The 288358-nt window shown below is 41.6% G+C and overlaps 1 protein-coding gene, 1 long non-coding RNA gene and 1 other non-coding gene across 9 annotated transcripts; all 3 read left to right on the forward strand.

Annotated features, from left to right (window-relative positions):
* Nucleotides 1-21589: 21589 nt before the first annotated feature.
* LOC149455491 (E1A-binding protein p400-like) lies at nucleotides 21590-223106 on the forward strand. Of its 7 annotated transcripts, none has more exons than XM_089686148.1 (52): nucleotides 21590-21681; nucleotides 35156-36517; nucleotides 43036-43102; nucleotides 48368-48472; nucleotides 48606-48934; nucleotides 50664-50915; nucleotides 57028-57213; nucleotides 60615-60755; nucleotides 65284-65362; nucleotides 67000-67049; nucleotides 68319-68364; nucleotides 71250-71422; nucleotides 72248-72425; nucleotides 72651-72787; nucleotides 72867-73036; nucleotides 73465-73639; nucleotides 74392-74528; nucleotides 74632-74818; nucleotides 80234-80400; nucleotides 80506-80669; nucleotides 87416-87598; nucleotides 88449-88613; nucleotides 89360-89512; nucleotides 90913-90983; nucleotides 91293-91582; nucleotides 93888-94090; nucleotides 105924-106093; nucleotides 111610-111806; nucleotides 115264-115375; nucleotides 118591-118734; nucleotides 120964-121116; nucleotides 127579-127662; nucleotides 139798-139926; nucleotides 141285-141329; nucleotides 141443-141596; nucleotides 141750-141991; nucleotides 152809-152982; nucleotides 153558-153605; nucleotides 163700-163827; nucleotides 173728-173784; nucleotides 173880-173958; nucleotides 174066-174281; nucleotides 177387-177432; nucleotides 183103-183221; nucleotides 201448-201634; nucleotides 201719-201876; nucleotides 203866-204054; nucleotides 204140-204305; nucleotides 207732-207868; nucleotides 208261-208425; nucleotides 217201-217278; nucleotides 221378-223106. In XM_089686148.1, exons 2-52 carry the CDS (start codon nucleotides 35195-35197, stop codon nucleotides 221648-221650), a joined length of 8781 nt encoding a protein of 2926 aa, XP_089542274.1. In that variant the 5' UTR covers nucleotides 21590-21681; nucleotides 35156-35194; the 3' UTR covers nucleotides 221651-223106. The 7 variants fall into 7 exon arrangements, 6 of the variants coding, with proteins under 6 accessions (XP_089542274.1, XP_089542277.1, XP_089542276.1 ...); XM_089686151.1 differs by having other exon boundaries at nucleotides 208279-208425; XM_089686150.1 differs by having other exon boundaries at nucleotides 204146-204305.
* On the forward strand, nucleotides 106186-106314 carry LOC149455492 (small nucleolar RNA SNORA49). Its single transcript, XR_016314047.1, has one exon. It is a non-coding gene; the product is annotated as a small nucleolar RNA SNORA49 (small nucleolar RNA).
* Nucleotides 223107-280921: 57815 nt separating the features above from the next.
* On the forward strand, nucleotides 280922-283696 carry LOC149455493 (uncharacterized). Its single transcript, XR_016314040.1, has 3 exons — nucleotides 280922-281002; nucleotides 282325-282371; nucleotides 283478-283696. It is a non-coding gene; the product is annotated as an uncharacterized LOC149455493 (long non-coding RNA).
* Nucleotides 283697-288358: the final 4662 nt, after the last annotated feature.

Below are 288358 nucleotides of genomic sequence, written 5' to 3' on the forward strand. Positions count from 1 at the left end.
GGACACTGCTGAAACTTGGATTTGCACGTATTAATTTTCAACTCCTCCTTTTTATTTCTGTTGCATTATTATTATTATTATACAGGATTTATATAGCGCCAACATTTTGTGCAGCGCTTTACAATATAAAGGAGACAGTACAATTACAATACATTTCAATACAGAAGGAATGTGAGGGCCCTGCTCGTGGAGCTGTCTCTTTGTAACACCCTTTTTTCTGTAAATATTTTGTTTGCACCATTTTGACCTTTTCATTATTAAACCCTATTTTGAAAAGTGTTTGAAATTGTCTCTAAGGCATTTAATGCATTGTAAAAGAATCCCTGTCTCTTGAAGAGCACTGCTGAATATGATAAATCTGTGTATACAGATGTGTATTTTTCATTATTATTGCTAATATTGTGAATGGGTGCTAGGCCAATCCTATCTGGTGGCAGTTTAAAGAGTTAATTGCTTAGTTAACTAAACCCAGTGACAGGCGCATCGTTCACACGTGCTGCCAGGGGATGGTAAAATCAGGTGGTTGAGCCATGTTTTTTTTTTTGCCTACTTGAACACAGATATGCAGCTGCATATCTTGTAAAAATTAAGCTGCATGCTGCAAACAGTGGACTTTACTGGTGCCAAATGCGATCCATGCAAGTCTGTGGTTGTGTCTCGACTACATGCAATACTCGATTTACAGGGTTAAATTGAGTGATATACTACCTCCTCACCAACTGTCAAACTCTTCTGAAAAGCATTTCACCATAAACCGCTTCTTAGAGGCACAGCAAGGGCCCTTGCCACACATGTGAACGAATCCTGTATTAAAATAGCATACCACCTTAACCACTTGCCCTCCAGAGGATTTACCCCTCTTCCCAACCAGGCCATTTTTTGTGATACGGCGTTGCGTTATTTTAACTGACAATTGTGCGCTCATGTAACGCTGCACCCAAATTAAATTTACATACTTTTTTTTTACCCCCCACAAATAGCTTTCTTTCAGTGGTATATTTGATCACCTGTGCATTTTTTATTTTTTGCGCTATAAACAAAAAAAGACTGACAATTTTGAGGAAAAAAATCAATAATTTGGACTTCTTGCTATTTAAACATGTCCAGTAAAAAAATTTACAATCAAATTTCGGCATAAATTTAACCCAAAATGTATTCTGCTACATGTCTTTGCTAAAAAAAAAATCCCAATACGTGTAAATGTAATTGGTTTACGTGCAAGTTATAGCGTTTACAAATGGTGGTATACTGGAATTTATTTCTTTACTAGTAATGGTGGCAATCGGCTACTTACAGCGAGACTGCGGTGGGCATTCTGACACTGGGGGGAACTGATTTGGTGTCACTGACATCCCCAGTGACACCAATACAGTGATCAGTGCTAAAAAGCCCTGACACTGTACTAATGGCACTGGGCAGAATATGGTTAACGTGGGGCGATCAAAGGGTTAACAATGTGCTGTTTTACTACGTGGGCTGTCTGTTTCACTGTAAGTACACTGCTTTGTATGACTCTGCTATGCAGAGTCATACAAAGCAGTGTGAAGGAGCTGATGGAAGAGATCTGTATTGTTTACCCTCTTACCCAGAACTGCAAAATCACGTGTGTATGTATGTGTGTGTGTGTGTGTGTGTATATGTATATGTATGTAGGATTTTGTGCACCCCTACTGCCTTGTAGCAGTATTTCTCTTATAGGGCTGAGGGGAAGCTGTTAAAGTGTAACTCCACTTTCGTGGGGGAAAAAATTAGCAAATGGGAAAAAAAACTAATTTAGCATATACAGTTGTGACAAAAGTAATAGTACAATTGAATGTCATTACAAATGTCCTTTCCTTCCCAGTCTGCACTGTAATTTTCTGTAAAATGCAACATGGCAAACTGGAGGTGTTCTGTACACAAATGGTGTACAGAACGCCCCCAGAAATGTAATTTCCTGCTTTGTGATTGGCTCACTGATTTTCCCAGAAATCTGCACTAAAGTACAAATCAAATGTTGAGCATCCCCTGCAACAAAATCATAATTTTTGGCGAGATACTCCCAAAGAAAAATCGCATCTAAAGGGATGCAGAGCTTGTCACCTTCCTCATTAGAGCCCTGCAGGAGCATCAGCTGATTGATAATTTTAAAGTCACTTCCATACAGATTCACTCTGCAAATGGACACAGACAAACAAACAACTATTTCTTCAGAATAACAAAGTAGGAATCTGCAACCAAGTTTGTTAAAATCTTCAAAATGTACATAGATCACCCAGAGGGGAATGGGTTTTTTTTTACTCCTTAAGCCATGGTTTACACTATGCAGGCTGGTTGTGGGTGTGCGAATTGCATCTGTTGCCTCACCCACAACCACCCTCGGCCAAATTGTATTGCTCTTACAAGATGCACAAGGGTGCCAATATTTCTGAATGGCACCCCCCTGCATCTCAGTCTGAGGAATGTCTGCGGATGTGGGAACTGCAGGGAAATCCCATAGACAAAAATACCATATGATTTCCCTGTGGCTGCATGCACTTTTTTTTTTTTGTGGAAAACGCAGGCATGGCAGCCCATTCAAATGAATGGATTGCCGTGCCTGCACAAATGTGAACCAGGGCTAAATATATTTAAAGGTCTTACACAGCCATTGGCTGCTAAGTTTAAGTAAAATTAGGGCTATTCTGCAATAGTAAGCCTAAAAGATTTGTAAAATGCTGGGTTTGAAGGTTCTTGGAGCATTACTGGAAGTCCCTTCAATCTAATAAAAATGTATGACTATAACTGCACTGACGTGGTGTAGAGAATTGTTTTATATAACACTGTGTCAGTTAGCTTCATACGCTTTAAAGTGGAGTTCCAGTGAAAATAAAAAAATAAATAAAAGTCAGCAGCTACAAAAACTGGAGCTGCTGACTTTTAAAAAAAATGGACACTTACCTGTCCCTTGATCCCGTGGTGTCCCCCATACCGATCCCACGTTTCACCGGCCGCCCTGTGTTCCTGACAATGGCATCTTCAGTGTGGGCACCTGGCTGTGACAGCTTTCAGCTTCACAGCCTGGTGCTCACTGCGCATGCACGAGTAGCGTTGCTCTTTGTGGACTGTCCCATAGTCTTCTGGGACCTGTCATATGTCCCAGAACACTACGGGGAGGACAACTTCTGCTTCTGATCACCTAGCCGATCGTAGTGGGAGTTGGTACCTGTCAATGTTGGGTATCGGCCCCCCCCCCCCCGCTCCCCAAAGGTGCCAATCCTTTACGGGCAGTGGGGGGACCAGTCCTTAAAGCGGAACTTCCCCTTTTGGGTGGAGCTCCACTTTAAACTAATGCTGTTTCACTCACTCATTTCAAGAGCTCCTCTCACTTGACGTTCAGTAGTCACTATTGTTTTCAGAGAAGTGTCGTTAATCTGGTCTGTGTGATAGTAGCATGATTTGTCACGTGGCAGAATCGTGCCACGTTTTTAGGTTTTAGATGTGCGATTTGACATTTTAGCAGGGCGTTCTGAAATCAATTCTGCCCGCGATTCAAAATGCGTACATGTGAACGGAGCCTAACAGCCTTTTAAAAGTACCTTGAATTCTCATAGGCAGCGATTTCCACAATAAGTCATTATAGTGATTGTTTACTTGCATACATAGTTATCCCCAGTATGTATTAAAACATACAGTATATTCAAAATGTAAAATCAAATGTAAAATCATATAATTCCGCATTGTATTTCAATTATTTCAGGCCTACTCCTATTAAATCTGAACAATCTTGCAGCTGATAAACTAACTTTGTGAAGATCCCCGCACATTTACCTCTTTGAATCCTGTGACACGTAATTACTATGCTTTGTGAATAGGCAGTGCTGTGTCACACATTTCACAGAGCCTGCCTTCTGAAGTACAGAGGTGCTGAGAGGCGTTTCAGAAGTCAGTACATGAATCATTGCGTGCAGGCAGCAAGGTACCATGGGAAATGTTGTCCTCTGAAAGTAAACGGCCAAGGAGTCTGTATGTTTGCCCATATGTTTCTCCATAGACATAGAGGATATTCCTGCCTCCTTCGGTTTGTGGTAGGTCGAGTAATTAGGTTGATTCCAATCAAACTTTCTATTTTTGTTGTTTTGTAGTGTTGTTAAGGCTTAGAACCTCATTTTGAATTTTATTTTATCTGTGACCTATTAGGGACGTTTCTTGTCACTTTCTGTTCTGAAAGAAATGGCCTTGTTTGTATTTAGTGGGCGTCCTTCAAATTACTGAGAAAGGAAGAACAAGGAGCATCAAGAATAAAACTTTGTCAATTGTTAGGCTCCATGCACACTGGAAGTTTTGAGAACGCTGGTAACGTTAGGTGTGTAAAGTCTCGTTAAAAATATGAGTTTTTCAGCGTTTTTGCATTCGCGTTTAGCGGCATTTTGATGCGATTAGCTGCATTTTCCGCATTTGCGGTTTTTACCCCCAAAAAATTCACACTCACACATTCACACTCTCTGCTCAGAGCGTCAGGGAGAACTGAGCGATCAGTAATGTTTGATCACTCAGTTCTCAGCCTTAGAGCTGGCGGGGGGCAGATCAGATTGATGCTGCATCTACCTAGGTAAGTATTATTTAACAGAAAAAAAATCCAAAGGTTCTCTTATAACCTTTTTCTTACGCTTACAAAGCCCCTTCATTTTACTCTTTAACTTGGTTTGGTTATAAACCTACTTTCAGAGGTTTCTGGACTATATCCAATATAGTGGATTTTGTAAACACAACACACTATAAGGCATCAGATCGTACAAAATTTCTTTGAACTTTGGGTTTAAAACAAAAAAAAGCTCTTTAAAATTAAACTTACTAATTCTTTGAAAAACAATGTATTTCAAAGTGGTAAAAAAAAGCCAGAAATGTAATATATTGCAGCTTTTCTTTTGGGGGGCATTTTTTCCACCTGGTGAACCTGCCATACAACCTGTTATGGGATGTTTCAAGTCTGGATGGATGGAGACATCTTTGGACAGCAACCAGCGGAGAGGGAAGTGTTAGTTGCACTAGCAGATTAAGATAATTTGACTGACACATCACAGTCAAACTCCAGCTTTTAAAACAGAAATCCAGTTAAAAAAAATTTTCATCATGCAGTGGGGCTGTGCCCCCACTGTATGGATCAGCTGCATGTTTTTTTTAGGGTTAGCACAAAGCTCATACTCACCTGACCCGCCGATCCTCCAGAGAACCGCTCTCCCCCACTGTCCATTGGTGGACTGTTCCTGTTTGTGGAACGTGCTTTGAGCATGCTGACGTCAGGAACAGTCCATTTACAAGACCACGGTGGGGCAGGCACCAAAGGGACTGGCTGTGTGCGGGGAGGATCAGTGGGTCAGGTGAGTATATCTCCTCTGTTCTCTTCCCTAGAGCATAACAAGCAGTAAACCCATGCAGTGTGGGCACAGCTCAACTACACAATTCTCCTTTAAGCGGTTACAAGAAAAGTTTTCGCTTACCTTTTGGGATAAAGGTTTTATATAAATAAATAAAAGCTGACCATTGTAAGCACCCCTGTCAGTGTTAAATGGTTTGTCTCAACCCTCTAACTGCCACTTTGTCTGCACAGCTTGGTCTTTTAAAGGTATGTGTAGCATACATAATGGCCAAATCAGTTGGTGGAAATAAAATATAAAAAAACAAATGCAGCCACCGCATCCAAGAATTAGTATGCTTCAATATAATAAATGTATATTTTGGGGTTTAATATTAAAGTTTAAGCCCCTATTTAAATCTAAATTCCGAGAAACAAGTAAAAGCAGTCACCAGGCTACCAAAGCCATCAAGCAAGCACTTCATCTGTACCCAGATTTGGTCATACGAAAATATGCCATTTCTGTGACCCACTAATGGTGCAAAATTCGAACAAAAGATTTTGAAAAGAAAATTCTTTCAGAATTTGACCCATGCATGGCTGTCGTTAAGCTAGGTTCACACCTATGCAGTTTGTGTTTGATACGTTTCTGAAGTACTTTTTATGTTTTTTGCACATGCGTTTTTGTTGCGTTTTGCATTTTTTTTCCCAAATTGTTGCTGGGCATATTAAAATGCAAAACACATCGAAAACCCATCAAAAACGCACTAGATGCTTTTCTGCAGCGTCTCCATTGAAGTCGATAGAACCAAAAACACAACATTTTGCATTTAAAAAAGTCCCTGGCCCTTTCCAAAAAACGTGGTGATGTGAACCTGTCCTACAGGAAATCATCTTAACTGGGCTGCTGTACATTTCTGCAAAACACAACAGAAAATGCATGGGTGTGAACCTGGACTACTACTTTCACACTGATCCAACACAAAAACACAGCAAAAAGGCATAGGCGTTTTTACCACGCTTTCTGAGCTTTTTTAAAGGACACGTGACTTTTCAGAGGCGTTTTTGAGGTGCTTTTCAGGCATTTTCCATTGATTTCAATGGGAAGAGGCGTTCTTGCCCCAAGATGCTGCAAGCAGGAGTTTTTACACTGCACCGCAAGCGCAACGCCTCATTGTGAAAACATGCATAGATATATATTCACATACATAAGGAATTGTTTTTCTTGAGCTTTTCAGGAGCTTTTTTTAACGCAAAAACACTTCAAAAACTCCTCAGCATGAAAGTAGCTAATGATACCTATGATAAACACACGTTACTGTGGTCGGTCTGGCTCCATTTCTCCTTCTCTTCGCCTCTCCGAGATATGTGTTCCCCTGTTGTGCCCTAATAAAGTTGAGCCTCGCCTTCCCGGTTCATTTTGAAACGACTGCCGGTCTGACCTCACCGCCCCCTCGCCTGGCTGCAGGCCATGGGGTCACTCCAGTGGGATCCTGGTGGGGGCCACTTTGACTCTGCTTTTTGCCATTCCTGTCTCCCGACCCTCTCTCTTCTTGTCTTTTACTAGCTCTACAACTAGCTTCTCTCTTTCCTTTTAATTCTCTTTTATCTTTCTTCCTAGTTTGGGTTTATACACTCAGTTATACAGAGTTATTTAATTTGTTCCTCAAGTCTCACCCGGGGATACTTCCCTTGAAACTATGTTTTTCATATCTCTGTAACATATGCTGTTGATCCTTTCATCTTTCCGTTGTTTGGAATCATTTTCACTTACCCGCATGGATTATCTCCACAATTGTGATGTCTGTATATTTATTTCCATGTACATGTTATCACTATTTCTAATGCTCTGTTCTGTTACATTTGATACAAAAAATAATAAAGACAAATTTGCCTTTAAAATACAAGTGACCCCAAATGAATAGCAGTGTTTTTTTCCCAATAAAATATAATTATTTTATCACCCTTTGTTGTATCGCAGATCGCAGCATTTTTGCAGCCACTACTTGTTTATATGCTCTCCAGTGTCTTCTGTAGTTCATTTCTCAAGTTGGGTTTCTTTAAGGGAACAACAATGGATCATACCTGTTCAATGTGTAATGGTGCAGTGTCTTTATTGGTATTGCATGTGACTGGGTAACATCAGGACAAGTTGTCACCCTGTAATTGAAAGCGTCTGCACAAGGACTTTCATGGTAGGATCACTAGATATCATTTTAATGAGGACTGCAAATTTAAATAGACTAAAAAAAGATTGAGGACCAATTTACATTATATGCAGTGACAGATGCTTTACCGCATAGTAAAATGTCTGTCACCACAGGGACACACAGAAAACAATTGTTTCCTATGTGTCCCATTCACATGCTGCATTTTATCGCAGTGCGCAGGGCCAAAAAACACTGCAATATACGACATTGCAGTGAAAGAACTGTAAATTTTGTATACTTCAAATAAAGCTAATACAAGACAAAAAAAAGGGAGCCTTGTGATGCGCTGAATCGTGCACCACACTGTCCCCTAATGGTGAATCACGCCGACTGCTCTGCATTTTAGTGTGAAATTACCCTGAGATATGTTAAAGTTTGTTTGAGATTTTGGTGATTGGGTTTATTTAAATGATAATAAACCCCTCAAAACTTAAAGTGTTACTAAACCCAGGATCCTGCATTCATTCTCTCTGGTCTCCCACAGTAAACAGAACATGGAAATGCAATTATTTTAGTAAATACAAACTGCTAAATAACTTTTCTCATCAGCAGTATAGAGCAGTCTTGTGACTTCTATCAGTGTCTGGCTGAGCACTGGTTAACCCCTTCGCGCCGGTGCCTCCCGACCCTTTAAGGGTTTCAGAAGCTGGGAGGCGGGGCAGGGTTTAGGGTCATGTGACCGCCGTGACACGCCGTCACGGTGGTCGCATGATCGGGAAAGGTCCTGATCGAAAGAGGAGATCGGGACCTTTCCGTGAGTACCGGATATGTGTCCTGGGAGCGTGCAGGGCGCGAGCTCTCAGCACATATGTCTTTTTTTAATAGAGGCCCAGACGCCGTGAGGCCACACATTTGCGTTCGGCCGGTGTTAAGAGGTTAAAGCTTCTAGGAGGAGTTTTCATTCTCCTCTGACTGTCCTGTGGGGCTGCATAACCCCTGACCCTCTGTCTGGACAGTGCTGATTTGCCCTGTACCGATCACATGCACCCTCCCAATTAAAAAAAACAAAAAACCTCTAAAGCTCTCTAGCAATGCACACCAAACTGAGCATGTGCAGAGTGCTTCCTATGGTTCTGTTCTATCAGCAGATGGATTGGGTACAGTGGAAGAAGGGGATGATGAGAGAAGTCAGGATCAAACAGCCATTTTACACAATGCGGAGGATTAACCCCTTAGGTTCCACAGTGAGTATAACAAGCATACTTTACTGAATATACAGACTGATTTTACTGTTCTGGGTTTAGTAACACTTTAAGGCACTTTCACTAAGTGATTTAATCACTTACTGACTATGCAGCTTCTTTATGTTTTACGCACTATTCATGCTTGCGAATGGGGCTGCTAGTGATTTAATGCAGGATACCTGGGGAATGGGGTTCCTTGCAATTAGCTGTGTGTGACAGCCCCATCAAAAGCAATGAGGGGTTGACAGCTTCCACATCTAATCTCAGTCAGTCTGCATCTAGGGCCGATTATTCAGGCTTGGTTCACATCTGTGAATCGCACAAATACCTGCAGCACCACCCACACAGAGCAATGCGTGACTCTCAGGCGGATGCCATTACTTCTAATGGCACGCCGCCTGCACTGGAAATCGCAATTGTACTGGGAACCTTATGCAGGCCATAGATGGGGAGAAAAACGGCAGATTTTTCTTTTAAAAAACGAAAAATCGGTCGTTCAAGCGGCCGACGTTACCATCAATGGTAAAAAAAAATCGGCCGATTTTCATCCCGTCTAGAGCCGGCAAAAAGTGTCCCTGCAGAGAGCTCTGCTATTTCTTTGACAGTTTCTTGACATTTACAGAGGTTGCAACATTGTATCTATTTGTTTCCATTTAGGATACAGATGTTTTTATTCGGAAACAAATAGATACAATGTTGCAACCTCTGTAAATGTCAAGGAACTGTCAGAAATAGCGGAGCTCTCTGCAGGGACACTTTTTGCCGTACTGGAATTCCTCTAATTTTTCATCCTTCTTCTTCTCCTGCTTCATCATCATCCTCTTCTTCTTCTTCATCATCCTCGTCTTCTTTTTCATCATCATCATCCTCTTCTTCTTCTTCTCCTTCTTCTTCATCCTCATCCTCGTCTTCTTTTTCTTCTTATTCTTCTTCATCATCCTCATCCTCTTCTTCTTCGTCCTCATCCTCTTCTTCTTCTTTTTCTTCTTCTTCATCCTCATCCTCTTCTTCTTCTTCTTCATCCTCATCCTCATCTTCTTTTTCTTCTTATTCGTCTTCGTCATCCTCTTCTTCTTCATCATCATCCTCATTCTCTTCTTTTTCTTCTTCTTCTTCATCCTCATCCTCTTCTTCTTATTCTTCATCCTCATCCTCTTCTTCTTCTTCTTCTTCATCCTCATCTTCTTTTTCTTCTTATTCTTCTTCATCATCCTCATCCTCTTCTTCTTCATCATCCTCATCCTCTTCTTCTTCATCCTCATCCTCTTCTTCTTCTTCATCCTCATCCTCTTCTTCTTCTTCATCCTCATCCTCATCCTCTTCTTCATCCTCATCCTCTTCTTCTTCATCGTCATCCTCATCCTCTTCTTCTTCTTCATCCTCATCCTCTTCTTCTTCTTCATCATCATCCTCATCCTCTTCTTCTTTTTCTTCTTCATCCTCATCCTCATCCTCTTCTTCTTCATCCTCTTCTTCTTTTTCTTCTTCATCCTCATCTACTTCTTCATCCTCATCCTCTTCTTTTTCTTCTTCATCCTCATCCTCTTCTTCATCCTCATCCTCATCTTCTTCATCCTCATCCTCTTCATCCTCATCCTCTTCTTCTTCATCCTCTTCTTCTTCCTCTTCTTCTTCATCCTCTTCTTCTTCCTCTTCTTCTTTTTCTTCTTTTTGTCTTCCTCTTGCAGGTCACTGCTCATGCGCAGATTTTTTATCGGTAAAAAATCGGCCGATTTGCCCATCATTGCCGCGAAAATCGGCCGATCGGCAAAATCGGCCGATTTTTTTTCCAACTTTACCGAAAAAAAAAATCTGCCAAAATACCGAAAAACGGCCGACCAAATCGCCCACTAACGATCCGAAAATCGGCCGATTTTATTTTCGGCCGAAAAATCGGCCGATTTTCGACCCATCTATGGCCTGCATTAGTTCCCATGCGGGCTGTGATTTCCGAAGAAGTGCAGGGACTTCTTCCCTGCGTATCTCGGGGCACGGGAGTCCATTCAAATGAATGGGCTCTCATGCCCGCGCAAATTGCGGCTCGCACAGCCGCACATATGTGAACCTGGCCTCATAGGTAATCGCTTCAAGCAAAGCTCGTGTGAATGAGCCCTAAAACAACTACAGTCACATTGCCTGATTTGGAAAGAATTTATTTGCAAATTATGGTGGAAAATAAGTATTTGGTCAATATCAAAAATTCATCTCAATACTTTGTTATATATCCTTTGTTGGCAATGACAGAGGTCAAACGTTTCCTGTAAGTCTTCACAAGGTTGGCACACACTGTTGCTGGTATGTTGGCCCATTCCTCCATGCAGATCTCCTCTAGAGCAGTGATGTTTTGGGGCTGTCGCTGGGCAACATGGACTTTCAACTCCCTCCAAAGGTTTTCTATGGGGTTGAGATCTGGAGACTGGCTAGGCCACTCCAGGACCTTGAAATGCTTCTTACGAAGCCACTCCTTCGTTGCCCGAGCAGTATGTTTGGGATCATTGTCATGTTGGAAGACCCAGCCACGTTTCATCTTCAATGCCCTTGCTGATGGAAGGAGGTTTGCACTCACAATCTCACGATACATGGCCCCATTCATTCTGTCCTGTACATGGATCAGTTGTCCTGGTCCATTTGCGGAGAAACAGCCCCAAAGCATGATGTTGCCACCCCCATGCTTCACAGTAGGTATGGTGTTCTTTGGATGCAACTCAACATTCTCTCTCCTCCAAACACAAAGAGTTGTGTTTCTACCAAACAGTTCTATTTTGGTTTCATCTGACCATATGACATTCTCCCAGTCCTCTTCTGGATCATCCAAATGCTCTCTAGCAAACTTCAGATGGGCCCGGACATGTACTGGCTTAAGCAGGGGGACACAACTGGCACTGCAGGATCTGAGTCCCTGGCGGCGTAGTGTGTTACTGATGGTAGCCTTTGTTACGTTGGTCCCAGCTCTCTGCAGGTCATTCACTAGGTCCCCCCGTGTGGTACTGGGATTTTTGCTCACCGTTCTTGGATCATTTTGACCCCACAGGGTGAGATCTTGCAGGGAGCCCCAGATCGAGGGAGATTACAGGACAGGACAGATCGAGGACAGAGGAGCCTCTTAAAGAAGAAGTTACAGGTCTGTGAGAGCCAGAAATCTTGCTTGTTTGTAGGTGACCAAATACTTATTTTCCACCATAATTTGCAAATAAATTCTTTCTAAATCAGCCAATGTGATTGTCTGGATTTTTTTTCTCATTTTGTCTCTCATAGTTGAGGTCTACCTATGATGCCAATTACAGGCCTCTCTCATCTTTTTAAGTGGGAGAACTTGCACAATTGGTGGCTGACTAAATACTTTTTTGCCCCACTGTATATAAAAACACCCAGTGATCAAGTTACCCCTTCACTGTAGACATAGGAGTCCACCCTATTGCTAAAGGGTCTCTCCAACTGACATACAACCTTCTCCAACTCACTTTAAATCTTAAGTCAACCTACAACATAAACTGGTCCAGTCACCAGATGAAGGGGCACAGATCCCAATAAAAAGATGATAGGGGTTCCAACATTCCCCTATTCCACCTTAACAAAACAAAGAAAAGTAAAATTCTGTTGCATATTTGTCCTGTCTGGTGAAACAGTTGTCATCATGAGAGTAAAGCTTGCCATACACTAGTAGACTTTCAAATGAACAAAAATTCTCAGTACATTCAATGACTTGACAAATATTGTTTAGAATTACTTCAAAACTCTGTTTGCTATTAAAATTCGATTTTGGAATGAATGGAGTTTTCCTTCTAATGAGGAGATTGAGGTTTTACAATCAGGGCTACGTTTTTGCCCTTTGGTGGGAGTGGACAGTTTTGAGGTTGTAAAAGATCTAAATGGACATATAAACACCTATTTGATGAGGATAGGAAAAAGAAAAAAGCAATATAACTAGAAAAAAAACATTGAAAGGGATACACAGTTTGAGACTTTATGGCCCTTAGGGATTTGATGGAGCTTTTCAATGAGAATAAGGCCCAGGCGAAGGAAGAAGATGAACATGCCCCTACACAAATAGATGACAGCAATACATCTGCAGATCAATCTACTGTGCTCAGCATAAATGAGTACACCCCAACAGATTTGACAGAAAACCTTTACTTTCCTTTCAGGATCAACATTTTTCTATGAGACACTATACTACCAAATACTCCAGCAAATGCGGGCAATTAATTGCAAACAAGATTTGTTAATTTGCACACACAAAAAAGTATTTTTCCTAACAAACTAATTCAAGACTATGTTACAAAAATTAATACACCCCAATGCAAATCTTGGGAGCAAAGCTAAATTTAAAGTAAAATCCTAATTAACAAGAATTCAACTACAGGTGAGTCTAATTGTTAATTAAAGCAGAGGTATAGTTGGAATTCAAAAGAGTAAAAGCAGCTGCAAAAACTGTAGCTGCTGACTTTTAAGAAACAGACACTAACCTGTCTCACGATCCTGCGATGTGCTCACACTGGCTGGGTTGACCAACCATCCTGTGTTCCTGGTGCTGGCATCTTCAGTGTGGGCACCCGGCTGTGACAGCTTGCGGCTCCACAGCCAGGTGCCCACTGTCAGGGCTCCGGGTATGACTAGAGGTATGTGAACTGACACAGGGAAACGCAGGCTTCAGATATGTTATAAACAATATAATTTATTAATACTAAGAATACATAAACGCAGTGCAATACTAAAACATAACACAGTGCAAACGAACCAAACCACCCACAGATAACAATACATACAATGCAAGCGTAGTCAGGCAGGCCGGGTCAATAACAATCGGACAGTTAGGAACAGGAGGAGCAGGCAGAGAGTAGTCAGGTCACGAGCCGGGTACAGCAACTAACGGGCACGTAGGTACAGGGGGTCAGGCAGAGAATGGTCGGGGTCACAAGCCAGGGATCAAACAGGAGAAGTCAGCAGAGGTCCGGATCAGGCAGGGTCGGCAACAAATCAGTCAGACAGGAACAGGAATGCAGGTAACAAGATACAGGGGCCCATGGAAAAACACACACAAAGGCACAGACTGCAGGTCTGGCCATCCCTTAAATACACCTGCAATCAGCCACAGGTGTTTGGCTGACTGCAGGGTTGAGTCTCTGATTGCTGAGAGCACCCGCTGGCCAGCCCTGGTACTGCAGCCCACAAGGCAGGTGAGTCCCACCATTATTGGCAAGTCCATTCCTGACACCCACTGTCCATGCGCGAGTAGCACTGTGCTTTGTGAATGGTCCCGTAGTCTTCTGGGACCTGTCACATGTCCCAGAAGATTACAGGGAGGGGGGGGCAACTTCTGCTTCTGATCACCTAGGTGATTGCAGCAGACGTGAGAATAGGTATCTGTCACATTTGGGTACCCGCTGCTCTCCAAAGGTACCAATCCTTAACGGGGAGTGAAGGACAAAGCCTTAAAGTGGAATTTCCCTGTTTGCATGGAGCTCCACTTTAAACAGGTGTCCTGCAGACAGTTGAATATAAAAGGGCATTACTTATCAAAGAAACCCCTCCCATTTCATGCTGTCAACAATGGCACCACATGGAAGAGAAATGTCACAAGGCCTGAGAAAGAAAATAATTTCTCTACACAAGAAAGGGGAAGGCTACAAGATCAGGAAAGCTTTACTTATCAGTCAGAATACTGTAGCAAAAGTGGCACAAAAATATAACAAAGATGGAACTGCAACCATCTCACAGAAATGTCCAGGCTGTCCACGGAAGTTAACACCTCAACAGGAGTGTTTTATGATGAGAAAGGTTGAAGAAAATAACCATGCAAGTTCACTGCACTTAGCTAAAGAAGTAGAAAGCCAAACTGGGGTGATTGCTTCCCATGACACAATACGGAGTACACTGCAGAAGAATGGCATGCATGGGTGTCATCCACAAAGGAAGCCTCTCCTAAAGCCCATGCACAAAAATCCCACCTAGAATTTGCCAGGGCCCATGCAGAAAAAGAAGAAGACTACCAGGACTCTGTACTCTGGAGTGATGAGACCAAGATAAATGTTTTTGGAACTGATGGCTTCAAAGCTGTATGGTGCTGCAAAGGTGAGGAGTACACAGAAAAATGCATGGTGCCTACAGTGAAAAATGGTGGTGGCAGTGTCCTTCTGTGGGGCTGCATAAATGCTGCTGGTATAGGGGAGATGCATTTCATTGATGGTATCATGAATTTACAGATGTACTGCTTTATATTGAAAGAGAAGATGCTATCATCACTCCGTGCCCTTGGTTGTCGTGCACTTTTCCATCATGACAATGATCCAAAACATACAGCTAAGGCCACTGTGGTATTTCTGAAAAAGAACAGGGTGAAAGTGATTCAGTGGCCAAGTACCGTATTTGCCGGCGTATAAGATGACTTTTTACCCCTTGAAAATCTTCTCAAAAGTCGGGGGTCGTCTTATACGCTGGTATACGGCATACTGACATTTTTTAGGGGGGCAGCGCGGTGCCGCCGCCGCCCCCCCCTTCCAACGGAAGGGACACTAAGTACAGGGGTGGGCAGGGGCTGCTGTCTCTTACTGGATCCGTTCCCATGACGATCCGGTCCAGGAAGCGTGTCTGCTCCTTCAGTTCGGCCACTGGATGTTCGTGCGGCTGCTCGGCTCCGCCTCCTCACCGGTGATTGGCCGCCAGAACTGTAGCTCAGGAAAGGCACACAGGCGGCCAATCACCGGCGAGGGGGCGGAGCCGAGCGGCCCCGTGAAAATCGAGTGCAGGGGCAGCAGGTAAGTATTCACTGTAGAGGTGCTGCTGCAACCACATATGCTGGCTGCAGCAGCACCATACTAGAACAGGGTCAGCAAGTGTAATTGGTGTCAGTGGGAGGAATAGTGCCCCATCATTGGTGTCACTGATACCAATGATGGAGCACTATTCCTCCCACTGACACCAATGATGGGGCACTATTCCTCCCACTGACACCAACGATGGGGCACTATTCCTCCCCCCCACTGACACCAACGATGGGGCACTATTCCCCCCCCCACCACTGACACCAATGATGGGGCACTATTCCACCCCCCACTGACACCAATGATGGGGCACTATTCCACCCCCCACTGACACCAATGATGGGACACCATTCCTCCCACTGACACCAATGATGGGGCACTATTCCCCCCACTGATACTAATGATGGGGCACTATTCCTGCCACTGATATCAATGATGGGGCACTATTCCTGCCACTGATATCAATGATGGGGCACTATCCCTGCCACTGATACCAATGATGGAGCACCTATTCCCCCCCACTGATACTAATGATGGGGCACTATTCCTGCCACTGATACCAATGATGGGGCACCTATTCCCCCCCTATGATACTAATGATGGGGCACTATTCCTGCCACTGATACCAATGATGGGGCACTATGCCTCCCACTGATACCAATGATGGGGCACTATTCCTGCCACTGATACCAATGATGGGGCACCTATTCCCCCCACTGATACCAATGATGGGGCACCTATTCCCCCCACTGATACCAATGATGGGGCACTATTCCTCCCACTGATACCAATGATGGGGCACTATTCCTGCCACTGATACCAATGATGGGGCACCTATTCCCCCCACTGATACCAATGATGGGGCACTATTCCTGCCACTAATGCCAATGATGGGGCACTATTCCTGCCACTAATACCAATGATGGGGCACTATTCCTCCCACTGACACTGATGATGGCGTACTATTCCTCTCACTGGTGTGCATTGGAAGAGGGGTAGTCTTATACGGCGAGTATAGCCCAAACACTACATTTTAGCAGGAAAAGTAGGGGGTCGTCTTATACGCCCAGTCGTCTTATACGCCGGCAAATACGGTATGTCTCCTGAGCTGAACCCAATCAAACATCTATGGGGAATTCTGAAGAGACAAGTTGAGCATCACTCTCCATCCAGTATCCAAGCTCTAAAAGAGGTTGTTCTTGAAGAATGGAAAAAGATCGATGTTGCAGTATGTCACATTCCATGCCTAGAATACTTGGTGCTGTCCTTACAAATCATGAAGGTCATACAAAATACTAGATGTAGTAGTTTTTGTTGTGGGATGTATTCTTTTTTTGCATCAACTAATTTGAGTAAAACTTAAGATTTTGTAATCTAAACTATATTATTAACCTGACTTTTATGTAATAAGCTAAACAAATGTTCTATAAAACTCTGTTTTGTCAAAATTTTGGAAATTGTTTTGTGTTCATTGAGAATCTTACTTTTTCAAAAGGGGTGTACTCATTTATACTGAGCACTGTACGTGTGTCCAAGAAATTGAGGAAGAAGCCAACAAAGTTTCCCCCTTTGCAAACGAAGCCAAGTATTTGGAGAAATTTAACTCAAACTGTTATAGAACGGTTAGATCTAACACAGAAGGCTCCATGTATTCTTACAGTTTCTCTAAACAGTACAGTTTAGAGCCTCCCCCCAAAAAAATTACAGAATAATGATGGGTTTGTCATTAAAGCATCAGACAAAAGGGAAGGGGGATGTGCCTAGACATACTTTGCAATAAAGACTGGTATAGACCCATCCCTGAAGACTTTATTTGGGTCTTCATTCATGAATTTGATGAATTGATGGTAATTGCATTTGTGGATGGGTTGGTTGATAAGGATGTATATGAGGCTATTCTGGTGATGCATCCTAGGATTCTGTCCTTTTATGCATTGCCAAAGGCTCATTAAACCTCCACAGACATTGTGGAGAATACTCTTCTCAGCAGCTGGTCTGTGTTGAGTGCGGCTGTGTGCTGGCCTACCCTTCTGCTTTCTACAGATGTCACTGTGTGTCTGCCCCAGCCCCTGAGCCTGCCCCAACCCAAGGACTTTACATCATGTTAAATTGCACATGACTCTGGTCCTATTGGCCCTAGGCCATAGGTATTAGATATGACATACTTGTGATTTTTTAGTGTTTGTGACTATATACCTGTTTTATCTTTTAATAAATACATTGTTGCTGAGGTAATGCGCAAGGTTGGTGCACCTTCTTTTGTTATTTTTTGCAGCATCATCTGGCTGTCTTGGGCCCCACCTCCACAAACGGCAGGGCCCAGTCACATAGTTACATAGTAAGTCTGGCTGAAAAAAGACAAAAGTCCATCCAGTTCAATCATAAAAAAAAAATTATAATCCTATACCCACAGATGATCCAGAGGAAGGCAAAAAAAACAGCAAAGCATGATCCAATTTGCTCCTGCAGGGGAAAAAATTCCTTCCTGATCCCTCGAGAGCCAATCAGATATTCCCTGGATCAACTTTACCTATAAATGTTAGTATCCAGTTATATTCTGTGTATCTAAGAAAGAATCCAGGCCTTTTTTAAAGCAATCCACTTAGCTGGCCAGAACCAACTCTTCACGGAGTCTATTCCACATTTTCACAGCTCTCACTGTGAAGAAACCTTTTTCGTATTTGGAGATTAAATTTATTCTCCTCCAGACGTAAAGAGTGCCCCCTTGTCCTCTGTGATGACCTCAGGGTGAATAGCTCTACACCGAGTTCACTATATGAACCACTGATGTATTTATACATGTTGATCATATCCCCCCTTAATCTCCTCTTCTCGAGAGAGAATAAATTCAATTCCTCTAATCTTTCCTCATAGCTGATCTCCTCCATGCCCCTTATCAGTTTGGTTGCCCTTCTCCAGTTCCCCAATGTTCTTTTTGTGAATTGGTGCCCAAAACTGAACTGCATATTCCAGATGAGGTCTTCCTAATGATTTGTACAGGGATAATATGATATCTCTCTCTCTGGAGTCTATACCTCTTTTAATACAAGAGAGGATTTTGCTCGCTTTAGAAACCGCAGCTTGGCATTGCATGCCATTATTAAGCTTGTGATCTACCAGAACTCCCAGATCCTTCTCCAGCACTGATTCCCCCAGTTGTACCCCCCCCCATTATGTATGATGCATGCATATTCATAGCCCCCAAGTGCATAACCTTACATTTATCAACTCTAAACCTCATTTGCCACATAATTACCCAATTAAACAATGCATTGAGGTTGGCTTGTAAGTTGGAGACATCCTGTAAGGACGTTATTCCACTGCACAGCTTGGTGTCATCTGCAAAGACTGAAATGGGATTTTTAATCACAGACCCTATATCGTTTATAAATATATTAAAAAGTAAGGGTTCCAACACTGAACCTTGGGGTACACCACTGACAACCCTAGAACATTCAGAGTATGAATCATTAACCACTACTCTCTGAATACGATCTTTTAGCCAGCTTTCTATGCATTTACATACAGATTTTTCCAAGCTGGTAGACTTTACCTTACACATTAGCCGTGTGTGGGGAACTTTTGCAAAATCCAAGTATACCACATCCACAGCCACCCCTCTGTCCAAGGTTTTGCTCACCTCCTCATAAAAAGAAATCAGATTTGTTTGACTTCTGTCTTTCATGAATCCATGCTGTCTGTTGCTTAAAATATTTTTTTTTTCCAGCAAGAACTCATCAATGTGGTCTTTTATGAAACTCTTCAGTATCTTCCCAACTATAGAAGTTAAACTACCGTATTTTTCGCCGTATAAGACGCACTTTTTCTTCCCCAAAACTGGGGGGGGGGGAAATGTCAGTGCGTCTTATGGGGCGAATATGGAGCGGCCTGGTCCGGTATTTCCACCGCGGCCGTGTCAGAATACCGGGCCGGCCGCTCAGCTCTGCAGCGGGACCTTACCTGTTCCTCTATCCAGCGGCGTGCTGTCTTCCCGGCTTCTGTAGTGTGGGAACTGGGCATGACAGCCGGGTGCCAAGTGCGCATGTGCAAGAAGCGGTGCTTTTTGTGAATGGTAAGGCGGTACCTGGGACACATGACAGATCCCAGAAGCTGCCGGACCAATCACAAAGCGCAAGTGCTTCTCGCTCATGCGCACTGGGCACCCGGCTGTCATGCCGAGCGCCATTACAGAAGCCGGGAAGACAGCGCGCAGCTGGATCGAGGAACAGGTAAGATCAAACAAAAACTCTGCGGAAGTAAGAGCGGGTACCTGTCAAATTCAGGTACCCGCTCCCCACCTCCCCAAAGGTCAGCAGTCATCTGTACTGTCCGCAGTCTCTGGTCATCCCTGTGCTGTCCGCAGTCTCTGGTCATCCCTGTTCTGTCCGCAGTCTCTGGTCATCCCTGTGCTGTCCGCAGTCTCTGGTCATCCCTGTGCTGTCCGCAGTCTCTGGTCATCCCTGTGCTGTCCGCAGTCTCTGGTCATCCCTGTGCTGTCCGCAGTCTCTGGTCATCCCTGTGCTGTCCGCAGTCTCTGGTCATCCCTGTGCTGTCCGCAGTCTCTGGTCATCTCCTGTACTGTGTCTGCAGTCCATTAGTTCAGAATTTTTTTTTTCCTGTTTTATGCCTCTAAAACCTAGGTGCGTCTTATGGTCAGGTGCGTCTTATACGGCGAAAAATACGGTACCAGGTCTATAATTGCTTGGTAAAGATTTTGATGCCTTTTTAAATATTGGCACCACATTGGCCTTATGCCAATCCAGTGGTACTATGCCAGTCATTAAAGAGTTCCTAAAAATGAGAAACAATGGCTTTGAAATGGCAGATCTCAATTCTTTAAGGACCCGTGGGTGTATGCCATCCGGTCCAGGTGCTTTATTCACCTTTATACTGTCTAAATATTTTTGGATCATATCAATTGTGAGCCAATGTGGATCATCTGGAGCTGTGTCAACACCATCCCCACTGTGGACAAGAGCTCCTCCGTGCTCATTTGTATACACAGAGCTGAAGAAGGTATTAAATAAATGTGCCTTCTCTTTGTCCCCAGTCACCCACTCTAGATTATTTTGTAAAGGGCCTACATGCTGGGACTGGACCTTTTTACTAGTAATATATTTTTGGGGTTGGTCCTGCTATCTTTTGCAATCTGTCATTCATTTTCAATTTTGGCAGCTTTTATTTCCTTTTTGCATTATCTGTTATACTCTTTGTAATGTTTAAATGATGATAGCATTCCTTCATTGTTATATTTAATGAAAGCTCCTTTCTTATTATCTATAACTTTTTTAACTTTTGGCCATAAGCCACATAGTTTGATTTTCAGCCTTTTAAACTTGTTGCCCATGGGAATATATTTTGCAGTGTGTTCACATACAGTCTTTTTGAAGAACTCCCATTTCTGTGTTGTGTTCATTGATGCCAATATTCCCTCCCAGTCTAAGTTTAAGAGAGCAGCTCTCAGCCTTGGAAAATTATCTCTCTTAAAGTTGAGCGTTTTTATTTTCCCATATGTGCTTGCTGTTTACAGCCAACAATAAATGAAATCATGTTATGGTCACTGCTACCCAGATGTTCTTTTATATGGATAGTCGTAATAAGCTCTGCATGTTTTGAGATTACCAGGTCCAGCACAGCATCAGTCGCAAGTGTGACCTTTGGAACCTTGGTAGTTCTGCTACCGCCAGGATTCCTTCACTTTGGAGGGATTTCCTCTTGCTTCCTGTTTTGGCTATGGACAGGAAGTGAAAGGAAACCTCCCCTATGAGACACAAATGGCAAAACAAAAAATGACGGGTAATAACCCCCGTTATGTTATCCAAAATAAAAAAAAATTGTCTTTAGTTCTATTTGAGTTAAAGTCATAAAAAGTCACAATGAAGCCATTGCATTTTTTATTACTTTATTGTTGGTTTTGGTGTTTTGATTTTTTTCGTGGCTCTTCATTGAACCCTGGTGGCGGTCCTTGATCTCCTGTGGACTTGATTGTACGATGTGTACAGTACACACACACTACATAGAAATAGATGGGAGGGCAGGAGTGCAGGCGATGCGGAGAACACACTCAGCAGCGGCCTCTAGCGGCAGATGACGGAAGTCTTTGTTGTGTTGTGTCCTGTGCCGGACACCGCAGTGAGAGATTCTCCGCCGGAGATCCGGAGTGTCTTTTGTGAGTGTGGCGGGCGGAGGAGAGGCGCCGGAGCGTGTGTGGGGTGAGTGTGAAGGTGCTGGGGGTTCGGGGGGAGTGTGGCAGGACTCGGGGAGGAGGGAGGTTGTGGCGGGCTGGTCACAAGGAGAACTTTCCGCACTCACACAAACAACGTGTGGAGGCGCCGCTTCTTCCTTATCCGTGTGTGTGCGCTCCCCTCCTCCTCCCAGCGGGGGCGGTGCGGGCCCGGAGCGGCCTATGTGTGTGTATGGAGGCTCAGGCCTACACCGAGTCCCGGGCTAAGCCCTGCTCAGAGAACTTCCTTCCTCTCCATTGTGTGTCTCCGGCCTGAGCTGAGGGCCCGAGGGAGCGGGATGGGGGTCAGAGTCTGTGCAGGAGCGTCTGGTCACCACTGTATTTACTAACACATCGTACGGGGAGCCCACAGCTGCCGACTCTTCCTTCTCCGTACAATATCTCCAACATACACTATGCAATCTGATTGTACAATCCCAATAAGGCTGGCCATATGCTATGCAATCTGATTGTACAACCTTAGTAAGGCTGGCCATATGCTATACAATCTGATTGTACAATCCTAATAAGGCTGGGCATATGCTATGCAATCTGATTGTACAATCCTAATAAGGCTGGGCATATGCTATTCAATCTGATTGTACAACCTTAGTAAGGCTGGCCATATGCTATACAATCTGATTGTACAACCTTAGTAAGGCTGGCCATATGCTATACAATCTGATTGTACAACCTTAGTAAGGCTGGCCATATGCTATGCAATCTGATTGTACAACCTTAGTAAGGCTGACCATATGCTATGCAATCTGATTGTACAACCTTAATAAGGCTGACCATACGCTATACAATCTGATTGTACAATCCTAATAAGGCTGGCCATATGCTATGCAATCTGATTGTACAATCCTAATAAGGCTGACCATACGCTATACAATCTGATTGTACAATCCTAATAAGGCTGGCCATATGCTATACAATCTGATTGTACAATCCTAATAAGGCTGGCCATATGCTATACAATCTGATTGTACAATCCTAATAAGGCTGAGGATCTCATTTAGGGCCGGTTTATACTATAAAAATGCAGTCCAGATGCGTTCCGGATGTGTTTTTTGCACGTGTGTTTTTTTGCATGTTCCTGATGTGTTTTTTGCACGTGTGTTTTTTTTGCATGTTCCGGATGTGTTTTTTGCACGTGTGTTTTTTGCACGTTCCGGATGTGTTTTTTGCACGCGTGTTTTTTTGCACGTTCCGGATGTGTTTTTTGCACGTGTGTTTTTTTGCATGTTCCGGATGTGTTTTTTTGCATGTTCCGGATGTGTTTTTTGCACGTGTGTTTTTTTGCATGTTCCGGATGTGTTTTTTGCACGCGTGTTTTTAGCACGTTCTGGTGTGTTTTTGATGCATTTTTGACGCATTCCAGTTCATTTTTTCTCCTCTTTTTCTTCAATGTAAATAGAAACATGCGTTCCACTGCATTTTTGATGCGTTTTACTGTGTCCCAGTACAGTTTTGTGCAGGAAAAATGCAGCATGTTCTACTTTTTTTCTGCAACTGGAACTCACTGGAACTGCAAGCACTGATGTGAACTATGACATTGACAAACAGAGAACCTACTTTCTGTGCGTTTTGGATGCAGAAAAAGCGCATGTAGTGTGAACTGGCCCCTAACCTAGAAGTAAAGGCAGGACTGTGGTCTCCAAACTGCCTCCCTTTGCTTGCATTTATCTGACCCATTATTTCCCCCCAGTGTTGTAGGACTATTTCTCCTGTGACTGGACACAGTCTGCACCCCCTGAAGTCTGAAGGACAGTAAAATTGCCCTTTGTTTAGAAAGTTTGGAGAGCCCAGTTATACCCCATATCAGTCTGTTTTTGCCATCTGTGTCCCATTGGAGATATTTCCCTTTACTTCCTGTCCCATAGCCAAAACAGGAAGTGAGAGGAAATCCCTGCAAAGTGGGGGAATATGTTTTTTTTCCCTAGAACTAGTGTCCCTATTGGAAGATTTCCCCTCTGTTCATTGTCTGGGGACAACCCAAAATTTGAGTTTTTTTTTTTCTTCAATCCCAATGATAATGGTAAAGATGACAAATAGGATGAATCCCCATAACAAGGACACAGACAGCAATACAAATGTCAGGTGTTCTTCTTCTTATTATTATACAGGATTTATATAGCACCAACAGTTTGCTCAGCACTTTACAATATAACGGGAGACAATACAGCAACAATACAGTTCAATACAAGAGGGATAGGAGGGCCCTGATCCTTGGAGCTTACAATCTAAGATTCTTATGTCTCTCCATTCTATCCACAACTAAAAAAAAAAATGTTCCCCTTAGTTTACTTTATAGCTCACAGCAGGTGTGTGTTGTTCCCCCCAATATAAATGCACGCACAGCGTTTTCCATGTATTTCATTGGCTCTAGTTCACACTAGTGCAGAAAAAAAAAGTAGAACATGCTGCATTTTTTTCTGCACAGAACTGTACTGGAACATAGCAAAACGCATTGAAACGGATTGTGGTGTGAAGTGTAAGCAAAAAATGCATCTACAGTGCGTTTTTGTGGTGTGAACTGGCCCTGAAAGTACAACTTTTTTTTTTCATTTTGGATAAAATTAAAGCTGGCCATACACTAGTCGAAAAATCATTTGAACGGGTTTCCAAAATATGAACACGTGTTCCTACGGGCAAACAATATTGCCATCATGTAATGACCGAATTTTGACCGATAAATCATTCAGTGGACATAGATGAATCATTTTGTTTGTGTTTTTTGCTTCTGGATCACATGTGCTCAGTGCCAGCAGTTGGGTTTTTAAAGGGTGAGAAGCACATTAACCTTTCAATTGATCATCCGTTCAGCAGAAGGTTTCCAAACTTTTCCTTTGATTTTTTTTTTTTTGGCTCAAAAATGTCACTACTGATTTTCGATTTGTGCCCATTAACTGGATGAAAAACGAACGGACTGTCCAGATGACAGATTTTTGAACGACATTTCATCCAGTGTATGGCCACCATTAGTGAAGGTTAATCCCTGACAGTTCTTTTTGCCATCTGTGTGCCATTGTGGAAATTTCACTTCCTGTCCCAAAGCCAAAACAGGAAGTGAAAGAAAATCCCACCAGAACTAGTGTCCTCATTGGAAGATTTTCCCTCTATCACTGTTGTGAGGACAGCCCAGGATTTGGGGTTTACATTCACTCACAGTGATAACGGGTGAATCTCCCTAATAGGGACACAGGCAGCGATAAAAACCTGAAAGGTGTTCTAATCCCTCTTCACTTTGTGAAACAAAAGTTTTTCCTTTAGTTATACTTTAAGGTGGCCATACACTATGCAGTTTGATTGTACTGATTCCTTTAGATTCACCAAAATTGAGGACACATCCAACCAACCCATTCAAGTAGTATCCAATCAGATAGGCCCTCCAGCTACATTGTTGATGATAAATCTAAAGGCGATTGTACAATCAGATTGTATATGTACGGGTCGGCAACTGTGGCCTGCCAATTGTTGTGGAACTGCAAGTCCCATCATGCCTCTGGTAGTCATGCTTGTAACTGTCTGTCTTGCAATGCCTCATGGGACATGTAGTTCCACAACAGCTGAAGGGTCACAGTTGCTCACCCTGGTATAGTATATGTAGCGAAAGGGCCTGCCTGATTGGATAATTATTAAATGGATTGTTTGGGTTTGTCCTCATATTACCTCCTTTTGGCTAAGTTAAAGTATAAGTGAACCCTCACCTTGTAAAGTAGAGATAAAAGGCCAAACATTTGTGTATACATATAAAACGCATTATAAATCGTTTCCCCCTCTTTATAAGTGATCACATAATCCTCTTTCTCAGCTGAATAAGGAGCTCAAGGAGGAGAAACAGCACACTGCTCTTCCCAGTGAATGGCTATACAGGAGCAAAGGGGGTGTGTCAGCACAAGTCTGACCATTGGAGGAGAGCAGGTTGAGTTCCCAGAACAGCTAGAGAACTGACCACAGCATGTTCTCCTGCCTAGTGTGGTCAGTTTTAATGGGAAAGCAGAGGGACTGTCGGGAACACCAGGGATTTCATTCAAAGGAAGCAATACAAAGAGAATAGGATACTTTGTTCCTACGACTACATGGTATATCAGGAATATAAAATGTCAGATTTACTTATATGAGCACTGACAGGTAAAGTGAATAACATTCTTTCAGTACAGTGGCATCTGAAAGTGGTGGGATTTGATATATTGGGTAGCAATGAACATGTTGTCCCTGAAGTCAATGTGTTGAAAGCAGAAAAAAATGGGAAAGGGTAAGGATTTAAGTGACTGACAAGGAAGGGGTGCAGGAATTGCACCTGTTCCTGCACCCGGAAACACCCATAGCCAAATTACGCTGCTGCTACGAGTCGCACTGGGCTGCCATTCATCCCAACCTGCAGTGTGTTTGCAGGTGTGGGGACTGCAAGGAAATCACATGGTCTCAAGAACCATGTGATTTCCCTGCCGGAAGTGTTTTTGAAAAGCTGCATGCACCTTTTGTCTGTGGGGAAACGTGGGCACAGCAGCCCATTCAAATGAAAGGGCTGCCATGCTTAAGGAAATGCGGACCACATGGCCCACGGTAGTGTAAACCAAGGGTTACTGCAGAGGAGGCATAGCGTCTCTTCTACAATAAAGAGCTGCCTACTCACAATTTCTACCATTTTTAGCTTTAGCTCCACCAAAGCCCAACTCCAGGTAATGATCCTTGCAGTGGAGCCCCCTGCTACAGAGGTATTTTTTTTTTTCTCCCCCCTGCATCCTGGAGTTGGGCTTTTTGGCTTTCCTGTTCTTCCACCATCCCTGCAATCTTCAATATTTGAAGAGCTACAACATCCAGCAGAATGTTCACATCCAACATGCTTCCAGGTGTGTCAGATACCTGTTCACTGCACGCTGTGGTTCCGTTTGCTGGCCCCTGTGTTATCTGTACTGAAGTAAGGGTTGGCGGGTGTTAACCATGGGTTCCGATAAACCCAGACATGTTTCCGAAGTGAATTCTGTTGTAGGCCCTAACTTCTCAAGACTGAAGATTCCAGGAATGGGTGGCAGGACAGGTCAGTACTGGGGCTTGTTTACACCAGGTGCAGTGTGGGAATGCATGAAAAAAATCACACGTTTTCCCGCAGAAGAGCTTTGCCTTTACAGACGCATGCAGGTGCCATTATTTTATAAGCAGACGCTTGCCTCTGTGCCTGTCAAAATGCACAAGGTGTTGCCTGCACCTTTTTTGCTTGTTTTACGCACGTAGGACAGACCGCTGACATTTTTTGGGCTGTCCCAAACGTGATGCACAGAAACGCGCAAAAAAAACATACATGCTCAGTGGCACTTCCTGATGTGAATGAGCCCTTGATGTTCTTTTTGTATTTTTTTTTTTTTTTTTTTTTTTAGGGACATAACCTATTTCCAACAAAATTTTAAATTGAGAACTGCCTGACAGGTTGTGCTCCAATTCAGTGCTTTTCCAAAGAGACTATCTCTCACTTATTTTCCTGGTTTCCACAGTTTCACCATAAGGGGAAGTCTCCAACAGCAACCTAGATAGCAATACTTTTTTTTTGGGGGGGGGGGGGGAGATGGAGGGTTGCCCCCCTGTCAGATTTTTATTGCTGTCTCTGTTGGAGATTGTCACATACTTTCTGTTCAGTGATATCACTGCTAATGTGATGGTATGTAAGGAGCCACAGAGAACAGCAGAGATCCATCAGGGGTTGCAATACTTCTTCAAAATCTTAAAATTAAAAAAAAAAGTTAGATGGACTTACACCTTTAAAAATAAACATACATCAGAAAGTATTCGAGTTATTCCATGTCATCCTTTAATGTACTGGATGTATAGTATTTTGTGTCATTTTCCCAGCAGTAAACGGGATGTGTGATTGCTGCATTAAAAACTAGAATTGTCAATTTTCAGTCAATAGCGCGATTGCATAAACTAAATATAAAGAATATAAAATTAATGAAAGCAGTGCTAAAAAACATAAAGTGCTTATACAAAGAAAAAAAATTTCTTATACCAATAAAATGCTACTGTTAATATAGTAATATTGTTTGTGTAAATATCCTCACATTAAACAATATAGTATTGATACTAAAAATTGCAAAATTTCATAAAGTGAAAACAAATAAATTTTGTTATATCAAAGTGCAATAAAGTGCTGAAAAAAAGTGTCCACTCCACCACATGTCATGATCAAGTGTTCATGATTTGTGTATCCAGAAAGTGTTCATATAAATGTGACCAAGAAAATCCAAAGATCAGATGTGTTCCACACAAAATTGAATTATCATTAATGCTCCACACAAAAAGAAACCAAAATCTGTTCACACTTTTGGACAGCTTAAACTCACCAAAGATCGTGGACCTCTTTGTAAGAAAGAAGGTCAATAACTCTTAATGTTGTCAATTCACTCTCTTTCTCCTCCATAGACCAGGCGTTAACTCCACTCAACAATTAAAATAAACAAAGGTGGGACTCGTGTAAAACCATTTTAAACCATTTCATTTTTTAAATATAAAAATTAAACACTCACATTTGTCAGTGTCCATATTACTATTGGCATAATATCCAATCATATACATATAGTGGAAGCCGCTGCTGCTATGTTCCACTATATGGACTGCCTACCTCCAATCCAGTCCGCTAAATAAGAAACAGAAGGGGATTCGTCCTCCATCTAGATGTATTGAATCGGAGGGCATGGGTGTCCATGTTCGCTGTGCTGATACTGAGCGAATACTGACCTGTCATCCACCCGCACTGCGCTGATCAGCAGGGTACAGATCCTCTGCTGATCCAAACAGTCTGCCCTGTGTGAAATGGACCTTACTTGTGTTTTTCTGCAGTTTGAAGCGCTTTGCTTTTTGTGCTCTTATTTTTATTTCTGCATTGGTTTGTCCTGAAAGTATTACAACAGTAGCTGAAGTAACTTTATAACTGAAAGAAAATCCCAATTTTTGGGTGGCCCCAGCACAGTAATAGAGGGGAAATCTTACATGGGGACACTAAAATCTTTTGCCTCTAGTTCTACTTTAGGTAGAACTTGACACAGTGGGAACATTGTGAAAATAATATTATGGTGACTCCAGTTTCTTTCAATTAAACCCTGCTTAATTTATGTTTCTGCAGATCAGTTAAATGTACACCTAAAAATAGGTGTACAATATTTTTATTGTCTAGGTATCATGACCTACGTTGTTTGATGTTCAAAATCTCTTGTATTTTATACTAATGGTATTTTTAAATTTGGTAATTTTAAAGTGATCTCATTGGCATCTTGGAGGATTAATGGGTTTGCAGTGCTTTATGGTTTGCATTTTTAAAACAATTCTGTTGGATTTTGTTGCTCTTTATTGCACTAAAGCCTGCAGGTCAACACACCCTGTATAGATTTTCATGCCTTGTGCTTAGATAAAAATGGATGGAAAAATCCAGGTAGCTGCAATGACACTTAGAAAACAAAAGTTACTTTGTGTCATTTTCAAACCCGAATGCTGTGTTTCCCTGCATTCCATAGAAGTGCAATCTTATGCAACATATTTGCATAATATTGCACCACGATGCATAGAAACATGTGTATATACATCAAAACACACAATAGGTCAGAGGAAATATGCCTTTGAAAAAATATATGTAGAAAAACACATGCAAATGTGTATCAGTGCGCATAAAAAGGCATAAAAACACCAAAATGCAGGTCACTGCAGGCGCATTTTTTTTTTTTTTTTTAATAATCTTTATTTATAAAAAGCATTTTTTGAGAAGTACAGAAAACAGTAAGATTGATGCCACCTAAATAGCCATCGACCCAGAAACATTCAAGATATCTGAAAAATCAATTCTAACAGCAAGACAACATTTTATCAGGCAATAAGTCGAGAACCATAACTATATGGTGAGCCTGCGAAACTATACAAACAAGGTTGGCATCCTATCCACATATGCAGAAAAGAGAAAAAAAAACAGTAGAAGAGAATAAAGAAAAAGAGTGAAGAACAGAAACAGCAAGACAAGGGTAGAACAGGGATGTCAAGCCACTGAACGTAGCAGGGACTCGTAATCACTAGAACAGGTAAAGAGAGACCAATGGGCCCACTGCTGGTGAACTTGTCTTCCTGTCCATGAAGTGCAGCCAAAATACTTTCCATTGAGTATATTTCTTCAATCCTAGTCAGCCACATGGAGGTAGAAGGGGGAACCTCCTGTTTCCAGAGAGACGGTATGCAAGCACGAGCAGCATTGATCATATGTACAAATAAGGAGTTCTTATAATGTTTCCTGGAGAGGTCAGAATGGAGCAATAGATACCTAGCTGGGTCTTCCCCTAGGTCAAAATCTGTCAAGCGTTTAATAAGATCTCTAACTTGTGACCAAAATTTGACTAGTTTTCTACAGGACCAAAATATATGTAGGAACGAGCCGTCTCCCTCCCCACAATGCCAGCAGATCCTTGTTGCCTCTGGATAGATCTGATGTAAAATGACCGGGACCCGATACCAACGTGTGAGCAACTTGTATCCCAACTCAGCCGGTTGACTGAGCAAATTGTAGGCCAACGAGATTGCATGGGAGGTAGAATCAGGGTTAACACAAAGATCCTCAAAAGGTGCATTAGGTCCCAGGTCTATCCCTCTATGGGTCAGGGAGGACAAGAAATTAACGAGTTGATGTAATCTCCAATTGTCAAAGGGTGGAGACAATTGGAGACATCCGCTGTATTTCTACCAGGGCCTTCATCTGCTGACCAGCCATGAAATCCCGAAGACGGAATTTGCCTCTAGAAAAGAGAGACAGGATTCTCCCATCCGAGATCCTTGGCGGAAAGCAAGTGTTACCCAATATAGGATATAATCGGGAAATCGTAGAACGCACTAGCTGACCATACTTGCATCATTTTATGACCCCTAGAGTAGCGCCTATCAAAGGGTGGGTTTTGACAGCTGGAAGTCTGCTAAGATCCATCCACGGTAGACAGTGAAGAGGACCATCCGTGAAACACTGCTCCATCTCTATCCATTGTCTATGACCCCTGTCCCCACACCAAGCGAGGATCCTAGCAAGATGTGCCGCAGAGAAATAACGAACTGGGTTTGGGAAAGCTGGCCCCGAGAAGAGGATTGGGGCTACTCTGTGAGAATAGATGGCGTCGATCCAAGTAAGGAATCTCTGTCCCACTCCCACATGTCTGAGTGTCTCCTTCAGGAAAAGCCAGTCCACCCTGTCAAAAGCCTTCGCATCCGCGGAAAGCCGACACATGGAGAGTTTTCGGGAATGAGCCCAGTGAACGACATTCAGGACCCTGGTTTTATTGTCCTTGGCTTCCTTAGATGGCATAAAACCCACCTGGTCAGGATGGATTATCTCCTGGAGAGGCCGCAGTTGAAGTGAAAGGATTTTCGTAAAGATTCTCGAATGACAGAGGAAAACTTCCCATGTACATAGTTATGTTCCAGTTTAGAATCAGAAGTGTTGTAATGTGCAAGTGACCCTTTATTTGCAAATAAATAAGGAAATTAATCATGGTAACAATATTAATAATATCAATAATGTTTAGTAAAAATCGTATTAATCAGGGCTTGAAAAATCCCAGGCACCAGGTCACCAAGGCGACTAGAAAATGCAGCCTGGCGCCTGGGCTTTTGTCAGCCCATTCACTGTTGGCACCAGGCATGAGCAATTCCTATCGCTCGATACTCCCAGATATGCAGGATAGTTTTAACATCTAAAAACAAAACAAGAAAAAAACTTTAGTGGGGACTAGCAGGAAGAAGGAAAGGTGAACCACGATGCGCACGGATTGGGTAATGCCAAAGGAAAGGGGAGTGTGGGAGAACCTTTCCACGCAGCAGCAGCGGATCTACCGGGGGAAGGGGCAGAGAATACATGGAGGTGCATGTATATGAAGAAGAGAAAAAAAAAAACTTAAGCTCCAACACTCCCCTTTCCTTTGGCATTAGCCAATCCGTACGTATCGTGGTTCACCTCTCCCCCTCCCTGCTAGTCCCCATGCGCTGTGCTGGAGACAAGTAGGGAGGTGAACAGAGTTTGGCTCACACAGCATATTACACATGATTACAACACATACACATTAAAAATTTTAACCCTAACAACTTCAAGTGTTAATGCTTCACACTTGAGACTTTGAAAGGGACATGCATCCCTTGAAATTACCTAGTGAGAAAACTGTCTCATTCAGTTGCATTGTAACTGAATGAGCCACTGTTTTTTTTAATAAATTAAATAAAATAAAAGCCATAAGTTACTTATAATTGCCCGACTCATGGGACTGCCAGGATAAATCTAAGTAATGTATAGCTTTTATTTTTTTATGCCATTTTATACTCTGAACAGAAAACTGACACATTGCATAAAACATCTGGTGTGTCACATCAGAATATATTGTCTGCATAAGTTAACCGCAGACATACTGCTACAGGGAAGCACAGGTGCGCAAAATAACGTATATATGCATGATTTTGCATTTTTAGGTAGGGGGCGCACGCGCCCTACCCATGCTGTCATTCGCGGCTGTCAATCACCAGGTTCTTGCTGGTAATTACTCGCTGGCACCCGGTGATTCACGAGCATCTCCCGACAGGGAGGAGAACTGTATGTAAAAAATACAGTTCTCCCTGTCAGCTTGTGCACACTGATTTGGATGACTGTACACAGCACAGCCATCCAAAGCAGTGTGTTTATAGTGAAAGACACAGCACAGAGTAAAACAGCACACAGTTAACCCTTTGATATCCCCACAAGTTAACACCTTCCTGCACAGTGCCATTAGTACAGTATCGGTGCTTTTTTTTTTTTTTTTTTTCTTTAGCACTGATCACTGTATTGGTGTCACTGGGGATGTCAGTGACACCATGTTATTCCCACCCCCCCCCGTGTCAGAATGCCCGCAGTCCCGCTATAATTTGCTGATCACCACCTTTACTAGTAAAAGTTAAAAAAAAACAAAAACCCAGTATATATTCCGCCATTTGTAAAAGCCATAACTTTCACGTAGACCAATTCATTTACACATATTGGGATTTTTTTTAGCAAAGACGTGATAGAATACATTTTGGTCTAAATTTATGACGAAATTAGATTTTTTAAAAGTCAAAAATATTCTGGTTTTCTCAAAATTGTCAGTCTTTTTTTTTTTTTTATAGCGCAAAAAATAAAAACCGCACAGGCGATCAAATACCACTGAAACAAAGCTCGGGGGGGGGGGGGGGGGGAAGGACAGAAGTTTCATTTGGGTGCAGTGTTGCTCGACTGCACAATTGTCAGTTAAAGTAACGCAGCTCTGTAACGCAAAAAATGGCCTGGTCAAGAAGGGGGGTAAATCCTCAGAAGTGGTTAAATGCCCATGATGTTTGGTTCTAGTCGAATTTATGTGTAAATTTAAGATCTATTATTTTTGTCATTGAAAATAAAGTTAAAAAAAAAATGGCTCCTAACTTTTTTTAGCTGTATCATATATTCCAAGTAAATTTGTCAAGCTCGGGTATTAATAATAATAATAATAATAATAATAATTAATAATAATAATGTTGTGAATGATCACTATCATAGTGGTTCCAAAGGCTGAGGATTTTTTTCTTTTAACTTATTGCATTCTCTGAATTATAGTTAAAAAAAAAAAACCCTGCATGCAACACCCCCCTTTTCCCCAGCCTCCCTTTATACTTGCCTGATCTCAATTCAGCGCTGTGCATGAGAGCAGAAGCTCTCCTTGCTCTGTCCTTTCTCATTGGCTTAAAGATAGCAGCAGGGGCCATGTCAATCACAGCCAGTGAGGTGGAGGTGTGGCCAAGCTGTGCTGTGTGTGTCTATGGACACACAGAGCTGGCTTGGGAACAAGCCCGCACGGGTACCCCTTTAGCAAACCGCTTGCTAGGGTGGGTACTCGGTGGGGGGGAGCCAGAAACGCCAGCAGGGACCTAAGAAATGGAGGATCAGCTGCTTTATGCAAAAACATTGCACAGAGCAGGCCAGTATGACATGTTTGTTTATTTTATAAAAAAGTAACATTTGATTCTTTAGTCCTGGTTGACACTAATGTGGTGCGTGAAACCTCATGTGATTCGGACTGGAATCGCACTGCATTCCTGTTCAAATCACATGCAGTACTTTGCAGTGCTGCAGCCCATTCATTTTGTATGGCTCAAATCGCACTGCACCCGCAAAGAAAAGATACTGGAATTGGATCACATGGGTGTTCACACACGAGATCCAATTCCGCCAATGCACTGCGTTTTGTGACCTTTTTTTGGGCTGTTAACCATGACACATGCAGAAGTTCGCATAAACCCTTTATTTGTCGTCTAAGAGATAATCCAAGTACTGGTAAACTGTATACTGCTATCCATTTATCACTATCTCAGACATTTTATATCTCCTTAAAGAAAAAATCTTTTATTATCCTGCATACGATCATTCTTTCAAGTGTACGAAAATTAATTTTGTTGCTTTATTTTTTCGGTTTGCACTTGTTTCCGATTATTTGTGGCTCATTTTATTATTTAAGGACGAATACTGTACTAACTAAATGAAAATCATTAAAAAAAGAAGTATGGGATTAGGTTTTTCCCCCCAAAGTTATGCTTACCTAGGTGGATGCAGCATCGGTCCCCCTCTGGCTGTGAAAACTCATTGATCACATGATTGCTGTGTTCTCATAGCTTAGCTGCTTTGTCAGTCTCTGCTGTCTGCTCTACCAACCCCCCCCCATTTGACATTGGCTCTCGAAAGCAGTATGCTAATGAACAGAAAATCGGAGGATGATTCCAAATACGGATATTTCTGTCCGATTTTCTAATAATGTGTACTAGGCTTGAAGTATACATGAACCCTTTTAAACAACCCATTCAGTTTAAAATAAAGATGAGAGACAAACATTTGCCACAAAGCTGACCACGCTGTGCTCTCATGCCTACCATGGTCTGTTTTTAGTAGGAAACCAGAGGGAATGGCAGGATTATCAGGGATTTCACACAAAGGAAGTCATACAAAGAGAACAGGATACTTTTTCATTCAAATACATGGTACAGAAGGCGTCTATCAGGAATTTGTTGGGTTTACATTTTTTTTTTTTTTTTTTTTGAAGTGACAGGAACAGTTAGCTATAATTCTGAATATAATTCATGCAAGAAATACTTTAGTGCATGGAAATCCTTTTTTTTTTTTTTTTTTTTTTTACCGCAAACAATTATGTGCATATTTCTGGAGAACCTAGCATTTCTGTCCTATTTAATTGTGAACAGATATCTTTGAGGATTTTGGAAGTTTGATTCATATATGGTGGTCATTTTACCACTGCTGTACATATGAAAAATGTTATTGAACACACAAATAATGTGGATTTTATATATTTGTGTGAAAAACTATTACGACCGTATTCTTTCCTGTTTTTACACTTGTGTTCATCATCACTTGTATCAAAGCTAATTATGGTTTTTTTTTTTTTTTTTTTCAGGATACATAGATTCAATTGTGCTTGGGGGCTGGGGTTATAATGCCCCATGGTAGCAGCCCCCAGGATACTCAATCTATACCTCAGCCACCTAAAAACAGCTCAGGGAATGATGGCGAGCAGCAGAGGCCTCAAAAAGCCACACCCCAATCTCCTGCACAGTCCTTTTCACCCGCAGTCAGTTCTGCTGGTCCACAATCACCCAGCTACCAAATACAGCAACTCATAATGAGCCGAAATCCAGTTGCTGGTCAGAATGTGAACATTACATTACAGAATGTGGGACAAGTGGTGGCTGGTAACCAGCAGATTACTCTGACTTCACTACCAATAGCAAGTCCAGCCTCTCCTGGGTTTCAGTTCAGTTCCCAGCCAAGGAGGTTTGAACATGGATCCCCTTCCTATATTCAGGTCACTTCCCCAATGTCTCAGCAAGTCCAAACACAGAGTCCGACACAGCCCAGCTCTGTGCCAATCCAAGCAATACAAGGCGTTCGAACAGCAACAGCTGGAGCTAGCTTGGGAATGTGTAGCCAGAGTCCCACTCATGGATTTGTAGATGCAAGTTTGTTTGTTAGACAGCTTAGTCTTGGTGCTCCTGGCACTGGACACTTTGTCTTTCAGGAGGGCTCTGGAATTACTCAGATAACACCCGGAACACAAGTGCATCTTCCTTCTAGTACCTCCACACCAGTTCAGACACGTACTTTGTTGCACTCCAATTCACAGTCTGCTGGCACTGTTCATCAATTTGGTTCACAGAATACTGTTGCAGCAGGAACCGGTATACAAACCTTGGCAACTTCAAGCCACCTGACAGCCACCAATATACCTACGCAAATAAGCAGTATTATACAAGGACAGTTCATTCAACAGCCACAGGTTATACATGGCCAGCAGCTGGGAAGGACCCTCAGCTTTGATAGGACTTCTGGTGGAATGATAGCGGGTGTTGCGGGGACCTCAACCTTTGGTGTATCATCACAACAAACTCCAACAAGTCCATCTCGGGCTTCTGCTCCTCAGGGACTCTCTAGTCTTCCTCTTACTCCAACAATGAGTAGCACCTTAAAAAAGCAAACTAAAAGGCATGAAGAGATCCCACCTGCAAGTGCTGAAGATGCTCGGTTGAGAAAACAGTGTTTGGATCATCACTACAAAAACATGATCATCCTCAAGGAAAATGTTAGGGAGTATCTGATTGAAATATTCTTTCTGCAGCAGTGTCAAGGAAACATGATGGATTACCTGGCATTCAGAAAGAAGCCTCCATTATCCCTTCAACACTTTCTAAAACAAAATGATTTGGATCTGGAAGTGGAAGAGGAAGAAGTGCAAATAAATTCTATGGCCATTGCAATGCCGGTAAGTTTGTTTACTTTGTTCCATGATTAAGTCCTCATGAACACTGGACGTTTTTACACCTGCTGTTTTTGGCTTTTCATGTTTTTTTCTACAGCCAGTAAACCCCCCAGTATGTTATCCTATGTGTCCATGCACACATAGACTGTAATCAACATTTTTTGGCTGGAAAAAAACCCCTAGGCTAGTGGGTTTCTAGAGGAGTTTTTTAGCTAAAACGCCACAAACCGGCGTTTTTTGACCCCCCAATTTTTTTTCGTTTTTTGGTATAGAAACACTGGAAAACGACGCTAAACACTAATGCAAAAGCACTGACTTTACACAGCTAACGTTACCAGTGTTGTCAAAACGCCCAGTGTACATGGAGCCCAATGGTTGAAAGACATTACAATTAAAAGCATATGTCATTGCCAATCCTGATAATTAACTTTTCTGATTTGCTTTCTATATGTGTATTAAATATACCCTTAAGGTGTTACTAAACCCACAACAGTAAAATCAGTCTGTATATGCAGTAAAGGATGCTTGTTATACTCACTGTGGAACCTAAGGGGTTAATCCTCTGCATTGTGTAAAAAGGCTGTGTGATCCTGACTCCTCTGATCCTTCCCTTCTTCCAGTGTCCCCCTCTTATCTCATGATAAGACATATTGTGTGGAGACACACTGCACATGCTCAGTTTGATGTGTATTGCTAGAGTGTTTTTTTGTTTTTCTTGGGAGAGTGTTTGTGATCAGCACAGGACCAATCAGCACGGTCTAGACAGAGGTTCTGCATCCTCTTAGAGCAGAACGAGAACTTCTACAAGGTTTAGACCTCATGTACATTGCTGCTCCTAAACATGCATTTAGGAGCTTTTGGCCAAAGCCCCTGAACTTAACTCAGTAAAAGCCTATGTGTCCATGTACACATAGGCTTTTACCAGAATTTAGGAGCAGCAGAGTTAGTAATAGAGAGGGGAGTTAAACATGCCTCTTCTGAATGCAGAATAATCTCATTCAGGAGAGGAGCGTTTTGGCCAAAAAAAGGCTAAACGTGGCAAAAACGCATGTAAACGCAGCTAAACGTTAGCTGCATTTAGCGCTTAGGCGTTTATCCATGTCAATAGAAAATACTCTGGTCAATCAACTGATTAAATGTCCAAGCACTAAACGCGGTGCCACGTTTATCATTTTTCTGCTGCCAGGAGAGTTTAATGACTACGTGAGTTTGTGTGTACATGAGGCCTTAACCAGTGCTCTGCTGAACACTGATAGAAGTCACAATACTGCTCTAACTGCTGATGAGAAAAGCTATTTTAGTAGTTTATGTTTACTAACATAACTGCATTTCCATATTCTGTGGGAGACTGAATATAGTGAATGCCGGGTCCTGGGTTTAGTATCGCTTTAAGAGCTGACCTGTGACCTGTGCATACTTTCTTTGCTATCTCTAGAGTTCTCCCATTTCTTATCATGGACTACAGAATCTTTTTTTTTTTTCCCTGTGTTTCCCTGTGTTGTGGAGATGAGGAGAGCATAAGGGATCTAGCAGTTTAGCATATTTTTCTGTGATACTCACTGCTTACTCTTGCTCAGAAATCGGTGAAGGTCAGATCCCATTATTGCACACGTTCCTAATTCACAGGCAAGACACTCTGCTCATTTGCAGATGCACAGGAGTGTCACTTATTCTTAATGGGCCCCCACATATTGGAAAAAGTGATGCGTTTTTGAGTTTTTAAAATCTTATGGTGCTGCAGCACCATGCGATTCTGTGTAGCCGTTTTTTTAAAAATGGGTTGGGAATAGGGATGCACCAAAATATCGGTGGCCGAAATTTATCGGTCAGAAATAGTGTTATCAGAATCTTGGCGATAGGGAAAAAGGTGCCAATAATGGCTGCTGAACACGCACAAATTTACTGCGATTTTACCACATTTAAAAGCATCAAAATGCAACACGTACGTTTTTGCATGTGCATTTTGATGCATTTTTTAATGCGTTTTGCGTATTTATTTTTTTGGCCAACTTGTTGCTGGGCAGATTAAAAACGCAAAACACATCAAAATGCAACACATGCGTTTTTTTATGGGTTTCCAATGCAGTCGGCGTTTTGTCTGCTTTGCAGAGTGCTTTTTGCATTGCATTTTGCTTTGTGTTTTTTGAATTTTCATTTTTGGCCAACTTGTTTCTGGGCAGATTAAAAAAGCAAAACGCATCAAAAACGCAACACGTGTGCTTTTTTGATGTTCCAGTGCATTTCAGCCCTGGTTAACACCAATGCGGTTTGTGTTTTGTCTGATTTGCAGTGCTTTCTGCATTGCATTTTGCTTTTTTTGATGCGGTTTTTGAAAGTTTTTTTTTTTTCTTTTTTGGGCCAACTTGTTGCTGGGCAGATTCAAAACACGAGACGCATCAAAAAATGCAACACGTGCATTTTTGCTGCTTTTTCAATGCATTTCAGGCTTGGTTCACACTTTTTGCAGTGCGTTTTCGCATGCACCTTTTTACGCATGTTTGATGCATTTTGCACATAAAAATGCAAAACACATTAAAACACGCCAAAACCGCACTACATGCATTTTCTGAAGTGCCTCCTTTGAAGTCTGTTGAACCAAAAACGCAACATTTTGCGGTTTAAAATAGTCCTTGACTCTTTCCAATAGCAGCTCAAAAAACATAGATGTGAATGTGTCCTATAGGAAACCATGCTAAATGGACTGTAGTGCATTTCTGCAAAAAGCACTAAAAAAAGGCATTTGTGTGAACCAGGCGTATATATATATATATATATATATATATATATATATATATATATATATATATATATATGTGTATGTATGTATGTATGTACATGTGATTTGCATTTCTGGGTAGGGGGCGTACATGCCGCCCTACCCACGCCACTATTGGCTGCTGGACATGTCAGTCACCGGGTCCTGGTTGGCAATTCTCGGCCGGGACTCAGTGAACGTCGGCAGAGCTGACAGGGATAGAGACCTTTGTGTAAACAACACAGGTCTCTCTCCTGTCAGCAAGGACATGCTGCTTTGTATTTCTCTGCACAACAGAGAGATACAAAGCAGCATGTCTCTGTAGTAAAACACAACATAGCACACTGTTATCCCTTTGATCGCCCACATATTAACCCCTTCCTGCCCAGTTTCCTTAGTACAGTGTCAGTGCTTTTAATTAGCACTGATCACTGTATTACTGGCAGTTAGTTCCCACCCAGTGTCAGAATGCCCACCGCAGTCCCGCTATAAGTTGCTGATCGCTGCCATTGCTAGTGAAAATAAAATTTAAAATTCCAGTATATATACCGCCATTTGCAGGCACTATAACTTTCACGTAAACCAACTATTATACACTTATTGGGATTTTTTTTCTTAGCAAGGACATAAAGCAGAATACGTTTTGGCCTAAATTTATGAAGAAATTAATTTTTTTACTATATTTTTTATAGTAAAAAGTCAAAAATATTTTTTGTTTTTTTACCAAAATTGTCAGTCTTTTTTTTGTTTATAGCGCTAAAAAATATCGCACACGTGATCATACAGTGAGGAACAGAAGTATTTGAACACCCTGCGATTTTGCAAGTTCTTCCACTTAGAAATCATGGAGGGGTCTGAAATTCACATTGTAGGTGCATTCCCACTCTGAGAGACAGAATTTTAAAAAAACGTTCAGGAAATCACAATGTATGATTTTTAAAGAATGTATTTGTCTTGCACTGCTGAACATAAGTATTATAACACCTGAGAAACAGCAAGAATTCTGGCTCTCAGAGACCTGTTACTGTGCCTTTAAAAAGTCCACCTCTACTCCACTCATTAATCTAACTTAGTAGCACCTGTCTGAGCTCTTTAAAGACACCTGTCCATCCCATAGTCAGACGCCAACTACTACCATGGGCAAGACCAAACAGCTGTCAAAAGACACCAGAGAGAAAGTTGTGGACCTCCACAAGGCTGGAAAGGGCAACGGGGCAATCGCCAAGCAGCTTGGTGAAAATAGATCAACTGTTGGAGCAATTGTTAGAAAACGGAAGAGGCTAAAGACGACTGTCAGTCTCCCTCGGACTGGGGCTCCATGCAAGATCTCACCCCATGGGGTATCATTGATAAGAAAGGTGAGGAATCAGCCCAGAACTACAAAGGAGGAGCTGGTCAATGACATGAAGAGAGTTGGGACCACAGTTTCAAAGGTCACTGTCGGTAGAACACTACCCCGTCATGGTTTCAAATCATGGATTGCACGGAAGGTTCCCCTGCTCAAGTCATCACATGTCCAGGCCCGCCTAAAGTTTGCCAATGACCATCTGGATGATCCAGAGGAGGCATGGGAGAAAGTCATGTGGTCAGATGAGACCAAAGTAGAACTTGGTCTAAACTTCACTCATCGTGTTTGGAGGAAAAAGGATGAGTTGCATCCCAAGAACACCATCCCTACTGTGAAGCATGAGGTTGGTAACATCATGCTTTGGGGGTGCTTTTCTGTGAAGGGGACAGGACGACTGCACTGTATTAAGGAGAGGATGAATGGGGCCATTTATTGTGAGATTTTGAGCAACAACCTCCTTCCCTCAGTCAGAGCATTGAAGATGGGTCGTGGCTGGGTCTTCCAACATGACCACGACCCGAAGCACACAGCCAGGATAACCAAGGAGTGGCTCCGTAAGAAGCATATCAAGGATCTGGTATGGCCTAGCCGGTCTCCAGACCTAAATCCAATAGAACATCTTTGGAGGGAGCTGAAACTCCGTGTTGCTCAGCGACAGCCCCGAAACCTGACAGATCTAGAGGAGATCTGTGTGGAGGAGTGGGCCAAAATCCCTGTTGCAGTGTGTGCAAACCTGGTCAAGAACTACAGGAAACATTTGACCTCTGTAATCGCAAACAAAGGCTTCTGTACCAAATATTAACACTGATTTTCTCAGGTGTTCAAATACTTATGTTCAGCAGTGCAAGACAAATAAAGTCTTTAAAAATCATACAATGTGATTTCCTGAATTTTTTGTTTTAATTCTGTCTCTGAGTGGGAATGCACCTACAATGTGAATTTCAGACCCCTCCATGATTTCAAAGTGGGAGAACTTGCAAAAGTGCAGGGTGTCCAAATACTTCTGTTCCTCACTGTATACCACCAAAAAAAAGTTTTATTTTTGGAAAAAAATGACATAAATTTAATTTATGTACAGCGTTGCATGATCGCGCAATTGTCAGCTAAAGTAACACAGCACCGTATCGCCAAAAAATGGCCTGGTCAGGAAGGGGGGGGGGGGTAAATCCTCTGGAGGGCAAGTGGTTAAAGAGATACATTTTTCTTGAGCTTTTCTTGTGCCTCTTTTTTTTTTTTGCAAAAACTGCTCAGTGTGAAGGCAGCCTATTGGCTGAAAAAGGTGCTGAAAATACATCCATATTCATTTAAATTCATGTTATTAAAACAGAGTTCCAGTTGAATAAAAAAAAAAAAAAGTCAGCAGCTACAAAAACTGTAGCTGCTGACTTTTAAATAGACACCTGTCTCTTGGTCCATTGGTGTCCTCACCATGGCTGATTTCACCAGCCGTCTTCTCTCCTTGTCGCCGGCATCTTCAGTGTGGGCACCCGGCTTTGACAACTTGCGGCTTCGAGTAGCGCTGCACTTTGTGAACGGTCCCGTAGTCTTCTGGGACCTTTCATGTTTCCCAGAAGACTACGGGGAGGGGAGAGGACAACTTCTGATCACCTTAGGTGATTGCACTGGAAGTGGGAGCGGGTACCTGTCCAATTCGGGTACTCACTCCCCAAAGGTGCCAATCCTTAACGGATGGCAGGGGACAAATCCTTAAAGCAGAACTTCCCCTTTTGGGTGGAGCTCTGCTTTAATTGAAAAATCGAATATAATACAATCATATTTAAAGAAATATATATATTTTTTTCAAGAAACAGTCTATTTCGGTTTTCGGCCAAATGCATCCTGAATTTTCTATTTCGGTCCTACGATTTTCATTTCGGTGCACCACTAGTTAGGGACTTTTTCCTCGTGTTTCCCCACACAATATGTGCATTGTGTGTGTAAGAAAAAGTGTGCTGTGTGAGTACTCAACGTGGATCACGTGGTTATTGAAACAGGGAGTAAGTGCAGATGTGACTGCAAGGTGACACTACGTGGGATTAATGACTAAGATGTGCTTCAGTATGCAGTACAATGTCATTTTATTAGTATATAAAACAGGACATTGTGCCATGTAGACAGCATACAGTATATTTATAATTTGAGTTGTTATATTATAATTAGATTTTTTTGCATAATCGGTGCTATTTGATAAATACTGTCTTTTAAGGGACTGAGCTGAAAAGCTCTGCCATACAGTTTATTACCATATGAAATTATTGAACACTTAATCCATTATGCAGAAAATGTATATCTTTTGTAATTGTTCATAAAAATTGGTTTTGGTTTGTTGTATAGTCATGATGTATACATATTATCACATAACTTAAGAAATTGATGTGTATTTGTTTTCTGAAATTAAGAGCATTATTTTTCTTTTAGCCTTTGGATACTCCTGCCAGCCCATTGTCAGAAATTCCAATTGCCATGGAGGCCCAGACTTCTCTTGGTACTATTTTTATTATTATTTTGGTAAAAAGACCTGACAAACTATATCTTCTTGGTGTCTGTTCATATATTCATATTAAAATGGAAAACAAAAGTCTTAGGCCCATCTCAGGTGGGGCAGCAGACTCTGTTCTGATCTGCAGGGTATCCGCTCACAGATCCTCTGCTGATTGGAGCAGAGTGGGTGGATGACACATCTGTGTCCACTGTTTATGTAGAGAAAGTGGATACGGACAGAGCCCGCTCTGCTCTATGAGTGTAAACAGATGATGGACCCCCTTCTGTGTTTGTTTTTGAGGACTGTATTGGACCTAGAGGTAGGCGAGTGTAAACAGACACAAGACCATTTAAACTCACTTCTCCAAAAGGGTGAATGGACCATCCGATCAGGTTTGCCTGAAAAATTCACAGGTGGACCTGATCAGATCGTATGAAAGGGGCCTTAGGTTCTTAAAGGGTAACTGTACTGTGAGTTAATATTCAGCAAAATCCCCACTCCCCACTCTTTCAGATGCCCTCATAACTACCAGGCAAGATTTCCATCCAAAATGGATGCGTCTGCCTCTGCCTCTGCGGTACTGCGTATATGAAAAAAACATCAGACTGCACAATTATTACAATCACACCAGGGAGCTAGCTAGTACTATAACTCTCCACCCCAATGTGTACCAATAACAAAATAGGTAGTGCATGCTCATCTCCAGGACTTCTCCAGAGCTTCCTCCATCCTCTGGAACTCTACCCCAATTTATCACACTATCGCCTACTCTGCTCACTTTTAGGTGATCACTGAAAACCTATTTCTTCAGGGAAGCCTTTCCTGCCCTCAGCTAATATTGAAGTCTTCTACTCCTCCCACCAGTCCATCCCCCACAGTTATTACCTTTTGTATCACTAGCCCCTCCCTCCTAGATTGTAAGCTCCAAGGAGCAGGGCCCTCCTAACCCTCTTGTATTGAACTGTATTGTTGCTGTATTGTCTCCCATTATATTGTAAAGTGCTGAGCAAACTGTTGGTGCTATATAAATCCTGTATAATAATAATAATAGTGCAGCGCCACCCTTATTAAACTCAATTCACAAAAAAAGCACATCTTAAAGTTCACATATAAAGTGTTGGATAACCAAAATACTGTGAACAATCCATAAATGTATGTACACAAGATAAGAAATAGCTCCAGTTCAGTTGAGTCCACAAGGTGTACCTACTCCTTTAAATTGGGGCAGCACAGTGGCTAAATGGTTAGCACTTCTGCCTGGCAGTACTAGGGTCGTTGGTTCAAATCCCAACCACGGCACCACCTGTCTGGAGTACTCCGGTTTCCTCCCACACTCCAAAGACATGCTGGTAGGTTAATTGGATCCTGTCTAAATTGTCCCTAGTATGTGTATGTATGAATGTAAGTTAGGGACCTTAGATTGTACGCCCCTTGAGGGTTAGGGACTGATGTAAATGTATAAAATACGTACGTGTAAAGCGCTGCTTAAATTGACGGTGCTATATAGGTACCTGCAACAAATAAATAATAAATAAATAAATTACTCACTGAAGTGCAGCCCAATCACAAGTGTTACTCTAACCTTCACATTCTAATCTCTCATGGAAATGAAGTCTAACATGCTTGATCAGTCATCCAGATCAAAAGTTGTTTCTAGGTTTTCCAGAGGAGAAATTCCTCTGCATGATACTTATCACCGCATATGCATCCTTATGAAAGAAAAAAAAAAACTGTCCTAGTGCTCTGTGAATACTTTATTCGGCAATAATAAGGATTAAAAACGCTCACAAGCAGAGTAGTAAAAAAGCACAAGTCAAATGGTTTACATTCCAATATACAGTAGATACACTAACAAACTAAAGTACAACTCCAGCTAACACTGCAGTTACAGAAACCTTTTTTATTTATTGTTTTGGGGGGGATAAAGAATTTACATGAATAAATAAAAGCTGATCATTGTAAGCACTCCTGTTGTTAGTAAATGGTTTGTCTCAACACTGATACTTTTGCATGAGAGCTTGTTCTGTTGAAAAACAGCAGACTTACTGGCTGCATCACCAGATGAAAATACAGGAAAGAAAGCATAAAAAAGAAAACTAATGCAGCCACCACATCTAAGTACTGGCAAGCTGCAATAATAATAAAATGTTTGCTGTTGGGTTTACTGCTTTAAAAACATTTTTAACTCGCATGACAATAATATGAACTGTTTTGGGTTCCTTGGACTGGGAGATTTAGAGGATGTATACATGCATCTATAGTTACTGACCTGATACAGTAGTTTCGGGTCCATGGTCACATGATTTAAATAGCAATGTATTATTTAGAGCACAGTTGTTAGGTTCCCATGGAAACAAAGTCCGGATGGAATACTTCCAGGTCTGGTAATCATATGGCTGAGATGTGTGTAAAAGTATTTTAGGTAAATGAGTAGTATTTGTAAGTGTGACGGTGGCATCAGGTTCCTGTCAGACAGATGCTGTGATTATATTGACACCCTGGCTGCTTGGGATCCTTGAGAGTAGTGAGCTGTGCAATTGGTGCCATCCTTTTGGGTCACATATATTGAATTGTTTTAACACGTGATTTTACTACTCTGCTTTTGAGTTTTTTTAACTGGTTCCCGCCTGGCAGGGCTTGACAGATCCCTGGCGCAAGGTCACCAAGGTGACCAGAAATCGCAATCTGGTGCCTGGGCAGTCACCCACTGAGCTCCTCACCTTCTCTTCGCCATTGGCTGCGTTTCACATGCCTACCTTGTGTGGGGGAGAGATGAGCCTGTTTGGGTAGCCTATTAGCCTCTACCCTTTCCATTGGCTGGAGCTTCCCTCCCCCTTTTGACCCTCCCCCAATCGGGAATTAAGTTGGGGATGGCAACTTCTCTGATTGGCTGACCGGGAAGATGGCGTACGGAGGTGCCTACAGTGAGTCATGGCTCTGCCTGATGACCGAGAGTGACCTGGCGGAGCTCTGGAGGTGGGGGGCCCGGAAGTTGGCCAAATTCTACTCCCTAGGTGAGAGGAGACACCTCTGGGGCCCCACCAACAGAAACCGAGGAGGAGGGACAATGTATGGGGAGGAGGGACACTGTGTGAGGAGAGGGGTGGACACTGTGTGACAGGAATATATGACTTTGACCACATTGCCCTAGCAATAGGACAGTTCTTAGAGCTGTGTGTTGCTATGAGAAGCTTTTATATTTCATTGAACGTTTCCCTTGTATCTTGCATGTGTTTCCACCTTTATATCAGTGTTGTTGGGTGTCTGCACCAATGAGAGCAGTTATCATCCTCATCTGTGAAGTAAATGTGATTTATTATCCAGGTGAAGTCATATATCATTATCTGTTTCTAGTAGATCAGGAAACATGACTTGCAGGAGGGGGCACCCCCTTAGATACACCTCCCATTAAATCAGTCACCTTATATTAATACTCCAGCGCACCCCCCCCTTTCAGACTCCGTTATATTAGTATCTCTCTATATTAGCACCTCCCCCCACATACATGCACACTAGATTAGATTCCCTTCATAGTAGCACCCGCCTTAGAGAAACCTCGCCCCCCCCCCCATTATATCAGAGTCCCTTTTTATTAGCGACCCCCTGTAGAGATGAACGGTTCGCCATCTCTGCCACCAAAAACAAAACCCTGCCAGCCCCAAAAAAATTGCTCCTAAGTTTTTGGCTGGTAAAGAGCCAAGGACATTGGCGCTTTACCATGTGATTAGCTGTGTGCAATCACAGCTGACCACATGTAAACAAATGCCGGTTATCAGTATTTCCTTTCCTCAGTGCTGTCACTGTCTGAGGAAATGAAAGCCGATAACAGTCTTTCATGTGACAGGGATATTTACACTGATAATCGGGGCACGGATTATCAGTGTAGCCCCATCAGTGCCCATCGATGCAGTCTCATCAGCGCACATCAGTGAAGAATAAAAATTACTTATTTGCAAAATTTTATAACCGAACCAAAGAAAAAGGTTTTTTTTTTTTTTTTTTTTTTTTTTTTTTTTTTACCCCCTTCCTTTTTTTTTTTTTTTTTTTTTTTTGTTTAGCAAACCATTAAAAATCCAGTGGTGATTAAATACCACCAAAAGAAAGCTTTATCTGTGCGTTGAGACAAACCATTTACCAGTTTCAGGGGTTCTTACAATGATCAGCTTTTATTCATGTAAATCCTTTTTCCCCCTCAAAAAAAAGGTTGCCGTAACTGCTTGCATATCTGCAGCGTTAGCTAGAGTTTGGCCTTAATTTGTTAGTGTCTGCTAGTAAATCTGCTAGTACATCTAACACTTCCCTCTCTCCAGACTGAAAATGCTACTGTCCAGAGGTGCCCCATGTGCTCCTTCATCCAGAGTGTAGGCACTCTGGTGTGTTACTGGCCAGATCACTAGGTGAAAATGCCTTAAAAAAACTGATGCAGCCACCATATCTAATGATTGGTAAGCTTCAGTATATTACATTTTTGGGTTTAAGCACTATGAGAGTTTTTTTTTTGTTAAGCATAGATTGTCATGAGGAACATGTAGATGGGGACCCCAATTTAGTCCTTTGACAAACAGTTTTTTTTAGAAAAAAATCTCCACACCCCCAAAAGATGTATGCATACCTTTTGTGGACTAATCTGGATGGGGACATTATTTCTTATCTTGTTGAGCACATACTATATTGCCAAAAGTATTGGGACAGCCCTCCAAATCATTCAGGTGTTTCAATCACCTCCATGGCCACAGGTGTATAAAATCAAGCACCTAGGCATACAGACTGCTTCTACAAACATTTGTGAAAGAATGGGTCGCTCTCAGGAGCTCAGTGAATTCATGCATGGTACCGTGATAGGTTGCTACCTGTGCAATAAGTCCATCCTTGAAATATGTCCACGATGACACATGGGGGTTTATTTACTAAAGCTGGAGAGTCCAAAATCAGACTCCCTTCTGCATAGAAACCAATCAGCTTCTAACCTCAGCTTGTTCAATGAAGCTTTGGCAATGAAACCTGGAAGCTGATTGGTTTCTATGCAGAAGGGAGTCTGATTTTGGACTCTCCAGCTTTAGTAAATAAACCCCATGGTGGCTATGAGGATGCTTCTCTGCAGCAGGCTCTGGAAGGTTTGGGAAGGTAGAATGAATGCAGCATGGCCCTAAGTGTAAGGCCAAAAAGTTCACAATGTTACACTACGAAGGTTCCAATTTGTAAGATATACTTTTTTGTTTTTTTACCTATATACATACAACATTTTTCTCTCCTTTTTTATGTTGATAGACTTGGCGCAAAACCAATTTCTTGATTCCAACTTCTTAGAATCCAGTTCCCAGTTACAAAATGTTACACATTCGGCTCCCCATCAGCAAACAGCTGGCAAACTTGGTAAGCAATTTGAAGGTATGATAAAAATGTAAAATGTACATGCATTGGCTGCATTAAGCTGTTAGAAACATTTTATAATATAAGGTTTATGAAATTATAGCCTATGTATTTGTGTCTTTTCTTCCTCTTGCAGGTTCCTCTAGTGCTGCTATTGGAGTACCATCCTCTCAACACTTGGCTGCCCTGGGTAACAAGCAAACTGAAACTACTAAGGTTTCTGTGGTACCAAACACTACTGGCTCTCAGCCAGGCAAAACTCCAGCTCCAAGAGTTTCTGTCTCTAATGTGCCCACCAGTACACATCTAACTCAACAGCAGCAGCTCTTCATTGATTCTCAGCCTTCCAAAGGAAAACCTCAGGCTTTTACCATTCCAATCTTACATTCTGCCCAGAATCAAAGCTCTCAAGGTCAAGGGATGTTGGTAGATCAGACGTCTTCCTTGAAATCATCCTTGTTGCCGGTATGTGAAGGATATATTACAAACACTCATATGAGAAGGCCATACATTGTACACCATATCAGCATGTGGCTCTAAATGAAACCGTGTTCTGTCTATTACTGAAGATTTTTTATGTCCAAAAGAATAATCCAGATGAATCAACTTGAATATTTTATGTGTACTTTTCATCAGCCAACAGTTGCCTTTGTGGTTAATACTTTCTATATGTTCACATGTAATGAGGACGTTGTGAAGCTCTGAACTAGTTACACTCTATACTAATAATCTGAATAAATTTTAATCAACTTGTCTAAATCGGTTATCTTTAAAATGACACCAAACAATATCTTTATTCTCCAAAAATCATGTATACACATCAACTACTCAGCAGCCCTGTAATCTGTTTTTCATTAAATAATTTCTAAGTCACAGTTCACACTGGTGCGAGTTGTCATGCGACTTGACAGATCAAAGTCGCATGACCGGTCGCACCCTGTTTACAGCTATGGAACCATTAAAATCTGTGCAACTCTGAAAAGGGTTCCTGCACTATTTTTTGCAGTTGCATGTGTGACTTACATTGACATCTGTGCATGAAGTCGCACTTGGTGGCTTTGAAATCGTGCTGAAGCAGTGCGATTCCAAAACCACATTCGGTGTGAACCAAGGCTTACTGTGTGGGTTTTTTTTTTTTTTTTTTTGTCTGTCTCCTTGTAATGCCCTTTGTGAGCACTTGAACCTCTCATTTTCCCCACCAATTCCATTTGGAAAGAGCAGTGCACGTTGTGGTCATGTGCACTGCTCTATGCATACTACAGTCCCCATTGTCCATACTACGTAGTCCATTTCAAGAAGGAGCAAAACATGGTGGCTACCTTCCTACAAGCAGTGACACCATGGAGAATGAATGTAGCCACCCTCTAGCAGAAACTCAGATCACTGCATCAACTCTAAATCAGCAGTTTAGTGTCAGTTTAATTTTAAAGATCATACAGAATGTGCAAATTAAATAACTAATTTAATTGAGAAAATTATATTAGAAAAAGTAATTTAAGGATAAGTTCACCTTTTTGGAGCATGTTACATGTGGACATCGGCGGAATTGGCTCTCATTCCACCGATGTCCCCTCACTCTGTGATTGTGGGCGAGGGATCTTCTCCCCTTTCCCGCTATCACTCTTTGAAAAGAATGCAGTGTGCAATGCTCCGCCCAAACAGCCGTATCATTTATTCACAGTTTCCTGTGAATGAATGAACTACAGCTACTGTCAGCTAGTGCGGCTGACAGCTTGTAGTTTCCAGTGAACTGTGGGGACGCTGGTGTGCGCTCTAGGTAGTTCATTGATTTTTCCTGCTCTCAGATAACTGCTTGACTAAACGGGGGCAGGCAGACAGCTGTATTGAGAGCCTGCAGGAGCCCTGCATTGTACCCGTGATCTGCTGATTACGGGTGCAATGCTCTGCACTCTCCAGACTCCCTGAAAAATAAATGCACATTTTTTTTAACTGGAAAAAAAAGTGCATTTATTATTATTTGTTTTTTAATGAAAAAGTGAACTTATCCTTTAAACAGAGTTATTTACTGCTGTTACAACAAAATCATTTATCTGTTCTAAAACATAAACCATATCTGTTACCATTTAAGCCTTTATCATAGTCACTTTTGAGGTATTTCTGGGTGTTTCTGAATACTTTTGGTTTAAGAAATGCATTTGGATGTTTTAATCTAGTCTGAGTTTAATTTTCCCAGCAGGTGCCTTCGTTGAAGCCAGGCTCTGATGTTGTAAAACCCTCAACTCCTGCCCCTTCCTCACCTTCTACCCCAGCCTGTATTCCAGAACCTGTCCTTTCAACAGCAGGTGTCTCACCGATGAGGATGATGTCCCCAGGGGCCAGCAAGGTTTTGTCACCTTCATCCAAATCACCTTTACCCCAGGACTCTCAGAGTTTACAAGAAGTTACAGATGACCTGCCGCAGGAAATGTCCAGACCATCAGAGCAGGTATTTTATAAGTTCATTTAACTTAAAGTCTTTGAGTATAGCAAATGGTTATTATGAAATGACCTGTTAATACCTCCTGTTGTAAGAAGGTTCTGTTCTACCTAAAGTGAAGGCTTTTTTTTTTTTTTTTTTTAATCATTTAGATATTGTAGGAAAGTGTTAGAATCCCTGTCAGGGAGTAACACTTGTTCTGGTACCAACAGTCTAATAATTTGTACCTCAGTTTAGAGAGATTTCCTCTTGTTTAGAGTTTTGTCTTCAGGAGAGTAAGGCTAGGTTGACACTAGCCCACATGGAATAACAGTATTTACCATGCGTGCAGCTGTCAGTGTCCATACCTATTAAATCGTCCAAGTACAGCAAAAAATCACATATGTTAACATGTAAATGTAGCTATCCAATACTAGATAAATAATGCGAATATAGAAGCAAGAAATGGTAATAAGGAATTGATGCAAAATCAGAAATGTTTACTGAAACACATGATATATAATAGAATCAATGCTTGAATGACAACCCTAGGCTAAAAAAAAAAAATATCACACTGTGAGATTAACTGCTTCCTGACCGCCCTATAGCAGAACTACTGCTACAGGGCAGCAGCGCTGCTCAAAATCGCGTGTGTGTGTGTGCGCGTGTGCGTGTCAATCACTGTTTTTGGTATAAATTATATTTCTACATGGCAAATAATTTACTAGCAGGTGTAATAGAAATCCAACAGAACCACCAGTCATGACATGCATGCTGCTGATTCTGTGTATTTGAATCACAAATTGAAATGGGCATGTTCAAAATAGTGTGGAATTCCATTAGTGAGGTCATTCATTCTTTGAAAAACAGGTGGCAATTATTGCCCTTATTTAAGGAAGGAAGGCAGCAAATGTTGTACATGCTGGTTACAGTGCATTTCTCTCTGAAATTCTGAGGAAAATGGGTCGTTCCAGACATTGTTCAGAAGAACAGCGTACCTTGATTAAAAAGTTGATTGGAGAGGGAAAAACATATAAAGAAGTGCAGAAAATGATAGACTGCTCAGCTAAAATGATCGCAAATGCTTTAAAATGGCAACCAGAACATGAGAGACGTGGAAGAAAGCGAAAAACTACCATTCGAATGGATAGGAGAATAGCCAAAATGGCGAGGACTCAGCCAACGATCAGCTCCAGGCAGATCAAAGAAGGTCTAAAGTTACCTGTGAGTACTGTTACAATTAGAAGACGCCTATGTGAAGCCAAGCTATCTGCAAGAAGCCCCCGCAAAGTCCCACTGTTGAAAAAAAGACGTGCTGAAGAGGTTACAATTTGCCAAAGAGCACATTGACTGGCCTAAAGAGGAATGGCGCAACATTTTGTGGACTGATGAAAGTAAGATTGTTCTTTTTGGGTCATGCTACCTTATGCTGAAGAGGAAATGCCCTTGAAATGGGTGTTCCAACAAGACAACGACCCCAAACACCAGTAAAGGTGCAACATCTTGGTTCCAGACCAACAAGATTGACGTTATGGAGTGGCCAGCCCAATCCCCGGATCTTAATCCACTAGAAAACGTGGCATGACATCAAAAATGCAGTTTCTGAGGCAAAACCAAGAAATAGAGAAGAACTGTGGAATGTAGTCCAATCATCCTGGGCTGGAATACCTGTTCACAGGTGCCAGAAGTTGGTTGACTCCATGCAACACAGATGTACAGCAGTTCTCAGAAACAGTGCTTATACAACTAAATATTAATTAAGTGATTCAAAGGAAAGCAAAATCTTCAAACATTTTTCAGTTTATATAGTGAATGTTTGAGTTTGTAAAGAAGAATACAAACCCTACAAATTTTTTGAACAGTCTAATATTAACTTTTCTTTAATTTTTTTTAGAGGAACAACACAAATTTGATATATTTTTCTTCATGTTTTGATTTGAAATAGAATGTGTAGTGTTCCCAATGCATTTGTGTGTATCGAAATAAAAGCTATTAGAAGGATTTTGAGCTTTATTCACTTTTTTCAACACACTGCTATTATTTTGAACACAACTGTGTGTATGTGTGTGTGTGTGTGTGTGTATGTATATATGTGTGTGTATACAGTGGGGATCGAAGGTTTGGACACCCCAGCTAAAAATTTGTATTAATGTGCATAAAGAAGCCAAGGAAAGTTGGAAAAATCTCCAAAAGGCATCAAATTACAGATTAGACATTCTTATATGTCAACAAAAGTTAGATCTTATTTCCATCATTTACACTTTCAAAATAACAGAAAACAAAAAAATGTCGTCTGCAAAAGTTTGGGCACCCTTCAGAATTTATAGCATGCACTGCCCCCTTTGCCAAGCTGAGACCTGCCAGTGTCATGGATTGTTCTCAATCATCGTCTGGGAAGACCAGGTGATGTCAATCTCAAAGGTTTTAAATGCCCAGACTCATCTGACCTTGCCCCAACAATCAGCACCATGGGTTCTTCTAAGCAGTTGTCTAGAAAACTGAAACTGAAAATAGTTGATGCTCAGAAAGCTGGAGAAGGCTATAAGAAGATAGCAAAGCGTTTTCAGATGTCAATATCCTCTGTTCGGAATGTAATTAAGAAATGGCAGTCATCAGGAACAGTGGAAGTTAAAGCAAGATCTGGAAGACCAAGAAAAATATCAGACAGAACAGCTTGCAGGATTGTGAGAAAAACAATTCAAAACCCACGTTTGACTGCACGATCCCTCCAGAAAGATCTGGCAGACACTGGAGTTGTGGTACACTATTCCACTTTAAAAAGAGATACTTGTACAAATATGGTCTTCATGGAAGGGTCATCAGAAGAAAACCTCTTCTACGTCCTCACCACAAAAATCATCGTTTGAACTTTGCAAATGAACATATAGACAAGCCTGATGCATTTTGGAAACAAGTTCTGTGGACCGATGAGGTTAAAATTGAACTTTTGGGCCGGAATGAGCAAAGATACGTTTGGAGAAGAAGGGGCACAGAATTTAATGAAAAGAACCTGTGTCCAACTGTTAAGCATGGGGTTGGATCAATCGTGCTTTGGGGTTGTGTTGCAGCCAGTGGCACAGGGAACATCTCACGAGTAGAAGGAAAAATGGATTCAATAAAATTTCAGCAAATTTTGGATGGTAACTTGATGGCGTCTGTGAAAAAGCTGAAGTTAAAGAGAGGATGGCTTCTACAAATGGATAATGATCCTAAACACCTCAAAATCCACGGGGGATTACATGAAGAGGTGTAAACTGAAGGTTTTGCCATGGCCTTCACAATCTCCTGACCTCAACATAATTGAAAATCTATGGATAGACCTTAAAAGAGCAGTGCGTGACAGACAGCCCAGAAATCTCAAAGAACTGGAAGACTTTTGTAAGGAAGAATGGGCAAAGATACCTCAAACAAGAATTGAAAGACTCTTGGCTGGCTACAAAAAGCGTTTACAAGCTGTGATACTTGCCAAAGGGGGCAGTACAAGATATTAACTCTGCAGGGTGGCCAAACTTTTGCAGACGCCATTTTTTTGTTTTCTGTTATTTTGAAAGTGTAAATGATGGAAATAAAATCTAACTTTTGTTGACATATTCTAAGAATGTCTAATCTGTAATTTGATGCCTTTTAGAGATTTTTCCATCTTTCCTTGGCTTCTTTATGCACATGAATACAAATTTTTAGCTGGGGTGCCCAAACTTTTGATACCCACTGTATGTGTGTGTATATATATATATATATATATGTGTGTGTGTATGTATGTATGTATGTATATATGTATATGTGTGTGTATATACACACACACACTTTTTAATTTCCAGGTAGAGGGCGCGCGCTGCCATTCGGCTACAGCTGTCGATCACCGGGTTCCCCCCAGCACCCAGTGATCGCTGAGGAACAGTGAAAGGGAAGAGGTCTGTGTGCAAACAGAAATCTCTGTTTGCACACAGACCTCACCATTATCACAAACAGGCTGCTTTGTATTGCTCTGCACAGCAGAGCAATACAAAGCAGCTTGTTTCCCTAGTAAAACACACAGCACACTTAGAACAGCACACAGTTAACCCTTTGATCACGTCAGATGTTAACAGCTTCTTTCCCAGTGTCATTAGTACAGTGTCAGTGCTTTTTTATTAGCACTGATCACTGTTTCAGTGTCACTGGGGATGTCAGTTGCAGTTAGCCAGTTCCCCCCCAGTGTAAGAATGCCCACCGCAGTCCCACTAGAAGTCGCTGATCGCCGCCATTAATAGTATTAAAAAAAAAAAAAAAAATTCCAGTGTATATATACCACCATTTGTAGGCACTATAACTTTCATGTAAACCAATTAGTTTACATGTATTGGGATTTTTCTTTTTTTTTTAGCAAAGACATGTAGCAGAATACATTTTGGCCTAAATTTATGATGAAATTAGATTTTTTTTTTTTTAAGTTTTCCTTTACTGGATGTTTTTTATAGCAAAAAGTAAAGTGTAAACTTGAATGCTTATTAGATTTAAGCATTTCAGGTGATGTGTATTTGTGTAATGAGGGAGGATGTGGCCTAAGGAGATCAACACCCTATATATAGTTTCTTTTCCTCAGGAAAAATGGGCTAAACAAGCGTTAACTGACTCTGCTGCCTCCCTCTGAAAGACTTTTTACAATTTTTGACTTTTCACTCTTTTAATTGCTAAGATATTGGGGCGTGATCACAGAACAGTCAAAATATTTTGTTGCAAATAGTCAAGAGGGATGCAAGAAACGTGGTGAGAAAAAAAACATGCAAATGAACTGTCAATGATTTGAAAAGAATCATTATCCTCAAGTGCTGCAGAATTGCAACCTACCTGGAGTGCCCAGAAATACAAGGTGTTCAGTGCTCAGCGACTTGACCAAGGTAAGGAAGGCTGAAACCTGACCATCACTGAAGACGACACATAAGTTGAAATGTCAAGACTGAGCCAAGAAATATCTCTAGATACATTTTTCAAAGGTTTTATGGACTGATGAGATGAGAGTGACTCTTGATGGACCAGATGGATTGGCCCGTGGCTGGATCCGTAACGGCCTGGTGTTATTAAAGATGAGTTAGTTGGACCTTTTTGGGTTGAAGGTGAACTTAAAATGAATTCCCAAACCTTTCTTTCTTCAAGCAGTGGTACAGGCAAAAGTCTGCATCTTTCAAGAAGACCATGATATTTATACAGGGCAGTGCTCCATCGCATGCATTGAAGTACTCCACAGTGTGGCTTGCCAGTAAAGGCCTTAAAGATGAAAGAATGACATGACCCCTTCATCGCCTGACCTAAACCTTATTGAGAACTTGTGGGCCCTTCTTAAACAGAAGATTTACGGTGAAGGAAAACAGTACACCTCTCTGAACCGTGTCTGGGAGGCTGTGGTTGCTGCTGTACAAAAAATTGATCATCAACAGTTTAACACAATGCTTATGACTGTTCTTGAACAGAAGGGTGGCTGTATTGGTTACTGATTTATTTTTATTTTTTTTTAAATGTCAAATGTTTATTTGGAAATTGAGTTGTTTATAATTCTCACTTTTAACAGATGAAAATAAACAATGTATTAGTTGCATAATAATTATGCACACTAATATTTGCCCAATAATTGTTCACACAAATATTCTAAGAAAGGCAAAACCTCACTTTTACTTTCTTAAATATTCAGGTTTGAGTTTTATGAACATATTGGTTTGACCAAGAGCACTGTAGTTGTTCAATAATGAAATTGATCCTCAAAAATACAACTTGCCTAATAATTGTGCACACCGTGTAAAGTCAATGACTACAGAGCCTGCAATGCACACAGGTCACATAATCTAGTGCTTTGCAATACGATACTGTATCCGCATATGCAGACAGCCTCTCATCTGAGTGCTGTGACTCTGTCAGTGTCAGCTTCATAAGAGAGCAATGTGACGTGTGTTTTAGCCCATTGCACTGTAAGTTTTTTAACTTCGGACATTAGATATACAATAATAGCGTATTTTTGAGCATTTCTTTAGTCCATTTCTGTTGCATAATGTGCATATCACATGTAACTGCAGATTTCTTGCCTGTAGATAATTGTCAGATTTTCTACAAAAAATTATAGATAGTTGAGATGTTTATACGCATGTGATAGGTTATTGCATGTATTTTTCAGGAAAACCATATTCATCAACGAATCACAGAACTTCGGAAAGAAGGCCTTTGGTCATTGAGAAGGTTACCCAAACTTATGGAGCCCAGCAGACCAAAGTCGCACTGGGACTATCTTTTGGAAGAGATGCAGTGGATGGCTGCTGATTTTGCACAAGAGAGGATGTGGAAAATTGCCAGTGCTAAGAAGGTAATTGATTTTGGTTAATTTGCGTGCTCAGTTCATTTCCTTAAGACGTTGTGTTATTAAAAAGTGCTGTAGTTGTAAAGTGCTATCACTTACAGGCACCTGCATGCAGTATATGCACAGTAGCCTCTAACAGGGCCTGTGTCAGCTGTCTTATGTTCACTTCAGAAGGAATTGTATTTTAGAATACAAAATCTGATTGAAGAGGTCTGTCTGTCATTATTGTTTAATTCTGGATGATTTCAGTTGAATCTCAGACTGATGCTCTCTCAATATAAGCCCAAAATATATCGTCACAGGCCCTTTAGCTGCCGTTTTAAGAGCCATGGTAGGAGGCAGGAAGGGGAAGGTAAGCTTCCTTTCTGTTATGTATTGCCCAAGATTGACTGGTGAGGAACTTGGCCACAGTGCCATAATTTTTGAATACTGCTGAGGATGTATGCAGAAACTCTTATTCTTGAAGTGGAGTTTTTTTTTTTCCTTTTATAATATATATTTTTAAATGTTAACTTTGGATGCCAGGAACTGCACAAAATGGGTGAAAGAATCTTAGTAGCAGGGGTGTGGAAATTAAAAAAAAAAATGTCCAGGGACTAAAATCAGGGTTCCAATCTTCTTGTCCCTCATGACAATCTACTTGTCCAGATAATAAAAAAAAAAATGTAAACCAAAAAAGTATTTAAATCGGAGGTGATTTTAGGAATGTCTGGGGCTTTTAAAAACAAAAGGGTCTTTTTGGCGACATAAACGTATAATCATTTTAACATTGCACTGTTTATCTCCTCACCTCCTGCACCGCACCCACGGACTAGCAGGGTAATGAGCACCGATTGGGTGCTTGTCAGGTAAGGGGAGTGTTGAGCTTATCCTTTATCCCTTTCGCTGCCAGAGGCCTTTTTACATTTAAAAAAAAAAAAAATGTAGGCCTGGAGATTATATAAAACCCCCAAAACATATATTTTCTGAAAGCAGACACTCTAGAGAACAAAATAGTGGTAGTTCCAAATTTTTATGTCACAAGATATTACCACAAAGGTATAGGAAATGCAAAATTTCAGTAAAAAAATAGCACTTAATTTTAGGGCACAAAAAAAGCAAAAAATTACCCATTTCTTTTGTAAAATATAAAAGATGAGGTTGCACAGAGTAAATGGATATCCATCATATCAAACCTTGAATTTGCGTGTCCTTAAATGGCAACAAACTTTAGTACCCTTAGAAATAACATTAAATATCCTCCTGCGCTTATTGCGGAAGTCACAAACCTAAACTAAAGCTGCTGCCACTTGACTTAAACCAATAAGTAATATTGCAAAATAACTGTGAATAGTGCAGCGCTATAAACAAAATCTATCTAATAAGTAAAATTACAAACCCAATGGTGCTCAGTGAAAAATTATTGGCAACAAATACATCTCATTCAACAATTATATAAGTGAAACATAACCTTATTATGGTGACATAATACAATTAGTAGTGAAGTGGTTCTTTAAGGAGGAAAAAAACATCCAGTGCTATATATCAATCTCTAAAAAGCACACTGTATGTGACCAAACAGCAAACCAATCAAATTATATCTGTGTTTTTTGAAAACATAAAGTCCATGCAAGTGAAACCGTGCTGATGTGATCTTCACTCCAGTGAAAATTAAACAGAAATCCTCAAATGGCAGCAATGCCTGCTCACCTCCACACATCGACACGCACAGGGCTATAATTAATAGTAACAGATCCTCTCCACTCCACTCCTCATCACAGGGACTTTGGAATAGGGTAAAGACCTCTGCCCAGCGCACCTTATTCACTCCACCTCCACTCAAGATTACATATATAGGGTATAAAGCAAGAAACCTTCCATAGTGCAGTATCCTTTGATTGAAATTGCAGAAAAAAGTAGGCAAAGAACTCACATGTATCCCCAGTAACAAAACCTCCTGTCACCACATCCTATGGGTGTGTACTGCATGGTATACTGGGTATAGCAAGATGGGTTAACCCTGATGAAGTCACGTGACGCAACGCATCGGTACGTCATTTCCAGTACGAGGTGACGCACTTCTGGTAGCGGCCATCTTGCTATACCCAGTATACCATGCAGTACACACCCATAGGATGTGGTGACAGGTGTTTTTGTTGCTGGGGATACATGTGAGTTCTTTACCTACTTTTTCCTGCAATTTCAATAAAAGGATACTGCACTATGGAAGGTTTCTTCCTTTATACCCTATATATGTAATCTTGAGTGGAGGTGGCGTGAATAAGGTGCGCTGGGCAGAGGTCTTTACCTTATTCAAAGTCCCTGTGATGAGGAGTGGAGTGGAGAGGATCTGTTACTATTAATTATAGCCCTGTGACCCTGCGCGGGTCGATGTGTGGAGGTGAGCAGGCATTGCTGCCATTTGAGGATTTCTGTTTAATTTTCACTGGAGTGAAGATCACATCAGCACGGTTTCACTTGCATGGACTTTGTTTTCAAATAACACAGATATAATTTGATTTGTTTGCTGTTTGGTCACATACAGTGTGTTTTTTTTAGAGATTGATATATAGCACTGGATGTTTTTTTTCTCCTTAAAGAACCACTTCACTACTATTTGTATTATGTCACCATAATAAGGTTATGTTTCACTTTATATATTTGTTGAATGAGATGTATTTGTTTGCAATAATTTTTCACTGAGCACCATTGTGTTTGCATGGCAAGCAATATTTAACACTAATTTTACTTATTAGATAAATTTTGTTTATAGCGCTGCACTATTCACAGTTATTAAAATTTAGTACCCTATATTTTCTATAGGTGATGCTTTTAAAGCCCCTATAGGTCATCAGTTTAGTGTTACGGGGGAGGTCTGGTGCAAGAATTATTGCTTTCATTCTGGCGTGCACGGCAATATGTAATGTGTATCGCAGGGGGCTGCTTATTGCTTGAGTGTAACTTTTAATTTTTTACAGTTTAAAATTTTAATTTTTTTTCCCATCAGATAGGAGACAAAAAGGGGGGGGGGCTGGAAATATAGGGGGGGGTGTGGAAGCAATCGGCGGCAGCGCTGCCGCCTGAATGCTTCCACCTGAGGTGAGCTCTGATGCTTGCCTGCAGCAGGGCTAAAGTTTTTAAAAGAAACTACCTGCCCGGCGCCTGGAACTACATGTCCTGGGCGTTGGGCAATACAGATTGAACATCCCTGTAGTAGGCTATCTGCATCTTTCAAATTATTTTCTGCATTAAATTGATTTAAAGCATTTGTTTCGAAAGATAATATTTTGGTATAAACACTTCCCATCTCTACTTGAATGAAAAGACACATTTGTGACTTCTTTATTTGAAGCAGTTTCACATTATAGTTAAGTACAAACAGATAATGCTTTTAGAGGTTTTTTCTACAGTATGTGTTTTTTTTACAGATGGCTAGAACAGCTGCAAGACACTTGACCGAGAAAGTGAAGAGTGTTGCCAGGGCCAAGAAGGAAGGGGAAGACAGACTTAGACGCATAGCATGGCTAGCTGCTCGGGAGATTCAGCATTTTTGGGCAAATATTCAGCAGGTAAGGCTAGAAACTGATGAAGCACCAGATTTGTCCTATGGTTTACTTAATGTGCAGGGTAAAATATACTGCAAAGCCCTGACTATAGTTATTTTATGTATAATTAGCTTTTAGTAGCTGGTATTGAAAAGTGCTCTGTTCTTTTCATAGAACCCTTTTTAAATTGAATCTAATGTATTTTTAGTAAGTACAAATTTTCTGTAAGGTTCCCTGAAAATAGTTATTGAATGAAAAATATGTGAGAAAATATACTTGCATAAATAATTCTTGTTACTGACAGCTCTAGCACAAATTTTGAAAGTTGTTTTCTTTATCGCCCATTGAGGGACACCGTGGGGTTGATTTACTAAAACCTGAGAGTGCAAAATCTGGTGCAGCTGTGCTTGGTAGCCAGTCAGCTTTTAACTTCAGCTTGTTCAATTAAGCTGAAAAAAACCTGAAAGTGGATTTGTTTCTATGCAGAGCTGCGCCAGATTTTGCACTTTTCAGTTTTAGTAAATCAACGCCAGGACTGGACACTGACAAGCAAAAAACTGTAAGCTGTTTAGGATAGCCCCTGCTAGTAAAATGGATAGCTTTTGTTCAGCTCTGCTGAGAAAAGCCTAACCTAATTTTGCTAGCATAAGTTTTTTTTTTTTTCTTCAACACTTTTTCTTCAATCATGTCTATTCCCTACTTTGTTGCTAGAGCTATTAACTTCCGTTGCGTCTATCAGGATATGATCCAGGATGTGATCTGGCTGTGGCCAGACCCTGCTGGACATGACTTTTTAGGGATAACCTGGAAGTGATCTTTCGGGCACTGGGTTCTGCGAAAAGGTACTTTATAGACTCTGTTCTTGTAACAAATTAGCTGCTGATCGCTTTCTAGGTCCACAGCTATCAGCATTACCTCATCACTTACCCTGACTCTGAGGACTCACTCTGTGAATAGGCTGATCAGGCTTCACTTTGGGAGCTGCTTCATTTGCTTGGATGGTTGCGTTCCTTTAAAATTCCCACTCTTCAGTGGTTCCTAACAAGGAGGATTAAACACTAAGCTATGTGAAAATTCGATCTTTGGTCTGTTCATGCTACCCATATACAGTGAACAGTGGTCACTTTCTGCCATCCTACCATCACCTGCTTACCAGTTTGGGTTTCATGAGTACCTGAGGCTCTGTTTTGTAACATGGGCTTTACATTGTTTAACCACGATGCTGTTGCATCATGCCTGATTCTAGGCATCGGAGGACAGTCCCACTGTGGCAAGTGCCCTCAGCTAACACTTACAGCTCTGGTGACGCTTTCAGCATGTTCACTGATGCGGAAGATGTCTGTATGTTACCTTCCAATCCTTGAGTCTATTTTATTTTTGGAATCTTGCCTAGCTCTTTCAGGTGTTACCAGCTATTCAGTCATCTCACCTGAGGTCTTTTACAGCCATGCATGACTTTTAAGACTCAAACCACCCAGTTATTTGCCAACCCTGACTGTAGAGGCCTGAAGTGCTCTCCCCAGGCGCCCCTGTAGATTCTGTATCCAGCCTGGAATGCAGATGAGTCTACATTTACTACTGTAAATGTGGGTGGTACGCTGTTTATAATAAAATATCATTTTAACTACTACACTATGGGCAGCCCCACCTTTCTTATTTTTCCCTTTTGAGCAAGTAATGGTTCTGATTGAGAGCTCTTAAAGATCTGCTAGAGAGACCGATGAGTGGAGGGATAGCAGGATGTAGTCCATGGGAGACTGACAAAGTGAGTTTGACCTATATGAGAGTGTGGGTGTTATATGAAGGTGAGCAGCCACTCTCCACGGATATTGGAGCACAATATTAACCTTTTATCACAGCAGTGAGGTTTGTTGAAATTAAGGACTAATCCAATACAGATATTTATTCGCACACTGGTTACTCACAGGCTGTGTCGTCAATTTTTTGCCATATGTTAATTTGGTTATGCACTTTACATCAGCGCAATATTTTGAGCTTAAAGATTTTCTATATATAATATTTATTATAGTTGTTATGTACCTGATGAATATTTGAACTAGAGTTGCAGCACTGAGGTTGTGGTACCAATACATAAGGGATTATCACAGGCACCAGATTAGTTGCTGAGATTGCTCTGCACCATCATTTATTTCCAAACATTGTTTCTTTAGATCTCCTAAGACCACAAAGACTTTCCAAGTGCACCCACTGTTAACGATTTTCCTATACGGGTATTTGAAACACCCAGACAAGCTATGTGCTTCACACAAGTGCTCACTAGTATTGTGTTCCTTTAAAGAGGACTTTGTTAAAAGTGGTCTGCCCCCACTGTAGATCGGGCTTAGTCCCGCTTTAACAAACTAACCACCATTTTGTTGAAGGATGCAGCTGTCTTTAAGGACCCAACTGATAACTGGTTGGAAGCCTTTCATAGAGCTCTGTTCTTGCTGTCTGGTATTCATCCAGTGTTAGCTGTGATTTTACTTTGCCAAACTTGCTAATTGGTCAAAGTCCATTACATGGTATCTTGTCACTACTGCGGTTGATCCCTTGGTCATTGAATGCTTAGTGCAAATGATTGTTGCTTTGAACCATAGTTGTGATGGGGTAATGGAGGTTTCATGTCTCATCTCCTGCCTGGGTCTCGTCAGTACACATGTGGAGGATGCAGTTATAAAAGTACTAGGCTGTGGAAAATGCATCTAAAACATACCTGCTCCCCCTGGCCTTCAGTGGGCAAAGTCACTTCAGATCTGCTCTGGATACTGTTATCAAGGATACGGCTGTTGGCATGAGCACTTATTCCCCTCCATTACAGAACCCTAAGGCACAGACTGAGAAGATTCATCCTTCACTGAAGGTTAGGAAAAGTGCCTTTTTGTTACATCACTCCCACAACCTACATGTTGTTGCTTAGTGTGAAAAACTAGGTTTTCTCTGGTTTGGTGACTCCGAAATCCAGCTCTGCAGGGAAGTCTTTCTTTCCCACCTTCTGTAAGATGCTTACAATGGATGCTGGCTGGGACACCCTATAAATACAAGGAACTTTGAGAAGAATCTTGTCTCACAATTAACATTCTGGAGCTTCGGGTGATATGGTTCTCTGCTGCGTTGGTCCATCTTGCTTGGAATAGAAACTGATCCAGCTTCAATCATACAATGTAACGACAGTGACGTACTTCAACTTCTGAGCAGGAACAGGAAGTCTTGCGGCGGCAACAGAGGTAGAGCCCATGCTTTTCTGGATGGAACTTCATGTTCCAGCCTTGCCCGTTGTGTACATTCCAGGCATGGGCATTGGCCAGGCAGATCTACTCTGTTGGTAGCATCTGGACTCGAGGGAGTCCCGGAAGTGTCCCAGGGCCTGTTTTAAAGGTAGGGGATGTCAGACGTGGACTTGGCTTCCAGGTTCAGCTACAAACTGGAAAGGTTTGTCTTCAGTTCCAGGGTTCTTACAATGAAAGTACACTCTGATCTGTGCCATTCTTCTCTTGAAACCTCTTCCTTGTCTGCTTTTCAGGATTGAGATGGAGGGCATTCCGGTGATCCTTCTAGCTCCAGACTGGTCAGGTGGATGTGCTCTGATCTAGTTAGGCTTCCAGCGGACACTCTGTAGGTTTTGTCAGATTGCTTGTTTCTTCTGTCCTAAGGACAGATTTACCATCTTGCTTTATGTCTGCAGGCTTTAACAGCATGGGTGTTTAAGCTCAGATTCTGAGGTGCAGGGGCATCTTAAAGTTGGTGATCCCCACAGTGCTGAAAGCAAGGAAGTCTACTTCTGGCAATGTCTATCATTGGACATGGAAGGCATACTCCACTTGGTCATCCTAGTAGATGCTTCATGAAATGAATCCTATTTTCTACAGTTGGATCTGGACCAGCACTTTCCAGGGTCAGGTTTCTTCTCTTGCGCTCTCTCTCTCAAACCTTTAATAAGACCTTTTGTAGGGAGTCTTCCATGTAGTACCCCATGCTTGTTCCTCTGGCTACAGGGATCTAAACCTGTTTCTCACTGCTCTTCAAAAACGGCCTTTAAACCCCTTTTTGAGTCATTCTTCTCCCTATGTCCACTTAAAAAGTTGGTGTACCTTGTAAGCCAGTTTTGGGTATAAGGTCCTTCTGGTAGCTCCTTGAGCTACAGACCCCAGTTTTTTCTTGGTTTCTTGGGTTTGCTATCATTTGTTGCTGTGCTGCTCACCTCTCAGCTGGACTGCTTTTGACTTTCCTGAAGGTGAAAAACTTCCACCCTCAACCTGATTTGTGAACCATTTGTCTTATGGTATCAGCATATACTTTTAAGATCTAAGAGTATAGGTTGAAGTCTTGGCTTACTGGTTAGGACTAGTCAAGGTTCTATCCCACATCCCAGACTGCTATGCCTAGTGCCTCAGCAACCTATCATCAGGCCCCAACATTGACACATGAGGGCGTGCGTATGGCTGTACTGTTACTAAGTAATGAAAATATGCTATTTGCATAGAAAAAAGTGTGGGTATATACAGTATGTTTGTATGGATGTTTCTTGCACACATATGCTTTATTTTCCAATTAGGTGGTGGAGATAAAACTTCAGGTGCAATTACAAGAGAGAAGAAGGAAAGTCTTCTGTTCAAGACATGAAAAAGAAAAAGGTATGCCTGTTCCTTAATAATAAAACATACATTTGTTAAATATATTGCTGTCCTAAAGCATAATCATTTTGTTATTTTCTCGTCCGGTGAGGGACACAGGAAATTTTATAGTGTGGGGTTATACAGCCGCTAACAAGATATTTGTACACTGGCAAACAAAAATTCTGGAGGCCAACCCATGACAGTCTAACCATGTTTGCTATCTTTATTCTTTGATTCTTCAAGGCTTTTTTCTTCAAGGTTTCTTGCTACATTGCTGCTTGACCTGGTCTTAGACATATATCCAGATCAACTATTTTGGAGTGCTGTACCCAGTCCCCACTGGTCTGGACATTGCAGTGCTAGCCTGTAAATGACTTTCAGGCAAAGGGTTCCATGTTGGGTGCTTTCAAGACCCCTTTCTGCTAATAAGTTAATGGCAGAGCACTTTATAACCCCTGCCAGATTTTTTTTTTTTCGCAGTCTGTGTCCCATTGCAGAGATTTCCCTTCACTTCCTGTCCCATAGCCAAACTACAAATTAGAGGAATTCCTTGGGGACCCCCAGGTCACCAGAACTAGTGTCCCATTGGAATATTTCCCCGCAATTACTTTTCTGGAGAGAACCCAAAATTTGCACTTTTCTTTCACTTTCAATAATAATGGTAAACAGGACAAATAGAAAGGTTGAACCTCCTTAATGGGGGCACAGAAAAAAATAAAAATTTACAAGAAATTATAACCCCCCTGCACTACAAAACTACAAAAAAAGTTTTGCCTTTAGTTATACTTTAACAGGGAAACCACTAGGCTAATAAACTAACTTAAGCAGATGGAGAAACGTATGGTGACGACGCATCATAGAGAGTAGTGAGCCTGCAAAACTTGGTTTTTCTGGACTGAATTTACATTTACAAATACCAGGTTAATTTAGGCTCACAGTTATGACTCTTTTGAACACAATCCCACTCTGGTGATGTCAGGGACCACACTAGAAACCGTTGGTCAGCCTTCCTTGAGTTGCACACATACTCCCTTATTCCTGCCCCCTTCGCTTATACTGTCTTATTCCCCCCACCTTTTTTTTCTTCTCTTGCTCAGCTTGCACAGGCAGGACCTTTGCCACCTCATCTCACCTTCTCCCTTAGCCTTTGATAGAGGTCTTGGGGCATAACAAGTCATATTATTTTTGACATGATGATTCTGCTATTTACATTTTTTGGACTACTGATACTAATGTTTCCCTGTGTGGGAATCAAAGATGATCTCATGTATGTATGTGTACAACACTTCTTGACCATATGGTGCGTTATAATAGAGGACCTGGTTGTTCTTCTGTGACTTGAAAATATAAAGAAATAAGTCAGAGCAGGAATTCTAGTGCCATCATTCATGGTTAAAGGGTTAGTTTACCCAAGAAACTGCCTATACAGATAAAGGGCATCTGTAGGTAAAAACAAGCTGTGCAGCTTTGACTAAAGTTGAATAATGGCCTTACTATAAGTGTAGGCCATTTACAAACACCCGGGATGTTACTAGGATGTTGCTAAGCGAAGCCCAGCTATTACCATTCACCTTTACCATCACAGAATTGAGCTCTAAAATTTGGAACTCAGAGCTATTATATTTAAGTTTGTAATTATTTTTAACTGCTTCTAGGCCAAGAAACTAAAAGAGCTAACCAGCAAGGGAGAACAAAGAGATGTTTGGTAAGTCACAGCGAAAGCTTTTTATACAGCTACATATATGAAACACGGTATGCAAAATTAGTTCCTATTAAGACCTATTTTTCTCAAAATGATACCCAAAATGTGCGGTACAAAAACATGGGAAGCTCACTGCCCAAAGAAGGTGCAGGAGCTACTTTGACATGTTTGTTGTGCATAGGGCAGCCCATTTAAGTGAACTGACTGCCCTGTGCTGTTGCACAACAAACATGAAAAAAAGTTTTAAAAAAATGTACATAAATGCGATGCATTTCCCCCCAGACATTATTTTCGGACTTACTGGCCAAAAGAGACAGGTAGTGAATGAAGTAGGCAAGTTTGGTCTGCTCTCTGTTCTTTTGGAAAATGCTGTACTTGTATATTCATATGCCCGGGATACATGCCATGGGGATGAGTGGTTTAGCCTAACTTGACTCTCCCAATTATTTCAACGAAAGAATATGTGCTTGGAACACCATTGGGAGCAAAATAAATGTAAAAATTGCCTGGCACAGCCAAAAGCTGGGTGGTTCAATTTAGCACCATGCTGCTTCTGACCTCCTTTTGGGCAGTTATTATATAAAGTTGTTCTTTAGATACATAATAGACTAACTAGATTGCCACTTTTCATTTTTTTGTGTTTTTAAAAGTAGTTGTAAAGGCAGAAGGTTTTTTACCTTCATGCATTCCTGCTTCCCCGCCCGGCCCCCTTTATACTGACCTGAGCCGATCTCAGTCCAGTGATGTATACAAGAGCCCGGGTTCTCTCGGCTCTGTCACTCCTCATTGGCTTAGACCCAGCAGCGGGAGACATTGGCTCCTGCTGCTGTCTTATCACAGCGAGGGAGCGGGGCCGTGTGTGTGTGTGATGTCTCGGCTTTGTGCCCACACAAGTGCCCCCATAGCAAGCAGCTTGCTAGGGTGGGCACTCAATGGGGCGGAAGGGCCGGAAGTGCTGGCAGGGGACCCGAGAAGAAGAGCTTTGGTGCTTTTTTGCGCAAAACCATTGCATAGTGCATGCAAATGTGACGTGTTTGTTACCGCAAAAACACAAAAATGACATTTTAGAATCACTTTAAATACTACTTGTATTATACCACTTGTACAGATTATATGCTTATGAGACTTTGTTAACTGGCTTTGCAATCGGTAATTTGAACATTGTTCCATTTTGTGTATAAAATCAATATGTATTATTTTTTGTTTTCTCAATTTGGACTTTTAATCAGCATTTTCTTCCAAATTACATTCTTAATTTTTTCTATTTTTCAGGATCCAGTTATCTCAGGGAATGCTTATAAAGTAACTGAAAATAAAGGTTAGTTTGTAGATTTTCTTGCAGAGTTTGTAAAGTATGACCTAATTAGGTAAAAATAATTTCAGTCTTTGAGCCCTGGTTCACATCTATATGGTTTCTCCAGGGCCGGGTTTGCTCAGGCACAGCAGCCCATTCGTTTGAGAACAGCAGGAGCCATTGGCGGCTGCAGCTATGGGAACATTTGTTTGAATGGTCTGCTGTACCCACTGAAAACACAGGGAAAAGGTCCCTGCACCTTTTCAGAAAACCTGGCTGCAGGGAAATTGCATAGAGCAGTGTGGGAAACTGCGCTGTGTTTTCTAGTGCGTGGGGGTGCAATTTAGATTAAAGGTATCTCCTAAACTGCATTGCATTTTTTTCTGCTAGTGCGTGAAGGCATGCAATGACATGCCTTCGTACCGCCTGCCCTAATGTGAACCTAGCCTTAGTTTTTACTTGATTTGTCTTTGGCGGTGGCAATAATGATCGAAGAATATGAAGGGTTTCTTTGTTTTTCTTTGTGTGAAATTGTTTAATGCTTCTGTCCTTTTTTTTTTTTTTTTTTTTAAACCCTTTCTAAATTATTTGTGTCCATAAGGTGCTCTAGATCATAGGGTGCCTTGTCAGTCTATTTCCCAAACTTGTTTGTTTTCTTTATTTGTGTTTTTATGTTTGACAGTAAATTCACAAAGTCTTTTCATAATGTGTTTCATCTCATAATTTTTGGGCAGTCATTATTTTCCCCCCATAAAATGATCAATTATAGTGGGTTCTAAAGTCAGAAGGTTTTTTATTACCTTTTAAAGGATATATTCACCTTTGGGAACATGTTATATGTTCCACCCTTTTTTAGGGTGGCACATATAACATGTTCCCATAGCTGCAGCCGCCAATGGCTCCTGCTGTTCTCAACCAAGTTTGTGAGATGGGGGAGAGAGAAGAACTGCTGCAGATGTGCGCAGCGCTGGATTGAGATTGGGCTCAGGTAAGTATGTACACTGGAGGGCCTGCTATTATTAAAAGGTGTTTTTACCTTAATGCAGAGAATGCATTAAGGTATAAAAAAAACTTTTACCTTTACAACCACTTGCTATCCCCCCCCCCTCTCTCTCTCTTTTCCTGCTCTCACAAGACAGACTGTTAGCAGCAGGAGTCATTGGCTTCTGCTGCTGTCAGTCAGATCTGATGAGGATGGAGCAGGGGGCATGACATGCACACAGCCCAGCTTGGGAGCATGCCTACACATGTGCCCCCATAGTACACAGCTTGCTATGGGGGCACAGGCAGGAGAGAAGGCGCAGACAACGTCGGTGGAAGACTTCTTCAGAAGAGGAGGTAAGGGGATGCTCTGCTCTGTGCACTATCCTTGCATAGTTAAGGTAAGTATAAACGTCTTTTTTTTTTTTTTTTGTTTGTTTTAGGGGAAAAATAGGAGCCTTTAACCAATAAAACCCTCTTAGTTTGCATCTGTAATTTTTTCTTGTTTTTCTCGTTTCACCTCAAATGTCTCCTTTTGCTGTTTTGGTCAATAACCATTTTATAGAAACTCTGTTACAGCCAGGCAAAAGCTAGCTATAATTTTTGTAGTGAAAAATCTGTGTGACAATCTTTGTGATATACAGTATATTGCCAAAAGTATTAGGACACCCCTCTAAATCATTGGGTTCAGGTGTTCCAATCGCCTCCATGGCCACAGATGTATAAAATCAAGCACCTTGGCATGCAGACTGCTTCTACAAACATTTGTGAAAGAATAGGTCGTTCTCAGGAGCTCAGTGAATTCGTGATAGGTTGCCACCTGTTCCATCCTTGAAAGTTCCTTTCTACTAAATATTCCACAGTCAACTGTCAGTGGCATTATAACGCAGTGGAAGTTGCCAACTGTCAATAGCTAAAGACCTTCAAACTTCCTGTGACCTTCAGACTAGCACAACAACGGTGCATAGAGAGGTTTATGGATTGGGTTTCTATGGCTGAGCAGCTGCATCCAAGCCTTACATCACCAATTGCAATGCAAAGCGTCAGATGCAGTGGTGTAATGCATGCCGCCACTGGACTCTAGAGCAGTGGAGACGTGTTCTCTGGAATGACAAACCACGCTTCTCTGTCCGGCAATCCAATGGACGTGTCTGGGTTTGGCGGTTGCCAGGAGAACGGTACTTGCCTGACTGCACTGTGCCAAGTGTAAAGTTTGATGGAGGGGGATTATGGTATGGGGTTGTTTTTCGGGGGTTGGGTTTGGTCCCTTAGTTCCAGTGAAGGGAACTCTTGATGCGTCAGCATACCAAGACATTTTGGACAATTTCATGCTCCCAACTTTGTGGGAACAGTTTGGGGATGGCCTCTTCCTGTTCCAACATGACTGCGCACCAGTGCACAAAGCAAGGGCCATAAAGACATGGATGATGAGCGAGTTGGGATGGAGGAACTTGACTGGCCTGCACAGTCCTGACCTCAACTTGATCGAACACCTTTGGGATGAATTAGAGCGGAGACTGCAAGTTGGGCCTACTAGTCCAACATCAGTGCCTGACCTCACAAATGGTCAAACATTCTCATAGACACACTCCTAAACCTTGTGGACAGCCTTCCCAGAAGAGTTGAAGATGTTATAGCTGCAAAGGGTGGGCCAACTCAATATTGAACCCTACGGACTAAGACTGGGATGTCATTAAAGTTCATTTAAAGGCAGGTGTCTCAATACTTTTGGCAATATAGTGTAGTATATTATGTTTTTGATACATTTATAGGATTTGTGACAGAACAACTTTAGTGACTTGGGGAAATAATGATCTACAAATAGTGCAAGGGAAACAAATGTATAGCATATTAGGCTTTTGTAGGATGGTAGCATTACCTTCTTTACAGCTAATAATGTAACTTATTGCTGTTTTGTATGTTTTCAGAATGTGACAGAGGTTCAGATAGTGCACAGAAGCAGATGGTTCTCATAGACTCTCTGCTGACTGGAAGTAGTGCTGCCCATGTAGGTTCACGGAAACACAATCGTGACATTGCTGAAGTGGCTGGTGCTGCAGAACTATTACTGCCTCGTGGTAGTGCACGTGTCTCTGGGATGGTGAGCATGTTGATCTGTGTATCATTTGGTTGGTCACATTTAAAAAAAAAAAAAAAAAGTAAGATCTTTCTTGCATGTTTCTTTCAACTAGCTCTGTTACGTGATTTAGTTTTATGTACAAGTACTCTAAATAAATGAATAATATGAAGACTACTATTGCTGCCTCTTCTGAAAATGCAGGTTTCCTTGTGGCCATACTGGTTGGTGATTTGTGATTGGTGTTTCAACAATTGGAGTTACAAGTGTTCGGATTTAAAAGTTCTGATTTCACTATGGCTTTCTGGGCATGCTTGTCAGTGTCAGAAAGCTCTGAAAACAGACAGTGCTTTCCAATTCCATGGTAGCTTATTTATTACTTTCAGTTTGCTTCTAATAAGCACCTTCTGACACAAATAACTACATATAAATGAATGATTATGAGGCAAAAAGCAACCTGGTAAAGGTAAATGTGTTATTTTGGCCTGCAATACAACACCATGCAAATGTTGTCTATCTACAATAATGTTCAACTTTAAATCTCATTAGGGGATCAGTTTTTGTGCGCACGTTCTGCAAGGACACAACGAAATCCACAACACTGGTATCACGTGCAGATTTTTTTCTGCGCAGGAATCTGCAATGTGTATAAAACTCATTGTAGCGTGCATGAAAACTGATGTAAACTGTTGTCTCTCAAGTGAAATCTGCACATCCGTTTCCATAATTTTTTTCTGCACGTGTGGTGTGAACAAGGCCAAGTGTGGAGAGTTGTTGGTATCTATTTAGTTAAGTTTTAAATTTTTCTTTTTTAAGCAAACTTATCAACTTGATTTATAATATTCTCAGGTGAAAACCCCTGCTTCACCACTTCTACACGGCAAACTTCGAGATTATCAAATGATTGGGCTCGATTGGTTAGCTAAACAGTACAGAAAAAATCTTAATGGGATACTGGCAGATGAGTCAGGACTGGGCAAGAATGTCCAGGTGATAGCTCTCTTAGCTCATCTGGCCACCAGTGAAGGTGAGTAATAAACTAGCAGAACATTAAAGTGAAACTTCAATCACAGCTCATTTTATTTTTCTAGTTTAAAATAGGATCAAGAAGGGTTAAAAACTTTGTAAAACCTCAAGTCTTTGCTCCTAGCTGAGTGATTGAAATTCCCTCCCAAAAATGACATTCCACATTCTATTTACAAAAAACAAGTTCTACACCTATTTAAAAAGTATTTTATCAATTTATTCTCAGGTGTATGGGGTCCACATCTAATTGTTGCACGAAGCTGCAACATTCTTAAATGGGAGCTGGAACTGAAACGCTGGTGCCCAGCACTTAAACTGCTACTGTATTTTGGTAGTCAGCGAGAGCTCAGGAGGAAACGTCAGGTACTGTATCACATAAAAGATATTAAATTCTTTTATACATTTTTAAAAAATGAACTAATTATATACATTTTTATTCTAGACTTGGAATGAACCCAACAGCTTCCATGTCTGCATCACATCCTACAAGCAATTGTTTAAAGGACTCCAGGCCTTCATGAAAATGAGATGGAAGTATCTAGTGCTAGATGAGGTCCATCAGATCAGAAATATGAATGAGAAGCACTGGGATGCTATATTGAATCTTCCAAGGTTTGCTCATTAATATATATCTGGGGGGATGGGGTGAAAAAGGAGACGTGTAGATGTATTATTATTATTACAGGTACTTGCTGTCAATTTACGCAGCGCTTTACATATATATTTTGCATTAACATCAGTCCATAACCTTCAAGGGGCGTACAATCTAAGGTCCGTAACTTACATTCATACACATACTACGGCCAATTTACACAGGATCCAATTAACCTACCTACATGTCTTTGGAGTGTGGGAGGAAACCCACGCAGGCACAGGGAGAACATGCAAACTCCAGGCAGGTGGTGCTGTGGTTGGGATGTAGAGGTTTAACAGGGATAGAAAATAATATAAATACAGAGAATTAAAAGGATGGATATGTGTTGCATGGTGGTAGCATCATTTGTAGTATGTTTCCTGTGTTTTCTATTTTTGTGGTTTAGTCAACGGCGGCTGCTTCTCCGAGACACTCCGTTACCACACACGTGGAAGGACCTGTGGACCATGGTACATTTCCTTATTCCAGGCTTGTCTAGAACTTATTTGGATTTCCCAGTGAAGGAGGGCAGTGACCAGGACCAAGAATACCGACATACCATTTCAATTCGATTGCATCGGGTAATTAATAGAAACTCGGGTGAAAGAAAAGTTCAATTTCTCAGCTGTTTCTTTGTGTTGCACATAAAATGAAAATAAAGTGTACCAACCTCAAGTACATTATCGGAAACTAATTACACCCACTTGCAACTGACATGGTACTGTACGATGTTAAAGTCCTCCGTTCTGCTCCTGACAGTGCGGGATAAACAAAGCAAAAAAGTTCTGCTTACTAGCAGAATACCATTAGCCGCTGTTCTGTTTCCTGTTCAGGCGTTATTACTTATTCAGCAGGGCCATTAATATGTCTGCATCCTATATACTGCATGTTAGTGCATTTAGACTGTTTCTTTTAATAAAGTGTTTTTATGATAATGCACCAGGTTGGTCTTTTCTTCTTCTCAGTGAGGGTTTCAAGTATACACTGCTTTGTGAGAGCAACAAGACCTAGTGCCACATTGGAACTAATTGTTTCTGATGAGCAGTGTTTTCTATATGGACCAGCGAATGGTTGTATTATCATATTAAATTTTTTGTTGTGACATTTCTTGTGTCAGGGACATTAAATGGAAACAGCCAACAGACTTCCTTGCAATTTGTTATTGGAAGAAGGTTTTAACCTGAAGAGTAATGTCAAATGATCTAGTCACCTGAGGCATTGTCCACTCGTCTCTAAATTTTTGTTTGATTAGAGCTGGAATATCTTTTTATGTTTTGTTAGTGCATATTATTTTGTGTAGGTATGCCATTCAGATTTATTGTTTTTTTTCCAGTCCACTCAACCTTTTATATTGCGACGGACCAAAAGAGATGTGGAAAGGCAGCTAAACAAGAAATTTGAGCATGTACTTAAGTGTCAATTATCAAACCGCCAAAAGGTCTTGTATGAAGATATCATGATGCAGCCTGGGTAAGAGTTTCTACAGGCTTAGGCAGAAATCGGTAATGTCTTTTTGCAGTAGTTATATTTTGAACATCTTTTAGTATCAACAGTTATTTTTATTCTTGGTCAGAACTCAGGATTCCTTAAAGGGTGGCCATTTTGTCAGTGTTCTTCACGTCCTGACGCAGTTGCAAAGGATTTGTAACCATCCAGATTTGGTGGATCCACGGCCTGGACATTCCTCATATGCATGTGAAGCTCTGCAATATGAAACCGCATCTTTAGTATTGAAGGCTTTAGAATGTGACCCCTGGAAGGTGAGCAGATATTCACAGTGATTTGCTAAACTCATTAAGAAGGTATAGATATAGACTATGGACTTTGTTTGTGCTCAGTCTCCCAAATAATTTGAGAAATAATTTGAGAAACACTGTAGAAACAGCACTCAAAGAATAAAGGAAATAGTTTCTCAAGAAGATCCTTTAAAATTGTGTATGTGCTAGTTTGTTTTGGAATTAGTTCTGAACCTGAAAAACAGAGTGGGTTGATTCTTCTTGTTTTATAGCTTTCTGATGATTTTGCACGTGCTGTGTTTGTGTATAAAGAAACACTTTCTCCTGTTGAAGGCTAACATGCTTCAAAACACGCTGCAGTAGGTTTTCGAATGTAATACTGCTTGAAATTTGTGTAGGAGCAAAATGGAAATCTAATGGACATTAATCTTCAATCATTTATATGACTAATCTGTTATGGTAAATGTTATCTGTTACAATTTTCATTCACTTGCGCTAGAAACCTGTCTACAAATTTTACATTTCTTCAAAGAAATTAGCTTTGAGTACTTGTTAGCATTCAGTGTACACAGACAGAAGATTAGCTATAGTATATATTCAACTATCTCAATCGTAGAATGGACACAGGTAGGAAACACCTTTTTGGGCTAATCCCAGAGTACACCATATAACCTCACAAGACTCCAATATTTTGCTATTGTTCTTAGCTGATTTTGTCTCCTCTGCATTTTTATGAGGTACAAGCTGCGGCTTCTTGCTAAATGCTGTCTACTGTGGATGCACCAAATGATGCATGTGCCAGTCTTTGCAGAGGCTGCAAAGGTTTTCTTTCCCTGCATTTTATAAGGAACAAACTGAGGTTTCATGCTAAGGCTTCATGCACACGAGCAGCTCCTAAACTTGAGTTAGGAGCTTTTTGGCATTTTTTTTTTTGCCAAAGTTCCTAAATTCAACTCCATAAAAGCCTGTGTGTCCATGTACACATAGGCTTTTAGCAGAGAATAGGAGCTGCTGCGTTTAGGTGAGGTTAAACCTCCCTCTGCTGAATGAAGAAGAATCGCGTTCAGGATAGGAATATTTGACTGCCGACCACTGGAAACCGCAAAATGTGGCAACCATGGTACCGCATTTTTGCCGAGATTTGTGTTTTCCCACGGCCGGTTTTTAGGGTAGGCTAGTGTACATGAAGCCTAATTGTTCGCTACTGTGGACACACTAATTTTTGCAAGTGCATGCTAGTCTTTGTCCAACAGCACCTGACTCTCAACAGCCTATATTATTTCCCTCTTGGAGAAATATTTTTCTTTTTCTAAACATTGTTTTTTCTCTGAAACTGCTATCAAGACATGACTACTTATTGACCTTGGCTATCTAACAGTTTCTGGATCAGTTACCCTTGATGTGTACATAGGGGAATGTACCTGGTCCACACTGTAAGGGGCCACCCTGTAATGTGTGCTTTGGACATTGAATACTGCATTATGCGTTCATCATGTCATGTTGTGCAACATGTGTAGTTAACCGTAGGGTTCTGTGCAGGTCCAGGGCCGTGCTCCATTTCCATGGTTCCCAGACCCTGAACACCCCTTTGTGCATATATACACAGTGATGGGCACTTCTAGTAGTCCCAGTGTCATGAAAAAGTTAGTACAGGGTTTTTCCTGTGTGTTTACACTGGTTCTAGGCTTTTACTCAAAACAACCTGCAGGCCTAGCCCATTATATTAGGTAACTGCATCACACCTCCTGGATGATGCCTTCCAGCCTGCTTTTTCTGCCATAAATGCACACAGAATGTTGTTGTACTCTTGCTGCCGTCTTCTACAGAGACACAGCCCTGGAATATGGTCAGTACCTAGCTTAAAGTGTTACTAAACCCAGGACCCTGCATTCACTATATCTGGTCTCCCAGAGTACGCAGCACATGGAAATTGCAATTATTTTAGTATATGTAAACTGCTAAATACTTTTTTTCATCAGTAGTTAGAGCAGTCCTGTGACTTCTATCAGTGTTTAGCAGAGCACTGGTTAAAGCTTTTAGGAGGAGTTTTCTTTCTGTTCTAGGTGGATGCAGGACCCCTGACCTCTGTCTGGACAGTGCTGATTGGCCCTGTGCTGATCACATGTACTCTCCCAAGAAAAAGAAAAACCTCTCTAGCAATACACACTGAACTGTGCATGTGGCTAGGGGTTCAGTCTGTCTTATCAGGAGATAAGATGTGGACATTTGAACAAGAGGAGGGGCAGAGAAAACAGGATCAAACTGTTTTTTTTTTTACACAGTGCAGAGGATTAACCCCTTAAGGTTCCACAGTGAGCATAACAAGCATGCTTTACTGCATATACAGACTGATTTTACTGTTTTGGGTTTAGTAACACTTTAACCACTTGCTTACCGCGATTTAGCCGAATGACGGCTACAGCTTGGTTGTCCAGTTCTGGGAGGGCGCCATATGACGTCCTCCCAGAATGCGCCCTCTCTCTCGCCCCTAGAAGCGCGCACCCAGCAATCTTCGTGATCGTGTCCTACGAACATGTGATGAGGTAAAAGGCCAATCACAGCGGTCTTTTACCACATAAGCTGTGTCCACTGACACAGCAGATCACCGAGTAAATACAGTACAGTTGCCGGTTATCGGCAGCACTTTCCTCACACACTCACAGCGTGAGGAAAGGACTGCCAATAATCTGGATCTGTCACTGAGCAGATCAGTAATGATGATCAGTACCCTGCAGTGCCACCCACCAGTGCCCATGTGTACTCAGCAGTGCTGCCCAGCAGTTGCGCCCATCAGTGCCACCCGTCAGTCAGTGCCGTCAGTCAGCATCTCCCATCAGTTCTGTCTCTATCCGTGCCACCTCATCAGTGCAGCCTCATCAATGCACATCAGTGAAAGAGAAAAGTTACCTGTTTGCAACATTTTATTATAGAAACAAAGAAAACCATTTTTTCTTTCTTTGAATTTTTTTTCTCTTTTATTGTTTATAGTGCAAAAAATAAAACACTCAGTGGTGATTAAATACCAGCTTTGGTGATTAAATACCACCAAAAGAAAGCTCTATTTGTGTGAAAAAAGAGATAAAAATTTCATATGGGTACAGTGTTGCAAGAAGGGGGTAAAAGTGCCCAGTAGGCAAGTGGTTAAAGCAGCACCTATATTTGGACTCACAACCCCATCCATTCAAAATTCCATAACCTTGCGCTGGGACAAAAGGGCCCGATACCTTGCGTTACATAGACCACCTACAGGAAACTAACCACTGCTCAGGGTGATGGCTGTTTCTTTGTCCTGGAGCAATGCCTGTTGTCACACCACTCCAAGTTTCTAATTCTAGTTTTCGCTCAGGTGCACAACATGTGGCCTATCTAACAAGCAGATTTTTCTGCCACTATGACTGAATGCTTTGGGAAAACTCCCAGCACTTCTAGTACCTTTTTGATTTCCAGAGGCCAGAAATACTACGTCTTGTGTCAGCCTTCTGCTTCATGTCAGTGTTTTCGTAAAAGCATGTGACTCTCCAAAGCCAGAAAGCCTATAATGCTCCTACGGACACTAAGAGACTGGCAAGAAAGTCAAGATAGACCTTTTCAATACACACAGACTGATAGTGCACTTTGAAGACTGGCCCAGTCCTAAAATGATTTTCACTCCTCCCAAACTTTTTTACCGAGATTTATCCTTACAGGATTTTAAAAAGAAATTGACGTTTTCAATGGTGAGTCCTGACACTTCAGTTCTCTAAGAAAACACTAAAGTATCAGTTGAGGATGTACCCTCTTTTATGCAGTCTGTTGTTAGGCATCTCTATGCCCTTTAAAAGTCCTTCTTTGCCCTTGCATATCACGTTCTTCAGCTATTTATTGATGCTATTGATGCTAGGTACATTTGCCAGCCAGACTATTGCTAACTGGACAGGACATATGAATAGATAACATGAACCTACCTTTGAGGACACTGCTTTCTTAAAACAATTATAGCCGATGCCCCAAGCATTATTGTTTTGTGTTGATGCTCCAGAGCATGTGATTCACCAAGTCTCTAGAATGTTTATCTCTGTGCATGTGTGCAGGAGTTTGTGGTGTTAAGCTTGGTCTGCTGAATCTGCTTGTAAAAGTGTCTTCTATTCATGCCTTTTGATTGTGAATGCATAGTTCGGGATTCCCTCAATTAAATCCTCAAGCAAGAGGGAACTTTGGTTCTTTTTCTTAGCAAAACAAGTTTGTTGCACGCTCCTCAGACTTCTACATCCAAACCAAGGCTTAGTACCACCTTTCATTGCAGGCCCTGAACTCCCCAGGTTCAACAAGCCTTTCCAGAAGCACCCCTCACAATGAAGGGTCGCCTGCACTCATGGGAATGAGGAGGGGACTTTTTGCTCTCCCCTGCCGTTTACCTCAAAACCAATGCCTAGTATTTCCTTTTCTGGCAAGCCTTGGACCTCACTCAGCCAGTCCAGAAGCTCTCCTCCCAATGAAGAGATGCCCTCACTCCTCAGAGAGGGGGGCGTCTGTTGACATTGCTTTGGTGATTCTTTGCGCTCAAATTTAAGCTGGTTTATGTTTTTTCTTGACTGCCGTGCAAAATAGAGGGGGAAAGCGTTCCAGTGGTTCTCATTGGACCAAATTGGCCTAGAAGAACACTGTACACAGACATACCCCGATGTCTGTTGGATGAGCCTTTGCCTCTTCCAGACAGACCAGACCTGCTGGCCAATGGCCTCTTATTCCATCCCTCTCCTCATTTGCTGGGTTTAACAGCATGGCTTCCCAGATGTTGTGGGGGCAGTCAGGGTCTGCTTGAAAGTCAAAGTCTCCATTAGCAAGACTGAGTTCTTCTTTGTCCTGCCGGTAGGCCCTAGGAGACGGCATCCTGATTCCCATTCCACTATTGCTTGGTGAATCGCGCAACTCATATTCCATTATTTCCATATGGTACCTTTAGGAGGCAACCCTAGCAAGTTTTTTTGCCAGTGTCCAGTTGCCTGAAGGTAGCTGAATATATTCCAAGGTCTGAAGCTAGGTACACACCTAGATCTTCTTTTTTTTTTTTTTTCATTCACCCATCCATTTTGTTTGTGTGGATGCAGGAGTCTCCCCGCTGGGATGATGCATTTTGACAGTGGGTATTCCCTGCTGTCAGATTACACCAGTTTGGGCTGCAGCCGATTGTAAGCCGCTGATTGAAGGGGGTTTTACAACAGGACCCTTCACAAGAAGCTGAACTAATGATCGGCGTCAGTTGAACCGGGATGGCTACACAGATTGGAATTCAGTTGGTCTCTGCTGAACCAGCTGATTTTTGATCCATGCGTACACTAAACTTAAGCACATAAGTCGTGTCCTCCACTCTACTCCAAGATAAAGAAGATACAGGTAAGTCAAATTTTTTCACTTGATTTGCATGTTCATGTCATCTTATTTGTTTTCTTTCTCTTCTAGAACACAGATTTGTCTTTATTTGATTTACTTGGCCTAGAAAATAAAATGACCCGTTGTGAAGGTCAGCAGCTTTGTAAGCAGAAAATTACTAGAAGAATGATGCAGGAAATTTATACTTCCCCTGATCCTGCACCTCGACCCAGCCGAATGAAAATGAAACCAAGCAGGTGATTGGGTTTTATGGCTTACTATAACGTCCTTATTTTGTTTTATATTCCATTATTTACCATTCTATTTTTGTTTTCATTTCTTCAATACTTGGAAATTTAAAGATTGTTTGAGCCAGTCCTCTATGGACAGAAACCTGAAGGACGCACAGTTGCCTTGCCAACTACATCTGCAACACGAGTAGTGACAACAACCACTACTACAGTTACACAGCAGGGGCAAATGAAAAGATCTTCAGTCACACCTGTTGTGCCACAGGGGACCAAAGGTAAGTGTTGGTTTAGTTAAGAGTTCTTGCATTGCAAGACCACTTACTGTTATCTCACATAAATATTCTTATTATTTTAGCCAAATTTACCACCCTAACTCCTCCCACAGTTTTTACACTACATAGACAGTAATATACCGAAACGTGCGGATTGTTCCCGATTGGTGTGCTATTACTTTGTGTAACGTTTCACCAAATGGTTCACAAAATATCGGTGTTTTTGTGGTGAAATTGGTCCCATAGGAATAAATGGCGGAATGTTCAAAACTAGAGTGGGAGCTGACAAAAGCTAGAGTGTGAACTGAAAAATCAGGGCAAGATCTCTAAACTGCCATCACTCCCTCATTTTCAAGCCCACCTACAAACATTCAGCTATCCCTGCTGTCACTAAAAATGTCCACGGCTAAGCCATAGTCCTGATAGTTTTCACAATATGACCAGTTGTTTGCAACTCACACCGCCCATTGACATTCATTGAAACTCCACTCTAGCCACCTCAAATTTGAAGGGCAATGTCTAAACTGCGACTGTGCCTTCATTGTTAATATTTCAGAGACATACTATGCATCAAAATGTAGGTCTGGGTCTTGTGATTCTCACAATATAAAGCTCTTTACTGTAGGATTTATAATTTTTAAACTACAACCGTTTGAAGATGGCAACCACCAGTGAAGTGAGCAAGTTGGAGCAGTTTGTTTTTAACCGCTCTTCTCTGCCCTTGCTGTAGAGTGAGTTGCCATAGGAAACCAGGTGTGTGAGCAGGCAGCAGAGTGACAAAAGCTAGAGTGTGAGCTGAAAAATCAGGACATGATTTCTAAACTGCCACCACTCCCTCATTTTCAAGCCCACCTACACAAATCGTATATCACACTGATCAGCTATCCCTGCTGCCACTAAAAATGTCCACGGCTAAGCCATAGTCCTGATAGTTTTCACAATATGACCATTTGTTTGCAACTCACGCCGCCCATTGACATTCCTTGAAACTACACTCTAGCCACCTCAAATTTGAAGGGCAATTTCTAAACTGCGACTGTGCCTTCATTTTTAATATTTGAGACATACTATGCCTCAAATGTAGGTCTGGGTCTTGTGATTCTCATAATATAAAGCTCTTTACTGTAGGATTTATAGTTTTTAAAACTATGACCATTTGAAGACGCCAGTGAAGTGAGCAATTTGGAGCAGTTTGTTTTTAACCGCTCTTATCTGCTCTATTTGAAATCTAATTTTGAATTCGTGACAGTTTGGCCGACTTCTGGTTAAAGGTTTGGAAATACGTTTTCTACAGTAGAGCGTTTGAGGTGATAATGCTGCTAATGTTTTTATAAATGTACGTTTTAATGTAACTGTGAAGCACTTTGGACAACAACATTGCAATTAAATGTGCTATATAAATAATTAAAAGTTGAAATGCATTTCTCACTATCAAGATTGCCATGTGCACTTTTTAAATTTGATCAATCAATTGGTTAGTGTAATGTTTACTATCTTTACTCACTCCAAACACTCCACACAGTTACTCTGCCCACTCCATAAAGTTACTCTGCCCAGTCCAACCTTTCACAGTTACTCCAGCCACTCCAACCACACAACAGTTACTCAAGCCACTCCACCCAGTTACTCCGCCCACTCCAGTTGTAGACTACTGGTGGAGGCAAGAACACTTCACACAATTTCACCAGAAATTGTAGCTTTTCTAGTTTATTACATTATAATTTTCTACCAGCACACTAGTTTATTATTGTTGATGTTATTTGATACATACTGTATAATAGCGGGTCACATGCATTTTGTTGTGGACCTCCATTTGTTTGGGCAGTTTTGGTGCATTTTCTGAATGTGCACCAAACGATACTTTTGGTGCTCTTTCAGAGAACTCGCCAAAAGCGCCCGATCTAATGTAAGTCATTGGTGAAACGCGGGTAACCCACATGAAAACTGCTCTTGCACTGCACCCGCACTTTGGGGAAACCACAGCGGATAAGTATGAGAGGGGCCTTATCATATGGGTTGTAAAAATGGTGAAGTACAACCCAAACATAACCGTTTCACGTTTTTATAATGTGGCATATGCGTTTTTTTTCATGGTTTAATTTTTGCTATTAATTTGTAAACTGTAGGTGGATATGTGGCAAAACTGTCCCTTTGAGATATATAATGTTAGCATAATAAAAGTTTTTTGTTTTTTTTTTTAAATAAATTAAATATTGCATGGACTTTATGTGGTGCCCGAGTGTCAGTTTATGTGAAGTTTAATGTATATATTATGAAACATTTATGGCATATTTGTTTGACTAATGCTCTTGCCATCCAACATGACTTATTTTTCTTATTTTTGTGTCTTTGTCTGGCTAGTGCGCTCTCCCTATCTCTACACACACTCACACTCGATCTCGAACTCTCTCTCACGATCTCGATTTCTCGATGCTATGCAGGCTGCTTCTACAAACATTTGTGAAAGAATGGGTCGCTCTCAGGAGCTCAGTGAATTCAAGCATGGTACCGTGATAGGTTGTCACCTGTGTAATAAGTCCATCCGTGAAATTTCCTTGCTACTAAATATTCCACAGTCAACTGTTAGTGGTATTATAACAAAGTGGAAGCAACTGGGAACAGCGGTAGGCCAGGTAAAATGACAGAGGTGTCAGCACATGCTGAAGCATGAAGTTGCCAGCTATCTGCAGAGTCAATAGTGAAAGACCTTCGAACTTCGTGTGACCTTCTGATTAGCACAACAGTGCGTAGGGAGCTTCATGGAATGGGTTTCCATGGCCGAGAAATGCAATGCAAAGCAGGGGATGCAGTGGTGTAAAGCATGCCGCCACTGGACTCTAGAACAGAGGTGACATGTTCTCTGGAGTGATTAATCACACTTCTCTGTCTGGCAATCCACTGGACGTGTCAGAAAAACGGTACTTGCCTGACTGCAGCGTGCCAAGTGTAAAGTTTGGTGTGTGTTATGGTATGGGGTTGTTTTTCAGGGGTTGGGCTTGGCCCCTTATTTCCAGTGAAGGGAACTCTTAAGGAGTCGATATGCCAAGACATTTTGGACAATTGCATGCTCCCAACTTTGTGGGAACAGTTTGGGATTACCCCTTCCTGTTCCAACATGACTGTGTGCCAGTGCACAAAGCAAGGTCCATAAAGACAGAGATGAGCAAGTTTGGGGTGGAGAAACTTGGCTGGCCTGCACAGCCAAGACTGCGAGCCAGGACAGGACTGATGTACGACATCAGTGATTGATCTCACAAATGCGTTTCTGGAAGAATGGTCAAACATTCCCATAGACACACTCCTAAACCTTGTGGACAGCCTTCCCAGAAGAGCTGAAGCTGTTATAGCTGCAAAGGGTGGGCCAACTCAACAATGAACCCTACGGACTAAGACTGGGATGTCATTACCTTTCCTGGCGGTATTCCCGAGTGTAGCTTGGGATTACACTCGGTAATACCATGCAGCAATTCTCAGGGATTACCTGCAGCACTTACCTTGTCCTGCGCTCCCGTGATGTGTTCCCTGCAGCGTCCCCGGCCATCTCTTCTGGCTGATGTCGGCATCCGAGTTCTGGTCCCTGCAAGTGTCGGGGCGTACAGGGGCCGGAACCGACAGGAGATTTAAAAATGTTAAAAACTGACATTTACTCAATACACTAAAATCACATAGTAAAACATTACTGTTTCAACCCATTTCACATACATTTTGTCCCTAGTGCTTTGTCCTGTGCCCTGCCTGCATTTTCACTGTTCTTTCTGCCTGGAAACTGAAAAACGTCCATGGCGCCCAAAAAGCGTCCCTTTAGGTCAAAAGCGGTTTTAGACTAGCTAGAGAACAGCGATAGTAAATTAGAACCACTTGCAGGATTGAGTGATAATGATTTGTGGGGAAATTCATCATCAGACACTAAAAACGATTTTGCGACTAAGCTCAGTGATGTGCAAACTTGGCGCTATATTTCAAATTTCAGTGTTTTTGGTTTGATTATATTATTGAATTACATTTATTATTATATTATTTTTTATGATTATTTATTATATTATTTATGATTTCGTGTTTCAAGTTTTATTATACCCAGGATGTTTACTAGACTCTTGTTCTGACAGATTTCAGTGAGTTATTCCTAAAAATTACAGGCCTACAATAAAAAAAACGACGTATTTCCATGCAAAAAAATATACTGCTTTCAGCACAGAAATATGGACACAATCATACCGCTAGGGAGGTTAAAGTTCATGTGCGTGTAAAGGCAGGTGTCCCAATACTTTTGGCAATATAGTTTTGCGTGTGTGTGTGTGTGTATCACGTAAAATTAGTATTAAACACCATTTTTAATAACTATATTTCTAATGGTGCTATTGACATGAAAATTTTGCCACATGTCGGTAACAACCTATGCAATCCATACATGCAAAGAAACCAATACAAGTTCAGAAATTAAGTTATGTGTACTAAACTGGAATGACACAGGAGAAAAAATATTGAACACATAAAGAAAAGGAGGTGCAAAAAGGCATGGAAAGCCAAGACACCAGCTGAATTCCATCAGTAATTAGTAAGCAATCCTGCCCCTTGGCAGTGCAAATTAATATCAGCTGGTTCATTCTTAACTGATGGCCTACAAAAAGGTGTGTAATTGCCAAGGTGTCACACAAGAAACAGCTCATGATGGGTAAAAGCAAAGCGCTCTATTTACCTTCACATAGCTTTCCATGACTCCCTTTAGTAATAAGGGGTCATGGTCATCTGATGAGCCTTTTGTTTGCTTAAATAAGCACAGAACATAAAGATGGAATGTTTGTGTGATTTGTGAAGTGTGACATGGACTGTAATTGTTTGCACAAGGAGTTTTTATCACTTATCAAGTTTATTGTATTGCTTTATTATATTCATTATTTTGCTTCTGTTTATTACAACACGTGGGGAATATGTTGTTTTTTTATTGCTGTAATGCTGGTTTATTTTTACCTTTAGCATCAATCGATTTCTCACCAGCTACAATAGACCCTTTCCCTCGCCCCGTACAACATTAGATCTCATTTTTACATCGTGTGGAGGGCTGGGTGTGTGTGCGCCACTTACAAGGGGAAGGGAAGGCACCAGGATGCTGTATTGGATTAAAGTAAGCCAGGGAAGGCGGTGTGATGCTGTGGGCAATGTTCTTCAGGGAAACCTTGGGTCTTGCCATTCATGCGGATGTTTGAGGTAGTGACTTGGCCTCCAAATTCTCCAGATCTCAACCATTTGAGCATCTGTGGGATGTGCTGAAAAAACAAGTTTGAATGGGAGGGTACAAGCATTGCAATCTCAACATTTTTGCATTTAAGTAATGACTTCGATTCAATGGGGAATATATGGACCTTGCTTTGTGAACTGGGAGTCATGTTGGAACAGGAAGGGGCCATCCCCAAACTGTTCTCACAAAGTTGGGAGCACGAAATTGTCCAAAATGTCTTGGTATGCTGACGCCTTAAGAGTTCCCTTCACTGGGACTAAGGGGCCAAGCCCAACCCCTGAAAAACAACCCCACATCATAATCCCCTCTCCACTTAACTTTACACTTGGCACAATGCAGTCAGGCAAGTACCGTTCTGGCAACCGCCAATCCCAGGCACGTCCATCTGATTGCCATACAGAGAAGTGTGATTCGTCACTCCAGAGAACATGTCTCCACTGCTCTGGAGTCCAGTGGCGGCGTGCTTTACACCACTGCATCCGACGCTTTGCATTGCACTTGGTGATGTAAAGCTTGGATGCAGCTGCCCGGCCATGGAAACCCATTCCATGAAGCTCTCTACACACTGTTGTGCTAATCTGAAGGCCACACGAAGTTTGGAGGTCTTTAGCTATTGACTCTGCAGACAGTTGGCGACTTCTGCGCTTCAGCATGCGCTGACCCCGTTCTGTCATTTTACGTGGACTACCACTTTGTGGCTGAGTTGCTGTTCCCAGTTGCTTCCACTTTGTTATGATACCACTAACCGTTAACTGTGGAATATTTAGTAGCAAGAAAATTTCATGGGTAGACTTATTGCACAGGTGGCAACCTATCACGGTACCACGCTTGAATTCACTGAGCTCCTGAGAGCGACCCATTCTTTCACAAATGTTTGTAGAAGCAGTCTGCATGCCTAGGTGCTTGATTTTATATACCTGTGGCCATGGAGGTGATGGGAACACCTGAATCCAATGATTTTGAGGGGTGTCCCAATACTTTATGCAATATAGTGTGTGTGTGTGTGTGTGTGTGTGTGTGTGTATATGTATTTATTTTTATCATTTGTTGTATTATACCTGGTATACATGTTTTCCTACTTGACTAGGCTATTGAACATTTAAGTAAACCTGTACTCATTTTGACCTCGGAAAAGGGGCTTCAGACTTTGAAGAGCACCAAAGAGAGCCCCAAAACCTTTACTATGCAAATCTAAACATCAGGTTTCTGAAATCAAGCTTGAGCCTGCCTGCTGCAGCTAACTTTGATCCATAAATATGGACAATATCGAGGTGCAAGGGGTTTGCTGAACTTGACATGAGCTGCTGAAGATTTGTATAAATCTTTACCGTGAGGCTGCTGGGTGCTCTACAAAGTATCAGAAACTGTATGCTAAACCCTTTATGTATTTTTAAATAAAGATTTCTTAAGTTTTAGTACATTTTCTATGATGGTGCCTGTAAGTCTTGGCACTCATAAATATCCATATGTTGTATGCAGGATTTCCTTATCTAATTAGCAATGTCATTCTCAGTACCTATTACCCAGGGTCAAACCACACATGTCTCTGTGGGAGTTCCTAGGCCTCAGGCACCAGCAACCTTTGCAGCTGCCCCATCAGTAAGGCAACTGAGTCAGGCTCAGACTTCTCAGCATGCTGTCCAGCAGAATGTTCTGTCTCCAAGGCTGGTGCTCAGTTCTCAGGCCAGGCTTCCAAGTAAGTTGTATCCCATGAAGCCTCCATAATTTTAAATGGCTGTTCTAATAACAAATGCATGCAGAAACCTGCATACCTTGACAGAACCCCATAATCCATTTTCTAGATGCTATTTATTATTTAATCTTGCAGCTAATTCACAGCTGCCCCACCTTCTGATACGAATAAAAATATATTTTTATTTATTTGCACATATTTAAATTTTGAGCACAATGTGCTTTCCCCATTTGTAGGCTGTAACACTAAGCATATACATTAACTTTGTGATGTAATTTTTTTTTTCTTTTTTAAAGGGAAACTGTCACAATAGTATTATGGAAGCTACTGTTGCTTTTTTCTTTTATTTTGAAGCTCCTTGTCCTTCTCCTAGCGAGTCAATGATTTGATACAAATATGCAGCCAGTAATGTCCAGTTTCCACAGTTGCAGTGTGAGGGGCTTGCTGAGTATTAAAACAAAGGTGTTAACACCTCCTTTTTCCTTTCCCTGAACATGTGTCTTCAAAAATTACCTAGCAGTAACTGCTCCCATATTTTTTAACAGATTCCCTTTACATTTTTTTGCATTCCTATTATAATATTTTTCAAATTTTATTGTTCATTATGAAATAAATGACAAAAACATTATTGTCACCTATTTGAATAGATCTTTAAATTGTTCTGCCAAGCTATGTAAGCTATAACATTTCTACTACGGTACTTATAAAGGTGATTAGTATCTTAACTATATATTTTCTTTAAAACATAACTGGGCCACATTTGTTTTTCATTTTCTTTGACATGGTTACTGCTTAACTTGTTTTGATGAACTGAAACCTCTGTGCTGTTTCTTTTTTGGTTCGGTCTCCACAGGTGGTGAAGTTGTAAAAATTGCCCAGCTGGCTACAGCAGGGGCAGGCCAGGGACGAATTGCTCAGCCTGAGACTCCAGTCACCCTTCAGTTCCAAGGAAACAAATTCACTCTGTCGCAGAGCCAGTTACGTCAACTTACTGCTGGCCAGCCATTACAGCTACAAGGTAACCTCCAGAATAGTCACACATGCAGAAGACACTGGGTATTGTTATAGGTATGCAGGTCCATATTTGTTAGGTTAAAGGTAGAATTCAGTTTCCTTTCACTGAGAAGTTGGATCCCGGTTTAGAATCTGCTGTGTAGTTCCATGGAAGGGTCCATACTGCTAATCTCGTTTTAAGTAATTAAACGGGGATGACTTTAACTAAAGTTCCATTCATCCGGAGCCATTGTGCACCCAAGGCAGATATAACCTAGTTATGACATTGTTCAAATTCTAAAAAAAATAAAAATTACAGGATGCCACAAGCAGATTTCCACTTTTCCAAATGAAATAGTATTTTAAACTCTTGGCAGAATGTGCCTTTATGTAAGTGTTGCAGAGATTTTGCTAACACCAAATAAGGATTTTACCATCAGTTTTCAATTAAGGATCAGGTATCAGTTGGAGTCTTAATAGCTCAAAATATCTTTTGAATTATGCGTTTTTCCTTTGATTATAGCTTGTGTCTGTCACATGTTTGGCCATATTATACTGCAGATTGTATGATGTTGGGGAAGCGCTATCTCTTAGGATTCACATCAGTGAACCATGCTAATGGCACGGCCACTTATTGATGCTTAACACATATTTACGACAGAGGAATCTATCACAAAACTGCACATAAACCTTTTATGGAAGCTGGCATTTTTTTATGTCCCATGCATTGAGGTTAACAGGTACGTTCAGCTTTATGTATTTTTATCCTAGGTAACGTTCTGCAGATTGTTTCTGCTCCGGGCCAGTACCTGCGTACTCAGGGATCTGTTGTTCTTCCATCTGTGCCACAGAGTGCAGCTGCTAATGCCATAAGAAACCAAGCCCAAGTGGGAGCTCCTCCACCTACTAATGTGCCATCAGCTGGTGAGGCGGTTGTGGTAGATGTCTGTTTTATGTTTGTAAGAATTATTGTCCTATCTGTCTGTCATATTTTAGGTTTTGTGTAGAACAACTTATGACATTTCTATTCCACTTTGGTGTACTGGATCACCTCTGGACCCTACTGCTAATTTTTTATTGCTTTATGTGATCCAGTTGGATATCTTTGCCCTTACCAAGTAGAGCATATATAGGAATCTCTGATGCAGGGACACATGTAGTGACAAATACACTATATCTAGCCTTCTCCCTCTGAGCTAAAACATGTTATCTTAATCATAAAGTACAAGACACAAGCTTGACAATCATTGACCCTGGGTTATAGACTATCTTCAGACGATTGGACAATGGCAGAGCTTTTAGATGCTCCCCAGTCTGCCCACTCCCCCCTAACACCCCCTCCCTTTAGGGGTATCCCTATAACGATACCCCACTCTGCAAGACCTCAGTTTTTGCTAGTGATGGATCTCTTCACCCTCACAGGGAAGTTTCTATGCTTAAAGTGGAAATTCATCCTAAACCTAACTAGCCGTTAAGGAGAAAAAAAAAAAAAAGCATATGCTTACCTGTTTTCAGCCTGTCTGGTCTGGTCACATGAGTCCCTGTGTCAGTCAGTCAGCAGCTGCAGGGGGGAGAGGAGAGAGCACTTGACAAAAGCTGGTAAAGCCTGGAACAATGATGTCACCCATAGGCTGCTATGACCTACCCAATGTCAGCACTCCCTTCTTGCTCCTGCAGGCCTCGCTGTTGGATCACGTGACTGAAGCCATCTGAAAAGAGGTAAATATACAGTATTCATCTTTTATTCACAGGTTAACCATCATAAGTGTTAGGAGGGGGAAGGGGAAATTTCAAGGCTAGTTAGGTTTAAGCTGGAATTCCACTTTAACCAATTATTTATTTTGAATTCTTCCATCAACCCCTTTACTGCTTTCTGTTATAGACTGCCCCTGTTATAGAGATTGCTTCTCTTCCCAAATTATTTTGGCATCCTCATGGAACTTGAATGGTCTCTATATTTTAAAGCGGAACTAAAGCTCTGCTGTAAAAAGAAAAAAAAAAAAAAGTGCAAGTAGGCAGGCTTTTATGGCAGAAGAGGCATGCAACTCAGTGCTAGTCTGGATGACTTAGCCCCGACACATTCGTAGGAGTAACATCTTTCTGCACCAGCCAATGAAAAGGCTCAAAGATCGGCTCTCAGAATAAGGTGTCAATGTGAGGGAGTGTTGGAAAGGTATTATATTTAGTTTTGCTTTCACTATAAGTCCATCCCTTGTTAGTTGTTGTTTTCATACGGCAATTTTACCTGACGTACATCTTAGTGTCTGTTTTTCTTAATGTAATCACTTTAAATTGCAGTAATCTTCTATTTTTTTTTTTTGCAGCTCTTATAACTTCCAAAAGCACACCTACAGTAGATCCAACTGCAAAATCTGCTCCAGCTTCACTTTCCCAGGTGTGTGTGTATTTAAATTGATATTAAAGACAATTTAAAAAAATAAATAAAATAACAACCATGTCATACTTGCCTGCTCTGAGCTGTGGTTTTGCACAGGGCAAATATATATATATATATATATATATATATATATATATATATATATATATATATATACTTGCTATCATGAAGTTAATTTTATTATACAACAGTATATTGACTGTGTGTGTACATTATCTACCTGCTTTCACTTTCAATCTGGTATATCTTACGATTCTTATAATGGCTTTTAAGTGAATTCATTTTCTATATTTTCTATGTGAAAAGGAATCTACAGAAGACAAGCAACGTTCATTAAAAGAGCGTCTAGATAGGCTCTTCATCTGCAATGAACGACGGTGTGGACGAGCTCCTGTGTATGGGTCAGACCTTTTATCATTGTTTTCCTTGCGTTATCCTGATACACGACCTTTTATGTTGAATACACAGTGGAGCTGGACCGGATCAGTGCACTGTGCAATCTCGTCTCAATCTCCCAAGAACTCCAATGATCCATTGCAGCACCTTATTCGGAGCGTCAAACAGCAGGAAGCAGTTTTAGAACCCATTGCTAAAAGGTAAATGGCATAATCCCATATGGTCTTTTTTCTGAACAATTATTATTTGTGTTGATGTGTTCTGTTTTGTATTAGTAATACATTTATAGCATACCCCATTGTCAAATCATAACAGCTAGGTAGCCATTACTCCTGTGTCTATAACTTAATCTTACAGTACAGAACAAAGGGCTTGTACTTGTAGATCATGCGTTATATGCATTTTACGTTCAGTTTGTTAGGCACTGGCAAAAAAACTTGCTAGGGTTGCCCCTAGTGCACACTCCTATAACCCCACCCACTCTGTGAGACTCCATTTTTTGCCAGGGTCCTTAGGTGATAGACTGCTTCTTTTGAGGAGTGTTTTATTTTAAACCATTCCTTTCTTTTCTGACATCTCTATCAAGATTTGACTGCTTATCACCCTGGACTCTGTAGCAGTTTCTGGTTTGATACCCCATGGTGTTATACCTTGGGAACTATACCCATACCCCACTCTGTGGGACCAGCCTGTAATGTTTGGTCTGGGCACTTGATCCTGTGGTAGGTGCTCCGCTTGGCATGAATTGCAAAGCAGGTTGCTTTACCAGGCCAGGCCTTTGGTCCATCTCCATGGGAACCCACTCTGTTGGGCAATGCCTGGACCCCTAACAGGTCCAGTGACTTGGATAAATGAAGACAGGGTTTTCCTGTATTTTGTACGGTTTCTGGGCTATTAATAGACATCTGTTATGGAGATCTATTCACTTTGTGTTGCTCTGCATTTTATGAGACCTAAGCTATGGCTTCTCAACAAATGGTTTCCACTACAGACGTAATGATTGACGATGTATGAGCTAGCCTTTGCCTAGCAGCACCTGATTTTTTCCGCAGTCATAATAAGCCACCATGGGCACGAAGAGACTAGAAAAATCAAGAAGACCTTTCCCATCCACATACAGATTGAAAGTGCTCTACATGAGGACTAACCTAATGCTGAAAGAATATTCACTTCTCCTAAGTGTTTTGCTCATATTTAATGTATGGAATAGGAATGTAAGAAAAATTTGACTTTTCCTGTAGTAGATCCTGCCATTTCAATCCTCAATAAACACCATAAAATAATTGCAACTAAATAGCTCAGCTTTGTTTTGTGTGTGTATGCTCTAGAGTAGGGGTACCCAACTTTTTGAAGAGCAAGGGCCACTTAAATGATTTGGTAACTGGTCACGGCCCATAATGAAATGAAATGGATTAGAATTTAAATTTTTTTTATTTTGTATAGCACAATGAAGATTTTCTGGATCCAAGATGTCCCTGACCTCTGGGTGCAATTTAACAAAATAGAAAAAATTTGAATTCTGTCCAATTTCTTTCATTGTGGGCTGTGACCAGTTACCAAATCATTTAAGTGGCCCTTGCTCTTCAAAAAGTTGAGTACCCCAACTTTAGAGCATACACACACAAAACAAAGCTGAGCAATCTACTGCTCCTCCACAAGACAACAGCCTGTGAATTTCAGTTCATCAAGATGATAAACGCATCATCAGAGCCCCACGTTGGGCTGTGCATCATGCACTGGCGTTGAAAACCCTTCTGAAACCTTGTGTTTTGGAGGCCTGTTATGCTGTATTTTACTGCAAGTTAAAAGGATAAATTCACCTTTTGTTACATGTTACACGTTACAGCTAAATTCACAGTGTTAAAATTGCATTGCACCCCCTTTCTCCCTCGGATTTTCTTCCCCCTGCTAGCCCCCGGCCATGTCATCCTTTCACAAGGTTCTGTAAATGGGAAGACTACAAGTCCCATCAGCCTTTGCGACTGTGGTAGCTTGTTGATTCTTCTTGTCTGTATAGAACTGTCTGCTCATATGACGTACAAGCAGACAAATTACATTGGCAGTCTGCAGGAGAACTACACGATTTGCTGATCGCTGGTGCAATGCCTCCCAGGTTCCTAAAACATAAAATAGTAAATGCACATTTTTTTACCTTCAAAAAATGCATTTTTTATTTTTTTGGAAAAAGGTGAACTTATCCTTTAAGTAATTTAGAGATAAGTAAAAATTGCTTTTTTGGGCATGTCTTCTACTGATGGGCGAAGTACAGGTTGCAGAATGAATAAAGCTTTCTAGTGGCTTTGACGTTTAGTTGGATTGCTCCAAAATGTGTGAACAAGCCAATTTGAATTAGAAGAAAAGTATCCAAGCCAATGGACAGCCATTGGAAAAACTGAAATCAGGGAACTTGAAACCTGGACCAGTGAAGCATAAAGAAGCTGCCCAAATAATTAACAAAATTGCCTTTAAGACATTATGTTGATAACATTCTATTGTTTTTTTTAGGTCACTGTGTTTGATCCCTGCAGCTGTTGCAATTCCTCTGCATATGACAGTGCTGCATCCTCCTCCCATGTACACTCACAACATGAAGGTCCTTAAACACTGTCTGAGGCAGCATCTAGATCCTTACATTCAGGACATACGAAAGCAAACATCTCCTCAGTGTATGCAGGATCCAGATTTGCGACTCATCCAGCGTGACTCAGGTAGGGTGAAAATATATTTGTGGTTCTGATCCTTTTTACTTTAAGAATTAGTTTCTTTCAGACATGTTTATTACTTCTTGAAAAAAATTAGGTATTTATGCAACAACTCTCAAAGTTAATGAGGCTTAGCATATATCAAAAGCGTTAAACCAAATGTAAAGACCCGCCGAGTAGGGCAGAAATTTTGCAATGCTGCAAAAACAAATTGTTTCCGACTGTGGTATTCAAGGGGCTCTAATAAATTATGATACACCAAAGCTACTTTGAGCAGCATGAGAAAAACTTTCATTTAGGAAGCAGCTTAAAGGAAAACTATTATAGTTTAGGTAAATCCTATTTGAAAATTCTTTATTTTTATGCATTTTTTTTTCTTCTAAAAATCAGGTGAGATACAACAGGAGAGGTACACATTGCCAAGAATAGGCTTGGTTTATTGTAAACTGCATTATCTTGCATAGTGCGGGCTGACACGATGAAAAGAAATGCAGTGTTTAGGTTTCTTGGTGCATAATGTCACAGAATTATACATAGTTAACGTGTCAAAAAACAGTGTATTCGTGTTAACTGCCATTCCTATCCTTGAAGGTCAAACTAGGTAAAACCCGATTTACATTTTTTACATATTGAACCTGGGTGCACATATATGCAGTGCGGTTTATCACGTGATTCGCACAGGAACTGCATCACATTCTTGTGCAAATCCCTTGCGATTTGTGTGCTGTGCGATTGGAGCCATACATTTTGAATGGCTCTAATCGCACTGTACCTGGACCTTTTTTGGGTCCACACTAGAAGCGGATCGCATGGGTATTCACACCTATGCAATCCGTTTCTGCACATCGCACCGCATTTTGCATTACACGTTCGGGGTGTTGTTAACATACATCGCATGAATGGGGTGCGACTCTGATACGGTGTGGAGTTCCCACAGAAAACGCTGCGAGTTCCACACTGCATCAGTGTGAACCAGGGCTGAAGGTCACATTGATCTCAGATCGATGTGTGGTACAAATGGTCACCTTCTAATCTACTGAAAGATCTTAATTTTAATTGGAAAAGGGATAGTGCTCGTCCTGCTGGCTGCTTTTGAAAATATAAAACGTTCATATGTTGCAATCCTGACTGTATATATACAGATACAGGCACTGCCGTGATGGATCTAAAATGACAGGTGCTCTTTAAATGTAAGGAATCCGACTCATTCTTGCTGTTAGAATCTTTAATATTTGCAAATCAAATGAAGGTTTCCTTTTTAGAATAATAGGCTGTCAGGTTAGTAAAACAGGGATATCAGAACCAATTGTAGGTTAATAGGTTAACCACTTGGCCTTCCTGACCAGGCCTTTTTGCTATACAGCGCTGCACTATTTCAGCTGATAACTGCGCAGTCATGCAATGCTGTACCCAAACAAAATTTTATGTCCTTTTTTTCCACACAAATAGAGCTTTTTTTCGGTGGTATTTGATCACCTGTGCGCTTTTTATTTTCTGCACAAATAAAAACACAACGAAATTTTAAAAAAAATATATATATTTTTTGCTTTTGGCTATAAAAAATATATAGTAAACTCTGTTAGCCATAAATTGGGGCCAAAATGTATTCTGCTACATGTTTTTGGTATAAAAAAAAATCCCAGTGTGTGTATATTGATTGCTTTATGTGAAAGTTATGTCATCTACAAACTATGGTATAGATAATTTACACAGCTTTTACTTTGTGACTGCCTATCACATTTCTTGAGGTGCTAAAATACCAAGACAGTACAAACACCCCTAAATGACCCCTTTTCGGAAAGTAGACACCCTAAGCTATATGCTGAGAGGCATATTGAGTCCATGAAAGATTTATTTTTTTTTCCACAAGTCCTTGTAAAATGACAAATCCTTTTTTTTATTTTAATTTTTTTACTCATAGTTGTCACTTAAATGATATATTACTCACACAAGCCATGGGTATATGTGGAATTACACCCCAAAATACATTCCTCTACCGAGTATGGGGATACCACATGTGTGAGACATTTTGGGAGCCTAGCCACATACAGGAGCCTTTTATTCACTGAAAAAAAAAATCTATTTTTTTGCTAGGAAATTGCTTTGAACCCCCAAACATTATATATATTTTTTAAAGCAGACACCCTAGTGAATAAAATGGTGAGTGCTGCAATTTATGTCACATAGTACTCGCGCAATGATTTTTGAAAAGCAAATTTTTTAAAAAAAAATACACTTTTTTTTACTTTTAATGCACAAAAACACAATGTATTCGCCAATTATTTGATAAAACATAAAAGAGGTCGGTATACCGAGTAGATACCAAACATGACATGCTTTAAAACTGCGCATGTCCCGTGCAATGGTGACAAACTGCATACATTTTTACTATCCATAGGCAACGCTTTAAAAGTCTGTACAAGCTACCATTTTAGATTTACAGATGAGTTCTAGTGCTAGAATTACTGCCTTTAATCTGACGTTTGTGGCGATACCTCACATGCATGGTGCAACTACTGTTTACGTACTGGCACAGGGTCAACACTCTCGCACGCAGGTTAATTTGATTTTTTTAAAATTATTTTTACACTGTCCCTTTAATTTTTTTTAAATTTATTTTTGATCATTTTTAATGTTATCACAGGGAATGCAAATATCCCCTATAACTTCAATGGGCATTGTCATATATTCTTTTTTTGAGAAATCTGGGGTCTATCAGACTCTAGATGTCTCCTCTGCTCTTACATTATCTAATCTCCCCAAGATCAGATGCTTTCCCAATTTACAAATGGTGCTGTTTATATCCTGCAAAACTGAAGTGATGAGATGCTCGTAGCTTCCGATTTCTTAAATATTGAGATTATTGGCACCATTCTGGTCTCAAATTAGCTATATGGTCAGCTGGCAGAAGCATCGGCTGCATTCTCAGGTTCCCACAATGGCACGGGACTACCCGAGAACGCTGTGGGAGACAGCGGGGGAGGGAGGCATCTTCTGCTGCTTGTAAAAGCAATCCTGCAGCTAATTAGCCACTAGGATTGCTTTTACATGAAAGCCGATCACCAGCTGAACAAAACGATACCAGGATGATGCTTGCAGGCATCATCCTGGTATAACCACTCAAAGTCCATTGATGTACCAGTACGCCGCTGATCCTTGTTGGGTGTATATGCTATGTTCTCTTTCTTACAGTAACTCAATAAAACAACTTTTCTATTGACGTGCCAAAAAATATTATGAAATATATATGCCAAAGCATAGGGCCATATGCTATGGTTTTTCTTTTTTTTTTTTTTTATGCAGTCTGGGCTGAATGCAAAAAAGAGACAAAATCTCTGCCGAAATTGTGTGGTATGCCCACCATTAGAATATACTTCCCTGCATCTACCCACTTCTAATGGTGGGCATGCATGAAATGTGCCAAAAATAATTATAAAATATATATGCCGAAGCATGGGGGCTATCCACCCACTGACCACCCCAAGCCTCCATGCTTCAGCATACATGCGCTTCTTTTTTTTTTTTTTTTTTTTTTTTTTTTAACTACGGATGAAAAATCTTATCCAGCAGCGCTGTCCACACTGACTTATGTGTATTCTGAGACCAAGTTCCTGTTGCTGTCAGAATAAACAGGTCGGTGCTGCAGCTGAATGACATTCCTGCAAAGAACACTGCAATGGTTAACAATAAAACAGTAACAATAAAACCGTAAAATCGTAACAGTAGAATAGTAAGAACAACAAAAAAACAAACTATTTTTGGTTTTATTTTTTTGGACTTGAACTTTTTATTTTTATTTTTTTTTTTTTACTTTTGTTTTTTAAACTTTTTAAAACAGATTGTAGGGTCTCTCAAAATGCGATAGCCAGTTTCCTGACTACCTAACATCTTTCGAGAGCCTGTGTAAATATGTGCCCTGAACTCTGCCGTACTGTACCCTATTCTAATACTCCACTATTGTATGGTAGCGACGGAAGTAGTCCTTGAGGCAAAGACCAGGTTGGCCAGGACAGAAGGGACAATAGAAGTGGGTGTCGCGTCTTATTCCGTGTCTGCTACAGACACAACATCTTCTTTGGGGTGACCTTTGGGATGGGGTACCAGAGAGGACATCCGGAAAATGCCTCTTATGCAGCCGGCTAACTGCATCTGGATTTGAGGATTGGGCCACAGTACCTTCTGGATACAAAAGGGCCATGATGATCTCTTCTTGAAATTTTAGGAAGGATCCACTTTGTCCTGTTGCTTTGTAATTTACAAAAGCATTATATATAGCCAACTGAAATAAATAAATAGACACCTTTTTGTACCAGTGTCGAGCTTTCTGGGAAACTAGGTACAGATTCATCATTTGGTCATTGTAGTCCACCCCTCCCATGTTAAGGTTATGGTCGTGGGCACAGAGGGGTTTCTCAACAGCGCCAGATACCGTGTTAATTTGGACTGTCACGTCTGCGTGAATAGAAGACATGACAAAAACATCCCGTTTGTTTTTCCACTTCACTTTTCCTCATTCCTCAAGTGGGTTTTCTCCCCCTTTCTAAGTCGGGTATTTACAAGCCATTGGGGGAAGCCCCGGCAATTAGGTCGCACGGTGCCACATGAGCCAATTCCAAGATTGTTCAAATGTCTAAATAGTGGCAAGCTTGTATACAAATTGTCCGCTTATAAGTGGTATCCCTTATGGAACAAACAAGACACCAAGTCCCAAACTATCTTGCCACTGCTCCCCATGTAGTCTGGGCAGTCGGGGGGGAGGGGCTCTATTTCACTGGCTCTTCCCTCATAAACCCTAAATTTGTACGTATAGCCTGTGGCCCTCTCACAGAGCTTATACAATTTGACCTCATATCTGGCACGCTTGCTAGGGATGTACTGTTTGAATGCAAGGCAGCCAGTAAAGTGAATGAGGGACTCGTCCACGCAGATGTTTTGCTGGCGCGTATACACATCTGCAAATTTCTCAATGAGGTGGTTTGGGGGGCTTAATTTTGTAGAGCCTGTCATGTTCAGGGTCACCCCGAGGATGACAGTGTGTTATCACTGAAATGCATGAAGCACATTATTGCCTCATATCTATGCCTGGTCATGGTAGCAGAGAATATTGGCATATAATGAATCGGGTCTGTGGACCAACACAACCGCAACTCATTCTTTTTTGTAATGCCCATGTTGAGGGTTAGGCCCAAAACCGTTTTCAATTTCCAAATCGTAATGGGTTTCCATGCGAATGGTTTGGCAAGGTTTGAATTTGGGTTTGTGGTGATATAATGTTGAGCAGATAAATTGCTTTGGTCCACAATCAAATTGTACAAATCTTCTGTGAAATACAGCTCCATAAAATCAAGGGGAGTATATGCTATGTAAATTTGCTGTTTCCACCTGAATTCCAGGTTGGGCAGTGAATGGGGAAGTACGGGTGCTGCAGAATCTGTGGGCTGCCAAACAGGATTTGCAAGTACGTCTGGAAGGACACTAGGGGCTCTACGTTACCTGTGTGTGAATTCTTGGTGGCTGCAGGACACTACTTGTGCTCGCCACCGCACCAGCTCGTACTGCACTTATGGGACTTAACACGTCACCAAGTGATACTGCAGTGCTGGTGTAAAAAAAGACCAGGATATACTAGGCCGCTGGTGCTTGCCAGTTCACCAAAAGGTGACACTAGTACTGGCACTCTGCTGCATATGAGACAAGTCATGCGATCCTAGCACTTCAGCTTCATGGGGTCGGGTACACCTGATCTTAACAGAGACTTTTTCTCCATCGTCCGAGCTACCTGCCAGGGTGCCTCTGCTGACTACAGGTTCTTATTCTGAGGCTGTTCTGTGTCAGGGAGTCTTCCCCTTCGCTTTCATTTGACATGCTCAGAATCCTGTAGGCCTCTTCACTTCCACCTTTGATTGGACATTTTGGACTCTAAATTTACAGGTATCTAGTGCGACTGACGGGGAAAAAGAGCACCTGGCTGTCAGGGACTGCTTGAACCGCTCCAAAAAAGTTTACCGGCAAGTGCTTACAGGGATCAGGCCTGATTCTGTGAACAATGTGGTTTTGTGTGCAATGTATCAAGTAACAGTGATCAGAAATTATACTGACACTGCACTTCTTGTTGGGGGGGGGGGGGCGGCGTTGGGGCTAAATGCTAGTGCTGGCAGGGAACGGGGAGGATCTTGCTAACACTGCGTTATTAGGGCACTAATACTAAGGGGGCACTGGTATAGTTTTGTTCGTGATCAGTATATTGATCCATGCAAACACTATACTAGTAATGACGGTGATCAGCGACCTATAGCATGAGTGCGATAGTATGGGGACAATCTAACGCTAGCTGACCCTAGCTAGGAGGGACGCTAACTGACCCTGCCACTATCTGACGTTGCTAGTGGCACTAATACAATGATGAGTGAAAAATACTGTATACTAACACTGTACTAATGGCACTGGCAGGGGGCAATCAAAGGATTAAATGTGGCAATCAAGGGGTTAAAATGTCTCTAACGTGTGTGGGTGCAGTGTGCTGCTTTTACTCGCGTGTGATGTCTTTCTTCTCTCTCTGGAACAAAATGGTTCCAGGGAGAGAAGAACCAGCTAGATCCTGTGCTTGTATTTACAAATGCAGGCACAGCTCTGCATCTCCATTCGCTCTAGGAGATCGGCAGAGTCCTAGGCAAAATCACTGTCCGAGACCTGCTGACATACACCTCCTACAACGAATGACAGCGGTCTAAACCCAGAAGAGCAAAGCAACATATGCCGCTTTGCCTACAGCTACTGCCCGTCCGCAGTACATTGCGGGCAGGCAGGCGGGAAGTGGTTAATCACACATAGTTGAACAACCCAAGTTCTTTGATTTCAAGTTTTTTCTCATGGTTACTATGAAATTGTGTGAATGCATCAATGCAGCGCACGTTTATCTCAAGCTCTGCAGAGCTTGGATTCATTGAATGAGTTTTCCAAAAGTGTAAATATTGCAGAATATACAGCCTCATGCTACAAAACTAAGCTCCATTTCATGCTAAATAAACTAAATTATTAATGTATCTTAAATAGAAAAGTTATCTTTAGATGGATTTTTACTCCAAAAGCATTTTATTAAAAAAAATTTCATAAAAAATTTCCATTTGAAATAAACAAAAATCCGATTATTGTTTTTTAATTATTTAACCACTTGCCTACCGGGCACTTATACCCCCTTCATGCCCAGTCCAATTTTCAGCTTTCAGCGCTGTCACACTTTGACAATTGCGCGGTCATGCAGCACTGTACCCATATGAACTTTTTATAATTTCTTTTCAGACAAATAGAGCTTTCTTTTGGTGGTATTTAATTGCAGCTGGGTGTTTTTTATTTTTTGCGCTATAAACAAAAAAAGAGCAAAAAAATGTGGAAAAAAGTTTTTCTTTGTTTCTATTAAAAAATTTTGCAAACAGGTAATTTTTCTCCTTCACTGATGTGTGTTGATGAGGCTGCACTGATGGGCTCTGATAGGTGGCACTGATGAGGTTGCACGGATAGGCAGCACTGATGGGCACGGGTAGGCAGCACGGATAGGCGGCACACATTTTTTGCTCTTTTTTGTTTATAACACAAAAAAATAAAACACCCAGCGGCGATGAAATACCATCAAAAGAAAGCTCTGTGTGTGTGAAAAAATGATAAATATTTCATTTGGGTACAGTGTCGCATAACTGCGCAATTGTCATTCAAAGTGCGACAGCGCTGAAAGCTAAAAATTCGCCTGAGCAGGAAAGGGGTATAAGTCCCTGATAGGCAAGTCGTTAAGTCAGAGATACAGTTTTTTTTTTTTTTTTTTATCCACAGACGCTCCTTAACTGCATAGGCAGTTCTTTATGCAGTATGAATAACTCTCTATAAAGGGATAGTTCACCTTCAACAGACAATCCTGGGCTACAAACTTGTTTCTCTAGATTAAATTTATTATATTCATTACCTTAGTAAGAGACTTGACCTATCCTGGTTATCATTTCTTTAAACTATTGCCTTCTGGTAGATGGTTCAGAACAACAGAACAATGAAGGTGGGGACAAATAGATTCAAAGAGAGGTTTTTTTTTTCCTGAGAGCTATTAAGGCTATTCATGTAGGAATGAAATGAGAGAGATTAGTGGTATAAATTGGGGTATTGTTTGTTATAGCTGGGTGTTCTTGTTTTAATGGGGAATTTCTTCTTAAATATTGTGATATACTTTTAACTTTATATGGTAAATGTGTAGATGATTGTGTCTTGTTTTTTTGTGTTTTTTTTTGTTTGTATAGTGTATGGAGTAGAAATGAAACTTTGTTGTGAATCTGTGTTTTCAATAACAAGTATACACTACATTGCCGAAAGTATTGGGACACCCCTCCAAATTATTGGATTCAGGCGTTCTAATCACCTCCATGGCCACAGATGTATAAAATCAAGCACCTAGGCATGCAGACTGCTTCTACAAACATTTGTGAAAGAATGGGTCACTCTCAGGAGCTCAGTGACTTCAAGCGTGGTACCGTGATAGGTTGCCACCTGAGCATGGAAGAAACTTCACTGTTGGCATGGTTAAAAAAAAAAAATAAACCGACAATTTTGAGAAGAAAAAAAACAATATTTTTTTACTTTTTGCTATTAAAAATGTACAGTAAAAATTAAAAAAAAAATCAAATTTCGTCAGAAATTTAAGCCAATATGTAAATTCATTGGTTTACGTGAAAGTTATAGCATTTACAAATGGCGGTATATATATACTGGGATTTTTTGTTTTATTTTTACTAATAATGGCGGCGGGCATTCTGACACTGGGGGGAAGTGACACCATTACAGTGATCAGTGCTAAAAAAAAAAAAACCACTGACACTATACTTATGGCACTGGGCAGGAAGGGGTTAACATGAGGGGTGATCAAAGGGTTAACTGTGTGCTGTGAGCCATTCAAAGCAGTGTGCACAACTGACAGGGAGGAGTACTGTTTTGTTTACATACAGTTCTCCTCCCCATTGGAGATGGTCGGCAATCACCGGGCGCCCGCCAGTAATCACCGGCTGGGACCCGGTGATTGACAGCCGCGGCTACGAATGGCGGCGCAGGTAGGGCTAGCGCGCATCCCCTACCCGGAAGTGCAAAATCATGTGTGTATATATATATATGTGATTTTGCGCACCTGTGCCATCCTGTAGCAGTATTTCTGCTATAGGGCAGTCGGGAAGCGGTTAATTTCTGAACTTATTTGTTTTGGTTTCTTTGTATGTATGGATTGCATGGGTTGTTACCGTCATGTCCATAGCACCTTTAGAAATATATTTACTGAAAAAAATGGTGACGTGTTCAATACTTATTTTACCTGCTGTATTCTGACTATGACATTGCAGGGGTGTGGAAATTGTAGAAAAAACTACTTGTCCAGGGACTAAATTGGTGTCCCAATCTACTTGTCCCTCATGACAATCTGCTTGTCCTGATAAAAGAAAACATACATTTTAACCAAAACCATATTTAAATCTGCTTTTAAGTGATGTCTGGGGCTTTTGAAAATAAAATGGGCTCTATGGTGACTTTAAAGTTTAATATTTTTAACATTGCGCTGCTTATCTCCTCCGTCCCTCCCTCCCTGTCTTCAGCACCGTACCCGGGGACTAGCAGGGAGGAGACCTTGCAGTGTAATGAGCACTGACTGGGTGCTCCTCAGGAAAGGGGAGTGTCTAACTTATCCTTTATTTTTTTCGCTGGCAGAGCAGTTTTTGCGTTTTTTGCACGTTTAAAAAACATTTAAGACCTGAAGATGACACAAAACCCCCAACATTATGTATTTTCTGAAATCAGAGATCCTAAAGAATAAAATAGCGGTAGTTCCAATTTTGTATGTCACACAATATTATCACAAAGGTTTTTTTTTGTAAAATATCAAAGACGAGGTTGCATCGAGTAAATATATATCCAACATGTCAAACCTTAAATTTGCGTGCACTTGTGAAACGCCAACAAATTTTAGTACCCTGTGTTTTCTACAGGTGGCACTTTTAAAGCCCCTTATAGGTCATTGGTTTTTCGTTACGGAGGTCTGGTGCTAGAATTATTGCTCTCATTCTGCCGTGTGCGGTGATATGTAACATGCATCGCAGTCAACGTTTTCATGTGTAGGCGCCCCAGTGTGCTTTTAAGTCTGTGCGTGTGTACATATGTGGGGGTGGGGGGGCCTTGAAAAATTTGTGAGGGTTATATGCTTTGTTGTAACTTTAGTTTAAAAAAATTTTTTTTTCATCACAACATAGGGGACAAAAAGTCCCCTATGTGATGATGTTTTGGTGACAAGTTCTCTTTTTTGAGACATCCAGGTTCTAAAAGATTCTGGATTTCTCCCCTGTGATCCACTGAATGTAATGTAGTGTGCATCGCACTGCATTACATTCTTTCCAGACCTCAATGACCAGGAATTTGCTAAATGACCTGGAACTGATGTCACATCACTTCCGGGTCAGGGCAAAAAGGGGAGGGGAGCGGATGTGTCTGCTCTCCTCCCTCCCCTCCACAACATTCTGCGGCACCCACTGAATCAGTCCCGGGGCCGCAGATGGGCAAGCGGAGCCTGGGGCATATAGCGGGCAAAGGGGAGAGGCTGTGGGCTGTGTGGAAGGCCCGCAGCAGAGCGAAGGGCGAAAAAAAAAACAAACTACCTGCCCGGCACCCGGAACTACATGTCCCGGGCGTTGGGCGATAGGATTTGCACATCCCTGCATTGTATAAAATATGTTACATATAGATTTTGTTTAGGTCCATAGCCCTTAACCACTTCCCGACTGCCCTATAGTAGAACTACTGCTACAGGGCGGCAAGGCTGCGCAAAACCACATGTATGTGTATATGTATGTATATACGTGATTTTCCATTTCAGGGTAGGAGGCGCATGCTCACCGCCCTACCCATCCCGCCATTGGTGGCTACAGATGTTGATCATCGGGTCCTGAGCGTAGATTCCCCGCCGGCACTTGGTGATCGCCGAGTATCACTGACAAGGGAGAGACCTTTGTGTAAACAGCACAGGTCTCTCTCCTGCCAGCAGTAACATGCTGCTGTGTATTTCTCTGCACAGCAGCATGTATCCCTAGTAAAACACACACAGCACACACAGTAAAACAGCACACAATTAACCCTTTGATTGCCCCGGGTGTTAACCCCTTCCTGCCCAGTGTCCTTAGTACAGTATCGGTGCTTTTTATTAGCACTGTATTAGTGTCACTGGGAATGTCTGTGGCAGTTAGTTCCCCCCAAGTGTCAGAATTCCTGCCGGAGTCCCGCTATAAGTCGCTGATCGCCGCCATTACTAGTATTTAGAAAAAAAATAAATTACAGTATATATACCGCTATTTGTAGATGCTATAACTTTCACATAAACCAATTAATTTACATGTTTTGGGATATTTTTCAGCAAAAACGTAGCAGAATTTATTTTGGATGAAATTTATGGCAAAATCTGATTTTTTTTTTTTTTTTTTTTTTTTTACATTTTTACTGCATGTTTTGTAGCAGGAAGTCAAAAATACTGTTTTTGTTGTTGTTTTTCAAAATTCTCTCTTTTTTTTGTTTATAGCGTAAAAAAATTAAAATCGCACAGGTGATCAAATACCACCTAAAGAAAGCTCTATTTGTGGAGAAAAAAAGGACATAAATTTCATTTGGGTGCAGCGTTGCATGACCGCACAATTGCCAGTTAAAGTAACGCAGTGCCGTATTGTTTAAAAATGGCCTGGTCAAGAAGGGGGGAAAATCCTCTGGAGGGCAAGTGGTTAAATTAATGACATTTTGCATGGACTGGCTCTTGGTTAAGTGTTGCTTTTGCCATTCACAGGAAAACTGGAGGCTTTATCCATCCTCCTCCAGAAGCTGAGGTCTGAGGGTCGGCGTGTGCTGATTTTCTCCCAGATGTTACTCATGCTGGACATATTGGAGATGTTTCTGGACTACCATTCATTCACCTTTTTGAGGATTGATGAAAATGCCAACTTCAATCAGTGCCAGGTGTGACCAAGTTGCTGCAGTGATTGCTACTTCAATATTCTGGTTTTACACTTGTTCATCAGCCTATTTTAAATTTTTTGACCAGTTCTGCTATTCCTCATCCTTACTCCAGGGTTTTTGTTGTTTCTACATTCTCTGGCATTACTTGAGGATAAAGTAATTGTTCTCTTGCTACCTCTGGAATCCATTTTCCAAAGGACTGGCAAAGTTGAGCATACATGTAATTACTGTTATGTTTAGCATGTAAGAAATCTGTGCTAGTTCCGAAATAGAACTAAGCAGCTAACACAGAATCCAGATACAGGGATTTAACAAACATATTCATACAGCAGTGTAGTGCTCAAGAGTGTTTAAAAAAAAAAAGGCAAAAGATTGCAATGCAAATCCAGCTATTACCTTGTAAAGCTCAGTACATCAATACGTAAATATATCCGTGTTACAAAAGTGAAAATTGTTCAATATAGCAACCATTCAAAATATTTGCATCATATTTTTAAGAAAAAATATCAATGTGATAAGCTGAAGTCCATGAATGAAAGTCCCAACTCCATGTGAAACCAAAAGGGTATAAAGTGAATATCAAACTCTTGGCAATAAAGTGTTGTCTGCACATGCAAAACATGTCACTTCACTCTGTGCTCCAAAAGGCTTACCAGATATGTTTGAGCCTCATATTATTGAGTGGTCAGAAACAGCTGAATGTTAACAGATAATGCCGAAGCAAGCCTCCTCCACAACATCCGATGTAGCACAAATAGCGTTCACCCACTCCGTGGTGACCATGAACTCTTAATTCGTCATTTATCCAAAAGACGTATATAAAATAGAAGAGCTTCCATAGTGTAAAACTGTCTTAAAATTTTTTATTAAAATAAAAACACTTACAAAGTCCAAAGTAAAATACAGCGCTGTACAATCAAAAATCTCAGTATATTCCCACATCAAAGATGGCCACGAGTGTGTACGCATGCATGGTGACATATGTCCAAGCCCCGTGACGTCATCGGGGTCCCTACACATAGTTTGGTTGATATATTGAATAATTTTAACTTTTGTAACATTGATATGTTTACGTATTGTATTGAGCTTTACAAGGTAATAGCTAGATTTGCAATGAAAACTTATGCCTTTTATTTTTTACGCTTTGAGCGCTACACTGATGTATGAATAAATTGATGTTATTTGTTCTCCTGTTGTTCTTCATTGTAGCCCTAATTTATGCTACTGTCTTCTGTAAGACCTGCCTAAAACAAGGCATAGTATCTTTCTCCCAATGTAATTTTCCACTGCTGCTTTGAATCTTTTTCCTATTTCAGGTTTTGAAAAGTGTCAGTGTATGTATGTATATGTGTATGTGTGTATGTATGTGTGTATATGTGTGTGTGTGTGTATATATATATATATATATACTCATAAATGAGTACACCCTATTTATTTGCAAACAAGATTTGTTAATTTGCACACAGAAACGAGTATTTTTCTTAAATTCATTCAAGACCATTTTGCAAAAATCAACACACCCCAATGAAAGCCTGAGGAGCAAAGCTAAATTGTAGCTAACAAAATTCTAAATAACAAGAATTCAACTACAGGTGAGTCTAACCATTAACCACTTGCCCTCCAGAGGATTTACCCCTCCCTGACCAGGCCATCTTTTTGCGTTACGGCGCTGCGTTATTTTCACTGACAATTGCTCTGTCATGCAACGCTGCACCCAAATTAAATTTACGTCCTTTTTTTCCCACTAATTGAGCATTCTTTCGGTGGTATTTGATCGCCTGTGCGATTTTTGACTTTTTGCTATTAAACATGTCCAGTAAAAAAATTTAAAACAAATTTTGTCATAAATTTTATGCCAAAATTAATTCTGCTCGATGTCTTTGCTGAAAAAAAAATCCCAATACGTGTAAATTAATTGGTTTACGTGAAAGTTATAGTGTATACAAATGGCGGTACATATACTGGGATTGTTTTATTATTTTTGTGTGTGCTGTTATTATTATTATACAGGATTTATACCAACAGTTTGCTCAGCGCTTTACAATATAACGGGAGACAATACAGCAACAATACAGTTCAATACAAGAGGGATTTGAGGTCCCTGCTCCTTGGAGCTTACAATCTAGGAGACTATGTGCTGTGTTTGTGTGCTTCACTGTAATCACACTGCTTTGCATGGCTGAGCACAGCCATCCAAAGCAGTGTGCATGAGCTGACAGGGAGGAGAACTGTTTTGTTTACAAACAGTGCTTCTCACCATTGCTCGGCAATCACCTGGTGCCAGCGAGTAATCACCGGCCAGGACCCAGTGATTGACAACCGTGGTCACGAATGGTGGCGTGGGTAGGGTGCTGTTCGCACGCACCCCCTACCCGAAAATACAAAATCACGTATCTATACGTGATTTTGTACACCCATGCCGTCCTGTAGCAGTATTTCTGCTATAGGGGGGTCGGGAAGCAGTTAAACAGGTGTCCAGCAGACAGTTGAATATAAAAGGGCATTGCTTAACAAAGAAAACCCGTCCCATTTCATGCTGTCAGTAGTGGCACCACAAGGAAGAGAAATGTCACAAGGCCTGAGAGAGAAAATAATTTCTTTACACAAGAAAGGGGAAGGCTACAAGAAGATCAGCAAAGCTTTACTTATCAATCAGAGTACTGCAGAAAAAGTGACACAAAAATGTAACAAAGATGGAACTGCAACCATCTCAGGGAGATGTCCAGGCCACTCACGGAAGTTAGGACATTGACAGGAGCGTTTTCTGATGATAAGGTTTGAAGAAAATCACCATGCAAGTTCACTGCAGTTAGGTAAAGAAGTAGAAAGCCAAACTGGAGTGCTTTGTTTCCCGTGACACAATACGGCGTACAATGCAGGGGAATGGCATGCATGAGTGTCGTCCGAAGAAAGCCTCTCCTACAGCCCATGCACAAAAAAGCCTGCCTAGGATTTCCCAGGGCCCATGCTGAAAAAAACGACTACTGGGACTATACTCTGAAGTGATGAGATCAAGATTAATGTTTTTGGAACTGATGGCTTCAAAACTGCATGGTGCCTACAATGAAACGTGGTAGCAGTGTCCTGTGGGAATGCATGAGTGCTCCTGATATAGGGGAGATGCATTTCATTGATGGTATCAGGATTTCTTAGATGTACTGCTCAATATTGAAAGAGAAGATGCTATCATCACTCCGTGCCCTTGGTCGTCGTGTACTTTTCCAACATGACAATTATCCAAAACACACATCTAGGGCCACTGTTGCATTTCTGAAGAAGAACAGGATGAAAGTGATTCAGTGGCCAAGTATGTCTACTGATCTGAACCCAATAGAACACCTATGGGGAATTCTGAAGAGACAAGTTGAGCATCATTCTCCATCCAGTATCCAGGTTCTAAAAGAGGTCATTCTTGAAGAATGGAAAAAGTTTGACGTAGCAGTATGTCACCAACGTGTTCATTCCATGCTTAGAATACTTGGTGCTGTCCTTGCAAATCATGGAGATCATACAAAATACTAGATGTAGTAGTTTTTGTTGTGGGATGTATTCGTTTTTGCATCAACGAATTTGAGTAAAACTGAAGATTTATTACCTAAGTTATATTAATAACCTGACTTTTATGTAATGAGCTAAACAAATGTTCTTTAAAACTCTTTAAAACAAGAAATTGTTCTTGTGTCCTTTGAGATATTGATTAAAATCTTACTTTCCGAAAGGGGTGTACTCATTTATGCCGAGCACCGTGTGTATATATGCATATAAGAGATAGAGATATATATACAGTGGGGATCGAAAGTTTGGGCACCCCAGCTAAAAATTTGTATTAATGTGCATAAAGAAGCCAAGGAAAGATGGAAAAATCTCCAAAAGGCATCAAATTACAGATTAGACATTCTTATAATATGTCAACAAAAGTTAGATTTTATTTCCATCATTTACACTTTCAAAATAACAGAAAACAAAAAAATGGCGTCTGCAAAAGTTTGGGCACCCTGCAGAGTTAATATCTTGTACTGCCCCCTTTGGCAAGTATCACAGCTTGTAAACGCTTTTTGTAGCCAGCCAAGAGTCTTTCAATTCTTGTTTGAGGTATCTTTGCCCATTCTTCCTTACAAAAGTCTTCCAGTTCTTTGAGATTTCTGGGCTGTCTGTCACGCACTGCTCTTTTAAGGTCTATCCATAGATTTTCAATTATGTTGAGGTCAGGAGATTGTGAAGGCCATGGCAAAACCTTCAGTTTACGCCTCTTGATGTAATCCCCCGTGGATTTCGAGGTGTGTTTAGGATCATTATCCATTTGTAGAAGCCATCCTCTCTTTAACTTCAGCTTTTTCACAGATGGCATCAAGTTACCATCCAAAATTTGCTGAAATTTTATTGAATCCATTTTTCCTTCTACTCGTGAGATGTTCCCTGTGCCACTGGCTGCAACACAACCCCAAAGCATGATTGATCCAACCCCATGCTTAACAGTTGGACAGAGGTTCTTTTCATTAAATTCTGTGCCCCTTCTTCTCCAAACGTACCTTTGCTCATTCCGGCCCAAAAGTTCAATTTTAACCTCATCGGTCCACAGAACTTGTTTCCAAAATGCATCAGGCTTGTCTATATGTTCATTTGCAAAGTTCAAACAATGATTTTTGTGGTGAGGACGTAGAAGAGGTTTTCTTCTGATGAGTCTTCCATGAAGACCATATTTGTACAAGTATCTCTTTATAGTGGAATAGTGTACCACAACTCCAGTGTCTGCCAGATCTTTCTGGAGGGATCGTGCAGTCAAACGTGGGTTTTGAATTGTTTTTCTCACAATCCTGCGAGCTGTTCTGTCTGATATGTTTCTTGGTCTTCCAGATCTTGCTTTAACTTCCACTGTTCCTGATGACTGCCATTTCTTAATTACATTCCGAACAGAGGATATTGACATCTGAAAACACTTTGCTATCTTCTTATAGCCTTCTCCAGCTTTGTGAGCGTCAACTATTTTCAGTTTCAGTTTTCTAGACAACTGCTTAGAAGAACCCATGGTGCTGATTGTTGGGGCAAGGTCAGATGAGTCTGGGCATTTAAAACCTTTGAGATTGACATAACCTGGTCTTCCCAGACAATGATTGAGAACAATCCATGACACTGGCAGGTCTCAGCTTTGCAAAGGGGGCAGTGCATGCTATAAATTCTGCAGGGTGCCCAAACTTTTGCAGACGCCATTTTTTTGTTTTCTGTTATTTTGAAAGTGTAAATGATGGAAATAAAATCTAACTTTTGTTGACATATTATAAGAATGTCTAATCTGTAATTTGATGCCTTTCGGAGATTTTTCCATCTTTCCTTGGCTTCTTTATGCACATTAATACAAATTTGTAGCTGGGGTGCCCAAACTTTCGATCCCCACTGTATATATATATATATATATAAAATATTATAATACAGCGTTTATTTAGCGCCAACAGTTTACGCGGCGCTTTACAACATATATTTTTATAGTTAACTAATTTTGTTTAAACATTTTCTATTAGGATCTCATGAAAAGTTTCAACAGAGACCCACGCATTTTTAGTATGGTCCTTTCTACTCACATTCGTTCTTTAGGAGTGCATCATGTAGAAGCAGACACCGTGATATTCTATGACACTGATTTAAACCCTGTTATGGATGGAAAGACACAGTCATGGTGTGATCTCATTGGAAGAGCAAAAGATGTTCATGTATACAGGTACTGTGTGATTTTGGTGTTATTTATTGTTGTGCTTCATACTGAGTGTCACCATACTTTACAATGCAAGAGAGAAAACCCTGTTCCAGGTCCTCCATCCACACACTGCCACAATAGTACTAAACAGGTAATTCTGGCCCAGTTCACAGCTGATGATGATGCTGAGGAAATATAGACGGCCGCACTACTGTAGAAAACACCTTCATTTAGGAAATCGCCAAATAAGGTAAAAGCATTGAGGAAAAAGGAGCGAAGGAGCAGATTAACCCGCTGACATATTTCATGCTATACTAATGTTTACTCATAACAGTCTCAACCACTGCTGTCACCTATAAAATACTTGATATCTCAACCACATTTGAATCCAACAGGGAAATCAGGACAAAGGGGAAAGAAAAGATCCCCCTACAAAAGTTGCACGTATTTGTGCTAGAAACCAAATAAAATTAGAAATCTACATTACATGTATGAACTTATAATAAACATCACAAAACCTCAAAAGAGTGATCATATACAGCCTTGCAATGCTGGATTAAAACTACACAAAACATTGAAACACAATTTATTTTTTTTAAACACAACACAGAGAAGAAAGGAGGTGGGGGTGTAACACACAAAAATAAGTAACATTCCACTCAAAACTTAGCCCCATGGGTCTTCTGGTTTGCAGCTGATAAATTTTGGAATACCTCTCTTTTACAGAGGAGACTGAATAATTCACTACCTCTATATTCTGGAATCACCCCCATGACATTCGTTAAAATGCTTGGCATATTAGTCAAATTATTTTTTTTCAGTGTCCTACAAATAGTCACGGAGGTGATACCGCAGCCTTCTTGTGGTCTTGCATTGAGATAATACCACAAGCGATGACATACATAACATATTTGGTAATGCAGTTAACAAGAGTGCACTTTAACGTTTCTCCCTCATTAGTCAACTTTAGGACTCCTTTACACTTGCTTGGCCATCAAGCTTTAATGAAGCTTGGCAATGCCCTGTTTTTTGTGTTGATTTTTTAAAGGTGCCCAGTAGATTTTTATTGACCTGGCAGGACAGGACTGATTAGCACCCATTTAGCCCTACAGTCTTCCTATATGAACTCATATCAATATATTCAGTATACAGTTAGGTCCATATATATTTGGACACAGGCAGGTAGTTTTTTTTCAGGTATTGACCAAAACATAATCAACTATTGTTATATAATGGATAATGGGTATCCAAATTGGAGGAAGGGTTTAGGAATTACAGCTCTTAAGAGTAGCCATCCCCCCTTTTTCAAGGGACCAAAAGTAAGTGGACAATTGAATCAAAAGCTGTTTCATGGCCAGGTCTGGGCTACTCCTTTGTTATTTTTTCATCAATTAAGCAGCTAAAAGTCTGGAGTTGATTCTAAGTGTGGTATTTGCAATTGGAATCTATTGCTGTGAACTTACATCATGCGTGCAAAGGAGCTGGCCATGCAAGTGAAGCAGGCCATTGTAAGGCTTCAAAAGTGAAGCAAATCCATCAGAGAGATATCAGCAACATTAGGAGTGGCCAAATCAACAGTTTGGTACATTATGAGGAAACAACAACACACTGGTGAGCTCAGCAACATAAAATGACATGGACGTCCATGGAAGACAACAGTGGTGGATGATCGCAGGACCCTCTCTATGGTAAAGAAAAACCCATTCACAGCATTCAGACAAGTGAAGGACACTCTCCAGTCGGTTGGCGTATCATTGTCAAAGTCTACAATCAAGAGAAGACTTCATGAGAGCAAATACAGAGGGTTCACCACAAGGTGCAAACCATTCATAAGCCGGAAGAATAGAAAAGCCAGATTAGACTTTGCCAAAAAACATCTAAAAAAGCCAGACCAGTTCTAGAAAAGCATTCTTTGGACGGATGAAACTAAGATTAATCTGTACCAGAATGACGGGAAGAAAAAATTGTGGAGAAGGCTCCAAGCCTCATGATCCAAAGCACACAATGTCATCTGTAAAACATGGTGGAGGCAGCATGGTGATATCATGGGCATGCATGGCTGCCAGTGGCACTGGGTCATTGGTGTTTAATGATGATGTGACAGAATCAGCCGGATGAATTCTGCAGTGCTTAGAGATACACTGTCAGCCCAGATTCAGCCAAATGCAGCAAAGTTGATTGGACGGCGCTTCACAGTACAGCTGGATAATGATCCAAAACACACTGCAAAAGCAACCCAGGTGCTCTTGAAGCAAAATAAGTGAAATATTCTGCAATGGACCCAGTCAATCATCTGATCTCAACCCAATTGAGCATGTATTTCACTTGCTGAAGGCAAAACTAAAGGCAGAAAGACCCACAAACAAAGAACAACTGAAGACAGCTGCAGTTAGATCCTGGCAAAGCATCAGAAAGGAGGAAACCCAGTCTTTGGTAATGTCCATGGGTTCCATGGTTCCAGACCTCAGGCAGTCATTGCCAGTAAAGGATTCTCAACAAAATATTAAAAATGAACATTTTATTTATGATTATATTCAATTGTCCAATTACTTTTGGTCCCTTGAAAAAGAGGCATGGCTACTCTTAGGAGCTGTAATTCCTAAACCCTTTCTCCAATTTGGATGTGCATACCCTCAAATTAAACCTTGAGAGTGTGCGGTTTCAGCCCATACCCATTATATAATTATAGCTTGAATGTGTTTTGGTGAATACCTGAAAAGAAATAAAATTGTGCCTGTGTCCAAATATATATGGACCTAACTGTATGTTTGATGCACAGCACATGGTTTCGGCAGTGTTTTGTCACTGAGTTCATATTAGGCCAACATATTTCAGTGGGCAGGTAGTAGAACTCCATGCAAATGCTGTTTATTAAAATCTGCTTATATAGTTAAAAAAAAAAAAAACGTTTTCAGGATTGCTGCTCTTTCTTTAAAGCAGGAGGAAACTATGTTGCTTTGTACGTACAGGTAACCCTATAAGGCTTACCTGTAGATATAGTAAATATCTACTAAACATGCGTCGTTTAGGAGATATTTACATGTGACACAGCCGGTGATGTCTCCAGTGCATATGCACTGCATTCTCAATGGACAGCTGTGCCACTGGTGTGACACTGTGTGCAAGAGCAGGAGTGATGTAATGGAGGCTCAGCCATTCAATCGGCCAGAGCCTGCGAACCCGAATGGAAGACCTGGTGAAGATGGATTCCCCGTCAGTGGTGGCAGGGTGCTGCTGGAGGGATCCGTTTCACATGCAAGTTTGTCATAATGTTAGTATGTGGTGCATGCGAGCACGTTATGACTTTGCCCTTCGGTGGATGGGGAACCAGTTTGTTTGTTTTTTTTTAAATGCAGTTGATTACCACTTTAATAATTGATCATCTAAAAACTTGTGCATATTTCCTAATTTTGTCGAACTGCCTTCTGTATAAAAAATACAAGCAACTTAAACTTCTATTTTAATTAATCTACATGTTTAGGCTTGTGAGCGCCAATTCGATAGAAGAGAAGCTGTTAAGGAATGGCACGAAGGATCTTATTCGGGAAGTGGCAGCTCAGGGCAGTGATTACTCTTTGGCATTCCTAACCCAAGTAAGCTGTTGCAGCTTAACATATGTTATGTTAAAGCTGAACTCCAAGTAAAACAAATACACAAATAAAATACATATAAGGAAGCTGTTGTACCAAAGGATTTTTGTTTCTATGTTTCCTTTCCTGAGATTTACAAAGCTCTGCCACACATCTCAGCCCTGTCTGGCAAATCAGGAGACCTGATCTTGCTCTGCTGCAGTTGGGTAACTATTACAAAGTCCTCACTCTCCTTTTTTGCAGCTGCACTCACACACAGAACAGGAGATGCTCTGGCTGGGGCATTGGGCTGCAGAGGGGATGAAGAATTATGTTATTTACTGATGCTCAGTGGGGAGGATCTGATGGTTAGCAGCTTGATCAGATGCTTGTATAGCAATTGATATAATCAGGACTTTAGATATAAGTTCATGGTCACTGAAGCTATCATGAACCTATAGCAGGTCGGAAAATGCAGCCAGCGTAAGGCATTCTTAACTGGTCAGCTGGAAGCAGTTCTCTGTAGCCATATTCCTTATGTCTGCGGCAGCGAAAGGGATAAAGAGAACCTCCACCTTCACAATGCTATACAATGCTTGTAAGCCCCCTAATGATAATAATAGATTTAAATTAAAAAAAAGTGAAAAACTAATTTTTAATAACTTAAAAAAAATTTGAAAATCATGGTCTATACAAAAAAAAAAGAAAAGAAAGAAATTATACTAGGCATTGATCCGATGCTGCATCTGTCCCCACTGGCTCTGCAGTGAAATCTGAGTGATCAAACACTGCTGGGGTTTTTTTTTTTTTTTCTTGGGGTTTTCTTGTTTTGCAGGCACATGGGATTTTGAGGCCTGACACATTTGATATCCAGTCTTGTCTTTTATATTTTATGAAAGCAATTGGCGATTATTTTGTATTTGGGTGCACTTAATTATAGTGTAGTTTTAATGTAATGTATAATATTTACACAAACCGTTGCAGAAATATTGTACAACTTATTTAAAGCGGTTGTAAAGGTTCAAAATCTTTCAACCTTCATGCATTCTATGCATCAAGGTAAAAAAAACCTGTGTGCAGCAGCCCCCCCAATACTTAATCGAGCCCCGTCTTGATCTTGCAATGTGCAAGGGTGCCCCCCCCCATAGCAAGGTGCTTGCTCTGGGGGCACTCAGCAGGAGGGGAGGAGTCAGCAGTGCTGCTGGTAGGGGACCTGAGAAAAAGATTCTTGGGGCTGTTGTGTGTAAAACCACTGAATTGAGCATGCAAGTAATTATGTTTGAGATATATATGGGAGATTTTACCCCTTTCATGGCCAGGTCATATTTTGTTATACAGCACTGTGCTATTTTAACTGTTAATTGCGCAGTCATGCAACACTGTACCCAAATGAAATTTTATATTGTTTTTTTTCTTACAAATAGAGCTTTGTTTTTGGTGGTATATGATCACCACTGGGTTTTTCATTTTTCCGATATAAATGAAAAAGAAAAAAAAAATTAAAAATATCTATTTACTCTCTGCTATAAAATATATCCAATAAAAAATTTAAATAACCCAATTTCTTCGTAAATTGTGGCCAAAATGTCTTTTATTTAAAAACAAATTCCCAATAAAGAGTACTGTAATTGGTTTGTGTGAAAGTTATAGAATCTACTGAATATACTGCATTTATTACCATATTTTCCGGCGTATAAGATGACTGGGCGTATAAGACGACCCCCTACTTTTCCTGTTAAAATATAGGGTTTGGGCTATAATGGCCATATAAGACTACCCCTCTTCCAACGCACACCAAATAAAAATTAAAAAGCATCAGATTTGATTTCAATATGGTATGGTATTTCAGTATGGTATTCCAATGATGGGGTGCTATTCCTCCCACTGACACCAATGATGGGGCACTATTCCTCCCACTGACACCAATGATGGGGCACTATTCCTCCCACTGACACCAATGATGGGGCACTATTCCTCCCACTGACACCAATGATGGGGCACTATTCCTCCCACTGACACCAATGATGGGGCACGATTCCTCGCTCTGACACCAATGATGGGGCACTATTCCTCCCACTGACACCAATGATGGGGCACCATCATTAGTGTCAGTGTGTGAGGAATAGTGTCCCATCATTGGTATCAGTGGCAGGAATTGTGCCCCATCATTGGTGTCAGTGGGAGGAATAGTGCCCCATCATTGGTGTCAGTGGGAGGAATAGCGCCCCATCATTGGTGTCAGTGGGAGGAATAGCGCCCCATCATTGGTATCAGTGGCGGGAATTGTGCCCCATCATTGGTATCAGTGGCGGGAATAGTGCCCCATCATTGGTATCAGTGGGGGGAATAGTGCCCCATCTTTGGTGTCAGTGGGAGGAATTGTGCCCCATCATTGGTGTCAGTGGGAGGAATTGTGCCCCATCATTGGTATCAGTGGCAGGAATTGTGCCCCATCATTGGTATCAGTGGCAGGAATAGTGCCCCATCATTGGTGTCAGTGGGGGGTGGAATAGTGCCCCGTTGTTGGTGTCAGTGGGGGGGGGGGGGAGGATTAGTGTCCCTTCTGTTTGGAAGGGGGGGGGGGCGGCACCGCGCTGCCCCATCCCCCCCCGAAAAAGTGCCGCCCTGACACCGGCTCGCCGTATATCGGCGTATAAGAGGACCCCCGACTTTTCAAAAAAATTTCATGGGTTAAAAAGTTGTCTTATACGCCGGAAAATACGGTAGTTATTTTTTTGAGAAACCTAAAGATCGTTAACTCTGTACAGAGCTTGTATAGAATGTGAACAGAGGTCTGTTGACTGTGGTTGTACACAGCTGATAAGCTTGACAGACTCCTGCTGTGTACATTCACAGCAGGTGTTGGGGAGGGGAGAGGGGGGGGGCATGAGCGCGCCTTATACTCGGAAGCAGGCAGTGATGTACCAGTACGTTGCTTTGCCTGCCTGGGTTGCCCGTCCACAGTACATTGCGAATAGGCAGTCCGCAAGTGGCTAATATCACTTTAATGTTTTTGGGATTGTAGGTATTCTCCAGGCCAAAAATATGCAAAACAATAAATAAAAAAATTGTTGCAGCAGCAAAAGCATTAAATGAATACAGAGCTGTTTTTTTTTTTTTTTTCTCTTTTGTATCTTTCTGGAGTTCAGCTTTACATTTTCTTATTTATAGTATTCCAAACCGTTCACTTTTTTAGAATATATTTATATGACTTTTTTTTTTCTGCTCTTCTCTCTCAGCAAACTATCCAGGAACTTTTTGAAGTGTGTTCTCCACTAGATGATTCTGGATTTAGGGTGAGAGCTGAAGAGTTTGTTATGCTTTCTCAGGAACCATCCCCTTCTGACATCATCACAGCCAAAGTTGCAAAACCATTTGTAGAGGTATGACCACTGGAATGAACACAGAAACCTTTATATGAGTGTTTTTTTCATTTTTATTTACTTTTTTTTTTTTTTTTAACCTTTATTAACTTGATGCTGGTTTAGTCTGTAAATGATAATGCATTGGTTTTTATTCTGATAATTTGTCATTTATTAAAAGGTCTGAATATATTGGCCCACCTATTCCCTGGGCATACAGGATTTTGTTTTAGAGGTTGCCAAGTGTTGGGTGATGTTTTGCATACTGTTTTTGGGCTAAAGTATTTACACTTCTTTGTAAGCTATTTGGAGTCCACCTCCCTAAAGATCTTTGATTTGCTGTGCTACATGTCAATCTATTGGGCCTCTCCAAATGACAGTTTAGGCTAGCACATTATGTCCTCCTAGTTTCCAAACTGACAATTGCTAGAGCCTGTAAGAAACCATTTGTCTATTTTTCTGAGGTTGAAACCAGACTGGATGGCTTCTTTATAAAGGAATTAACTAGCTAGCATCAAAACCCATGGATCTAATATTGCCACCATGCACATTTTACAGCTTTCTATAGCTATTGAAAATCCTTATGATGGTTGGGAGCCCCTGCGTCCTGACGTACAGAACGTCTATTTGTCATTTTGACAGTTAAATAAAAACAAATCCATAAATTATTGAAATGAAAAAATATCTTAACTACAGTGTCCATTTTAAACCAAAACTGTCCTTAAAGGAAAAGTTCACCTTTTTGTGAAAAAAAAAAAAAAAAGAAATATTTAAATATATCAACAACTTTTTGCAGGTAAAAAGGTGCATTGATTATTATTTTTACTAGAGCCTGCAAAGCATTGCATCCACAATAAGCAGATCGTGGGTGCACTCAGGCTCCGCCAGACTGTCAGTGTGTGTGTCTGCTCATATCACATATGGGCAGGCAGTTACTGAATGAACTACATGGAGCACGCAACAGCTCCCTGGTAGTTCATTGAGAACTACAAGCTGCCAGCCGTTACTGAATATGGGTGTAACATGTTACAAAAGGTGAATAAATATTTGGTCTTCCTGCAAAGAACATAAATCTTTACCTCTTCCACTGCCTGTGCTGCAAACACCTGAAGATTTTTCAGAAGCTGACACTGTTGGTTAATCTCCAAATCCTTTGCTGGACTCATTGACTTTTTTGACAACCCCTACATCACTAATTTTCTTGTTAGTAATATAGCAGTCACAGGAGGAACAGGAGATTGACATTCTTGACTGTCAGTTTTGGAAGAGACTTCAGATTGAAAATTTCCCTTCATTAAAGCAGAAAATTCCAGCTTTTGTTAAATTTTTACATAGTTCATTTGAGCCAAGTTGGTCTAAACGAACTATGTCCTTCACGAACGTGAGGCCGCTGGATGTGCTGTATAAACTGTATGTAGCTGAAGCTACATACAGCACTGTGCTTCACGTGTGAGCCGAGGCCTTTCTGTCTCATACCTGAAACACAATAGTCTGTCTGACTGGCACCCAGTCATTCATAGAAAGCGGTATATTCTAGCAATGAATACAAAACTTCCTCTGATTGGCTGAGTCAGAGAGGCGGGCTGATGATGTCACAACCTCTGACTCAGCCAATCAGAGGAAGCTTTGTATTCATTGCTAGAGTACATTGCTTTCTAATAACGGCTGAGTGCCGCTCAGACAGACTCTATTGTGTTCCAGACCTGAGACCGTCTCAGCTTGTACCTGGAACACAGTGCTGTATGTAGCCTCAGCTACATACAGTTTATGTAGTACATCAAGCGGCCTCACATCCTAGTGAGGGACATAGTTTGTTTGGACCAAGCTGTCCCAAATTAACTATGTAAAGTGTAATAAAAGCTGGAGTTCAGCTTTAAGTGGTGTTTGCAGTGGAAGCATTAAGTATTCTTTTCACGGAGGATCTTTTATTCACTGCTCAATTTTTTTGGGACAGAGTTGCCGTACATATCTGTTTGCTTGGCTGTTTTAAATGGTCTGTGATGTGTTATTCTCATAGGGGCACAATGCTATCAGTTTTAACATTTCTGCTTTTTCCTACCCACAAATATGGATTGTTTGAACCACTAGAGGACCAGGGTGGCCATCCCTGTTCTAGAAGAGCTGGTGCTAAAAGAATTGTCAGTGGTTTGGTATTCTTTTGTTAGTGTTTTGCTATATTTCCACTAACTAAAACAAACACTCCAGTTGTTGTTTACTATCCATTTAAATCCTTCTAATACTTTTTTACAGGCATTAGGCAAAATTGAATTTGGACAAGAGGAGTACATCACTGAATATGATGGACCAAAGCCCGATGCTGGAGTTTTCCCTGCTAGTGACTCAGAACTTATGGAGACACAAGAAATGTCACAACTACAGGAATTGTCTGACCTTATGCAGCAAGTAAGAAGCTGTGTGTTATGTGGCCAATATAGCTATTTATTCTTTCTTTATTGTACATCACAGGACACAGAGCAGGCTATTCATGACTATGTTGATTATATGCAACCTATAGGTGCATGCACACTGGCCGACCAATCAGAGAGGAAGTATTCCCCTATATAACCCCTCCTACTTCAGTTTTTTTTTGCCAGTGTCTGTAAGGTGGATGGTCACTGATGTGTTGCATGTGCTCTTGAAGCATTCCTGAAGGTCCAGAACGGTTCCATTGAGAATCAGGGTCTTTAATCGGATCCATTTGAAGAGCTGTTAGCCAAAGTGGATAGTACCCGAGCCTCATGCGATAAGAAGAATCCTCAGGGTTTTGCCTATAATGCAGCCTTACGGCGCTGGACCCTGCTTAATGGAAACCTGTGCAGTAAAATACTGACCAAGACGCTTTCTGGCAGGGTGCTGTACAGGTTGAAGCAGTGGCCCAAGTACAAAGGGGACAGAGTCCATGAAGGTCTGCATGACAAAGCCCGCCGTGAAGGTTGGACTCCTGTTATGATTCAGAGTTCTGAAGCGGGATTGGTAAATTTACATTTGCCATGTTTCTTTGAAAAATCTGACTGTCTCTGCTGTTTGATCGGGCTGGGCCATGCTTTGTGTGTCTCTGAAGTAGTATTGGGCAGCAGTTTCTCCTCCAGCCACTAGAGGCCTTGAAGCCGCTCTCTATAGCCTTCACTTGTGCAGTAGAGGTAGAGGGGTGGCCATTTTAGCTTGTTTTTTAAGTCCTATGTTTGTGAGACTCCTCAGAGATAGCAGGGACACGGAGCAGTGTATGACTGGATGATGTGTATTACCTCTGGGGGAGCTGTATGACCAGACAGGACAAGATTATACACTGCATTAGCCTGCATAATCCTGGGGGGGGCTTGTACAACTGTATTTTGGCACACCCATGCATGGGTATCAGTGCACTTAAAGAAGCTGAGTTTCCAGAGTAGCTTGCATTTGATCTGCTGGAGCTTACATTTAGGCTGCACTGAAGCAGCATGGAGGCTGCATTCAGGCTGAATTTGATAAATACAGTGCTCAGCATAAATGAGTACACCCCAACAGATTTGTCAGAAAAGCTTTACTTTTCTTTCAGAATCAACATGTTCTGTGGGACACTATACTACAGAATACTTCCACAATGCGGACCATTGATGGCAAACAAGATTTGTTAATTTGCATGTACAAAAAAGTATTTTTTCTAACAATTTCTTTAAAGACCATGTTGCAAAAATCAATAAGAGCAAAGCTAAATTTTAGACAACAAAATTCTAATTAACAAGAAATCAACTACAGGTGAGTCTTAACTATTCATTAAACAGGTGTCTAGCAAGACAGTTGATTATAAAAGGGCGTTACTTATCAAAGAAAACCCCTTCTGATTTCATGCTGTCAGGAATAGCACCACAAGGAAGAGAAATGTCACAAGGCCTGAGAAAGAACATAAGTTCTTTACACAAGAAAGGTGAAGGCTACATGAAGATCAGCAAAGCTTTACTTATCAGTCAGAATACTGTAACAAAAGTGATACAAAGATGGAACTGCAACCATCTCACAGAGACATCCAGGCCGTCCTTGGAGGTTAACACCTTGACGGGAACGTTTTCTGATGAGAAGGGTTGAAGAAAATCGCCATGCAAGTTCACTGCAGTTAGCTAAAGAAGTAGAAAGCCGAACTGGGGTGATTGTTTCCTGTGACACAATACGGCGTACGCTGCAGAAGAATGGCATGCATGGGCATCGTCCACGAAATAAACCTCTCCTAAAGCCCATACACAAAAAACTACTGGGACTCTGTACCCTTGATTGATGAGACCAAGATAAATGTTTTTGGAACTAATGGCTTCAAAACTGTATGGCGTCACAAAGGTGAGGCAGTACAAAGAAAAGTGCATGGTACCTACAATGAAACATAGTGGAGCTGCATGAGTGCTGCTGCTATCGGGGAGCTGCATTTCACTGATGGTACCATGAATTCACAGATATACTACTCTATATTGAAAGAGAAGGTGCTACCATCACTCCGTGCCCTTGGTCATTGTGCACTTTTCCAACATGACAATGATCCAAAAACACATAGCTAAGGCCACTGTTGCATTTCTGAAGAAGAACAGGGTGAAAGTGATTCATTGGCCAAGTATGTCTCCTGATCTGAACCCAATAGAACACATATGGGGAATTCTGAAGAGATAAGTTGATCGTCACTCTCCATCCAACATCCAGGCTCTAAAAGAAGTCTTTGTAGAATGGAAAAATGTATATGTTGCAGTATGTCGCCAACTTGTTCATTCCATGCCTGGAAGTCTTGGTGCTGTCCTTACAAATCATGGAGGACATACAAAATACTAGATGTAGTAGTTTTTGTTGTGGGATGTATTTATTTTTGCATCAACTAATTTGAGCAAAACAAGATTTTGTAATCTAAGTTATATTAACCCCACTTCATTTAATGAGCTAAACAAATGTTCTATAAAGCCCAGTTTTGTCAAAATTTTGGAAAGTGTTTTTGTGTTCATTGAGATATTGAATAAAATCTTACTTTTCCAAAGGGGTGTACTCATTTATGCTGAGCACTGTATTTGCTTGCCTAGTATGGAAGCAAGGGCAGTTGATTTTGACAGTTATTTGATGAAACAATATGCTTCTAGAAAGCAAGAAAGAATGACCCCCTTTGGCACTTTAATGCATCTGACGTGACATCACACATGTATTCATGAAAAAAAATGTTCCATATACTTTTTTGTACAAAATCAATATTAAAAAATACAACTTAAAATCATATAAGTGGAACTTATCTGCCGCTAATACTATGAGATGCACATGTGACCACTCTTGTCCACCTGATTGCTCATACCATTGAATGTTGGATCATGCAATCCTATTTTGAGAGCCGGTGTTTTTAAGATCGCTCTGATAGACATCAGCTGTTTGATTGCTGATTGGTAAGTATGAAAATGGAGATTGTTTGACTGTTATTGATGACATTACATACGATTCGCTTTTCACTTTAAATGTGTTCATCTAGAGATCCCTTTTGGATTTTATGCTCCCGGAGAAGATCTTAAGTTGAAGTGACTGAAACGCGTTTTGGCTTCTTGGGAGCACTGTATTGCTGTAACCCTATGAGGGAATATATTATTGGAAAAGCTATCAGAGCCACTAGTATGATTTTAAGTTGTAATGTATTTTTTAATAATAATTTTGTACAATAACGTATATGGAAGTGGAGTCACTTCCAGTTCACTTGTGGTTGCTGTGGTAACGTCTTGGGAGGGTATTTAAAGCGAAGGTCCAGTCTCCTCGGCTTTTTTCTACAAAAAGCACCTGCATTTTTCTCTTTCATTGCAGTATATAATTAGGACAGTGTTCTAAGTGTATGTTGTTTGCTTATTTGTAGATGTGACATTCCTCAGCAGGATCCCGGCAGGCAGGCAGCAGCCATTACTAGTGTGGGCATCTGTAGCCAGCTCCTACTTTCATCTGGATTAGGTGCAGCTGGCTACCCAGCATGCACCTCCTGATCTCACGATTGTGCTGTAAGGACATGGCACGGCACACTGTGTTGTTTTTAGGTTTCCATAACAATTGCGATGGAAGATCCCGCACCATTGTTATGGCAACCTGTCGATCATTCCTCCTGATATTGTCACTTCCGGTCAAGAACTACCGAGAGACTTCACCATTAGGCTTCCCAAAGACACCTGGGAAAACCAATGGCGATATCCCAAGAGTCCTAGGGAATCGCCTAATGACAAAATCGCCTAGGTGGACGGACCGGAAGTGCAGGATACTGACAGCAAAAAAAGGTATTTTAGAAATAAATAAATAAAAATATCCCTTAACAGACTGTTCTGCGGGTGCGCATTGTGTGGCAAGGATCATGAAAAAAAGGGTGGAACTCTGCTTTAAGAACGTCCTGCTGGCCTTCTCCTATCCTACTGAGGAAGCCTGTGGGTTGGGTGTAATGCGTATAGGAGTGGAGTGGGGTCAGTCCGTGGCCATCTTGATGTTGGCAATGGAGGTGGTGAGATAGAGAGCTGCCTGTGTTTAATATGCGCTGTATATAGCACTCTGTGTGCACTGACTTGTGAGTGTCATTTTAAATATTGAATACATTTTCTTACTGTACGGAGAGCACTATCAGTCCCTATTCTTCTTTCATGCATGAAATAACGCCTCTTATGTCAGTGGAGGATCCATGGAGCAGTGGGAGCCATCTGTGGTGGAATGAATCTGGAGCCATCCTGTTTGCAGCCCATGAAGGGGGCACAAGCGCATGTGACCCTTTACTGGCCATTGGGGCTAGTCTGGAGGTCCAGTGATCAAAGGGGTTTTTGCTATATTTATAGATGATTCCAATCCCATTGTGAACACCTTCACCATAAGCACCATGGGAACCTATGGAAGATGAATACAGTGGTTGCAAATGTCTAACGAATATTAATTCCTGAGGGTAAAGAAGTGCTATATGAACCCCTAAACTTAAGTCCAACCAAAGGGTATTACACTATTGGAGTTCTGCTTTTTGATTTACTCGGGAATACTGGTGGAGTGGAGGAGGAAGGAGATATGAGAGCCCAGGAAACAAGCTAAGAGATGACACGGATGGACTGAGGAATGCAGTGGATATTGCACGAAGCGCATATGACCCCCCTGTAAGCAGGGTTCATGGGATTTTGGTGAGTGCGGACCTAAAAGGGGGGAGCACAAGTGTCACATGGAAGAACATAGCACTATCTGTATTGGTTTATGTGTACTGCACTTATTAAGCACCTTTAGCAAGGACTTATAGATCGGGATTGCACTATATGTTTAATTTGCACAGGGGGGGAGTTATATATTTTGTATATTTCAGTATTAAGCACTAATTGAGATATGGTTCATTGAAAAGGGAGAAGGCGTATATTTATTTAATATTGGAATGTGTATCCCTCCAAGGGAGGGAGGTGTCTTATTGTACAGATAGTATTACCCACATTTTTTTTAAATATATTGTATTATAGAGTTATAACAACACTAGTACACATACTTGTGTGAATTGGCTACTTGTATAATTTGCATACTTGCATACCAGCATGCTTGCTTACGCTTGTGAACGTATAACTGTAGACCAATATGGCTATAGACCTAGATCTCTGCGGGACTACATAGTTAGGTGACAATATAGTTGCTGCATTTTTTACTTAAAGGGTTCAAAAAGAGGGAGGCAGCCGAGAGACAGGTGCACCTCCCTCGGGTCCAGTTGACTCAAAGGGGGGGTAATCTGATGGTGTTCTCATTTCACGATAAACCAGGGGTATCTGGGCCACTGCCACACTAAAGGTGATGAGGACACCACTGGACTGAGGAACAGGTTCTACTGCACAGAAGAGCCAAGTGGCCGGCCCGGTATTCTAACACGGTGGCAACGGGAGGGGGGAATACCGGGCCCGGCCGCACCATATTCGCTTCATAAGGCGCACAGAAATTTCCCCCCATTTTTTTGTGGGGAAAAAGTGCGTCTTATGGAGCGAAAAATATGGTAAATCGGGACAGTGTCTTGCCTTTCTTTTTTCCTAGTCCACAAGGGAAAGATCACTGCATACTCTGGATGTAGTTCGGGTGGTCAGGATTTACTTGAGTTTGGCAGCACAGGTCAGAAGTTTCTAGTTTGTGCTGCCAGAAGGGCTCAGAAAGGGCAGGCTGCATCCAGGCCAACTATTTATCATTGGATCTGCCAGTTAATCATTAAAGCCTATGGTTTGAAGGCTAAAGTCCCACCCTTTCGGGTGAGAGCACACTCTACCAGAAGTGTGGGGGCATCTTGGGCTATTCACCATCAGGCATCAGTTGCTCAGGGTTGCAAGGCCGTTATATGGTCTTCGGTCCATACATTCACAAGCTTCTACCAGGTGGACGTCAGAGCCATGGTGGATTCTGCCTCTGGCCGCAGCGTATTCTGAACGGCTGAATAGGTCCTTACGTGGATTGATGGCGATTGCTATTAGGGTGTCACCCACCTCTGAGGTTTTTTTTATTGCTTTAGGTTATCTCACATAGTCATGAATAGTCTACTCTGTGTCCCATGTTGTATAATAGATTTTTTTTCTACATACTTACCTGTAAAATCCATTTTTTGGAGTATGTCAGGGGACACAGAGTTCCCTCCCCTCTTTCTGGAATGTCATTGCTTGGTACAAAACTGAAGTAGTTCCTGAGTAGGAGGGTTATATAGGGGAGGACTTCCTCTGATTGGTCAGCAAGTGTCCATTCACCTATAGGTGGCATATAACCCACATAGTCATGAATAGCCTACTCTATGTCCCGTGATGTACTCCAAGAAATGGATTTTACAGGTATGCATGTAGAAAAAAATCCAGTTGTTACATATTCTGGTTTTACATTTTTGTGCTATTTGCATTCCTTTTCTTTGTCATTTATTTCTAGTTAACACCCATAGAGAAATATGCTTTACATTATTTGGAACTGTTTCATGTCCGTGGCAGCAGTGACCACCCTGGATACATTGAGGTATTCTTTCTTATTTTAGTTTGAACTGGTCATTTAACATTGTTGCAATTGCATAAAATGTCAGCTTGTAGAAAGCAGGAAGCTGTGTGAACCTCTTTAAAGTGTTACTAAACCCAGGACCCTGCATTCACTATATCTGGTCTCCCACAGTACACAGAACATGGAAATACAATTATTTTAGTAAACATAAACTGCTAAATACCTTTTCTCATCAGCAGTTAGAACAGTCTTGTGACGTCTATTAGTGTCCAGCAGAGCACATGGTAAAGCTTGTAGGAGGAGTTTTCTTTCTCCTCTAGGAGCATGAAGAACCCCTGACCTCTGTCTGGGCAGTGCTGATTGGCCTGTGCTGATCACATGCAATTTCCCAAGAAAAAAAAACAAAAACAAAAAACCCCTCCAGCAATACACACATATCAGGAGATAAGTGGGGGACACTGGAAGAAGGGGAGGATCAGAGAAGTCAGGATTAAACAGCCTTTTTACACAATGCAGCGGATTAACCCCTTAGGTTCCATAGTGAGTATAACAAGTATGCTTTACTGTATATACAGACTGATTTTACTGTGGTGGGTTTAGTGACACTTTAAAAGTAGTAACAATAAGATTAAGCAGGATTTTGCTCAAATGTTAACTAAAACTATTTTAATAGTCAAGCTTTGATTGTTAAATGAAGAGTTTTGGAAGGACATAAGCAAAATTGGAGAAAATTATCCTAACCTCCCTTCAAAGCTGCCCATATGGCTAAAGGCCTAGGCACTTGGTCATATAATCTCTACTGCGGGGAAAATCTGAGTTAACATCGCCTAATCTCAGTACATGTGTGGCCAAATATCTAGGCTTTCTGACCTGAAGCCAGTACTAGATAAAACTTGGAGAAGCATATTGTTTAGGAAAGGTGTGTATTTCAACCCTTTTAGTTAAACTTTATATTTGCATCCCAGTAAGGCAATTTAAATCTGCCATAAGAGAAATATGCTGAACGCCTTCTGAAAATGTTATATGCCTGGCTTATGCTTACACAATAGCTTTAGTATTTTGAGTTTCTAAGGCCTCGTTCACACCATACGTGCAGAAAAACGATGGGGAAAATGCACAGATTTCACTCACAGAGATATGAGTTTACATCAGTTTTCTTGCGCATCTCAGCAAGTTTTCTATACACATTGCAGATTCCTGCACCGAAAAATCCACATGTGATGCTAATGTGGTGTGAACAGGGCACATAGAGACAACTGTTTTCTTTGATCTCCTGCAGAACGCATGCAGAAAAACTCACATCTCTGCACATGGTATAAACAAAGCCTAAAAGTAATGTCAAAACTCCTTAGCTGCTAGAAATGCTGTTAACAAATATAAAGTGCAGACAGCTAGAGCATGTCATTCTTTCAGTCAAGATGCCCTTTTAAATTCTGCACAATCTCAAGGTACCCTATTCTAAATTGTAAAAAATTGGAGCTGCATGGAGTAGGGTGCACGGACTAGAAGCTCCGCTTGTCTTCATCCTGTTCTACTATCCTCAAGAACATTTATTGGCTGATTTTTACTTCCTGTGCCCTGGGTAACCCTCCTTGCACCTGCAGTGAGATGTCCATCTCGTAAAGCCTTGGAAGCAAGCGATAACCTGGTTAGATTCCGCCGCCAGGAGAAGGACATGCAGTGGGAAGATGGTGCCCAGTCCTCCCGAGTCTGAACAGGCCACAGTCGACATTGCTAAAGTTCTGGATGCCATCTCTGCTTGTCAAGCATTCCTAACCACCAAAATTGATGAGGTGAAGTTAGACATCTCCTTCCTCTGTCAGTATTTCCAAAAGCTACGGGAGCAGGTTACAGAAACCAGAATTAACAGAGTTGAGGATGAACTTCCTATCTATCAATCCTTTTCCGAATCCATGCAGTGACAACTATCTGCACTTACTCAGAAGCAAGGTGACATGGAGAATGGGTTGTGTAGATGTAATCTCCGCTTCATCGGAATACCAGAAGGGACTGAGGGGTCAGATCCTGCCACCTTTCTCAAGGAGCTGTTCATCACCCTCTTTGGCAAGGAAGCCCTCTCTGCTAAGTTTGTGGTGGAATTCACACATTGCTCGCTGGTTCGTCCACCTGGGGCCCTACCGCGCACCTTTATCACCAAATTCCTGGATTAACTGGACCAAAACAAGATCCTCCTCATTTGTGACATGTGCAACATCCCATTCCGTGATGGAAGAATTGCATTATTCTCTGACTACTCAGCGGAGGTTCAACAACAATGGGCCCGCTTCATGGAAGTCATTCTAGGGGAGTGGTGGTCCTAGTGGCTAAAATTGCCCAATTTATGCTGCTGTCGCTAAGAGCAGACCTCCCAGGGTTACCTTATCTTTATGCATGTTCAAATCTCTGGGGTTACTTTGTTACTGCTGGCATTTTATGTTCCCCCTCCATAAACCTGCTCAGTAGTCATATATGGCCCAGCATCCTACGATCCCTGCTATTTGGTTAGGAGATTTTAACAACGTTACATGGCACTACTTTGGACTGAATAGGTTCAGGGCAACACTCTGTGCCTACACCCTCGCCCACCCTTTCAGTCGGCTGCATGGTGATTTTGCACTGGTAGACTCCTGGAGGCACCTATGTCCCACTACTAAAACTTTCTCCTGCCTTTCAGCTTCTCATTCCACTATGTCTCGCATTTACTTTATTTTACTTTCCAGTAGCCTCCTGTCCCAACTCACTGAGGTGGGGTTTGACTCTCAGGTTCACTCATACCATTCACCCTATTTGTCGGTTATCAATTATCACCATTCTTCCTCTCGCTCTGGGTGGTGGCCTAACCCCTTTTGGAGGACCTACACTCAGACTGGGAATTCTTTGAATCTAACAAAAACTCAGCCTCCTTCACTTCGATTTGGGAAACATTCAATATGCCCGAGCAGTCCTTCACGAATTGCTCATTATAAAAAAATCATCTTGGGTCCTTTTACACCAAGCCAAAACATATCTCTGGCATTTAGAAGCCAAATTTAGTCGTTACCCCTCTCCCTCCCAGGCTTTTCTACTAAAAGCTCGCTTTCGACTGGTTGATCAGTTCCACATTGAAAAGCCCAGCAAAACACATTCTTTTGCAAACACAGGGTTTTTGGCGAATGTGTGGGTAAACTACTGGCTTACCTGGCTCACTTAGGCTCTAGACCCCTTTGTCCACAAACATTCCCTCAGGACCACTCATAGCCAACACTGACTTTGTAACTGCTGAATTCTATAGATTTTTTTTTCCACACTATATACAACTGCCACTCGATCCCTGGTGGAAACGCAAACCTTTTTAAACACTTAAACCTTCCTGCAATTGTTGGCCATGCAGGTGAACATTCTTGAAGCCCCAATCGCCCTTTCCACACTCACCCCCATTGAAGGCACCCTGCTCGGAAGGTTTGCTTTCTGAGTTTTATTCCCATTATAATTAGACGCTCATTCCCCGGTTGTTTGAACTTTTTTCTTCTGTATCTGAGACACACTCTATCGCCTTCCATGAAGGAAGCCCTCATTATTCTGATTCCAAAACTGGGGAAGGACCCACATTTGCCTGAATCCTATAGACCTATCTCTTTAATACAACTGGACATAAAACTTCTGGCAAAATCCTGGCCTTGTGCCTCATCCGGGTGATTCTCACTTTGATCTATACAGACCAAGTGGGCTTTATGCCCAACAAAACACTGCCTTTAACACCCGGCGTGTCTTAATGACTCTGCAAGCCCAACATGACCAGGTAGGTACTCAAGTCCTGGTGACCTTGGACATGACCAAGGCTTTTGACCTTGGACTCGTTGCTTTGATCCCAATTTCATTAAATGGCTCCAACTTTTCCACCACGACCTAGTGGCACGATTAGCAGTAAATGGTCATGTCTCCCCTACCTTCTCATTGTCCAGAGGTACATGCCAGGGTTGTTCCCTCTCACCATTATTATATACACTGGTGGTTGAATTTTTTAGCCATTGCCCTACGCACACATCCAGACGTTCACCAGTTTTGAGTGGGTTCCCTAGCAGAAACCACCAGCTTACACTCACTGGCCACTTTATTAGGTACACCTGTTCAATTGCTTGGTAACACAAATTGCTAAATAGTGCATTTAGGCATGTAGATGTGGTGACAATGACTTGCTGAAGTTCAAACCAAGCATCAGAATGGTAAAGAAAGGGGATTTAAGTGATTTTGAACGTGGCGTGTTTGTTGGTGCCAGAAGGACTGGTCTGAATATTTCAAAATCTGCTGATCTACTGGGATTATCACGCACAGTCATCTCTAGGGTTTACAGAGAATGGTTGGAAAAAAAGAAAATATTCAATGAGCGGCAGTTGTGTGGACGAAAATGCCTTGTTGATTTCAGAGGTCAGAGGAGAATGGGCAGACTGGTTGCGGCGACATTCAGATGGTAGGGTCAGAATTTGGCGTAAACAACATGAAAGTATGGATCCATCCTGCTGTATCAACAATTCAGGCTGGTGGTGGTGGTGTAATATTGTTGGGGATATTTTCTAGGCACTAGCAAGGTGTAACTAATAAAGTGGCCAGTGAGTGTATATGCTGGTGATATGTTGCTATACTTAGAGGATGCGGGACTTCAGTGAGAGCAGCTCCTCGGGTTATAGATAGTTTGGGGGCCTATTCTGGTTTTCAGGTCAATTGTGAGAAATTCCAAATATTACACATTGATCCATTAGTACCCTCCTCTCTCCAAGCCTTCTTGCCACTAACCAGAGTTAGCGTTTTTCAATACCTGGGAGTACATATTTCTCTCTTTTTCCACTGACTGCATATCCCTTTAATAATGAACTTTGTCCTAATCAAACTCAAGATCCAGTTCTGAAGCCCTTTTCGCTTGGGAATTATGGGGAGGATCAACTTAATTAAAATGATTCTGCTGCCGAAAATACTCTACTTTCTTTGGCACATTCTAGTGTATATCCTCTTTAAATTCTTTCCACTCATTGATCCTATCCTCAACTCCTTTGTATCGAGGTCAAGGTGCCATAAACTACCCTTGTGAACATTAAAAACCTGGTTTCCCTTGGGGGGGGGGGGGGGTCTCTGCATGACTTTAATTTTCTATTATTTAGCTTCCCAGCTTTCTCCCTTTTTCTACCTAAACAAGCAGTGATATTTGGCCCTGGTTAGCCCCTCTACGACCCACTTTACCACTCATACCCTACAGGTTATTCTCTGGGGAGCGCGGGGTGCATGTGAACTCTGGGATCCTCATGGTATGGCTTGCCACCACATAAAAATTTGGGACCGCACGGTAGGGGCACCCGCTGTTCATGCTCACACACCCCTTGGATATGGGCAGAGATGTTGGATGCTTGTAAACGGGTATCACCCAAAATTTAAGACGACCTCACACAGCTATTCATTGTCTACAGAGTGTAATTGACCCCTGTACACATAGCCAGATACCGCCATTCCCGTTCTCCTCAGTGTCTTAGATGTTTGGATCTCAGGGAGACCATTTTTTTTATATGCTGTGGGATTGACCCGTTATTCATGAATTCTGGTCCCAAGTGGTGCAGTTCCTTCATGAAAAAAGGGATCGCCCTTAAAAGTTGACCCTAAGCTCTGCCTGTTAGGCTTCTTCCCTAACCCTGATGATGGTAAATATGGGATACTCTTTTTACAGGAAGTGCATGTTGGCGCACAGAAACTTACAGTTCGCCATTTGATACAAGCTCTGCCCCTACGCTCCCAGCCTGGTGTCTCAAAGTTAATTCACCTTTGCCATTATAAGAAACTCAATCATTTTCGCAGGGGATTCCCAGCCAAATACAATAGGATCTGGTAACACTTGTTGGTTGTCCCAAGCATTTGTTCTTAGGCAGACCAGGTATTTGTCATTAACCAATTGAGCCGTCACCACTTACTGTTGATGTGCCATTATCCTCCACTACAATTACGGGGTTTTTCTTTTCTTTTTTTTTGTACACAATTGTAATCCACCAGTGATGCTGTCAAATTGTATCTGCATTCCATGGCTGTAAGGTTTTCTTGCTTTTTTAAATAAAACATTTGAAAGTGAAACACCCCCACCCCCCGTAAAACTAAAGTATTATTTTTTTTATTAGGAGCCTGCAAGGCACTGCACCCGTGGTCAGTAGGTTGTGGGTGCAATGCCAGGCTCCTGCAGACTTTCATGTGTATCTGTCTGCTCATATAGGCAAGCAGTTACTGAATAAGAGGAAGCATCTGTGAACTACCTAGAGTGCTCATCAGAGCCCTGGTTGTTCATTGAGATCTGCAATCTGACAGCTGCAAAGGCTGTTGGTACTTGTAGTTTTCCCATTCACAGAACTCTGTGAATGAATGATGGGTGGGTGGAGCCCTGCATACCCACATTTTTTAAAATTGTGACAGTGGGTGTGGGGAGATGATCACTGGCTCGCTGCCACAATGGGGGATCGGGAGGTTGTGGGTGTAAAATGTTGCAAAAGGTGAACTTGCCCTTTAAAACTTTTTGCTAAGTTTATTCTGATCATGCCCTACCAGTTTCTTCTTCTGTATTACATCAGTGAATGGGATAATCCCATCCTTTATAATGTTAATGCTAAGTGCCACTTTCACATGGGCAATTATGTTTCCAAATCCCTGAGACCCTATCCCCAGCATACCCATTGATATTTCTTCTATATCTGCCCTCAGTACATAAATCTTCAGGGCAACAGGACATTTGCCCCTGCAGTTCATAAGCCTATCCTTCCTATATCCTGTATTGGAGAAAAATGAATGAACCCTGCAGCATTTAGAACCCATATTTTTGGACGAAAACTGTACTGATCAAACGAAAATCATGCGATCTGGTATTGCATGAGAAAAGTTTTCGTGCTTGACCCTTGAAATAATTTCAGATGAAAACTGTATTTGCGATCAGATTATCGTACAATCGCTTCAAAAGCCGTATTTTTTGTATGATTTTCTGATCGTGTGTACTAGGCTTAAGTGAGTATACTTTCATCTTGTTTGCTCTTCCTCTCAGTTCTCACTCCCCCCTAGCAATAATTATTTTGCAGAAGAATGTTTTTTACTGTCGACAGTACTGAACACTTCTGCACACAGACCATTACACCCCCATGGCTGATGCTGCCTTTCTCTCTATTTTCTTGCCTTCTCAGTGTTGCACCACATACACAGTGCTTAGCTGTGCTCGGGGCCACCTCCGATGCAGATCAGGTTCTTCATATCCCTGATCTGTATCTGATGGACACAGAAGGGAAATAAGGCACCTGTTTCCATAAATCTGTCAGGACTTTAGCTCTGAAAGAAAAAAAAAAATCAGTATATAACTTATTATAACAGGTAGGGGTCTGGAATTAAGGAGATTCCCTGCTAATTTTCATAAATAAACTGATTACCGGAGTTCTTTATTTGTGCTAATTTGAAGCTGAAATAAAAAGCCATAATATGCAAAAATATATATATTAATAATGTCAGTGCAAAATGGTAATTAAAATATAATTGGTGATGTTAAATAATAATCAAATCAAAATAGCACAGGTGAATCACGCTTCTCTGTCTGGCAATCCGATGGACATGTCTGGCGGTTGCCAGGAGAAGGGTACTTGTCTGACTTCATTGTGTAAAGTTGGGTGGAGGGGGGATTATGGTGTGGGGTTGCTTTTTGAGGGGTTTGGTTTGGCCTCTTAGTTCCAGTGAAGAGAATTCTTAAGGCATCAGCATACTAAGACATTATGGAAAATTTTATGCTCCCAACTTTGTGGGAACAGTTTGGGGATCGCCCTTTCCATGACTGCGCACCATTGCACAAAACAAGATCCATAAAAACATGGATGAGCGAGTTTGGAGTGAAGGAACGTGACTGGCCTGCACAGAATCCTGACCTCAACTTATTAGAACACCTTTGGGATGAATTGGAGCAGAGACTGCGAGGCAACATCAGTGCCTGACTTTACAAATGCGCTTCTGGAAAAATGGTCAAACATTCCCATAGACACACTCCTAAACCTTTTCTAGAAGAGTTAAAGCTATTATAGCTGCAAAGGGTGAGCCAACATGTGCGTGTAAAGGCAGGCGTCCTAATACTTTTGGCAATTGTGTGTGTGTGTGTGTGTATATATGTGTATATATATGTATATGTATATGTATATATATATATATATGTATATATACAATTCTATCTATCCATTCAGTCGTATCTGACCCTTGGTGATTGCATGTACCGTCACTCGTAAGCGACTTTTTTCCATGAATATTCTTACCAATTATTTTACAGGGTAGGTTGTCAGGTCTTTCCCCAATCCCTACCATGCAGGAGATCTCGCATGGTCAGGGATGAAACTAGGACAATTTAGACAGGAGCCAATTAACCTAACAGCATGTCTTTGAAGTGTAGGAGGAAACCGGAGTGTATATACAGTTAGGTCCATATATATTGAACACAGGCACAATTTTAGTTTTTTCAGGTATTTATCAAAACATATTCAAGCTATAGTTATATAATGGATATGGGCTGAAAGTGCACACTTTTTTTGTTAGTTTTAATTTGAGGATATGTACAGTTGTGTTCAAAATAATAGCAGTCAGACATCACTAACCTGATCATTCACTGTTTTTGGTAGAAATGATATTATTACATGGCAAATAATTTACTAGCAGGTGTAGTAGAGTAATAGAAATCCAACAGACCCAACAGTCATGACATGCATGCTGCTGATTCTGTGTAATTGAAAGGGGCATGTTCAAAATAATAGCAGTGTGGAGTTCTATTAGTGAGGTCATTCATTCTTTGAAAAACAGGTGGCAATTATTGCCTTTATTTAAGGAAGGAAGGCAGCAAATGTTGTACATGCAGTGCATTTCTCTCTGAAATTCGGAGGAAAATGGGTCGTTCTAGACATTGTTCAGAAGAACAGCGTACCTTGATTAAAACGTTGATTGGAGAGGGGAAAACATATAAAGAAGTGCAGAAAATGATAGGCTGCTCAGCTAAAATGATCGCAAATGCTTTAAAATGGCAACCAAAACCTGAAAGACGTTGAAGAAAGCGAAAAACTACCATTCGAATGGATAGAAGAATAGCCAAAATGGCAAGGACTCAGCCAACAATCAGCTCCAGGAAGATCAAAGAAGGTCTAAAGTTACCTGTGAGTACTGTTACAATTAGAAGACGCCTATGTGAAGCCAAGCTATCTGCAAGAAGCCCCCGCAAAGTCCCACTGTTGAAAAAAAGATATGTGCTGAAGAGGTTACAATTTGCCAAAGAGCACATTGACTGGCCTAAAGAGAAATGGTGCAACATTTTGAGGACTGATGAAACTAAGATTGTTCTTTTTGGGTCTAGTGGCCGGAGACAGTTTGTCAGATGACCCCCAAACACTGAATTCAAGCCACAGTACACTGTGAAGACAGTGAAGCATGGTTGCGCAAGCATCATGATATGGGGATGTTTCTCATACTACGGTGTTGGGCCTATTTATCGCATACCAGGGATCATGGATCAGTTTGAATACATCAGAATACTTGAAGAGGTTATGCTGAAGAGGAAATGCCCTTGAAATGAGTGTTCCAACAAGACTATGACCCCAAACACACCAGTATACGTGCAACATCTTGGTTCCAGACCAACAAGATTGATGTTATGGAGTGGCCAGCCCAATCCACGGATCTTAATCCAATAAAATACTTGTGGGGTGACATCAAAAATGCAGTTTCTGAGGCAAAACCAAGAAATAGAGAAGAACTGTGGAATGTAGTCCAATCATCCTGGGCTAGAATACCTGTTCACAGGTGCCAGAAGTTGGTTGACTCCATGCAACACAGATGTACAGCAGTTCTCAGAAACAGTGCTTATACAACTAAATATTAATTAAGTGATTCAAAGAAAGCAAAATCTTCAAACATTTTTCAGTTTATATAGTGAATGTTTGAGTTTAAAAAAAAACAAAAAACTGTATTTTTTACAAACAGTCTAATATTCACTTTTCTTCAATTTTTTTTAGAGGAACACCACAAATGTGATATATTTTTCTTCATGTTTTGATTTGGAATAGAATGTGTAGTGTTCCCAATGCATTTGTATGTATGGAAATAAAAGCTATTAGAAGGATTTTGAGCTTTATTTACTTTTTTCAACACACTGCTATTATCTTGAACACAACTGTACATCCAAATTGGAGGAAGGGTTTAGAAATTAACAGCTCTTAAGAGTTGCCATCTCCCTTTTTCAAGGGACCAAAAGTAATTGGACAATTGAATATAATCATAAATAAAATGTTCATTTTTAATATTTTGTTGAGAATCCTTTACTGGCAATGACTGCCTGAAGCCTGGAACCCATGGACATTACCAAAGGCTGGGTTTCCTCCTTTCTGATGCTTTGCCAGACTAACTGCAGCTGTCTTCAGTTGCATTTTGACCTTACTCTCGTTTTGGTAGCTACATGTACGTCCTAAGCCAGAGATTAAAATGAATGAAGCCAAAGACCGCTAGACACCAAGCATTTTCAGCAGAAATGTTACTCCGCAGTTAAAATGGAAATGCTTCCTAAACTCTATTGGTAAACCGAATGCTGGCCTTATACTCTGAAATATTTCTAGTAGTTTCCAGCTTTTAATTGCAACATTGATGTAACTGGTTATCAGTTTCTAAAAGATCTGACTTGTTGCTGTTTGTGTTATAAATCTAGCTCTTAGTGGTTGCGTTTTCTAGAAAATCTTGTGTCTGGCCAGAAAAATTTCTCATGCACCACGATGTTGGCATTGAAAACTACTGATTTGTGATTTTAATGCCTGGAGTTTCCCTGAATTTTGAAGATAAATTAGCTTGTTTTCCTGCATCCTGTATATTGACAAACAGATTACTATCCTAGCCAACTATAATAGAGTACAAAACATTTTCTAACTATAATTGCATTTGTTATTTAGAAAACAAAAAAACATTTTTGTAATGATGTATGTGGCAATCACATGACTGCACAACTAATGTTTCTTCCTGTTCCCCGTAGCTGGGGGCTTGTTTGTCTATTGGGCCACGTCGCACACAGTGGCTTCTCCTTCCTACACGCTGTACCTGTGCCTCACCAGTCAGTTTGGTCACATCCCCCTGTTCAATCCTGCTGCGTTTGACAGCAGCTTTGAGTAGAAGCCACTGTTGGTCAACACAGCAGGGCTGGGTGGGAAGGGGTTGGGGGGTATAATGGGCAAACTGTCTATGGGTGATAGATACACTGTGCATTGACACAACATTCAGTAACTCCAAGCAGTTCACACAGCATGCAAACTGACAACGCCCGCACAGATCTGCTTCTGTTTTTGGCATGGTCAGATTGAATTGGGAAAGGAGGAGGATTGCCAATGTAAAAATAGAAGCAAAAAAAGCTTGATTTGACAGCATTTACATAACACCCAGATATACACATTCAATATTAAGCTTTGGGTTTTTAAACCGTATAAATGGTTTATTAATTCTACTCCTTTCTAATGCCCATTTCACACTGCTGATCCTGTTGCTAGTGATAATTTACTAGCAATAGGATCTGTAGAAAATGTGTGTGAGACACAGGCAAGAAAAACTGAATGTGGTGGAACATAGTGTATATCTAATGACAATAAGTTCCTGAGGGTATCATCCCCAATTTGTTTCAAACAAAAATTGATACAAAGTAAGGGACTTTAATTTCGCCACAGGGAACTCCATAAATGAAAAGTAAGATTGAAAGCAGACCATTTTTATTATACAAAAGATGGCTTCTTAAAATTCAGAGAAACAAATGCAAGGCAAAATAAAACAGTCAGGTGTGTCAGTAGGCAATAACAGTAGTGTGTGCGGTGAACTTGTTTTGTGGATATGTCTACTTTATCAGGACGTTAAGTGCCTTATATAAATGCTTGACCAAAGGAGGTATATTCATTCTGGTGGCATGTTGGAAGACACATACCTGCTTTTGTTGAGGTTACTCCCTTGCTGATGAAGGATCTCTCGCAGCCACAGAAGTAGGAATACATGCAAACGAGTGCTTTCGCTCTTTGGCTTGTCCTCTATGGCAGTCATGCCAGGATTGCCACTGTGACATCTGAAAGACAAAAAGAAAGTGTTATCAGAAGACCAATGCGGCAATTGACTTTTTTTCTTTTTTAGGCACAACTAAATGCAGCTAGGAAAGAGTGGGATTCGCAGCATTTGAAGGAATTAAAGGAAAGGATGGAATGGGATGAAGAAGAAAATGAGTTGCTGCTGACATACACACGGGAAGATGCTTATAATATGGTAATGTTTAGAGCAAAATGTGTCAACAAGTGAAAATTTCAGTATAGCCATATAATATACCATCTTTTGCATGGTGAAAGTTTATATATTTTCGACTGAATATGTCTATTTCAGGACTGCCCACCCACCCACCTGCAATTTACTGCAGACGGGGGACAAACCTGTATGACACTGGCCTCTTCCAGGTACAGGGCGCATGTGCCCCTGCTGACTCCTGCTGTGCTAAGACACAGTGGAATTTTGTCAGCAGGTCCCAGCCAATGATTCATGGCCCAGATCTGCTGATCAGCTGTATCCTATCACAGCCCACATCTCTGTGTTGACAATCAACACAGGGCTCTGTACAGAGGCAAAGCAGGGAGAAGGAACAAAGACATTTTAGTAAAAAGCAGCACATAATACACACATTAACACTTGTTAGGCACACACTTAACCCCTTGATTATTCCAAGATGTTAACTCCTTCCTAGCCAGTGTCATTAGTACAGTGACCGTGTATCACTGATCACTGTATTAGTGTCACTGGTGATGTGCGTGTCAGCCAGTTCCCACCCAGTGTCAGATTGCTTGTCACACCTTAATCCCACTATAAGTTGCTGGTCACACCATTACTAGAATAAAATTTAAATAAATATGTATATATACCATAGTTTGTAGATGCTATAACTTTCATACAAGCCAATAAATATACATTTATAGGGATTTTTTTAACCAAAGACATAAAGCAGAATACATTTTGGCCTAAATTTCTGAAGAAATGTGATTTTATTAGATGTGTTTTACACATCTAATAAAACATTTTTTTTTATTTAGATTTTTTGTTTTTCTTCAAAATTTTGCTCATTTTTTATTTATATAATAAAACCCCATTGGTGTGTGCAAAAAAGCTATAAATTTCTCTTGGGTACAGCGTTGCATGACCACGTAGTTACCAGCTAAAGTAGCTCAGTGCTAAAAAGCAAAAAATTGCCTGGTCATGAAGGGGATAAAACCTTCCGAAGCAGAAGCATATCACTCACATCCATGGTAGTATCTAAAGTTTGTATGGACGTGAACATTTTATTTCATGGATTTTAAACAGATAAAAGTATATCATTTTTAATTTAGCCCATGGCATCTGCTTAGAGTATTTTGCACTCGCATTCATGCTGCATACTTTTGCATTTTATGTAATTAGAAGTTCTAAATACATCAATTTTTTAAACATACACTTGGGGTACATTGATAAATGTTTTTACGCAAGAGTCGCACAGCTTTCACCTAGGAGTCAAATTTTTATAATTGTGTTCAATTTTGAAAACTTGTTTAATTTATTCAGCCATATCTAATCCTTTTTTTTTTTTTTTTGGCTGTTACTAGGATTTTATTTATGAAGACCAAGAAGGACAGACAGAAATAATGCCAGTGAGTTGTTTTATTTGTCACGTTATTCATTTGACCATTTATTCCCTAATGCATGGTCAGATTTGAGTGCAGTGTCAGGCCTAATTGGTGTTTGTGTTTACTAATTTTCATAGATATGGACACCACCGACTCCCCCTCAAGATGAAAATGACATTTATATTGATTCTGTGATGTGTTTGACGTATGATACCAATCCCATCCCAGAATCAAAACTCCCTCCCGTATATGTGAGGAAGGAACGTAAGAGGCACAAAACTGATCCAGCAGGTAAGTTGTAGTGACTGCAAGTGTGAAGTCTTCATACTGCATGGAACATGTTTAGTATTAAACAGATACATTATGAAACTGTATACTGAAGTTTTTAGTATCTGGTATTTTATATATATAATTTTAATTTTTTTTTTTTTCCATTTACCACAGCGGCTGGCAGAAAAAAGAAGATGCGACATGGAGAAGCTGTGGTGCCTCCTCGCTCCCTCTTTGACAGAGCTGCACCAAATCCACTTAAGATACGCAAGGAAGGAAAAGAACAAAAGAAGAACATTCTGCTGAAACAGCAGACCCAATTTGCAAAACCTCTGCCAACCCTCATAAAACCAATTATGGAGACGGGACCAGACAATCCTGAGTGGTTGATTAGTGAGGACTGGGCACTGCTGCAGGTACAGTGGCTTTAAACTACATAGCAGAATCTCTTAGATGAATAACACCTTGGCAACATTTCATACCAGTATATTTTCAAAGAAAAATAACTAAAGTATGTATCCTGTCTTTAAGTTACTGCTGACCATGTGTATTTTGAAATGCAATCCAATTATCCTGTGCAGGTAAATGTTATTAGGCTTTTAAATAGCCATGTATTTAGGTTTATGCTTATATCAGGCCTGAATAAATCTTCCTGAAATCTAGCCAGCTCCAAAAACTTATCACAACCCCTTCCAACTATTTTCTCTTTTTTTGTCTTGTCCATTAAGAGACACAGGAAGTGTGTAATGCTATATCCTTCAGCAGGATTGAACTTTGACAAATAAACTCTAGGCCTGCACAGGATAACTGCTACTACAATCAAAATGCCTCACTGTTTGTTAGCAGTATTTCTTTGTTTTATCACAGGACACAGGGCATTGTCATATAAAAAATGCCTTAAAAAGTATTCATACCCTTTGAAATTTTCCACATTTTGTCATGTTACAACCAAAAACGTAAATGTATTTTATTGGAATTTTATGTGATAGACCAGTGATGGCGAACCTTTTAAAGACCAGTGCCCAAACTGCAACCCAAAACCCACTTATTTAAAGTGCCAACACTGCAATTAAACCTGAATACTGAGGTTTTTGTTTAGAAAAAAAACGGCCATACATTAACATATTTTGTCTTAAAGGAAAAACACAATAACAGCTTCCACTGACCACCAGCACAAGGGGGCAAAGTTCCACTGAATACCAGCACAAGCTAAAATCTTGTGTTAATAAAAACAAATGTATTAAAACTCACAGCCAGTCCAATATACAGTATCTCACAGAAGTGAGTACACCCCTCACATTTTTTAAATATTTTATTATATCTTTTCATGTGACAACATTGAAGAAATGACACTTTGCTACAATGTGAAGTAGTGAGTGTACAGCTTGTATAACAGTGTAAATTTTCTGTCCCCTTAAAATAACTCAACACACAGCCATTAATGTCTAAACCGCTGGCAACAAAAGTGAGTACACCACTAAGTGAAAATGTCCAAATTGGCCCCAAAGTGTCAATATTTTGTGTAGCCACCACTATTTTCCAGCACTGCCTTAACGCTTTTGGGCATGGAGTTCATCAGAGCTTTACAGGTTGCCACTGGAGTCCTCTTTTACTCTTCCATGACGACATCACGTAGCTGGTGGATGCTAGAGACCTTGCGCTCCTCCACCTTCCGTTTGGTCTTGACCACTGTGCTGCAGCTCAGTTTCAGGGTCTTGGAAATCTTTTTATAGCCTAGGCCATCTTTATGTAGAGCAACCATTCTTTTTTTTTTTTTCAGATCCTCAGAGAGTTTTTTTTCCATGAGGTGCCATGTTGAGATTCCAGTGACCAGTATGAGAGAGTGAGAGCGATAACACCAAATTTAATACACCTGCTCCCCATTCACACCTGAGACATTGTAACACTTAACGAGTCACATGACATCGGGGAGGGAAAATGGCTAATTGGGCCCAATTTGAACATTTTCACTTAGGGGTGTACTCACTTTTGTTGCCAGCGGTTTAGACATTAATGGCTGTGTGTTGAGTTATTTTGAGGGGACAGCAAATTTACACTGTTATACAAGCTGTACACTCACTACTTTACAATGTAGCAAAGTGTCATTTCTTCAGTGTTGTCACATGAAAAGATAGAATAAAATATTTACAAAAATGTGAGGGGTGTACTCACTTCTGTGAGATACTGTATATATCCTTGGCAGCGCACTGACTGGCCATACGAAAGCTCGAACGAGTTGCGGCTCGTGACATCACCTGGTGCCGCTACTCCTTTTGGAGCATGTGCATGGGCCCTGCGTGCCCGCTGCAGCACGCGTGCCATAGGTTCGCCACCACTGTGATAGACCAACACAAAGTGGCACATAATTGTGAAGTGGAAGGAAAATGATAAGATGGATGAAGCCAAATACAGGGCAATCTTAAAAGAAAATCTGTTAGAAGCTACAAAAGACTTGAAACTGGGGCAGAGGCTCACCTTCCAGCAGGACAACGACCCTAAACATACAGCCAGAGCTACAATGGAATGGTTTAGATCAAAGCATATTCGTGTGTTAGAATGGTCCAGTTAAAGTCCAGACCTAAATCCAATTGAGAATCTGTGGCAAGACATGAAAATTGCTGTTCACAGATGATCTCCATCCAGTCGGACAGAGCTTGAGCTATTTTGCAAAGAAGAATGGGCAAACATTTCACTCTAGATTTGTAAAGCTGGTAGAGACATCCCCAGAAAGATGTGCAGCTGTAATTGCAGCGAAAGGTGGTTCTACAAAGTATTGCCTCGGGGGCTGAATACAAATGCACGCCACGCTTTTCAGATATTTATTTGTAACAAATGTTGAAAACCATTTATCATTTTCCTTGCGCTTCACAGTTATGTGCCACTTTGTGTTGGTCTATCACATAAAATCCCAATAAAATAAATTATTTTTTTTGGATGTAAATGGAAAATTTCAAGGGGGTATGAATTCTTTTTCAAAGCATTGTACATTATGATAGGGTATGCTGCCTCTTTCAGGTGATTAGACACTGTCAAAAAAAAATAGTAGTACCTTTCTAGGCATAACCCCTCCTAACCAGGCATTGAGCCTCAGTTTAATAGGTAAAGGTCATGTTTTTGCAGCTTCTGCATAATTTTATTCTTTCTTCAACTATTTTTTGCTAAAGGTGGTATCGTCTTTTCATTTGAATCAGGAGTTGCCAGGGCACAAGGCTCTTCACACATTGGATGTGGTATGAGCCATAAGGAAGTATTTAAAGTCGTCTGCCACGGTTAGGCAGTTAGACTCATTGTTCTTTCAGAAGGTTCTAGGAAAGGTCAGCCGGCTACTAAGAAGACTATTAGACTATTTCACATTGGATTTGGCAGCTGATTGCTCAGGCCTATGGCTTGAAGGGTAAGGATCCAACGTTTCATGTGACTGCTCACTCCACCAGGAGTTATAGGGGTTTTTTGGGCAATCTGTCATCAGGCCTTAGTGGAACAGGTATGCAGGACTGCTACCTGGTCTTCTATTCACACCTTTACATGTTTTTATAAGGTGGATGTAACTGCAGAGGATGCTGTGTTTGATCGCAGTATCTTGAGGGCTGTGGCTTGACTTTGGGCCTTGCGGCAGTGGCTGTGATTCCTTCCCCTCAGGAGCTGTGCTTTGGGACATTCCTAAAAGTCAGGATTAACTCTGCTCTGTGTCCCATGATGTACAAAACAGAAAACTGGATTTTTGTCTTTCCTGTAAAGGTACAGGTTATCTCTCTTGCAAAGCTTTTGTCTTTGATTCTTTCCTGCTGCCATCTCACACCAGCCTGTGCTTACAACATAAGGGCAGACAGTACAATTACAATACTAATTAATACCGGAGGATTCAGAAGACCCTGCTCGTTAGAGTTTACAATCTAAGAAGGAGGGTCGAGAGAAACAAAAGGTAATAACTGGTAGGATGGGCTGATGGACAAAATACATGTACAGTTGTTAGGTGGGGGCAGGATAGGCTGGAGACAGGAGATAGTCAGACACATTGGGGAAGGGAGTTCCAGGAGAAGGGAGCATGAGAGGAGGTGACAAGGGAGCTAGACAGCAGAAGAGTTGTGGATGGCTTTATGAGTTGTAAATATCTTATTTTATTTTATGCGTTGGGTGAGCAGGAGCCAGTAGAGGGACTGGAGGGGTGGCAGACACTAAATGATTGGTAAGGTGAATGAGTCCGGCAGAAGCATTTATGATGGACTGGAGGCGGGATAGCCTATGCAAAGGTAGGCCAGTGAGGAGGGAGTTTCAGTAGTCAAGGCGGGAGATGACCAGGGAGTGAGTTAGAAGCTTAATGGTGTCATTGGTTAGGAAGGGGCATATGTTGGAGATGTTGCGGAGGTTGAGGTGGCAAGCTCTGGACAGTGTTTGGATGTGGGGCTGTAAGGATAGTTCAGAGTCCAGGATTACGCCTAGCACCCTGGCATGTGGGAGGCGGGTTGATGGTTGAGCCGTTGACTTTGACAGAGAAGTCAGTGGAAGGGGCACGTAGGGGAGAAAATATTATGAGCTCAGTTTTGGATAAACTAATTTTCAGGAAATGGTGTGACATCCAGGCTGGTATCTCTGTTAGTAGATTAGCAATGCGTGAGGAGACTGATGCAGTGAGCTGAGGGGTAGAGAGATTTGGGTGTCATCAGCATAGAAATGGTATTGAAAGCCATGGGATGCAATCAACTGACTAAGAGAAGTATAAATTGAGAATAAGAGGGGTCCCAGAATAGAGCCATGGGGAACCCCAACAGAGAAAGGAAGAGGAGAAGAGTAAGTAGAATTGTGACACTGAAGGTGCAGTGGGATAGGTAGGATGAGATCCAATGAAGAACACAGTCACGTAGACCAAAGGAGTAGAGTTCTTTGAGGAGGAGGGAGTGCTCCACTGTGTCAAAGGCAGGAGAGAGGTCCAGGAGTAGGAATACAGAACAGTGTCCATTGGTTTTAGACATTAGTATACCATTTGTAAGTTTGAGGAGAGCAGTTTCCGTGGAGTGCTGAGAGCAAAATCCAGACTGAACGGGATTGAGAAGTTTATTCTCAGTGAGGTGGTTGCGCAGCTGGTTGTAGACCAGGCATTCAAGCAGTTTAGAGGAGATGTGTCGTAGGTTGTTAAGATTGGTGGAGTCTAGTGAGGGCTTTTTGAGTATGGGGGTGACTAGCGCATGTTTCAGAGAATTGTGACAGATGCTGGAAGAGAGAGAGAGGTTGAAGATGTGAGTTAGAGAGTGTAGGATAGAGCCAGAGGCTGACCATAGCATTTGCAATGAAATAGGGTCCAGGGGGCACGTGGTTAGGTGGGCGTTAGAAAAAGGTTTAGCAACCTAATCTATAGTAGTGGGGTTGAATGCGGAAAGTTGCGATTGTCCCTGCTGATTTGGAGTGGTAAGCAGGGGGAGGTATCTGCGCGTCGGAGATATCACAAATTGTATTGATTTTCTTTTTGAAGTGATTTACGATATCCGGGACAGTGAGTGAGTTAGTGGGTGGAGGATGAAGAAGAGAGTTGAAAGTAGAGAGGAGTTGATGGGGACTGAATGAGAAGGTGTTAATGAGAGTAATGAAATACGTCTGCTTGGCAGTATGGAGGCAGGAATAGTATTTCTGGAGGGCAGATTTATATTGGTTGAAGTCTTTCTGAGACTTAGTCTTACGCCACAGATGCTCAAGAGCGCGGCTATGTTTTTTTGAGACCTCTGGTGTCATCTGTTTGCCAAGGTTGTAGGAGTCGGGGCCTGACTGCCAAAGTTGTAGTGGTTGAGGCCTTACTGTAGTGAGGGGGGGCGAACTTGTCTAGGGAGGATGACTTTGAACTGTTGTAGACAGAAGTGGCTAGATCTGGGCAGGACAGGGATGATATTTTGTCATAGAGGTGGTCAATAGCACAGTAGAGAAGAGAAGAGTTGATGTGGAGAAGGTTTCTACTGGTAACTGTTAGGTGGTTGGAGGGAGAGGAGGTGGGAGGCAGGGACAGAGTGAAACCAATAAGGTGGTGATCAGAGATCATGAGAATGGAGTGCATAGATAAGAGAATACAAGGTCAAGGGTGTTGCCATTGAAGTGAGTAGAAGCCTGAATCCATTGCTTCAGGCCAAAAGAGGAGGCTAGATTAAGAGGTTTAGAAGTAGCAGGAGTGGTAGCTTTAAAAGGGTTGTTGAAGTTTCCGAGAATGATTGTGTGAATTTCAGAAGAGAGAAAGAAGGGTAGCCAGGCAGAGAAGCAATCAAGGAAGGTAAATACTGTTCCAGGGGGCCGGTAGATCTGCTGAGATTCTTAGGGAAACAGGAGAGAATAGATGTATGCTATGTGCCTCAAAAGATGAGTGTCAGAGAGGGAGGTGGGTGAAGTATCTGATAGGTGCTCTGTGGGACAAGGAGGATTCCTATTCCATCTCCTTTTTGTTTACTTGGTATGGAAGAGCGAGTCTAAAGAAGGCCACTATGGGAAGGGGAAACGGTGTTAGAATCACGAAGCCAGGTTTCGGTAATGGCAAGTAGTTTAAAGGAATTTGTGCTAAAAAGGACATGGAGGGTGGTGAGTTTGTTACAGAGAAGGCGTTCCAGAGAGCACAGGAAAAGGGCAGGCTGGCTTTGGAATGAAGAGGAATGGAAACTTAAGTTCTGTGGATTACGGCAGCTGCCAGAGGGTGCAAGGGTGATGGTAACATTTGGCACACTTAATTGATGAAGGCCCAGGGTTTGGGGATATATCTCCAGAGGTTAGGAGAAGCAGAAGGGTGAGGAATGTAATATGGGAGTGCGATTTATATGAGGGGTCATGCCTCAGCATCCTGGAGGTTTTATGAGCATGTGGATTTAGAATTAGTAGGAGATGGTGAGAGCAGTAATAGGAAGGAGACCGAAGGGATGGTGATGGATATAAGCTGTGTGGTGGAGAAGAGGAATGAAGGAAAAAGACTTTTAAGGAGAGCAGATACAACTGTCAGAAGAAGTGGTAGAATGCGCATGCTACAGAGTAGAAGGAGAGCAGAATAGAGAGAGGGTCACCAGCAGCCTGTTTGGTGCTTTTCAATGCAGTTTTCTATGTATGCTTGCTTTGTGCAATCACTGAAGTGCAAATCACTTATATAAAGAATCACTTCAGGAAAGAACCCAGGCAATGTTCCCCACAGCAAATTATTTCTCCATAAAGGTGCTCTAGGTTTATACTATTAAGGGTGGGGATGGTTGGTTGTTAATTAATCATGAGCTAATAGAAAGATGGCTGGCTAGCAAAGCAAGCTTTTGACATTAAGCCAGACTTGCAAGAGGGCAAAGAGAGTGGTAAAGATAAGACCAGCCATAACTTAGGTAAGACACTTACAGAGCAACATAAACATAATGATGCAGAAAGGGCAACAGATGGTGAAGGCAGCACATACCAAAATGCACAAAGATACAGTGAAAATAAACAGTCGGTGTTCAGTTCTGGGTGGATGTAGACAGCAACATACCAAAATGCACAGACACAGTGAAAATAAACAGTGTTCAGTTTTGGGTGGATGTAGGCAGCTACATACCAAAATGCACAAAGATACAGTGACAATAAACAGTCAGTGTTCAGTTCTGGGTGGATGTAGGCAGCAGCATACCTGTGGAAGGAGAGAAAGATATGTTCAGATGAGATATTCAGGTGGAGCAGAGCCTGAAGTACAAATCACTTCTAGGAAGAATCGCTAAAGCAAAGTGCCCCCTGATGGGTCCAGGGTTTGCAAAGCACCTTCTGATGGTGCCAATGTCTGCAGCCTAGAATCATGTTGCTCTGTGTTCTGAGAGCCAAGAAGGACTCAAAGGACACAACAGACTCCTTGGGCATGATTGATTTGTCTCCCCTCTCAGCTGAGGTTTTTACCATGCTCATGCAATATTTCAATGTTCATTCAATATTTTGTGGCCCAAATTACCCAATTACCCAATTATTTGCCAACTCTGACTGCACCCTCTGTTGCATATTCAGTATGTGATTTTTACAGACCCTTTAAACACTTATGAGCCATTGGCCACAGAGACTTCTGATTCTTAGTCCATCCAGTCCTTGACAAATTAGTTTGTGCCCAAAGAGTCAGTCTACTGCTTTTTCTCCTAAATTAAGAGGCCAATTTGGCTCTTATTGGTGTAGTATGGACCACTGAACAACTAGAAGATCAGTCATAGCTTCTATCTGTTATAGTTCGAGCCTTGGGTTGTTTAAAACTTCAAAGGCCAAAAAGTCTTTGCTATTGCACCCACTTTTTTCAGCTATTTCTCTTTGGAGATTGAAAGTATCCTGAAAAACTGTTTGCTCTTATTAGCCTTGTATCTGTACAGAAATGGTCTTTTCTCACTATGGATCCGACATTGTCCCATCCTAACATGGCACTTACTGTTCCTGCAGAGGACACCCCTGTCTTTATGTCCTAACCAACAAGCTGTTGGAAGCCCTTACTAGTGCTCTAAGGTTTGCTAGAAACCTCTCATCTCATTTTTTCCATGTTTTTCTTTTACAAAGAATTTTATTGCAGAATAGAGAACATCAGAGAATCTGTCAAAAACAGATGCACTGACTGACAATAATAAAACATACAGGTTTTCTGATGAATAATACAGAATATGTACTGATGGGAAGTTAAGAAAATGAACTTCGTACACAAGTGCCGTATATAAAAAAGGAAGACAAAACAATAAGTTGCAAAAATGGTAGACATTTAGAGACCAATGACATAATAAACTAAAAGAAAATGTTGTCACTATATCTGCATACAGAAGGCGGTGAAGATGGAATATGGAACCTCGCTGAATGCATATTGGTACTCTATATTCAGGGCTCCAATGGATTCTGACATATGGATATAGTATTACTGATACAGTACTCAAAGCAGAAATCACAATCGGCTCAAATATCTTAAGAACAGACTAAATAGAAGAAAAGGGAGGAACGAAGAGAAAGGAGACAAAAAAAAAACCACAAAGAAAAGGGCTCCAGGGGGACTGTGATGGAAAGAGAGAAAAATAAAATAGTATGTAAATCTTATATCCACAAGAGGGACTGGTCAAATATCGACGGTTCGGCTATATCAAGCCTGTGACACCAGGTCTGCAGGAAATTTGTATGGGTGTCTAGTAGTATAGCCATCAGCTTTTCATTAACCATTTTAAAGTTCATCCGATTTTTGACAGCTTCGAAGCTGAGGAGGGGAGTCTTCCAAGCCCTCGCGATTGTCCGTTTGGTAGCCATGAATAGATGCGATGCCAGCTGCCGTTCAGGACGAATTTTTTTTTTGCTTAGGGCATCTTAGTTAAAGTGCTGGATTGCATAATCCTTTTGTATGTAACAGCTACTGTTTGGCCAACAATTTTCTGCCTGGTTGCCTTGATTTGTTTCTAAGATGTCAGGCAGAGGGGTTGGACAGGGCCACCCACTAAATTCATTTTGGCTGGTTTATCAAGAACTGGCAATGTTTACAGCTGTTATAGCAGTGGTTGTTGACTTTTCAGCTGAAGTGGACTGCAAATGCAGCCTCTGACATCACCAAAGGGCTGCACATAATGTTCAATATATGTAATGCTTGTAGGACTGTCAACCTATTGACCTAATGTAGGAAATGAGGGTCAGAAAGTAGGGACATTTTCTGGTGGAGATATGCTGCAGAAGACAATTGGAAAGTGGGAACATGTTACATGAGGCTACTAGTGGATAGTGCTATTACCCTAAATCGGTGTTCCCACTAGACTGCTGAGGTCCGAGGCATCATATACCAAAGAGCCGTAGGTTAGGCACCAGAGTTTGAGATTCAAAAGGATCGGGTTTCTCTGATTCTTGTCTAGATCTGTGAGCATTTCTTGGGTTTTTTGGCATCTAGCAGCTGCTGTTTTTAGATTTTATAAGCCTGCCACCACCTTGTCTTATATGTACAAGTTTGCTGAATTCTACCATGTGGATGTATTCTTGGGCCTTTTAGCATTTGTTTGCTGTGTCTCCCACCCCTCAGTTGGACTGCTTTTGGGCATCCTGAATCTTAAAGTGCAGTTCCACTCAAAAGCGGAAGCTCCGCTTATTTACCTCCTTCCCCCTCTATTGCCATATTGTGCACCTTTTGGGGGGCAGGGGGGAAGCGGGTACTTGGTTTTGACAGGTTCCTGCTCTTTCGGCTCAGTTTGCCATGGTAAAGTGAGCTGGAAGTTCGGCCCCCTCCTCCCTCCTGCAGTCTACTGGGAACTTTCACAGGTCCCAGGAGACTGCTGGACCAATTAGGAGGCGCAATGCGACTCCTGCAAGCCCAGTTGGCATCAGGCTGTGAAGCTGCAAGCAGTCGCAGCCTGGTGCCCATAGTTGAGATGCTGGCGCCGTGGAGGTAAGAAGGGACCGCGCCAGTGAGACGATCACTGAACTCCGGGATGGGTGTGTGTTGATTAAATGTCAGCAGCTACAGTTTTTGTAACTGCTGACTTTTAATAAACACAAAAACGGCTGTAATTCCGCTTTAAGGACTTCCAGTGTCCCTCACTATATGAGAATGAAAATAGAATAGAATTTAATGGTGAATACTCACCAGTACATTCTTTTCTTGAAATCTATTGAGAGACCAGTTCCTTCCATGGTTGTAAATATTTTCTTGGTATTGCTTTGTTACAAAACAGAGGCATGCTGGTGGTAGAAGAGGTTATCCTGGGCTGGCCTTCCGTTTTTGTTAGGCAGTGTCTAATCTTCCTGTAGATGGCAGTATGACCTGAAGGTTAAACAATTTGTGTGCCTTTGGGGGGCTCCAAGAAAAGGATTTTTATAGTGTGTAAAAAAATCCTGTTATGCACATACACAGATCCCTGAAACCCTCTCCCATAGCAGCCATTTGTACAATTACATTAACGTCTCCCAACGCCTTGCCCACATATATGGTGACTGTAAGATTGGCAATGTGTTATACAAGAGCACACCTTCATCTTTCCATTAATGTTATTCCAACCACTGAGGCAGCCCCTGAATATCCTATTAAAATGGATTCTTTCTGAAAGTCATTGTTTTACCCCCACACCCCCAGCTGCATAGATGACAGTGCTGTAGCATAGCTATTAGTTGCTTAGGTACTGAGAGCTGTGTTATGCCAACTGTACAATTTGGGGCAGGGGGGCATTGGAGAAATGCTTGGTTTATTGTTCATTACTTGTTTGTTGTGGTGTAAGGAAGCTGTTCGTCCTTTTCATTCTGTTATGTAAATTTTGCCATGTACAATTTTTTTCAGGCGGTAAAGCAGCTGTTGGAGCTTCCTCTTAACCTCTCTGTTGTTTCCCCTGCTCATACACCAAATTGGGATCTGGTAAGCGATGTTGTGAATTCCTGCAGTCGCATCTACCGTTCATCCAAGCAGTGCCGCACTCGCTATGAAAATGTCATCATTCCAAGAGAGGAAGGAAAAGTAAGTTCTTTATATGGTACACTGCAGTGTTGTCAATACTTTTACATAATGGAAACTTCTAATGAATAGCCATTGTATTTTTTTATTTTCACCCTAATTGCTATTTTGTAAGTTGGATAAATGTAAAACATATTAAGGCAGCTAATAGTAATGGAAAACTGATGTATTTTATGAATTAAAAATTTGTCCCAAGAATGTACTGTAAATGGCTAACCAAATATAATTACATGATTGTGATGGTCTTAGGGGGAATGCGAAATCTAACAGAATCCTCATTGGGACTGGTTTTATTATTATCTGCTGTTTCACAGAGAAGCAGCACATTGCATACATATATTTCACTAAGTGCTAGCAGTTGGTGGGTCAGGCCCTGAGTGAACTGGATTTTGCATGAACTCCTAATCCCTATCTGGAAATTATGAACAAGGGTTAGCTGCTTGGACACAGTTTTTTTTTTCCTTGCTGCGATTTATAAATGATACAGGCATGCCATCCCAGCTTTCCTGATGCATTGCTTTCTTTGATAGGCATCTGATTATTTAAATTGGACTTTCAATAGCCTTTTTGTATTGCAGTTGCTATTTGATGCAAGCCCAAAGAAGAAGTCAGAAAATGTGTTTAAGGTATGCAGATTTTAATAATTCCAAAATAATCATAACACTCACCTTTTGACAATGTTTTAGGTTAAACAAAAGTTGTGATGGTTGAAGTTAAGCTAAAAAAATGCTTGAGGTCTTTTTATCTTAAAGTGAAATAAAGGCACTTTACTTACCTCCTCTCGAACAGTCCAAGTCCCGCACCAGTATCCTCTCCCTGGGTGCTGGTCTTTAAGCGTCTCCATTGGCCAGCGCGGGTTGATGTAACTCCTGCAATGTGTTAGTCATCCTGGCACACAGGGATTGTGCTGGCGATGTAAGCTGAGCTGTGGCATATGCAGCATAGTTTACATACCACAAAAGACTGCAAGCAGTCAGGTGGGTGTATTTTATTGCAGTAGATACATTGCATGTCTCTTCTGACATAATAGCCTGCCTTGCTCGCTGTCTGTTGTAAAATGCTTTCAGTTCCACTTTATTGTACAGGACATGAATTCATAGACCATGGGTGTCCAAACCTTGCTAGGGCCGCCCCTAGAAGGCACCATATACAAGTGTCCTAAAGAGATGGGCCTGTTGTCGGGAGAAGTACTGTATTTTTCTTTAACTATTTGTTTTTTTTTCTCTGAAGCTTCTATCAATTCCTGATACTTATGACTACCTAGCAGTTATCGGATTGATTACTTTCTGTGTGTACCTCAGGGACCTCCCTAAGTAAAGCCAGCCTGTAGTGTTTGCTTTGGGCACTGGTTCCCACGTTAGCTGCAGGGTGCTATACAGGGTCAGGACTTTGACTCATTTCCATGGTATCCAAACCCTGAAGACCCCTTTGGGGGCCGTATGCCCACTGTAATGGGCGAAGCCTTGGTCGGTCTAGCATCATCGATAAGGTTTCTGGCTTTCAATTACACAATCCACAGTGTGTAACACATTAAAGTGATATTAATGGCATTTTTTTTAATTTAACAAGAATGTTATACTTGCCTGCCATGTGCAGTGGTTTTGCACAGAGCAGCCCTGACCCTCCTCTTCTTGGGTTCCCGTTGATGCTCCTGGCCCCTCCCTTCTGTTGAGTGCCCCCAGAGCAATGGGGGCACCCAAGCAGGCTCGTTCCTGAGCCTCTGCTCTGCGTGTCCATCCACACAGAGCCTCGGCTCGCCCGCCCCTTCTCTCTTTTTATTGGCTCACTGGTTGTCTCTCAGCCAATGAGGAGGGAAGAGTTCCCAGAAAGTCAAGGCTCTCGTGCACATTGCTGGATCGCGATGTGGCTCAAGTAAGTATTGGGGGGGGGGGGCTGCTGCAGAAGGTTTTTTTTTAAGTGGATTTTTATTCAAAGAATTTGAGAGTTATTTACTTTATTATGGCAAGCTCTGCCATTTTGTCTCCAATTTTTCTCAGTGCCAGCGATTAAAATTTGACTTTCTCTCCTTCTTGTTCCCCAAAATAGTTGTAACTTCCTATACTTCTTGTGGAATTGAGCGCTATAAGGTTTCCCTATGCAACATTGGACCACCTTTCTGCAAGGTCACCCAGAAAGGGTTCAGCTGGACAGTGCCACGGCAGTGGTCTACATAAACCATCAAAGGGGCACAGAAGTCAACTTGCCCTTTAAGAAATGTTTGATGCTCTCTTGGGCAGAGACTTATATGCCAGTTCCCACACCCATCCACATCCCTGAAGGAGACAATTGACAGACAGACTTCCTAAGCCATCAGTGGAATGATCTCTGCACCCGAGATCTCTTAAAATCTCTGCCAAAGGTGCGATAAACCAGATGTGCTTTTCCTGGCCTCCAGGTTCAACAACAAACTGAACAAATTTATGCCAAGATCAGAGATTCTCTAGTTTTTGCAGATGCTCTGGTGATTCCTTGGATTTAAATCAAGGAGGTTTATGCCTTCCCTCAGATTAAGAGTATCTCTTTACCAATATGCAGAAAAGAGCAGGAAAGAGTACCAGTGATTCTCATTGCACCAACTTGGCCCAGACGAAAATGATACACAGAAATACCCGGACTTCTGCTAGATGAGCCTTGGCCATACAGATCAGACATACTGGCTCAAAGCCCCCATTCTATTCTGCTGCTTAGTCTCTGGCTTTAAGAGCATGGCTTCTGAAATCCAAGTCCTAAAGGACGGATTTATTTCTGAATTTCCCCCTTTTTCAGAGCAAGAAAATCCAACTCCAATAATGCTTACTATCACACATTGAAGTCCCAAGATATACTCTACAGCTAGGCATAGATGAGTCTTTTTTTTTTTTTTTTAAATCATCAGCCGGTGTAATGATCAAAAAAAACAAATGGATCCCCCCACCAACACAGGTGAGATGGATGGAGGAATCCTCTCTGCTGTACTATTAGATTCTGCCAGCGAGGACTCCTCTGCTGTTAGAATACACTGTTCAGCACCGAAGCGGCTGATTGAATGAAAATATTCCAACATTCCCACTCTGTCAAGCAGAAATGGCAATAGATGGATCAAAATTCTGAACTGGCCAAATTTCAATCCATCTGTGGCCAGCTTATCTCTTGTATGTTGGCCTTTTTTCAGTTGGTCTTGACCACCATCTTGCTCTAAGGAACCTTAGGAGAGAGGTTTTTGCCTTGTCCTTTATATTCCTGATAACCCCGTTCCTCACATTCCCTGATCAGGACTTTTCATTAGGGAGTATATATAAATCCCCCAATTCAACCTCTTGTCTAGACTCCACAAAAGAATACCTCCCAGATTAAAAAAAAAAAAAAAAAAAAAAAAGAAAACGAAAAGAAAAGACCCATTACGTCCTTCAGTGAACTCAGAGAAAAGGATTTTACATGAGTCCAAAAAATCTTTTCTTTTTCTTTTTTTTTTTTTTTTTACCTTGTGTTCTTGTTGGCAGGTCTGTTTTGCCATTAGGCTGCATTCACACTTATGCGACTTGTCGTGTGACTTTGGACATCAAAGTCACATGACAAGTTGCAGTGCATTCTCTTCAATGGCACCCGTTCAGATCGGTGCGACTTATTTAGATCAAAATTGCACTCAGTCGCATTAAAGTCGCACTGGAAATCACGCGACTTTGGAGTTGCACAAGTATGAATGGAACCTTACCCCTCAGTTTATTACTTGGGTATGTCCCATGTTGTATGAATAAAAGTCCTGTACTGTATGATTAAGACAATAGGAATTTTGACATGCGTTTAAATTCCTTCTTTCGGAGTACAGTGCAGGACACAGGCCTCTTGCCTCTGTCTTCATTATTCATTCTTGCTTTGTTAAAAATGAAAGACTTTGGAGTTGGCAGGGTTTTTTGGTCTTTTTTTCGTCGAAATACCTGAAGGTAGCCAGCATATAACCCATGGTCTATGAATACAAGTTCTGTGTAAAGTACTGTAAACCAGGGGTAGGCAACCTTAAAGAGGTGGAGATCTACCTAAACAACATGGGAGAAGTCAAAGATAATCATGCACAGTTTTGCCTCTTCACAGATGATTTAAACCTCTAATTGCTGTACTACCATTTTGCAATAACCTGCTTTGCATGGCAATCATAGGGTTTAAATCAGGTGTCAAGGAGGCAACATATCACCTCCTCACCACCTGTCAAACACACTCAGATCACTTTTCAGAGGAGCAACAGTGCCTGCTGCAGCTGTGAAGGAGCCCTTAATTGTATTCAGCAATGACACCCTTAGGACTTTTTCACAGGTAAAGTTGGGGAGTGGTAAAACCCTGCTGTTGAGCGGGTGTTTTACCACCCCAAATCCCCACCCCCTTTAGCTGCTGAGGCAGCAGACAAAGGTGTACACAGCTGCACCAGGAATTTTTTTTTTTTTTTTATAAATATTTATTTTGTTTTTCAAGTCATATACAAATCATTTCCACATTTCTATTAAAATAGTTATCTAAACAGTAATTTCTCCTTATATAATTTATTTAATTATACATAACTTCCTTTTCCATCCCCCCTCCCATACATCCCCCCCTCCATCTCCCCCCCTCCATCTCCCCATCCTCTCCCCTCCTCCCCACTCCCTCCCACGCTCCACCCTTTCTCTTGTCTCGTTAACTCCATATATTTCTGTTGTTCCTAAACTCCATTCTAAACCCACTTCCAGGAGAATTATCTCTTCATGTATTTCACCTTTGCTTTATATTCTTCCCAGGCTTTCCATTTTTTATTATATATCTCCAACTTGTCCTCATACGTATAATACAGTCTTTCTGTCCCAGATATTTGATTTACTCTTCCCATCCAATCCGCCTCAGTTGGCACCTCTCTTTTCTTCCAGTACCTGGGGATCAGACTCTTTGCTGCGGTCAGATAATGCCATATCCCCAAACTCTTATATACCTTCGTTGAGAGTTCTGAGATATGGAGGAGACATAATTCTGGATCCAATCCTATATTAATTTTGGTAATTTTCCCTATCAAATAAACTATCCTCCGCCAAAACACCTGTATTTCTGGGCACTCCCACCACATATGATACCACGTGCCCTCCTCGCGACAACCTCTCCAACACATCTGTGACATTTCCGTATTCATCTTGTGCTCCACGTTAGGGGTAATGTGCCATCTATTTAAACACTTATAATTTATTTCTACTTCCCTCATACTAATATTTTCGTGAATTAATGTGAACATTTTCCTCTGCTCCTCCTCCTCTATTTTTCTTCCCATATCTCTTTCCCATTTCTCTACGTGCATTAATTTTGTGTCAGTGTCAAGTTCCATTAATATCTTGTATATTTTTGCCATTCCGTGTCTACCGTTTCCCCGTGACTCAAATATTCTCTTGTATGGGTTCCAGTCTTTTCTAGTTCTTATTGGCTTTGGGAGGCTCTCAAAAAAGTACTTCAATTGGTAGTATCTCAATCTATCCATCTTATTAAAGACTTCTCCCTTTCTTTCCTCCATTTCCTTATATGACCCGATTTCCTCTCCTACCATTATGTCTCTCAATTGCGCCTCTTGTTTTATGATCCATTTCTCTGCTATACTGTCCATACCCGGAATGAAGTATTTTGTGTTTCTAAGTGGTATTAGTTGTGAATTAAAAACCCACCCCTTTTGTCTATGTAGTGAATCCCATTCTTTTAAAACATTAAGAGTGTATATGCTAGTGCTCTCCTCGAATTCCCTATATTGTGCCGGTACCCAAATACTTTTACTTAAACTTATTCCACTCAGTGCTTTCTCGATTTTAACCCAACTTTTCTCCGGATTATGGATCCAGTCAAAGATTCTCGCGATAATCCCCGCTCTATAATATCTCTTAAAATCTGGTACTCCCAATCCTCCTCTCTCTTTACTTCTAATCAACGTCTCATAACCTATTCTAGGTTTTTTATTTCTCCATATATATTTTATTATCATTTTCCTGAGTTCTTTGAAATATGCCTCTGGGAGTTTGATTGGAATCATTTGAAATTTGTATAATACTTTGGGGACAATTACCATCTTTATCAGGTTTATGCGCCCTTTCCATGAAGGATTTCCATTTCCCACCCTCCTGAGCTCCTCCTTGATCTCATTGAATAATGCTATATAATTGGCTTTATATAGGTTCTTAGTTGAGGTTAATAGTTTTATTCCTAAATATTTTAATTCTTTATCTCTCCAAAGGAAAGGAAATTCCTCTTGTAATTTTTCTTTTTCACTATTTTTAAGGTTTATATTTAAGATTTCAGTCTTTGTCGGGTTAATTTTCAGGTTTGACAGTTCTCCATACTCCCTCCAATGCTTTCATTAAATTTGCAAGTGATGTTCTGTGGTTTCCAACATAAAACATCAGATCGTCCTCATATGCCACTACCTTATGTTCTCGATCTCCTATCTTTATTCCTTTTATATCTATATTCTTCCTAATCCTAGACAACAAGGGCTCCAGTGATAACACATACAGCAATGGAGACAATGGACATCCCTGTCTTGTACCATTTGACATCTTTAACTGCTCTGATCTTCCTCCATTTAGGTAGCGGTAGGCCCTCTATATAACTCTCCAATCCACCCTCTCATTCTATCTCCCAATCCTAACGCTTCCAGGGTATCCATCATAAAACCCCAACTTACTCTGTCGAATGCCTTCTCAGCATCTATCGACATCAGTATCATTGGGGTTTTCCCTTTTTTACCCTCGTGGATGAGCAACAGTGATCTCAGAGCATTATCTCTACCCTCTCTTCCCGGGACAAACCCCACCTGATCTCTGTGTATCCACTCTGGCATCAGTTCTTTTATTCTATTTGCCAGCACCTTTGCAAATATTTTAGTGTCTACATTCAATAGCGCTATTGGTCGATAACTTGCACATTGCGAGGGGTCTTTATCCTCCTTCTGTATCAGTACTATATTGGCCTGTAAAGATTCTCCCCTCATCTCCAACCCGTTCCCCAAGGCGTTCATATAGATCTTCATCTTGGGTATTAAAAGCTCTTTATATTTTTTATAATATTTTACCGTATATCCGTCCGGACCCGGACTGTTCCCTCCCGCCATACTTTTTAACGCTATTTCTATTTCCTCTGAAGTTATTTCTTCCTCTAAGGAGTTCAGTTGTATTTCTCTTAATTTCGGTAGGCCTGCGTCCTCTAGGTATATCTTCCTTTTCCCTCTATTTACTGTTTCCGTTTTCTTAAACATGTCCTGGGGTATGATATTATACAGGCCATTATAATACTCTTTAAATACTCTGGCAATATCCTTGGTTGAGTGTACAAATTCCCCCTTGGGATTTCTTATTTTCTCAATATAATTTCTATTTTTCTTCTTTCTTAAAGTTCTCATTAAATACTTTCCCAGCCTATCTCCCCATCTATACCTTTCACATATTATTTTATTAAAGACTCTTCTTTTTTCTTCCTCCATTACTTTCTCTAATTCTTCTTTCTTCTTTATTAACAGCTGCATTATCTCCTTAGATCTTTCCCTTTTGTGCACCTGTTCAAGATCATAGATTTCATTTAATAATCTGTTTATCTTTTCTCTCCTTTCTTTTTTCTTTTTTGCCCCTATTGCAATGAGAAGACCTCTGATGTAGGCTTTATGTGCTTCCCACACCGTTGCAACCGACACATCCTCTGTCTCATTCTCTTCAAAAAACCATTCAATTTCCTTCTCGATTCTTTGTCCAGTCTCTTCATCCATGAGGAGTGCCTCATTCATCCGCCACACATACCCCTCTCTCTCCTCTCTGCCCCATTTTAACTTCATTGCAACCGGGGCATGATCCGACAGAGTGCTTTCTCCTATTTTTACTTCCCCCACCCACTCTATCATTTGATGTTCTACTAATATGTAATCTAGTCTAGAATAAGTCTCATGTACATGCGAAAAGAAAGTATAATCTCTCTCCTTCATATTCCTAATTCTCCAGATATCCACCAGTTGACACTCATGCATCAGTTTCTTTAACCTTCTCAAGGACTTGCTTTCCTCTCTCCGCATACCAGAGTTAGTGTCCATTCGCAGATCCATACAGAGGTTAAAGTCTCCCGCTACGATCATACACCCTCTTTTAAAGTCCATCAGTCTCTTCAACACTTCTCTCATGAATGTCTCCGGCTTCTTATTTGGACTGTATATATTTGCTATTGTGCACTCAATTCCCTGTAGTCTACCTCTCAAAAACAGAAACCTTCCCTCCAGATCTGTTAATCTATCCTCCACCTCAAACCTTATATTTTTGGCGAAGCCTATAGCAACTCCTTTTGCTCTTTTAATTGGTGAGTCCGCATAGAACCATGTTGGAAAATATCTGGTCCTCAATCTAACCTTCGACTCTATCTCTAGGTGTGTTTCTTGCAGGAATACCACTGAAGATTGTCTATGTTGTAATTCTTTAAATAACCTAAATCTCTTTCCTGGGCAGCTTAACCCTTTTACATTATAGGTTATATATTGGATTTCTTCCATCTTACTCTTTTCCTCCCAACCCCTTTTCCCTCCTTGCTTTCCTCTTTCTTATTCCTATGGAGCGTTTTTATCCTACTAACTTTTTCTCCCCCCCCCCCTCCCCCCCTCTCCCCCCTCCCCCCCTCTCCCCCCTCCCCCCCTCTCCCCCCTCCCCCCCTCTCCCCCCTCTCCCCCCTCCCCCCCTCCCTCCTGCCTACACCGTACGTTCTTCTCCTTCTTTATATTCTCTGCCCCCCCCCCCCTTTTCTCTCACTCTGCCCTCCTTCAGCTCGACACAGTCTCTCCCAAATCTGCACAGTTTTTATGTTTGAGGTCACAGCCGGAGTCACTCACCCTCCCTGCTCCTCTGACGAGACTGCTCCAGGCTCCAATTCTCCAGCAGGTCAACTCTCTTGTTCTCAGGGGGACCCTCCAGGACTTTCCTCCATTTTCTTATTGTGCAGGCAGTTCTTCACAGTTCACCCTCATCGGACTCCAGCAGTGGCTAGTCGTCCAGCAGGACGGTATCTCTCCTGTTCCTCCGTCAGCCTCCAGCCGGCCAGCCGGCTTCCTCGCTCCCAGGGATACACTGCGGCCGGTCACATGTCCCGGCCGCGCCTCTTTGTTTCCCGGCAACCACGTTCAGCGTCCCCGTCTCTCTCAGATGATCTCCGTTCCCCAGCTCTTCCTCATGCAGGCCGCCACTCAGCCAAGGGAGCCCGCCAGACCGAGGTAGGTCTCAGGCTTCTAGGGCTCCATATTACAGGGGCATTTTGTGGATCAGATAGGTACAAGGGGGTCGGTCGGAGGGGCTCCGGCCGGGAGCTCCTATCACGAGCTCTCCGCTGCCGCCATAGTTAGGCTCCGCCCCGTGACCAGCTGCACCAGGAATTAAACCCCATGTTGCTTTTGATGGGTGCTACCGGCTGCCAATCAGACCCACTGAAATAAATGGCTCCACTCTGCGAGCATTCTGCAACTGTATGCTTCTGCGGGGTCCAGTTGGTTAAAGCAGGTGGTGAGAAAGCAACACAATGCTGCCTGCTTTAACTACTGTACTGCACAAGGTTGCGGGTCACTTGCAGAGAGGTCTCATTCACTTAAATGGGTCATGCTTGGCAGGTGCTACTCCCGCCGACCATGACAGGGCGTATAACTCCTGCTGCAGCTGAGGCATGTGTATGCCCCTGGCCATTGCAGCTGAAGGGGGTGTGTTTGGGGTGGGGTGGTAAAAACATGTCTTCACCATCAGTTCTATGTCATGCCAACAGTAAAGCATTCTGAGAGCATTCGTGTGGGGTTGCTTCTCAGTCAAGGGAGTGGGCTCACTCACAATGTTGCTAAGAACAAAGCCATGAATAAAGAATGGTACTAAAACATCCTCCGAGTTCAACTTCACCCAACCATCCAAGAACAGTTTGGTGAAGAAAAATGCCTTTTCCAGCATGATGGAGCACCTTGCCATAAGGCAAACGTGGAAACTAAGTGGTTTGGGGAACAAAACATAGTAATTTTGGGTTCATGGCCTGGAAACTCCCCAGACCTTAATCCCATTGAGAACGTGTGGTCAGTCCTCAAATGGCGGGTGAACAAAATACCCTCACAGATTCTGAAAAACTCCATGCATTGATTATGCAAGAATGGGCTGCAATCAGTCAGGATGTGGCCCAGAAGTTGATTGACAGTATGCCAGGGCGAATTGCAGAGGTCTTGAAAAAGACTGCCAATATTAACTCTTTGCATAAACTTAATGTAATTATCAATAAAAGCTTTTGACACTTATGAAATGCTTGTAATTATACTTCAGCATACCATAGTAATATCTGACAAAGATCTAAAAACACTAAAGCATCAGTGACTTTGTGTAAATTAATATTTGTATCATTCTCAAAACTTTTGGCTAGGGCTGTAAGTCAGAAATGTCTCCAGCTCGACTCCTTAGCCCTGTAAGAGCGAGGAAGTCTGAATAGTTTTTGGAGACCAACTTAATCTGTTCTGGCTGTCGAAACACCTGCTTATGCTGTGCTTGGACTAAAGTTACAGAAAAATGCTTGACATTTTTCTGCTGCATACAGCGAAAAAATAAACTGTTGTAGCATCCTTCTGCTAAAGAACAAAAATAATTGCAAATACTTGCAACAGTATTGCTTCTTTTGCAGCTGCTTGTTTCTTTTAAAGACTTCTCTACTTGATTGCATTGATGATAGTCTAAACTGATTTGTGTTCATTTCTTTTCTGAAGAATAAACCCCTAAGGACGAGCCAAATCTATGCACAAGATGAGGGACAATCACATTTGCAATTGTATACCACTCGCTTTGATATGATGAAAATGACAGCTGGAAAGAGAAGTCCACCAATCAAACCTCTGTAAGTGAGACAGTGTCTTGAAATATTCATAAATTGATTTCATTATGGTTATAATATAAATAATTCATATAAATAGTATTTTAGGTAAAGTATTGTAAACACTATGTATTTGTTATTAAGCTATTTTATCAAGTTTAAATTTTATTTTATGTCTTGTTCTGCTAATTTAGGTTCACCATTATGGTTTTCCACACAGAGATGCTATGTAACACTTTTACATCATGCATTTTTTAATCTTTTACGTAACCACTTGCCAACCAGCCACAGTACATCTACTGCGGCAGGTTGGCACTACTGCGCAAAATCACGTATATATACGTGATTTCGCATTTTGGGTAGGGGGCGCGTGACCGCGGGTGTCAATCACCAGGTCCCGGCCGGTGCTTACCCGCCGGAGCCCGGTGATTACCGGCAAACATTGACAGGGAGTAGGGCTTCAGTGTTTACACTGCAGCTCTCCTCCCTGTCAGTTTGAGTACACTGATCCGGAACGCTGAGCAGAGCCTCTGGATCAGTGTGTTACAGTGAAGCACACAAACCCCACCCCTAGTAACATACTCCCCTCACACAGTTAACCCTTTGATTGCCTTCAAATGTTAACCCCTTCTTCCCCAGTGCCATTAGTACAGTGTCAGTGTTTTTTTTGCACAGATCACTGTATTGGTGTCACTGGGGATGTCAGTGCCCCCAAGTCAGTTCCCCCCCCAGTGTCAGAATGTCCGCCGCAGTCCTGCCATAAGCCGCTGATTGCCGCCATTATTAGTATTTAAAAAAAAAAATTCCAGTATCTATACCGCCATTTATAAACGCTATAACTTTCAGATAAACCAATAAATGTACACGTATAGGGATTTTTTTTTAGCAAAGACATATCGCAGAATACATTTTGGCCTAAATTTATGACAAAATTAGATTTTTACATTTTTTTTACGGGACATGTTTTATAGCAAAAAGTCCATAATACTGTTTTTTGTTGTTTTTTGTTTTGTGTTTTTTTTCTTTTCTCAAAATTTCATTTGGGTTCAGCGTTGCATGACCGCGCAATTATCAGTTAAAGTAACGCAGCGTCGTATCACAAACCGCTTCCTGATCGCTTCCTGACCGCCCTATAGCAGAAATACTGCTACAGGGCGGCACGGGTTCACAAAATCACATACATATATACACCCTGTTCCAAATTATTATGCAAATGATATTTTTCTCATTTACCTAAATAATTGATGTAAATAACAGTCAGCATAATTCTCATGTTATCAACTATTAAGAGTACAATTCAAATTTTATTGAACAAACCTGCTAATAACAGGATTTTTTTTAAACATAAAAAACTTACAATGCACTGTTCCAAATTATTACGCACAGTAAGTTTCAAAACACTTTATAGGTTGTAAAGAACTGAAAATTGTCATTTGTTGTGTTTGCAGCATATTTAATGAAATCAAAAGCTATTGCAATCAAACTTTTAACAACATTTTAACTTTTTAAACATTTTAACAGGTCACGTTACATTTTAACATAGGACCCCTTATTTGATAACAGCTTCACAAGTCTTGCATCCATTGAACTTGTGAGTTTTTGGAGTTTCTGCTTGAATTTGTTTGCAAGATGTCAGAATAGCCTCCCAGAGCTGCTGTTTGGATGTAAACTGCCTCCCAACCTCATAGATCTTTTGCTTGAGGATGGTTCTCAATAGGATTGAGGTCAGGGGAGGATGGAGGCCACACCATGACTTTCTCTCGTTTTATCCCCATAGCAGCCATTGATGCAGAGGTATTCTTTGTAGCATGAGATGGTGCATTGTCATGCATGAAGATGATTTTATTACAGAAAGCATAGTTCTTCCTTCTGTACCAGGGAAGAAAGTGGTCAGTCATATACTCCACATATTTTGCAGAGGTCATCTTTACACCTTCGGGGACCCTAAAGGGGCCGACCAGCTCTGTTCCCATGATTCCAGCCCAAAACATGACCCCACCACCGCCTTGCTGACGTCGCAGCCTTGTTGGAACAGGGTGGCCGTCCACCAACCATCCACTACTCCATCCATCTGGACCATCCAGGGTTGCACAACACTCATCAGTGAACAGGACTGTTTGAAAATTAGTCTTCATGTATTTTTCTGCCCAATGCAGCCGTTTCTGCTTGTGAGCATTGGTTAGTGGTGGCCGAATAGAAAGTTTATGCACAGTTGCAAGACTCTGGAGGGCTCTACACCTTGATGTCTGTGGGACTCCAGAGGTACCAGCAGCTTCAAATATCTGTTTGCTGCTAGGTAATGGTATTTTAGCAGCTGCTCTCTTGATCCGATGCATGGATCTGGCAGAAATCTTCCTCAATGTGCCTTTTCTGCACGAACCCGTCTGTACTCTGAATCAGCCACAAATCTCTTAATAGTGCGATGATCACACTTACGTTTTCGTGAAATATCTAATGTTTTCATACCTCGTCCAAGGCATTGAACTATTTTACTCTTTTCGGCAGCAGAGAGATCCTTTTTCTTCTCCATATTGCTTGAAAATGGTGCTCTGTTTAATAATGTGGAACACCCTCCTTTAGTAGTTTTTCCTTAAATTGGTCTCACCTGCCAATCTAATTATCACAGGTGTCCGAGATTGTTTTCAGTGATCAAAAGAGCCCTGACACACAATGCCATCCATGAGTTAAACTGAAAAGCAAAATATTTAATCTTTGTGACACTTAAATAGAATTTGCATAATAATTTGGAACAGGGTGTATGTGTATGTATATGTGTATATGTATATGTGTATATATATATATCTATGCACGTGATTTTTACGCCCCTCCCAGATAGTGTCAGATTGCCTGTCAGTACGCCAGTAATCACATTTAACCCCTTGATTGCCAGAAACACACTCATACACAATAAACCTCCATTGCTAGTGTAGTGTCTGAACGGATCAATATCTTTGATCAAATCAGCACAATACCAGCGTTCACATTAGTATAGCGTCCCCAAAAACGCAGTATTAGCGGGATCAGCCCCGGCACCTGCCCGCACCTGTGTTTAGCCCCTACGCTTACACCCCCCCCTTCTCCGCCAGCAAGTGCAATGTCAGTAGGTCACTGTCACTTGATACACTGCACACAAAACCGCAGTGTTGGCAGAATCAGGCCTGATCTCTGTTAGCACTTGCTGGTAAATTTTGATGACTCTCATATGCAGCAGAGTGCCAGTACTAGTGCCACGCTACCTTTTGGTGAACTAGCGAGCACCACTGGCCTAGTAAATTCTGGTCTTTCACATACCAGCACTGCAGTATCACTTGGTGTTTTCTGCTGCTATGGCCAGGCATAGATATGAGTATAATGTGTTTTATGCATTTCAATGACAATACACTCTGTCGTTCTCGAGGTAACCCTGAATTTGACCGGCTCCACAAAATTCAGCCCCCCATACATCACCTTAACCAAAAATTTGCAGATGTCTATACTCCCCAGTAAAACATCTGCGTTGATGAGTCCCTCATTAATTTTTCTGACCGCCTTGCATTCAAACAATTTTTCCCCAACAAGTGTGCCAGATATGGGGTCAAAATGTATAAGACCTGTGAGAGGGCAACACACTATACTTATAAGTTTTGGATTTACGAGGGAAAAGATAGTCACGTGGAGCCCCCCGAATGCCCAGACTACATGGAGAGCAGTGGCAAGATAGTTTGGGACTTGGTGTCATCCCTTTTCCATATGGGGTATCACTTATACGTGGACAATTTTTATTCAAGTGTGCCACTATTAAGACATTTGTACAATCTTGGAACTGGCGCTTGTGGCAAAGTGTGACCTAATGTGTGCCCACCATTAGAAGTGAGTGGATGCAGGGCAGTATATTCTAATGGTGGGCATACCACACACTTTTTGTGACAGAGATTTCTTCTTTTTTTTTTTTTTTTTTTTTGTGGGCTGAATGAAAAAAATAGAACATAGCATATATACCCAACAAGGACCAGCGATGTACTGGTACATCACTGGACTTTGAATGGTTATACCTGGATGATGCCTACAGCTGCAGGCATAATCCTGGTACCTTTTTTTTTCAGCCGGCGATCGGCTTTCATGTAAACGCAATCCTAGTGGCTAATTAGCTGCAGGATTGCTTTTACAAGCAGAGGGAGATGATGCCCCCCCCCCTCCCCCGCTTGCTTCCACGGCCTTCTCGGCCAGTTCCGTGCCATCGGGGGAACCTGAGAATGCAGCCAGTGTTTCTGCCATCTGACCATAGAGCTGATTGGCGACCGGAATTGTGCCAATCATCTCTATAGTCTAAGAAATCGGAAGCTACGAGCATTTCATCACTTCAGTTTCGCAGGATATAAACAGCGCCATTTGTAAATTGGGAAAGCATCTGATCACACCGATCCTGGTTTGATTAGATAATGTAAGGGCAGAGGAGATATCTAGAGTCTGATAGACCCCAGATTTCTCAAAAAAGAATATGTGACAATGCCAATTGAAGTTATAAAGGGATATTTGCATTCCCTGTGATGGCATTAAAAGTGATAAAAAAAATAAAGGGACAGTGTAAAAAAAAAATCAACATAACTTAAAAAAAAAAAAAAGCACCCTCGCCCCAATTCCCCCCAAACCCCCCCCCCCCCCCCCATGCGCACATGCTTGTGTGCGCGAGCATTGCCCCTGTTGCAGCGTGCATGTGCAGTAATTCTAACTCCTCTGTAAATCTAAAATGGCAGTTTTAAAGCATGTCATATTTGGTATCTATTTACTTGGCATACCATCATCTTTTATATTTTACCAAATAATTGGCCAATATATTGTTTTAGTGCAATAAAAGTAAAAAAAAAGTGTATTTTATTTTTTTTTTAAATTGCATTTGAAAAATCGCTGCGCGAGTACTATGTAACATAAAAAATTGCAGCACCCATCGTTATATTCACTAGGGTGTTTGCTTTAACCACTTGAGCCCCAGAGGATTTACCCCCCTTAATGACCAGGCCTTTTTTTGCTGTTTGGCGCTGCACTAATTCAAATGATAATTGCGCGGTCATGCAATGCTATACCCAAACAAAATTTACGTCCTTTTTTTCACACAAATAGAGCTTTCTTTTGGTGGTATTTGATCACCTGTGCGCTTTTTATTTTTTGCGCTATAAACAAAAAAACCACGAAAATTTTGAAAAAAAACAATATTTTCTACTTTCAGCTATAAAAAATATATCGTAAACTCAAAGTTAGTCATAAATTTAAGCCAAAATGTATTCTGCTACATGTTTTTAGTAAAAAAAATCCCAATAAGTGTATATTGATTGCTTTGTGTGAAAGTTATAGCGTCTACAAACTATGGTATAGATACTGTAATTTATGCCTTTTTTTTGCTATACAGCGCTGCACTAACTCAAATGATAATTGCGCGGTCATGCAATGCTGCACCCAAACGAAAATTACGTCCTTTTTTTCACACAAATAGAGCTTTCTTTTGGTGGTATTTTATCACCTGTGCGCTTTTTATTTTTTGCGCTATAAACAAAAAAACTACAAAAATTTTGAAAAAAAACAATATTTTCTACTTTCAGCTATGAAAAATATATCGTAAACTCAAAGTTAGTCATAAATTTAAGCCAAAATGTATTCTGCTACATGTTTTTGGTAAAAAAAATCCCGTGCATTAGCGGGCAAACTGGCGCTATCTAGGAGGGGCGCTAACACTATCGGAAGTCGCCAGCGACACTGATACAGTGATCAGTAAAAATTGGTTCACTGATCAGTGACACTGGTGACAGGGCAGTGCAGGGGTTAACTGGGGGGGGGGGGGTGATCAAGGGATTAAACGGGATTACTGGTGTACTGGCGGGCAAACTGGCGCTATCTGGGAGGGGCGCTAACTCTATCGGAAGTCGCCAGCGACACTGATACAGTGATCAGTAAAAATTGGTTCACTGATCAGTGACACTGGGTGACAGGGCAGTGAAGGGGTTAACTGGAGGGGGGGGGGGGGGGCGGCGATCAAGGGGTTAAACGGGATTACTGGTGTACTGGCGGGCAATCTGGCGCTATCTGGGAGGGGCGCTAACTCTATCGGAAGTCGCCAGCGACACTGATCAGTAAAAATCGCTTCACTGATCAGTAACACTGGTGACAGGGCAGTGAAGGGTTAATTGGAGGGGGAGGGGGGGGGGCGATCAGGGGGTTAAATGTGTCCTAGAGTGTTCTAACTGTAGTGTAGTGCTTGTGTACTCACTTTTTGGATGTCTTCTTCTCTGTCTGGAACGGAATGTGTCCAGGCAGAGAAGAATGACATCATATCCTGCCCTGTGTGTATGTCAACACAGGACAGGATAGGACAGGGACCGATCATGTGATTTCAGCCAGAAATCACTGGCTGAAATCTAATGATTGATCCCTCCTGGATCAAATAGTGTCACCCGCGGGTCGGCGGGAGCGCGCGCCCCCTGCCGGCGAAAGTGTTGGGAGCGCGGAACCCGTTTTTAAACGTGGTTTTGCGCTCCACTGCCGCCCTGCACACGTATATACACAGTGGCAGGGCGGCAAGCGGTTAAAAAAGCATATAATGTTTTTTATGTGAACAAAAAGTGTCAGAAAAGGCTTGATATTCAGATGGTTAGAAGAGTGAGTGATGTGTGGCATAAACTTCTAATGCTGGGCATAAATGCCCCCACCCCCTAAAACGACCCCGTTTTGGAAAGTAGACACCCCAAACTATTTGCAGAGAGGCATGTTGAATCAATAGAATAATTTGTTTTTTACCACAAGTTTTTGGAAAATTTCAAAAACTATTTTTTTTTTTTTTTTTTTTTTTTTTTTATACAAAATTGTTAAATGATTTATTGCTCACACATGCCATTAGTATATGTGAATTACTCCCCAAAATACATTCTGCTACTTCTCAAAAGTATGGGGGCACCACCTGTGAGAGACTTTTTTGCAGTCTAGCCAAGTACAGGACCTCAAAATCCAATAACCACCTTCAGGCTTTTAAAGGGCTTTATTTCCTCATTACACTTCCTGACTACCTATCACAGTTTCGGAGGCCCAGAAATGACAGGATAGCACCAATTTCCCCCCAAATGACCCCTTTTTGGAAAGTAGACACCACAAGGAATTTGATAAGAAGCATAGTGAGTATTTTTCAGATCTCGTTTGTTGCCACAAGGTGTCATTTGGGGGGGTTTGGTGCTATCCTGGCATTTCAGGGCCTTCGAAACTGATAGGTAGGGAGGAAGTGAAATGAGGAAGTTGCGCACCTTCAGGCTTTCAAAGTGGTCATTAGATTTCAGGCTCCTGTATGTGGCTAGGCTCCCAAAAAGTCTCACACATGTGGTATCCCCATACTCGGTAGAAGTAGCAGAATGTGTTTTTGGGTGTAATTTCACATATACCCATGGCTTGTGCGAGAAATATATCATTTAAATGACAACTTTGTGTAAAAAAAAAAAAAGGTTTTGTAATTTTCCAGAAACTTGCGGGAAAAAAAAAAAAATCTTCCATGGACTCAGTATGCCTCTCAGATAGCTTAGGGTGTCTACTTTCCGCAAAGGGGTAATTTGGGGGTGTTTTTACTATCCTGGTGTTTTAGCACCTCAAGAAATGTGATGGGCAGTCAGAAAGTAAAAGCTGTGGAAATTCCATTATCTATACCATAGTTTGAAGATGCTATAACTTCCACACAAAGCAATCAATATACACTTATTGGGATTTTTTTAACCAAAAACGTGTAGCAGAATACATTTTGGCCTAAATTTATGATGACATTTTAGTTTTTTTGGATATTTTTTATGACCAAAATAAGAAAATATTGTTTTTTTTCCAAAAAAAATTTACTTCAAAATTTTTTTTGTTTAAAGCGCCAAAAATAAAAAGTGCACAGGTAATCAAATAATACCAAAAGAAAGCTCTATTTGTGTGAAAAAAGGACATACCGTATTTGCCGGCGTATAAGACGACTTTTTGACCCTTGAAAATCTTCTCAAAAGTCAGGGGTCGTCTTATACGCCGGTACACATGTTAGAGGGGCTGCGGCATTAAGTACAGGGGTTTGCAGGGGCTGATGTCTCTTACCTGGATCCAGTCCCACGACGATCCGGTCCAGGAAGCGCGGCGTCTCCTTCAGTTCGGCCACTGGATGTTCATGCGGCTGCTCGGCACCGCCTCCTCACCGGTGATTGGTCGCCAGAACTGTAGCTCAGGAAAGGCACACAGGCGGCCAATCACCGGCGAGGGGGCGGAGCCGAGCGGCCCAGCGAAAATTGAGTGCCGGAGCAGCAGGTAAGTGTGCTGTGTAGAGGTGCTGCTGCAACCACATATGCTGGCTGCAGCAGCACCATACGAGAACATCGGTCAGCAAGTCTCAGTGGGAGGAATAGTGCCCCATCATTGGTGTCACTGATACCAATGATGGGGCACTATTCCTCCCACTGATACCAACGATGGGGCACTATTCCTCCCACTGACACCAATGATGGGGCACTATTCCTCCCACTGATACCAATGATGGGGCACTATTCCTCCCACTGACACCAACGATGGGGCACTATTCCTCCCCCCCACTGACACCAACGATGGGGCACTATTCCACCCCCCACTGACACCAACGATGGGGCACTATTCCACCCCCCACTGACACCAACGATGGGGCACTATTCCACCCCCCACTGACACCAATGATGGGGCACTAGTCCACCCCTCACTGACATCAATGATGGGGCACTATTCCTCCCACTGACACCAATGATGGGGCACTATTCCTGCCACTGATACCAATGATGGGGCACTATTCCTGCCACTGATACCAATGATGGGGCACCATTCCTGCCACTGATACCAATGATGGGGCACCTATTCCCCCCACTGATACCAATGATGGGGCACTATTCCTCCCACTGATACCAATGATGGGGCACTATTCCTCCCACTGACACCAATGATGGAGCACTATTCCTCCACTGATACTAATGATAGGGCACTATTCCTGCCACTAATGCCAATGATGGGGCACTATTCCTGCCACTAATACCAATGATGGGGCACTATTCCTCCCACTGACATCAATGATGGGGCACTATTCCTCCCACTGATACCAATGATGGGGCACTATTCCTCCCACTGATACCAATGATGGGGCACTATTCCTTCCACTGATACCAATGATGGGGCACTATTCCTCCCACTGACACCAATGATGGGGCACTATTCCTCCCACTGACATCAATGATGGGGCACTATTCCTCCCACTGGTGTGCATTGGAAGAGGGGTAGTCTTATACGGCGAGTATAGCCCAAACACTACATTTTAGCAGGAAAAGTAGGGGGGTCGTCTTATACGCCGGCAAATACGGTAAATTGTATTTATGTATTGTATTGCATGACCGCGCAATTGTCCATTAAACTAGCACAGCGCTGTATAGCAAAAATAAAATGGTGTAAATTGGAGTATCTATACCATAGTTTGTAGGCGCTATAACTTTCACACACAGCAGTCAATATACACTTATTGGGATTTTTTTTTTTTACCAAAAACATGTAGCAGAATACATTTTGGCCTAAATTTATGACTAAGTTTGAATTTACTGCTTATTTCTTATAGCCGAAAGTAAAAAATATTGTTTTTCTTCAAAATTTTCAGTCTTTTTTTGTTTATAGCGCAGAAAATAAAAAGCGCACCGGTGATCAAATACCACCAAAGGAAAGCTCTATTTGTGTGAAAAAAAAGATGTAAATTTCATTTGGGTACAGCATTACATAACTGCGCAATTATCAGTTAAATTAGTGTAGCAAAAAGAGGCCTGGTCATTAAGGGGGGTAAATCCTCTGGAGGGCAAGTGGTTAACTATATACTTTGTTTTTTCATTGTCTTTAAATTTAGTATGTTGCTTATTTCATATCTTTAATATGGATTGTACATTTCAGACTTGGCATGAATCCATTCCAGAAAAACCCCAAGCACGCATCTGTCCTTGCAGAGAGGTAACATTTAAAATGTACTTTTTGAGTATTAGATCATATACCAGATGGTTTTATTTTTTTGTTTTTTTTTAACATGTTTTTGTTATTTTGTCTAGTGGCATTAACTATGACAAACCATTACCACCAATTCAAGTGGCCTCATTGCGTGCTGACCGTATAGCCAAAGAAAAGAAGGTGGGTTATCTCAATAATGTATACTATATTTGTCTAATTAATAATAGGGATGTGCATGTCTTCACAACTTATATTTCATGGAAAAACTTTACCATGCTGTTCCCTAGGCTTTGGAGCAGGTCCGAGCACAGCAGCAAACTGGGCCATTGCCACAGCAGCCACAGCAAAATGGACAACAGCCTGCTCAGCCAACAGCTGTGCAGACGGCACAGGCTCAGACACCCACTCCCGCAGTTACCCAGGCACAAGTTGTCGTTCAGCAGCAACCTGCAGCCAAGAATCCGAATACTGGTACAACACCCATAACCACTCCAACACTCATTGTAAGTCATGCTGATTTTTATATATATATGTTACAAACTGTTTATCAGCAGAAAGTCTATCTCCTGGGAAGGGCAGTAAGTATATCTTGTAGCATTATTTGCTGCTTGAATAGGTTAGGGCTCTGAAACTTTTTTTTTCTGACTGGCTTTTGTTCACTGAATGCCAGCCCATATGCTTTCTGAAGTGCCCTTCCTGTCCTACTGATGCAGAAAGGAGTGTTGTAATCTAAATACTGCCCTGAGCAGTTGGTATCAAGCTTTCTTTTGATAGCAGGTTTATCTACAGATTGGCAGCTATCAGCTGTTGATAGTGACCATTATTTATTTTAAAACAGTAACATTTTAATGAAGGTTTTTAAAGATTAATTTTACATTACTATCACCACATCTTCAGCACAGATAAGTTGAGTTAAATGAACAATATACATAGTACTTGGTGGGTGTGATACAGCAGTAATTTAGACACAGGTATGTATTGTTAATGGCAGAGTCATGACAGCAGTCTACAATACACTGAGATTCTGTTCTCTGGAGAATATTAAAAGGTCCAGAAAAGGTTTGAATATGATTCAAGGGACTTGAATATCAGATCCATTTGGATGGCAGAAGGCTAAGATGGACCTCAGGGTTTTGCTTGTAATGCAGCCTTTTGGCACTGGACCCTGTGTGTGGAATCCTGGGCAGATTTACTGGCTGAGGCCCTTCTGCAAGGGTGCTATACAGGTCCATGGCAGTGGACCCCAGAATGCAAAGGGAGGAACAACTCTTTGACAGTCCTTGGGACAAGCCTGCCATGATGAGATCACTTTGGCAAGAAGGGTGTCAGAACTGGCAGCTCTTTCATGTAATATTTGGTTTTGCATCACTACAAGGTGGTGTTGCGTTCTCAGCCATCTTTTTTTGCCAAAGGTGGTTATACTTTTTTATTTCAATTAAGACATTGTCTTGCCATTATTTTTCCTAGTCCTCAGTCAACAAGAGAGAAATTACTGCATACTTTGGATGTAGTTTGAGCCGTTAAGAATTCTGACTTTTTGATCTGTGCAGATAATCTCAAGTAAATCCTGTTTGTGCTGCCAGAGGGACCCCAAAAAGGGGCAGGTGGCATCCAAAGAAACTATTTTGCATTGTATTTGCCATTTAATCATTCAAGCCTATGGTTTGAAAGGTAAAGTTCCACCCTTTCTCCTAAGCGCACACTCTACCAGAAGTGTGAATGCATCTTGGGCCGTTCGCTATCAGGCGCCAGTGGCGCAGGTCTACAAGGCAGCAACCTGGTCTTCAGTGCATACATTCACAAGGTTTTACGAAGTGAATTTGAGAGCTGCAGAGGATACTGCTTTTGGCCTTAGCATGTTACAGCAAGTAGAGTAGGCCCTTAGGATTCATGTCTAAGGTTGATGTTTGTTTCCCCCTCCCCTCAAAAGTATTGCTTTGGGACATCCAAGATGGTCATGATTAATAGCCAATTCTGTGTCCTGTGATGTACAATAAAGAAAATTGGATTTTTTTCTGCTTACCTGTAAAATCCATTTCTTGGAGTGCGTCACGGGACACAGAGGTCCCTCTCCTCTTCTGGAAGTTCATTACTTGCTATAAAACTGTTGTGTTGCCTTTGTGGGAGGGTTTATGTAGGGCAGGACTTCCTGTCTGTTTTTTGGTCAGCCAGTGTCCGTTCACCTATAGGTAGTGCAATAACCATGGTGGTCTTGATTAATAGCCTGCTCTGTGTCCCGTGATGTACTCCAAGAAATGGATTTTACGGGTACGTAAGTAGAAAAAATCCGATTTGTTGCACTCACTTGGCTGTTTGTGCAAACTATACCCAATGGAAGACAGTTTTTGCAAAAAGTGGGTGGTCCTTCTGTGGACCTTGCAAAGAAATCTTACATAAAACCCTTACTGTAACAGAAGAAGATGTGCCACAATGTAAGTATTCTGCATTTTTTTTTTTGTTTACCTGTGCATTCTTTTCTTGGAGTACATCGCAGGACAGATGAACGGATTTTTTTTTTCAACTGGAACTCCGCTTTAAGGGCTCGTTCACACTAGGCTGTTTTGCCAACGCTTGCCAAACGCCCCTATAGCGTTTGGCAAGCGTTGGTCCGGTGTTTGCGGAGCGTTTTTAACGCTCGGCAAACGCTCCGCATGCGCGGTTTAGCGGCGGTTGCTAGGCGTTTGCCGAGCGTTAATAATGCCCCACAAACGCCTATAATGCATTTGAGTGGTGTTACCGCTCCACAAACGCCCCGCAACCGTGTCGCAACCGCACCGCAAACGCCGGCCGGGCGTTTGCGGAGCGGCACCATAGACGAGAATAGGAGGCTTCAAAGCCTCCTGACTCGACCAGAGGCGTCCGTTTTGCCACGACGCAAACGCTCCTGTTAGAACAGCACCATGTGCTGTAATGTGCAGAGTTGGCAGAGGCGTTTGGGAAGCGGTAAAAACGCTTCCCAAACGCCTCTCTGCCGCCTGCACACAAGGCTAGTGTGAACGTAGCCTTAGAGAGCTGGATTTGTGACTTACCTGTAAAATCGCTTTCTAGGAGTACATCAGAGGAGACAGGACCCTCCTTTTTGGTCTTTCCTCCATATTGCTTTTTAATAAAGCTAAGGCAATACTGGGAGTGGGGGAGAGGGATTATGCTGGGTGGTTTCAAGCTTTGCTATTTTCCAGTGTCCAGTTACCTGGAGGTGGAGCATACCCAATAATCTAAGAATTAACCCTTCTGTATCCAGTGATGTACTCCCAAGAAAGGGATTTTACAGGTATGTAAAATCTAGTTTCTCCAAATGAAAACGACATACACTGTAAGAAATTCATTCCTGGGGAGCAAGACCTCCACTTTTTTTTAAATATTTACTAAATATAATTAATACCATTTATTTTGACTGAGATATCTTTTACTGTAGCAGCATAATGTTACAGCTGTATAAAATAAATAAAATTCTCTATTCAGATTTTAAATGTTTTGGAGTATTACAAAGGCTTCAGCTGATGTGTATACTGGCATGGAGGTGGAAATACTCTTGTGATATTGCTATGTTTTGAATTATGGCATGATACATTGCACTAGTTTAACTGGAATGTTTCATGTTGTTGTAGACTGGCACCATCAAGGCTGCAGTACCAGGAACAACTATAGCCACAGGTCAGTATACAGTCATAGTAACTTGCTGGTTGGTGTGTGAAAGCTAGAATAATTTCTCCCCTGTGCTGTTTTGGTGTAAATTTTCATTTTTTGCATGTAGAGAGGGAAAACATTGATATAGCTGTAATGTGTGTTTGTCAAAGACGAGTTCCTTGAATGTACCTTAGGTACACAGCAGACCATTCTAATTAAACTAATTAAAGCAGGTTTTGACAATGAGCATAAAGAAAACAATGTCCTTACATGTGGATAGTTTCATTCTGTTATCCTTACTGCATAACTGACACTTTAAACCTTTCACAAAGTCTTCTGTATTATACAACTGAAAACTCCCCAAAACTCAGAATTGGCTATTGTGTGTATGTGATATATGGATTGCATGCCTCTACAGGGTCAAAAAACTGACAACTATTCTCTTTTTAAGAAGAGCTGTATAAGTTCAGAAGCAATGTTAATTTAGTCAACGAAAATATTTTCATCAGCCGCATGTTTTCAGAGACAAAAACTAAATGAAAATAAAATTCAGTTTCAATTCATATGACTAAAATACGACTAAAACTAAAATGGCATTTTAGTCAGTAGACTGACTATTATTATTATTATACAGGATTTATATAGCAGCAACAGTTTGCTCAGCGCTTTACAATATAAAGGGAGACAGTACAGCAACAATACAGTTCAATACAAGAGGGTTAGGAGGGCCCTGCTCCTTGGAGCTTACAATCTAAGAGACTAAAACTTAATAGAAATTTGACATCAAAATTAACAGTAGTCAAAAAAGCAATATTCTTGTTAGTTTATGAAACTTGGTTTTATTTATAAAGATGTTACTTGATACTTGTTTTCATTATTAACAGTGAACTGTTAAAGTTTTTATATTCAGGTAATACATGCAATGGCATTACAGCCAGCAGAGTTTACAGTTTTAAATTTTTTTTGTATTTCAAAGTTGCACTTGTTTGTCAAAAAGCAATATTTTTGTTTGTTTAGGATACTGGAGATTTTAGTTCACTGAAATGTACTGGAGATCTAGATTATATAAATAGCTGTCCCTAAAATGAAAACTTTGTCTAGACTTTCTGTTGAGCTGCGTTTTTGCCACCCCCACACCCTGCCTCCCCCAAGCTGCATAGGCAGTGGATGGGGTGTATACTTGCCACAATGCTTTGCAGCAAAAATCATGCCCGTCGCACTTGGCAAGCAGTATCGTGCCAGACATAACCCATTCAAACAATTGCAGTGCAGTGGTGAGGAATTTACGGAGTTAAAACCGGCAGTGCGGAGACGACCTCAGCTCCCCGCCTCCTCTCATACACCTCTGAAACATGTTCTGACCACAGATCACTTTTTAAAGGAGTGGCAGGGATGGCTGCTGGTGTAAATGTAGCCCTATAAAGAAGAATATAATGTACAGATTATCAAATATAATTGTGACTAGAAAGAGCAAATGTTACAGCTATTACTAGTTAACAAAAATTCATTTATATTGAATGACGAGTATATGATGTGCATGTCATTTTAAGGGATTAAAAATGATTAACGTATATGTGTAGCCCCTAAAAAAAATTATGAGACCACATTGAATAGAATTTGAAATTGACATGATTATTAATTTAAAAACAAAATGCTGTGGATGAATTCTCTACTCTGACTCTACTGCCCTAAGAAATAGGCTGTAGATTTGTCAATCCATCTCCTTTTTGAGGCTTGGGAATTTTTTTTTACCCTCTGCAATAACATTTGCCTCTAGTTATTGATGATATTTCTATTGGGATATTGTGCTACAGCATGTACCCCTCTCTCTCTTTCTCTCTCCCTTTTTTTTTGCTTGCCTCTATTTTCATATGTCCCTTCATTTAATGTCTTTACTGTATACCTCTGGTTTATATCTTGAAGGACTTTGATGCTCCAGCATGACCCTCAGTGCTCATGTTGTACATTTTCCAGTACAGCAATATCTGTTCTTCTAAGACAGTGGCTTGACTTTGGTTGACTGTTAAATAATAACTGCACTGCTATTTATGTTACCACCCTGATCAGTTCACTTCTATGCCATATTGCTTATGGGTATGTGAACCTTTTAGAACTCGTGCAGACAGGGCGTTTTTGCAGCCACTTTTAGGGGCATCAGGCGTATTTTTTTTTTTATTTTTACTGCTTCCAAACGGCCCTCTATGTTATCCTATGTGTCCATGCACACATAGACTTTTAGAAGCTTTTAGCAGTATTGTTTACCAGCAGGAAAATAAAGCAGCATCGTTTTGGTAGAAAAAACAAAAAAAGAACAGCCAAGCGCTTCACACTTGTAAACGCGCCTAAATGCTTGTAAAAGCGTTAGATACTTTTACAAGTGTCAGCCGTTTTTTTTTTCTGCAAAAACGCTGCTGTCAGGAAGACCGCTTCTAGGAGAGTTTTTTTTTTTGTTAACATCCAATAAACATATATTCAACTTTAAAAATGAATTACAATTAATCTAAAAGTGGCAGAATAGTACCCAGACAGAACCAGTTAAAGAGGATGTGTCTATCACAGAAACACAATTTTATGAAGGATAAAAAACAAAAGTTAAAAGAAAACGGGTACACACATGCACTGGATCACCAAGGTAGCTTGAGTTAGGATAGGAGGAATATAGCTCTGGACAAAATTGACCACCTGTTTTTTGTTTTTTTGCGTAGTGCTCACTTTGTTTGTTTTTTTTTGTTTTTTTTCATATTAAGTTGCTCAGACTTTGGTCTTTGAGTAAGGCTGAGTTCACATTGATGGGCTGAAGCAACACATGAAAATGCATGAAAAGTGCAATGTGCTTGCATTGAAGTGCACTACAAAACACATTGATACACTACTGTGCATTGTGGTGCTTTGCATTCGTAAAAAAAACAAAAAAACCTTGCATGCATCATTTGTTTGTTATGCAGCCCGTTCAGTCGAATGCTGTGCATTTTAGTGCACAGCAACAGTGTGAATCCAGCCTAAAAGAAGAGAAAAATATAGACATTTGTAATAAAAAAGAAACATGCACGCACACCAGCCCATCTCATTTTTTTGAGGCATAAAAAATGTCAGGACAGTGCAGATATTCCTCAAATGACCCCTTTTTGAAAAGTAGACAGTCTGAGGTAATTAGTAAGAGGCTTGGCGACTTTTTTGAAGTTGTATTTTTTTTTTGTAATTTTTTTTCTTTGCTATAAGCAAGCGTTTTTAACTGAATGAAATCGATTAATTCAGCTTTTTTTTGTTGTGATTAGCTGTGATTGGCCACAACTAATCACATGATACAGATGGGCTGTGACTGGCTGTGATCACTGTGACCATTCACAGCTAGACACACTTGTATACAATGGATGGCATGAAAGGAAGCCATCCATGGTATACAACTGTCATGTGACCTGCTGTGATTGGTCACAGCAGGTCACATGGTACTGGCAACAGGGCCAGTACACAGATCTGTCATCGCCGTGTCCGAGGTACACAGCCGGTGACAAGTCTCCCCACAGCACGGCCCTGCGGGCACACGCAAAGCGGGGTGCGGGAAGGACGTCATATGATGCCCTACCGGAGGGACGAGAGGTTGGCCGTCATTTTACTATAGGCCGGGCGGGAAGTAGTTAAAGCCTTTGTAATTTTTACATTGAGGAATGTTATTCTGAAATTATTTGACAATTTTTAAAGGACCAACTTCTGAGACACTCTGACTCTCTAAGATGCTCTTTTTATATCCAATCATGTTACTAATGTGTTTCCTATTAACCTTATTAGTTGCAAAATGTTCTTCCATTTGTTCCTTGTTAGTACAACTTACTTTGTCAGATTTTTTTTTTTTGCTTGTCCCGACTTTTTTTGAGACATGTTGCTACCATCAGTTTCAAAGCGACTTTATTTTTGTACATTTTTTTTTTTTTTAAGCATTTGATATGTTTTCTATCTTCTATTGTGAATAAAACTTGTGTTTTAAAAGATTTGCAAATCCTTGCATTCTTTTTTGGAATCGGAGTTGTAGACTTAATGTTGCTAGCAGGGGCCTGCAAAGCCTGAACACTTTGTTGTGAACGAGCTTCCGCACATTCCTAGTGGCCAGTGTGAGGCAGCCTATCATAGTGATGGATCAATAGGAATGTGGGAAAAGGGTTATTAGGGAATGGACAAGCTCATCCAGAGTTTGGAGGTTCTGGACCAATTAAAGTGGCTCTAAACTCAGACTCTCCCCCTTCATGTTTTCTTAAAATGTGAGTCCATCCATCTTTTTTTACTTCATCTTGCATTTCTGTATCTAATACTTTCACCGTAATATAAAGATTATTTTTGCCTGATTTTTACTGATAAGCTATGTCATTGTTTGCCCAAACACTTCTCTTTATTGTGCTTCTCAACACTATGTCCATAGGGTTCATTGTCATTTTGCTTTGTCTCTTATGTTGGACACATGTCACCGTATGCTCATATATGCTATATTGTGTATGTTCTTTCATTTTCAGTAAAAGTTTATGGAATTAAAGTGGCTCTAAAGGCTAGACATTTTCTTTTACCGTAAAGCACTATTAAAACCTAAATAAAAAGATTTTTATATATTGCAGCTTACCAATTATTAACTGTGGTGTCTGCATCCTTTTTTTTTTTTTTTTTTAAAGGCTTTTCCCCCTCTGTTTTCACCTGTTGATCTGGCTGTACACATCTCCTGTATTAGAGTGGCCCCACTCTGGATGAAGACGCACAGGGGCACTTTTGGACAGCAGCATTGTCAGTCTGGGGGAAAGGGAGTGTTCGATGTATTAGCAGATTTGATACACTAACAAATTGAAGCCAAACTCCAGCTCTCACTTTATAATCAGTTACAGCAAACAGTTTTGTTCCTTTTGGGATAAAGAGTTTTACATAAAAGCTGATCATTGTAAGCACCCCCCGTCAATGGTAAATGGCTTGTCACAACCTTATAACTGCTGCATCTGTTGAAAAATAGAGTTTCTGACTGAATTACCAGGGGAAAATAAAAGAGAGCCTAAAAAGGAAACTAATGCAACCACCACATCTAAAAATTGGTAAGCTGCAATATAATGTTTGCTTTTTGGTTTAATACTGCTTTGTGTTCCCTTTCCCCCTCACTCAATCTAGTGCTGTACCTGTCTTTAGCATCTCTCTGTTCTCTCCCTGCTGTCCACAGGCTTTGTTGAGGCAGGAGGAGCCATTGCCTTGTGCTTCTGTCACTCAAATTCTGTGAGGAGAGAGCAGGGGACGGGGCCAAGTTGCACTGTGTGTGTGAATAGACACGCACAGCCATGCACAGCAGTGAGCCCGCAGTTACACCACCATAGGAAGTGGCTTTCTCTGGGAGCGCACTGAGAAGAGGAGGAACCTAGAGCATCAGCGGGGGACCTCAGTAGTGGAGGTTCAGGGCCTCTCTGTGCAATACCATTGCACAGAGCAGGTAAGTGTGTTATTTAAAAAAAGAAGACTGAGCCTTTACAACCGCATTATCGTTGCTGCAGACATATGAGATACCTATATGTGCATGCCCTTTGCAACAGTTGGCTTTTTATTTATTTGAATGTGACCCAGTTACTTTTAGTAGAACCACCGACACTCATTGTTTCACTATTTCAGCAAAAGTATAATTTTCAATTTGCTATAGTGGATGTTGCTTTGTAATGTCAAATACACTTTTCTTTTCCCTAGGAACAGTAACTGCAAATGTTCTTGTAAACACAGTGTCTGGAGTGGCAAGTGTTCCCTCTGCAACTTTCCAACCTATCAACAAGCGACTGGTGTCTCCAGTTGTAACTGGTGCAGTTTCAGTAAGTGTTTTTTTCATAACAACTTGTGACACGACTACAGTTACAATATCCTTGTAAAGTAATCCATAGCTGGTGGTGAGGCTTCATCTATTTTCTTATCTGACTGAAGTAAACAGAACTTGATTTGTTACTATGGGTTAGACTACCCATAGACTTTAGATTGGGGGTATAGATGGGTATAGGGTTCTGTATATGGAGGTTTTCTGTTTATTCATTCTATGTATATTTTCTATTGATTGTACTAGATATACTTGTGTTTTTTCCACCCTGACTATGCACCTATGAAATAGGTGATTTTTTCGACTGAGAAAGGAGTTTTCCTAAAACACAGGGTGAAAACTGCTGGAAAATCATCTGACATTTGTCACTAGAGCAGGTTTTTCTATTAGAAGCTACCACTCGTACCCCCGTGTCACTAACAAATGCATAATTTTTGGATTTTCTACAAAATGGTAACCAGGGCAAATTGCAGTGGTCTATCTTTCCTACAGGGACCAAAACAGAAAAAACCTGACAAAGATTTAAAATCTTATCACTTTAATCGAAAACTATAAAATATGTATCTTAATATTACAGTACAGGACACAGGCTAAATATAAACAGACCCTGGTTATAGTCTGGTACATTCAGGTGACTGGACACTGGCAGGCTTGTGAAGAAACGACCCTTGGGTGTCCCACCTATAACCCTACTCCACTTTGTAATTTGTTTTCCTAATGGCCCAAGGTGATGGATCACTTCTCCCTTACAGAGAAATCACTCTTGGCTTAAAGGGTAACTCCACTTTCATGCTCTCAATTTCATACTCCCAAAGGGTTAATCACATTGAAAGGGGTTCAGACCCTGCCACTTTCCTCATTGGAAAACTGAGCAGCTGATCAATAATGAAAAAGTCACTCCTTTTGATAATTCGTTTTGCAAATAGACACAGACAAACCGCTATTTCTTCAGAATAACAAAAGGTAGGAATCTGCAGAAAAAGGTTATTGAAATCCCTGCAGTGTAGATCACTCAGAGGGGAATGTTGGTTTTTTTTGTGGTTTTTTTTTTTTACCAACACAAGTAGAGTTACTCTATAGGTAGTTTATTTTTTCTTCAGATTCTTCAATCGACTCATTGTCTTCTAGTATAACAGTGGATGCAGTGGGTGATTAACACTAACAGAACCGAGATGGAGGGATTGGGGGCGGGGCCTGAGCATGGCTGCCTCGGAGAGCACGATGTAGGTGCTCTCCAAAAAAACTTCTGACCCTAAACCCCCCCATGGCTTAGCGTTGTCTGCCACCTACCCCTAGACTTACCGGTGAGATAGGGGGTCTCGGCCTTGAAGGTGTGGTGGTGCCCGGGAGGTGAGAGCGGATTCGGCTGTTGCTCCCTCTGAGACGCTGAGCGAGCTTTGCAGCGAGGAACCTGGAGAGAGGTTGCCGGGGAAACGAGGTGAACCACGTGGGCGCCGCAAGGGAGCACTGGGAGGAAGAGAAGCCAGCCGGCATCTGGAGGAGAGAGAGAGAGAGACGCGGCAGGTTTCCCAATTTGCTCCCCGGTCAGTTTCTTGGACCCCAAGTCGGTGGGCAAGCGGGTGCCCTGCCAGATCCCTAAGAACTCAAGTACCCCGAGACACCCTGAGGAATCCCCCCCTAAGGAAAGAAAAAGTGCCTGGAGAGCCTAACAAAAGCAGCCTGAGCCGTCTCACAAAGGAAGCAAGGAAGAGGAGGGTGAGTGAGAGCAGCTTTTGATCATTGTATATTGCTTGGCTTGGCAGGGCACGAAGGAACAGTGTGTGAAATGGAGAAGGGGGATTCCCAGGGGATTCTTAGGGAGATTGGAGACGTGGAAGAGAATGTGGAATAAGATAAATGACCATAGAAATGAAAGTGAAAGATAAAGTGGACACTAAAATAGTAGGTTAAATCCGTGCTCCCTGTGTCTATTTGAGTTTTCCCTGGCGGCTGATAAGAGGTCAGTCTTTCAGAAGATATGAAGAACAAAAATGTTAAAGGAAGTGGGGCCAAGGGAGCTCACGCCGGCTCGATTAAAAAGTATACGTCTCAGGGGAATGTAACCCCAGAAAGACCCCTGGGAATAAATGAAAAGAGCGAATTGGAAATCAGTTTGGAAAAAAGCCCTAGACTATCCCTAGGAATAGACAATGGCAGTCAACATATGTTAGAAAATAGGGAGGGGAGAGAACTTGAAAGGGAATTGCAAGTGCCGAATGAGAAAGAGATGGCAGAAATGTTTAAAAATTTGGAAAAGTCAATAAAGCAAGAAATAGCAACGATAAGGAATGATTTTGGGCAATTGTTATGCAGAGTGGAAGAAACGGAGGAAAAACTTAAAAATCATGCCCAGAATGTCTTAGAATTTAAGAAACGGACACTGGAAATCAGGAAAGATCAAAAGAAATTGCTTTACAAAATAGAGGTCCAAGAAAATAGGGATAGAAGGAGTAATCTCAGGATACGAGGAGTCCCAGAGAGTCCACAGGGAGAGGATTTGAAAGGGTTAATGAATATAATCTTAAACTCCATAATGGACAGACCTACTTCAGAAATGTTTAAATTGGACGGTGCATTTAGAATAGGAAAAGCCCAACAAGGAAAAGATAGAGAAAGATCGAGAGATATAATTATCCAATTCCATAGGCTGAGTGATGAAGAGATTTGGAAGAAAATTAAGGGAAGAACAAATATCAAGTATGAAGAAATAACATTCAAATTTGTGCGGACTCAGCACCAGAGACATTATGGAGAAAGAGATCTTTAAAACCCCTGGTGGATTTGATGAGAAAACAGAATGTGCAGTATAGATGGGGAGCCCAGGCGAGCTTAATTGGATGGAAAAACGGACTCACGGCTATTCTGAGATTTCCTGAGGACTTGAGAGACTTTTGTGATAGACTTGACTTACAGAGAATAAGGTTACCAGTGGGAAGAAAGAAGAAAGAGGTATAGGGGCTACGGGGAAAGAAGATTGGCAGTTAGTAATAGGGGGAAGGTAGGGAGGGGAATGGTTGAGAAGAGAGAGGGTTTTTTGTTTTGTTTTTTCTCTTCTTTTCTCTCTCCTCTTTCTCTCTCCATGATTTCTCTGTTCAAATGCTGTTTTCACTCTCAAGTGTCGGTGAGAAGTTATTGAACTAGATAGATAAAGGTACAGGGGGGGTTGGGAAAAGGAGAGCCGTATATGGACGGAGTTCAACCCCAAGGTTTTAAATCAAATGATTAGTAGGCAAATTTCAAGCCTAAAAAGAGGGAGGATGAAGGGGGGTGGGTGGGGTGGTAGGGTTGGGGAGAGAAAGGAGGGAGGGGGGATATCTGCGAGCTGAGAGGAGTTATGAGAGTAGCAGTAGAGGGAAGGAGTTGGAGGAGAAGGGAAATATGGAAGAAGTACAGTTTGTAACGTATAATGTAAAGGGGTTGTATTGTCCTGGGAAGAGTTTTAGATTGTTTAGAGAGTTGCAACACAGAACATCTTCAGTGCTTTTTTTTACAGGAGACACATCTAGAGATTAAGTCAAATGTTAGACATTACCCGGTATGGTACTATGCAGATTCACCAATTAAAAGAGCAAAGGGGGTAGCTATAGGGTTCGCAAAGAATATAAGGTTTGAGTTGGAGAATAGAAGATTTCTGTTTCTGAGGGGTAAATTGCAAGAAATTGAGTGCACAATAGTTAACATATACTGCCCAAATAAGAAGCTATAGATATATTTGAAAGGAGTATTGAAAGAACTGATGGGTTTTAAAAAAGGCCGTCTGATAGTGGCTGGAGATTTTAATGTTTGTATGGATCTGTGGATGGATACAACCTCTTCTGTGCAGAGGGAGGAGAGTAGGTCTCTGAGATCATTAAAGAAGTTGTTACATGAATGCCAACTGGTAGATATATGGAGAATTAAGCACATGAAAGACAGAGACTATACCTTCTCACATGCGACATACTCTAGATTGGACTATATACTGATAGAACGCTGATTTATAGAGTCTGTAGCAGAAGCTAAAATTGAAGTAAGGTCTTTATCCGATCATGCCCCTGTTGCAATAAAATCAAGATGGGGAAGAGAGGTGAAGGGAGGCTTAGTTTGGAAGATGAATGAGGCACTTCTTTTGGATCATGAGATTGATCAGAGGATCGAGATGGAAATCAAACGATTTGAGGAGAATGATACGGGAGAAGTGTCGGTGGCTACAGTGTGGGAGGCTCATAAGGCTTACATTAGGGGATTACTTATTACAATGGGGGCAAAAAAGAAAAAAGAAAGGGGGGGGGGGGAAATTAGCGGATTTCCAAAGGAAATATACGATCTTGAACAGGTGCATAAAAGTAAAATATCTAAGGACATAATGAAGAAGATAAAAAAGAAAGAAGAGATAGAGACCTTGATGGAAGAGGAAAAAAGAAGAGTTTTTAATAAAGTAATAAGTGAAAGGTATAGATGGGGAGATAGGCCGGGAAAGTACTTAATGAGAGCCTTAAGGAAAAAGAAAAATAGGAATTATATAGAAAAAATAAGAAACCCCAAGGGTGAAGTGGTTCACTCAACTAAAGACATTGCTAAAGTAGTTAAGAAATATTATAGTAAGCTGTATAATATCATCCCCCAAGATACTATAAATAAAGTTGAAATAGTAAATGGTGAAAAAAGAAGAACATACCTAAAAAACGCAGGCCTACCAAAACTGAGTGAAGTACAATCGAACGCCCTAGAATCAGAAATTACACTAGAAGAAATAAAAACAGCATTAAAAAGTACTATGGCGGGGAAAAGCCCGGGGCCAGATGGGTATACTGTGAGATACTATAAAAAATATAAAGAACTGTTAATACCCAAATTGAAGATATACATGAATGCCCTGGGGGGGGAGATGGAAATGAGGCGAGAATCTCTACAGGCTAATGTAGTTTTAATTCATAAGGAAGATAAGGATGCCTCCCAGTGCTCAAGCTATAGACCAATCTCATTGTTGAATGTAGATACTAAATTGTACGTAAAGGTATTGGCAAATAGGTTGAAGGATTTAATGCTTGATTGGATACACGAGGATCAGGTGGGGTTCGTCCCAGGAAGAGAAGGGCAGAGACAACGGGTTGAGATCATTGTTGCTCATTCAGGAAAATAGAAAAGGGAAAACCCGGTGGTGCTGTTGTCAATTGACGCCGAAAAGGCATTTGATAGAGTGAATTGGAGATTTATGATGGACACCTTGGAAGCGCTAGGGCTGGGAGTTAGAATGAGAGAGTGGATTGGAAAGTTATATAGACAGCCCTCAGCAGCTATTATGGTTAATGGAGAAAGGTCTGAGTTTTTCAGGATGTCAAATGGAACAAGACAGGGATGTTCATTGTTATATGTTTTATCTTTGGAGCCATTACTATCTACAATAAGGAAGAATATAGATATAAAGGGAATATGGATAGGAGATAGAAAACATAAGTTGGCGGCCTACGCAGATGACTTGATGATCTATGTGGGAAATCCTAGGATAACTCTCCCAAATTTATGATGGTTAATGAAGGAATATGGGGAGTTATCAAATTTAAAAATTAACCCCCCAAAAACTGAGATCTTAAATATAAATCTTACAAACAGTGAAAAAGAAAAAATACAAGAAGAATTTCCCTTCGTATGGAGGGAAAAAGAATTAAAGTATCTAGGGGTAAAACTTTCTGCTTCATATAAGAATTTGTATAAACGAAATTATATTTCACTACCAAATGAGATTAAAGAGGAATTAAAGAGATTAGGGGGAGGAAACCAGTCTTGGATAGGACGCATAAATCTGATGAAAATGGTAATTGTGCCCAAAGTCTTTATATCAATTTCAAATGATTCCAATCAAACTTCCAGAGGTATATTTTAAAGAACTTAAAAAAATAAGATATATATGGAGGAACAAAAAACCTAGAATATGTTACAAAACATTGAGTAGAAATAAAGAGAGGGGAGTACCAGACTTTAAGAGATATTATAAATCTGTAATATTGGCAAGAATTTTTGATTGGATGCACAATCCAGGGAAAAGTTGGGCCAAAATTGAAAATACACAGAGTGGAACGAATCTAAGTAGGATCATATGGGTGCCCGCACAATATAGGGGATTAGATGTTAACACAAGCATGTACACATTAAATGTTTTAAGAGTTTGGGAAATATTGCACAGACAGAAGGGGTGGGTTTTTAATTCACTGTTAATGCCACTAAGGAATACAGAGTTTTGAGCCCCAGGTAGGGAGGATATCACAGGAAAATGGATTATAAAGGAGGACGCGCAATTGAGAGATATACAGTTGTGTCCAAAATTATTCAACCCCCAATGCTGTAAAGGGGTTTAGGGACTATAGTGTACATTTGGAATTGTATTCAGAATCAAATCCTACAAGGACGTTGTAACTACCCAAATGCAACTAAAATGACATCAATTGTTTATGTAATACAGTAGTAAATGGTTCTTATGTGGTTTCTTCATTGCCACAATTATTCAACCCCTTAAAGACTACCACTCTGAAGAACAGAGGTTCATACAGGTGCTTTCCATCAGGTATTGAAAACACCTGTGGATGTCACCGAGCAGCAATCAAGCATAATAAGCACCAATTAGGCAGCTTTAAAATGACTGTGATACTCAGCTCCTTCTAGACATTTACTGGTGTGGTTACAAACATGGTGAAGGCAAGAGAATGGTCCAGGAAGACAAGAGAAGAGGTGATTTCTCTTCACAGGAAGGGCAATGGCTATAAGAAGATTGCAAAGATGTTAAACATACCAAGAGACACCTTAGGAAGCATCATTCGCAAATTCAAGGCAAAGGGCACTGTTGAAACGCTACCTGGTCGTGGCAGAAAGAAGATGCTGACTTCGACTGCTGTGCGCTACCTGAAGCGTAGAGTGGAGAGAAGTCCCCGTGTGACTGCTGAGGAACTGAGAAAAGATTTGTCAGATGTGGGTACAGAAGTTTCAGCCCAGACAATAAGACGCACACTGCGTAATGAAGGCCTCCGTGCCAGAACTCCCAGGCGTACCCCCTTGCTGTCTCCAAAGAATAAGAAGAGTCGACTGCAGTATGCCAAAAGCCATGTGGACAAACCACAAAAGTTGTGGGATAGTGTTCTGTGGACTGATGAAACAAAATTAGAACTGTTTGGGCCCATGGATCAACGCTATGTTTGGAGGAGGAAGAACAAGGCCTATGATGAAAAGAACACCTTGCCTACTGTGAAGCATGGTGGAGGGTCAATCATGCTTTGGGGCTGTTTTGCTTCTGCAGGTACAGGGAAGCTTCAGCGTGTGCAAGGTACCATGAATTCTCTTCAGTACCAGGAGATATTGGATGGAAACGTGATGCAGTCCGTCACACACCTGAGGCTTGGGAGACGTTGGACCTTTCAACAGGACAATGATCCCAAGCATACCTCCAAGTCCACTAGAGCATGGTTGCAGAGGAAAGGCTGGAACATTTTGGAGTGGCCATCGCAGTCACCAGACTTAAATCCGATTGAGAACCTCTGGTGGGACTTAAAGAAAGCAGTTGCAGTGCGCAAGCCTAAGAATGTGACTGAACTGGAGGCCTTTGCCCATGAAGAATGGGCGAAGATACCCGTAGATCGCTGCAAGACACTTGTGTCAAGCTATGCTTCACGTTTAAAAGCTGTTATAACTGTAAAAGGATGCTGTACTAAGTACTAAGATTGAATGTCACTTGGGGGTTGAATAAAACTGATAATGCTGTGAGCACAGAAAAGACATTTGTGGTTATTTCATTATAACTGTTATGTTATATTTGTCTGACCTACAAGTGCCTCTTTAATGTAAATGTAAGCAAGATGACTGAATGATCAAAAGCAATGTCAAACTGGCCAAAACACTCAATTTCAGTGGGGGTTGAATAATTTTGGCCACAACTGTAATGGTGGGGAAGGAATTGGGATCATATAAAGAGTTGGAGTTGATACCAGCACAAAACCAATGTATATAGGGAAATGGGAAAGAGATTTGGGGATGGAAATAGATGAGGGGAAGCAGAAGAAAATATATAGAGTAATTCACAAAAATATTAGCATGCGAGAGGTGAAAATAAATTATAAGTGTTTGATAAGATGGCACATTACACCACAAATTGAACATAAAATGAATTGGGAGATTTCACCATTATGCTGGAGGGGTTGTGGGGAGATAGGCACATTGTATCATATATGGTGGGAGTGCTGAAAAATACAAACATTTCGGAAGAAAATAGTTCACTTCGTAGGGAGGATTACTGAAATCAATATTAGATTAGACCCAGAGGTTTGTCTTTTCCACTATACAGAGTTGTCAGTAAAATTATATAAGGATTCGGGTGTATGGTATTTTTTGAGTGCAGCGAAGAGTCTGATACCCAGGTTCTGGTGAAAAAAGGAAGTGCCGATGGAAGAGGATTGGGTAGTTAGAGTAAATCAGATTTGTGAGATGGAGAAACTTTATTATATGCACGTAGACAAGATGGGGACATTTTATGCAAAATGCGAAGATCATAAAGGGAAGGTGAAATATATGAAGATGTAATATCCTATTAGACATACTTTGATTGCTTTCCATAGTGAGGAGGTAGGGAAACGCAGAGTGGCTGGGATGGGGGGGCAGGAGGGTGGAAGATGAATGTTGATGGGAAGTGGGGGGGAATAAAGATATTTTAGGGAGATAATCATGGTAGTAGAATGATATTGTTTCGTTTTCCTTTTTTTAATTGGAGAAAATGATTGTAAAATGTTTTTTGTAGAAAATCAAATATTAATAAAAAAAAAAAAAAAAACAGTGGATGCAGTGCATTTGGATCAGTGCAGCCTTGAACCCAGCACCATGAGAATGGCCTGTAGTGTTTTTTCGGGCACTGGATCCTATGCGGGCACTGGATCCTATGCGGGCACTCACCTGTGCACTTTGTGAAACATGTGTAGATAGCCACAGATTGCTATACAAGTCTGGGACCAAGATCCATCCCTATGAAACCTAGACCCTGGAGACTCCTCTGAGGGTATATCTACTATGATGGACAAAGCTTGGACCACATATTGGAAATTACATGGACAGGCAAGACAGGATCACCTGGTATTTCTGATCGTTACTATACCCCACAGTTCTAAATAGTATGCATTTATACAATATAGCTATCAGATTGTAAGCTCCAAGGAGCAGGGCCCTCGGACCCCTCTTGTATTGAATCATATTATTATTATTATACAGTATTTATATAGCGCCAAAAGGTTTGCTCAGCGCTGTACATTATAGTGGGGGACAGTACATGAGACAATACAGTAACAAAACAATACACGAGGGGTTCGAGGGCCCTTCTTTTTCGAGCTTACAATGTAGGAGATTGTTACTGTTTTGTCTCGTGTATTGTCTCCCTTTATAATGTACAGCACTGAGCAAACTGTTGGCGCTATATAAATACTGTATAATAATAATCAGGACGCCAGAACTGTGTTTGGAATGTATTCACTTTACAGTGTAAACATTTCACACTTGGCACTAAAATTCAACCACTCAGAGCTTAATCAGGTGTTGAATCACACCACAGGTTGCACACTTTACCACCACTTCTGCCTAGAGCCCCTTATACAGTACTCAGGTGCTTCCAACCTTCCTTTTGCGAGGACTACTTTACTACAGGGTGGGCTGCACCCAAGTTGCATGTGCTTCTTCTTGGACATGCTTACCCTACTTCTGCACTCTACTTCATGAGTGTCCCACAGGGGAATACCCTCACCTGTAGCAATGGTGGGAAAAAAGTGAAGGAGGGGTCACGGCAAAAGTGCAGCCAAACATTGTCTGCAGATGGCCCACACAACACTCCTCATAGTATCAGAGCAGGACCCCATTTAACACCAGTCCTCTGTGTCCACATTTAGCTTTGTCTCAGGTATGCAACAAATAGCCAATTAGGAAAATGTTTCTACAACTATGTCACTATTCCTCAGACAATTTAGGACTTTAACACAGCTATCTCTGTTCAAGACTTACAAATGCCTGTTCTTTCTCCAACTCCACCGTCTCTACCTGAGTCAGATCCGGATATGCCTGCTGTAGAAGAGGCAGACATAGATAGGAATGAAGATCCACAGAAGATTGTTCACCCGCAGCTTCTTATGCACATGATGTTATGGCTTCATGCAATATGCTTACCAGTGTTGATGCTCACTTGTGCAGTGCACAAAAGCTGCTGTATTGTTGCAATTGAATCTCTCCTATCTTACCATGCCCCTTTTGTGTACAAAAAGGCCCACTAAATTAAAAAACACACTCCCTGTTTATAGTAAAAAAGAATGGGCAATTTTATGATGATTAAACCAATCCATAGAAGGAAATCATTGCCAAGCTCAATAAAGTGGGAAAAAAAAAAATCACAGAAAGTGGTCTGTTCCAATGGTTGACTTTAACTTCTGCCTTGCTGTTGTGTCAATATTTTAAAACTAGTTATGACACAGATATCCAAAGGACTCTGATTACCATTCACATGTGCATAATCTTGTGGCTCAAAGCCTGATCAACTGAAGCTACCTGTAAGGGCCCATTCACACTAGGAACTGCATTGGAATCGCACAGAAACACTTTGTTGTTGCTGTGCGATTCATATGCAATTCTGTGCAGTGCGATTTATTTTTGAATGGGCTGAAAGTGCACCATGCCAAACGTAGTGCATGCACTACTTTTTGAAACGCACTGCAACCAGATTGCATGGTACTTTTGTACCATGTGATCGGGTGCGGGCAAACATACTGTGCTTGCGTCCTGCATTTGGAGGTGTCTTTAATTTTGCATTGACACCCGCTGCAGATCGCAAGGGCAGTGTGATTGGAATACGGTACAGTAAACCACACAGGAATGTTGGTTTCCTGCACTGTATTCTAGTGTGAACAGGCCCTAAAAGACATGTATGAAAGGGAGCTTCTCTGTGGTAAAGTACTTGACAAATTCATAGAAGATGTCCCAGCAGGGAAGGTTCTTCTTCCAGAGCATCCAGTTCCAAAAACTCTTTACTCAAAAGCCTCTATCTCCTCAAAATGTTGAGCACCTCAATGCTCTACCCATGCTTCAACAAAGCTCAAGTTCAGCCCTTCCTTTTGGCACAAGACTTGGCCCACAAGACTCTCCAACTCTTCCCCAAAGCCTTCTTCCAAATTAAGAGGTGTCCTCAATCCTAAGAGTGTCAGTTTGCCTATTTCTGGGCTACAGGCATCCCAGAACTGTGGGCTCAGTCATTGGTTTCAACGGGGTACAAAATAGAGTTCACATTTCTACGCTCTCGCTGCTTCTCTCTGATCAATATCTACCCACAGACAGATTTGCAGAATGCTATGAGCCATCTGTTGTCCCAGGAGTAGTAGTTCCAGTGCCTCTGGAGACCAAGTTAAAATGTTTAAACTGGTTCATGGTACCAATATCCATCGGGGTATTTGTCCTATCCTGAACCTAAAATCCCTAAACCGATTGCGTCAAATTCCAGAATTTCACATGGAATCTAAAAGATCACATGTTGACTCCCTGAGACCTGGGCAATTCAAGATGCCTATCTACATAAACCCATTCATGAATGCTTTCTATATTTTGCAGTAGGAGACAATCACTTCTAGTTTGTTGTACTGCCATATGTCCTATCTGCCCCCAGAGTATTCACAAAGGTTCTTGCACCCCTTCTTTCTCTTCCAAGAGCTCCAGGCATCCAGGTCATAGGTTATCTAGATTGTTTTCTTTGGAGGAACTGCTTTTTCCAGCTTTCTGCAAAGTCCACAGGACAATTTAGATGCTTTCAGTTGGGTGATCAGCTTCTAAAAATCTGCTCTCCAGCGTTCTCTTTGCCTGGAATACTTTCCCAATTCTGGGCAGACCCCAAGCACAAGTTTCCTTTCTGAGAAAGTACTGTTCTCTCTTAGAATGCAATGTGTGATTCTCCATGAGAATTCTGGGTCTTATGTGGCCTCCTTGGCCACCATTTGCCCAATTTCATCTGAGACCTTTCCAACACAACATCTTGTCATTTCCAACACAGCCTTCACAATGGGTAAGACTGTAGATGATGAAGATGGATGCCAGTGTTTAAAGTGATTCTACAGGTTATTTATTTTTCTTTTGTAAAATAACAAACATGTCTATACTTACCTGCTGTGTGCAGTGGTTTTGCACTGAGCAGCCTGTATCCCGCTCTTCTCGGCTCCCCCGCAGGCTCTCCTGGCTCCTCCTGTCTGTCGGGTGCCCCCACAGCAAGCAGCTCCTGCTTGCTGTCTCAGCCATAAGGAGTCAGAGACCCAGAACAGCTGAGGCTGTTATTCATATCGCTGGATCGCGATGAGGCTCAGGTAAGTATTAAGGGGGCTTGGGGCACTGCTGCACACAGAAGGTTTTTTACCTTCTTGCATAGACTGCATGAAGGTAAAAAACCTTCAGCCTTTACAACGGCTTTAAGGCTGGGTTGGAGTGTTCAATCCCTTATAAGTTCAGGGAACATGGTCACCAGAGCAAGTCAAGCTTCCCATCAACTTTCTGGAGCTCCCAGCAGAAAAAATGTGTCTGCACCACTGGGCCCCTTCTTCAGGGACAGATAGTCAGGGTGCTGTCAAACAGCCATAGCTGTGGCCTACATCAGTCGCCAAGGGGGCGCCAGGGGTCAGGGGTGGGGGGAGCCTTTAAGGCATTGCACCTGTGATCTGCAGATCACAGGTGCAATGACAGGCTCCTGCAGAAACTCAGTAAGCTGTCTGCCTGTACCTTCGATACAGACAGGCGGTTCCTGAAGTCCAGGAAGTTTACTGGACTATGAGAATGCTCACCAGCGACCTCGCAATTCATTGAAAAGTGCAAGCTATCAGCATCAATGGCTGACAGTGCTTGTAGGCATTCATTCACAGAATTTTGTAAATGAATGACGCAGCTGTGTGGGGACGAAGCCCTGCACAGCCATGCTGTTTTCAAATTGTGACAGCAGGTGTGGGCAGAAAGTCCCCCCGCCTGCTTTCACAAGAAGGGGGCGGATCGAGGGGTGAAGTCATGAATGTTACACCCAAAATACACGTTGAGAAAGGCTTGCCAATTTTCATTTTTTAAGACATTTTTTTCTTTTGTTTTCACATGTTCATTTGGCTAGTAAGTCTGTTTTTTTTCAACTTCCTATACTAGACATAGCTCTCCAGCAAAAGTGGCTGTTGGAGGATTGTGACAAACCTTCTAACATTGATCGGGGTGATTACAATGGTTGGCTTTTATTCATTTACGTAAAACGTTTATAACAAAACAAAAAATAGTGTTGCTTAATAAGGTGCCACCCCCACCCATTCCTCTACTGATCTATGCTCATATTGGATTGTGAGGAAATGTTCCTGGGCCCACTGCTCTAGTGACAGTCCTCTGTGGAGAGAACTGCACTTTGGCACAGTTTGCATTCACACTTCAGCAAACCATACCAGACCATAAGTGAACCGTACCTATGACCACCTAGTCCCGGGCCTGGTATGCTTAACTGCTCGCGGGCGTGGTTCGAAGCACTCACACTACACAAATGAACTGACCCAAGGGGCTGAACTGCACCCTAGACAGGTTCAGAGTGCTAGTGTGAGTGCACCGTAACTCTGCTAGTGCATGTAACACTATCATCTCCCCAGAATGACAATACTGCTATACAAATGTCTCTCTTGCTCCTCCATCTAGAGTGGTGCCATTTTAGGACCAGAAGTGTGTTTCTGGCCAGATAACCAGGTGAAAATAAAGGAAAACGTCCAAAATAAACTTCTAACGTCTCTGTCTCATGTCATGTCATCTTCAGGTGGCTCTTTGAGCTATAGGCAGTTTCCCATTTTCTTTTGTTCCGTTGGATCCACTAGTAGTTGTTGTCCTCTCCACTCCTCAGTTTGACTGCTTTTGGATGCTCCAAAGTCAGTAGATTAGAAAGAATATAGGAATTTTGTATCCACCATAAAATCCTTTTCTTGCTGTACATTGAAGGACACATGTCCCAACCCCTTGGATTTAATCATGCTTTGTTTTTGAGGCATGCTTTTAGTAGGACGGTTATAAAATGGGCTGACCCTGTTTTTCTTTTTAATTTATGACCAGTGTCCAATACTTCTCTAGACAGCAGTGTAACCCCAAAATTTTAAAACCTGTGTTTCTCAATGGCCTCCAAGAAAAGGTTTCTATGGTGAGTACAAAAATCCTATTTTTGACAGCCTTGTTACTTAATGCGGAGCTTCACCTAAAACAAGGAGTTCCACTTTAGGTCTTCTGGGACATTTCACGGGTGAGCGCGGCCCAGCCAGGCGCCCACAGTTAAGATGCCGGCATCGGGGACTGAAGACAGGTGGAAAAACTGTCTTGGGTGGGCACAGCGCTGGATCATGGGACAGGAGAGTATCTGTTTATTACAAGTCAGCAGCTACTGTTTTTGTAGCGTCTGACTTTAAATTTTTAGAAATATTACTGGAGCTCCTCTTTAAAGCAGTACTAAACTCCAGAAAATACCTCTAACTTTCAGTAAAGCACTGGTCACTTAATCGGTGGCCGCTGTAAACAACTTCCCAGGCTATTTCCTGGGTACTGGGTTTTCAGTGTCTTGATTGGCCTGCAGGGGGTGATCTCAAATCAGTAGCACAGTAGTCGGTCATTCTAGAACAGTGGTTCTCAACCTTTCTAATGCCGCGACCCCTTAATACAGTTCCTCATGTTGTGGTGACCCCCAACCATAAAATTATTTTCGTTGCTACTTCATAACTGTAATTTTGCAGTGGGAGGAATAGTGCCCCATCACTGATGTCAGTGGGATGAATAGTGTCCCATCGTTGGTGTCAGTGGGATGAATAGTGTCCCATCGTTGGTATCAGTGGGATGAATAGTGTCCCATCGTTGGTGTCAGTGGGATGAATAGTGCCCCATCGTTGGTGTCAGTGGGATGAATAGTGCCCCATCGTTGGTGTCAGTGGGAGGAATAGTGTCCCATCGTTGGTGTCAGTGGGAGGAATAGTGCCCCATCGTTGGCATCAGTGGGAGGAATAGTGTCCCATCAATGGTATCAGTGGGAGGAATAGTGCCCCATCATTGGTATCAGTGGGAGGAATAGTGCCCCATCATTGGTATCAGTGGGAGGAATAGTGCCCAATCATTGGTGTCAGTGGGAGGAATAGTGCCCCATCGTGGGCGTCAGTGGGAGGAATAGTGCCCAATCATTGGTATCAGTGGGAGGAATAGTGCCCCATCATTGGTATCAGTGGGAGGAATAGTGCCCCATCATTGGTATCAGTGGGAGGAATAGTGCCCAATCATTGGTGTCAGTGGGAGGAATAGTGCCCCATCGTGGGCGTCAGTGGGAGGAATAGTGCCCAATCATTGGTGTCAGTGGGAGGAATAGTGCCCCATCGTGGGTGTCAGTGGGAGGAATAGTGCCCCATCGTGGGTGTCAGTGGGAGGAATAGTGCCCCATTGTGGGTGTCAGTGGGAGGAATAGTGCCCCATTGTGGGTGTCAGTGGGAGGAATAGTGCCCCATTGTGGGTGTCAGTGGGAGGAATAGTGACCCATTGTGGGTGTCAGTGGGAGGAATAGTGCCTCATCATTGGTGTCAGTGGGATGAATAGTGCCCCATCATTGGTATCAGTGGGAGGAATAGTGCCCCATCATTGGTGTCAGTGGGAGGAATAGTGCCCCATCGTGGGTGTCAGTGGGAGGAATAGTGCCCCATCGTTGGTGTCAGTGGGAAGAATAGTGCCCCATCGTTGGTGTCAGTGGGAAGAATAGTGCCCCATCGTTGGTGTCAGTGGGGGGAGGAATAGTGCCCCATCGTTGGTGTCAGTGGGGGGAGGAATAGTGCCCCATCGTTGGTGTCAGTGGGGGGAGGAATAGTGCCTCATTGTTGGTGTCAGTGGGGGGAGGAATAGTGCCCCATCGTTTTTGTCAGTGGGGGGAGGAATAGTGCCCCATCTTTGGTGTCAGTGGGGGGAGGAATAGTGCCCCATCGTTGGTGTCAGTTGGGGGAGGAATAGTGCCCCATCATTGGTGTCAGTGGGGGGAGGAATAGTGCCCCATCGTTGGTGTCAGTGGGGGGAGGAATAGTGCCCCATCGTTGGTATTAGTGACACAAATGATGGGGCACTATCCCTTCCACTGACACCAATGATACTTACCTTGCTGACCCCTGCTCTAGTCTGGGCTCGCTCTCTCCCTCTCCCATCTACAGCCTGCATACCTGGCTGCAGCAGCAAAATTTGCACTTACCTGTCAGCTGTCTTCCTTCTCTGGCCTCTCTCTTCACTCGCTCCTGCAGCTCCCTCGATCTTCTTCGATCTCCGCGCGCTGCCGCTCGGCTCCTCCTCTCCAAGCTCCACCTCCTCACCGGTGATTGGCCGCCTGTGTGCCTCTCCTGAGCTACAGTTCCGGTGGCCAATCAGCGGCGAGGAGGCGGAGCTGTTGAGTGATCCCGGAGGTGTGGCCAGGTTACAGGGGCAGCATATCATCCCGCCCACAGATCGCCTGAGACAGGAGCGGTGTCTCGGTTCCTAAGACCATCGGAAATATGTGTTTTCCGATGGTCTTAGGCGACCCCTGTGAAATGGTCGTTCGACCCCCAAAGGGGTCGCGACCCCCAGGTTGAGAACCGCTGTTCTAGAACAACCGGAGTGTGCTGGGAATGCACAGTTCAGTGTGCATTTAGTAGAAGACGCTGAGCAAGCAGGTGTTGTCTGCATTATAGAACTGCCTGCACACAGTGTTTTCATTTAAGGTTTGGTTCCTCTTTAAAATTAATTGAAAGATTTTGTGAAATATTTCATTAATTTCTGGTACAAGTGAACAGTGTATAGTCTTAAAGAGAAAAATCTGCTTATTAGATCATTTTTGTTTATGAACAGTTAATTCACTAGTTTGGCATACTGTGCCTTGCGTCTATGTGTATAAAAATTGGTTTTCTGATCTGTGAATTTTGCTAAGATCTGTCTTGGATAAGTAGTTTGTATTTTTTATGCTTTACTGTTTATCTGTAAATCAATTCACTTGGAGGAAGCTGGCGAGCCGATGCTGATGAGTGACCTTGCAGGCTTTGGGTAGTTGGAGCTAAGGTATCTATTGCAGATTTTAGTTCTGCATTAAGCTTGATGTATAACCTGCAAAGTTCTTTAACCCTTAAGGCCCCATTCACACTTGCGAATGGGATAATTAAATATAAGATGCTGGGGTTCACATAGATTAGGCGGGGATGAAAATGCCATTGAAAGCAATGTGAGGCTGAAAGCTAACCTCATATGTAATCACTCATGGAGATATTACCTGCAACTGATGGGCCCTGGATGCTACTTTCTGGGTCCTGGACACTGTTTTCCGGGTCCCATGCTTAGCAGCTGCCCTGCTGCATAGTAACCACAAGGAACATCACTCACTCAGAGGGCTCGCAGTGCAAGGTGAAGAGACAGACGATTCTGTGAAGAGAATGCAAGGCATTCTGTTTTGTGCTGAGCGAGCATCCACCAGTGTTCTTGCAAGTAGCAAGGCAGCCACTCAGCATGGGACACAGAAGATAGTGGCAAACACTGTGGTAGCAGTGACTACTACAGTGATTAGCTGCTTCCACAGGGATCCCTAAGGTATGGCCTATGTATACTTACATTGGTCCAAGCTGGACCATAGTTACTATGTAAAATAGCCATACCTGGAATAAACTGGTTGTAAACCAAATGAAGTGGATTGCATGAGGTGAAACAAATCCTCCTACTTACGTTGTACCTGTTTATTTGCAGTCTTCTCTTCACCTGTTCAAAGTCTAGAAATTATAAAGCTTGTCTGAGGGGGCAGAGAGCTGTAGTTGCACTCTGCAGAGCTCATTGAGGTCTGAGATCTGATTGGAGGAAACAGACACTGCCTCCTCCACACAGCTCACAGGAACAGAGCTGAGGCTGTCAATCTGATGGAATTCTCTCCCCTGTCACCATTTTTCTCTTGGTGTCATGAAAACTTGACAGAAGTGATTGATACTGGTAGCAGAGGAAGAAAGCGGCAGACAGAAATGACTCTTAAGTGATATGTTTTGTTCGTATTTCATGTCTAAGGTTTACAACCACTTTAAATCATCATTTACAGCTGGCCATGATATACATCTTTGATAATTGTCAATGAATTTAATTATATGTTGCATATCTTACTTATCCTTTAACTTGATCTTTTTGTATGGACCTTTTTAACACTTAATATGTTGCCATATAATAATTTTTGTCATCAGTCTGCAGGAGCAGCCACTGGTCAGTTAGTTCAACAGAGGACAGCAACGACACCCACAGCACCTACAGAGATGGTGACTATAGCAACTAGTCCAGGAGTTCGAGCTGTGACTGCAGGGACTGTGGTATCTACCAATCTTACACCTGTTCAAACACAGGCAAGAGCCATTGTGACCCAAGTAACAACAGGTAGCATGTTTTTATATCTTCTATAATTATTACAAATCACAGTTTGTCTTCCTTTCTTTATAACTCTTCTGTCATATTTTCCAGCCACCTCTACCACGGGCGTTCAGTTAGCCGGCAAAGCCATAACCCAAGCTCAGTTTCAGCTGCTTCGGCAACAAGCTACTGCCCAGGTGCAAGTACCTCAAATACAGGCCCAAGCACAATCCCCCGGGCAAATAAAAGCTGTTGCTAAGATATCCTCGGTAAGTTAACATATGCTAAAAGAATATACAAATAGGAAGGGAAAAAAAAAGCTACAAAAGGGCTTATGTATCGTTAGTGTGCTTGAAATAAATATCTTGTTTTGTTTCAATAAAAATCAGAAACCTTTTGCAGTTAGCCTTTCACATATATGTATGCCATTGCTTTGCCTCTAAAGCAGAAATAAAGTTGACACAAACCTTTTGAAATTGCAAGTCAAAAATAGTGCATGCATGCACACTTGTAATTCTGATCGTACAGTACAGGATACAAGCAACCTATTCATACACTATGGGTTAGCAACTCATACCTTCAGATGATTGGACACTGGGCAGCTTTTATGGACACTCCCGCAGGAGCACTTTCCCTATAACTCCGTGAGTTCTCAGTTATGTAGCATGCAGTGCAGAGTAAACAAAGCGTGTTAGGGAAGGTGACCTATGTCCAGTGCTGTGTTCCAAAATACAAGTGAGCCAAAATTCCTCTTACCTCAATCACACAGTAGAAGACACAAACAGCTTCTTCATACGTTCTGAGACGTCTCCAGGCCTATAACCCATGGTGTATTAATAAGTAGTCCGTGTACTGTACTCAAAGATAGGGAATTTGCAAGTAAAGCCATAGATATTTTTTTTTTTTATTATTCAAACAGTGGGTTAAACAAAAAAAATAGCTGATGCACATCGAGTGTGCGGATGCAGGAAACCTTCCTGCTGAGCCTTTGTATTCTGACAGAGGAGAGCCTTCCCCCAAGTCAGAATACAGTGATCAGTGTTGCTGGCTATAGCTGGCAGCACTGATCAACCAGGAAAAAACAGACAGGCTAGTTTTTTTATAGGTCACTGCTGAACCAGCTAAATTTTGATCCATGTATGGCCAACTTTAGTAAGAATTTCTTTTTTTTTTTTTTTTTTTTTGCACTATCCATAGTTTTTATTATCCATATGGCACATTGCAGAGTCTGTTCCATTACCTGTCCTATGCCCCGGTGTGATGGAAGTTTTGTAATTATTCCATAGGAACTATTTTCTTTTTATGCCAGTAATTGGGTGTGTAATTGGGTTGTTCTATCCTCACCCTAATATTTTTTTCATCCTCATTTACCAGATGATTGTTACTTGTTTTACTAGTAAAATGAAGCTATTAATCAAATACAAATTAAAAAAAAAAAAAAAAAAATCAAAAAGTGGGCAGATTCGATGGACCACTTGGTCTTTTTCTGACTTCACTCTTGTAGGCTGCTATGGAAAACACAGCAAAAACAGTTTTCTCAGCACAATAACCAGCTGGCCTGCAAAAAAAAAAAAAAAAATAGCACTGTCTAACAATTTGTTTTAAAACAAAGGTTTTAGTTGCACACATTCGCAAATATATGCGGAAGCTGCACTGCTTACTATGAGAAACATGGGAAAACACTCAATGGGAGGAGCCACAGTATTCTTTGCATTGATGACTTCTGCCTCTTGTGCACATGTAGGAGCAAAATGTTATTAGAGGGTGCTGCGGAAGGGCTATGACCTCTGAGCTGTTCATCCAACTGAGATTAAACCAAGAGGCCATGGAGAATCAAGATCCTGCTGCGATTCTTGCACAGTAGCTGGAAAACCTGTTAAAGCCACAGGGCGCATAGTGTTGAAAGCATGCATGAAAGTACCATTTTTAATTTTCAGTTTCAGAGTGTTTGCAGTAAAGCTTAACTTGATACACAAAAACTTTCATTTAAATAAGTGGTTAGCACAACTGCCTAGCAGCCCTAGGGTCATCGGTTTGAATACCAGCCATAACACTACCTGCCTGGAGTTTTCATGTTCTTCCTGTGCCTGTGTGGGTTTCCTCTGGGTACTCCGGTTTCCTCCCACACTCCAAAGACATGCTGGTAGGTTATTTGGCTCCTGTCTAAACTGGCCATAGTATGGGTATGTATGAAAGCAACCCTAAATGTTTGTAGCAAAATATGGTTACATTTTTGCTATTCTATTTTTCTTTGATAGGAACAGTTAATGAAGTTGCAGAAGCAGAAGCTGCAGCTTTCTCAGCAAGTGGCGCAGACAGGAACATTGACTGGTACTGCAGCACAAGTGCAAGTTCAACCGCAGCAGCAGCTGGCAACCGTAACTGCTTCTCGAGGAGGAGCTGTGCTTACTGGAGCCACAGTGGCAAATCTACAAGTGACTCGTCTGGTGAGGGTTAAGTTGGACAAACAAATCTTCAGTATGATACTATTTCCTCAGATAAATGTCTTTTAACAACTCTCTTTCTATCAAGTTGCAGGCTCAGGGGCCAATCCAAGCTCAACCAGGGCAGACAGCCCAAGTTGCTCTGGCAAAACCACCTGTGGTATCCGCTGTTGTTTCATCTGGAGGAGTCACCACCCTTCCAGTTACCATGGCAGGAATCAGTGTTTCTATCAACCAGCCCCAGAAAGCTGCAGGTAGAATAGTTTTAATGAGAAACATTTGTTGAATTTGATAACATTTTATATTCTGTTCAGGTAATGTTCTTGAATATTTTGTAAAAGTAGTATTAAATGCTCATCTTTTTTTTTTTTAATACAATAAAATAATATTCCCCAGTAAACTATTGTTATCCCGACACTTGCAGTTCACAGCTGCTGTCTTCTGTTTCCTCAATGCTGCTTCCCTGAATTTGTGGACTTCAATGTAATTTATCGAATCTATGACCTTTCTGTGAAAATATGCAGAATTTTATCGCTTAGAGCTTGGTTGACTGACCCTGCTTGGGAAAGGTTTCTTTTGTGCGTTACCTTTTGAGAGTGAACACTTCTTTGCAAATTCCATTGAGGAATACATTGAGGTTACAAATGGAAGGAAGTTCCTACCCCACGATCTACAGTCACTATTAGTTTGTCCTCTTCTACCTCATGTGCGATCTGTTCACCCACTCCAGATATTGTCATCTACTGCAAGACCAACCTTTCATGGCAGACCCTTGACCTCTAAACCCACCTGCTCAGAAGTCTTCACAATGAAGGTTTGCCCCCCACCCCTTCAGGTTGAGGGGGGGGGGGGGGGAGTCTACTGACATTTGCCCCAGCTTAGAGCACAGATGCCTCAGTCCTTTGTTTCACTCTTCTTCGGAGAGGTACACACAGGGGTTTATTTACTAAAGCTGGAGAGTGCAAAATCAGGTTCACTTCTGCATAAAAACCAATCAGCTTCTAGGTTTTATTGCCAAAGCTTAATTAAGCTGAGGTTAGAAGGGGATTGGTTACCATGCACAGCTGCACCTGATCTTGAGTGAACCGGCTTTAGTAAATCTCCTTCACATTCTCTTTCTGTTCTCTCTCTGTTATTTTCTATGCTGTTCCTACTTGTTTCCCTAAAAGCAGTTTCCCTACACCTCCTTGCAGCCATTCACAATTTCATTTCTTTCCCCTTTAGGAAGAAGTATAAGTACTTTCCAGATCCTGCAGAAGGCCCTTGTCCATTTTAGGAACACATGTCCCATCATGGCCTTAAAACATCCTTCATAATTACGGCAGTACCTAAGTTTTTGCCTGGTCTGATGGAGATGTGCCACTATATCTCTCATATGAGAGGTTTTTTTTAATCTAGCTTTAATAACAAATGCAGCATGATGGGTTATATTTTATCTCTGTTTAAATATCAATGTAATCCTTACATTGCTGAAAAAATCATCACACTCGGTGGTGCTATTTTTTAGACCAGCGGTACTGAATTAAAATTTAAGGAGGTCCGATCAGTACAATTTTCTTGCAGCAGAGGTACAAATCTCATTTTTGTGGGTCTGATCCTTTACATCACAGCCCTCTACCCTTATGTCACACTGCCTTTCTTATATCAGTTTCCATAGTCCCCTTCACATTAGCCCTAGTTCACATGTTTGCGGCTCTGTGAGTGTGCAGGCATGGCAGCCCATTAATTTTAGTGCGTTTTAAAGGTATATTAATTTTTTTTTTTTTTAATCCTCCTCTTCTCGGGTCCCCTGCCGGTGCTCCTGCCGAGTGCCCCCACAGTAGGCAGCTTGCTATGGAGGCACTCAAGCAGGTTCGCTCCTGAGCCACTGCTCTGTCCATTCACACACAGAGTGTGGCCCACCCCTCGACTTATTGCTTGGAGGATGTCTTATGGTGTAGAAATCAATTTGTGTACCCTGTATTATACAATTAAGGTAATAGGAATTTTGAAGTTTCTGTAAATTCTATATCTTGGGAGTACAGTATAGTACAAGACTCCCCTCTTTTCTCTTTAATCTTACTGCTGCCTAACAAACTGGAGCCTTATGGCGTTGGTGGAGTTACATGGTTACACTAGGGGGTAGCAGTCCTAGTAAAGCTTTTGCCAGTTTCAAAAAACACCTGAAAGTAGTGGCATATAAGCCATGGTCTAATAGTCAATTCCTGTGTCCTGCACTGTGCTCAAAGATTTGGAATTTATAGGCAAATCAACATTTCTATTAAGTTTTGGATAGTGTGCGATGGGTCAGAACTCCTGTCATAATTTTTCCCATTGGGGGATTTACTTTCACATCTTGCCCTGGAAACGCAAAAGGAAATGAGCGAAAAATGAGGGACATTCTCCATTTGTTTTCATGAGAACTAGTGTCCCCTTTGGAACATTTACTCTTCTGGTGGCAGCTGTAATATTTGTCATTTGTTGTCCCTTTCTGACTCATTGCTAATGGTCACCAGAAGATAGGTGAGGGTGAATTTCTATGTGTGAGGGCACAGACAGAAATAAATACTTGACAAGGGTTCTAATCCCCCCCCCCCACCTCTATGCAAAATGAAAGTGGTTGTAAACTCTTACATATACCCAGTGAAGTGACTGGCCTCAGGCGAGACAGAGAATAAATCCTCCTACATAAGTTGTACCTGTTTATCTGTAGTATTCTGTATTCTACATCTGTTCTAAGTCCAGAATTTGTAAAGCTTGTCTGAACTTTCAGAAAAAGGTTGCAGAGAGCTGAGAAATTACACTCGTCTGGTGTGTATGCTAAATTATTGGTTAACAGCATAGACACACCACAGAATATTCTCTAGTAGCTTTAAAAAGGATCTCTTCTTGATGGGGAGTCAGTGGAAATCAATTATGTGGTTCACAACAAAAATTCATTTTAAAAGCACAATTTAATTTTTGGATAAAAATACAATTTGCAAAATTCACACAGTGGAAAAATATGTACAAATCCTGGTACATTAATTGTTTTCTACCTTAAAGGCTAAGTGTACTTTAAGTACTTATCCTCTATTATTTTCTCTGTGGGTGCTAGTGTAATGTTAATGGCATGCCAAACACATCGCATAAACAGTGTGTTTGTGGGCACCAAATTGCATGGTACTGCAGTACTATGTGATTTGTGCGGCACATTTTGTTAAAAGCAGTGCATGTGCTACATTCTCAGCAATCCGGTGTGATCAAATGAACAAGTTGCAAAATCACACTGCACAGGAACACAAGCCACATTCCTATGTGATCCCAGTGTGAACTGGCCTTAAAGCATGGTTAAAAAAAATGGCTGTTACTGGAATTTCAGGCACAGGGCCTTCCACTCTAGATTCAGTTTGTTTGCAACTTCTATTTGTACAGTAGCTGTTCCTGCCTGCCTGGAGAGGGAGCTGAAGAGAAAACCGCTCCTTTATCCCACAACAAATATGATCTTTTGTCTACTTCTCTTTAATGCTGCAGGATATGCTTATTTTCTAAGACAAAACAAGTGATTAATTCTCTTCCTCTTGCTAAAGAGTAACTGGTAGTAAGTTTACTCTCAGTTCTGGTTTTCAAGATATAGTAAATTAAGAAACACCTTCCAGAGAACTTTCATATTACCTCTGTTATGTTCTCAAAATTTTGTAGTAAAACTTTTGCATGTTTAGGTGGACAAACTGTTATGGCCCAGCCTTTGCATATGCAGCCTTTGTTGAAGCTGAAGCAACACCATACTGCCCAGCAGACACAGCAGCAACAACAGCAAAAAGCTCTCCAGACTCAGGCTTCCATAGGACAACAGAAGGTAAGTGGCTTCACTGTTGAATGCACCCCATTTACCTGAGAGTACATTGCATCTGACTCAAAACAGATGGAATTGAACTGCTTGGTTTTGCTGCTGTAACTATGTGTTAGCATATTTCAATGTTTGTAATATGTGTAGCCTTTTATTTTAGCATTATATTAAAGCTAATGACTTTTACCCATTTTTTTTGTACCCATTTTTTTTGTTTTGTTACATAGATACAAAGAATGTGTTCCGTTATATATTAAATTGTTCCTATTTATAGACATCCTAAATGCCTAGCAAGTGGGATTTTAAGTTTGATTGCTGTACAGTTTGTGTTTTTAAGTGGTTAATTAGTGATTACGTTTATCTCTTCCTATCTGCTTTTCCCCTGGGCTTTTAATGCTCAGCCTTACCTCTCCCTCCAGATAACCACACCTCAAGTGTCTACTGCATCCCAGCAGCAAAAAGTCACCTATACCAATCAGCCAGCCATTAAAACTCAGTTCCTAACAACCTCTTTAACTCAGGCACAGAAGGCACCTGGAACACAGCAAGTACAAGCTCAGATACAGGTATGTTCCATAAAGAATCAGAGACCAGTAATAATCTGATAGTTCTAAGACTTCAGATGCTGGTATAAAAGCATTTAGTTAACCATGTATCAAATATGACAACATACAGTTGTGTTCAAAATAATAACAGTCTAACATCACTAACCAGATCAATCAGTTTTTGGCATACATTATATTTCTACATGGCAAATAATTTACTAGTAGGTGTAATAGAGAAGTAGAAAACCAACAGTCATGACATGCATGCTGCTGATTCTGTGTAATTGAATCATTAATTGAAAGGGGCATGTTCAAAATAATAGCAGTGTAGAGTTCAATTAGTGAGGTCATTCAGTCTGTGAAAAAACAAGTGGCCTTTATTTAACCACTAGCCTACAGGGCACTTATACCCCCTTCCTGTCCAGGCCAATTTCCAGCTTTCAGTGCTGTTGCACTTTGAATGACAATTGCGCAGTCATGCAATACTGTACCTATATGAAATTTTTATCATTTGTTTGTGACAGAGCTTTATTTTGGTGGTATTTAATCACCTCTGGGTTTTTTATTTTTTCTTAAACAAACCAAAAACCACTGAAAATTAAAAAAGTTTTTTCTTAGTTTTTGTTATAAAATTTTGTAAATAAGTGATTTTTCTCCTTCACTGATGTGCGCTAATGAGGCTGCAGTGATGGGCACTGATAGGTGGCACTGATGAGGAGGCACTGGTAGGTGGCACTCATGGGCATTGACGGGCATCACTGATGGGCACTGAAAGGCAGCACTCATATATGGCACTGACTGGCACTGTTAGATGGCACTGATAGGCAGCACTGACGGGCACTGATGGGTGACACTGAAAGGCAGCTCAGATGGGCACTGATATGTGGCACTGAAATGTGGCATTGATGTGGCACTGAAATGTGGCACTGATGGGAAATGGCAGGTGGCATGGATGAGCACTGAGAACTGGCATTGATGGACACTGGCAGGTGGCGCTGCTGGGGCTACACAGATCATGAGGGCACACTGATCATCAATGCTCTGATGATCTGTGTACATGTCCCCTCCGAGGAATGCCGATTACCGTCTCCTCTCCTCTCGAGCTGTCAGCGTGACCGCTCGTGAGGAGAGAAATGCTGATAACCGGCATTTCCCTGTTTACATGTGATCAGCTGTGATTGGACACAGCTGGTCACATGACCGAGCCGACATCTTCAGCTCTTTCCGTGGATCTCCGCTGTGTCCGAGGGACACAGCACACCGCCGATCGCCGCGCTGCGCGTTCCGGGAGCCATGCATGCGCGTCGTCATATGACGTCCTCCCAGAACAAGAGAACCACCTTGTGTCCGTCATATTACTATATGGCGGGAGGGAGGTGGTTAGGGATAAATGCAGCAAATGTACATGCTGGGTATAGTGCATTTCTCTCTGAAAATCTAAATAAAATGGGTCGTTCCAGACATTGTTCAGAAGAACATCGTAATTAAAAAGTTGATTGGAGAGGGGAAAACATGTAAAAAAGTTCAGAAACTGATAGGCTGTTCAGCTAAAATGATCTCAAACGCTTTAAAATGGCAACCAAAACAAAGAAAGACATGGAAGAAAATGAAAAACTACCATTCGAATGTATCGAAGAATAGCCAGAATTGCAAAGACTCGACCAATGGTCAGCTCCCAGTTGAACAAAAGTTCTAAAGTAAACATGTGAGTACTATAACAATTAGAAGACGCCTATGTGAAGCCAAGCTATCGGCAAGGAGCCCCCGCAAAGTCCCACTGTTGAAAATAATTACAGGATACAATTTGCCAAAGAGCACATTGACTGGGCGAAAGTGAAATGGCGCAACATTTTGTGGACTGATGAAAGTAAGATTGTTCTTTTTGGGTCTAGTGGCCGGAGACAGTTTGTCAGACGACCCCCAAACACTGAATTCAAGCCACAGTACACTGTGAAGACAGTGAAGCATGGTTGTGCAAGCATCATGATATGGGGATGTTTCTCATACTACGGTGTTGGGCCTATTTATCGCATACCAGGGATCATGGATTAGATTGAATATATCAAAATACTTTGAGGTCATGCTGCCTTATGCTGAAGAGGAAATGCCCTTGAAATGAGTGTTTCAGCAAGACAACCCAAACACACCTAAGTGGTTCCAGACCAACAAGATTAACTTTATGGACTGGCCAGCTTAATTCAGTAGAAAACTTAAGGTGGGTGACATAATAAAAAAAGCTGTTACTGAGGTAAAACCATGAAATGCAGAGGAATTGTAGAATGTAGTGCAATCATCCTGGGCTGGAATACCTGTTCACAGCTGCCAGAAGTTGGTTGACTCCATGCAACGCAAATGTGAAGCCGTTTTTAGAAACCGTGGTTATTCAACTAAATATTCAGTGATTCAAAGGAAAGCAAAATCTTCAAGCATTTTATAAAGTAAATAATTGAGTTTGTAAAGTAAAATGCAGGCACTGCTATTTTTTTTTTTTTTTTAACAGCCTAATATTCCTTTTTCTTCACTTTTTTGTAAAGTCATAAAAAATTGTAAACATTTTTCTTCATGTTTTGATTTGGAATAGACTATGCAGTGTTCCCAATGCATTTACATGTATGGAAATAAAAGCTATTATAAGGATTTTGCGCTTTACTCGCTTTTTTAAACACACTGCTATTATTTTTAACACAACCGTATATTGAATGGCAATTCAACCTCTGTTGCTCTGTTAGCCTGACAGAGGGATTTTTTCGCAAGCTCCAAGTTGTTTTCAGGGGTTACACAATGCTTAGAACTCTCCTTGCATCTACATAATAAATACTGGTCGTTGGCCGAATGGAGTGGTTGGCTAGTGAAGTGTAATAAGTATGTAGGTGGATCTGATTTAAAGTAAACCTAGTGCTTTGTCCTGCATAGTGAAAGGGCAGGTTCACTTTAACTCTGCAAATAAACACAGCCTTTTTTGTTTTTTACCTTCTGTGTCATTGTAAGGAGAATAGGTAATTTATGAATTGGCTGTGATTACAGTGCTGATTCTTTGTGAATCAACAAGGGACCCCACCATTTTGTGAATCTTACTTTTGGAGGAGTCCATAAGCAGCTTTAAGTAAACTTTCTGTCCTTGGCTACAGCCAATAATATAAATACAATAAGCTTAGTGCAGTTCTACATTAATTGTTTTTGACCGTCCATGTAAATTCTAACCCCTCACAATTCCATTCCTGTAATAAATAACTAAAAATTGCAAGCTTGTTTCTTTATCGTCCATTGAGGGACACAGGAATTGTTAGAATTTTTACATGGTTGGGTTATTCTGCCACCTGCAAGAGAAGTAACAAAAAACAATTGGCCAGCATGGGATAACCCCACACACCATTGTGCCTCAGTTTTTCTACTCGCTGCACTGAGAAGATTGGACATGCTTTCTTCAACTTTGCTGTTCTCTGATCTGGAAGATTCTTTTTTTCTGCTCAGAAGAGTTGCTGGGTAAATTGCATTTTGAAAGTTTCACCAGTCAGCCAAGCTGTATTGGTAGAATCATGCTGGATAAATTAAATCCTGGATGTTTATTCAGTAAGCCAACAATTGCATTCTTTTCAGTTTTATACTGGTGTTCTGTCTGTGACACCCTTGAGTTTCTGGACATTTCTCCGGTCATCTACAGCTGCCGCTGAGTTCAGGTTAGATATGGAAACCCTGGACAACTCTCCAGCTAGCCAAGCAGTGCAGGTTTCCAGTTTTCTATAAACAAAGGGATGTTTTTTAATAAAAAGTGTATGTACCACCCATGTCTTGCTATGTTGGACCCTTTGTTAGGACAGATAAATGTGCACATGTAATTTAGAATGAGTTCTGTCAGCCTTTACAGACAGGGTTAATTATGTTGTACATAACTCAAGACCCCACTCCTTATAATTAAAGCGATTCTAAAAGTTAATTTTTTTCTTTTGTAAAATAACAAACATGTCTATACTTTCCTACTGTCCCCCGAATGCTTTCCTGGTTCCTCCTGTCTGTCAGGTGGCCCCACTGCAAGCATCTTGCTATGGGGGCCCCTGCTGCTCCTTGTGTACATTCACACATGGAGCCATGGCTTGCAACCCCCCTATCTCCTCATTGGTTGACTGGCTGTGATTGACAGCAGCATGCTGTCTTAGCCAATAAGGAGGCTGAGACCCGTCACAGTTGAGGCTGTCATTTACACCGCTGGATTGCGATGAGGCTCAGATATGTATTGAGGGGGCTGGGGGCACTGCTGTGCACAGAAGTTTTTTTACTGTCATGCATAGAATTTATGAAGGTCAAAAACCTTCAGCCTTTACAACCACTTTAAATAGAAGTAGAAAACCAAGTAGGATTTTTAAGCAAGTAAAAGGGTAAAGGGCACATTTTTATATACAGTGAGGAACAGAAGTATTTGAACACCCTGCGATTTTGCAAGTTCTCCCACTTAGAAATCATGGAGGGTTCTGAAATTCACATTGTAGGTGCATTCCCACTCTGAGAGACAAAATTAAAAAAAAAAATTCAGGAAATCACATTGTATGATATTTAAAGAATTTATTTGTCTTGCACTGCTGAACATAAGTATTTGAAACAGCAAGAATTCTGTCTCTCAAAGACCTGTTACTGTGCCTTTAAAAAGTCCACCTCTACTCCACTCATTAATCTAACTTAGTAGCACCTGTCTGACTGTGGGGTGGACAGGTGTCTTTAAAGAGCTCAATCAGACGCCAACTACTACCATGGGCAAGAGCAAAGAGCTGTCAAAAGACACCAGAGACAAAATTGTGGACCTCCACAAGGCTGGAAAGGGCTACGGGGCAATTGCCAAGCAGCTTGGTGAAAATAGATCAACTGTTGGAGCAATTAGAAAATGGAAGAGGCTAAAGATGACTGTCGGTCTCCCTCGGACTGGCGCTCCATGCAAGATCTCACCTCGTGGGGTATCACTGATGATAAGAAAGGTGAGGAATCAGCCCAGAACTACAAGGAAGGAGCTGGTCAATGACATGAAGAAGAGAGTTGGGACCACAGTTTCAAAGGTCACTGTCGGTAGAACACTACGCCGTCATGGTTTCAAATCATGCATTGCACGGAAGGTTCCCCTGCTCAAGTCATCACATGTCCAGGCCCGCCTGAAGTTTGCCAATGACCATCTGGATGATCCAGAGGAGGCATGGGAGAAAGTCATGTGGTCAGATGAGACCAAAGTAGAACCTTTTGGTCTAAACCTCACTCGTCGTGTTTGGAGGAAAAAGAAGGATGAGTTGCATCCCAAGAACACCCTCCCTACTGTGGAGCATGGGGGTGGTAACATCATGCTTTGGGGGTACTTTTCTGCGAAGAGGACAGGACGACTTCACTGTATTAAGGAGAGGATGAATGGGGCCATTTATGGTGAGATTTTGAGCAATAACTTCCTTCCCTCAGTCAGAACATTGAAGATGGGTCGTGGCTGGGTCTTCCAACATGACAACGACCCGAAGCACACAGCCAGGATAACCAAGGAGTGGCCCCGTAAGAAGCATATCAAGGTTCTGGAGTGGCCTAGCCAGTCTCCTGACCTAAATCCAATAGAACATCTTTGGAGGGAGCTGAAACTCCGTGTTGCTCAGTGTCAGCCCTGAAACCTGACGGATCTAGAGGAGATCTGTATGATGGAGTGGGTCAAAATCCCTGTTGCAGTGTGTGCAAACCTGGTCAAGAACTACAGGAAATGTTTGACCTCTGTAATTGCAAACAAAGGCTTCTGTACCAAATATTAACACTGATTTTCTTAAGTGTTCAAATACTTATGTTCAGCAGTGCAAGACAAATAAATTCTTTAAAAATCATACAATGTGATTTCCTGAAGTTTTTTTTAAATTCTGTCTCTCAGAGTGGGAATGCACCTACAATGTGAATTTCAGGCCCCTCCATGATTTCTAAGTGGGAGAACTTGCAAAATCGCAGGGTGTTCAAATACTTCTGTTCCTCACTGTATTCTTATTAAGTTATGCTATGTTTTTTATGCTTTATTTTCAAATGAACATTATTTTCTGATTTTTACATGGGTGTAAGCTACCAAAATAAAAATACATTACAGACCACCTGAAAAGTGGATGTGCAAAAAGTACAAACATAAAATAATAGAGAAAAAAGGACCTTATATACGCTCAGTTATGAAGGCAGAGAGATACAAAACAGCATATCCATGCTGACAGGAGAGAGACTTGTGTTACACACAGGTCTGTCCCCTGTCAGCCTTCCCTGACGATCATCGGGTGCCGGTGGGGAATTGCTGGCGGGGACTCACTGACGGGGTCCCGGTGATTGAGATCCCTAGCCACCAAAGGTGGCGCGGGTAGGGAGGTGCACTCCCCCTACCCGGAAATGCAAATTATGCATATACAGTTGCAAGAAAAAGTATGTGAACCCTTTGGGATTACGTGGAGTTTTGCATGAATTGGGCATAAAATGTGCTCTGAACGTCATCTAAGTCACAACAATAGAAGAACACAGTCTGCTGAACATAATACTACACAAACATTAGATGTTGCTATGGTTTAATGGCACATAACATGTAAACATTCACAGTGCAGGGAGAAAAAAGTATGTGAGGCCCTAGATTAATGACTTCTCCCAGAGCTAATTGGAGCCAGGAGTGAGCCAACCTTGACTCCAATCAGTGTGATGATATTGGATGTGTTGCTGACAGCTGTCCTGCCCTTAAAAAACACACACCTGTTTTGGGTTTACTGGTTTCAAGAAGCACTGTCTGATGTGAACCATGCCTCGCAGAAAAGAGCTCTCAGAAGACCTACGATCAAGAATTGTTGACTTGCATGAAGCTGGCGAGGGTTACAAAAGTATCTCCAAAAGCCTTGATGTTCATGTGTCCACAGAAAGACAGACTGTCTACAAATGGAGAAAGTTTAGCACTGTTGCTACTCTTCCTAGGAGTGATCGTCCTGTAAAAATGACTGCAAGAGCACAGCGCAGAATGCTGCATGAGGTAAAGAAGAATCCCAGAGTGTCAGCTAAAGACCTACAGAAATCTCTGGCACATGCTAACATTTTTGTTGACACATCTACAATAAGGAAAACATTAAACAAGAATGGAGTACATGGGAGGACACCACGGAGGAAGCCATTGCTGTCCAAAAAGAATATTGCAGCACGTTTGAAGTTTGCAAAAGAGCACTTGGATGTTCCACAGCACTACAGGCAAAATATACTGTGGACAGATGAAACCAAGATTGAGTTGTTTGGGAAGAACACACAACACTATGTGTGGAGAAAAAAAGGCACAGCACACCAACATCAAAACCTCATCCCCACTGTAGAACATGGCGGAGGGAACATCATGGTTTGGGGCTGCTTTGCTGCCTCAGGGCCTGGGCGGATTGTTGTCATTGATGGGAAAATGAATTCCAGAGTTTATCAAGACATTTTGCAGGAAAATGTATGACCATCTGTCCGCCAACTGTCGCTCCGCAGAGGATGGGTGATGCAACAGGACAATGACCCAAAGCATACAAGTAATTCAACAAAACAATGGCTGCAACAGCACAGAATACGCCTTCTGGAGTGGCCCAGTCAGAGTCCTGACCTCAACCCGATTGAAATGCTGTGGCATGACCTTAAGAGAGCGATTCACACCAGACATCCCAAAAATATTGCTACACTGAAACAGTTTTGTGAAGAGGAGTGGTCCAAAATGACTCCAGATCGTTGTGCAGGTCTGATCTGCAACTACAGGAAACGTTTGGTTGAGGTTATTGCTGCCAAAGGAGGGTCAACCAGTTATTAAGTCCAAAGGTTCACATACTTTTTCCTCCCTGCACTGTGAATGTTTACATGTTATGTGCAATTAAACCATGGCAACATCTAATGTTTGTGAAGTATTATGTTCAGCAGACTGTGTTCTTCTATTGTTGTGACTTAGATGACGTTCAGAGCACATTTTATGCCCAATTCATGCAAAACTCCACGTAATCCCAAGGGGTTCACATACTTTTTCTTGCAACTGTATATGTGATTTTGCGCAGCCCTACCACCCTGTAGCAGTATTTCTGCTATAGGGCAGCAGGCAAGCGGTTAATGACTAAGGAGATATGTGGGTCCTTAGGTTCCACAGGTTGAGAACCACTGATTTAGACAAATGAACACGGAGTTTCTCATGTAGCTTTCCCTGTTCATGTTCGCCTGTGAATCTGTATGATCTGAATCTGTGTTCTGTCTGTGCTTTTAAAGATCATGTGAGCCCATTAGAGACATTGCTCTCTGTGCTCTTTGCCTCAAGATGGTGTTTCTACGAGGTGCATATCTGATTTGGTAAGCCTGATTCTGCAAAGATCCCCTTGTTTTACATAGGTGGTGTTCAGGCCAAGGGCTTCCTTTTTATCTAAGGTAGTTTCTGCCTTTCACCTCAACCAGGTTGTTGTTTTGGACAATTGTTTTATTGTTGCCAGTGTTCATTTCTCCTGTATGTAGCAGTATAACCCAACACTATAAGAATTTTTGTGCCAAAAAAAAAACTATTTTACAGTGAATACAAAAATCCTTTTTTTAATGGCATAAAAACTATGCTTGGAATTGAAGAAAGTTGAAATTTCCTTTATCTTTCCTGGAACATGATACCTTAAATGCACTAAAGGAGGACCAAGTGGAAGATACACAAACAAAATGTATACTATATTTCCATTAAACCGGATTGTTTGTTTAATATCTATGTGAAATCAATGCAAACTTGGCAATGTTTGTCTTTCTGTGAGATTTTAATTTTGCGTGCTGATTTTTCTCTTTCCTCTAAAGGTTGCCAAACTCCCTCAGGTGGTTCAGCAACAAGCTGCAATTGCTACTCTGCAGCAGGTGGTGTCAGCCTCTCAGCAGGTAATAAACTTCCCTTCTGTTTCTATGCATTTTGTAACATTACAATCTGCATTTAAAATATGTTTATTTAAATGACTAAACTTAAAAAAAAATGTTTAATTCAAATTAACATGTTCTATTCACCTGCTCTGTGCAGTGGTATTGCACGGAGCGGCCCCGTTCCACCTCTTCCTGGGTCTCCCACTGGTGGCTGCTCTTCTTCTTCATGTGTCCCCATGAAGGGGGGTAAATCCTCTGGAGGTCAAGCCATTTGCTATGGAGGCACATAGTGCCTGCGTGCTCCCAAGCTGTGTGTCTGTTGAACCCCCCCCTCCCACTTCCTCCTCACTGCATTTGATTGCCCTCCAGAAGATTTTACCGCCTTCCTCACCAGGCCATTTTTTGCTACACAGCACTGTATTACTTTAGCTGGCAGTTGCGTGGTCATGCAACTCTGTACCCACATAAAATTGATATCATTTTTTCACAAATCTAGAGCTTTTGGTGATTTTTGATCACTACTGGGGTTTTCAAGGAGAGAAGTATGTGATGGGTTAAATATTTAGCAGATGTTACCATCATCACAAATCAGCTGCTCTTTCTTTCCTACCTCCTTGTGTGTTTCCAGCAGTTGCGCTGCGTCTTTCATGTAGCTCCCAGTAACAGTTGATCTTGAGTTTGAAAGTTTAGTGGGGGGGGGATACTACTTCAGAAATCCACTCCCTCTCTCAGCCCCTCCCTCCTTGGGAGTTGTGGACAAGCTTACTGCACAGGCACACATCCAAGCACCAAACTAGAGCCAGCAGGTCTGTCACATGGCTCTGTTTCCATAGTGTCACACAGAAAGCAGGAAACAGAGGCTGTCTGGGATGATGGTAAATGCTGTGTTGTCTAATTAACTGCTTGAACAGAAGTGTTGTAAGCATGTCTGGTTCTGAGGCTGTTGGGGAGGGCTCCTTCTTCCCCAGATTTTAGTTTTACCCCCTCTTCCGTCTGTGGACTCTGTGGCTGCTGAGCTGCTCCTCTCATCCTGTCACTGCACACACAGCACTTATCTGAGCTCCTCCTCCCCACACTGCAGATATTGAATTCTACAGACAGCTTGGATTTGTGATGTGTATACAGACACAGCCTATCTTTGCCCCCTTTTTATATAGAGAGCCTGCTTGTGCACTTGCAGGGAATCCTGGCATTCCCCCTTTGCACTTTCCTCTGGTTCCCTTTTGACAAGGGTCCTGAGCCTGTCACGGCCCCCGCTGATGGGGCCAAGTGCTCCTGGATCCACTAGTCCAACAGACCCGCAGTTAAGTCCAGCTCAGCATGAAGGTTTATCCCACCCGTTCCAGGGTAGGAGATTGTCTTTGCTGATTTTCAGCCACGTGGACTCCTTCCTGACAAGTACGTCCGTGACAGGATTGTGTTTGACCATAGAATGCAATTTTTTTCCCCTTCAATCCTCTGCTGTCGCAACTTTGGGCCCTGTACAGTGTGGTGCAGGACTTGTTTTCGCCTGAGCGTGACCAGCTATGAAGGTGTTACTCCAATCTGTAGTGGTCTTGAAACAGTGTGGGGTTCGCTTGATTCATTGTTTTTTTTCTTTTCTTTTTTAATAAATTTTTCTTTATCGTACATCACGAGACATACACAGGCTATAATCATGATTATGTGTGTTTATATGCTACCTAGAGGTGAAAGGACACTGGCAGATCAATAAAACTGGATTTTTATATAACCCCTCCTACACAGGAGGTATCTGTTTTTTCACCAGTGTCTGTAAGGGGTCATGTGCAGACCCCAAATCTCTCCTTTTACCTTTTAAAATCAAAATTAAAAAAAAAAAAAAAAATTTCATCTTTTGTTTGTTTTTTTTTTTTAATTGTTTACATCCACCCTAGACCGGACATGACGTCATGACATCGCTCTGGTCCACCAAGGCCATAGAGGCGATCAGAGACGATAACCCTTGGCCACTGGCTGAAGAAAAAGATTTCAGAATTATGGCTGATATATTTGCTAACCGCAATGTGTATATATATGTATTGCAGTTGGCAAGTGGCTATGATTTCTTATACCAGTGAATTTCACTGATATAAGCAACTATTTTTCCTGAATTAAATTGATTCATTCAGTGTGTATTGTTGGCCACAACAAATCACATGGTACAGATGAGATATGATTGGCCCTGTCTGTACTATGTGATCACTGTGACTAATCACAGCTAGTGACACAATTGTATACAATGAACAGCATGAAAGCATGAATCAAAGCCATTCGTTTTTTACATTTGTCATGTGATCTGCTGTGATTGGTCACAGCGATCACATGGTACTAGCAGGGGGCCAATACACTGCTCAGTCATCGGATTTGACCAGTGGACAGACGGTGACAGATCACGCCGCAACACTGCCTGTGGCGTATTTCGGGAGGATGTCATATGACGTCCAAACCAGAACGACAATAGTGGTTAATGTGAGTTTTCATAAATACCTTTGATTTTTAAATGCAGAGAGCACTATGTCTTTCCTTTTCTTTGTATTACTGGGTGTTTCCTTGAGCTGTCCACTTTGAAAGAGGGCTAATCCTCCACTAGAGCCCATCCCTGCTGTTTAAAAGGACTCTGACCTTTTATAACTTTAATAACAGTCTGTGTCCAGCACTGGTCACTCGCATGTGATCGCTGCATGAGTGATTCGGCGTCTCCCATTGTTTCAATGGCGCTGCCTCTCGCAGTTAATGGTGGGAACCCCTGCTGAGGTTTTCGCGTTGTCGCCATGCAGGTGCATTCGCAAGTGTGAAAAGATATTTCACTAATCGGCTTAATATTGGTGTATGTCTGTTGGATGCACAACCCCAGACTAATGTATTATTGGTACATAGCCAACGTTTGTCCCAATATTGGTTACCACTGTTGATATCCTTTTGAAAATGCTATCTGCCTCTGCATTTATTACTTACTAAGTCAGTGATCTAGAACAAGCATGCAGTTGGTAAAATCTGTATTGTTTAATACTTTTTAGGTGACAGACCCTAGGGCAGGGGTGTCCAAACTTTTTTCAAAGAGGGCCAGATTGGATGAAGTGAACATGGTGGAGGGCCGAACATTTTTCCAAACATTCTTTGAACCATTACAATTAAATACAAATAAATTATTTTATGCCAAGTTAATTGCAAACGACATACTTTTCATTTCATAACATTAAGATCAACTGACAGCTGAGTTTTCACAATGTATTGAAAATAAATTTTAAAAAAACTTACCTGCACTAATGTGAAGGGTGAAAAAGGTAGCTGGAGCTGAAGTCTCTGCTCGGCAGCCGGGAGGGGAAGAGAAACACACTTCACGCTGGAAGCCCGGCCCTGACGTCACCGCCCTCTGTCGCTCCCAGCGCGGCACAGTCACGCATGCTCACTGCTCTCAAGCAGAAGACTGTCTGCCACAGAAGGGAGGGCCGTGCGACAGCCGCATTTACACAGACCAGGGAGAACACGCCGCAGTCAGGCATGCGCACTGCCCTCTGCTCTCAAGCAGAAGACTGTCTGCCATAGAAGGGAGGGCCACGTTACACAGAGCAGGAAGGGCTGTTGGAGGGCCGTAATAAACCGACCCCCGGGCCGTAAATGGCTCGCGGGCCGGACTTTGGACATGCCTGCCCTAGGGCAAGTAAAGTAATTGGATTGGCATGACAGCTAGGTAGGAAACATTTTCATTTAAACAGGTTAGCTTCCATATTTCTCTCATTGCTGGTTTCCATCAAGCATATTGTACTACATCCCGGTCACATCAAAGCCGATTTTGAAATGAAGTCGCACAATTTCAAAATTGGGTGACCTGCCGATTTCCTTGTGATTTGCAAGACATCTGACACAGATATCTATGCAAATCGCAACAAAATTAGTGCATGTTCTACCTTAGAAATCGGTGCGGCTCCAACCAAGTCAGAACCGCACCGATATGAACACTCTAATAGCGGACAACAGGGTGCGACTTGGCATACGATTTGCAAGTCGCCTAGCATGCAAATTGCGTGCCAAATCGCACCCGATGTGACCTGGGGGCTTAATGTCTTTTAATGTGTTATTTAATTGAACTCACATTGGTAATGATTTTTGTAACCCACAGGTTCAGCCACAAACTGTGACTTTGACCCAGGCTACAGCTGCAGGCCCACAACAGGTACAGGTGATACCAGCAGGCACAGCTGCAGCCCATGTGGTGCAACAAAAGCTTTTACAGCACCAAGTAATGGCAGCTACTGCTTCACAACAGCTTCAGGCTCCAACAAGCCAGACTTCAGCACCTGTATCCAGCACATCAGAGGTCCAAAGTCAGCAGGCAAAGTTGCAAGTACGAACCCAGACAGTCAGGATTAAAGCTCCCACAAAACCCAGTTGAGGTGCATATAGGACATAAGCCATCTTATGCCTTTTTATGGGTTGATCCTGGACATTTTACAAAAGTAAATGATGCGTTGGACTGTTTAGATTTTTCTTATGATTGGACTTTTAAAGGAAAAAAAAAAAACTTTCTTTTTTTTTCAAAAGCATCAAACTTCGTTTGCTCAAGCCTCGGAATTCCAGGAGTTCAAGTCATCATGTATTGGAATAGCAGAACTGAGCCTGCTAGGATCTTACGGAGCTTCACCATGAAACCGTTCACTTTAGGTCCAGATACATATTGTCTGTTATTGTGTATAAATAATCATTATGTGGAGGAGTAGTGGACACTGGCGGCAGAACTTTAATGGCATAGCTATTTACTGTATGGACTAGGTAGATTACTATTCACAATAGCACAAATCCATGTAATTACCAGGCTTACATTTAACTTGAGCGTACATCTATTGGAGAAGAACAGAGCGTGTGCATGATAAATACATGTTCATATAATCACACAAGGGGCGTACAACCCTATCTACTGATGACCAACCACAATGGAGAAAAAAGCCATAACTGGAATAACAGGTTTCACATTTGTTGCCTTTGTGGGTGCAGTTGACAAAAAAAATCCCTTAATGTCACCCACAGCCTCTTGATTTCATAGAGGACTTTCTGAATCAGGTTAAAAAATTAGAGCATTTTGGCATCTTAACTATTTTTATATGAACACGACTTATTCTACAGTGGGACATTTTTATAGATCTAAAATCCTGTATTCAGATAATAAGCCTATTACTGCTGGAAGAGGAAACAACTCCTTGCTTAAAACATTGGATAGATAACAGCATTGTGTCTTTATTTGTATTAACCCTAATACGTTTAAATACTTTATCAGTTTACAGTTACACAAATGGTAATATTTTAAAATGTAATTTATATCACAATGTTCTAATACATGTAGCGTTCTACAGCTGTGTATATTTTTTTGTACAGAATAAGTTCAGATATAGCAAAAAAAGTAATCATGTAGGCAGGTGAGCCGGTGAACTACATCTCATTGTCATTCAGAGGACTGATGTAATGATATGGGCTGTAGTTCATTTGGTCCTAAATAGTAGATTTGAGTCCTCTTGGTCTAAATGTGCGCGCACACACTTTTTATTTTTTTTTTTTAAGATTTACTCTTTAATGAGAACTTTAGCAATGAGTGTTGCCCAGTGTTATTGGCAGTAATAATTGCAGGTGCCCTGCTGCAAATGAGGGCTTGCTTCTTGCACAGTAACTTCTTTTTGAAGTAACTATCAGGTATAAGACAGGACTTAATGAAAAGGGTCCAAGGTTTTCTGTCACTTTTCTTGCACCCTTCCAAAGAACCAAGATGCAAATCTTAAATGTGAACATTAGTGTATGAGATTGTATAACTTTGATTCTCCCTTTTTTCTTTTATTTTACAAGAAAGTTTTGTAAAGAAATGTATTGTGTTTTGTGTGAATTATTTTGAGTAAGGAGGATATTGGGCCACTTGTTTATCCTATAACATTCAGATTATTGAGTTCTCTTTGCTATTCTTAGCTTGATGCTGCTTTTATAGTACTAAATCTATTTAAAACAAAGTTTATTTTTATCCTTTTCAGAAGAAAGATGAAACAGGTTATCTTTGCATTGGTTCTGCCAGCTTTCTCTTAAAATAGAGGATAAATGTGGAGCTCATAGACCTGCACAACATGGTTTTAATGCTTTTACGTGAATCTATACACCAAGGGAATCGGCATACTGAATGTAGAAAAGCTTGGTATTTTCATGTGTCTTCAAATTTCTGGTCTACTAGAGGTCTTATCACTCTTTTAATGCTGCACACTCGTAACCTCAGCAAAAACTTGCATAGAAAAAAGATACCACAATCCCAGATTGAACTGGCATATTGAACTCCTAATAGTGATTAAATGGATTTTCAGCAGTACCAAAGATTAATACCACAAATCGGTGTATAGAGAACAAAACATTGGGTGTTTTTTTTTTTTTTTGTTTTAAAACTGAAGTTTATTTTTTTAGGTTTTTTTTTTTTTGTGTGGAGGTGTTAGATTTAGTCACAAAACTTTCCTGTAATTAAATGTATCCTAAGTACTGCAGATTGCCATTGCATGGGTTACTGCCAAACTTGACGACGCATGGGTTAACTGACTCAAGTATAACATTGAAAAAGTCCTGACAGCTGCCCGCCCCTTTCTTTCCTCTCCTTCATTCACAAGAGGTCTTGCATTGTTATCAAGATTGTGGATCACTCTGTGAAAACCATGCAAGGAGTGTTGTGAATGAAGGAGAGGACAGAAAAGGTCAGATGCCTGTTTTTAAATGAACTTTAATGTTGCACCTGAGGCAGTTAACCCATGCAGCAGCAGAAACCCAGCACTCTAAAGAGGACCCAACTTTGTTAGTGAAGATTCTGAGCACTCAGCAGGATGTGAGATGCAGTTCATTACTGGTAAATTATATTACTGAAGCTGTACCCAAAACATTTATCTACATTAGTCCAGTACAGGACATGGAGCTTGTATTTATCGACCATGGCTTATATGCAAACTACTTTCAGGTGATCAGACATTAGACAAAACTTGCTAGGCTGCCCCTAACGTATATGCACATAACACTACCCAACCCTTGAGACACTAGTTTTTTTCCTAGTGTCCTTAGGTGATCTGTTTTTTTTTTTTTTTTTTTTTTTTTTCTTTAACTCTTTTTTCTGACACTTCTATCAAGATCTGACTGCATATTGCCCTGGGATTTCTAGATTAAATTAACCCTCTGTGTTATACCTTGGGGACTGTAACTGGACCCCACTGTGATTTGGGCACTCACCTTGGAATGAAGTACTACTCTTGCAGTTAGCTGCAACATGCTATACAGTTTCAGGGCTGTTGTCTATTTCTATGGTTCCCCTACCTTGAAGACCCCTTTGGCGCTATATCCACTGTGATGGGTAAAGCCTGGACCCCTAATAGACCAGCTATCTGCAGGGGGCAAGACAGGGTTTCCCTGTATTGTGCATCAGTTCCTTCCTATTAATAGACGTCCCTCCGTGATTAGCACAGATTGCGGAGGAAGAGAAATCATTAATTATTCCCTTTTATCTTAGTCTTAGGATGAGGACAGTTACAACACGCCTCATGGCTGCTGCACTTCTGCCTGCAACATCAGCTGCAAAATATGCCTTCTGTTACAGAGACACAGGAACAGGGGCAGCATCTGTGTTGTGCTTCCTGCATTCCAGCCCCATTTTACCACATCCCATTCCGTGAGCACCCCATTGGGGATTACCTCACTTTAGCAATGGTGGATCACAGGCCCAAGGGAGCTTGGACAAAAAAGGCTGACTAACACCTGAGGAACACCTCAGAACATCTCTTAGGATAGTAGCTGTTCCCTTGTCCCAGAATAATATTCTATTATATTACAGGCTCTCCTCATCGGACTATAACTCCCTCTCAGGGACGCAATATGTGGCCTATCTGACAAAAGTAGTTCTCTCTGCCAGTACATCTGAATTCTTCAGAAAATGTTTGGCACTCCTAGGACCCTTGGTTTCCAGGAACCAAAAACACTACACTTTCTTTCTCCCAGTGAGCTCTGTTCATGAATAAAACTTTCAAGCCTATTTGAGGATGAAATGGAGAAAAGTGATGGGGACGCAGATATTGTAGCAGAAGCTGCAATGGATTCTTCAACCCCTGCATTTTATGAGCTGCAAGCTTTGACTTTTGACAGATGCTTTCCACTGTGGGTGCACCGACTGACCAAGTGCAAACTAGTCTTTGCCTAGAAGCGATTAATTCTCCACACCTAAAACAATCCCCTATAGGCACTAAAGATTTGGCAAAATCAAAAAGACTCATATAAACAGTACAGTAGAGAGCACAGGAATTGATTCTTAGACCATGGGTTATAAGCTATTACCTTCAGGTCATTGGATGCTGCCAAAACATTTCTGGGACCACACCCACTGTATTCACCCCCACCCACTTTGTGAATCTGTGTGCACTGTCATGCCCCATCTTCTTTGATCTGTGTTGTCTGATAGGTGGGTGGGCAGGGCTAGCTATCCAGCACCAAGGCTCAGCAACCCCTGTATGGATTTAGATGGAGACACAAACTGTGCTGATCCAATATGGATTTAATTCTGGTGATAGAATTTAGCAATACTGGTTGACCAATGTGGTGTGCTCTGGGGGTATGATTGGGTGCCCATTATCGTGGTGATGGAGTATTAAAGGGGGACCATTGTAGTGGGGTATAACTGAGGACATATGATTGTGGTATTACTAGGGGACCATTGTGGCGTGGGGTATGATAGAGGGCCTATTATGGTGGTGAGATTGTGCTAGGAAGCTGTTGTAGTGTGGGGTTGGTTATAAAGAGGTGCACATCTAGGGGCCCATTATAGTGTGTGTGATGGAGAGTGGGTAATACTAGGGGACCACCGTTGTTAATTGGGTTGTGAGGTATGATAAGGGGAGCTGTTATAGTAGTGGTAATACTAGAAGGCCATTTTGGTGGGGCAGTGTGATTAGAGGACCATAATGGTGGTGGCGGCATGGAGGGACGACTACACTGGTGGACCAATATGTTCTGCTGTGGGGTATGACTGAGTACACTTTGTCATGGCGGGGGGTGATGGAGTAATACTGGGGGACCCTATTATGGCAGTGGTAATATTAGGGGACCATCTTGGTGTAGGTTTTATTGGGGGAGCATAATAGTCGGGGGTAATACTGGGGGACCAAAGTGGTATGATATGAGGTAATGACTGGGGGACCACTGTAGTGGAATATAACGGGCCAATATGGGTTGGAGGGTGCTACTAGGACACCACTGTCATGTTGAGTAGGACAGGAGGTCCATTGAGGAGAGGTAATTCTGGGAAAGCACTTTCAGAACCTGAATATGTATATTTGTATAAATTGTACATGTCTGATGGATTTCTGCTTTACATGTCCTCTTATCTGGATTTAGTTTATTTCAAATAATTTATACCTGTCATCGTATCCAATCCCTGTACAGACCAGCTTTGTTAGCATGGTGTACACACAGTTGGAGATTCTGCAGAAAGAAGTCTGAGCTGATTAATTCTACCCATTAGGAGAGCATGAAGCACCTTTTAAAGCCATCTGTTTCTTGAGGCTCACCAAGTTAATGAAATCTGAGAATGCCTGGGAACGTGCTGCAAACATGCATAAACGGGCATGTTCTGGCACAAGTGTAAACCAAGCCTTAACCTGCCTTCAATGAATCCAGATGTTTTGTAGTCACTCCACTACTCTTCTCCAAACTTTGGGTCAGGGAGCGCGCACTGTTCACATCCACAGTCATGTTGCTTTCTCTGGAGGGTACCCAGGACTGAGTTGCTGTCAATCACTGGCCTGGTAGGAGGAGCAGGGGAGTGACTTTGAAGCAAAGGCTCTGCTAAAGAGGGTAGCTGGAATGAAGCTTCTCTGACTGTGGTCGGGAGGGGGGGGGGGGTGCATTGGAGTGTTTCACGCCAACCATACATGGATCAACATTTGATCCAAAATCTGCATGTTTGGCAGCCGGATTTTGATCCATGTATGGGCTGGCTGGTTGTACACAAGTCGATCTCTCAATTGACTTGTGTATAAGCAGCCTGTTGGGTCTTTCAAGAATGATCAGTGCCGCGAACAACACTGATCATTATATTCTGCCAGTGGGGAAGGCTCACCATAGGGTAGAGCACAATAGCGCTGTGGTAGGGTTCCCCCAATCAGCATCGTGTGTTGATGGGAGAATTTTGTTCAACCCTCTGGTCCCTCATTGGCATGGTGGGAGGAATAGGGGATGATTTAGAGCAATGAATAAAGCTCAAAATCCTTCTAATCGCTTTTATTTCCATACACACAAATGCATTGGGAACACTACACATTCTATTCCAAATCAAAACATGAAGAAAAATATATCAAATTTGTGTTGTTCCTCTAAAAAAATTGAAGAAAAGTGAATATTAGACTGTTCAAAAAAAATAGCAGTGTTTGTATTCTTCTTTACAAACTCAAATATTCACTATATAAACTGAAAAATGTTTGAAGATTTTGCTTTCCTTTGAATCACTTAATATTTAGTTGCATAACCACTGTTTCTGAGAACTGCTGTACATCTTTGTTGCATGGAGTCAACCAACTTCTGGCACCTGTGAACAGGTATTCCAGCCCAGGATGATTGGACTACATTCCACAGTTCTCTATTTCTTGGTTTTGCCTCAGAAACTGCATTTTTGATGTCACCCCACAAGTTTTCTATTGGATTAAGATCCGGGGATTGGGCTGGCCACTCCATAACATCAATCTTGTTGGTCTGGAACCAAGATGTTGCACGTTTACTGGATTGTTTGGGGTCGTTGTCTTGTTGGAACACCCATTTCAAGGGCATTTCCTCTTCAGCATAAGGCTGCATGACCTCTTCAAGTATTCTGATGTATTCAAACTGATCCATGATCCCTGGTATTCGATAAATAGGCCCAACACCGTAGTATGAGAAACATCCCCATATCATGATGCTTGCGCAACCATGCTTCACTGTCTTCACAGTGTACTCTGGCTTGAATTCAGTGTTTGGGGGTTGTCTGACAAACTGTCTCTGGCCACTAGACCCAAAAAGAACAATCTTACTTTCATCAGTCCACAAAATGTTGCGCCATTTCTCTTTAGGCCAGTCAATGTGCTCTTTGGCAAATTGTAACCTCTTCAGCACATGTCTTTTTTTTCAACAGTGGGACTTTGCGGGGGCTTCTTGCAGATAGCTTGGCTTCACATAGGCATCTTCTAATTGTAACAGTACTCACAAGTAACTTTAGACCTTCTTTGATCTTCCTGGAGCTGATTGTCTGAATCCTTGCCATTTTGGCTATTCTTCTATCCATTTGAATGGTAGTTTTTCGCTTTCTTCCACGTCTTTCAGGTTTTGGTTGCCATTTTAAAACATTTGCGATCATTTTAGCTGAACAGCCTATCATTTTCTGCACTTCTTTATATGTTTTCCCCTCTCCAATCAACTTTTTAATCAAGGTATGCTGTTCTTCTGAACAATGTCTGGAACGACCCATTTTCCTCAGAATTTCAGAGAGAAATGCACTGTAACCAGCATGTACATTTGCTGCCTTCCTTCCTTAAATAAGGGCAATAATTGCCACCTGTTTTTCAAAGAATGAATTACCTCACTAATAGAACTCCACACTGCTATTATTTTGAACATGCCCATTTCAATTAGTGATTCAATTACACAGAATCAGCAGCATGCATGTCATGACTGTTGGGTCTGTTGGATTTCTATTACTCTACTACACCTGCTAGTAAATGATTTGCCATGTAGAAATATAATTTCAACCAAAAACAGTGATTGATCAGGTTAGTGATGTCTGACTGCTATAATTTTGAACACAACTGTATGTAAAAGCATAATTTATACCTCATATTGCTGTTGCATTTTTCTATGCATCCTTTCTTTTCAGCAGGCTCTTCCATCTAGAATTGATGCCTATTGAACTTCCTCCCATAGGGTGGTTACACTGCCATTTGGAGCTTCAGCATATCCACCTTATAGGAGGAAATATAATAGGCATCAATTTTGAATGGAAGATTCTGATGAACAGAGAGGATGCACAGAATAATGCAACAGCAATATGTGAATCATGTATTCGCATATATACTTCGTCTACAAAGACAATTTGGCTTTTCCGCAAAAAGCATCAAAGGCAGCTTGCTGTTTGGATTGCATGGCCTCATAACCTGGGCCGGTCCTAGACTATTTTGTGCCCTAGGCAAGACCAGCTATTTGCACGCCCCCCACCCCCCAATAAAGAAACATTTTGAAAAACAGTAGACAATTTTAAATAAACAAAACATGAAAGTGCAAAATTTACTTTGTAACAATAAGAGCCATAAGATGCCAGCAGCACCAGTAATAAAGACTAAATTAGTGTCACGGATAGATTATCTGTGGCTGGCAATGGCAGGGTGACCGTTGTGGTGAGTGGAGGATGATGGATCCACACTCTCACAGATCCCAGGCTGGAATTCCTCAGCCAATGTGGGGAGATAAAACTGTGACAGCAGGCCACACACACCACACAGATCCAACACATCACCACCAACATTAACACAGATCAGCAGGCACTAGAAGAGCCGGGTGTGAGAACATGATGATGTCATCAATCACTGACACATTGCACATGTGATGAGATAGCCAGCTGGGTCACACTCATAGACACGAGACATCAGAATCAGACATTACCTTCCTCCACAGGCACAGCTCTGGAAGGAGTGGCAGCTCAGTTGCTACACTGGCCCCAGACACCTGGCATCTTTTTTGTTCTTTCTTCCTACCCTCTGCTGCCCTCCCCTCAGCTGAACGATCATTCATTATGTGGCAGCATCCAACCCAGGAAGAGTGCCAGCCTGTGCTGCAGCCAGGCGCTCCTAGGTGGCAGTGCGCCCTAGGTGGCTGCCTAGTGGATGCATTGGCCCTGCTCATAACAATTGCTGAAACTTGGAGGGTGGTCCAGTATAAAAATGTATCAGGTCCCCGCAGCCCATGGAGCAAGGAGCTTCAGCTGCAACACTCATATGGAGATCGATGGCAGTGGTGCTCATTAAATATTGATTTTTCAATGTATGTTATTATACAGGATTTATATAGCGCCAACAGTTTGCGCAGCACTTTTTAATAATCCAATATAGGCTGCAAGTTACTGAAATAGTCTGTTACTGATGTGGTCTCTGATGCCTATGTCTTAAAATAAGCAAACTATGTTGGTTGGGCGGGTGCCATTAATGACCTCCTGGAAATTATGTTTGCCTGGCTAATATGCTGATACACTAGCTTTCCTACTTTGAGTCATTGTCCTGAAAAATACATTAAGATCAGGAAAGTCCTTCTCTGCATACTTGTTCTGGGCCAAAGTCCCACCAGCAATAAACATTGTCCAAACTTCCCCTCCCTTATCCAATGAGGGTTTCCTGCATTCTAATGGTAAAAATGAAAAAGAAGCAAAAAAAAACGAATTCAAGTAGGGAAAGGAAGCTGTTAATTCGGGGGGCAGTGGGTGGGTATAGCAGAACTCATTCATTTACTTGCTGTGAGCCGATGGCATCAGGGATATGCCCCCTGGGAGAGCATCACTAAGCTGCCATGGGCTTATAGGAGAATAATGCCAAAAGCAGCCACCTCTGTGAGTGCTATTCTCTGCATCACTGAGGACCATCCACCACTGCCACAGGAAGAAGAGGACCACAGAATGATGCGACTACAACAAAGATGGCTCCAAGAAAGGTTTGCATACAAAAGAAGCTACTTTAACCACTTGCCCTCCAGAGGATTTACCCCTCTTAATTACCAGGCCTCTTTTTGCTACTCGGCGCTGCACTAATTCAACTGATAATTGCACGGTCATGCACTGCTGTATCCAAACAAAATTTACATCCTTTTGTTCACACAAATAGTGCTTTCTTTTGGTGGTTTTTGATCAGCTGTGCGCTTTTTATTTTTCGCGCTATAAACAAAAAAAGACCAAAAATTTTGGAGAAAAACAATATTTTTTACATTCGGCTATAAAAAAATATATAGTAAACCTAAAGTTAATCATAAATTTAGGACAAAATGTATTCTGCTCCATGTTTTTGGTAAAAAAAAATCCCAATAAGTGTATATTGATTGCTTTCTGTGAAAGTTATAGCGCCTACAAACTATGGTATAGATACTGTAATTTACACCATTTTATTGCTATACAGCACTGCACTAGTTTAACTGACAATTGTGTGGTCATGCAATACGGTACATATATGAAAAATAGAGCTTTCTTTTGGTGGTATTTGATCACCTGTGCGCTTTTTATTTTTGGTGCTATAAACAAAAAAAAAAGTTGAAAAAAAACTAATTTCTGTCAAAAAATATCCAAAAATATTTTAATTTTGTCATAAATTTAGGCCCAAATGTATTCTGCTACATGTTTATGGTTCAAAAAAATCCCAATAAGTGTATATTTATTGCTTTGTGTGAAAGTTATAGCGTCTAGAAACTATGGTATAGATAATGGAATTAACACAGCTTTTACTTTCTGACCATCACATTTCTTGAGGTGCTAAAATACCAGGATAGTACAAACACCCCCCAATGACCCCTTTTTGGAAAGTAGACACCCTAAGCTATCTGCTGAGAGGCATATTGAGTGCATGGAAGATTTTTTTTTTTTTTCCACAAGTTTCTGGAAAATGACAAAAACTTTTTTTGTTTTTTTTTACACAAAGTTGTCATTTTAATTATATATTTCTCACACAAGCCATGGGTATATGTGGAATTACACCCCAAAATACATTCTGCTACTTCTACCTAGTATGGGGATACCACATGTGTGAGACTTTTGGGAGCCTAGCCACATACAGGAGCCTGAAATCCAATGACCACTTTGAAAGCCTGAAGGTACGTAACTTCCTCACTACCTATCACAGTTTTGAAGGCCCTGAAATGCCAGGATAGCACCAACCCCCCCGCCCCCATGACCCCTTTTGGAACGTAGACACCCCAAGGAATTTAAAAAGAGGCATGGTGAGTATTTTTCAGATCTCATTTTTTTTCACAAGGTTTTGAAGTACGAAAAAAAAAGAAAATGTTTTTGTTTTTTTTCTTCAATGTTCAAAAACCTGTTGCAACAACAAACGAGATCTGCAAAATACTCACCATGCTTCTTATAAAATTCCTTGGGGTGTCATCCTTCCAAAAAGTGGTCATTTGGGGGGGTTTGATGCTTTCCTGGCATTTCAGGGCCTCCAAAACTGTGATAGGTAGTCAGGAAGTGTAATGAGGAAATAAAGCCCTTTAAAAGCCTGATGGTGCTTATTGGATCCTGTACTTGGCTAGACTGCCAAAACGTCTCACACATACTCGGTACCCCCATACTTGGGAGAAGTAGCAGAATGTATTTTGTGGAGTAATTCCACATATACCCATGACTTGTGTGAGCAATAAATCATTTAAGTGTCAATTTTGTGTAAAAAAAAAAAAAAAGATTTGTCATTTTCCAAAAACCTGTGGTAAACCTATTGATTCAACATGCCTCTCAGCAAATAGTTTGGGGTGTCTACTTTCCAAAAAGGGGTTGTTTTGGGGCGTGGGGGCGTTTTATGCCCAGCATTAGAAGTTTATGCCACACATCACTCACTCTTCTAACCACCTGAAGACCAAGCCTTTTCTGACACTTTTTGTTCACCTGAAAAAAATCAGTATTTTTTGCTAGGAAATTAATTTAACCCCCAAACATATATATTTTTTTAAAGCAAACACCCTAGTGAATAAAATGGTGGGTGCTGCAATTTTTTGTCACATAGTACTCGCGCAGCAATTTTTCAAACGCAATTTAAAAAAAAAACAAAACTTTTTTTACTTTTAATGCACAAAAACACAAAATATTGGCCAATTATTTGGTAAAATATAAACGATAATGGTATGCAGAGTAAATAGATACCAAACCTGACATGCTTTAAAACTGTGCATGCCCCGTGCAATGGCGACAAACTGCATACGTTTTTAATATCCATAGGCAACGCTTTAAAAGCCTTTACAAGCTACCATTTTAGATTTACAGAGGAGGTCTAATGTTAGAATTACTACCTTTGATCAGACGTTCGTGGCGATACCTCACATGCATGGTGCAGCCGCTGTTTCCATACTAGCACAGTATCAACACTCACGAATGCAGATGTGTGCGGAGTGATTTTTTTTTTTGTTATTTTGATTTTTTTTTAATTATTTTTACACTGGCCCCTTCATTTTTTTTTTTTTTTTAATCACTTTTAATGCTATAACAGGGAATGCAAATATCCCCTATAACTTTAATGGGCTTTGTCATTGTATTCTTTTTTGAGAAATCTGGGTTCTATCAGACTCTAGATATCTCCTCTGCCCTTACATTATCTAATCAAACCAAGATTGGTGTGATCAGATGCTTTCCTAATTTACAAATGGCGCTGTTTATGAAGTGATGACATGCTCGTAGCTTCCGATTTCTTAGGCTATAAAGATGATTGGCACCATTCTGGTCTCCAATCAGTTCTATGGTCAGCTGGCAGAAGCACTGGCTGCATTCTCAGGTTCCCCCGATGGCACGGGACTGCCCGAGAAGGCAGTGGGGGGGGGGGGCATTGTGAATTCTTGGTGGCTGCGGGACAATACTTGTGCTCGCCACCACACCAGCTTGTACTACACTTATGGGACTCGCAATGTCACCATGTCATACTGCAGTGCTGGTATTATTATTATTATACATGATTTATATAGCGCCAACAGTTTGCTCAGCGCTTTACAGTATAATGGGAGACAATACAGCAACAATACAGTTCAATACTAAAGGGTTAGGAGGGCGTGATCCTGGGAGCTTACAATCTAAGAGGTATGTGAAAGACCAGGATGTATTAGGCCACTAGTGCTCGCCAGTTCACCAAAAGGTGAGAGTCATCAAAATTTACCGACAAGTGCTAACAGAGATCAGGCCTGATTCTGCGAACACTGTGGTTTTGTGTGCAATGTATCAAGTGACAGTGACCTACTGACACTGCACTTGCTGGGGGAGAAGGGGGTGGTGGTAAGCGTAGAGGCTAAACGCAGGTGCTGGCAGGTGCCAGGGCTGATCCCGCTAACGTTGTGTTTTTGGGGACGCTATACTAATGTGAACTCTGGTATAGTGCTGATCTGATCAAAGATATTGATCCATTCAGACACTATACTAGCAATGGAGGTTTATTGTGTATGAGCGTCTTCCTGGCAATCAAGGGGTTAAATGTGATTACTGGTGTACTGATGGGAAATCTGATGCTATCTGGGAGGGGCGTGAAAACCAATGGAGCGCGAATCACGTGTGTATATATATATATATATATATATATATATATATATATATGTGATTTTGCGCACCCGTGCTACCCTGTAGCAGTATTTCTGCTATAGGGCGGTCAGGAAGTGGTTACAGAAGTGGTTTGTGTTACGGTGCGGTGGTGTTATTTTAACCGACAATTGCGTGGTCATGCAACGCTGCACCAAAATGAAATTTACATCTTTTTTTCCCCACAATTGAGCTTTCTTTTAGTGGTATTTGATCGCCTTTTATTTTTGCGCTATAAAAAAAAAAAAGCAACAATTTTGAGAAAAAAAAATATTTTGGACTTTTTGCTATAAAACATGTCCAGTAAAAAAATTTTAAAATCAAATTTTGTCATAAATTTAGGCCAAAATGTATTCTGCGACATGTCTTTGCTAAAAAAAAATCCCAATACGTGTAAATTAATTGGTTTAGATGAAAGTTATAGCATTTACAAATGGTGGTATAGATACTGGGATTTTGTTTTATATATACTAATAATGGTGGCGATCAGCAACTTATGGCTGGTTTGCGGCTGACTTTCTGACACTGGGGGGAACTGACTTGGGGTCACTGACATCCCCAGTGACACCAATACAGCAATCAGTGCAAAAAAAAACCAAAAAACACTAACACTGTACTAATGGCACTGGGGAGGAAGGGGTTAATATTTTTAGGCAATCAAAGGGTTAACTGTGTGAGGGGAGTGTTTTACTAGTGGGGGGTGTGTACTTCACAGGAACACTCTGTCCTGGAAAGCTAAGCTCTGCTCTCCGGAACAGTGTGCTGGAAACTGACAGGGAGCAGAGCTGCATTGAAAACAATGCAGCTGTGCTCCGTTTCAGTGATTGCCGGCAATCGCCAGGACCCGGCGGGTAATCACTGGCTGGGACACGGTGATTGACACCCACGGCAGCGTTCGGCGGCACGGGTAGGTCAGTCGCGTGCTTCGCACGCACCCCCTACCCAATTTGCAAAATCATGTATATATACGTGATTTTGCGCAGCAGTGTCGCCCTGCCGTACTATATGTACTGTGGCTGGTCGGCAACCGGTTAATGGGAGTACAGTAAAATAGCTTTGCTCATAAACTCTCTTTTTTTTATCATTGTTTTAATTGTATGTGTGTCAAGAGGTATTCACAATTGACCTTGCAGTTCATTCCAGCATACTGGGAACCTTTACCCTACAAGGGAAACACAACCAGCCAACCCTTTTTAAGAAGACAAGGCCAACATGTGGAACTTACTTATGTGCTACGTGCCATAGCCATTTGGGAAGAATGAGGCAGCGTAAAGAATAAGGTGGTTTGGAAATGGCAATATACATCATAAAGTACAGAATATGGCAATGAAAATTAGTCAAAGTACAGCATAGTGTACAGAACCAGGCAGTGTAGAACAGGAAATGTACAGAATGAGGTCAAAAGATCATAATGTGATCTGCTTCCATAAGACATGAGGCTAGAAGCTGAAATGCCTTACTGGGAAAAGGGGTGGGCTATCTATACAGCATGAACTAAACCAGAGGAAAGGGAGGAGCAGAGACAAAATACAAAGAACACTTAAAGGCATATGACAGTCATGTGAAACATGACACTCCTCGTCGAAATCTATGATTTCTATTATAACAAACTTTAGTCCAATATAAGTAATGAAAATTCTTTCCAGGAACATCTGCAAAACAAGAGGGAAGGGAAGAACAAAGGAAAACAATGCAAACATTTAGCATAATACTTGTAGATGTTGGTCTCGAAAGTCCAGGCTGAGACATGGAAATCCATATTCAGAGGGGAAGGCAGCAACATGCACTATTCCTTCTTACCTCTCTTTAAATCAAGTTGATGACTTGTCTTCCTCTTTGGGCAAAAGAAGTACTAGTGTAAGGGACCGCCTAGCGGCACCACTAGCACTCCACTGGTCAGGTGTCCCCAGAGCGCAGAATCTAAGCCCCAGGGTACTTGTTCACCAGAGCCCCTGATGGTGGGGATGGACTTGGAGTACCCCGAGACCAGGTCGCAACTACTGAGTACACCCGTCAGTGGTAGGGGTGTTCGCCAGGGGCTACAACAGGGGAGAGCCTGATATGAGGAGGTCGGGTGACCCCGATGGGATGGATGGATGGATGGCTGAGGAAGTGCGAAGTCAGACAGGCCGAGCCGGTAACAGAGAGGACGGTATGGTACAAGGCAGCGGACAGAGAATCGTCGGGTCACACGCCAGGTCAGCAACAGCAGGTCAGATCTAATGAGGGGCATTCAGAAGAGAGGTCAGGCAAAGCAAGGGTCTGGGCAGGAGAAATCAGCAGGTTAAGAACAATCCGGGTCAACAACTTACTAGGTACAGGTTCGCAGGATACAGGATGCAGGTAAGACCAGAAGGCACTGAATGACAGCTCAGGGTCGTTTAAATATCGCGCCCTGCGCTGCCATTGGTGCCCAGCGGGCGGCCGCGGCTTCTACTGCGCATGCGCGAACTCGAACGCCGCGGCCGGCCCGGACCTAGTGCCCGTGTCCCTGCACAGGGCGGCGCACTGTGCCTGCACTGGGACCATCGCTGCGGGGATCGCGGAGATCCCTGACAACTAGTTCCTTTATAGGCCTGAAGTAAAGGTGTGCAGAACCTTCTTTCATGACTTTAACTTCTACCTTTTCCATCGTTACTTTGCATAGTCTTTGTAATAAGACCCATGGGCCAATGGTTACGATGGGATCTGTCTCTTTCAAGAGAACTATGTCTCCCACTTGTAGATTGGGTTTGCTAGTTTGCCATTTATCACGACTTTGAAGATTAGAAAGGTACTCCATCTTCCAGCAATTCCAAAACACATTAGCAAGATGTTGAACCCGTCGCCATTGATGCTTGTACATGTTAAGGTAATCAAGTTCCTCTGTGGGAATAGTGGCTACCCCAATTTTTTGGGTAAGAAGAGTGGCTGGAGTGAGCAACATTGGGAACTCTAGATCTGAGGACAGAGGGACCAATGGCCTTGCATTGATTATAGCAGATACCTCTGCCAGAAGAGTGACTAAGATTTCATGAGCAAATTGAGAAGTTTCCTGATCCAGTAGCATAGAGTCCAGGATCTTTCTTGCAACTCCAATCATGCGTTCCCAAGAGCCTCCCATGTGAGAGGAATGAGGTGGGTTGAATTCCCATTTACACTTGTTGCCATTCAAGAAGTTCACTATCTTTTCTGCTCCTGTAAAATTAGTCCCACAGTCAGATCTAAGTAACTTTACAGGTCCGAGTACTGAAACAAATCTTCTGAAAGCATTAAGGAAACAAGAAGAGTCCATTGATTCTATCACTTTGATGTGCACTGCACGAATGCTCAAGCAAGTGAACAGCACAGCCCATCGCTTATTGTTAGCAACTTCGCCACGAGTTCTGCATGTAACAACAGTCCAGGGGCCAAATATGTCCATGCCCACATTAGTAAATGGTGGTTCAGTGCTTAATCGGTCAGCTGGCAACTCTGCCATTTGTTGTTGTAGGTGCTTCCCTCTTAATTTTTGACACTTGACGCATTTGTGGAGTATGGACGATATACACCTTTTAATCCCGACGATCCAGAAACCTGCAGACCTTATTGCTCCCTTAGTAAAGTGACGACCTTGGTGCTGAACTTGCTCATGGAATTGTCTAACTAACAAGGCAGTAATGTGATTGTGACTGAAGGACTAGCCAATCTAAAACTGTGCTGCCACTTGCGTAACAATGCCACTCTTAGCTGCACCATGCACAAAGATTTTCCAGCTCACTGGACCCCAATCTAGGTACCAGCAGCCTGAGAGCGATTGTTACTGGGTCAGGTTAATTACGCAATTAACCATTCACACTGCCACCACCACCTTTTTACAGAGAAGGAGGAAACTCACAAATCTTAGCAGTTAGATTGATTGTATCAGACTTAGATTGTATGCTATGATGTTTGAATAAGCGTCTGTATACACACGGTCACCGCAGGCAGATGTATCCAGAGGTTTTAAAGCACACAGTAGCACTCTTCAGAGACAGGGATTCTTAGTTTGCATTAAAGAGCTTTAGAAACAGTTCAACACTTTTCGGAAAATAGGATTTATTACTAAAAAGGTCAAAATGGTGCAATAAAAATATTTACAGAAAAGTTGTAACCAATATATATATATATATATACATATACATACACAGTGGGGATCGAAAGTTTGGGCACCCCAGCTAAAAATTTGTATTAATGTGCATAAAGAAGCCAAGGAAAGATGGAAAAATCTCCAAAAGGCATCAAATTACAGATTAGACATTCTTATAATAAGTCAACAAAAGTTAGATTTTATTTCCATCATTTACACTTTCAAAATAACAGAAAACAAAAAAATGGCATCTGCAAAAGTTTGGGGACCCTGCAGAGTTAATATCTTGTACTGCCCCCTTTGGCAAGTATCACAGCTTGTAAACGCTTTTTGTAGCCAGCCAAGAGTCTTTCAATTCTTGTTTGAGGTATCTTTGCCCATTCTTCCTTACAAAAGTTTTCCAGTTCTTTGAGATTTCTGGGCTGTCTGTCACGCACTGCTCTTTGAAGGTCTATCCATAGATTTTCAATTATGTTGAGGTCAGGAGATTGTGAAGGCCATGGCAAAACCTTCAGTTTATGCCTCTTCATGTAATCCCCCGTGGATTTCGAGGTGTGTTTAGGATCATTATCCATTTGTAGAAGCCATCCTCTCTTTAACTTCAGCTTTTTCACAGATGGCATCAAGTTACCATCCAAAATTTGCTGAAATTTTATTGAATCCATTTTCCTTCTACTCGTGAGATGTTCCCTGTGCCACTGGCTGCAACACAACCCCAAAGCATGATTGATCCAACCCCATGCTTAACAGTTGGACACAGGTTCTTTTCATTAAATTCTGTGCCCCTTCTTCTCCAAACGTACCTTTGCTCATTCCTGCCAAAAAGTTCAATTTTAACCTCATCGGTCCACAGAACTTGTTTCCAAAATGCATCAGGCTTGTCTATATGTTCATTTGCAAAGTTCAAACGATGATTTTTGTGGTGAGGACGCTAAAGAGGTTTTCTTCTGATGACTCTTCCATGAAGACCATATTTGTACAAGTATCTCTTTATAGTGGAATAGTGTACCACAACTCCAGTGTCTGCCAGATCTTTCTGGAGGGATCGTGCAGTCAAACGTGGGTTTTGAATTGTTTTTCTCACAATCCTGCGAGCTGTTCTGTCTGATATTTTTCTTGGTCTTCCAGATCTTGCTTTAACTTCCACTGTTCCTGATGACTGCCATTTCTTAATTACATTCCGAACAGAGGATATTGACATCTGAAAACGCTTTGCTATCTTCTTATAGCCTTCTCCAGCTTTGTGAGCGTCAACTATTTTCAGTTTCAGTTTTCTAGACAACTGCTTAGAAGAACCCATGGTGCTGATTGTTGGGGCAAGGTCAGATGAGTCTGGGCATTTAAAACCTTTGTGATTGACATAACTTGGTCTTCCCAGACGATGATTGAGAACAATCAATGACACTGGCAGGTCTCAGCTTTGCAAAGGGGGCAGTGCATGCTATAAATTCTGCAGGGTGCCCAAACTTTTGCAGACGCCATTTTTTTGTTTTCTGTTATTTTGAAAGTGTAAATGATGGAAATAAAATCTAACTTTTGTTGACATATTATAAGAATGTCTAATCTGTAATTTGATGCCTTTTGGAGATTTTTCCATCTTTCCTTGGCTTCTCTATGCACATTAATACAAATTTTTAGCTGGGGTGCCCAAACTTTCGATCCCCACTATATATATATATATATATATATATATATATATATATATATATATATATATATAAATAGAGAGAGCAATAACACAACAGAGAGATAAAAGAAAGAAATTTTAAGAAGGTAGGATACTTGCAGAAGTCCTGGGTTTAAGCAGCGTTCAAGTGTCCTGAACAAAAGGGTGCCTTTTCTCACATAGTTGGTTCCTGGTGTTAAAAGGGAGAATCTCTTAATCTTATCTCTCCAGGCATGACAGCCTTTTTTCTAGGAACCCAGCAGGGTGTCTCCTTAAAGCAGAGAACCAATCGCCTCATTTGGGGAGGGGTGTTTAAGCGGGGACTCAGGCTATGACCAAATCCCTCCCACATTTATACCATGGTCAATAACCTTCACTAGGTACATGTAGCAGCCTAGCCACTGGTAGATTAATATGCAGAATAATATCCTGAAGTCCAGACATCAAATATGACATATCTTACCGTTCCAGATAAAGACATATTACTTTCTTCTCACGAGTAGGTGTCACATAGGGGTGTAATGTGTCAGGTGACTCGTATTAAACTGACCTATCTGAATATATGCTTTGTTTTATTGTACCTTGTTCCTGTTGGGATTTATGAATTTGTATGAAAAAGTGGTTTCAAGTGGGATGTATGTTTTACTGCCATTCTGTAATGCTTTTCATGTCCAGTGACGGACTGATTTATAGCTTTACGACCAGGCCAAGGCAAGAGTCTGACAGACATCATGGAACCAGCTAATTGGGTTTACAATCATGAAGTGTATACAGCTGTGCCCTGTGCACTCCTGAACTCAGCACACACACACAGACCACATTCCTTGCAAGGGATGGGGCTGGAGGGAGAGAGAATGATATTTGCAGAGTATGATACAAGATGGTAGATCTTTAACAAAATGGTTGTCCGCGTCCAATCGCCACACATCTCACTGTGTATCCAAAACTAGCAAGGATTCTATGAAGACATTTCACTGATCTTTTGACTGATCTTTTGAAGCTAGCAAGGATCCTATGAAGGCATTTCACTGATCTTTTGACTGTTCTGTCTCTCCAATCTAAGCATTGAAAGTGTGATCTCTGTAACTTACAGTTGTGATGAGAGCGAAGACAGAAGACATCTTGTAGATCTTGTGAAGTTTATTCCATAAACTGAGAGAATCTTACAACAATGAACATTGGATAGGTCAAAAGATCATAATGTGACCTGCTTCATGACATGAAGCTAGAAGCTGCAATGCATTTCTGGGAAAAAGGGTGGGCTATCTATACAGCATTAACTAAACCAGAGGAAAGGGAGGAGACAAAATATAGAAAACACTTAAAGGCATATGACAGTCATGTGAAACATGACAAGGAGCAAATTGGATCATGCTTTGCTGGTTTTTTTTTTGCCTTCCTCTGGATCAACTGTGGGTTTAGGATTATAACTTGTTTTTTAATGGTTGATCTGGATGAACTTTCGTCTTTTTTCAGCTGGACTAACTATGTAACTATGTGTTAGACTTACACATTACTTTGTATGTGTGCACTTAACATAAAAAAAAACTGTGATGATAGTTCTACTTTCAGTGAAGTGTTCTTCAACCACTTCACATCCGAAGTATGTATATGTGTCCTGTGTTTTTATGTTGGAATTGAGTACGGCAATGCTGGCCAATGGCACTTTAATGCAGCATGTTGTGCTGCACTGAAATGCAGGTACTTTGCCCACTTCTGTAACAGTGTTTTGTGCAGCTTCAAAATGAATGGCATTGTAATGTACATTTGTAAATTGAGTCTAAAATTTTATAATAAACCCAATCGCTAAAATCTCATATTAGCCCTAACGTGTAATGTATTTTCAATAGTAATTTTTTAATCTTCCGCTTTGCACATTTCAACAAAATAATACCAAATGATCCTGCCATCAAGGTCAATGTTAAAGTGACACTAAACAATATCCTTATTCTCCAAAAATAATCCATACATATCTACTACTTGACTATGCTTGGATGCTGGTGGAAGGAATTTCCTGCAGGCTTCTCAGAACCATAGATGAGCACGGTTATTAAGTACCTTTACTGGAAACCTCCAATATCTCAAGAGAAATTATCAAGGAAAATGAAACAGTCTCACAGGTGCATGAATACTAAACAAGGCTGAGCTCAGGTGTGTTCAGACAGGAGTTCAAACTCACCTAAACTATCCTGCCGGGAAGCTGTCAAAGCTGACAACCAAACACAGACGGTAAAGGCAATTACACCTGCCTCTTAGTTATGTTCAGCTGTGGGATGGGAAATGCCACCACCTCCTAAGATTAGCTGTTTACTTCGAAAGCTTCCTGTTGGGATAGCTCAGGAAGGTTTAGACTCATGTCCAGGAATGCCTGAGCTCTTTCCTAATACTGAATACCATGGATAGGACATGTGGGGGGAGCAGTGAACTCTACTTAGGAACTCTCACCATAGAAGTTCCAGAGTGGTGGTAGAGACTACAACTGACCTATTACAAGTATGCAGCAAATGATAACAGAATCCCTGATCTGCAAACTTGTTCCAGGTCAGTGACTCAGGATACATTTCTTTACTGAAAATAACCCAACTCAGTGTTTATTATTTAGTCTGTAGGAAAGTTATAGAGTCCAAAAACTATGGTATATATCTGAAAATTGATCAGTCTTGATGTACTGATGGCCTCTCATTTCTTGAGGCCCAAAAATGTCAGGACAGCACAAATATCCCCCAAAATGATCCCTTTTTAGAAAGTTGACAGTCCAAGGTATTTAGTAAAAGGCATGTCGAGTTTTTTGAAGTTGTAAATTTCTGTCATAATTTTTTTCAACATTAGGAAATTGAAAAAAAAATTCCCAATTTGTTTTTTCTACATACATTTTTTTTACATACAGCATCATCACATAACTGGTGTGGTGGTGATGAGGGACACTGACTGGTGATAGTACGAACAAAAAAAATTCTAATAATCATTTTTAATTTAACAACTTGCCCACCTGAGGATTTACCCCCTTCCTGACCAGGCCTCTTTTTCTATACAGCACTGTACTATTTCAACTGATAATTGCACTTTCATGCAATGCTGTACCCAAACAAAATATTCGTCTTTTTTTTCCACACAACTAGAGTTTTCTTTTGGTGGTATTTGATCATCTGTGCGCTTTTTATTTTTTGCCCTATAAACAAAAAAAGACTGAAAATTTTTAAAATAAAAAACAATTTTTTTTAACTTTCGTCTATAAAAAATATATAGTAAACTCAGAGTTAGTCATAACTTTAGGCCAAAATGTGTTCTGCTACATGGTTTTGGTAAAAAAAAAATCTCAATAAGTGTATATTGATTAATGTAAAGCTAATTGGTGCTGCACTTATTCTAAGTGAGAAATAAACTCCTATCATAAATATACCACACAAAGTATTAATAATAGTGAAAATGCTATGATAATATACACAAAATTAGAAATAAAATATAGAATAGAATACACATGAAACATCCAAACTTATGGATAACAGTGAATAACACCCAAACATAAAAAAGGCGTAACCTAGGTACACCACTGGAAATAAATAGGTGACTATGGGTGAAAAATATATACAGAACTACTTCTTTCATAAATTGTGCCCACATAAAACAGTGATATGATCCTTAAATAGGATACCAAAAGAACAGTGATAAAAAATAAAGCCACAAGACTTCTATAATGCAACTAAATCGTTTACAGCGATTGATCAATCCCCCTCACTGGTGGATACCGGCACAGCAGGAACCCTCTCCAGAGCAGTAAAATTAGGATCAGCCAATTCTCATGCAGCTAGAAGGAATATAAAAGAAGATGCTCACATAGTGTAATAATGTCATAATTTAATTAAAAGAAGTAAAAACCGAATGCCCACTCACATGTATATAGCTTTTACATTAGCCTTGAAAACGACATGCTGTGGGTGTACTTGCATGGATATGTATTAGAGTCCCAATATGACATCTGCACCGGGAATTGCGTCACCACGTCCCACACGTTATGATACGCAGTGATGCTATCTTAGAGCGAGAGGATAGGTGTTCTCCAGGAAGACATGCCAGTATCGATTTTTTTCAGCTGGCAGTCGGCTTTCATGTAACAGCAATCCTAGTGGCTAATTAGCTGCTAATTAGATGCCCCCCTTCCCCGCTGCCTTCCACGGTGTTCTCGGGCAGTCCTGTGCCATTGGGGAAACCTGAGAATGCAGCCGGTGTTTCTGCCCGCTGACCATAGAGCTGATTGGAGACCGGAATGGTGCCAATCATCTCTATAGTCTAAGAAATCGGAAGTTACAAGCATTTTATCACTTCAGTTTCGCAGGATATAAATAGCGCCATTTGTAAATTGGGAAAGCATCTGATCACACCGATCTTGGTTTGATTAGATAATGTAAGGGCAGAGGAGATATCTAGAATCTGATAGAACCCAGATTTCTCAAAAAAGAATATATGACAATGTCCATTCAAGTTATAGGGGATATTTGCATTCCCTGTGATAGCATTTAGGGCTCGTTCACACTAGGCTGTTTTGCCAACGCTTGCCAAACGCCCCTATAGTGTTTGGCAAGCGTTGGTCCGGCGTTTGCGGAGCGTTTTTTAACGCTCGGCAAACGCTCCGCAAACGCCGCATGCGCGGTTTAGCAGAGGTTGCTAGGTGTTTGCCGAGCGTTAATAACGCCCCACAAACGCCTATATTGAGTGGTGTTACCGCTCCGCAAACGCCCCGCAACCACGTCGCAACCGCACCATAGACGAGAATAGGAGGCTTCAAAGCCTCCTGACTCGTCCAGAGGCGTCCGTTTTGCCGCGACGCGACGCAAACGCTCCCGTTAGAACAGCACCATGTGCTGTAATGTGCAGAATTGGCAGAGGCGTTTGGGAAGCGGTAAAAACGCTTCCCAAACGCCTCTCTGCCGCCTGCACACAAGGCTAGTGTGAACGTAGCCTAAAAGTGATAAAAAAAAATCAAATTAACTTTAAAAAGAAAAAAAAAAGGCACCCTTGCCCACCTGCGCATGCGCACCTGCGTGCACAAGCGTTGTCCCTGTGCCAGTATGTAAACAGCAGTTGCACCATGCATGTGAGGTATCGCCCCGAACGTCGGATCAAGGGCAGTAATTCTAGCACTAGACCTTCTCTGTAAATCTAAAATGGTATCTTTTAAAGGCTTTTAAAGCGTTGCTTGTGGATATTAAAAATGTATGCTGTTTGTCGCCATTGCACGGGGCATGCGCAGTTTTAAAATATGTCATTTTTGGTATATAGTTACTCGGCATACCATCATCTTTTATACCTTACCAAATAATTGGCCAATATATTGTGTTTTTGTGTATTAAAAGTAAAAAAAGTGTATTTTTTAAAAAACATTTGCGTTTGAAAAATTGCTTCGCAAGTACTATGTGACATAAAAAATTGCAGCACCCACCATTTTATTCACTAGGGTGTTTGAACCCCAAACATTATATATTTTGTTAAAGCAAAGTAATTTCCTAGCAAAAAAAATACAGATTTTTTTCATGTGAACAAAAAGTGTCAGAAAAGGCTTGGTCTTCAGTTGGGTAGAAGAGCGAGTGATGCGTGGCATAAACGTCTAATGCTGGACAAAACATTTATTTTTTTACCACTAGTAAATTAAATGATTTATTGCTCACACATGCCATGGGTATATGTGGAATTACTCCCCAATATACATTCTGCTACTTCTCCCGAGTATGGGGGTACCACATGTGAGAGACTTTTTGGCAGTCTAGCCAAGCACAGGACCCCAAAATCCAATAAGCACCTTCAGGCTTTTAAAGGGCTTTATTTCCTCATTACACTTCCTGACTGCCTATCACAGTTTTGGAAGCCCTGAAATGCCAGGATAGCACCAAACCCCCCCCCCCCCCAATTACCCCTTTTTGTAAAGTAGACACCCCTGGGAATTTGATAAGAAGCATGGTGAGTATTTTGCAGATCTCGTTTGTTGCCACAAGATTTTGGAAAATGAGGAAAGAAACAAAAACATATTTTTTCTTTTCTTTTTTTTATATTTCAAAACCTTGTGAGATAAAATGAGATCTGCAAAATACTCACCATGCCTCTTTTAAAATTCCTTGGGGTGTCTACTTTCCAAAAAGGGGTCATTTAGGGGAGTTTGGTGCTATCCTGACATTTCAGGGCCTCCAAAACTGTAATAGGTAGTGAGGAAGTGAAATGAGGAAGTTACGCACCTTCAGGCTTTCAAAGTGGTCATTGGATTTCAGGCTCCTGTATGTGGCTAGGCTCCCAAAAAGTCTCACACATGTGGTATCCCCATACTCGGTAGAAGTAGCAGAATGTATTTTGGGGTGTAATTCCACATATACCCATGGCTTGTGCGAGAAATATATCATTTAAATGACAACTGTGTAAAAAAAAAGTTTTTGTCATTTTCCAGAAACTTGTGGAAAAAGCTGTGTAAATGCCATTATCTATATATACCATAGTTTGTAGATGCTATAACTTTCACAAAGCAATCAATATACACTTATTGGGATTTTATTAACCAAAAACATGTAGCAGAATACATTTTGGCCTAAATTTATGATGACATTTTAGTTTTTTTGGATATTTTTTATGACAAATGAGAAAATATTGTTTTTCTCAAAATATTTTTGTTTATAGCGCCAAAATAAAAAGCGCACAGGTGATCAAATAACATCAAAAGAAAGCTCTATTTGTGTGAAAAAAAGGACATACATTTCATTTATGTACCGAATTGCATGACTGCACAATTGTCAGTTAAACTAATGCAGCGCTGTATAGCAAAAAAATGGCGTAAATTGCAGTATCTATACCATAGTTTGTAGACGCTATAACGTTCACACAAAGCAATCAATATACACTTATTGGGAATTTTGTTTACCAAAAACATGGAGCAGAATATATTTTGGTCTAAATTTATAACTAACTTTGAGTTTACTATATATTTTTTATAGCCGAAAGTAAAAAATATTGTTTTTCTTCAAAATTTTCAGTCTTTTTTTGTTTATAGCGTGAAAAATAAAAAGCACACAGGTGATCAAATATCACCAAAAGAAAGCTCTATTTGTGTGAAAAAAAGGACGTAAATTTTGTTTGGGTGCAGCATTGCATGACCACGCAATAATCAGTTGAATTAGTGCAGCGCCGAGTAGCAAAAAGAGGCCTGGTCATTAAGGGGGGTAAATCCTCTGGAGGGCAAGTGGTTAACCTCCCTGGCGGTATTCCCGAGTGTAGCTCGGGGTAAAATTTCAGTACCACAAGTGGTATCCCCGAGCTACACTCGGGCTTACCATGCGGCGTTGCTCAGGGATTCCCTGCAGCGCCTACCTTGTCCTTCGCTCCCACGATGTGTCCCCTGCAGCATCCCCGGCCATCTCCTCCGGCTGATGCCAGCATTCGGCTTCCGGTCCCTGCGAGCATCGGGACGTACGGGATGTACGGGGGCCGGAACCGGCGGCAAATTTAAAAATTTTAGAAACTGTCATTTTCTAATAAACGAAAATCACATAGTAAAACATTACTGTTTCAAACCATTTCACATACATTTTGTCCCTACTACTTTGTCCTGTGCCCTGCCTGCATTTTGACTGTTCTTTCTACCTAGAAATTTAGAAAAGTCCATGGCGTCCAAAAAGCGTCACTTTAGGTCAAAATCAGTTTTAGACCAGCTAGAGAACAGCGATAGTAAATTAGAACCATTTGCAGAATTAAGTGATAATGATTCGTGGGGAAATTCGTCACCAGACACTGAAAACGATTTTGCGACTTTGCTGAGCGATGTGCGAACTTGGCGTCTATTTCAAATTTCAGTGTTTTTGGTTTGATTATATTATTGAATTAAATTTATTATTATATTATTATTTTTTATGATTATTTATTCAATTATAATTTATGATTTTGTGTTTCAAGTTTTATCCTACCCGGGATGTTTACTAGACTCTTGTTCGGACAGATTTCATTGAGTTTTTTCTAAAAATTACAGGCCTACAATATAAAACGCCACATTTCCATGCAAAATAATGGTACTGCTTTCAGCACCAAAAATCTGAAATAATCATACTGCCAGGGAGGTTAAGCACTCTCTTATCCACAGAACTGCACCCATAGCTCAGGCCTCCCACTCAGAAGCTTTCACAGAAAAAGGCGGGAAATGCCAGGGTCCTGACTGGACAGCAACAAACACAACTGAAGCCTATTACTGAGAGGATCATCAGTGAGGTAACCTACAGAGCTTCATGTCAACCTGTCTGTGCTGACTGGGTGAGGAGTCAGGTATGGTATATGAGGTGTGATAGGAATCAAGTATGGTATATGAGGTATGATAGGAGTTGGGTATGGTATATGAGGTGTGAGAGGAGTCAGGTATGGTATATGAGGTGTGATAGGAATCAAGTATGGTATATGAGGTGCGATAGGAGTCAGTTATGGTATATGAGGTGTGATAGGAATCAAATATGGTATATGAGGTATGATAGGAGTTGGGTATGGTATATGAGATGTGATAGGAGTCAAATATGGTATATGAGGTGTGATAGAAGTCAGGTATGGTGTGTGAGGTGTGATAGGAGTCAAGTATGGTATATGAGGTGTGATAGAAGTCAGGTATGGTATATGAGGTGTGATAGGAGTCATTTATGGTATGTGAGGTGTGATAGGAGTCATTTATGGTATGTGAGGTGTGATAGGAGTCAGGTATGGTGTGTGAGGTGTGATAGGAGTCAAGTATGGTATATGAGGTGTGAGAGGAGTCAGGTATGGTATATGAGGTGTGATAGGAGTCATTTATGGTATGTGAGGTGTGATAGGAGTCATTTATGGTATGTGAGGTGTGATAGGAGTCAGGTATGGTGTGTGAGGTGTGATAGGAGTCAAGTATGGTATATGAGGTGTGATAGGAGTCAGTTATGGTATGTGAGGTGTGATAGGAGTCAGGTATGGTGTGTGAGGTGTGATAGAAGTCAGGTATGGTGTGTGAGGTGTGATAGGAGTCAAGTATGGTATATGAGGTGTGAGAGGAGTCAGGTATGGTATATGAGGTGTGATAGGAGTCATTTATGGTATGTGAGGTGTGATAGAAGTCAGGTATGGTGTGTGAGGTGTGATAGAAGTCAGGTATGGTGTGTGAGGTGTGAGAGGAGTCAGGTATGGTATATGAGGTGTGATAGGAGTCAGGTATAGTATATGAGGTGTGATAGGAGTCAAGTATGGTATATGAGGTGTGAAAGAAATCAGGTATGGTGTGTGAGGTGTGAGAGGAGTCAGGTATGGTATATGAGGCGTGATAGGAGTCAAGTATGGTATATGAGGTGTGATAGAAGTCAGGTATGGTGTGTGAGGTGTGATAGGAGTCAAGTATGGTATATGAGGTGTGATAGAAGTCAGGTATGGTAAATGAGGTGTGATAGGAGTCAGGTATGGTGTGTAAGGTGTGATAGGAGTCAGGTATGGTATGTGAGGTGTGATAGGAGTCAGGTATGGTATGTGAGGTGTGATAGGACTCAGTTATGGTATATGAGGTGTGAGAGGAGTCAGGTATGGTATATGAGGTGTGATAGGAGTCAAGTATGGTATATGAGGTGTGATAGAAGTCAGGTATGGTATATGAGGTGTGATAGGAGTCAGTTATGGTATATGAGGTGTGATAGGAGTCAAGTATGGTATATGAGGTGTGATAGAAGTCAGGTATGGTATATGAGGTGTGATAGGAGTCAGTTATGGTATATGAGGTGTGATAGGAGTCAGGTATGGTGTGTGAGGTGTGATAGAAGTCAGGTATGGTGTGTGAGGTGTGATAGGAGTCAGGTATGGTATATGAGGTGTGATAGGAGTCAGGTATGGTGTGTGAGGTGTGATAGAAGTCAGGTATGGTGTGTGAGGTGTGAGAGGAGTCAGGTATGGTATATGAGGTGTGATAGGAGTCAAGTATGGTATATGAGGTGTGATAGAAGTCAGGTATGGTATATGAGGTGTGATAGGAGTCAGTTATGGTATATGAGGTGTGATAGGAGTCAAGTATGGTATATGAGGTGTGATAGAAGTCAGGTATGGTATATGAGGTGTGATAGGAGTCAGTTATGGTATATGAGGTGTGATAGGAGTCAGGTATGGTGTGTGAGGTGTGATAGAAGTCAGGTATGGTGTGTGAGGTGTGATAGGAGTCAGGTATGGTATATGAGGTGTGATAGGAGTCAGGTATGGTGTGTGAGGTGTGATAGAAGTCAGGTATGGTGTGTGAGGTGTGAGAGGAGTCAGGTATGGTATATGAGGTGTGATAGGAGTCAGGTATGGTATATGAGGTGTGATAGGAGTCAAGTATAGTATATGTGGTGTGATAGAAGTCAGGTATGGTGTGTGAGGTGTGAGAGGAGTCAGGTATGGTACATTAGGTGTGATAGGAGTTAGGTATGAAATATGAGGTGTGATAGCAGTCAGGTATGGTACATTAGGTGTGATAGGAGTCAGGTATGGTACATTAGGTGTGATAGGAGTCAGGTATGGTATATGAGGTGTGATAGGAGTCAAGTATGGTATATGAGGTGTGATAGAAGTCAGGTATGGTGTGTGAGGTGTGATAGGAGTCAGGTATGGTGTGTGAGGTGTGATAGGAGTCAGGTATGGTATATGAGGTGTGATAGGAGTCAGGTATGGTGTGTGAGGTGTGATAGAAGTCAGGTATGGTGTGTGAGGTGTGAGAGGAGTCAGGTATGGTATATGAGGTGTGATAGGAGTCAAGTATGGTATATGAGGTGTGATAGGAGTCAGGTATGGTGTGTGAGGTGTGATAGAAGTCAGGTATGGTGTGTGAGGTGTGAGAGGAGTCAGGTATGGTATATGAGGTGTGATAGGAGTCAAGTATGGTATATGAGGTGTGACAGAAGTCAGGTATGGTGTGTGAGGTGTGAGAGGAGTCAGGTATGGTATATGAGGTGTGATAGGAGTCAGGTATGGTATATGAGGTGTGATAGGAGTCAAGTATAGTATATGAGGTGTGATAGAAGTCAGGTATGGTGTGTGAGGTGTGAGAGGAGTCAGGTATGGTACATTAGGTGTGATAGGAGTTAGGTATGAAATATGAGGTGTGATAGGAGTCAGGTATGGTACATTAGGTGTGGTAGGAGTCAGGTATGGTACATTAGGTGTGATAGGAGTCAGGTATGGTACATTAGGTGTGATAGGAGTCAGGTATGGTATATGAGGTGTGATAGGAGTCAAGTATGGTATATGAGGTGTGATAGAAGTCAGGTATGGTGTGTGAGGTGTGATAGGAGTCAGGTATGGTACATTAGGTGTGATAGGAGTTAGGTATGAAATATGAGGTGTGGTAGGAATCAGGTATGGTATATGAGGTGTGAGAGGAGTCAGGTATGGTATGTGAGGTGTGATAGGAGTCGAGTATGGTATGTGAGGTGTGATAGAAGTCAGGTATCATACGGGGACTGCATTTGTTATAGACTTTTACTGCATGCCATTCCAACTGTCAGTGAAAACTGGGAATGGACATTTCCGTATCTCCAGTGCAGTGTAACTTTCATGTACACAAATAATGGAAAGGGCTCCTGGTTCTGTGATAGAAATGTATGTTATTATCTCCCCGTTTCTCCTACTTACAGACAATATTGCTGTATGTTTCTGGCTTTTGTAGGCATTTTTTTTCAAGTTTTGGATAATGGAGAGGGGTTCACACACCTGTCAGTTTTTATTGCTGTCTTTGCTCCTATTAGGGAGATTCACCCTCTCTATTTGTCCTATTTACACTTATCAAAAGCGAACGAAAATCCCAAATTTTGGGTGGTCAACAGAGCAGTGATGGACAAACAGGAAGTGAAGGAGAATCTCCCCAATGAGACACATTAGAAAAAAAAAAACTTGATGGGGTTTTAACCCTGTCTTACTATAATCAAAATGAAAAAAAAAGGTTTGCCTTTAGTTCCCCTTCAAACAATGGTCTGTGAACACACCACAGCATTCATTTTTTGTACTGCTTTATACTATCAGTGCCAAATATGAGTACTGCCTTTCAGTGCCCATCAGTGATGTCTGTGAATGCCCACCAGTGATGCCTGTCAATGCCCATCAGTGCCACCTACCAATGCCTCCTCATCAGTGCCCATCACTGCAGCCTCATTAGCGCACATCAGTGAAGGCGAAAAATTACTCATTTACAAAGTTTTATAACAGAAACTAAGAAAAAAACTTTTTTTCTTCAAACTTTTCAGTTTTTTTTTTTTTTTTTTTTAAATAAAAAACACAGTGGTAATAAAAATTATTTGTGTGAAAACAAATTTTAAAAATGTCATATGGGTGCAGTGTTGCGTGACCGTGCAATTATCATTTAAAGTGTGACAGTGCTGAAAGCTGAAAATTGGCCTGGGCAAGAAGGGGGTGAAAGTGCCACCACTAATCACCACTGAGTGTTTTATTTTTTGCTAAATAAAACAAAAAAAAACTGAGACTTTTGAAAAAAAAAACAAATTTTTCTTTGTTTCTGTTATAAAATTTTGCAAATAGATAACTATTCTTCATAAATTTAGGTCAACATGTATTCTGCTACATTTCTTTGGTGAAAATAGCCCAAATTAGTGTATATTATTTAGTCTGTATGAAAGTTATAGAGTCCACAAACCAAGGTATATATATCTGATCATTCCTGATATACTGACAGCCCATCTCATTTCTTGAGGCCCAAAAACTCCAGGATACTACAAATACCCCCCAAATCACCCATTTTTGGAAAATAGACAGTTCAAGGTATTTAAAAAGACTAAATGACAGGAAGCCATCCATTGTATACAATTGACATGTGATCTGCTGTGATTGGTCACAGTGGTCACGTGACACTGGCAACGGGCCGGTGTAGTGATATGTCATCGGCTGTGCCGATGACAGATTGCGCTACTGCGCCGCATGAGCAGCTCATTTTGACAGGACGTCACATGACGCCCAGTCACAACGAGGAGTGTCCCACCTGGTCGTCAATCTGTTATATGCTGGGCAGGAAGGTGTTAAAGTGGTTGTAAAGGCTGAAGGTTTTTCACCTTCATTTATTCTTAGCATGAAGGTAAAAAACCTTCTGTGTGCAGTAGCTCCCCCAAGCCCCACAATACTTACATGAGCCTCATCGTGATCCAGTGATGTGAATGACAGCCTCATTGGCTGAGACAGCAAGCGGGAGCCAGTGAATCACAGCCAGTCAGCCAATGTGGAGAGAGGAGGCGGGGCCAAGCCACATGGAGCAGCAGTGCCCCCATAGCAATCTGCTTGCTGTGGGGGACACCCAGCAGACAGGAGGAGCCAGGAGAGCCTGTGGCAGACCCAAGAAGAGGACAATCCAGGCTGCTCTATGCAAAACCACTGCACACAGCAGGTAAGTATACACCCTGTTCCAAATTATTATGCAAATTATATTTTTCTTATTTACCTAAATAATTGATTTAAATAACAGTCAGCATAATTCTCATGTTATCAACTATTAGGAGTACAATTCAAATTTTATTGAACAAACCTCCTAATGATAACAGTATTTTTTTTAAACATAAAAAACTTACAATGCACTGTTGCAAATTATTACGCACAGTAAATTTCAAAACACTTTATAGGTTGTAAAGAACTGAAAATTGTCATTTGTTGTGTTTGCAGCATATTTACTGAAATCAAAAGCTATTTCAATCAAACTTTTAACAACATTTTAACTTTTTAAACATTTTAACAGGTCACGTTACATTTTAACATAGGACCCCTTATTTGATAGCAGCTTCACAAGTCTTGCATTCATTGAACTTGTGAGTTTTTGGACAGTTTCTGCTTGAATTTGTTTGCAAGATGTCAGAATAGCCTCCCAGAGCTGCTGTTTGGATGTAAACTGCCTCCCACCCTCTTAGATCTTTTGCTTGAGGATGCTCCAAAGGTTCTCAATAGGATTGAGGTCAGGGGTGGATGGAGGCCACACCATCACTTTCTCTCCTTTTATCCCCATAGCAGCCATTGATGCAGAGGTATTCTTTGCAGCATGAGATGGAGCATTGTCATGCATGAAGATGATTTTATTATGGAAAGCATAGTTCTTCCTTCTGTACCAGGGAAGAAAGTGGTCAATCATAAACTCCACATACTTTGCAGAGGTCATCTTTACACCTTTGGGGACCCTAAAGGGGCCGACCAGCTCTGTTCCCATGATTCCGGCCCAAAACATGACTCCACTACTGCCTTGCTGACGTCGCAGCCTAGTTGGAACAGGGTGGCCGTCCACCAACCATCCACTACTCCATCCATCTGGACCATCCAGGGTTGCACGGCACTCATCAGTGAACAGGACTGTTTGAAAATTAGTCTTCATGTATTTTTCTGCCCAATGCAGCCGTTTCTGCTTGTGAGCACTGGTTAGTGGTGGCCAAATAGAAGGTTTATGCACAGTTGCAAGACTCTGGAAGACTCTACACCTTGATGTCCGTGGGACTCCAGAGGCACCAGCAGCTTCAAATATCTGTTTGCTGCTATGTGATGGTATTTTAGCAGCTGCTCTCTTGATCTGATGCATGGATCTGGCAGAAATCTTCCTCAATGTGCCTTTATCTGCACAAACCCGTCTGTGTTCTGAATCAGCCACAATTCTCTTAATAGTGCGATGATCACGCTTAAGTTTTCGTGAAATATCTAATGTTTTCATACCTCATCCAAGGCATTGAACTATTTCACTCTTTTCAGCAGCAGAGAGATCCTTTTTCTTCCCCATATTGCTTGAAAATGGTGCTCTGCTTAATAATGTGGAACACCCTCCTTTAGTAGTTTTTCCTTAAATTGGGCTCACCTGCCAATCTAATTATCACAGGTGTCCGAGATTGTTTTCAGTGATCAAAAGAGCCCTGACACACAATGCCATCCATGAGTTACACTGAAAAACAAAATATTTAATCTTTGTGACACTTAAATAGAATTTGCATAATAATTTGGAACAGGGTGTAGAAATGTTTGTTATTTCACAAAAAAAAAAAATTAACCTTTAGAATCACTTTAAGAGTTCGCACTTTGAGTCAAGTGTGAACAAGCTCTTACTGTCTTTTTTTTTTTACTCCATTCTCTTAAAGAGTTATTCTGGTAAAAAGCATCAGAGTGCTTTCCAGAGCCAGTGCTTGCCCTTCTTGGGTCACGTATTAGGAGCTACATTGTGTATATAAGTCGCTGGGCACCTTTAAAATTCCCCATTTCCTGACGGTTTCCACTGTGGAAGTGGTTATTACTGTGGACCTGAGCACCGTCATCATTTGCTGGGTGAAATGTTGTATGCACCTGCTCTGCTCTCTTTTCCACCATACAGTGGCAAGGAAAATTTTGCTTCTGCTTTGCAAGGCCTCAGGAAACTTCAGTCTTCAAACTGCTCCTATTGCCTCACTACTGTGACCTTGGTCAGCTCTGGCCATTTGGCTCTCACCTGCTTCAGCTGTATGGGTTTTGTAAATTCCTGAGGGCTTGCCTCATAGCTTGAGCCTTATGTTGCCTTTCCACCATCCAATTGCAACATGTCTGATTCTACTGGGGAAGTATTTTCACTAGGTACCCCCACCTAACACTTTACTAATGGCTCCTGTGCTGCATGCAGCTTGCCTACTTATGTAGCCAGCGTCTGCAGCCTGAAGTCATGTTGCCCAATGCTCCTAGAGTCTATCTTGTCTTTGAAATCTTCCTTAGCTTTGTCAGGTGTGGCTGGCTCCTCTGCCCTCTCAGCTGAGGTTTTTACAGTCATTTAAGACTTCATGGCTGAAATTACCAATTATTTGTTTACTCTCAGTTTTCCCTTGCAGATTCTGTATTTGATCTCCTTGCAGACTGAGACACTGTGTGATTATGTGCCCCCTCCCTCCCCAGTCTATACTTGGTAAGCTTGCCTCTGAAAATTCAGTTTTCTTCCATTACTCCCAAATTAAGAGGTTGGCTCTTATCGATGCAATGCACATCTCAAATTAAAGGATCAGATTGTTGTTCCTACTTGTGCTATTCCTAGTCTTGGATCCTTTTAGAGCCTCTAAGACAGCAAAGACTTTCCCAGTGCATCTGCTGCTGCAAGTCTTCCTCTGCGGAGACTGTAGACACCCTAATAAGATATTTGCTCCCCCAAGTGCTTGTACCCATTTGAAGATGACTTTTTAAAAGAAGTGGTGGTCAGAAAGTGTCTTCTATTGATTTTCTATAAGGGTGAAGGATTCACCTGTCTTTAAAGAGCAAACTGACAAATGGTTGAAAGCCCTTTGTAGAACTGTGTTCAAGCTGGCAAGACCTGCTTTTCACCCTGTTATGGCTGTAACCTTGCTTTGCCTAACCATGGCTGAATTTTCAAAGTTCCTTAAAAAAGAGCTTGCCACTCTTGCCATTGAACCATTAGTCATAGAACATTTACAGCAAATGGTTGTGGCTTCTGTCTGTGCACATGAGGACTTTGATTAAATGGCTGGATTGCAGGACCCCTGTCTAGGATGTGTCTGATCCATATTGCCTTTGAGGGACAACATCTTTTCAGATCTACTCTGAATACAGTTCTCAAGGATGCTGTAGCTGAAAAGTCTATCCAACAGATTGGAAAGTTTTTTTTCTCACTGTTAGTTAAGAAATGTTCTTTTCATCTGTCCACTCCTCGGTATCTGCCAAACCTTCAGATAAATCCTTTTTAGCATTAAGGTAGTCCCCCGCTTTACAGAGTGGGGAGAAGTTTGCTAAGCTTTGCAGACAGTTGAACTACTTACATTTGAGATGAATGCAGGAGGTGATCTCCAAGGTCTACAAGCTGGAGTTTCAATTCCCCCCTCCCTCTTCAGTTTCTCACCCCCCACCTACCTGTATCACTGCACAGATTGGCATTCCCCTCTCCTGTGGCAAAATAATTATAGGGATTTTAATTTAACTGTAAACAGTTCCCAGACCTGACGCAGTCATCTGTCTCATATTGGACCCAAAAGCAATGAATGTCTTCATTCAAGCTCAGAAATATCACATGTAATCCACCAGATCTGTCATCTCCTTCCTTCACTAGGGAGACTTTCTAGATTCAGTGGATATCTAGAATATATACTGTGGCAGTGAGGCACCTTTCCAAGGTCTAAATAGAGGTTATAACCCAGGATTCTCAACTAGGCATGTTGAGGGGCTCCAGGGGGTTTGCCTAATGTAGAGGAAACTGGCTTTTCATTTTACCTCAGTGTTTTCTAAAGTTTGTTTTGGGATCTGGAGCCTGAAGATTTCTAAGAGATCAGGGTGGGATGAAATCTCCAACCCTGTGTCCAGGTTTTGTGAACAGCCACCACACTGATTGCACAGGTGTGTGCAGTGCTTTTTGTAGAGACCTGACCATAGTTCTGGGCTCCATCCTGGCAGACAGGAGGTCTGGCCCAGGAGTTAGGAGAGTTCCACCTAGCAGAGAGGTAGGAGCCAGAACAGCAAAGGGGCTGCTAAGTATATGGTCCAAACGTTGGTGAGCGACTAGTCTGTAGAAGACAGACAAGAGCCTAGAGTGTAAGGCCATAGCTGCTGTGCTGCATGTGCAAGCCAGAAGGGCTGAATGTTTGGTGTGTTTTGTTTTTGGTGGAAGAAAATGCTGAATATATCTGCATGGGAAACCCATGTTATGGTGTTTTTTCTGAACTTTCTTTTAATAAAAGCCCTTAAAAAGATGAAAGAGAGTGGCTGAGTCCTTAAAGCTCTTCCGTTGATGTTAGTTCTCACAATACCTACATGTTACCATCTTTCTAGTGCATCCGCATTTCCTGTACTTTGCTGTGAGACCCCTACACTACCAGTTTGTGCCCTAACCTTCACTTTCTCTTTTGAACCTTGGGTATTTGCCCAGGTGCTGGCCCCAGCATTATCCCTGTTGCACTCTCATAGTATCCAATGGTGCAATACTTAGATGACCTCCTGTTGAGGGCACAGTTGGTGCAGGTTCTGTTGGACAGTTTGGTTTTGACTGTCCAAACCTAATGTAGCACCCTCTAGTGTGCTACTAGAATAGTATAGAGTATCAAAATCATTGTGGATGACTCATGGTAATTGTGAGAGTCATGTGATTGGGGCCAGATTATTGCAGGTCAGCTGGAAGACTCAACAAGTTGTGGCTCTATTGCCTCCTTCTGGCTCTGGGGGACTATAGAGCCCCCTGGAAGTTGGTAAGAAGGAAGGGGTGGAGGCTGTATTTGCATATTCATGGGGGGGGGGGTCCGGCCAATCCCAGGTTTGGAGGCCCTGGTAGAGTGGTGGACTGGCTTATAAATATGGGAAAGGTAGGCTGAAAGAGGAGTCGGGTGGAAGATGGAGTGCTGAGAAGACTGTCAGTGTCTAAGAGGGACCCCCTAGGTCTGGGGGGGCTGGCCTCTAGGCTGGGATCGAGCTGGCTCAGGAGGATACATTCTGTGGAGTGGCACAGATGGGATCAAGGCCTGGAGCAGTAGGGGCCAAAGAGGACAGTGAGTACAACAGTACACTCTGGGATCTATAAGGGGAAAAGCTGCCAAATGTATCAAGCTTTCTAAGGACAGCATTGGGCTCAATCCTTTATCCTTGTCCTCGGAGATCTTCTGAGAAGCCAGGAGGGCTGGCAGTGCTTGCAGGCTGTGGAGCTGGGAGCAGCTCCAAAAGGGGGAGAGAAGACATCTCTGCACGTACTGTAGCTATGAAAAGTAAAGTGGTTTTTGAGGGGCTGCTAGTTCCTCCCCTGTAAGGGGCAGCTGCTGCTAATTCACAATGACTGATGGCTTTCAGGAAAAGAACAGTCCAGGTGTCAGGGCAGGAGCTGAGGAACGGACAGGCAGGCCTAAACAATGTAACGCACTGGCTGACGACAACCACCACCCACAGACCGAAATCCCTCAGGGCGCGGAGTCTAAGTCCCAGGCTGCCCTTCACCAGGGCCCCTGATGGTGGGGATGGACTTGACGCAGCCAGGAACCAGGTCGCGCCCCCCGAGACACCTCAGTTGTGGTAATGGCCGCCGCCAATGGCGTGTAGCTGGTGGAAAAGACAATAGAGTAGTCAGGCAGGCCGGGTCGACAACAACGGGACAAAACGGTACAGGACAGCAGATGAGAATCACAGGTCACGAGCCGGGTTCAGCAACAGAGGGTCAGATCAAAGGAGAACACAAAGAATAGTCGAGTCACAAGCCGAGTCAGATTCCAGGAGAGTCACGAGAGTCAGAACAGAGTAATAGCAACACAAAGACACAAGTGCAAAGAGCATGTGCGGACCACAGGCTTATATGTCATCAGCCACACCCCTCTGGGGGATGTACCTCAGAGACCTGAAGGCATAAAGGATTCCCACCATGCTCAGCAGAAATCCAAGATGGATGCCAGCACATGAAGTAACATAACCTCTGGGAAAAGTTAGGACCTTGACAATAACGCTGAAGGAGTGCTGCGATAGGTAGGAGGAGAACCAGGAGAGAGCAGAGTCTCTGAGGCCAAGAGAGTGGAGTTTTGTGAGGAGGAGGGGATGGTCAACCGTATCAAAAACCGCAGAGAGGTCAAGTAGTAAGAGTATGGAGTAGTGGCCATTGGTTTTAGCAGTTAGTAGATCGTTAGTGAGTTTTAATAGGGCAGTTTCAGTGGAGTGTAGTGAGTGAAAGCCAGACTGTAAAGGGTCAATAAGATTGTTGTCGGTGAGGTGGGAGCTCAGGCGATTGTAGACTAAGCGTTCTAGGAGTTTAGAGGTAAATGGCAGATGGGTCTTAAGTTGGGTTTAGCGGTAAATGGCAGATGGGTCTTAAGTTGTTCAGGTTGGTGGGGTCCAGGGAGGGCTTTTTAAGTATGGGAGTGATGTGTGCATGCTTTAGAGGGGAAGGGAAGGCACCAGTAGAGAGGGAAAGATTGAAGATGTGAGTGAGGAAGCATAGGATGGAAGAAGAGGGTGACCGTAGTAGTTGTGAGGAGACAGGATCCAGGGGGCACGTGGTGAGACGGGTTTCTGAGAAAACCTTAGTGACCTCTTCGGTAGTAGCAAGGTCAAAAGAGGAAAGTGTTGAGGGAGGTTTAGTATAAGGTATGCTAAGTGGGATGGATGTCTGTGCATTAGCGATGCACCTACAAACTGCGTCAATTTTGTTTTTGAAATGATTTGCAATCTCGTGAGCAGTGAGTGAGGTACTGGGTGGAGGTGGAGAAAGTAGAGAGTTAAAAGTAGAGAAGAGACGACGAGGACTGGATGACAACGTATTAATAAGAGTGACAAAGTAGGCTTGTTTGGCAGCATGAAGGGAGGAATTGTATGTTAAGAAAGCAGATTTATATAGGGTGAATGCTTGTTGAGATTTGGTTTTACGCCACAATCGCTCCAGCGCACGACTATGTCGTTTAAGATTTCTGGTGTCGTCAGTCTGCCAAAGTTGTAATGGTTGTTGTTGTAAATGTTGTTAGAGGAGCAAGTGAGTCTAATGTGGATGAAAGCAAACTGTTGTAGACAGCAGTGGCCAGGTCAGGGCAGGACCGGGGAGAGATTCTGTCATAGAGTTGGTCAGTTGCAGAGTGGAAAGGAGCAGGGTTCAAGTTGTGAAGGTTTCTGCGGGTAATTGTTTGCTGCTTGGAGGGATAGGTGTTTGAAGACGAAGAGACTGTGAAGGTGATGAGATTGTGATCAGAGAGAGGAAAGGGGGTGTTTGTTAGGTTGTAGGGAGTGCAAAGATGGGAGAAAACAAGGTCTAATGTATTCCCATCAGAGTGAGCGGAGGACTGTATACATTGTGCTGATGCAAAAGATGAGGTTAAGTTGAAGAGCTGGGATGTAGCCGGGTTGTTGACATTAATGGGGATGTTAAAATGTCCAAGAATGATAGTGGGTAGTTCAGAGGAGAGAAAGTAGGGTAGCCAGGCGGAGAAATCATCAAGAAAGCGGGACATCAGTCGAGGAGGCCGATAGATCACTGCAATCCTCAGAGAAATAGAATAAAATAGCCGGATGAAGTGAGTCTCGAAAGAAGAGAAGGATAGAGAGGGTGGGTTAGGGAGGACATGAAAGGTGCTCAGTGGGGATAGAAGCAAACCAACTCCACCACCTTTCCGACCACTGGGTCTGGGTGAGTGGGTCTAGAGGAGGCCTCCATAGGAAAGTGCTGCGGGAGAAGAAGAATCTGCTGCTTGAAGCCAGATTTCTGTAATTGCTAGTAGGTTAAGGGAGCAGGAGACAAAATGGTTATGGACAGAGGTAAGCTTATTACAGACAGGACGGGCATTCCAGAGCACACATGAAAAAGGGAGGGTGGTTTTTGGGAGCACGGGGACTGATATTTAATTGAGAAAGAGGATGCCTGATGTGGGGGTGAGATACTGGAAGACCAGGGTTTAGGGAGATATCCCCAGAGGTTAGAGAATAGAATATAGCCGTCTTCCAAAATTTGAATGTGAAATTTGAATAGAATTGTATAAAACAGAATGTAGACATCTTCTAAAATTTGAATTTCTAACAGAATAAAGCAGAATATAATTAAACAGCATAAAATAGAGAATAATAGAATTAAACAGAATAGAATAAAGAGAGAATAGAAAAAAGGAATGGAATAGAAAAAATAGAATAAAAAGAATATAGCCATCTTCCAAAATTCTAATTTTGAATAGAATTATTTATTATTATTATTATTATTATTATTATACAGGTTTTATATAGTTTACGCAGCGCTTACAACATGAGGGCAGACAGTACTATTACAATACAGATTAATGCAGGAGGATCCAGTGGGCCCTGCTCGTTAGAGTTTACAATCTAAGAGGGAAAATAGAATAGAAAATCGAAGAATAGAAAATAAATGAGTAGTAAAGAATAGAACAGAAAATAAAAGAATAGAATAGAAAAAATAGAATAGATTGGAACAGAATATAGCTCTTTTCTGAAATTTGAATTTCGAATAGAATAGAATAAAATAGAAAGCATAGTCGTATTCTGAAATTTGAATTTTTGATTTGAATCCATCGGAAAAATTAGTATCCAGTTGAAAACGAATAAATGAATTTTGTTATGAATGCAACAAAACTAAATTAGTAAGTTAACAAATTGATCCAAAACTAAACAAATGTTTTCCTTCTGCACATATCTACTATATTTTCTATTGTTTTCTATGCTCTGTTGCATTCTTGTTTGCAGTGTTGGCCATCACTCAGTTGGACTGCTTTTAGATGTCCCAAGGGTGAAAAACTTCCTCTATGGATGAAAAAGAAAATGAGACTGTTTCGCTCATCTTGAAATCCTTTTCTTGGAGTCCATTGAGAGACACAGGTCTGTGTTTGTTTACGCTCTCAGTACTGCTTTGCTAAAAAAAACTGAGGCATACTGGTAGTATGATGCTTTATCCAGGGCTGACCTATAGGAGAAAATCCTATTTTCTCAGGGATGATTACACCTCAAGCTGTAATGATCTTTGTTAGCAGAGCTAGGTTACAGCCACATCCTTTGCATATTAGACAACTGTCCAGCAGCTTACAGCAGAAAGAAAATCAAGAGTGCACCCAAAAGCAGTGTAGCTCCACTCCCTCTTCATACATTCCTGTTTACCTCACACTTTGATGGGCTGCCTCACTGTCCAGTAAGAAAAAGTGGGAGGGGACAGGGAAGTTTTATATTGCTAGGAAGTACTGATTTGATATCAGTGATCTGACATTCAGACTGCGAAGAGGCATATCCTACCTAGATGCTTGCGATTTTTATACATGTCACTTTTGTTCTGTAAAGTGATTTGAAGCAGGTTAAATAGTGCCTCACTTCACACAAAACAAACAAGAATCAATAGTTTTATGTAAATTTTTAGAACAGATATATTTAGATATCCATTTTTTAAATGCATTGGGTAATGCATTCTGCAGTTTTAGGGCTGCTAAAACAAAACTATTAATGTTAAAATATGGTAAAAATGTTAGGTAAGCATGGATTTCACAGTCTTTAGTGCTCAAGGACATAACGTAGACCCATGATGAGCGTGCTTTTTTGCTCTAATTGTGTAATTTGCATTACATGTTTTTATTATTAGGTGGAGTCTGACTGTACCCCCACTAAGTACATTAATCATAGGACTATGGATTCATGCTCCACAATGAAAACTCAGACACTCCCTGATTATGACAGCGATGAAACTATCGTGGATGGCTCACTTTCCGGCAGTGATGATGAAGATGATTTACAGCTTAAGAGGTTTTTTTCTCCTTATTACACATATTTTTGCTGTTTTTTTTCTTTTTAAAATGTGCACTGCAATGTCATTGCTCACCTTTACAAATGTTAGCCATACTTCCCCCATATACCCCAGTACACTCCATCAAGAGAATTATACCAAACAGGGAGCTTTTTGTTTCTATCACCTTTTCTCAGTATCTGTATAGTTTAGGACACCTCCAGATCATATGAATAAAACTTCCAGATGGATCTCCACACCTTGGACAAGATGCATCTGGACATGAAACGGCTTCCTTGGTGTATAGTATATCCTATGAATGATAAAAATCTGTGTCAATTTTTGTACCGGGGATAAAGATACTGACTCAACTGATTTTAGGATATTATCCCACTGATCATCCATTAACTACCGTATTCTACATCCTTTTTCCACCTTACTCTACATGGGAGGTGTTAATCCTTTTCAAGTGCCACTTTTTTTTGTATGTTTAATTTTTTGTTTCAATAACTAAAGACCGAACATCCCAGGTTCCACAGTACAGTGTTTATATACGACTCAGGACCAATACACAATACACTATGATAGTCCAGCAATTGTCCATCCAGCTACTCATAAAAAAGCATAAGAGAGCAGTCCTGCAGTTCTGACTGAAAACAAGCTATACAGAATGTCAAACAACCTATCCATAACCAGATCCATCAGCACAGGGCGTTAAACTTCCAACCAGCTCCCCCATACTTAATAAAACTTAGTGACGCATTCCCAATGTTGAAAAATAACTCGCTCATACCTGACAGTAATGCCCATATATTCCACCCACTCTTTATGAGTGGGAGGAGAAGTACTCTTCCAATGTAACAATATCACTTTACGGGCCTGAAACAAGGCTCTAGCAACAGCCTCCCTATAATCTGATCCATTACCACATCATCACTGATACCTAAGATATAGCGTTTAGGGTCCAGAGGAAGAGTAGTAAGAAAAACTCAGTTAATGGTATGAAGTACTGCCTCCCAATGCTTATACAGTTTGGGGCAACACCACAGTATGATATTAACCTTTAAGTAGAGGTGGCATTCAGTAATATTTTTAATGAGGGGGCATTACTCCATTCCAACTCTACTGCCTTGAACTGGGCTGTCAATGCGTGTCTTATCTGTAAATACTGATAACACTTATTGGAGAGCCCAAATTCATCTCTCGACTCCTGAAAGGTCTTCATTGCACTTGATGTGTACAATTGCGATAATTGCACAATTCCCTTCTGCTTCCAATTGTCGAAGTTCTCTAGCTCCTTAAGCTCTGGTAGATTTTTATTATCCCATATTTGCGCATAGTCTGTGAACCCTGTATACCGAAACAGTGAGCATATTGTCCACCACAGCTTCAGCAACAAGGGAATTATAGGGAATTGTGCTTCTGCTTGTAAGGTGGATTACTCCCATTTAACCCTTCTGCTGCCAGACCCTGTGCTCCACTTTTAAACTCAGGTGGCCAGACCATTTTTGCAATTTTTCCATTGCTTTTTTATTCTTCACGTACAGCTTTCAGAGTTTTTAAAAGACCACCCCAAACCATATATTTTTTGAAAGCATATGACCAGTAGAATAAAAAGTTGTTTAGCAAAAAATTAGATTTGATAAACATTTGTGCAAATATCATTGGGCCCTAAAAATCAGTAGCACCATATTTTTATTTTACTGGTCACTGCTTTCAGAAAATATATGGTTTGGGGGGTCTTTAAAAATCTCTGAAAGCTGTAAGTGAAAAATGAAAACCTCCAGCTTTAGAGAAATTTGGTTATTTACAGTTTTCCATGTTCGATTTTCACCATTTTGCACAAAGGGGCAATTTAAAATTTACAAATATTTGTTATTTAATAACTTAACACAGGTTAAAATTTGCTGTGTCTGTATCTACTAATAATGATTTTAGTGTATTTTTAGAGAAAACATTATTTTCATAAACATTTGCACAAATATCATGGGGCCCAAAAATTCAGTAGCACCTTTTTATTCTACTGGTCATAAGCTTTCAAAAAATATATGGTTTGGGGTGGTCTTTTAAAAACTCTGAAAGCTGTACGTGAAGAATAAAAAAACAATGGAAAAATTGCAAAAATGGTCTGGCCACCTGAGTTTAAAAGCACAGGGTCTGGCAGCGACCACCTTACAAGCAGAAGCACAATTCTCAATAATTCCCCTGTTGCTGAAGCTGTGGTGGACAATATGCTCACTGTTTCTGTATACAAACAATATATATTATTATTATTTAGCCCAGATGTTGCATATAAAGGATGAGATACTGGGGTTTATAACCCTGTTTTACAACATGCTTGCAGGTTGACCAATTGACATGGGTGCACTCACGTTAGTCCATGGTGGACATTTCCCTGGGAGGTTGCTTTAAGAGGTGGAATCCAGCCCTAGAGATGGAGATAAATAGCAACAAATACAGACCAATCCCTAAAATATACCCTGAAGAAGCCCCTGTCAGTGGAAGGGGCGAACCATGTAGGCAGAAGGGATCATTTCTCCCTATCCTGAGAGATCCCCTGCTCGCTGGCCTCTAGTTCCCGCCTGGATATTAAATGCCGCTCTGGTGAGACCCACGAACACAGCTCTACATTGCCCTACATCATTGCATGGACATTGCAGGCCCTGGACACAGAGCCAAGGAGGACACTCAGCAACTTGGTGTATACGTTGTGAGACTGTTCTATATATGGCAATTGATTGTGAGGTCCATGGAAGCATCCACCCGTGATACACACAGGTTGTCTATGGGTCAATCAGCTACCTTTCACACAGTGCACTTTTGGTAGGCTGGACTTGCTAGCACCTGTCAGGTGGTTAACTAGGAAGGACTCTGTGTACTTCCATTGTAGTCCGGAGGGAGCAGCTGTATAGCAGAGATCTGAGAGGCGGGGTATATATCCCTACAACAAGGATACTAACTTATTCAGAGACAAATTTTCCCCTAGTGGGGTTGTTGCTGGCACCATTAATTGTTGGGACATTGACTGTCATTGCATTTACCACCAGCTGGCTACTTAAATTAGGATAGGGAGACAAGGGTAATTTAGGGCGGGGTGTGTGGTGGTGGCCCCGGATGTCCTGCAGTGAGGTGGGGGGCCCTTTCCACAGGGTGTTAGGTTGTGGGGGGTTTGGCGCCCATACTAGGCTGGGTGGTGTGGGGGGGTGTGTGGTGGGTGTTGGGGGGTTGTTATGTTGGGGAGGGATGGAGGGGTGGACAGCACTATGGGGTATGCATTTGGATGTTGATATGTAACATATTGTACCATATATTTTTTCTTGTGTCCAAAATAAATCCTGCCTTTGTTGGCCTATGAGGTGTAATATCCTTCTTTGGGGTTTTTGTTTGTCAGACACAGACAAAGCCCGCTCTCCTCTACGGGTGGTGGGATGTAAACGGACCGCCTGTCTGTTTACACTTGACTGGCATCTGATCCACTAGACAGATGGGGAACGGATTGGTTTTAGTGGATCATATGTAGGCTTGTGTAATCGGACATAAGTCTGTTTACTTCCACCGCTCTATAAAGGATAATGGAGGGTTCAATTTGGTCTGCCTATAAAACTGGCAGCTGGACCTGATCCCTCCACCTATGTGAAAGGGACCTTACAATGTTTTTATTTATTTTTTGTAAAAGGAAAGATTTTATTAAAATATTTTTTACATATTTTATTTGGTGGGTGGGGGCTGTTTTCGGAGAGACATTGGAGGTCTAATAAGACCCCTAATGTCTCTTTTTTGAGACAGAGAAAGGTACTTAAGACAATTCCTTTCTCTGCAGCTTCATCTGCACTGTAGGTGAATGACATAAGAGTCTGTAAGGAATCCTATCCATTCACAGACTGAAGTATAGTAAACACACTGTTTACTATATTTCAGTAATGAATGAACAGAAGCAACCGGTACTGGCTCTCCCCGTTCTCCATCCTGATACACACTGATCTCCCAGGTAGCACCTGCAAGCGGTGGGAGGGGGTGGAGGGAGAGCGGACCAGCAGAGCTGCATGGAAGGGGCTGCGGGGGATTGGTGAGGAGAGGGGGACACTGAAGGGGGTGGAGGTCACAGTGGGGGTATTATAGGGGGATTGTTTTCAAACTATGTGCATGGTGTCTGGATGCAATTGCTGGTGGGAGAGGCAGCAGGTGGAAGCTAACAATTGCATCAAGCCACAGGGGATCGGTGCTGGCAGGGGGGCAGCCATCTGGTGCTGGGGGTGAGAAATGGTGCTGGGGGGGAGGGGTCATAGAGGAAGATGTACAGTAAGGGTGTTAGCTGAATTTTTGTGGCCAGTGCAGCAGGAGATGTGGAAGGACAGCAAGTGGTAGATGACAGACAGGAAGTGGCAGTTGGAGGTTAACATTTAAGTTAATAGCTCTGATCACATTTACTCAAATCTGTGTGTGAGCCTACTTTCAGGTCCAGGATGACAGGGAGCCTGAAAATAACTCAGTGACTCCTAAGGGGGTAGTGCTACATATCTCTAGCAGCTCTAATGGCTATAACCAGAGGTTTCAGGGCAAAGAGCAGGGGCGACCAGGGAAATCCCTGTCTTCTCCCCCGAGTCAATGAGAAATACTCTGATAGACCATTGTTAATCCTCACCCTCGCCTTAGGGGCACTATAAAGCAATCTCATCCACTTTGTCTGCATTTAAATGTGACCCCATCTTTACAAAGTCTGCTACAGGCAACTCCACTCAATGCTGTCAAATGCTTTGGCAGATTTGAGGGAAAGGATGGCTCTTGATCTCCTTTCTTCTGTTGGAATTTGTAGATTTAAAAACACTCTCCTGATATTCAGTAATGTTGACCTACCAGGAATAAACCTGGAATGGTCTGGATGAATCCATGTATGTATTATCTTATTTATTTATTTTTTTAATGCAGCACAACAACAGTGTCATAGCTTACAGAGCCATGTGTTACCACGCACTATAGTGACACGCAGTAAAATTAGCATTTTATTGTATGTTATCGCAAAGCATAGGTGTGAAGGCAGCCTTTTAGTGATCTCAGAAATATTTTTTTTTAACTTTTAAAATATTGACATTTTGACATTCAAATTTTGTTAAACTTTGTATTTGTTTAGTGGTATCATCACATAGGTACAGGACACTTGCTCTCACTAGTACTGTTTTGCTGTTTTTGTTCCCCCCAAGGTTATTTGTAAGAAGTACAGTAGGTAGTGAGGAGGGAGAAATATTCCTGACAACAAACAGATGTAATGGTAAGAACAATTTAATACATCTCATCATGTAAGTGGGCATAGGTTCTGTGGATATTGTAAATAGGTGCTTTATTGCATGTATTTTTGGGCGGACCATTGAGGGTCAAATGTCTTACCAAGAAACACAGGCTAGGAGACATCAGCCCATATTTAAATATAATATTTTGCAAACTGAACCCACCATAGCTTTTCCTTCCACCAGAGGTTTTAGCAGCACACTACCGTACATAAAAGAGGGAGCAATTAGTGCCTACTAACGCAGAAATGTTCTACCTATCTGGATAATCCCTGTGTAAAATGGGCACTCTTAAATGGCCTAATGCTAGCATGAGTGTTGTAAGCTGTGCTTAAATAAAAAACACTGTTTACAAGGATCAGGCAACGTGTTACAAGAGGGGCTGATAAGTAGAAATGTGTTCCATGCACACAGTCAGATATCTGTATTAAGCAACATTTTATGTGTCAAAGTGAACTTGTGTTCCATATTCAAATATTGTAGTAAAAGTTCTGCCTACGTTCTTACCTTTATTACGCAAAAAAAAAACTACTTCTGTGCCTCCTTTTTAAATTCACTTAATTTTATTACTGAGACCTGACTTCATCATTAAGCTCTGCTAATGACCTTATCAGGGTCCAATGAGGAGCCCTCAGTGGCCTGTAATAGTGATCTCACTGGACACACGAACGACAGTTGGTGCTTAGTGATCAAAGAGGGGCACCAGTTAAATATTTAAAATTGAATAAGGTTAATCTTAAGAATCACTTAAAGTGGAACTAGGGGTACAAAGCCCAACTCCAGGAAAAAATACCTTGCAGTGTAAACGTTAAAGTAGTTCTAAAGGATGAAATTTTTTACTTCAATGCATTCTCTGTATTAAGTTAAAAAACCTTCTGAGTTCAGCTGCCCCCCTCTATACTTACCTGAGCCCGATCTCAATCCAGCAACTCTCAAATCTCACCCTCCTTATAGGCTCAAAGACAGCCATTGGCAATCTCAGCTAGTGAGGAGGGAGCTAAGCTGCGCTCTGTGTGTATATGGACACAGAGAGCTGGCACGGGAGTAAGCTCGCATGAGTGACCCCATAGCAAGTGGCTTGATATGGTAGGTACTCAATAGGTGGGAGAGGGGGGAGGCGGGGACCTGAGAAAAAGAGGATCAGGGCTGTTCTGTGCAAAATCATTGCACAGAGCAGGTAAGTATGACATATTTTTTATTTTAAAAAAATGCATTTATAATCACTTTAAATGCTGAGGTAGGACCAACTATTATGCTGTGCAGACTGTGTCTATATTTTCTGGACTCTTTTAAAGGGGATGCATGTTATTGTTTCTGCCGTACATGGAAAACCTTGTAAAATTCATCTCCTTTCCTATTGCAATTGTTTTGTATACTTATGACTCCTGTTCAGCCTAATGCCTTTTGGATTATGCTTTGTACTTGCTCTTTGCAATTTCTGAATAAAAAGTAAAAAAAAAATCTCAGTCTGTAGTCTATCTGCAGAGGCTTAAGGTGTGAATACTTGCCTTACTCCTTGCTCCAGCAGGCAGCCTCCAGTGCTGCAACCTCCTCAGTGTACCAAACAGGGTTAATGTCTCTGTGTGGTAATTCAAGTGGAAAGTATGTAAATCGGGGCCTTTACTGGTGCTTTCCCAAAAAAGATTAAACATTAATAAAAGCATTACAATTTTATAGACACATATTCATCAAAATTGTTTCCAATAAAATCATTGGGTTTATTTACTAAAACTGGAGAGTGCAAAATCTGGTGCACTTGTGCATGATAACCAAATTGACTACCAGGTGTTATTGCAAAAGTTAACTGAACAAGCTGAAGTTAGAAGCTGATTGGCTACCATACATAGCTGCACCAGACTGAGTGTACCAGTTTTAGTAAATCTCTCCGATTATATCATGCTATATGGTTTTCATTGTCAATGTTTCAAAGTGGTAGAGGTGTGATCCGAACATGTTTCACCCATTGGGGCTTCTTCAGGGAAAACCGTTAACAAACTTGTAACCAATCACCTGTAGATCTTCATTTAATGTCAGGTTGAAATGATTTTAAGTTAAGATTATTCTCTGTGAGGGCCTACATGTCTGCTCAGCTGTCACGGAAAACATGTTTGGGATCGACGACACCTGTACCTCTTTGAAACAATGACAATGAACACCATGTAGTATGACATAATGTTTTTATTGGAAACAATTTTAATGGATAAATGAATAATAAAAGCATTACAATGTTATTCTTTTCTGGGAAAGCACTCTTAAAGTCTCTGATTTACATACTTGCCACTTGAATTGCCTTAATTGGGGTGTGGTGCTGATACAATATATCAACTGCCAATGCAGATAATTGTCTCTGTATAATAGGTGATGGCACTGGCTCCTCCCACAGACCAGTTTTAGGGAGAGGAGGAGAGCTGGAGCCATCTGAACTGAGAAATTGGGTAAGAGAAAACAGAAGATTGTATCAAATACCATAAGTTTCCTTTCCTGGCGCCAATCCATGGTAGCATACATGTGATATAGCTCCGCCCCCTATATCCACCCACAGGACTTCTGTAAATCTATAAAAGTCTGACTGAGAAAAAACTCCCCCATTCTCTGTACAAAGAACAAGCTCAAACAAGGGAGGGTTCATATCTTGCCATGGATTGGCACCCGGAAAGGAAAATTACAGTAAGTATTTGATACCATTTTCTGTTTTCCTGATGCCTACATGGCAGCATACATGTGATAAATAACAAGCTAAACAGGGACGGCTAAAGTGTATAATCAAACTTTATTACAATGGACATGAAAGCCTAGACTACAATTCTGTTGAAGTCCATTGACATACAAGCTCCTGGATCTTCCCTGTAGTGCCTGAGGAGGGTGCACTGTGGCAACAAGCCTGCTGCTTTGCAAAATCTCCAGAGACACTTTGCATGCACTGCCTCGAACATAGAGATGGACCTTGCTGAATGAGCCTTTACCACTTCTGGAGGCTCTTGCTTGGCTGCAATGTATGTTTTGAGGATGACCTTAACACTCCAAGATGGCAAGGTTTGCTGCAGCTTCCGCCTCCAAATTTTCCTGATGGAAGCACGAACAGCCTCCCAGAGGATTTAAACTAGGAAGCAGCTTGAAAGTAGGCATCGTAGACACCTGGCACATCCAGTTTGTGAAGGTTAGGTACTGTCTTTGCCAGAAATGATGGAATCATCACTTTGTAAGATAAAAACTGAAGCCACCTGGGGAAAAGTTGCTCGAGGAGTATAGGCCCCAATTATGTAGGACTCTGTAGCCTGAAGTGCTTGCAAATCCAAAACTCTGGCCCCTGAAGTTATTGCCCAAAGTTTTATCGAAGGACACTGCTTCTCGAGTGACATCCCACTGACGACTGCTTTCTGCTGGTGCAAACAGTCCTGCCAAGGAAAGCCAGTACCAGAATAAAATCCCACTGGAGAACATTATTCTTCCTCTGTGCAAAGTCTCAGGACCAACCTCCTGAAACCCTTCCCTGGCAGCTCACATGCACATATTCCTTGATGAAAGCTGAAATGGCAGAAATTTGTGCTCTTACAGAACTAGGCTGAGCCTCAAATCCAGATCTGTGTGAGGACATTAGATCAAAATCCTGCTCAGCTGCAAAAACTGTGAACCTGTTCCAGACTTCAGAGTAAATAGCATTTGTTGACATCCTTCCTGAAACTCTGTCAGGATTTACCACTGCCAGAGGATGGTTCAAGTCCTCTAATCCTTCCCTCTCAATTTCCAGTCCATCCTGGGCCAGGTGTCATGGAAACACTGATAGTTTGGTTCAGACTCTAGTTCCATGACTAGGGTAAAACCCAGATCTGCAGGCCAATTGAGCATGTTTGTTATCACAGTGAGACTCTCGGTCAACAGCCTCCTGAAACTTCTTGACCAAAGGCAGTAGAGGGAAGCAATTTTGGGCAAGTGAGAGAATCCATTTCCCCCACCAACACGTGAAGGTAGCAAGAGAGGCACCTTGTGAAAGAATGGTCATGCAAACAGGATCAACTGAGGGAGGCCCCACACTTAAGTGATATGGGCAAGATTTTTTTGATTAAAGACCCATCCATTGAGAACCAAAAACACCTGTTGCCACAGCCCCTTTTGGCATCCTGGGTGCCCAGAAGGAACACCACCTGTAGCCCCTGGAGAGTACAGTTGGTCAAGGACATGATAGTTCCACTTCATTGGAATCTGCAGTTGAGTTTCCTTTATTTCTAAATGTATGACACTGTTTATTCTGCATGAGGTCAACACAGCAGAAGTCAAGCCCGAATGCAGGGAGGACAGCACACATAGTAACTGCAGGTGATGATCACCCTGCAGCACAGGCATTGGAGGTGACAATGGTCTGGGATAATGAACCTATCGTACAGGATCAAGTGATCCCCTGTCACACCCATAACCAAAGGCTTCTGCTCCCATCTGAGGAGAAGCACTTTGAATCGGCACAGATGCCACCTTCTGAGTTTCAAAAAGGAAATTCTTTGGAACGTCCAGAGAATCCAGAATGCCCATGGTAGTGAAGGGATGCAAGACATCATTCCAAGAGAGCCCAGCAATGGGAAGCTTGACAAACTTGACAGATACCACATTCCGAAGATTCTCGCTGCTGCTTGGCCTATTCTGAGAAGGAGCAGAACAGTACTTGCTCGAGCATTGAACTGGGTATCCGTATTGATGACTAGAGGGGTATCCCACTGTTTTGACACCTATCCAGCCAATACGTCTCAGGCTGGCTGGATGAATACCCTTTTGAATTAGTAGTTGATCTGGGCTCTGGGCCAACAGTAGAATACCATACAAGTAATAATGGATGCACAGAACCCGGTTTCCTCAGAGGGGCTACACAGCGATTAGGACCTCTGGAAAGGTAATCTTTGAGGTGGATAGTCATGAAGAAAGGTATGTGAACTGGATTTGTCCATCCCCCGCCGAGACTCAGTTTCTTTAACTAGTTGCCGACCGCAGATAGCCGAATGACGGCTGCACTGCGGCCGGCCAGTTCTGAGTGGACGTCATATGACGGCCTCCCAGAACGCGCTCTCCTGCGCTCCCCAGGGGGCGCGCACCCGGCGATCTCCATGATCGCTGTGTCCTACGGACACAGCTGATCACGTGATGTGGTAAAAGGCCAATCACAGCGGCCTTTTACCACGTGATCAGCGGTGTCCAATGACACGCTGATCAGAGGGAAATGCAAGTGCCGGTTCTCGGCTGCACTTTCCTCACGCTGTCAGATCGTGAGGAAAGTACTGCCGAGAACCGGCAGTTGTCAGAGCGGGGATTGGCACCGATCATCAGGGCACTGATGATCAGTGCCCTGATGATCGGTGCCCAGCAGTACCACCCGCAAGTTCCGCCCACCTGTGCCCAGCAGTGCGCCCACTAGCTCCGCCCACCTGTGCCCAGCAGATCACCCACCTGTGCCCAGCAGATCACCCACCTGTGCCCAGCAGTGCACCCACCTGTGCCACTCTACAGTGTCACACACCTGTGCCCAGAAGTGCCACCTACCTGTGCCCAGCAGTGCCACCCACCTGTGCCCACCCACCAGTGCCACCCACCTGTGACCACCCACCAGTGCTGCCCACCAGTGCCACCCACCAGTGCTGCCAGTCAGTGCCACCAGTCAGGGCCCAGGGGTTGTGCCAGTCAGTGCCGCCAGTCAGTGCCCAGCAGTGATGCCAGTCAGTGCCGTCTATCAGTACCCATCATCAGTGTCACCTATCAGTGCCGGCTATCAGTGCTGCATATTAGTGCCGCCTATCCGTGACACCTCATTAGTGCTGTCTATCAGTGCCGCATATCCGTGCCACCTCATTAGTACTGCCTATCAGTGCCCTTTAGTGCTGCCTATCAGTGCCCATCAGTGCCGCCTATCAGTGCCCATCAGTGCTGCCTCATCAACGTACATCAGTGAAGGAGAAAAAATACCTGTTTGAAAAATTTTATAATAGAGACAAAGAAACTTTTTTTTTTTTTCAAATTTTTTGCACTTTTTTTATTTATAGCGCAAAAAGTAAAGCACCCAGCGGCGATTAAATACCACCAAAAGAAATCTCTATTTGTGAGAAAAAAATTATCAAAATTTCATATGGGTACAATGTTGCATGACTGCGCAATTGTCAATCAAAGTGCGGTAGCGCTGAAAGCTGAAAATTGGCCTGGTAAATAAGGGGGTATAAGTGCCTGGTAGGCAAGTGGTTAAACTCAACACCAATTGAGTCTTCGGTCTTCTTCGTACAGACATCGAAGAGAATAAAAAGTCTGTAAGGGAGGACTTGGAATTGATGCCCTTTGCAGTTGTATACTATTGATGTACTGAAAGAGGACATCCACCTCTTGAGCGGAAAATGTTACTCTGACCGGGATGAAGAAAGTCTATAGGGCAATGTCTGAACCACCAAAAGTAAACAAGTTTTACTATAGAAGGCACCCATTGATCCCAAAAATTGGCTTTACCATCTGTGCACCCAATCTATATGACATTCCAAGAATGTGTGCCGCTCTATGAAACTTAATGTTTTACGTCAATCGGGAGCCAACTGCAAGCACCATCCATCTGCACAGCAACTGTGGACATTCAGGGCTGAGCAGAGATGAGTCTCTTGGAATAGTCCCATCCAACTTCTGGTCAGAGGAAAAAAACATTTTGGCACATATGACCACCCTTCCTGAGGAAAGGAATGTTGACCAAGGACAGGGCCCTTTAGCCCTCCTTGCTGCTGCGCTGCTTCCTCAGTAGGCAGTGGGTGCACAGGCAGCTTCCTATGACTGGGAAGAAGAATATCAGAACACTTGCTTATGCTGGAGGGAGCAGGAGAAGTATGAATCATGAAGAAACAGGGCTGTGCAAGGAAGGCTGGACCCACTAATATAGTCTTAGGCCTGTGTCAGTCTGGTGGTTTGGTATCCGTGAATAATGCCAGCCATTGCCAGTATTTTGAAGCTGCCAGTGTATTTGCTCTAGTTGCTGGTAGCTAGTTGCTAAGACCTCAACCACATGGGGATTGGTAAAAACAGGCAGATGAAGTTAGCATTGCTGTACATATGGTTGCAATGCTTTTATACAGCATGTAGTGATTGGTATACAGAGCTGCCTGTGAAATGTGAGCAGGGCTTGTTTGCATGTGCAGCTAACATACAGTTGTGTTCAAAAAATAATAGCAGTGTGTTAAAAAGTGAATAAAGCTCAACATCCTTCTAATAGCTTTTATTTACATACACACAAATGCATTGGGAACACTACACATTCTATTCCAAATCAAAACATAAAGAAACATATATCAAATTTGTGTTGTTCCTCTAAAAAGAATATTAGACTGTTCAAAAAAAATAGCAGTGTTTGTATTCTTCTTTACAAAGTCAAACATTCACTATATAAACTGAAAAATGTTTGAAGATTTTGCTTTCCTTTGAATCACTTAATTAATATTTAGTTGTATAAGCACTGTTTCTGAGAACTGCTGTACATCTGTGTTGCATGGAGTCAACCAACTTCTGGCACCTGTGAACAGGTATTCCAGCCCAGGATGATTGGACTACATTCCACAGTTCTTCTTTATTTCTTGGTTTTGCCTCAGAAACTGCATTTTTGATGTCACCCCACAAGTTTTCTATTGGATTAAGAGCCGGGGATTGGGCTGGCCACTCCATAACGTCAATCTTGTGGTCTGGAACCAAGATGTTGCACGTTTACTGGTGTGTTTGGGGTCGTTGTCTTGTTGGAACACCCATTTCAAGGGAATTTCCTCTTCAGCATATGGCAGCATGACCTCTTCAAGTATTCTGATGTATTCAAACTGATCCATGAGCCCTGGTATGTGATAAATAGGCCCAACACCGTAGTATGAGAAACATCCCCATATCATGATGCTTGTGCAACCATGCTTCACTGTCTTCACAGTGTACTGTGGCTTGAATTCAGTGTTTGGGGGTCGTCTGACAAACTGTCTCCGGCCACTAGACCCAAAAAGAACAATCTTACTTTCATCAGTCCACAAAATGTTGCGCCATTTCTCTTTAGGCCAGTCAATGGGCTCTTTGGCAAATTGTAACCTCTTCAGCACATGTCTTTTTTTCAACAGTGGGACTTTGCGGGGGCTTCTTACAGATAGCTTGGCTTCACATAGGCGTCTTCTAATTGTAACAGTACTCACAGGGAACTTTAGACCTTCTTTGATCTTCCTGGAGCTGATTGTTGGCTGAGTCCTTGCCATTTTGGCTATTCTTCTATCCATTCGAATGGTAGTTTTTCGCTTTCTTTTACGTCTTTCAGGTTTTGGTTGCCATTTTAAAGCATTTGCGGTCATTTTAGTTGAGCAGCCTATCATTTTCTGCACTTCTTTATGTTTTCCCCTCTTCAATCAACTTTTTAATCAAGGTACGCTGTTCTTCTGAACAAGGTCTGGAACAACCCATTTTCCTCAGAATTTCAGAGAGAAATGCACTGTAACCAGCATGTACAACATTTGCTGCCTTCTTTCCTTAAATAAGGGCAATAATTGCCACCTGTTTTTCAAAGAATGAATGACCTCACTAATAGAACTCCACTAATAGAACATGCCCCTTTAAATTAGTGATTCATTCACACGGAATCAGCAGCATGCATGTCATGACTGTTGGGTCTTTTGGATTTCTATTACTCTACTACACCTGCTAGTAAATTATTTGCCATGTAGAAATATAATTTCTACCAAAAACAGTGATTGATCAGGTTAGTGATGTCTGACTGCTATTATTTTGAACACAACTGTAGCTGCTCCTCTGAAAAGTGATCCCAAGTAGTTGCTTTTCAGAGGACATTTAACAGTTACTTTGGTATTGTCCATGCCTTTGCAGTGGAGTGCAGTGCTGTAATGTGGCAGTGCAATTATTTTCAACAAATAAGTGGTGCTTTCCTCCTGGGTAGTGTATAATTTTGCTGCTGCTTACTAATAAAAAACGTCATGCGACTCCTCTTGAAACAACCTCTTCATCCTTCCTCTTCAACGGGGAGTTTATGTCCTGAAAACATTAAGTATGTTCTGACTTCGAAGGCAGTCCCTTGGGTCATCCTATTCTAGGCCTGCTACCCTAATGAATGAGTGTACTTGACAGACACTTGAACCCTCCTTAGCCTTTTCAAGGAGGGTGATCAACCTCCTACCTCTGGTGAAGCCAGGTGCAAGGCAAGAGTGCATGGCTTGGATAAAGGTGCCCTTAGAGCCAAGAATAAAGATGGCTGTGATGGGCTTGGGTCCTCCTTGGTTAGGAGGGCTAAATGCGGTGCTATGTACTCCTCTACAGGGCTGCATCTTTGACGTTGTGCCCAGAATCCGCTGGCATAAGTGGCTGGAGAACTCAAAGGATCATTAATTATTTGTCCATGAAGGACCATAACTTGCTGGCTCCCAGCATCTTTTGTCCTTAGAGAGGTCTCAGTGGCAATATGCACAGACATGTTAGTCTCGTATTACGTCTGCGCCGCAGAGTGAGAGAGCGCTAGGCTGTGCCAGAAGATGAAGGCCACGCTCATGGAAAGGCACTCTTTTTTTCCACTTCTTACCTATCACACTGACATCCAATACACCCAACATTAGAGGTGATTATTCTTCCAAAGCAAATACACCTTCGCCCGCTGGTACCGACTAGTATTCCAGTGTGTCTCTTTGTTTCTCTCCCTCTCTCTGCTAATGTGACTCCAGTGCTGAAGGAGAAGGGCAAACAAGAATGATGTGCATTCACTCCATGTCCTCCTTATCAACTGCTGATGTCATTGGTTGTTAGGATGCCGGCAGCTAGAAGGTCATAGAAGTGTGCAATGAAAACCTGTGGCTTTGTGTACTAAAAGGCAGGATTGATCCACTTGCTGGCTTGTATACAATTTTTGGGCATTTTGCCAAGGCACCCCTTAAGAAGCCTGAAGGCACACCAGGGTGCCTGGGCACCCTGGTTGAGAGGGGCTGCCCTAGACATAATGAGCAATTTAACCCTAGTAGTGTGCTTGGGAATTGAGCATTAATTACATACTGTACAGTTGTGGCCAAAATTATTCAACCCCCACTGAAATTGAGTGTTTTGGCCAGTTTGACATTGCTTTTGATCATTCAGTCATCTTGCTTACATTTACATTAAAGAGGCACTTGTAGGTCAGACAAATATAACATAACAGTTATAATGAAATAACCACAAATGTCTTTTCTGTGCTCACAGCATTATCAGTTTTATTCAACCCCCAAGTGACATTCAATCTTAGTACTTAGTACAGCATCCTTTTACAGTTATAACAGCTTTTAAACGTGAAGCATAGCTTGACACAAGTGTCTTGCAGCGATCTACGGGTATCTTCGCCCATTCTTCATGGGCAAAGGCCTCCAGTTCAGTCACATTCTTAGGCTTGCGCACTGCAACTGCTTTCTTTAAGTCCCACCAGAGGTTCTCAATCGGATTTAAGTCTGGTGACTGCGATGGCCACTCCAAAATGTTCCAGCCTTTCCTCTGCAACCATGCTCTAGTGGACTTGGAGGTATGCTTGGGATCATTGTCCTGTTGAAAGGTCCAACGTCTCCCAAGCCTCAGGTGTGTGACGGACTGCATCACGTTTCCATCCAATATCTCCTGGTACTGAAGAGAATTCATGGTACCTTGCACACGCTGAAGCTTCCCTGTACCTGCAGAAGCAAAACAGCCCCAAAGCATGATTGACCCTCCACCATGCTTCACAGTAGGCAAGGTGTTCTTTTCATCATAGGCCTTGTTCTTCCTCCTCCAAACATAGCGTTGATCCATGGGCCCAAACAGTTCTAATTTTGTTTCATCAGTCCACAGAACACTATCCCACAACTTTTGTGGTTTGTCCACATGGCTTTTGGCATACTGCAGTCGACTCTTCTTATTCTTTGGAGACAGCAAGGGGGTACGCCTGGGAGTTCTGGCACGGAGGCCTTCATTACGCAGTGTGCGTCTTATTGTCTGGGCTGAAACTTCTGTACCCACATCTGACAAATCTTTTCTCAGTTCCTCAGCAGTCACACGGGGACTTCTCTCCACTCTACGCTTCAGGTAGCGCACAGCAGTCGAAGTCAGCATCTTCTTTCTGCCACGACCAGGTAGCGTTTCAACAGTGCCCTTTGCCTTGAATTTGCGAATGATGCTTCCTAAGGTGTCTCTTGGTATGTTTAACATCTTTGCAATCTTCTTATAGCCATTGCCCTTCCTGTGAAGAGAAATCACCTCTTCTCTTGTCTTCCTGGACCATTCTCTTGCCTTCACCATGTTTGTAACCACACCAGTAAATGTCTAGAAGGAGCTGAGTATCACAGTCATTTTAAAGCTGCCTAATTGGTGCTTATTATGCTTGATTGCTGCTCGGTGACATCCACAGGTGTTTTCAATACCTGATGGAAAGCACCTGTATGAACCTCTGTTCTTCAGAGTGGTAGTCTTTAAGGGGTTGAATAATTGTGGCAATGAAGAAACCACATAAGAACCATTTACTACTGTATTACATAAACAATTGATGTCATTTTAGTTGCATTTGGGTAGTTACAACGTCCTTGTAGGATTTGATTCTGAATACAATTCCAAATGTACACTATAGTCCCTAAACCCCTTTACAGCATTGGGGGTTGAATCATTTTGGCCACAACTGTATATGATGCAGTCTGAACCTGACAGAATATTCATTATTATTATTCAATTTACACTAATAGCATGACAATGCTGTAGATTCTGCAGTGAAGATACATAGAAGTGTTGTCACCCTGTAGTCAGGATGGTCTTAAAACCTAAACATGTAGTTTCAAACAGACATTAGTTAGTGTGATGTCACTGTAGACAGTGTTGTCACCCTGTTAAAGAAAGTTAAAATAAATGGATCTACTGGCAGGATCAATGAATAATAAAAACCGTTAAGGGGGAGACTCAGAAAAACAAACTACAGTGTTAATGATATTGACAGACCACATTATGCCATGTATGTCACCTTTGATTTTGCCCAAAGTTATACTTTAACTTATACCGAATGCTGTCCCTGTGTTTCCTGGGAACACAAAAATGCTGAGATATGATGCTGAGGAGCCAATCTGCATGTACGCATGTACCCTAAAGGATATGTGAATAAATTAAGAAAAATGTATAACTTGCTTTCTATTGTAAATACTTATTTGTTAATTTTTTGGTAGCGGGCCAATTGTCTCCAGAAATACAGCCTTTGGACAAATTAGTCAAAAGGACACAAACGGAAAAAGCATCATCAAGGCGGGTATGTCGTCAGAAATTCACAAATAAAAAGTACTCACAAAAGTGCTTCTTTTATCTAAACTTCTATCTAAATCTCAAAACCTAAATAAATGTTTAGGTCTTGGGGAGCCCCTGGAAATATTTTCAGAACCCATAGTACATTAGCAGGGTTAGTGACTTGTACATATAATATGATTGGTGTCTGGTAGTAAAAATATTCTGATAAATACATTCTGCATTGGTGTTAATTGGTTTCTCTTTTGATTCATTGTTACCTAAAAGACCAGAGCTGTTCTGCTTGCCCCATGCTGCTGTCCTTAATTAGTGATCATTGGATGGATATTAATCCACAGCAATCCACTTAGCACTGGAACTGAAGCCACCATTGAATTCACTTCAGTGGTGTCCAGCAGCAGAACAGTTGGTGATGTTTTGGAGCCCTTGTTGAGAAACCATGCTATGGATTACATACAGTTCTTACTTTTTAGTGTTCTGTCTGAAATGCATCATACAAGACTACTCTTCATTCTTTAGATGGAATCAGGGATTTTGGAGTTTATCTGAATGCCACAACTTCCTTTCAGAAAACAGACTTCTTGTTTGTCATTCCAGAAGGTCCACACAGGGGATCCTCAGTATCATTTCTCAATAGATTTGCCTGACCATTTCACAGGCCTATTTTCTCAAGGGACAATGGTCCCCATTCCCTGTCTTATGCATGCGCTCCCCACCCAGAAATGCAAATCACGTATATATATATATACATACATATATATATATATATATGTGACTTTGCGCAGCCCTGCCACCCTGTAACAGTATTTCTGCTATAGGGCGGCGAGAAAGAGGTTAAATGTGCAATGTTTTCTAGACTGAAGTGAGAACACAGAACTTTAATCAATTAAGGCTGCTTTTACACTGATCAGTTTTTCTTCCGTTTTTGCGCTTAAAAATGCAGAAGAAAAAATGCACGACCATTAAATCCTATGAAACTCTTCACGCTGGTCAGTTGCGGGTCCGTTGCATTTTTCAAAGTCCTGCTTGCCGCATTGTTGATGCGGTAAAGAAAACACACCTTCCCACTGAAATGAATGGAAAACACATAAAAAAGTGTTGCATTTTTGGTGCATTTTTTGAGGCACATGGCATTTTTTTTCACAGGTGCAAAAGGCACCAGATACACGGCAAAAATGCAGCTAAAATGTATATGCATTTTTACTGCGTTTTTGCAATGAAGCAGTGTAAAAGTAGCCTAAACCTGCCATGTTTAAAATCTGTCCTCTATTAATATTGCTTATTTTCCCAGATTACTTAAATAATTGATTAAGTTATTGACCAATCTAGGTCTGTGACAAACTACCAGAAGAGGAGCCGTCCCAGTCCTTATTAAGGTGAGTGTTAATAAACCTAAAGGCCAACTATAATAGTCTTGTGTCAGTAATATTTTTATTTATTATGTATGCAAACTGATGTTTTAATTGTGTTTTTACAATGTATTTAAAAAAATTTGTTTTACAGTTAAATGTTCAGTGCATACGTGGCACAGTATTGTTACAATTCTTTATTAATGAGTACACACAGCAGAGGGTGTTTCCTTTCAGACCGTGTCTCTCTAACATACATGCTAAATATTCATATATATATTTTTTAGCCATGGCCACACAATAAATAAAGCAAATACAGTTTAAACCACTATATATTCCTTTTAGAAGTGCTGCTTACAGTTTTGTTTTTCCTTCAAAGAGATATTTAGACATAAAGTTGTTAAGAGAAATATGGGGGCTTCTACTGCTGTCCTCCTTCTGAAACTGACAAGTGATTTGATTTTACTATCAATACCTTTTGAGTCACTGAGCTGTGACAAGAATAAGGATCAGGAAAGCCTGAGTAAAATCAAAAGTCCTTGTCTGCATAATTTTCATAGGTCAGGTATTCAACGTACTGAAGCAAGAGGGCTACAATGGCAGTCAGGCATTTACTATTTTCAGAGGTAAGGTTTGCAATTGCAGCATTTGATTTCCTTCATGACTATTTTACTGTAACTGAATGTATTATAAACATTGTGCATTTCACATAAAGCGGCAGTATCAAACCTACTATTGTAAAAGGAAAAACGAAAAACTGATGGCTGAGCAATAAATAATAGCAATGTGTACACACTGTGCACATACAAGGTGTGCATTGTAAAACTGTGGGCCAGATTTGTGACCCACAAATCCACCTTCCAGTTTTTGTCAAAGCTTAATTGAAGAAGCTGAAGTTAGAAGCTGACTGGCTACCATGCATAGCTACGCCAGATTCTGGGTGCTCCAGGTTTAGTAAAGTTCCCCTTTGTTTCCAATGACACCTAGGATTATTTTTTTAATGCACAGTATTTAAAATGCACGTTTGCTGCACCTTTGATGTGCTTTCATTAAAGAGTTATACAGGATTCAATGGTAATGTATGTAGAACACATTAAACACATGTAAAATTAGAATATGTTTAACCATTTTAGGAACTGGACCAAAGATTCAAGCCACAGTGGGCCACAAATGGCATCGAGCAGAGATGGTTCTTTTTGTGAGCCCCATGTACAGTTTGCTGGTATGTTCCTTGTACATCTGAAATCAAATAAAACTGGACTCAAGGCAAATGGCTAAATCTTATGAAATGCATACATAGAAGCAGTTTTACCTGCCATAGGATTTGTATTTAATTTCATCTAGTCCTGAGATTTACACAGCTCAGCCACTGCACAGTAATGTCTACCAGGGCAAGATACCTGAAATTTTTCTGCTGCAGCTTCACTTTCATTTACAGATGGGCTGGCTATTGATATAGTAGCCACAGTGGGAGATTCATCCAACTGTGCTGTGTATCATGAATGGAGGAATCTACATTATATGTGTGTGGTCAGTTCTTCATTTACAAATAAATACCATTAACAAAAAGGGTAGCCAGAATAACTTGCTGTTGGCATATGTGTCATGGGTTCTCTTTGGCTATGAATGAAGGTTGTGAATTCCATTACCTCAATTTGTTTGTCTTATTGGCACTGGAGATTATATACACTATATTAATGCAGGCCATAGATGGTTTGTTTATTGGCTGATGTTTTTGTCCGAAAGAATAATCTGCAAATTTTCGCACTGTTAGTGGGGCAATGGCATCGGCCAATTTTTGTGGTTCCTCCTCATTTCTTTTATTGGTCATGCTGGAAAATTTGTGAAAAATGGCCAATTTTCGCAATCATTGGTGGCAACATCGGTTTACAGAACGAACGATGTTTTGTTTTTCGGACAAAAATCGGCTGATAAACGAACCGTCTATGGCCTGCATAAGTATTGAGACAGCCCTCCAAATCATTGGATTCAGGTGTTTCAATCACCTCAATGGCCACAGATGTATAAAATCAAGCACCTAGGCATGCAAATTGCTTCTACAAACATTTGTGAAAGAATGGGTTGCTCTCATGAGCTCAGTGAATTCAAGCGTGGTACCGTGATAGGTTGCCACCTATGCAATAAGCCTATCTGTGATATTTCTTTGCTACTAAATATTCCACGGTCAACTGTTAGTGGTATTATAAGAAAGTGGAAGCAACTGGGAACAACAGCTACTCAGCCACCAAGTAGTAGGCTACGTAAAATGACCGAGAGGGGTCAGTGCATGCCGATCGCCAACTGTCTGCACAGTCAATAGCTAAAGAATAGTGCATAGGGAGCTTCATGGAATGGGTTTCCATGGCCGAGCAGCTGCATGCAAGCATTCAGCATCCAAGCTTTACATCACCAAGTGCAATGCAAAGCGGCAGATGCAGTAGTGTAAAGCATGCCGCCAGTGGATTCTAGAGCAGTGGAGGTGTGTTCTCTGGAGTGATGAATAACGCTTCTGACTGGAAATCCGATGGACAAGTCTGGGTTTTGCGGTTGCCAGAAGAACGGTACTTGCCTGACTGCATTGTGCCAAGTGTAAAGTTTGGTGGAGGGGGGATTATGGTGTGGAGTTGTTTGCAGGAGTTGGGCTTGGCCCCTTAGTTACAGTGAAGGGAACTGTTAAGCTGTCAGCATCCCAAGACATTTTGGACGTTTTCATGCTCCGAACCTTATGAAAAACAGTTTCAGGATGGCCCCTTCCTGTTCCAACATTACTGAGCACCAATGCAGAAAGCAAGGTCCATAAAGACATGGATGAGTGAGTTTGGGGTGGAGGAACTTGACTGGCCTGCAGAGTCCTGATCTCAAACCGATAGAACACCTTTGGGATGAATTAGAGCGAACACTGCGAGCCAGGCCTTCTCATCCGACATCAGTGCCTGACCTCACAGATGCGCTTCTGGAAGAATGGTCAAACATTCCCATAGACACTCCTAAACCTTGTGGACAGCCTTTTCAGAGTTGAAGCTGTTATAGCTGCAAAGGGTGAGCCAACTTAATATTGAACCCTATGGACTAAGACTGAGATGCCAATAAAGTTCATGTGCGTGTAAAGGCAGGCGTCCTAATACTTTGGACAATATTGTGTACAGTACTTTACATATACACCTCAGTAACCTCACAATCTAGTGGTAAAGAACAGAAATTCATGTAAAAAAACAAAAGCAGGCAAGGGTTTCATTTGTTTTTGTGTGACTGAGCTGACTGTGGAGATGTGCACTATAGGTGAATCCACATAAACATTTTTTTTTTTTTACTTTTGTGCAGTTCAAAGACTGATAAAGCATGTAAACCCCAAAATCGGTGCTTATGTATGAAAAGTGTGTTAACAAAGGACCATTTATTTGTCAATAGCAGATGTAGCACCCTCCTAGGCAGTCTGCCAAGTAAATGTAGTGTTTAACTTGCTCAGTAGTTAGAGAAGCTGGATTGGATTGCTGGGTCTGTTGTGGCTTCCCAGGTAGTGAGGTTGATTATTTTCCCCTGGCTCTATGGGGAACCTTCCAGAGTTTAAGGAGAGAAGTGCAAATCTCTTACCTGAATATTTACTACCCTCTGCCCAATCCCTGGGGACAGATACCCAGTAGGTGGTCAAGGAGGGGGAGGAGAAATCTGTTCAAACAGTATGGTTCTTTCCTGGAAGGAGGGGAAGGGAGATTGCATGCGTTGAGGGGTTGCTAGACCCTGAGGTTTTCTTGGACTGGCTGATGGACTACACATCTCCCCATGGAACAAGCCCATGGCCTGATATCTACTGGGATTCATGAATAGAGCTTCATCCTGAGCTGAGTTTTATCTATAGTCTTCAGATGTGAATGTAATAGAGGGCTCCAGTGTGCCAAGTATGCTCTTTTTCTGTCCTGTGGTTGTCAGCTGCAGGAAACTTAGGCTGTTCCAGTCTACTCACATGTCCTATTCATGCATTATTATTCTCCTGGTCTACAGCTGGGAGTGAAATAGATTGTGCTAGTTTCTTCTAGAATCAGTGTCTGAAACAAGCTGTGCTTGATGTTTGGAGTAACCCATTCCACCCTACACCCTCTAAGTTCAATCAGCACTTTACAGAAGGATATCCCCTATACTGATTTCTGAGCTGGAGTGACTGTTGCTGTGTGCTTGGCTGCCTCTGCACTACTGTGTTAACAAAAAATTCTGGTTAATTGTGTAGAACTGCCCCCCAGCAGGGGTGGACTGACCATTTGGAAACTCGGGCACTGCCTGAGGGCCCAGGTCAGAAGGGGGCCCCATGAGATGCCCCTGGTACCTTTTTCATAGGCTTTTTTGAGTTTGGGCAAGGACACAGGGGCCCCATGATCCCCTATTGCCCGCGGGCCCCATGAGTTGTGAGTCCATCCCTGGCCCCAGAGAAGCCACTGAGTTTTTTCTTATTTTCACTCTGTACAGAAATGAGAGTTAGAAGCTGCTTGCTTGCTATGGCCAGACAAAATTTTCCTGCTAACACACATTGTTTACATTAGCCCATAATGCTAGGTATGCATGTATGCACTGCGGTAACATGCGCTGAAACTCACATTTTAAAGTGTGTTACTGTAGTGCATCAATGTTCTGTACAAATACATTACAGTAAGAAAAACAGAACCTGTATAACGCACACAGCAACATATAGATGTGAATGCTGTGTGCGTTGTGGTGCTCTTCATTGGCAAAAATGGTACTGGTGCAGTATTTCACACGTTAGGGGACCATTCATAGTGAATGGGCTGGCTTACTGCAATTTGCATCAATGCACAAAGACGTGCAAAGATGTTAAAGCTGACCATACACACCTCCAATTTCGAGCTTTCGGTGGCCCTACCAACACAAACTAGCTTGACAAATTCCAATTAAATTGAAGGGGCAGACTGCAGACATTCAGCTGAAGTCAATCTTCAGGTATTCTGAGAGCAGCCCAGTGGCAGCCATCAAAATACAATAACTAGAAACAGAAGATATGTCCATCTACGCTGTTTAGGGTGGATGGGGGAATCTGTGGAATTCTCCCGATGTATAAGACCGGCCTATAGTAGTTGAAAAGGATGAAGGTTTTTTCTATGCATGAAAGTAAAAAACCTGTGTGCTGCTCCCCCCTCAACCCCCCCCCCCCAATACTTACCTAAGCCCCATGATGATCCAGTGCTTTGCACGGGAGCCTTGGCTCTCCCAGGTCTCTCTCCTTATTAACAGCATCAGGAACCATTGGTTCCCACTCCTGTCAATCACAGCCTGTGAGGTTGGAGCGGGGGTGAGGTGGTCCCATAGATAGAGGTAGCTCCAAGGAGTGCCTCCTTGCTCTTGGGGTACTCAGCAAGGGGGAGGGGCCAGAAGCTCTGGCAGGGGACCTGAGAAGAGGATTGGAGCTGCTCTGTGCACTCCTGTGACCCACAGAAGTAAGGCCAAAAGAGTTTTGGCCATACTCCTCCTTTAAATCTCCTTTAACAGGCTTGGGACAAGCATAGATCTATACACAGATATACAAGTTAACAAAAAAAAAAACCCCTGAATAAACCCCCCCAAAAAAAAACAAAAAAAAAAACACACACTCAAAGAATAAAATTGGGCAGACTTGATGAATCACTCATTTTTTTTCTGACGTCACTTTTTTTAATGTTTCTATGTTAAATGCGTGTACACATTTGGTAGCTGGATCAATTTAAATGACAAGTTCCCCTTCAGTAATATAATTCAAATAGATTTTTATTTCAGATCTACAGTATTTGTAGCTGCTGACTTCAAAATTTAAAAAAAATTTTCCCCTTTAAGCACCCGCCCAAGTTGATTTTTAAGCCAAAACCGCTTCTCTGTGCTCAACGCCATCCTTTGTCTTCTAGCTAATAAATGTCATATTTTCACTGGGTAATGTAGGCTCTGGCATTTGACAGTTGAGTTAAACAAGTGGGGGTTAGTGTAGAGAAGGGGTGAGGCAAAAGTTTGACTTGCTTGGACGTTAAAGCCTTATGAAC

The sequence above is a fragment of the Staurois parvus genome, unplaced genomic scaffold, assembly GCF_062004578.1.
Source record: "Staurois parvus isolate SC_StPar_1 unplaced genomic scaffold, SC_StPar_1.0 ptg000392l, whole genome shotgun sequence".
Lineage (NCBI taxonomy): Eukaryota > Metazoa > Chordata > Amphibia > Anura > Ranidae > Staurois > Staurois parvus.

Coding starts and splice junctions, on each gene's coding strand:
- LOC149455491 (XM_089686148.1), top strand. CDS start 35,195: ATGCCCCATGGTAGCAGCCCCCAGGATACTCAATCTATACCTCAGCCA. Junction 177,433..183,102: donor AGGAACAACTATAGCCACAG/GTCAGTATACAG, acceptor TCTTTTCCCTAG/GAACAGTAACTGCAAATGTT. Junction 217,279..221,377: donor TGGTGTCAGCCTCTCAGCAG/GTAATAAACTTC, acceptor TGTAACCCACAG/GTTCAGCCACAAACTGTGAC.